Source organism: Choloepus didactylus, chromosome 1 (genome assembly GCF_015220235.1).
Source record: "Choloepus didactylus isolate mChoDid1 chromosome 1, mChoDid1.pri, whole genome shotgun sequence".
In the NCBI taxonomy this organism is placed as follows: Eukaryota; Metazoa; Chordata; class Mammalia; order Pilosa; family Megalonychidae; genus Choloepus; species Choloepus didactylus.
This window is the reverse complement of record NC_051307.1, coordinates 249623293-249911650: the sequence shown is the minus strand read 5'-3', so window position 1 is coordinate 249911650 and position 288358 is coordinate 249623293. Positions and strand designations below refer to the sequence as shown.

The 288358-nt window shown below is 42.9% G+C and overlaps 2 protein-coding genes and 1 pseudogene across 10 annotated transcripts; 1 reads left to right on the top strand and 2 right to left on the bottom strand.

Moving 5' to 3' along the window:
* Positions 1–55785: 55785 nt before the first annotated feature.
* SLC41A3 (solute carrier family 41 member 3) lies at positions 55786–180382 on the bottom strand. 8 transcript variants are annotated; one of them, XM_037803559.1, is made up of 12 exons: positions 178609–178713; positions 177362–177498; positions 148608–148875; positions 100881–100988; positions 88460–88531; positions 84172–84316; positions 74328–74474; positions 69075–69219; positions 67613–67692; positions 59831–59965; positions 57757–57905; positions 55786–56632 (listed from the first exon to the last, which is right to left on the bottom strand). In XM_037803559.1, exons 3-12 carry the CDS (start codon positions 148842–148844, stop codon positions 56423–56425), a joined length of 1428 nt encoding a protein of 475 aa, XP_037659487.1. In that variant the 5' UTR covers positions 148845–148875; positions 177362–177498; positions 178609–178713; the 3' UTR covers positions 55786–56422. The 8 variants fall into 8 exon arrangements, with proteins under 8 accessions (XP_037659487.1, XP_037659486.1, XP_037659484.1 ...); XM_037803558.1 differs by lacking the exons at positions 177362–177498; positions 178609–178713 and adding an exon at positions 180142–180382; XM_037803556.1 differs by lacking the exons at positions 177362–177498; positions 178609–178713 and adding an exon at positions 180008–180322 and having other exon boundaries at positions 148608–148870.
* A 38033-nt stretch (positions 180383–218415) lies between these two features.
* On the bottom strand, positions 218416–283039 carry ALDH1L1 (aldehyde dehydrogenase 1 family member L1). 2 transcript variants are annotated; one of them, XM_037803545.1, is made up of 23 exons: positions 282883–283038; positions 268621–268772; positions 266240–266474; positions 264660–264825; positions 262645–262746; positions 261691–261780; positions 261084–261221; positions 259329–259454; positions 255798–255889; positions 251726–251870; positions 250235–250354; positions 248720–248847; positions 244284–244434; positions 243008–243078; positions 239350–239455; positions 237696–237783; positions 232730–232823; positions 230722–230821; positions 228564–228662; positions 225422–225587; positions 221932–222037; positions 220138–220337; positions 218416–218760 (listed from the first exon to the last, which is right to left on the bottom strand). In XM_037803545.1, the coding sequence occupies exons 2-23, from the start codon at positions 268745–268747 to the stop codon at positions 218705–218707; spliced, it is 2706 nt and encodes a 901-aa protein (XP_037659473.1). In that variant the 5' UTR covers positions 268748–268772; positions 282883–283038; the 3' UTR covers positions 218416–218704. The 2 variants fall into 2 exon arrangements, 1 of the variants encoding a protein (XP_037659473.1); XR_005211723.1 differs by lacking the exons at positions 218416–218760; positions 220138–220337; positions 221932–222037 and adding an exon at positions 226212–226309 and having other exon boundaries at positions 225451–225587; positions 282883–283039.
* On the top strand, positions 276290–276925 carry LOC119527221 (annotated as a pseudogene).
* Positions 283040–288358: the final 5319 nt, after the last annotated feature.

Genomic DNA, 288358 nt, shown 5'->3' with positions numbered 1-288358 from the left:
AGTGCTGAATACAGATAAGGTCCTTCTAAAGGAAACCACATCTCATACGGACATTAAAATGTCTCAGATAACGACAGCTACGTGCGCTGGAGGTGAAATCAGGGATTTCCAGGCATTGGAGAAATTCTTTTGACAGAAGAAACAAATGTGATGAAGGCAGCAAGGGCAGATTAGCAAAGTAGGGCCGTCTCCCGGGAGCCCTGAAAATGAGACTCATTGCTGTGCTCCGGAAGAGTGACCTTCAGTCACATCAGTGCTCAGCACAGTCCGTCCATCTGCAAGGAGGCCCTGACAGCCGGGCTGCCGTGTGGCTTCCGGGCCTGCAGGGATGGCCGGGGTGACCCCTCTGGGAGACCCAAGGCCCGGGACAGGCAGGTGAGGAGAAACCACCCACCCAGCCTGTCTGGGCATTTTCACTCTTCTTCCTTTAGAATATGATACCTAATAAGAGTCACATTCTAAAAGATTTTTTTATAACTCTATAGCAATACATCAGTACCAGCAATTGATATATCTATCCTGAAATGCAGGATGAGTATGAAGATTTCTTTATGTTTGAATACTTAAATTCAAAGTAAATCAAAACCAATTTTTCTAGCATTATATAATTTTATTAATACAGTGGATTCCTTTCCTCAAATCAACTATCATTATGCTTCATATGAAGACGGAAAAAGCAAGTGTGAGCGGTATTAATTTTCTTTGGGAATATTGGCTGGATGCTAGAAAAGCAACATGAGATCTTTCCAATCTATCTAGAAAAACCCAATGGACTAGTGTTCTAGTTTGCTAGTGCTGCCAGAATGCAAAACACCAGAGATGGATTGGCTTTTATAGAAAGGGGTTTATTTGATTATGCAATTACAGTCTTAAGGCCATAAAGTGTCCAAGGTAACATATCAGCAACCGGGTACCTTCACTGGAGGATGGCCAATGGTGTCTAGAAAACCTCTGTTAGCTGGGAAGGCACGTGGCTGGCGTCTGCTCCAAAGTTCTGGGTTCAAAATGGCTTTCTCCCAGGACATTCCTCTCTAGGCTGCAGTTCCTCAAAAATGTCACTCTTAGTTGCACTTGGGATATTTGTCCTCTCTCAGCTTCTCTGGAGCAAGAGTCTGCTTTCAATGGCCATCTTCAAACTGTCTCTCATCTGCAGCTCCTGTGCTTTCTTCCAAGTGTCCCTCTTGGTTGTAGCTCCTCTTCAAAATGTCACTCACAGCCGCACTGCGCTCCCTCTGCCCGTCAGCTCATTTATAGGGCTCCAATGATCAAGGCTCACCCTGAATGGGTGGGGCCACACCTCCATGGAAATATCTCATCAGAGTTATCACCCACAATTGGGTGAGGTGCATTTCCATGCAAACAACCTAATCCAAACGTTCCAACGTAATCCCCACTAATATGTCTGCCCCACAAGATTACATCAAAGAATATGGCTTTTTCTGGGGGACATAATTACAAACAACCAGCACAACTAGAATCAATTTTCTTCCAAATACTAGAGACCAGATCTAGAAAGGCAATGCCTGCCTTCACACACGGTGGCAGGCGGGATTCTGAGACAGTCCCCAAGATCCCCACCCCTGCCATACACACCCTGTACAGTCCCCTACCTTTGAGAACCTGGAATATAATGGGATTTCATTCCTGTGATTGCATTATTTTACATGGCCGAAGAAGTTTTGCAGATTTAATTAAGGTCCCTAACCAGTTGACCTTGAGTTCATCAAAAGGGTCATGCTCCTGGGTGGGTCTGACCTCATCAGGTGAGCCCTTAAGTGAGACCTGGCCCTTCCTGTAGAATGGACTGAAAGTGTGAGAGGGCCTGTGGCAAGTGGCCTTGAAATGCTGAACGTGGCACCAGCCAATAGCCAGCAAGAGAAGAGGGACCTCAGTCCTAGAACTGCAAGGAACTGAATTGTGCCAACCACCACACGAGCTTGAAAGAGGACACTGAGCTCCAGAAAGGAATGCTGCCTTGTGGACACCTTGATTTCAGCTTTGTGAAATCCTGAGCAGAAAACCCAGCTACGCTGTGCCTGGATTTCTAACCTAAGGAAACTGTGAGGTATGTCTTCTGCTGCTAAGTTTGTGATAAATTGTTGCAGGTAATTTGTTATGCAGTGATGAAAATTACACACATGTCCACACAGCCCCTCTTCCCTCGTATCACTCCTCCATCTTAGTCTATTCCTCAAATAGCTCTTTCTTAACTTTCATGTTCCAAGAACCAAGACTCTCTCAAGAGTCATCAGTGAGATCTTTCCTTCATTTTTTATCCCTATTTTTATCAAAGCTTAAAGTTCCTACAAGGACACAAATGCACACACACATACAATCCCTGTGCAGGCTGCCCTGGAGAAACTAAAAACTAATCAGATGTGGCAGAACCTGCCACTGAGGACCTCCCACAGCTGGAAGAGAAAGCATGCCCATAAAGGATTCTAACACAGTCTGGTGAGAGGGGTTCAGAGACAGCGACAGGCCACAAATCACAAATTCAAGATGGGACTTGAAGATGGGGGGGGTCTGTCTGGTGGAGAGAACATGCAAGAACATTCCAGTGGCAGGAGTTGAAGGGCCGTTTGCAACTGGATGGTGCTGGGTCCTTGAATTCCACATTTGGAGCTTGAGTGCCATTCGGAGGTAAAGCAAAGTCAGTGAAGGGTTTGAATCTGGAGAGGGACCTCTCAGGGGTTTCTTTCATCAAGGACATTCTGATGGCAATGTGGAATATAGACTGAATTGAGTGAGGGACACATATGAAGAGCCAGTTGCGATTGTCCATGTAAGACGTTCCAAGGGTGTGGGTCAAAGCAGCTGGGGGAAGGGGGACAGGATCGGGGCTGCCCTCAGGCTGGCAGAATGAGGACAAGAAGTCAAAAGCTCTCTGAAGACAGTGCCATTAGCAGAAATGAAAAGACAGAGAGGGTCTCAATATCTCCAAGAAATTTGTTCTAAAGAGAAAAGGAACACCCCTGTTCTGGTGGGAACATTCCACCAGCCTAGAGGGTGGGCTGTGCTTCTCCACTGTCATCTTCATATCTCAGCTAAGGAACAATTAAACCTGAAGTGAAGGAAAAGAGTGCTTCGGGTTTTCAGAATGCCATGTATGAGCGACTCTAATATACGTATGTGGGTTTGGAGAATTCAAAATCCACTGTGGTTTTAACATTTCTTCAAATATCACACTGGATTGTTCTGCTTTTGGCAGGACCATGCCTTTTGCTTATAGCAAACCCCTTGCTAACTTTCCCCATGTTTCCTGCTTGGATTTCAATCCCTGGGAGTTCTTCAGTTACACGCTGACTGACACACCAATTTCCCTGGAACCCATTGTCACTAAGCAGTGACTATGTCCTCATATTGTGATCAAACTATTTCCTGTTGGAAAGGAGGTGGCCCAATAGAACCATAGTCAAGGTACCCATTATGCAAGTTCTTTACAATAATCCTGCTTCCAGAGATTTCTTACTGTTGGAAGACATGGGTGAAAAGGTAAAAACCAAAGGAGAGGCTGAGGGGCTATGAGAAGGCTACTGAGATGCAACAAGGATGACCGGCAAACCTGGGGACAGATTAGCCACATGTGAGCAGCACATGCCTCGCTCCTCCAGGCCCCTCTGCTTGTCACCCAAGAGCTGACTAGTTTCCAGAGCCCAGCTCGCAGTAACCATTTGGGAAGCTCTCAGGGCCAGCAGACAGAATCCTACAGCTCACGGGCATGTTGGGGAGAAGAGAAGGTGGTCTCTGGAGCATGGAGCCCTGAGGAGACCAGGGTTAGGGATGGGAAAGTTGTTCTGGGGCACACCCAGTGGGAGGAGACCCAAGAAAGGCCCGAGATTAAACTCTGCCCTTGAAGAAGCCTTGATGTGGGGTCCTAGAGGGGACGCCACATGTTCTAAGCGGTCTCAGTCCTGCTTCCCTGTTGCAGAGTGGTTCAACCAAAGGATCCCTGGGCTGGATCGCAGCTTCTCCATTCTGTGCAGTGCAACCCTGACAGATGTGGACCTTTGGTTGCACTGGATGTTAACCCAGAAGAACATGGACTTCAGTATGAGGGGGTCCTTTATTCATTCTGTTCAGGAAACTTGGTACTGGTAGTCCAGGAAGTTAATCAGACAGGGCTTCCATTGTAACCTTGACCAGTAACAGAGATTCTGATAACACTGTCATGTATGTTAATGTCCCAGATGTTTTAGTTTTTAGGATGCCAAAGCAAACTCCATGCAATGGGTTGGCTGAAACAATGGGAATTTATTGGTTCCTGGTTTGGAGGCCAGAAGTGCAAAATCAAGGCATCATCAAGGTGATGACTGTGGCATTCTAGGGCTGCTGCTGGTTTATCTGTCACATGGCCATGCACATACATGACAGCCTCTCCTGGCTTCTCTCTCTGACTTTCACTCTTCTTATAAAGACTCCAGTAATCTGGATTAAAGCCCAATGTGGTTTGGTGGGGCCAAACCCAAACTGAAGTAACATCTTGAAGTGATCTTATTTACAAAGGGTCCACACCCACAGGAATGCATTAAGTTTAAGAACATGTTTTTTGGGGGGGTACCTGGCCCCAAGCCACAACATAGGTCAAAGTTCATGAGAGATTTTATTATATTATTGAAACTAATTTTCATTTTACTGAATATTGTGTAAGATACATATGCTATTAAGAAGTGTATTTTCCTAGACATGAATTCATTCAGTCAATGCTTGATTCCCACACATGCTCTGGGAGCCGAGGTCACTGAAGAGATAAATGACAAGGTCCCAACTGCTAGAAGATGTTTTCTGTGTTAGAGACAAGGGAAGCTCCAAGCACCCAGGAAGTCAGGGAAGTCTTCATGTAGGAAGGGACGTTGAACAGGGGTCTAAAGGATAGGTGGATATCCGTTAGGCAGAGAAGGAGAGGAAGGCAGTTCAGAGAGAGGATATGACTCAAACAAAGGCCAAGATCTTGAAAAATTAAACTAAGGAATGAACAATACAAATAGAGAAAGGGAAATAGCATAATGCTCATTAAAGGGAGTGGAATTCAAAGACCTTCCATAAGGGGGTTAAGGAGTGGGAGGCGTTGAGGATGGCTCTAAAGTTGACGAGAACAAGTTGCAGGTGGAGCCACTGGTTGAGACTGGGGATGGACGGCAGGAGCAGATCTCAGGGGAGGAAATGATTTCAGCTTTGCTCGAGTCTGCCAGCCATCCCAAGGCCAGTCTCCGTTAGACGGCCAGCTGTGTTTGTGTGGAGATTAGGGAGCAGCTGGACCCTGGGACACAAAGTCCTTGGTGAAATGTGGAATCTGGGTTACTCAGAAAGAACACCTGAGAATTTAGCAGAGAACAGAACCCTGGGGAACAGATATTTTCTACACAGCTTGTAGAATAAAAATACGCACGAGGTATGTGCAGAGGTGTATGTGCAGAGAAGATCTGGTTGAAGACACGAATGAAGAACAAACATTCTGAGATCCAGAAAGAGTGTGAAACATGCACTACAAATCCCCACAGTCAACAGCTGTGGACACTTTCTTAATGTCTCATCCATTGTCCCCATTTTGTAGATGAGAAAAGTGAGTCTCAGAGAGGTCAAGAGGCTAATCACAAAATCACCCAAAGATTACGTGGCTGAGCTCCGACTCCAGCTTACCCCAAAGCCTGCATTCTTTCCACGACTCCAGGAGGTCCTGGGATCATCACAGAAGGTGGAAAGTTCATGCCTCCAGATTCTGGAAAGAGAACAGGTGAGAGACAGACTGAAAATCTCCCATTCGCTTTGATGATCAGGTTGTCATTTCCCGGCAGCGTGTGAGCGTTTCCAGCGGAGTTTGGGAAGTAAGCGCCCGACTGCAAGGGTGACACAGGCCCCCAACGAGCTGCAGCAAAGACACTTTTGCTCTTTCCCTTTCTAGCTGCTCATGCCTGCTCATAAAGTATGGGAAAGGAGTCCAAGAGGGGAAAGTTGGGGACTTGGGAAAGCAAGGGGTTAAAAGAGGGAACAAAGCGTCTAAGAGAAAGGAGGTGAAGGTGTTGGCATAGAGATCCAGGAAGAAGGAATTGTCCTGGGGCTAGAGAGAGGCCTGTTGCTTCAGAGACACGAGACCAGCAGAGAAGGGCATGTGTGAGTTTGGGGCTCAGAAGGTGAAGGAATCCTTATCCAGCATAAAGTAGAAAGTGAGATCTGATGCTGAGATGGGCGTGTGGAGAAAGTGGTTGCCGGTGGAATAGTCTTTCTGTGAGAAAGCAGGACAGGCTTACCCATGTGCAGGAGGAATTTAAAGATGCAGAACCCATCAGTGTGGTTCTTCTGTCTCTGTGCCAGTTTGAGTGTATTGTGTCCCCCAAATGCCATTATCCTTGTGGTCTTGTGTGGGGCAGACGTTTGGTGCTGGTTAGATTTGCTTGGAGTGTGCCCCACCCAGCTGTGGGTGATAATTTTGATGAGATGTTCCCATGGAGGCATGGCCCCGCCCATTCAGGGTGGGCCTTGATCGGTGGAGCTATATAAATGAGCTGACTCAGGGGGAGAAAACAGAGTGCAGCTGGGAGTGATGTTTTGAAGAGGAGCAAGCTTGCTAGAGAGGAGCGTCCTGGGAGAAAGCCATTTTGAGGCCGGAGCTTTGGAGCAAACGCCAGCTGCCCTCCCAGCTAACAGAGGTTTTCCGGACGCCATTGGCCATCCTCCGGTGAAGGTACCCAATTGCTGAGGTGATACCTTGGATGCTTTGTGGCCTTAAGACTGTAACTGTGTAGTGAAAAAAAAACCCGTTTTATAAAAGCCTATCCATCTCTGGTGTTTTGCATTCTGCGGCATTAGCAAACTAGGACAGTCCCCATGACATGCCCTTAGCTGCAGGTGAGGGAGACGGAGAATGCAGATGGTCTACTGATTCCCAGTTGGGCATTCACAGAAGGATCTGAGGGGGCTGGTGCATGGCCCTGAAAAGACATTTTCGGGAAGAGAGGGGTGTTGCAATGTGTGTTGTAATGGGATGTGGCAAGACCTCTATACTACCAGGCATCCAGTTGTTCAATTTTGAATAATGTCGAGATAGCTCCCCTTCAAACTTCATTTAAAGGTTTCCTAATCGCATACCCCCAATACTTTCAACACAGAGTAGATAAATGCTAAGTAGACAAATTCCCAGTTAACCTCAGCAGATAGAAGGGAAACAAAGCTGTAGGGTCATCCAAGATGCATGGGGGGAATGCGAGATGTCCCCATACTCTGGCCAGCTCTCAGGACCCATGCGCCTCATGGCCCCAGGGCGGCTGGAAACTCAGGAGAACAGATGCTCTTCTGTTTTTCCAGAATTGGGAAGTTCATCCTTTGGGGCTCAGCTTCCTCGGAAACAGTCCTCTTCCACATTCTTCTTCTGGCAGGAATCTTTGTTCCTTTATCTGTAAAATAGGGCACCAGAACCCGGGACCTTGAGGGGCTTGACCCCTCCAGAATTCTTGCAGCTCATGACCCTTCCTTCTCATTGATCTCTGCAGCCATCTCTTCTGCATCTTCTGCATCCTAAGACATCTGCTATTTAGAGAGGGAGGAATTAATTCCTAACTGAAAATTAAATGTTTTAAGGGGGAACGTAGGTGAACACTCAGGAAAAGTGTGTCACACCCCAGGGTGCCATGGGGAACTCTGGGCCCCTTTCCAGCTTCCAGCATGTCCACCATCCCTGGGGAGGGGATAGGATCTAACATCAGGGTTAAGAAAGCAAGAATGAAACATGCCACATGATGGCCATCTTCTCATAGTCTTGCACCTCTTCATCATGGTGTTAATAGTTCATTTGGTCTAATATATCACCAAAAAAAGTGTCAAAATGTGCCACTTTGAAAAAACAATCTTGCACCTGCTTCCTCCTCATTTCCCTGCTCCAACACTGTGAGCTCAGCTTCTGCTCCAAGGGGTACCTGGTCAGCCGAGAGCACACACAGACAGTGTCAGGAAGAGAAGACATTCTCCACCCAAGCCCACCTCCCAGGGGCCTGAGTGACAGATAAAATCAGGCAGAGGGACCTCTGCAGAGTGGCCAAACTCCAAGGTGTTTCCTGCCCCTGCAGGAGCCAGGATCTCAATCTCTCTCTGGGGGGGGGGGGCGGGGGGCAAACTCAGCATGCCAGCCCCCTCCCACCTTGCCCCCTCTGTGCCTCGGTTTCCCCGTCAGGACACAATGGCCTTGGATTTGCCACCCCATGCAGCCCTCCTGCCCTCAGGTGTGGCAACTCTGCAGTGGCCATCCAAGATACAAATTCCCCAATTCTGCCACAGCAAAGAACATCGCAGCAGTGTGAGATGCAAAGGTGGGACAGATGAACAAGACAGGGCACAGGTGGCCCACGGAGGCAGGTGGGCTGAAGGTGCCTTGACCACCGCCCCCCCACAGCGCCCTCTGCTGTCCAGCTGCACTCAGGCTGTGAAAACCCAGAACCCTCTCCAAGGGCATGCACCTGCGCACCTGCAAGCTCTCCCAACTGTGACTTTGTCAGGTAAACTCAGACCCCAACTCTCCAGAGGGAGAGCAATCCTACGTTCATCATCCCTGGGGTTAGAACCTTCTTAAGCATGTGCCATAAGCACTGCAGAAACCTAACCTGTTTTTTTCTACAGGTGTTGTGCCAGCTTGATGCATTATGTCCCCCAAAACACCATTATCTTTGATGCAATCTTGTGTGGGCAGACGTATTAATGTTGATTCCATTGTAATTCTTTGAGTGTTTCTATGGAGATGTGCCCCATCCAACTGTGGGTGAAGTCTCTGATTGGATAATTTCCATGGAGGTGCTACCCCACCCATTCAGGGTGGGTCTAAATTAAACCACTGGAGCCATATAAATGAGCTGACAAAAAAAGGGAACTCAGTGCAGCTGTGAGTGACATTTTGAAGAGGAGCTACAGGCAAGAGGGACACTTTGAAGAATGCATAGAAGCTGAGAGAGGAGCTGCAGATGAGAGACAGTTTGAAGACAGCCGTTGAAAGCAGACTCTTGCTCCAGAGAAGCTAAGAGAGGACAAACACCCCAAGAGCAACTAAGAGTGACATTTCGAAGAGGAGCTGTAGCCTAGAGAGGAACGTTCTGGGAGAAAGCCATTTTGAAACACAACCTGGGAGCAAGCAGATGCCAGCCACGTGCCTTCCCAGCTAAGAGAGATTTTCTGGATGCCATTGGCCATCCTCCAGTGAAGGTACCCGATTGTTGATGCATTACCTTGGACACTTTATGGCCTTAAGACTATAACTGTGTAACCAAATAAACCCCCTTTTATAAAAGCCAATCCATCTCTGGTGTTTTGCATTCTGGCAGCATTAGCAAACTAGAACAGGTGTATTTCAGCTTTGCTCCATAAACTTACTTTCTGTCTCATGCCTGTCCATTGTAGGTTAACTACAGACACATTGGCTTGAAATCTGGATATTCTCCTATCTCAGGTTTTCTTAGAAGGAAGAAGCACACAGGAAGGGGATGGATACAGGCGTCCTCAGTGGTGATGGGAGATAATCAGGCAAAGAAGGGTCAAGGGCATTGTGTTCCAGGGAGAGGGAGTGACTTCATGTTAGGGCAAAGGCAAGAGAGAACAAAGCTCAATAGTGGAAATGCAAGTTACTAGGCAAGGGTGGTTGCAAAAGGTGGAAGAGGGAATGGTAAGAAACGGGCTGAAGGGCCCACTTGTCACAGGGTGATGGTGAACACTGACGGTTAGACTATGCCCTTGAGCAACCAATCCCATCCCCCTCACCCCTCCATCCTCCTGGATGCTGATCCAAATGATGACTCTCCAAGGCACTAAACAGGTTTGTTGTCAAGGAGTAGAAATCTCCAAGGTAATAAAAATCCCAGAGAGGGCAGGCAGGGTCCCCTCTCCCTCCACAAGGCTCCTCTGGGAGGCCCATGGGCTGGATCCAGTTCTCAGGACTCAGCCCCTCACCTTCCCAGGCACCCTGCATCATCACATATTTCTTCTCCCATTTTTCAGTCTGAAATTTCAGCATGTAAACCAGTTCAAGTCTCTCTCATCTGAAAGGCAAAAAACAAACCAAAACAATGGTTCAGCGAACCACAATTTCTCCCCAGCTACTGCTCCATCTCTCTCCCATTCAAAGCCAAACTTCTCAAGAGAATTGTCAATATTCATTTTCATTCACTCGCATGGCACCAACTCTCAGCTGGGTCCAAACAGGCTACTGCTTCCCTCAGTTCCCCAAAATGGTGTTCCCCAGGGTCATCGATGGCCTCCATATAATTAAATTCAGTGGACAGGGATCAGACTCCTCACTTCACGTCTCAGAAACAAATCTCTCTTCTCTTGGCCTTCCTAACTTCACATTCTCCTGTTTTCCCCCTTATGTTTCTGTCTATGCTCTCTCAGTTTTTCTTGCCAGTCTTTTCTCACTGCCTGTGTAAGCAGGAATGTCTCAAGAGCCAGTCTTTAAGCTCCTCATTTTCTAACTCTATCTTCTCTCCCAGGGGATCTCACCCATAACCACGATATTCATTATCATCATTGCACTGACTAGTCCCTCTTTGGGAGCACATAGAACAGCGACATTTCCCAGCATTTCTTACTGCTAGGTTGGGGCCACATGACTGGGTTCTGGCCAATGGAGTACGGGTGCAAATAACGTAAACCACAAAACATGCTGCTCAATCCCCTTTGTTCTGGAGCTCAGATGCCCAGGCCACCACTTGGAGGAGGTTCATCCAGAAGAACCATCTGACCCACACAGACTTTGTGAAGGCAAGAAATCAAGATGTGGGGTTCTTTTATTACAGATGTGAGTGTTAATTCCCCTAACTTGCATCTATCCATATGCTTGTCCCTGGCTCCCAAATTTATGTCTCCACCCAGACCTTGGAGCCATGGACCTGAATAGATGGGCCTCCTCTACATCCCCCATCCTATGTCTCAAAGGCCCCTCTTCCAGAATCTTATCTCCCCTGTTCCTCCATCCATGCAAACCTCAACTCATGGCCCTCCCAATTTGTTCCTCTTCCGATGTTCCCATCTCACTGAGTGGCACTGCATTCACCTAGCTACATGAGCCAGAAACGCAGAAGTCACCTTCAATGACCCCCTTTTCTCACCATCCCCCAAGACACAATATCAACCCCCAAACCTACTGGATTTGCATCTCCACCACTTCCCTGGTCCATGCCACCCTCATCTCTTCCTGGGAGGTTACGAATCCTCTCATGCACCGGTTTGATACAAACGCCACTGTACAGCCAGTCTAAACTTTCAAAGAACAAAACTCACCATGCCAGAGCCCATCAGCGCTGGCTGATTGCCCCCAGAATAAAGACAGGCATCCAGATGTGGCCTACAGGACCCCTCAAGTCCCTACCAATCCCTCACACCTCACCTCCTGTCCCTCTCCCCTGGTGCTCAGTGCTCCATCAGCTGGGACCTTCTTCCAACCCTCAAACCTGCTGGGCTCCTTCTCATATCACAGCCTACCTGGCCGTGCTCTGTGACCACTCTGTGACCGCTCCACCAGGACAGAGAGCATGTTTGCTTCCTTGCACTCGAGCCCAGATGCCCAGATAAGGGCTCCACGTGCATCACTACACTCAACCCTCAAAACAGCCCCATGAAGTAGGAACCAGGAGGCACATGGTATGGACTGGACATATGAAGTTTCTAGTAGATTAGGAAAAATTTTCAAAGTGCCATCTCTAAAAAGTGATAAAAACAGAATCCAGGCCTCAGCCTGCTTCACTGCAAACTGTTTGCTCTCACTCTCCATCCCGTGTGGGAAACACCCTTGGTGGCTGGGAGGTCCACAATGGAGGAACATAAGGATGAGATTCACCAAGGAGGAGTCAGGGCCACAGAATGTCTGGTCCAGGTGAATTCAGGGCCAGCCCCATCACCAGGGTGGAGAGCCTGCAGGGATGAGGGACAGAAGCCCTCACCAACGGTGAAGCTGGGACTCTGCCTGAAGCATCTCTGTGCTTCCCCATCTTCCAAGAACCTCACAGGCCCTCTTCACTGTCCCCCTCAATGGCTCCTTCACTCGCTGCCCTCTGACTCCTGCTCCCCACTCCCCAGAATCTCTTCCCCCCAAGGTCATCAAGCTCATGCATGGCTAAACCCACTAGATGCATTTCAGTGCTTATAGATCAGTCTCTATTAGCCACTCATCTTCCAGGTAAGCTTACATGTCATAATTTCTGGAAGCTTCGTTGACACTAACACCAGGTGAGGAGAACTTGTGTGTGTTTCCAGAACTCCCTCCTCACTCCATCATAAACCCGTGACCTGCTGCCCTTCTGCCACCCTTGATGGGTTACAAGCTCTCAGAAAGCAGGACTCCTTCCTGTTGGGCAAAGTAGATATTCAGTAAGTAGGTGTTGAATTAATGAATGAATAAACTCGGATAGTTAGCAGAGTATTGGCTGGATGGCAGCCAGATATTTGCATCTTCTCTTCCTAGATGGATCACTAACTGACCCCCCCCAGCCCTTCTTCAACCCACCACCCTAACTGCATACCCTTCAGCACATGCTTTCTGCTCCTACGTGCACAGAGGTAAAACCTGTATGGATCCAAGAAACATCCCTCCTGCCTGCCTGGTATTATGCACCCTCAGTGGTGTGCACACATAACCCCCAACTTAGAACAATTTAAAAGCAGAACCCGAAAACAGACATTGGGCTCAAGTCCCAGCTCCTGGTGAAGCTCCCCACTTGAGCCACCTGTCTCACACATCCAGTGCAGCACTGAAATACATGAACTTTTAAAGCCCCCAACCAGTTTCTGCAGTTGGTGAGTCCATGAGTAACATACCTAATAGTCTTTGATATCAATCGGTGTTATTTTCCCAAGAAATTGCACTTCCTTATCATTGCCATTGCACAATATTTATAGACTACCTTGCTGAGCATGATACGGAAATCACAGTTTAAAAAAAGTAAAATAGAAATGATGTATGTTGAGCGCCACTGCATCCAAAGTTAGGCTCATCAAGAGACACAATTCTTGTTCCTGTGACGTTTATATGCTCGTTGGCGAGTGCTCCAGGTACCCACAGCCATGGACCAACTAAACCCAAACTTAGTGGGTAGAAACAACTGTTTTACTATAACTCATGATGTTGTGGCTTGGGAAATTCATCAAGGTTTGGCTACCATGGGTGTCATGGCAGAGGCCATTTGGTGGTGTTCCAGCTGGTGGATGGACTCTTCTGGAAGGCCAAGATGGCTCCAGTCTAATGTCCGGCACATTGGAAGAAGAGGCGGGAGCGCTCAGGGGGACTGTCAGCCGGGACACCCAGTTACGTCCTCTCCAACATGGCGGTCTCAGAGTAACCACACTTCACAAATGGCGGCTCAGGACTCTAAGAGGGAGTGATCTGATAAATAAGGCAGAAAACAAACGGTCTTGTAAGACCGAGTCTCAGAGTCCTCTAGTGTCAATTCTGCTATATGTTATTGTTGGAAATGTCCCAACCATATTTGAGGAGAGTCAAATAATTTTAGCCATCTTTTAAAACCTCCAGAGGAAGCAATAACACTCAAAAAACAACTAAGGGACCTCTTAAAAACAACTTGACCTATACACAGATGTTTATAGCAGCTCTGCTCATGATCATCAACAACTGAAAATAATCCAAGTGTCCTTTCCTGGTTGAATGGATAAACAAACTGCAGTAGATCAATACAATGGAATATTTCCCCAGCAATAAAAAGACACAAATTATTGATACACACAACAGTTTGGATGAATCTCAAAGGTATCATGCTGAATGAAAGAAGCCAATCTCAAAAGGTTGTAAACTCTATGATTCCACTTATCTGACATTCCGGAAAAGACAAAACTATAGTGGTGGAGAGGAGCTCAGTGGGTGCAGGGGCTGGGGGTCAGGGGAGGGTGTGACTGCAAAGGGACAGCAGCAGGGAGTTTGGGGGTGATGGAGCTGTTCTACAGTCTGATTGTGGAGGAATGGGTACATGTGTTAAAACTCTTAGAACTCCACCCCCAAATTTAAAAAGTCAAACTCACTGCACGTTCATTTGAAAAAAAATAAAATAAAACAACTTGGAATCAAGTAACCATTAACTTACTCTAGATTAAGTGCCAGAGTGCCAAGGCAATTCTGAATAGGAGCCACATCAGCCTTCAGAGGGTCTGGCATGCTAGGGGAGGGGGTTTCCTGTCTCGTGCTTGTCACCCCTTCCCCCGCGGCTCACTCAATTCATTCTGCCCGGTTCTGGGTGCAGAGCCTTGGTGAATCCTGCTGGGCTTTGACAGGGATGAGGAAACTGAGGTACATAAAGATTCAGCATGCTCTGACACCCCACCACACCCACCCACCCACCCAAGTTCCTCACAACCGAGGGCACATTTGATGGCAGGCACAGGGATACAAGCCAAAACGTTTCAAGGCCCCTTCCCCAAGTTTCATTTTTCCACAGTTCAAACTTTTGTCAAAGAAGATTTAATCCCAGTGTTGTCAAGAGATATGTCAAACAGATTTGGCTCAATATTCTTAAAAGTTCTGTGAAACGGCTACTCCCAACAGTAATCCAATTATGTTACTATGGCATTAAACAAAAATAGCAACTAAAAAGATCATATTGTGATATTCCAGGAAAAATCATTTTGAACAACAGAATCATGAATACTTCAGCCAGAAAAAGAAAAAAGTCCACAGAGAGGGCTAAAATGAAGCCTCTGAAAACCTAAAGTCAAAGGAAGGACAAAGGAGAATTTTAAAAATGCAGAGTCAGGATATTAGCATCCAGCTGTGGAGGAGAGGGGCTTTTTTGGAAAATCCTCACTCATTTTACTTCCATGTCTACTCACCACACTTGGCCTGGCTTGCTCCTTTGGATCAGGAGGAATCTGAAAAATAAGGCTTATCAGAAATCGAAATTAGAAAGTAGATAGATAGTTCCATGAATCAAAATATAAATAAAGGTGTAAACAGGAGAAGTTCATTTGTGTGAAAGACTGTTTGCTAAATGTTGAGAATAAATTGTGGACAGAGCAGAGTGGGAAGGGGAAGAGGAAATGGAGTGTAACCCTAAGAAAGGACTGCGTGCTGGGGGTCCAGAAAACAGGGCGGGCACCCCCTCGTGGGAAAGGACACAGCCTCCCCTACCCTGGACACAGACTCACAGCCCCGACTCCTGACACCCCTTCGTGCCGTGACCGCACCCAGATGAGAAGGTGGAGCTCTGGCAGCCACCCCAAATGGAGCAACTCCCAGCACCACTGCACTGCGGGGGCCCCCACAGTCACCCCCTCCCCTCTCTCTGTGAGCTCCTGCACAGCGCTCATTATCACTGCCCCTGAGGGCTCCCGGAGGTCCTGTCCTCTCTTGGCTTTCCTGCCTTCCTTTTTATCTCTGTTTGCTTGTTTGTGGCTGGTCAGTGAGGGATAAACAACCTTTTAAAGAAGGCTTTGTTCACCCTGTTGTGCATTTTGTTTTCTTGGTCTTGGAGTCATCTTAGGGAGAGCTGTCTGTTACTAAAGTGCAATTAACAATCTTCCATAGGTTTTTTTAATGTTTACCCAAAACACACGTTGAATTCTAGCAGCAGGAATAAAACATGCCCAGGTCTAAGGAGGGTCATGTTCTAATGATGGGAGCCCCTTTCAAAAAGAACACAGAGCCCTCGCCATCTTTTAAGGCCCAAAGCATCATATACCAACATCAAAAATAACTACTTCAGGAATAAGGACAAAACAGAATAAACAAGTGTCAAGGGAGATTTTGATATACATTTTTGACAGATCAAGGATCTTGTAATGAAAATATAAAGGATCTGAATAAGAGACAGTCAGGCCTCGGTTCAGAAGCATTCATGTTCCCTTTTGCTTGTCTGATTCAGGGTAGTGCTTTCGCAGTGACCATGTATCCGAGTACAAAGAGAAAATGAATTTCACATCCACCCCCATAAAACTTCACCTTTCTGCTCAGCCTGCCTGGGGTCTCTGCTGGAGAAAGACCCAGCGACAGCCCAACTGTGTCCACAAAATCCACACCGGGAGATAGCACAGCCAGCCGAGAAGGACGCAGTCCCCAGAACTGATTGTGCCTGGGGTCCAGCCCTGTCGCCAGCAGCGTGACCTTGTGCTCCCTTCCCGACCTTTGTCTTCCCTTCTGTGAAATAAGGAAATGCTAGCCTTGACCTCAGGCTGTTGAAGAGATTACACAACATGTAGTGCAATAAAGTGCTTAGAAGAATACCCAGCAAATAGTAAGCACACATTAAATATTAGCTAATATTACTGCAGGATCCTGGAGCATAAAAGCACTATTAAAAGGATGGAAGGCAAGGTCAGTTTGAGAGATTTGTAACTTCGAGGCCACAGGTGAGCTGGCATCCACAGAAACAGATGTAGCAAAAGTATTACACTTGGAAAATTTCAGAGGATGATTCTTGCTGTGTATCGCTCAGGACTCTTTACAGTGCAAGAAAGAGAAAACCCAACTCAGCTTGGCTTAAAAACAATACAAATAAGTAACCGGATATACAAAGGGGCTCACCCAATGTCATGAAGTTCTAAGTTTCCTTCTTTCTGCCACAGTGTTGGCTTCATCTCCTCATGATTGTACTTTGGTTGCCTGTAAAATTCAGGCTCCAGACTCCCTCCTTCTTGCCTGGTAAGCGGTCCCAATATTCCAACAAAGACTTCTGCATCCCTAACACTGAAAAGTGTAACCCGTGGAAGAAAACGTGATAGGGTCAAGCCAACCAGTGTCCACGGCAAGAACCAGGCTTGGGAGCCTCAGCTTTGTCCCAAATGGTAGAAGACTACAAAAGGTGGAAATTCAAGAGAAAAATTTGGCAAGAACAATTGCTGAGTAGTTAGTCTCTCCCTGAGTGGGTTTTTCAGGACACAGATGCTGGGTAGTTAATTAACTCTCCATCACCCACATCCTTTGAGATAAATTCACCACCATGAGTAGCCCAATCAGCCTGACAGGTGATCAGTGAGTTATTCCAACAGAAACCATTTGTTGATCTAATTAAATGTCTAGAAGAAATAACTGGCTTCTCATGTGGTCCCATTCAGCCAACCATTTCCATCCTGGAGAACATGAAAATACACACTGATGGTCCTGCTGGGTTGAAAGTAGGGACATGGTCCAGATGGGCCCCGCACACCTGCACCTGAGATGGAGCTGGGGTCAAGGGGCAGCAGGAGCCCCTCCGGCCATGGCACAGAGCTCACCGCACTTCCTCAACAGTATCAGTCGTCATTTCATAAATTACACAGTTTACTAAATCCATCCAAAATTCTGACAAAACAGACATTTTTTCCAAGTCTGTTTTATTTCCAAAGGTGAAAAAGTCTAAATTGTAAAATATTACCATGTCTCAAAGAAAATAAACAGGGGATAATTAGGTGAAAAAAATCAGGGAAGTTTATGAAAATCCCTGCACAGAATGAATAATTGCCAAGAGCATTTTGTCTGTTTTAAATTAATAGCATGCATAATGATTAAAAAACCATTTGTGGCACAGCAATGTAGCATAACCACTGAATTGTACATTTGAAAGTGGTTAAAATGGGAAGTTGTAGGTTGTATATATGTTACCAGAATAAAAAGTTTTTAAAACCATAGATCTGTACAACACCAGCAGTGAGCCTAATGTAAACCATGAACTGCAGTTAATACTAGAACTATAATAATATTGTTTCATCATTTATAACAAGAATACCACACTGATGCAAAGTGTTACTAAAATGGAAAACTCTATGTGCAAGGGGTATATATGGGAACTCTGTACTTCCTGCATGATTTTTCTGTAAACCTTCAACTTCTCTAATAATAATAAAAAAAAACTGTATAAATCTTCTAGTTATTATACATACTGAGAAAAGTCAAAGCATGGCCACAGGGGTGGTATGATTTGGACCCTGCTCACATTCTTCCATTTGACTGAGAGCTCTCCTGACTTCAGCTGGGGGCTTAATCTCAGGAATCCTTATCTCCACTTCTAGCCTGGAGTGATAATAGTTATGGGCCCTGCACCTGTTTCTCTAAACTTCACAAAAAAACAGTATAAAACTGAAGACAAAGTAAGATATTCTTACCTGTCATTGGCAGAATCACTCAGAGAATTGGGGCTTAGAGAAAACACTAAAACTACCTGAATAAGCTTCTGGGAACGATGAAGGTCTACTGTCACATTGTGTAGTGGCTTCAATTTGCTACACTCCACGGAGGCCCTCAGGTTTCACGGTTTCTTGAATGTGTCTCCAGAGATTCATTTGGAAGATTGTGTGGTTGTTTTATGTGTCTGTTTCCCCTCTAGCAATTTGGTGAATAATGTTAATAGATTTCCTTTTGTTGAACCATCCTTGCATTTCTTGGACAAGCCACTCTTGGTTAAGATGCACTAATCTTCTAGGACTTTGCTTGTGTGATTTGTTAACATTAGCTGAAAATCTCAGTGAAATTGTATGTTACACAGTTTTGAAAACTAAGTTGAATACAGCTTTCATTCACTTCTATTTGTTTTCCCTGGCTGAAAATATCCGTGAAAGCTGTGTGTTACACAGTTTTGAAAACTTAGTTTAATACAGCTTTCTTTCACTTCTGTGTGTTTTCCATGAGCTGAAAAACTACCTTTTTGAAAGCACTCACTTGGAACTCTGTGAAACAAGCATGTTACACAGTTTTGAAAACTAAGTTGAATACCGCTTTCATTCACTTCTATGTGATTTCCTTGGGCAGAAAAACAACTTTTTGAAAGCACTCAATTGGAACATTGTGAAAGCAGCATGTTACATGGTTTTGAATACTAAATTGAGTACAGCATTAATTCCCTTCGATGTGTTTTCCCTGGGAATAAAATATCTGTTAAAGCAGTATGTTACAAAGTTTTAAAAGCTAAGTTGAATACAGCTTTCATTCACTTCTATGCATTTTCCCAGCGCTGAAAGCAACTTTTTTATAAGCACTCACTTGGAATTCTGCAAAAGCAGTATGTTACACAGCTTTGAAAACTAAGGTGAAAACAGCTTTCATTCACTTCTATGTGTTTTCCCTGGGCTGAAAAACAACTTTTTTGAAAGCACTCACTTGGAACTCTGTGAATGCAATATGTGACACAGTTTTGAAAACTGTGTTGAATACAGCTTTCATTCACTTCTATGTATTTTCCCTGGGCTGAAAAACAGCTTTGTTGAAAGCACTCTCTTGGAACTTTGCAAAAGCAGCATGTTACATGGTTTTGAAAACTAAGTTTTAAACAGTTTTAATTCTATTCTATGTGTATTCCCTGGGCTGAATAAAACTTTTTCTGAAAGCATTCACTTGGAACTCTGCAAAAGCAGTATGATACAAAGTTTGCAAACTAATTTGAATACAGCTGTCATTCACTTCTATGTGTGTTCCCTGGGGTGAAAATCTCTGCAGAACCCGTATGTAACACTGTTTTAAAAACTCAGCTGATCACAGCTTTCATTCACTTCTATGTGTTTTCCCTTGTCGGAACAACAACTTTTTTGAAAGCACTCAGTTGGAAATCTGTGAAAGCAGTATGTTGCACACTTTGAAAACTAAGTTTAATACAGCTTTCATTCACTTCTATGTGTTTTCTCTTGGCTGAAAAACACCTTTTTTGAAAGCACTCATATAGAATACTGAGAAAGCAATATGTTACACAGTTTCCAATACTAAGTTGAATCCAGCTTTCATTCACTTCTATATGTTTTACCTGGGCTGAAAAGCAACTTTTTTGAAATCACTCCCTTGGAACTCTGTGAAAGTGGTATGCTATTCAGTTCTGAAAGCTAAGTTGAATACAGCTTTAATTCAGTTCTTTGTGTTTTCCCTGGGCTAATTAACCAGTTCTTTGAAACTACTCACTGGGAATTCTGCAAAAAGAGTACATTATACAGTTTTCAAAACTATGCGGAATACAGCTTTCATTCACTTCTTTGTGTATTCCCTGGGCTGAAAAACAACTTTTTTTAAAGCACTCACTTTGAACTCTGAAAAAGCAGTATGTTACACAGTTTTGAAAACTAAGTTGAATACAGCTTTCTTCCACTTCTACAGTTTTCCCTGGGTTGAAGAACATCTTCTTTGAAAGCACTCAGTTGGAACTCAGTGAAAGCAGTATGTTACACAGTTTTGAAAACTAAGTTGAATACAGCTTTCATTCACTTCTATGTGCTTTCCATGGGGTGAAGTAATTTTGAAAGCACTCACTTGGAACTATACGAAAGCAGTATGTTACACAGTTTTGTAATCCTAGTTGAATACAACTTTCATTCACTTCTATGTGATTTCTCTGGGCTCAAGAACAACTTTTTTGAAAGCACTCACTTGGAAATCTGTGAAAGCAGTGTGATACACAGTTTGTGAAACAAAGTTGAATAAAGCTCTCATTTACCTCTGTGTTTTCCTTGGTCTGAAAAACGACTTTCGTCAAAGCACTCACTTGGAAATCTGAGAAAGCACTACATTACACAGATTTGAATACTAAGTTGAATGCAGCTTTCATTCATTTTTATGTGTTTTCCCTGGCCTGAAATACAACTGATGTCAAAGCACCCACTTGGAACTCTGCGAAAGCAGTATGTTACACAGTTTTTAAAACTAAGTTGAATACAGCTTTCATTCAATTCTGTGTTTTCCTCACAATTTCTCTAAAATCATTCTACATTCTAGTATCAGAAGAAGCAGGCTTACCAAATTTGACAAAATATCCTCTATCCTTGTATCCCTTTTTTTCTATTTTGATCATATATATAGATTATCGATATAGATATATAGATAAAGATATGGATATGGGTATATAGACACAGACATTGATAGAGATAGAGATAGAGATAGATAGAGATAGAGATAGAGATAGATAGAGATAGAGATAGAGATAGAGATAGAGATAGAGATAGATATCCTTCTCTTCTTGGTTCTCATTTGTTCTCATTGATTGTTTGGGTAACTAAAGTACCCTGACACTAGGTCTGAGTTGTGTGCTCTTTCATTTTTGGTAAGGAAATATGTATCATTTTCAAGACATAGAGAGGCAGTTAGTGTCTCTAAATGATACACCATGTTTAGGAGAGAATTTCTAATTAAAATATATGCTTAAAAACTGTGCTTTGATTTTTAAAATTGCCTTTTATTTAAACTAGTAACAAATATACATATTTATATATATGAAACAAATATATATTATATATATAACAAATATATATTTTATATATATTTTGTGATTTATAGGAGAAAGGAAGAAATGACCTAAAAATTAAAAATCAGATGAATAGAGAAGTTTGATTATAGATTTTTGTGTTTACAATCATTTTCTTCCCACAGAATTTTAAAAACATACTGCAAACATAAACATAATGATGATATTTAATTATTCCTAGTGGTCAAGCATTATCCATTAATAAAATTTAAGATATGCAGAGAAATTAGTTGTTCTGGTTTGCTAATGCTGCCGTTATGCAAAACACCAGAAATGGACTGGCTTTTTAAAAGGGGGTTATTAGACTACAAAGTTACACCTCTAAGGTGATAAAAGTGCCCAAACTAAGGCATCAACAAGAAGATACCTTCACTGAAGAATGGCTGATGGCATCTGGAGCATCTCTGTCAGCTGGGAAGTTGTGATGTTTAGGTTCATGAGTCAGCTTGGCCAGATGATGGTACCCAGGTGCCTGGTCAAGGAAGCAATGGCCTAACCATTACTGCAAGGACATTTGTGGCTGGTTAATAAACCAGAAGCCTGGCTTATTAAGTCATCAGTCAGTTGGGTGCAGCTGTGACTGATTACATCAAAGAAGGGCATGTCTTCCACAATGAGAATTCAATCAGCTGGATTTAATCCAATCAGTTGAAGATTCTTAAGCAAGACAGATAGAGGACATTCACTTCTTCTTTGGCTAGCCAGCAAAGCGTTTCCTGAAGAGTTCATCAAGCACCTTCATCAGAGTTGCCAGTTCATAAGCTGAGGAGATCTTGAACACCTTCAACAGAAGTGCCAGTTTGCTACCTGCCCTATGGAATTTGGACTCATGCATACCCACACTTACATGAGACACTTTTTTACAATATCTTATATTTATAGACATCTCTTGTTGATTCTGTTTCCCTAGAGAACCCTAACAATACAGCTTGGTACCAGGAGTGGTTCTAGAGAAACAGAATCTTAACATGGGCTTTTATAATTGGTTTTCTACTCTGATTATATTCAAAGGCACTAGTGACTCCATTTCCAATAATCAAGATGGCACTGAAGTCCATGGCATGAGTTGGGAATGGAGATACGCAAAATATCACTATTTGATTCTCCTAATCATACTATTGTATGAAGCAAGTCTCTGGATGAGAGCATTTTTGACACTTTAACAGAGTTTGGCAGAGTTCAGAGGTATAATTATGTTGGCTGGTTGCTCTTAGATACTCTGGATAAAGTTATAAGAGAAAGGGATGAGCTAAAGTCTTCCAATTTGAAGCTTAAGCACCATATGACAGATGTAAAGATTTCTATGTGTACCTTGAAAGAAAGTCTTATTTCCTGTGGCTGCAAACTTTAGATTTCTGAAAATCAGAACCAAAGTCTCACTGTGAGAGCAGCAGACTGACAACATAAACTAAAATCTCAACCTCACAGGATGTCTGCTGTTAAAGTAAAGGCACTGCTTGGAAAAGAATGGGATCCTGAAACTTGGGATGGGGACACATGGATTGATAATAATGGTAGTGAACCCTGGATTCTGCTGAGACTTCATTAGACATACCTATAGTGGTCTGTCCTGAGGAAACAGCCCCCTCACCACCTCCAGTATGCCCTGAGGAGAGAGCTACCCACCCTCCTGCCTGCTTGGAGGAAACAGCTTCCCAACCTTCAGTCTGCCCTGAGGAGCCTACCATCCAACCTCCACCTAAAGAGATTAACCCTTCAGTGCATGCTAAACCTGTAATCACGTCCCCTGAGAAAGCAGACCTAACTCCTCTGTCTGGAGGAATAAATCTTGTTTCATGAGATGAAACCACAACAGAATGTCCTGAGTTAAATTGCTTGAAGGATACTTCTAATTCTTTTAATGACTCACCACCACCACCAGTCTTTGCTTCAAGACCTATAACTATACTAAAGTCCCCAAAGTCCCCAAAGTGTGAGGTACAAAGTGTAACCAATGAGGAAGTATGCTATACTCCAAAAGAACTGCATGAGCTTTCTAATTTATACAGACAGAAATCAGGGGACTATGTGTGGAAATGGATGCTAACTGTGTTGGATAATGGTGGAAGGAATATAAAGTTGTCTCAGGCTGAATTTATTGATAGGGACCCTGTAAGCAGAGATTCTGAATTCACTGTTGTAGCTTGAGGGTTAGAAAGGGCATTAACAGTTTGTATGGGTGGATGGCTGAAACATGGATCAAAAGGTGGCAAACATTACCTGAGGTCAAAATGCCCTGGTATAATGTAGAGAAGGGGATTCAAAGGCTTAGAGAGATTGGAATGTTAGAGTGAATTTATCATGGAAGACCTTCTCTCACAACCCTGGATGTCCAGAGGACACACCTTTAACCATGACTGTGAAGAATAATTTTGTGAAACTAGCTCTGTCATCCCTGAAGAGCTCTGTAGTCACCCTTCTCTGCAGGTCAGATATTACTGTAGGAACTGCTGTCACTGAGCTGGAATCCTTAAACACAATGGGGATGATTGGATCTCAGTCAGCAGATGCTTCATGGCAGCAGTTAATTGTCAAAGAGAAGATGGGCATGGCTACAATAAAGGGAAACAGGCTCAAAGGAGCAGTTGAAATAATCTGACTTGCAGAGACTTATGGCATTGGCTAATAGATCATGGAGTACCTAGCAGTAAAATAGATGGGCAGTCTACTAAATTCTTGTTTGAGCTATATAAGCAGAAGAATTCTAATCAAGTGAACAAAGTCTAAATTGAATTACAAAAACAGAGAGTCACGGCCCCTTAATCAATTCCCAGACTTGAGACTATTTAAAGATCCAGAGCCCCTCAAAAGAGGGGAAGGCCAGGTACTCTTGGGGAAGAACCCTGTTTCACTGCCAAAAATTTACCCTGTTAAACTTCCTCCCAGCCTTCCCTAGGGGGACCTATGGACTTTTACCAGGGTAACTACGCATTAGGGAAAATGAAATGATCAGATATTTCAGAGATTATTAGATACTGATTCGAAGTAACATTAATTCCAGTATATCAAAAATGTTACTCTGGTCCACCAGAGTGGGGACTTATGGAAGTCAGGTGATCAATGCAGTTTTAGGTCAAGTCCAGCTCACAGTGGGTCCAGTGGGTTCCTGGACACATTCTGTGCTTATTTCCCCAGTTCTGGAATGCATAATTTGAATAGACATACTGAGCAACTGGCAAAATCCTCACATTGATTCCCTGACTCATGGAGTGAGTGCTATTATGGTGAGTAAAGACAAGTGGAATCTGATAGAACCACCTCTGCTGAGCAAAATAGTAAACCAGAAGCAATACTGGATTCCTGGAGGCATTGCAGAGATTAATGCCACTCTCAAGGACTTGAAGGATACAGGGGTGGTGATTCCCAACACATCTCCACTCAACTCTCCTACTTGGGCTGTGCAGAAAACAAATGGGTCTTGGAGGATGACAGTGGATTATCATAAGCTTAACCAGGTGGTGACTCCATTTGAAGCTGCTGTTCCAGATATGGTATCATTGCTTGAGCCAATCAACACATTCCCTGGTACCTGGTATGCAGCTATTGATCTAGCAAATGCTTTTTTCTCAATAGCTGTCAGTAAGGGCCACCAGAAACAGTTTGCATTCAGCTGGCAAGGCCAGCAGTATACATTCACTGTGCTACCTCAGAGGAATATCAACCCTCCAGCTCTATGTCATAACACTGTCCACGGGGATCTTGATCATTATTCCCTCCCACAAGACAACACACTAGTCCATTATATTGATGATATCATGTTGACTGGACCTAGTGAGCCAGAAGTAGCAACTACTCTAGATTTGTTGGTAAGGTATTTGCATGACAGAGGATGGGCGATAAGTCCAACAAAAATACAAGGACCTTCCACATCATTAAAATTTCTAGGTGTCCAGTGGTGTGGGGCATCTTGAGATATCCCTCCTAAGGTAAAGGATAAGCTGTTTTATCTGGCCCTGCCTGTGACCAAAAAGGAGGCACAATGCTTACTTGGCCTCTTTAGATTTCAGAGATAGCATATTCCTCATTTGGATGTGCAATTCCAGCCCATTTACTGAGTGACCAGAAGGCTTCTAGTTTTGAATGGGGACTGGAACAAGTTGAGGCTCTGTGACAGGTCCAGGCTGCTGTGAAAGTTGCTCTGCCTCTTGTACCACATGATCCAGCTGACCCAGTGGTGCTGGAAGTGTCAGTGGCAAATACAGAAGCTGTTTGGGGCCTTTCGCAGGATCCTATAGGAGAATCACAATGCAAGCCCTTAGGATTTTGGAATAAAGCCTTAACATCCTCTGCAGATAACTACTTTCCTTTTGAGGAACAGCTTTTGGACTGCTATTGTGCCTTAGTAGACACACAATGCTTAAACATGGGGCACCAAGTTAACATGAGACCTGAGATACCTATCATGAGCTGGGTGTTGTTCAACCCACCAAGCCATAAAGTTAGGTGTGCACAACAGCACTCCATCATAAAATGGAAATGGTAAATATGGGGTAGAGTTTGAGTGGGTCCTGAAGGCACAAGTAAGTTACATGTGGGACTGGCTCAAATGCCCATGGCCCCTACTCCACCCACATTACCTTATCTTTCCCAGCCCACAGCTATGGAATCTTGGGAAATTCCTTACAATCAGTTGACCAAGGAAGAGAAAACTCTGGTCTGGTTTACATCTGGTTCTGCACAATATAGAGGCACCACCTGAAAGTGGACAGCTGCATCACTGCAGTCCCTTTCTGGGATGCCCCTGAAGGACAGTGTGGGGTGAAATCCTCCCAGTTGGCAGAACTTCAAGCAGTGCACCTGATTGTTCACTTTGCTTGGAAGGAGAGCTGACCAGAGGTGTGTTTGTATACTGATTCATGGGCTGATGCTAATGGTTTGATTGGATGGTCAGGGACTTGGAAGGAACATAATTGGAAAATTGGTGACAAGTCTGGGGAAGATGTACATGGATAGACCTTTCTGAGTGGGCAAAAAACACGGTATTTGTGTCCATGTGAATGTTCACCAGGGGGCAACTTCAGCAGAAGAAATTTTAATAATCAAGTAGAAAAATTGGCCCATTTGGTGGATACCAGACACTTTCCACAGCCACTCCTGTCATTGCCCAATGGACTTATGAACAAACTGGTCATGGTGGTAGGGATGGAGGTTATACATGGGCTAAGCAACATGGACTTCCATTCACAAAGGCTGACCTGGCCACAGACACTGCTGAGTGCCCAATCTGCCAGCAGCAAAGACCCACACTCAGTCCCTGATATGCCACCATTCCCTGAGGTGATCAGCCTGCTACCTGGTGGCGGGTTGATTTCATTAGACAACTTCCATCATGGAAGGGGCAGCAATTTATCCTTACTGGAATAGATACTTACTCAAGATATGGGTTTGCCTTCCCTACATACAATGCTTCTGCCCAAACTACCATCTGTGCACTTATGGAATGCCTTATCCACCATCATGGTATTCCATACAACATTGCTTCTGACCAAAGAAACCACTCCACAGCAAATGAAGTGAGGGAATGGGCACATGCTCATGGAATTCTCTGGTCTTACCATATTCCCCATCACCTAATTGCAGGTGTATTGATAGAAGAATGGTGGAATGGCCTGTTGAAGACTTAACTACAGCACCAACTAGGTGGCAATACCTTGCAGAGCTGGAGCAGTGTTCTCCAGGAGGCTGTGTATGGTCTGAATCAACATCCACTCTATGGCTCTGTTTCTCCCATAGCCAGGATTCCCAGGTCCAGGAATCAAGGGGTGAAAAAAGGAGTGGCAACATTTACTACCACTCCTAGTGATCCACTAGGAAAATTTTTTCTTCCTGTCCCTGCAAGCTTAAGCTCTGCTGGTCTACAAGTCTTAGTTTCAAAAGCAGGAGTGCTTCCACTAGGAAACACAACAATAATTCCATTGAAGTGGAAGTTAAAACTGCCACCTGGCCACTTTGGTCTTCTTATGCCTCTGAATCAACAGGCAAGGAAGGGGATTACTGTACTGGCTGGGGTGATTGATCCTGACTATCAAGGGGAAATATCACTGTAACTACACAATGGGAGTAAAGAAGAGTTTTCCTGGAATACAGGAGATCACCCAGGGTGCCTGTTAGTACTACCATGCCCTGTGGTTAAAGTCAATGGAAGACTGCAGCAACCGAAACCAGGCAGGACTACCAATAGCCAAGAAAGTTCAGGAATGAAAGTTTGGGTCACCCCACCAGGAAAAGAAACACAGCCAGCTGAAGTGCTTGCTGAGGGCAAAGGGAACATAGAATGCTTAGTGGGAGAAGGTAGTGATAAATATGAACTACAAATATGTGACCAGTTACAGAAATGAGGACAATGATGGCATGACTATTTCCTCTTTGTTTTGTTGAGTATGTTAGTATTTGTCTGTAAAGCAAATGTCTTTGTTTTCTTCTCTTCCTGTCCCCTTATATGACATAATCTGTATTGTTCATTTTGCAGTATTTAAGTTAAAGGAAATGAATTTTAAGAGATTTAATATCACCCAAGGACTTGCACCCTATTCTGAAGAGATTTAATGCATTATCAGTTGTATGCAGGATAATGGAGTATTGTTAAGTGAAATATATGTCTGTTATTGTTCTCTACTTAGAGATAAATTGTGGTTTAAGGTGATGTGTATAATTGCCAAGTTGACCAGGGGTGGACTGTGATGGTTAGTTTCCTGTGTCAACTTGGCCAGGTGATTGTGTCCAGGTGTCTGGTCTAACAGTTATTGCAAGGATCTTTGTGGCTGATTAATAAACCAGAGGCTGGATTATTAAATCATCAGTCAACTGGCTGCAGGTGTGACTGATTACATCAACAAAGGGCATGTCTTCCACAATGAGAGAATTCAATAAGCTGGATTTAATCCAATCAGTTGAAGATTTTAAGTAAGAAAGATAGATGACCCTCACTTCTTCTGCTAGCCAGTGATGTGTTTCCTGAGAAGTTCGTCAAAAACCTTCTTTGGAGTTGGCTGTTTGCTGCCTGTGTAGTTCATTGAACACCTTCCTTGGAGTTGCCAGTTGCTGCCTTCCATGCAGAATTTGGGCTCATGCATACCCAAAGTTATGCGAGACACTTTTATAAAATCTTATGTTTATAGATATCTCTTATTGATTCTGTTTCCCTACAGAATCCTAACTAATATGGAAGTCATGTGGCTGGCATCTGCTGGACCTTTGGCTCCCTGGATATGTTTTAAAATGACTTTCTCCAAAATGTCTCTCTCAGCTGCTCTGCTCTCCTTCTCTCTGTGAGTTCTCATACAGGATGCCAGTGATTTTATTAAGACCCACCTGAAGGTGCAGGGTCCACATCTCCATGGACATAATTTAATCAAAACGTTTCACCTACAGTTGAATGAGTCACAACTCCATGGAAAGTACCTAATCCAAATATCCCACAAGATTAGATTAAAACACAGCTTTTGGGGGTACGTACTATATCCAACCAGCACATTAGCTCAAAGTTATCTTTATCCTTTCTTGATGTGTATTTGGGCTCCATCAATTTGTTTGTTTCATCCATGCATGCAATCACTTGGTCCCCAAGTTATCTTAATTTAAGATAAATGACTGTGAGTTATAGAATGAATTGACATATACAAAATTGTTCAAACCATAAAATCTTAGGAAAACAATTTATTGGTTAAATGGGTAGATGTTATAAGAGAAAATAGAATAGAACCCCAAGGAAAGTGTGAAGACTAGAGAATGGGGGCACCACATGAATCTGGTGTGGAGCCTGTCAATCTGTGGTTATTGGACTATAATTTAAAAGAAAACTTACCGGAAGAGTTCAGTAAAATTTCATTGCTCATAGGGACATAAATTAGTGAGACTGTGAAAAACTACAGAAAAATCACTCATGATGAAAAATCACTGAGAGAGAAATTCAGTGAAACCAGATCCCAGGAGAGAAGAATCAGCAGATGTGACCATGTGCTTTCCCATGTTACAGAGGAACCCAGGATGCCAGAAGTCGTTTCTTCAAGAAGGTATCTTCCTCATAATCCCTTAATTTGAACATTTTCATGGCCCCAGAGTTGCAAGCTGTAACTTATTAAATCCCTGCTTTTAAAAGCCAAACTGTTTCTGGTATATTGCTTTCTGGCAGCTTTAGCAAACCAGAACAATATGCTTATATTTATCTTTAGTACAAATCACCAAAGTATTTGTACAGAAGTTGTCCTAATGCCCAAACTCCAAACTCCTATGATAGTTCCAACACTTAAGTCAAACTGTATGTTACAGAATGTAAGTAATATGGAGTATATCCAGTTGTATGGTGATGGGCATAAAATGACTTTTGAGCTGCGTTGCAAGTCAGAATTGCAGTAATAGAGCCTCTGACCTTGGCCCTGGAAGGGACAGTATATTTATTATGAAATTTCTCAGTTTTCTCAGCTCATTTGTCCTCCACAATTGATAGGCATCCTCCACCAATATGTGCTAACACTTTGTACATTGCCTTTTCTTTCTAGAACTATTTTTAGTCATACCTCATTGCTAGGCAAGATTGTCTGACAATCGAAAACTAGTCATTTCATCTCCAAAGTAAAACATTGAAGAGTTTTAAAGGAAAAGGGCTTCCCAATGTGTCTATATATTGTTGTATATAATTTTCAAATGCAGTTGCTCATGCTGAGTTTGAGTATGGTTGAAGAGGGAAGTATAGGTTTGTAGCTGTCACTAGAAGGAAAGCTAGAGGATTAAACATGGGACCATGTAACATAGCAAAATCTGTTATGGATGATGACTGTGGTAATTGTACAAATATATGAAAGTTCTTACATGAACTGGAACAAATGTATGTCACTGTTACAAGATGTTAACAATAGGATGGTATATGAGAAAAAAGACAATGCAAACTAAGAACTACAGTTGAACAGTAATATCATAATATTCTTTTGGTAATTGTAACAAAGGTAGTATACCACAGCTAAGTGTCAAAAAATAGGGTCATATAAAGGGTATGGGATATTTTTTTAAAGCAATGAGAATGTTCTCAAATTGATTGTGGTGGTGAATGCATAACTCTGTGATTATACAAAGAACCATTGAATATTCACTTTGGATGGATTGCATGATGTATGAATAAAACTGTTAAAAAAAATCAGCTGATCATGGAAGAGTAATAAAAAAGCATCTCACAGTGTCTGTCAGTATGAACTTGCATGAGGTACCTTATTTCAAGGTTTCAGTGTATGTTATCATGGAGGCCTCTGACTGTAGTTTTTGTCATGTAAAGTGGAAACAATCCTTAGTTTGTTGTTGCCCATCATCACAATCCAAAACACCTCTGCAGAATGTGATGAATTGAACAGCAAAGGTTCCACAAAGAGCAAAGAGTTGCAGACTCATGAGGGTGGCTTAGAGAAGTGCTTGTTTCCTCTTCCCAGCATTCAATTACATCTTCTGCCTGCATCACAGCAGAAGCTGTGGCGGGTTAAGAAATGGGAACACCCCTAAAGCCCCCAGATTTTGATTTATTGGCCATCTCATGCACTATTAACCAAAATAAGTTAAGAACATTTATCTAATAGTTCATCTGTTCTGAGTCACAGATTCAGTAGCTAACAATCAATAACTGTCTGCATTCGTGCTGCACAATACTTTATTACCACACCTCTGTGGTCATCCCTGTCACCTAGCTCTATGTCTTCAGATGACCCATGTGAACCAGGTTTTCTACTCCTGGTATAAAAATTTCTGTCACTGCTGTTACACAAGGACAAAACTTCCAAAATGGCACAGGAGGGCTCCAAATGTTCTGAAAATGTCCTCAACAACACTAATGTAAGACCAGGAACTTTCTGAAGCTTCAATTTAATGATGAATGATATGGAGAACTGCCTGCAAAATTAGTTTTAGTATGGCCAACTCAGGGAGACAACTACTCATGTTCATCACTGTGCCAGTTTGAATGTATTGGGTCCCCCAAACACCATGATCTTTGATGTAATCTTGTGTGGGCAGACGTTATCAGTTTTGATTAGATTTTCTTGAGTGTTCCTTTGGAGATGCGCCCCACCCAGTTGTGGGTGATGACTCTGATTGAATATTTCCATGGAGGCATGGCCCCATCCATTTAGGGTAGGCCTTGATCAGTGGAGCCATATAAATGAGCTGATGGGTAGAAGGAACTCAGTGCAGCTGTGAGTGATGTTTTGAAGAGGAGCTATAGCCAAGAGGGACACTTTGAAGAAAGCACAGGAGCTGCAGATGAGAGACAGTTTGAAGACGGCCATTGAAAGCAGACTCTTGCTCCAGAAAAGCTGAGAGAGGATAAATACTCCAAGTGCAACTAAGAGTGACATTTTTGAGGAACTGCAGCCTAGAGAGGAACGTCCTGGGAGAAAGCCATTTTGATACCAGAACTTTGGAGCAGATGCCAGCCACGTGCCTTCCCAGCTAACAGAGGCTTTCCAGATGCCATTGGCCATCCTCCAGTGAAGGTACCCGACTGTTGATGTGTTACCTTGGACACTTTATGGCCTTAAGACTGTAACTGTGTAACCAAATAAACCCCCTTTTATAAAAGCCAATCCGTCTCTGGTGTTTTGCATTTTGGCAGCATTAGCAAACTAGAACAGATTTGATATTATCCACTGCTCATCAACTTTCATGAGAGTGTCCATAGCCCATTGACCTCTATCACCAAATGAGCCTGAACTACAGCAAGGAGAAGAAATTGCTCAGATTCCAGTCTTTTCCATGTGGGTGACAGGCTGTGCTGAATTTAGACATTTAATATCAATTTTACATTATAAATTCAAAAGAATCCCTTAGTCAGATTATTAGTTCTTGAAAACAATTTTCATGGTTGTTCTTTGAGTAGGTGGGAAAGTAGGGGCTATAGCCCAGTGAAATGTTCCTTACAGCCATTGAAGCACTGTGAATTGTTGATTGTATTGTGACATTTACCTTGGTCACACAGCTGAATTTTTTCAATGAACCCTTTGAATTTTTAACATGGTATAGGCTGGCAGGTATATCCCTTATTAAGCAAAGCATATGGGGTTACCCTCAGTTGATGCTCTTCTTTCAATTAAATGATGCTGTGGATTTTTCTCCTCCTGGAGTCTTCCTGATACAGCCTACACCAAAACAGATCTCCACATGTAGGACATGACTCCTGGCCACATCTTTGAGTATTGGTTTGCCTGAAGAAGTCCTTGGCATGGAGTGTGCCTGAGTGACTAAGTGGTGTCCAAGACAAGACCAACATGGATCCAGGCAAATTACTTCCCACCAAAGATCTGGTAATCAGCATACAGTTCTGAGCACTGTATCACCAAACTTTATTTATGCTGACATAATTAAGTCTTCCTCTATGACTTTAGTTTTCCTTCTTTTGCTGTTTTGGATGTATTATGTACCCCAAAACACCATGTTATTTGATGCAATCTTATGGGGGCAGATGTATTAGTGTTGAATAGGTTGGAATCCTTGGATTAGCTTGTTTCCACAGAGATGTGATCCTCCAAACTGTGGATAATAGCTTTGATTATATTATTTCCATGGATATGTGGCCTCATCCATTCAACATGGGTCTTGATTTAATTACTGGAGTACATTAAAAAGAGCCATGCATGCCCAAATGCTTGCTGGTGCTGATGCTTAGACATGCTTGGAGTTGTGCACCCCTGATGTTGGCTGCAGCCAAAAGAGACATTTTGAAGATGGCCATTGAAAGTAGACTTTTGCTACTCCAGAGTATGCTGTGAGAAACTAAGAGAATACACTCAGACACCTAGAGAGAAATGTCCTGAGAGAAAGCCATTTTGAAATACTACCTAGGAACAAGCAGATGCTGGCCACATGCCTTTCCAGCTCACAGAGGTCAATAGCCTTTCTCCAGTGAATGCACCCTGTTTTTGATGCCTTATATTGGACACTTAATGAGCTTAAGACTGTAACTTTGTAATCAAACAAACCCACTTTATAAAAGCCAATCCATTTCTGGTGTTTTGCAAAGTGGCAGCATTAGCAAATTGGAACACTTCCCTTGACTCTACAGGGCATTCATTTTGTGCATTTTCATGTAATGTGAATTCAATTTAGGGATGTTTGGGAAGGAGAAGGTAGCAGATAGAAGGGGGACTCATATATACATCTGTGATAATTTGAAATATATTCAGAATGATTTCATAATGCTGTTTAAAATACAAAAAAAATCTGTTTTAATTAGAATAATTGCATCAGCTAAGGGTTCTTAATAAGAAAAATGTGGAGTCTGAGTTTTATCAGATATATGCATTCTCTTTTATCACACCTTTCACTTTCTCAGTGGACAGGGAGAGACTCATGAATGATTAAGGGAAGAATGACAAAATTAGAAAAAGGGATTATATATTTGATGTCTGATTGATTTGATAAGATATCCATTTTATATACCTTCTAATTGAAAGACTACTTTATAAATTTTAGGCTTCAAAAAGTCTAGTTGCATGTTTGTGAGGAAATCACAGAAAAGTATTGACTATCAAGATATTTTACTGTTCTATAAAAAGTATCATAGGTTGAATTCTTACTTTAAAGAAATGTTACCTTTGCATTTAAAATGTAATTCAGGATGTGAGACAAGATGGTGTAGTGGTGAGGTGTGGTTTTCTGTTACTCCTCTGGGACAGCAGGTAAAATAGCCAGGAGCAGTGTGGAAGAGCCAACTCAAGGAAATCTGTGATCAGTCACGCATCATATAACAGTCTGGAATGTGTGGAGCAGCTGAGATCTCAGTAAAACTTGTAAGATTCCCCAGACAGGGGGCTAAAACCCCTCCACACCAGACACAGCAGACTGTCTCATAGGTGGTTTTCCAAGGGAGGAGGAAGCAGTCTCTGCAGGGATCCACCAGGAGGGAGGTTCAACTTGGCCCTAATTGCAGAATTGATTAACAAACTCAGACTGCTGTATAAAAACTCCAACCACAGATAAACTGAGACCAGACACTAGAGAATCTGGGAGCAATGAGGAAAACAGCAAAGAGAGAGAGAGAGAAAGAGAGAGACTTTTGGAGTTGGGGGTGTTCAGAATACAGACAAGGGTGCATATGAAAATCTGGGAAGCTGGGGCCTTTCTGTGAAAAGCTGGTTTTTCTGTTGTTTTTTTTTTTTTTTTTTTTTTTTTTGTTGTTGTTGTTGTTCCCTATTCTCTTGCTCTCAAACTTCTTATCTTTTTGCATTTCAATAGCCCATCAGGGCTCCTGTGTCAATCTGGACACTTGCAGGGGAGGAATTAAAGTTGTCTCAGAGGGCTTAATATTAAATAGTCCATACAGGGACTGACAAATCTCAGGTAGTGGGGAGAGGCCTTTTCTTCTTTCTTTTTCCTTTTTCTTTTTTTCTGTTTCATTTTGTGTGTTTTTTTGTAAATAACTATTCTAAGTAGCACATTACAGAAAGCCTCAAAGATTGAAATTGGCTGCTGGACTCAGGCAAGAGTGGAGCTAAGATAGTTCTGAGAGACAAAGCAATGAGTCTAGTGGGGGAGACAGCTCCCTAAAGGGAATAACTTCCCCTAGAAAATGGAAGGGTGGAGCTCAGCTCAGGTGGCCAGCCTTCCATCAGAGAACTCAGTGTCTAGGGGCTGGAAAACAGAAGCTAGCTTGAGTTAGTCATGCCCCTGACAGGGACAAGCTCTGTGGAGAATTCAAGGCATCTGTGACACCTCTTTACACTCAGGGAAAACTCCATCCCCTCCTCCTGAGATTTGGGCCTGTCAGGTTTGGGAAAATCTGATTGAGGTTGATCATTTCAGAGGGGACTCTCTCACAAAAAGTTACACAGAAGCAGAGCAAGAACCAGAAAAAAAATAGAGGTGAAAACCTCTGATCAATTAAACAGAAGTTACAGTAGAGGTCTAGAATAAGTTGAATGGAATACCAAAGGACAGACAGAGAACGAAGCCAAACCAACAAGAAAACCCTAGGTAAAAGAGAGAAAATGAGCTCCAGAATAAATTAATCAAGAAAACCATATGCTTAAGATAACAAGCCGTACTAGGAAACACAAAAATGTGGACTAAACAAAGGAACAAACTAACACTTGAACTGAGATACAGGAATTGAAGCAAATAATTAATAACCAAATAGATCTCCTAAATCAATTAAAAATCAGCTCAAAAGTCAATTCCATGAGCCGAGGGAAGATATGGCAAAACAGATGAAAGATATTAAGAAGGCATTGGGTTCCATAAGGAGGAACTCAAAAGTATAAAAAAGCAAATGGCAGAACTTATGGGACTGAAAAGCTCAATAGATGATATGAAAAACAAAATGTAAACTTACAGCAGCAGATTTGAAGAGGCAGAGCAGAAGAAATAAGTGAACTAGAAGACAAAACATCTGAAAGCCTACACATAAAGGAACAGAGAGGGAAAAGAATGGAAACATAGGAGCAGGGTCTTAGGGAACTGAATGACAACATTTAGCACATGAATATACATGTTATGGGTGTCTATCAAGGAAAAGAAAAGGGAAAGGGGGCAGAAAGAATAAAAGAAATAATCACTGAAAATTTCCCAACTCTTATGAAAGCCTTAAATTACAGATTAAGATTTGCAGTATACCCCAAACAGAATAGATCCCAATAGACCTATTCCAAGACACTTACTAATAAGACTGTCCAATGTCAAAGACAAAGAGGGAATTCTGAAAGCACCAAGGGAAAAGACATTCATCAATGATTATTCCCTAGGATACACTATATGTTGGGTCATAATTCCAGTCTCAACAAGAATTGATATGATACAAAACACCTCCTGAGACCCTAATGGAATGAAGTTGGAAATCAATAACAGGCAGAAGGTAGGAAAATTCACAAATATATGGAGGCTAAATAAAACACTCTTAGACAACCAGTGAGTAAAGGAAGAAATTACAAGATAAATCACTGAATATCTTGAGGAGAATGAAAATGAAATCACAGCATATCAAAAATTACAGGATGCAGCAAAGGCAGTGCTGGGAGGGAAATTTATTGCCTTACAGGACTATATTAAAATAGAAGAAAGAGAAAAAATTGAAGAATTAACTGCTCACCTGGAGGAACTAGAGAAAGAACAGCAAACTAAAACCAAAGCAAACAGAAGGAAATAACAACAGTAAGAGCAGAAATTAATGAAATTGAAAACAGGAAAACAATAGAGAGAATCAACAAAGCCAGAAGTTGACTTTTGAGAAAATAAATAAAATCAATGGACCTTAGCTAGACTAACAACAACAACAAAAAGAGAGAGGATGCAAATAAATACAATCAGAAATAGAAAAGGGGACATAACTACTGACCCCACAGAAATAAAGGAGATAATCAGTGGATACTATGAGGAACCATATGCTAATAAATTAGAAAACCTAGATGAAATGGACAACTTCCTAGAAAAGCATGAAGAACCAACATTGATTGAAGAAGTAGAAGACTTCAACAAACCAATCACAATTAAAGAGATTGAATCAGTCATCAAAAAGCTCCCAGAAAAGAAAAGCCCAGGAACAGTTGGCTTCACATGTGAATTCTACCAAACATTCAAGAAAGAATTAGTATCAATCCTGCCCAAGCTCTTCAAAAAATTGAAGAGGAAGGAAAGCTACCTAACTCATTCTTTGAAGCCAACATTGCCTTAATACCAGAAACAAAGAGCCAACAAAAAAAGAAAGTGATAGATCAATCTGTTTAATGAATAGAGATGGAAAATCCTCAACAAATTACCCACAAATTGAATCCAGCAGCACATTAAAAGAATTATACACCATGATCAAGTGGGATTTATTCCTGGTATGCAAGGCTGGTTCAACATAAAATCAATTAATGTAATACACCACATCAATAAATTGAAATGGAAGAACATGATCATCTTGTTCAACACAGAAAAGGCATTTGATAAAATTCAACATCCTTTCTTAATGAAAACACTTCAAAGGATAGGAACAGAAGAAAACTTTCTTCATATGATAAAGGCAATATATGAAAAACCCACAGCTAACATCATACTCAATTGGGAAGCACTGAAAACTTTCACTCTAAGATCAGGAACAAGACAGGGATGCCTACTGTCACCATTATTATTCAACATTGTGCTGGAAGTTCTAGCTAGAACAATTAGGCAAGAAAAAGAAGTAAAAGTCATCAAAACTGGAGAAGTAAAACTTTCACTGTTGGCTGATGACATTATTCTCTTTGTAGAAAATCCAGAAAAATCTGCAGCAAAGCTACTAGAGCTAATCAATGAATACAGCAAAGTGGCAGGCTACATTATCAACATGCAAAAATCAATAGTTTTCATATGCAAAAGTAATGAGCAACAGGAAGAAGAAATCAAGAAAAACATTCCATTTACAAGAGAAACAAAAATAATCAAGTATTTAGGAATAAACTTAACCAAGGCCACAAAAGACCTATATAGAGAAAACTATGAGAAACTGCTAAAAAAAATTGAACAAGACCTTAAAAATGGAAGAACAAACCATGCTTATGGATTGGAAGACTAAACATAGTTAAGATGTCAATTCTACCTCAGTTGATTTATAGATTCAATGCAATACCAATTAAGATCCCATTAACTTACTTTGCAGAAATAGAAAAACCAATAACAAAATTTATTTGGAAGGGCAAGGGACCCTGAATAGCCAAAAATACCTTGAGAAAGAGGAAGAAAGTGGGAGGTCTCTCACTACCTGACTTTGAAGCATACTACAAAGCAGCAGTGGTCAAAACAGCATGGTATTGGCATAAAGATACACATATAGACCAATGGAATTGAATTGAGTGTTCAGAAATAGACCCTCTCATCTACAGATATTTGATCTTTGATAAGGCAGTCAAGTTAGGTATGTGGGTGTTTCAAGGTCCTGCAACCTCAGTATGGAGTATATACTTGGAAAATCAGAGAGCAGGGACATGAATGGACACTTCCACACCAGTATATATGGTGACAGTATTCACTATTTGCAATAGATGCAGGTGGCCTAAGAGTACATTGATGAACAGAATGGTTAACTGTGGGTTATGCATACAATAGAAAATTGAGTGGCTACAAGAAGAAATGAAGCTGTGAAACATGCAACTAGGTGAATGGATATTGAGGACAGCATTTTGATTGATGCACATTAGGAACAAGAGGAAAAACATTATAATGACTCACTAATATGGACTAACTATAATGTATAAACTGTAAGAACTGAATCTTAGAGCATAGTTTATCAGGGAAATGCTTATTGTAATGGTCTCTAGATTGTAAGTTCTTACAGCAGCTACATCTATTCCTGAGTTGTAATGGCTATCTCTAAATCCTGAGATGCTGAGCTCCTTGTGTATAACCTTGTTGGTCTCTGGAACTTTGCATATCTGTGTGACACAGGAGACTTGGAGCTAGAACTTGATAGCTATGAATGTCAGTATTACCCCATATGGCAACTGTTGAAAAAACTGAAAAAGAATTCAGACTTTTATTAGAGACATAAATGAAGATGATCTGGTTAGGACTAAGGCAAATCAGGCTCAATGGTAAAGGATGATACTGACTGCATTTTAAAATTACAATTTATGTGTGAGATGAAGGGAGGAGATGTTTATCTGGTGCAGGATCTATATTTTCTGTAGCACACTACATAACCTAACTTGTATGATCAGTTTGTCTGAACACCATAGGTGCAGGGAGTGGTGAATGAGAAATGGGATTTGGTGAGTTTGTACAGGCTGGGGTGAAATCCTGACACATCCCAGATTGATATGGGCAGAGAGTATAAGTGTATTTGTGGGGCCCCCTGAGGAGCTGAGGAGAAATGTGGAAGTGTTGGACTTCCCCACCTGGGCTATTGCTGATTTTCCCACTAACATTGAGGACTGTCAATTTAGTGGGCTGAGCCCTTGATCTGGGAGCCTCCCCCTGTGAGGCTAATTGCTGCAAGGGAGAGGCTAAGCCCACTTATATTTGTGCCTAGACCCCTCCTCCAGAAAGCCTCTTTGTTGCTCAGATGTGGGCCCTCTCTCTCTCCAAGCCCACTCAGCAGGTGAACTCATTGAACTGCCCCCTACATGGGAAGTGACTCTCAGGGGTGAGAATTCCCCTGGTAATGCAGGTAATGGCTCCTGGAGATGAGCCTGGACCCAGCACTGTGGGACTGAGAGGAACTTGACCAAAAGGGGGAAGAGAGATAAAGCAAACTAGGGTTCCAGTGGCTGAGAGATTTCAAATGGAGTTCAGAGATCACTCTGAGGGGTATTCCTATGTGTTATATAGATATCACCTTCTAGTCTTTAGTGTGTTGGAATGGCTACAAGGAAATACCTGAAACTGTCAAACTGCCAAACTGCATCCCGGTGACCTTGATTCTTGAAGATGATTGTATAACTATGTAGATTGTATAGTGTGACTATGTGACTGTGAAAACCTTGTGGCTCGCACTCCCTTTTTCCAGTATATGGACAGATGAGTGGAAAAATGGGGACAAAAATTAGATGAACAATACAGTGGGATGGAGGGGATGGAAAGATTTAGATGTTCTTTTTTGCTTTCATTTTTAATTTGAAGTAAGGAAATGTTCAAAAATTGATTCTGGTGATGAATGCACAACTGTCTGATGGTGCTGTGAATAACTGATTTTATACTGTGAATGACTGTAGGGTGTGTGAATATATCTCAAACTGTATTTTCTAAAAAGTAAATGAACAATGGGGGAGGAGGGGAATGAGATGTTTTGGATATTCTATTTTATTTTTATTTTCATGTTAAAGTAATAAAAATATTCAAACTTTGATTATGGTGATGAAAGCACAACTATATGATGATAATGTGAACAACTGATTGTACACTTTGAATGATTGTATTCTATGGAATTATATCTTAATAAAATTGCATTAAAATATAATTCAGACTTTTTTAAGTCATGGTGCATTAGTTTGAACACACTGTTCTGTACATCTTGCCACCTGCCTACAAAATCCATTTTCCCCACAAGGAGTTTTGTTTGGAGGAAGTATTGAAAAACAGCATTAAATATCCATCCTTTTTTTAAAAATTCATGAAGCCTTAAAATACTGTGATAATTTCATGTCATTAATTTTCTGTATCTCTCATTAAGGTTTTTTATGTTAATATTATTTGTTATAATCTCTCTCCATCCCCCATCTTCATGTATGCCATGTTCTAGGTTGTATGACAAAAGGGCTACACCACATTTTTTTCTCAGAAACAGACAATGAAAAGTGTGCTATGATGGATGCAAAGACAGAGGAAGGAAGGTGCGATATAACTTAAAATTGGTAGTTAAGGAAATGGGAAATTCTGATTATCGAGTTGGTGCTTGCAACTTATGTTGTTTTCTAGGTTTTAGACTAAAGTAATATTTACCCAAAGTCTCAGATAGTCTCAAAGCTATGTTGCTCACTGTAGCACCTCAGCTATGATGACAACTGAACTTTTGATGGAGATATGTTTCTGGTGGTTCATTATCACATGTATAATTCTGACAAGCATCTCTGGATGGAATGAGAAGAAATATTTCACATATATCAGCTGGCATTGTACTTAGTGACGTGAATATTTTGGGAGATTTCATGATGTTAACATCTTTTAACTAATATATTAGAAAAAAAAATGTAATTCAGGTGATAATGAAGTCACATTCCTTCTTGTAGAACTCAGCTAGTGAGAGCTCTCAGATTTTAGAACCTTGGGATGTGATGATAAGTTGATTGAGGTCATGTCTGGAATTTGAAGTCAGAACCAGTGAGAAGATCTTAATAGAACTGAAAGATGCTTTTCTGGTTTGCTAAAGCTGCTGTTATGCAAAATACCTGAAATGGGTTGGCTTTCATAAAGGAGAATTATTAGGTAACAAATTTACAATTCTAAGGCCATAAAAGTGTCCAAACTAAAGGCATCAACAAGAGGATACTTTCACTGGAGAATGGCTGACGGCTTCTGAAGCACTTCTGTCAGCTGGGAAGGCATGTGGCTGGCATCTGCTGGTCCTTTACTCCTGGGTTGTTTTTCAAAATGGCTTTCTTGTAAGTGTCTCTTGGCTTCTGTCTCTCTTGGCTTCTTTCTCTCAGCTCCTGTGCATCTTTGCTTGTTCTCCCAGTGCATTTCTCTCTAAGCATCTGGGGATCCTCTTTTAACTTCTCTGGGGCAAACTCTGGGCTTCATCTGTTAGCTTAGCATCTCCAAACATCTTTCTGTCTGAATCTCCAACTGTCTGGGTCTGTGTAGGTTACTTAGTTTCTCCTTGAGGCAAACTCTGGATTACACATTTTAGCTTCTCTCCAAAATATTTCTCTCACCTTCTCTGAGCTCCTTCTCTCCATGAGCTTTCTTAAAGAACTCCAGTAAGCTAATAATGACCACCCTGAATGGGCAGGGTCACATATCCATGGAAACAGAGTAATTAAAAGATTCCACCCTCCCCATACTGTCAACACCTCCTTTCAATATGAACAAGTTAGGGTGCTCACTGCTTAGACATCCCTGAAGATGGAGAAAGAGATTAAGCAAGAGGAAGGGGTAGCAACAGACAAGATAGGATTTAACAAAGGATTATGAATACTGAAACTTTATATACATATATATATATATATTAGTTGCTAAGGTACTATAATACATAGAAGGAAATTAATGATATGGTGGAACTGTGACCTATAATATTCTTTGAAATTTGCTCTATAGCTATTCATTGAATTGTGCTTTGAAAGTTTTCACCTTTCTGTAAATACTCCATATTTCATAATAAGGAAAGAACTGAAACAGTGGAACAGTAAACTATAATGATTTTTGAGATTACCTGTATAACTTTTTGTTAAGCTGTACATCAAAAGTTAACACCTTTCTGTATATATGTTATATTTTACAATAATGGAAATAACTGAAATTGTGGGACTGTAACCCATAACATACTTTTAAATTTCTTTTCTAACTACTTGTTAAATCATACTTTGAAAGCTATCACTGTTATATATATATAAGTTCAAAATAAAAAATGCATTTATAAAAAAGATCCCATCCATAATAAGTCTTTAACAAGATTGTGTTAAAGAAAACAGTCTTTCCTGGGGTACATAACAGTTTCAAACTAGCAAAGATGCTGAAATATTTAATATTAAAATAGAAAGTTAACAAATAATAATATAATAATTACGATTATAATGATAGAGTAATTAATGTAAATCTTAACTTTAACTTATAAAGGTATAGTCTAATGATAAACACAAATATCAATTTCATTAATATTATATTATCTGTGCTTGTATCATTAATACAAAGTTATGAAGTAATTATTAAAATGTATTAAATTTTATTAACCTAAAATATGTAGTACTATTTATATACAAATAGAACTTTAAGTTTGAACAATAGAGAATATTATACTATTACTAACATTATGTTGGAGTTTAGTAAAATACTAAATTTAAATAAAATTTCAGTTGGATTTTTTCTGTTTTTAAATAGTATTATATAGATATTAGGTGAGATGTCCTTTGGCTAACAAAGAAAGTGACACTCCTTAAAGTGGTGGAATTTTCTATTAACAGATAAAAAGATGAACACTTGCAAAAGTATGTATTAGTTCAAGATACGTTTTAATATCCTTTCATTTTCCATGTAATAAATCATTATTATTTGCTCTGTATTTATGAAGAAATTCTCCATATTGGGTAACATAGACATTTGAAATTGTGATTTAAGAGATTCACACAGTACATTCATACAGTATGTGATGATAGAGTGATTTATTTCAATATTCAAGTCATTGTCAACTAGACTATTTTTAAGTTCAATTTTATTGAGATTGTTTACATAACATACAATCATCCAAAGTCCACAATCAATTGCCCAAGGTACCATAATACAGCTGTGCATCCATCACCGCAATTAAACCTTTTTCAAATTTTTAGAACACTTTCATTACTTCAGAAAAGAAATAAAGACAAAAAGAAAACTCAAAACCTCCCATACCCCAAACCACCCCTCCTCCCTTATTGACTCATAGTATTAGTTTAGTACATTTGTTACTATGGATGAAAGAATGTTAAAACACTACTAACTAGAAAGGCTCTAAGATGGTGGCATAGAGAGGAGTGGAAGTTAGTTAGTCCACCTAGAACAGCTAATAAACAACCAGGAACAACTAGTAAATAATCTGGAATAACTGCAGGGGGACAAACATGACCATCTATTCATCATACACCAACCTGGATTGGGAGGAATGCCCAAGATCATGGCATAAAATCTGTAAGTAAAAACTGTGGATCCAAGCCAGAAATCCCCTCTCTCCATGGCCCAAATTACAAAGTCTCATGGTGCTGGAGAGCAGCACTCTCTGAGCAAGTGAATATTGCTCAGCTGAGATCAACTGGGCAAGCCAATATAGCTCAGCTGAGCTCCAACTGGGGTTTTTAACTGGCAAATGTGAAATGCTCAATACAAGCTATGAATCCCCAAAAGTAGACAGAGGCCTTTGGTGATGACTGACCTTGGAGAGCCAGATGACCTCTTTGGGAGGGTGGGGGAGCCCAGAGGACCAGGTGCTATCTCTGGCTGACTGGTGAAACCAAGTGTGGCCATGAGCTGGCCCAAAAGGGGGGATTTCTCTCCCTTTTTTGGCTCAGTGGATAAAGCCTCAGCCATTTTCACTTCACAGTACTCTGAGCCAGACAAGTGTGGAGATAGGACAGGCAGAGATGCTATGCAAATTCTAACAGCCTCTCCCTAGGGGGTTATCTCCCCTGAGAGGAAAAAGTGGGGCCCAGCTCTACTACCCACCTTCCATTTAGAACCTGACCCCAGAGCCTGGGGGAAAACAGCCAGAGGCCACATCTCCTTATACCAGTCTGGAGCTACAGGCTGACAAGCACCACCTGCTGGGCAGAAAAGTAGCGTGACTTGAGGCCTCACAGGATGCATCAACTTTCTAAGACACACCCTCAGGGAGATGTGATACCATTGCCTCCTTGTAAGACCTGAGCTCGTTCTGGCCTGGAAAAACCTGATTAGGGTACACAAGAAAACCAGATGCCTAGACAAGAGAAAACTTCTTTTGTGTGTAGGATTTCAGGTGTCTTCTTCGCCAGTTTCTGAATGTTTTCTTCTGCCTCCTGAGATCTGCTGTTGTATGTCTCCCTTGTGTTTTTCATCTCTTGTTTTGTGCCTTTCATTTCCATAGATTCTTCCAGTTGATTTTTCAAACTTTTGATTTCTAGCTTATATTCACTCAGTGTTTTCTTTATAGCCATCATCTCTTTTGCCTTATCTTCTCTCAACTCATTGACTTGGCTTTTTAATTGATTTAGCATATTTCTTTGAAAATCTTTAATTCGTTGTTTCATTAAAGTGAAATAATATCTCCACTGTATCTCAGTTGAGGTGTAAATTTGTTCCTTTGACTGGGCCATATCTTTGCTTCTTCTAGTGTAATTTGTAGTTTTCTGTTGTCTAGGCGTCTGATTTCCTTGGTTCCCCAATCAGATTTTCCCAGATCAGCACAGGTTCAGGACTCAGAATGGGGCTATATTCAGTGTCAAGTTTTCCTGAGGCTGTGTCTTAGAGATTGACAGACTTTCCTGTGAGGCCTCTAGCCACTATGCTTTTCCTAACCTGCACAGCAGATGGCTCCTGTCAGCCTGTCAGTCCTGACTTGTGTAAGGGGTTGTGGTCCCTTTGCTTCTCAGTTTAGGTTATTTCCATTTTGGGTGTTTCCCCCAGGTCCTGGGGCCTGAGTTCTGAAGGGAGGTCCAGCACTACAGCTGGGCCCCACCTTCTTCCTCTTAGGGAAGATACACCCCCAGGGAGCTATCTTCTGCATTTGAATTACTCCTTTGTCTCTGACTCTGTTAACTCCACCCCTGTCTGGGTCAGAGTGCTGCAAACTGAAAATGGCTGAGGCTTTCTAAACTAGACTATTTTAATCTAAAACTCATGGTTTAGGTCATGAAAACTTTTATTAAGACTTAATACTACTGATTTAAATTCCATAATAATCAGTTACATTTCAAGGTACACATTTCATTTTGCCACTTCAGTTGTTTTGGAAAAACTTCTGAACATGTATCATTCTGTAGCATGTGAATGAGCACAGCCTGAATGATTGCTGGATGATAGACCCTAAGGTAGAGTTTAAAATATCCAAGATTTTATTCTTTATATCCTTGGAAACTAAGAATCCACACATTATCATGTGAACCAGTGATGTATATAATACAGAAATTAAGAAACACATTGATATTTTTCCACTTTCCTGGTCCTTTACAAATGAACTGTAATGAATTTCTAAAATCAGCTTTTGATGTAATAATTTAAAAAATAAGATAATTCACATTTAATAGCAATAATAACAAAATAGCATGTTCCAGGACTCTGCAAGAGGAATTGTCCACTATCATTTAGTAATTACTAATATCTTTCTCTGTCATTCTCTCCTTTAGTCAAATTAAAGACCTAGAAAATAGGGTCTGGGAAATGGAGAAAAGTATTCCTCTTGGAGGAAAAAAATGCCCTCAGAGCTCAAAACAGCTGGAACAAAAGTTGTTTGATGAAGATGAACTGTAAACCCTTGAGAAAGTTGTTCTCTAGGACAGCCAGCCACCTGTGCCCAGGTGAGAAAGAGTTAAATGGACAAGAGTCAGTGTGTTAACCAGACATGCCCCCACACACACCCTTTCCTATGGGATCTGAGAAGCACATGCCATTTTACTTGGCTACCTCATGCATCATTTAAACATTTATTTGCAGAGTAAAAGCCAAGGTTATTTTGTTTTATTTTCAACTCCTTTTTCAGGTCAGTGAATGTTTCATGCAAAATGCTTCTCATGATAAATTTCCCTTTCACATCAATTTGACTTACACTTTGGCACATTCTATAATATGCCATAGGGTTGCCACTGCAGCCCATGAATGTGGGGTTACTGCTCAGCCTTTCCTACTCCCTTGCCCTCTCCAAGTTTGCATCTGGCAGTGAGGAAGCTAAGCACTTCTCAGCTCTAAGCCCTGTGGGGCTGACATTTAAGCAGATTCTTGGACTGAGTTGTTTGTTGTGAGGGGGAGGGGGTGGCAATGGACAAATGGGAGTTGAGTGCAGGGAGGAAAGTGAAGTCTTTCTGATGCAGAGAAGGGTCAAGGTCAGATACCTTGAGATTTCTGAGGAGGGGTGGCCCTGAGGGGGGCTCCCTGGCTGCTGGACACTGGCTTATCCCTTTGGTGAAGGTCCTGGGTGCCAACATCCCAGGCTCCCTTCCTCTCCAAAATGGGCTAATTGTGGCTCCATCGTTTACTGACAGGTTTTTATTTCCCTTCTTCTTTTTTTTTCTTCTTTTTTTTTCACCCTAGGTCCAAAGTTCGGAGCAGATGTCTTGAAGTACATAGCCAACAGGCCACAATTGTCCAGCTCAACTCCTGCTTCTACTTCTGATTAAAATGTGTCAGAAGATAGAAGAAGGTGATGGCATAGAGAGGAGTGGAAGCTAGTTTGATCCCCCTGGAAAACCTAATAAACAACCAGGAATGACTAGTAAATAATCTGGAATAACTGTGGGGGGCAAACATGACTGTCCACTCATCATACACCAACGTGAATTGGAAGGAATGACTGCGATCACAGCATAAAATCTGTAAGTAAAAACTGCAGATCCAAGCTGGGAGCCCCCTCCCCCCATGACCCAAAGTGCAATGCCTCATGATGCTAGACAGCAGCATTCTCCCAGCAAGTGAATATAGCTCAGCTGAGCTCCAACTCAGGATTTCATTAACAATTGTGGACTGTTCAATACAAGATATGAATCCCCAACAAGGAGACAGAGGCTTTTGGTGATGACTGACCTTGGAGATCCTGAGGTTGGCCATGGACTGGCCATGAAGGGGGCTTTATGTCCCTTTTTCAACTCAGTGAAGAAAGCCTCAGCCATTTTCAGTTCCTAGTGCTCTGGCCCAGACAAAGGTGGAGATAGGACAGGCAGAAAGACTATTCAAATGTAGATGACCTCTCCCTAGGGGGTGTATTTTCCCTAAGAGGAAGAAGGTGGTGCCAAGCTTTACTACCTACCTTCCATTCAGAATGAGACCCCAGAGCTTGGGGAAAACAGCCATGGGCCACATCTCCTTACAGCAGTCTTGAGCTACAGTCTGACAGGTGCCACCTGCTGGGCAGAAAATCACAGTGACTTGAGGCTTTACATGGTGTACCAATCTTCTAAGACACACCCTCAGGGAGAGGTGATATTATTGCCTCCTTCTGAAACCTGAGCCTGTTCTAATCTGGGAAAACCTGATTGGGGTAAACAGGGAAATCAGATACCAAGACAACAGAAAACTACAACCTACACTAAGAAAAATGAAGTTATGGCACAGTCAAAGGAACAACCTTACACTTCAACTGAGATACAGGAATTTAAACAACTGACACTAAATCAGTTCAAAAATTTTAGGTAAGATATGGCAAAAGAGATGAAACATATAATGAAAACACTGTGCATACATAAGTAGAAATTGAAAGTTTGAAAAAACAACTGGAAGAATCTATGGAAATGAAAGGCACAACACAAGAGATGAAAGACACAATGGAAACATAGATCAGATCTCAAGAGGCAGAAGAAAACACTCAGGAAATGGAGAACAAGGCAACTGAAAGCCTACACACAAAAGAACAGATAGAGAAAAAAATGGAAAAATATGTGCAACATCTCCAGGAATTTAAGAACAAAATGAAATGCAAGAATGTACATGTCATTAGTGTTGCAGAAGGAGAAGAGAAGGGAAAAGGGGAAGAAGCAATAATAGAGAAAGTAATCAATGAAAATTTCCCATTTCTTATGAAAGACATAAAATTATGGATCCAAGAAATGCAGCATACCCCAAACAGATCTGAATAGGCCTATGCCAAGACAATTAATAATAAGATTATCTTACATCAAAGATAAAGAGAGAATCCTGAAAGCAGCAAGAGAAAAGCGATCCATCACATACAAAGGAAGCTTGATAAGACTGTGCAGATTTCTCAATAGAAACCATGGAGGCAAGAAGGAAGTGGGGTGATGTATTTAAGATCCTGAAAGAGAAAAACCACCAACCAAGAGTCTTATATCCTGCAAAACTGTCCTTCAAATATGAGGGAGACTTAAAATATTCTCTGGCAAACATTAAATGACAGAGTTTGAACAAAATACCTGCTCTACAGGAAACACTAAAGGAAGCACTGCAGATAGAAAGGAAAAGACAGGAGTGAGAGTTTTGGAAAATGATTTTGGGAAATAGTAGCACAGCAATGTAAGTACACGGAACAAAGATAACTGTGTGCATGGTTGAAAGAGAAATATTAGGACAATGTGGGACCCAGAACAAAAGATGAAAGATAAAGACTGAGACTCCATAACTCAGTGAAACCTAGGGTGCTCAATGATTGTAATGAAAGCTACAAATATGTATTTACATGAGGTAGAACAGATGGGAGTCAACATTGCAAGGTGTTGAAGGTGAGGTGGGATTGGGGGGAAGTGCAGTCAGTGTGGACTGGAGACTATAATTAACAGAAACGTTGTGTGTGCTTCCTTTAATGTAGCAAGGGTGGTATACCAAGGCTAGATTCATATGGGGGTTGTGGGGGAGAGGTGTGAGACTCCTGGCATTGGTGATGATGTCTGACTCTTTATTCGATTTTAGTTTAATGCTATCTTTCCTTTTGTTGCTTTCTGGCTGTGATTTTTTTTCTCTCTCTTTCTTTTTTCTTTTGTCTCTCTGTCTTCTCTAACTTTTCCTCTTCTTTGTGGAGGAAGTAGAGATATCCTTATATAGATAGCAGCAGTGGTGCTGAATACATAAATACATGACTATACAGGGAACCAACGATTGTTTGCTTGGGATGGAATGTATGGTGTGTGAGCAGAACTGTCTTAGAGTAAAATGGGTTGATGGGAAAACCTTGAAGGCACTCTATTGCGTGAAATAAGACAGACATGGGGATGGGTGTTGCGGGGTCTCACTGATATGAACTAATTGTAATGTGTGGACTTGTGGACATGGAATATGAGTTGTCAAGACGTGGAGCAGGGCTGGAGAATAGGGAGCAATTGCTTATTATGAGCAGAATATTCATCTAGGGTGAACTTAAACGTTTGAGAATGGACTGAGGTGACGGTGGCACATTGTGAGAATGATGTGTGCTGAATGGTGTGTGAAGGTGGTGGAGGGGGTGGACTCAGAGTCGTGTGTGTCACTGAAAGGAAGGTTGGAGGCTGAAGGATGGGAATGTATAGAGCAGTGAATCTTGTGGTGGAAAATGTCAGTGGTTAATTGTACAAATGTTGGAAATACCTCTCATGAATAGAACAAATGCATGACACTATAACTGGAGGTTCATGATAGAGGGGCATATAGGAAAAATATATATACCTGTTGCAAACTATATACTACTGTTAGTAGTATTTTGGCATTCTTTCATCAACAGTAACAAATGTGCTATACCAAGACTGAATCAATAGTGGAGGGGTGTGGTTGGGGGTATGGGAGGATTGGAGTTTCCTTTTTTTTGTCTTTGTTTCTTTTCTGGAGTGGTGGAGATGTTCTAAAGTTTGAAGAAAGGAATTAATTGTGGTGATGGATGCAGAGTTGTATGATGGTACCATGGGCAGTTGATTGTACACTTTGGATCTTTGGATAATTATATGATATGTGAACAATCTCAATAAAAAATTTAAAAAAAAGTGTGAGAAGAAAATTAGTCCTTCTCATTTAGGAGCTGACCTCTTACCCTTAGTTTGGTCCTGGTGTTCTGCTAGTGAAAATAAACAATTTCACAGAACACCAATATCAGACAAGACCACTAAATGACCATGATGGACCAAGACAAGAACAAGTTCACTCCACAATCATGTCAGAACATGAATACTGTCAAAGCCACAAAATACTGACAATCCCCCTCTCCCAGCCCATATAAGTGATGGCTGCTTCTGTACCACTTGCAGCCATAGTCTTGCACTAGTCTGAGTTCCTACAAGATAAGATTTATTAAGATAACAAATAGAATATTTCCTGCTATCTGGCAGCACACAATAGGAGCAAAACTATGCTTCCTTTAACCTACCCCCAAGCCAACTAACAGAGGTGCAAATCCTATAATAAAATTCCTTTCAAACCCTCTTAATGAAACACCCCGAGTTTCCGTGGAGTACTTGCTTTCTTGCTGAAATGTGTAATAAATTCAATTTTTGTTCAACTTCAGGTGTGTTTCTGGTGGTCTTTGCCTGGATGGTATTGAAATGTACCTATGGAATGTGTATATATACATCTATATAAAGTCACAGATATGTTATTCTGCAAACCTGAATGTGGGTTCTCAATTTTTAAAACACATTTTCAAGAAACAAGGTCAATAAACCTGTGCCAAAAGCGTCCTTAAAGTCTGACATGGGTAGGACGTGCTGGGTTGTTGGGGATGGTAATTATAGATCTGGGATACACAGGTGGGAGTGTACGTGTGAGTGGGTGGGTGGCAGGAAGGGAGTGGGAAACAGGGAAAAGATAAACCCTGACTGGGTAGAGCCCTAGAGTGATTGGAGCAAAGACTAGATGCCTGGCTGCACCTGGGCCCTTGGCTCTCTAACCACTGACACACTGCTCAGGTGGCCGAGGAGTGAACATCACTGTGTTGGGGGATGTGGAGCCCCTTGAGCGCCTCTGATGATTAGCACCTGGGATCACAGTTCCTCAGCCCCACCCACCATCCTCCAGTTATGCTTTGTGCCTGATTCCAAGTATGCAGCAAAACCAACTGCAGGTCAGGGTGGGGTCCTGTCCTCAAAATGTAGACAAGAAAAAGTGCTCCAAAGCTCAGGCTCTAAAATTGGGGTGATCTACAGATCTGTGGGCCCCATTTCTAGCAAATCATTATGAAGATTCTTTGCTTGTGTCCATTTAATAGTTCTGCAGAATTAAAGTCTCCTTTGCACAAGCAACCAGCCTTTTTGAAATATCCACCTAAAAGGGTGTGTTGAGACAGCCCCCACATGTAGTAGCAAATCACATACTAGATTCCATTGTTTTAAACTGTGCTGTGTACACTTTTTTTTCCCCCAAATCCAGTGCATCACAGTATCACAGACCTTCCTCACTTGTGCTGGGACCTGCCTGCTGTGTTGGATGCCCAGCCTGTGGTCCCCTCTGGGGAGACTGGCAGGTGCATAGCTCAGGACTATCCTGGAGAAGGTAAGGGTGTGGCCTTGGGATTAACTGCTACCTTCCCTGTGCCAATTTGGATATATTATGTAACCCACAAAGCCATGCTCTTTAAATCCAATCTTGTGGGATATTTGGATTAGATTGTTTCCATGGAGATGTGACTCACTCAACTATAGGTGATACTTTTGATTAGATTACTTCCATGGTGGTGTGGCCCTGTCCATTCTGCATGGGTCTCGATTAGTTTACTGGAGTCCTTTAAAAAGAGCCATCACAGGCCCCGACTGCTGCAGCTAAGAGAGACATTTTGGAGACAGCCATTGAAAGCAGACTTTTGCTGATGCTTTGGAGATGCTAACCCAGTGCTTGCTCCAGAGAAGCTAAGAAAGGAAAAAACACCCCAAGAGCAACATTTTGGAGAACACCATTTTGAAACACAACCTAGGAGCAAAGGAACAGCAGATGCCAGCCACTTGTCTTCCCAGCTGACAGAGATGTTCCTGATGCCATCAGCCTTTCTTCAGTGAAGGCATCCTCTTGTTGATGCTTTAATTTGGACACTTTTAAGGCCTTAGAAGTATAAATTTGTAACCAAATAAACCCCCTATATAAAAGTCAATCCATTTCTGGTATTTTGTATAACAGCAGCATTAGCAAATGGGAACACACCCTGGCCCATCACAGATGATTCAGGGACAACATTCAAAGAGACTTGTATGGGCTGTACCCTGGTAGTTGTCCAGAAGCAAAGGCCAGATCTGGCTGGTCATGAAGAGTTTCAGGCTGGGGATGTTTGGATGCTTCATCCCTTGACTCTGCTAGACCAGGCAGCTGGCCCTTGAGAAATGTGGCACGTGGGCTGAAGGTTCTTGTAGTGTCACCTCCAGGACATGTATGGAGACAGCTGGTGTTGGTGGGAAGATGGAATGTTGGGAGCTGAGCTGTGTGGAAGGAGCTGAGCTCTGAAAGAAGAAAGGGGAGACTTATAAAGAAGAGTGAACATCTGCCCACATGGCAAGTGGGACAGTATCCCAGAGAAAAGCAGTCATGGCAGGGCAGGCAGAAGTTCCAGGCAGGACCCAGGTGCAGGGAACATGGGGCCTGTGTGGGGAGACAATTACACAGTGAGGTAAATAGGGAGGAGTAAGCTGTAGTGATTGGACAGAGTGGGTAATGGGGTAAGGACAGGGAGTAGGAAGTTGATCTGAGATGGCCTGAGCAGGGGAGGTGAAGAGATGAGGTTACATGACTCAGGAGAGATGACAGGTACAATGGGGAAGTGAAAAAGAACTGAGGATGGGGAAGGGAGTTGAAACGATTAGGGGGAGGGAAGGAGAAGTCAATGATGGAGGTTGATGGAAGGAAAGGGAAGGGGAATTGAAGAGCGAAAAAGCTGAAAGGAGGAGACACAGGAGGTGAACTAAGGGAAAGAGGAAGAAAGTAATAAAAGGGTTGGAGAGATGAAAGAAAAATCTAATGGAAGGAAGGAAAGAGCAGATGGTAATGCAAACAGGTGAAGAGGTGGAGGAAGTGAACTGAGGGAAAAAAGAGATACAATGAGGGCAGGGGGTTGGAGATGAAATGAATGGAAGGAGTGGATGTGCTGGAGGTTTGGTATATAAATGAGCTAAAGATTATCCACATGTATGGGCCCTGGGTGTTTCTGCTTCACTGCAGCCCAGCTCTGTTAGAAAAGCCCACTGGTACCAAACAAATTCTTTCATATCTAATTGTACTAAAATAGCCCAAATAAGCATTTTTTTAGCAATTTATAACCTGCTTTGCACAACACATGAAATTGCACCCAATATCTGCACAACACTGATAAGACAACGTTGATAAGGCCCTGATGAGCTTTGGCCCCTTGGAGCTCTCTAGCCCAGGAAGTACCATGGTGCTGACTCATTGACACTGCCTAGATCCTTAAGTCCTCTCCCCTCCCACTCTCCCTCTCCCCGGGAAGTTTGGGAGTTTTCCCTGCCCTACTTCCCTTCTTCTGGCTGCCTAGCCCAGTGGCCCCTTAAAGGTTTCTGGCTGTGAGAGACTGCCCCTCCTTCTACTACAAACCTCCTGAAGTGTCACTCCCAATAAATAGCTAGTATGGTCCTGACATCTAGTGGCAAAATTTTTCTTGGTCAACTCCAAAATCCTGGAATTCAAATGCACTACAGATGACTTTCTCAGGAGAAGAAAGTAGGTAGGGTGACTGGTGATAGGTTTGAGAGGTTCGTTGAGGCGAAAAGAAAAGATGGTAATGGCATGGAGGTGAGGTAAGCATACTGAAAACAAGTGAAGTGAGAAGAAAGGGATGGGGATATGAACTGAGGGGAGGTGAGAGAAGAGTGAAGGGGCAGTGAGGTGAATCGAGGATAAAGGAGGGGAGGTGAATTGAGAGGAGCGGACATGCACAGATGTGGATATATCGTTGGGGGAGTCAAGTGAGGATAGAGGAAGGAGGTAGATGTGAGAATTCTAGGAAGCAGATGACATGTGAACTGAGGGGAAGGGAATGGAGGTGAACTAGACAAAAAGGAAGTAAACAGGCTCTCAATGAGAGGAGTGGAGACATGAACTGAGGGAGATAAGAAGAGTGAAGAGAACATAGGCCAGGGGAGGGGGAAATATGTAAAGGGAGGGCAAATAAGAGCAGAGGTAAAAGGGACTCAGGAGGAAGCAGAGATTCCAAAAGGTGAGGGAAGTGGACTCGATAACATTGCTGAGTAAGAGAGGCCTTTCAGGTGGGGAGAGAAGTGCGGGAGGAAATACATGTCCAGAGACCACGCTGCTCATTGAAGGAGCTGCAGAAAAGACATCCTAAAATGGAGCCAGGCCACAGTTGGCCACAGTTCCTTCTCCTCTCCCCATTCTTACCCACTGTTTCTTAACTTTGAAAATACACTCTGTCTTCTTCACCATCAACATGATTATTCCATAACCCCACAGCTGCATTGAGGAGTTTGAGGACATGTAGATGAAGCAGTCTTGGATGTTGTTCTTTCCATTGGACTTAACTTTTCCCCAACCTCACATTAAACGTGATTTAGAAATTTTTGATGACACTTTCATGTTTTGTGTCCTTCTCTTAGCCACATGTAAACCTTTTATTCCTGAAGTGCGTTTCTGGATTAGAATGGTCCATGCTGGAAACCTCCAGTTAGAGAGTTAATGCTAACTTTGTCATAAGGAGGAAAATGTTACTCCCAAAAGGGAGAGAAAGAGCCCATCTTCTAGATCTCTTTCTCACACACCACTTTTACCTGTTAAGCAGGAGGTGATTACATGCTTTGTTCTGTGATCAACAACACAGAAAGAAAGAGTTAGCTATGTGCTTGTTTTACAACCAATGGCACAGACAAAGACTAAATGTGTTTTGCACAGTTTGGAAACTAAGCTATTGAAGAACTAGAAGGAAATCAAGATATGTAGCTTGCAGGGAAAAATCTCTTATCTCTTCTATCAAGCCAAAACAGTTAAAATTTCATTTTTTCCTCAACTGTCACTGTGCACACCCATTCTGTACCATTCCAAGTGTATATCTACCACAACTGTGAAACTGAATTTGACACCTTGATATTGGCCTTCAACATTGGCTAGATTTTGACACAGACCATGAAATTGACCCTGACCATAAACTTGTTAGTCATCAGATCTTGACTCGTATCCTTAATGACCAGTTGTCCTTAACTCTCATACAGATTAAGCCCCACTTTGAATTCAAACTTGACCTTGAATATGACCTTGACCTTACACTGACCTGGACATTAACTTCGACTCTGATCCTGATTCACAGCCTCATCTGGTCCCCAACTATCGCCAAGATAATGCCTAGATTTGACTATGAATTTGATCTCGATATTGATCTTGACATTGAACATGATTTGGACCTGCTTCCCATCCCTTTCATATGGGATATATCTAGCCTTGGTTTTGAATTTCAATGTTTTCTTCAACTTGACCTTGGTTTTGATTTTGACTTTGTTCTTGACTATGACTTTTACCGTGAATAAGACACTGCTTCTATCTCTGACCATTATCCATGCCATTTCTGGCCTTAACTGTTAACTTAAACTTGACCAAGACTTTTCACCTTGACCCTGATGTAGACTTACTTCCCAAATGTGAGTGTGCATGAGAATCACCTGGAGGGCTTGCTAAATCAACCTCAAGAGATGTGGATCCAGTAGGTCTAGGATGGAGTGCAGATGGGTGGGGGATGATAATTAGCATTTCTAACAAATTTCCAGGTGACGATGTTTCTAGCCGGAAGACCATACTTTGAGAAACACTACAGTAGAAAAATGACAGAGGATTTTGTTGGTTACAGACCCAGAGCCTCATGGTTGCATTAACTATATTTAAAAACACAAAAGACCCAGCACAATATATTCTATGCTTTATTTTATACTTCTCTGATTACTGAAATCTATCTAGACAGGCTTTCACTGAAAAAAAAAAAAAACAAAACACAACATCAAAAATGGGAAAGAAAAGTAGCAAAAAGATTAAACACTGGGAGCAGATGAGGGGGACAGAAGGCTGTTCCAGGAAAGGGCCGCACACATTTGCAGTCCCAGTTCAGACCAGCAGAGTGGCCCATGGAGCTGGTGCCTAGTGAGGACAGCAGTTTAAGCCATGGTTCTGGATCCTGAGGCTTGGAGAAAGGATCCCTAGATCCACCCCAATCAGGATTTCATGGGCATGGGACAATGTAAACACACCCCTCAAAGTGTATTGGACATGTCCCCTCCTTCAACTTCTCCGGCCAGAGCATCCTACCCTCCGCACATCCATCCACATTTATCCCTACATTCAGCCAGATACACAAAGCTGCATTCACACATACATAAAGCATTGTTTCTCATTTCAGGGCTCTATCATGGACTCAAGGACCAACTTCCATACTCAATGTGTGTGAGTCTCCTTAGCGGATTATCAAAGGTCCACAGTGGAGGCAGGGTGTCAGCCATCCTGAGGACCCAATGAGGGAGAACACTGCATCTGAGAGCCCAAAAGGGAATACACTGCATTCCGTACCCTCTAGGCATGAGGGAATGTTCTACCAAACAACTGGGGCAGTGTGGGCACAGTTAGGGAGGTCCAGACACCAGTTCCGGGTGCCCATCCAGCACTGCTTTGCTTCTCAATAACCAGTCAATAAGGAAGCAGAGTGCCAGGAGGCCAGTCCCCAGGAGGTCCCCCAGTCCCGTAAGGTAGGGGATACAGTGGCTGTCAGGATCCAGGGCCTGGTGCCACGTCAGTCGAACCATCACTTCTGCCAGGTACAGCAGGATTGTCACCTGGTCATAAGAGCAAGCAAACACAGAAGGCCAAGTCAGAAAGACAAGTACAACCAAGAAACACTAGCAGAGTTCCAGGGACAGAAACCAAGGAAGCCAGTCTCCTTCCTCCAGCTTCTCTTGGAGTCTGAAATCCAGCTCTGAGGTCATGCAGCAGTCTGGAGAGGTGGACTCTCATCTAAACTTGCCTAGTATCTGTCGCTGTGGTTGGGCCAGATGGACCTGTTCCTATTCACTAGCCTCAAGCCTCTCATTAGTGTTAGATTCGACCATTCAGATCCCTTGGAAATTTAGACATGGACCTTGCTGGGACTTAATTTTGGGACTGCTTGAGCCCCTCTCTCTTGGATCTCTGGCAGCTGGCCTTTCCTGAAGGTGCTGTGGGAGCCCCTACAGCCCTTGTTCCATGCTAATTCCTGCTCCCTCCCTTCTCCCTAAAACTGGAGCCATAAGCATGCTACTGATCAGGACAGCTACTTGGACTCCTCTAGCCTATCCTTCAGGGTCAGGAATATGTTGGGATTCCAATTACCAGCCTCTTTAAACCAACTTTGGGACATCTGAAAATGCCAGCCCCCAGGACAAGTACCATCCTCATGGAATTACTCACCAGTTCCCACAGCTGAGATGATTTGGACCCAGGAGCCCTGGGCTCACAATTCTTTGCCCACTTAGGATACTGGCCAGCTAGAGTGTTGGCAGAAGACAGCCTACTGAAAGTACTCTCCTAACGTAGGTACAGCAGCCTAATCTCCTTCACTCCTGCCCATATTACCAGCCAACCCTGATCAAGGGCCAAGTAGGCCTTTTAGCAGTGCCCCCTATGGGCCTGGGGGAACCCAGTTGGACCACCTCATCAGCTTTCTCCATCATCACCTGTTGCATCTTCAGGACTTCTCTTGTGATCTTCTGACCATGAGTTTGCAATAGCCTCGATGTCCAGGACATGCCCTTGCACTTGACAAAATGACTGAACCCCTGGAAGATGGGGACTGTGCCTTGTATATCTACAATCCTCCTTCCCTGACACACCATCTCACTCAGGAGCAAGACTAGGAAAAAGGGCCAATGTTTGAGGATTGACCAACTCAATGAATACTGCTTTTCTGCTGCAGCCTCCTTACCTGGATCAGGCTTGCTAGCAGATAGAGCACCACAAAGGACTTGCTGTTTGTGAGCGAGTGACCTTCCACCAGGCAGATGATGTAGAAGAAAACCAGATGGCCTGGGATCACCATAAAGAGCAGAATTCGGGCTGACATGGAATTGATTTCTGGAAGAAAAAAACCAAGGTCTTGTGACATACCTGACAGCAAAGGCCACCCGGACATACCACACTCTCCAATGATGATGCATCCACATTCACTCATCCATTTATTCTACAAGTGATTATCTATTATAATATTTACCTATTAAGTGTTACCTATTATATGCCAGGAGCTGTTCCAACAGATGGGGATGCAGGCTCCATCCTGGCTGGAGCTTGCATTTTAGGGAAGAGAGATAAGCAATCGTTGGGTAAACAAAAACAGAAACAAAAGATTCTTTCAAACAGGGACAAGTACTATGGGGAAAATCAACCAGGATAATGTGATAGAGAAGGAAGTTGATGTCAGTGGGGGTTGAGCTCCTGGAGATTGGCAGACTTGTCCAAGGAGATGACATTTAACCTGAGATCTGAATCTGGGAGAAAGGATCCTAGGCAGAGGAAAGGGAAAGCACAAGGGGCTTCAGGTGGAAAGAGCTTGGGAATACTAAGGAAAGAAGGCTAGAGTGTGTGGAGTTTATGATCTAGGGAGCCTGATACAAGATGAGGCAGGAGGTGCCTTGCAGGCCAGGGTGAGGAGACTGGATTTTATTTCAAGTACATTGGGAGGCCACTGGCAGATTTTAAGCAGACAGGGATATGATATCGTTTATATTTTTAAAAGAGCATTATGGCTGCTGTGTGGATTCCATGTGGCCAGAATGGAAGTCAGGAGAAGCCAGAGGCCAAAGAGGGAGATGGTGAAGGAAAACAGTCGACTGATAGTGCATACATTTGGAGGGCAGAGCAAAAGGACTCGCTAACCAGGGAGTGGGGGCCTTGTATCTCTTCCAAGCTCCCAGGTGATGGCAAAGTTTCAGGTCCGTGGACCATATTTTGAGTATGGGTGGTACAGAGGACAATGGAGGGACAGAAGGGGAAAAGAGAGGACAAAGGCTGCCTGACCAGGTGGTTCAGCAACGAGCTGATGGGATAGAGAGGAAGGGACCAGAGAGGATGAAGTGGTTCCCTAGAAGGGACTCGGGAATGAGTTGGTCTTGGGTGGGGGGGGGGGGGGGGCAAAGAAAACAGCCAGCAGAGAAGGAGGAAGTGGAAAGGATGAGCAGGAACCACATGGGCTTGCATATCGAGGCCCCGGGGGTGTCAGAGGACTAGGCCTCAAGTTGGAGGTATGATGGTGTCTGTGAGGAATTGTTTATGGTAACCCCTGATGAAGGGGTGGGCTAAGGAAATAGCAGGGATGTATTTAGTGGAAGCCCACTTGATGCCAAACCCTCTACTGAGTCCTGGGGACAATAGAAAAAGAGCAAATGGTGGTCCTGGTCCTGGATCTCATGGCTCATCAAACTGATCAGCTTCCCTTGTTCTTTCCCTTGCTGATTAGGCTCAGGTCTCACTGGCCTTTCAGTCCTTCAGAACTCCTGGCTCCTTCTTGCTTCTGGGCCTTGCTTAGGCTGTTCTCTCTGCCTGAGCAGCCACAACCTGCTCATCCTCAAAGAACAGCTTTCCAACCCCAAAGCTAGGGCTCTCCTGTAACTCATTTTAATTGCACTGTGGCTTTTGCCTTTTAGAATGCATCACAATTTTGCAATTATGTGATTCTTTGTTTTGTGCTTATATGCCTTTTGAGAACATGTACTACATGAGGACAAAAATCAGCTTTCTCTTTTCACCACTGTAAAACCTGAGACCCAGTACTTGGTAGACATTCAGTAAATATTTCTTGAGTAAATGAACTAATGGATGAATGAAAGCCAGGGCTGGGGATCCAAGGTCTCTGAGAGAAGGAGCTGGCCCACTGGAGATGATCTCTGTGTTGAGGTCAGCATTGGCCTCAGGCTTCCACTGCTAGGAACAGCAGAATCCAATGATATTGACTCTTATTTATTTCAAGAAATGGCCACATGGGCCCTGGAGGACACCAGACCCACCTGAGGTGCAGAAAGTGGAGCAAGGGTTAGGCCAGAATTTCTTCATCCAGAGGGGGAGGACCCCGGGTGTGCTCCAGATGTGCAGGTAGGTGGAGATCCGACTGGTCTGAATGGCCACGAGATTGCCACCAACACCTAGGAGGAGAAAAAGAACCTGGTTTCCCCTTCTTCATGCCAGTCTCTGAGCTATATTCATTATTTTAAGTTCACTTCCTCCAGGAAGCCTTCCCTGATTGATTCAGCACTTGATATCCTTTCCTTCCCTCCCACCTGACCACAGATCTTGTTTGGCACCAAGTAAAGGTGGCTCAGACCTCACCTGTGAGGTATCTAGGTCACATCACCTTACAGCTGGCATCTCTTAAGACAAGGGAAGGGTATCTGGTAAAGTAGGTTCTCAATAAACATTTGTTGACTAGAGAGAGAGTGGAAGGGAAGGAGGAAGCTCAGGAAAGGAAAAGATGAGGGAGGGAGGAGAGTGGATGGATGGTGTCTACCAGAAAATAGCTTGAATAAGCCACTGTGGTTAAGACAGTAAGACCTCAAGGTCATAGGTATCACTGGGAACCAGACTTAAAGATGCTTAAGCTGGAATACTGGAGAAAATGAAAAGGATTTTTTCACCTAAAGGTGGGATAGGGGAGAATGAGAAGAGTGGATAATAGCAGGGAAGAAAGGGAAGGAGGGAGGAGATGACCAACTAGTGACAGGACTGTCCAAAGTGATGCAGCAATCAGAAGCCTCTCATGGCTGGGTGGCCCACAGGAATTTTGAGAAAAGACATTTTCTACTCTTTGATTTCCCACACCCAGAGATGCTTTGGGCATGTGCACGGAGGAGGCTTCTTTGTGGAAAACTTTGGAAGGGTGAAGTCATGGATAGAGTGATAAGGGCACAGACCACAGGCAGGAGCCAAAGAAACAGAGACAGGAGGTCAAGAAAACCACATGGATGTGTGCCTCCCTGAAATTCTGAGACATCTTTCTGAACAAAGCTTGAGGCTTCTATGCGGTGTGGAAAAGGTTTGAAGCTAACAGTTTCTGTCAGAGGATGCAGCTGGTAAAGGTCATACTGAGCTATTTCTGCAGGGTCCACATGGTGACTGTTTCTTTAGAGGGTGGCTGAAAGAAGGGGGTGGGGGTGGGCTGCCCCTTTCTATTTCCTCAGCCCCATGGAGAACAATTCATAAGCAGCAAGACATTACTAGTGACCCACAGGGTTAGAGAGCCAACTGCCTTGGCTGCTTCAGGGGATGCAAAGAATGGCCCATGGGCTAAGGATGCTTACAGATGTATTTTGTTCGGCTTGCACATGATTAAAAAATGAAAATTAAAAAAAAAAAAACTAAAATTAATTGGCAGCATTTATAAATCAGGTACTTTGATATAAAATCCAGGTTCCCAGCTTCTGTTAACAAATCAGCTCTAGCAACTCTAAATCTACATGTCCACAAGGCAACAAGTGACTTGAGTTGAATACTTGTTACTCCCTTCTGACTAAAAATGTGTTCTGCAGTTTGCCCCACTCCCCACCATTCCAAACGGCATAGCTGTTGTTGTGCCTGCTTTGCTCATTCGTATTGCTCGCTTGGTCTCTGAAGGCATCTGTGTTGGCGACATCAGAAGGAACCATTCCAAGCTTATAGCCATCTGGACATGATTTAGCCATTGCTGTCTCAATGCTGCAGGACAGTGTCAGGATACTGACCTGCTGGGTGGTCCCTTGACATTCAAGGAACCTAGGGCTGGCCCCAAGAGCTGGGGTGCTGTGGATATGCAGGGACTGCCCAAGGGTCTCAGAAGCCTGTTTCTGTATCTGATAAGGCCAGGGTCTGGGACCTCTCCAGACTGGTCAGTATCCTTTACAGAGCCTTATAATGAACCAGGCACAGATTCAAGCTTTGGTGAAAAAACAGGGGACAAAAATGCAAATGCTTACAAGGCCTAGGCCTATAAGTTAAATAAGCACAGGGAGTCAGGTGTAAGGTAACAGGGAGTGGTGGGGATTGAGGAAAACTGGAAAACACAAGTCCTTTCTCAAGGAAGGATGGGGGCAACTGTGTCAGTCTGAATGTATTATGTCCCCCAAATGCCATTATCTTTGATGTAATCTTGTGTGGGCAGACGTTATCAGTTTTGATTAGATTTCCTTGAGTGTTTCTTTGGAGATGTGCCCCACCCAGCTGTGGGTAATGACTCTGGATATTTCCATGGAGGCATGGCCCCACCCATTTAGGGTGGGGCTTGATCAGTGGAGCCATATAAATGAGCTTATGGGCAGAAGGAACTGAGTGCAGCTGTGAGTGACGTTGTGAAGAGGAGCAAGCTCCCTAGAGAGGAACGTCCTGGGAGAAAGCCATTTTGAAACCAGAACTTTGGAGCAGACGCCAGCCACGTACCTTCCCAGCTAACAGAGGTTTTCTGGACACCATTAGCCATCCTCCAGTGAAGGTACCCGATTACTGATGTGTTACCTTGGACACTTTATGGCCTTAAGACTGTAACTGTGAAGCCAAATATACCCTTTTTTTATAAAAGCCAACCATCTCTGGTGTTTTGCATTTTGCAGCATTAGCAAACTAGAACAGATTTTGGTACCGAGAGTGGGGTGCTTTTGCTGCTGAGTTTGCAAATACCAAACATGTTGGAACGGCTTTTTAAATGGATAAGGGGAAGATTCTGGAAGAATTGTGAGGAGCCTGATAGAAAAGGCCAAAACCGCTTTAAAGAGACTGTTTATGGAAATATGGACTTTAAAGATACTTCTGATGAGGACTTGAGCAGAAATGATGAATGTGTTGTTGCAAACTGGAAGAAAGGCGATCCTTGTTTTAAAGTGGCAGAGAATTTGGCAAAATTGAGTCCTGGTGTCAGATGGAAGGAAGAATTTGAAAGTGACAACCTGGAATACCTAGCTGAGGAGATCTCTAGACTACATGTGGAGGATGTACCCTGGCTTCTTCTTGCAGCTTATAGTAAAATGCGAGCAGAGAGAGATAAACTTAGAACTGAACTCTTGGGTTCAAAGAAACGAGAAGCTGATGGCTTGGAAAATTATGAGGTTCCAGGGGGTGGAATCCCAGAAGCTACAGCCCAATGTGAGGATATAACCAAACATGGAACCCAGCCACCATTTCAGTACAAGCCAAGACTGGAGATGGAATTATCCAGAAAGGATTTGTGGAAAGTCCTATTGTCTGATGGCTTTGACCCCTGCATGCTTCATGCGAAGCCAACAGAATTTTTGTGAGACCTTTACAGACAGAGCCACTGCCAGTCGGGACTGGAGGAGAAAGACAAGGAACAAATTGAAGGAAAAATTTCTTCAAAGACAGAGCCATGGAGGTTGAGGTCTGGAGTCAAGAGGCCTTGGGCTGGGAGAGTGGAGCAGCCCACACGCATGGAAAGGGTGAGTTTGCCCTGGAGGTCGAGGGTGGGCATTCCACCTCGATGCTCTGGAAGAGTTTTGCCACCCGAGGTCCCAAAGAGGGTGGAGCACATTTCCAGGGAATTGGGGAGAGCCTGGCTGCCACCACACTGTTCTGAAGGGGTTGAGCATGTGCCCCGGAGACGGAAGGGAATCCGGGAGCTGCCCCGATGTTTGAGGAGGGTGGGGCCGAGAAGGTGGTCTCCCCAATGTGTGGGTATGTTGGAATACTCACCTAAGCGTTTGGAGAGGAAAGGGCTGCCACAAAGGCCCTTAGGAAGGGTTAGGCTCCCGCTCTCTCAAGCCCCAAGGATGTAATGTTGTTCTGTAAATGACTCTCAGACTTTGAAATCTAATGGAGTTTGTCCTGTGGGTTTTAGGAATTGTTTTGGTCCTGTTAAACCTGTTTTCCTTACTCTTTCTCCTTATGGCAATGGGAATGTTTATCCTAAGAATGTCCCTCCTTTGTGTATTGGAAGCATATAACTTGTTGTAAGTCCACAGATCCAAAGCTAAAGGAGAATTATGCCTTAGGACCCACCATGCCTGTAATTGATTTTGATAGGATCTTGTACTTAACTTTTGTTACTGAAATGATTTAAGTTTCTGTGATATTGTTGTGGGATGAATGTATTTTGTATATGGAAAGATAATGTCATTTTGGGGTCCGGGGGTGGAATGTGCCAGTTTGAATGTATTGTGTCCCCCAAATGCCATTATCTTTGATGTAATCTTGTGTGGGCAGACGTTATCAGTTTTGATTAGATTTCCTTGAGTGTTTCTTTGGAGATGTGCCCCACCCAGCTGTGGGTAATGACTCTGGATATTTCCATGGAGGCATGGCCTCACCCATTTAGGGTGGGGCTTGATCAGTGGAGCCATATAAATGAGCTTATGGGCAGAGGGAACTGAGTGCAGCTGTGAGTGACGTTGTGAAGAGGAGCAAGCTTGCTAGAGAGGAACGTCCTGGGAGAAAGCCATTTTGAAACCAGAACTTTGGAGCAGACGCCAGCCACGTGCCTTCCCAGCTAACAGGTTTTCTGAACACCATTAGCCATCCTCCAGTGAAGGTACCCGATTACTGATGTGTTACCTTGGACACTTTATGGCCTGAAGACTGTAACTGTGAAGCCAAATATACCCCTTTTTTATAAAAGCCAATCCATCTCTGGTGTTTTGCATTCCACAGCATTAGCAAACTAGAACAGCAACTAATACTATGTTTTAGCAGATTGTTGCCAAACCCATAATATAAACCCAATTTGTCACAGCCTTAATTTTAAAGGCAAATCCAGAAATCATGATTTTTATGTATAAATGTCTGATGCTTAAATGTCATTAATAAATCTAAATTTAAAACAAAAATAAGCCTGACTGATCAAGATGGCAGAGTGAGATGTTTCAGGGCTCTAAGCCCCCAGAGAAGCTTTGAAGAATCAGCAAGAACTGGCAGAAACATCTTTCTTGAAGATCTAGAAAAGAGTGAAAGGACTGCAGTAACAAGGTTAGCAAAAAATCAAGAAAATGGTTACCTAAATTCAGTAGGATTTTATGGCACCCTGGCTGGCCCTTCCCTTACCCCCTCACCAGCTCCAGCCTATAATCCCTCCTGGTTCTGGTGCTGGAGGGAACAGAGAAACCCTTATGCATGCACACACTGGGAGCTTGTGTGTCTGGTCCAATCTGTCTGGAGGTGGCCTGGAGTTATTCTCTAAACTCATAATATGGGCAAGCCCTGAAGAAGAGCATTCAAAGTACAGGTCAATCTACAAAGACTGGGAAAGGTGTTTTATTTTTTCTTCTTCTTTTAGTTTTCTGTTAGCTCCTGGCATGCAAGGAAACCCTGTCTAACATAATCTGGATACAAGCTTAAAGAACAGGTGACTTGGAGTTTAAATTCTGGCTATAAAACATTATAATATCAAAATGTCAAGGTTTCAACAAAAGATTACAAAACATATAAAGAAATGGTAAGCTATGGCCCAAGCAAAGGAGAAGATTAAATCATTAGAAGCCATCCATGCGGAGGATCAGACCTGGGACATGCCTAACAAAGATTTAAAAATTAATCCTAAATGTGACCAAAGAACTAAGAGAAATCAGGAAAATGATACATGAACACAAAGAAATTATCAATAGAGAGATGAAAATTATGAAAAGTACCAAATAGACCTGAAGACCACAGTAACAGAAATTAAAAATTCCTTAGAGCAGTTCAAAAGCAAACTGGAGATGGTAAAAGAAACAATCAATGAACTTGAAGATAAGGCAATTGAAATCATCCAGTCTGAGGAGCACTAAGAAGAAAGAATGAAGCAAAGTGAACAGAGCCTGAGGAACCTGTGGGACATCATCAAACATACCAATATATGCATTGTTGGAGACCCAGAAGGAGAAGAAAGAGAGAAAGGGGCAGAAAAGATACTCAAAAAAATAACGGTTGACAACTTCCCAAATTTAACAAAAAACATGAATATACACATGCAAGATGCTCAACAAACTCCACACAGCATAAGCCCAAATAGATCCACATAGCACCACATTATAATCAAACTCTCGAATGCCAAAGGTAAAGAGAGAATTCTGAAAGCTGCAAAAGAGAAGCAAAGTGTCACATATAAGGGAGCCTCAATATGATTAAATACCGACTTCTCATCAGAAACTATATAGGCAAGAAGGCACTGGATGGCAAATTTCAAGTACTCAAAGAAAAAAATTGCCAACGAAGAATTCTATACCTGAAAAAAATCTTTGAAAATTGAGGGAAGGTTTACGACATTTCCAGATAAAGAAAACCTGAGGGAGTTCATCACCAATGCCAGCCTTACAGGAGATGCTAGAGAGAGTTCTTCAGGTTGAAAGGAAAGGACAACAGACAAGAGATCAAAGCCGCATGAAGAAATAAAGATTTCCAGTGAGGGTAATGACATGGATAAATATAAATGCCAGTACTATTGCATTTTTGGTCTGTAACTCTACTTTTTACTTCCTATAGCATTTAAAGGCATATCCATCCAATGTAATTACAAATTAGTGTTCTGGACTCATAATATATAAACATGTAATTTGCCCCAAGAAGTGCATAAAGGAGGGGAGAAAGATGAGCACATGAACACAATTCGTGTATACAACTGAAATTAAGTTGATACCAAAGCAAATGTGGTTGTTATAAATTTAGGATGTTAAATTTAAACCCAATGGTAACTACTGAGAAAATATCAGAGAATATGCAGCTTATGGAGACAGAAATTAGAAGACAGTTTGCCAGGAGGAGGGGGCAGGGGAAATGGACAGTTAATGTGTAATAGGTGTAGGAGTTTCTGTTTGAAGGGATAGCAATACTTTAGGAAAGGAAGATGGTGTGGGTACCACAATATTGTAACTGTGATTAATCCCACTGAATGGTGTGCTTGGGGGTAGTTGAAGGGTTATATGCTGTATGTATGTTAAAGAAAGAGAGGAAGGAAGGGAGGGAAGGAGGGAGGGAGGGAGAACAACTAAGGAGATAATGACATTTAAATGCAATACATAATCCTGAATGGGATCTAACAAGGGAGGAGAAAAGGCTCAAAGAGACATCGTCGGGACATAGGAAAAAAATTGGAATATTGACTGTAAGCTTTATATCAATGTTAAATTTCTTGAATTTGATAACTGTACTTAGGGTCATTACATACTTTAATATCCTTGCTCTTAGGAAAAGTACATGGCAGTTAAAAAGTGTTTAAGAAGCATGGTGTATACAATCTGCACTCAAGTGATCAGAAAATGGATTGATAAATACACAGATGGAAATATGGATAGGATGATACAGCAAATGTGTCAAAATATTAAAGTTGGTGCATTTGGATATCTGGGAAAGTAGGGTATGTTGGAGTCTATGTATGGAGTTTCTATTATTTTTGTAACTGGGCTGTAAGTTGGAAAGTATTTCAAAATAAAAAGTTAAAGACAAAACAAAATAACAAAAAAACATAAGAGCCGAACAACCCAGTTCGTAAGGCCCCATTCAGTCTGCAGGCCACCAGCAAATTCTGTGTTAAACCCTCCAAGCCGTGTGCCTTTAAAGCATGTGACTTTTCTCTTTCGAGGCAGCTCAGGTTTGGGGGCACTGAAGGACAAGTAGAAGCTGATAGAGCAAGAGCCAGGGCTCTGTCCCTTCTGGGGCATCTTCCAACTGAGAAAACTCAGCTCCGGCCATCCCTGCAGGATGTCCATGGCTCAGCTTCCAAACGCTGCCAACAAGTGTCTGCAACCAGACCTTGGAGTCATTTCTGTGCAGGCACAACCCAGTTCCTGGGAACCAACCCAGCTCAGGGATCCCAGCGGCACAGGTGAATCACCTCCAGTACCTACCACATATGACAGGAGTGAATATGGCCATGCCTTTGAACTGCTGTTCAGAAATGGTTTTGCTCAAGATGAGCCCTCCGAAACTGGGGAGAGAGCAGATGGCATTTAAGTGTTTAGCCGAAGCCTGTATCTACAACAGCCGGTAAACCTTTTCTGTACACACTACCTCATCAGCCTGTCTTCCCAGCCTTAGTTTCCACTTTCCTGACACCCTACACAAAATCCCTGTGGCAGACAAGCCGGTCTCCCCAGGGCTCTCTGCCCACTGCACATGCTTTTCCATCTCCATGTCTATTCTAGGTCTCAGCTAGTCTATAGTCCCTATCAGATGGTATCAGCCCATAAAAGAATTCTTTCTAAGGCTGCTCAGCTGGTTGGGCTCTGTCACATGGCAGTGCCTGAATTGTCACTGAAATGCTCTTCAGCAAAAAAAACAAAATCTGGGTGAATATCATCCTGTCTGTCTTCTTGCTGCTCCAACAACAATCCCCAAACCAGCCCTTGTATTTTAGCAAAGGCTGTCCCACTCCTTGGAACTAGAGCCTCGGAAAAGGTATATCAATTTGCATAATAAGCTCCAGAGCCTTCTGGAAGCAGAGATATCCAGCTAGCCCATAACCTCTTCCCCCTGAGATTCCAAGCTAGGGAAAACCTCAGAATGGCCTGGGGTAGGGTTAGGGGAGCCTGATGAAGGCCTAGCTGCAGGAAAGGACCCTGGAAACAATGCTGGAGGATATAAGAGCACAGAGTCTGTGACCTGGGCTCAGCTGAGGGGCCTAAGCTTGCAAGGTTGGGGGGACTAATCCCACATTGTCTTTCAATCCCACCAGCGGTTACGCTTTGGAAATGAAGAGTGGGCATAGGAGCTGCAGCTTGAGGGCTAGGGAGGAACACAACTGCAGCCCACGGAGGGACCAGAGTCAGCAACAGTCCTTCAGCAGCAGTGGGCTGCCAAGACCAGTGCTCAACGATGATATCATGTGGCTGTGAGCTCTAACAGCAGCACCACACAGCCCTGAGCTGTAGCAGCATGTGACACCACATGGCCACGAGTGGCAATGACACCATGCGCCTGGGAGCTGTAATACCAACACCATGTAGCCTTGAGCTCTAACAGCACAGTGACACCATGAGGCCACAAGCCGTGGGACTAGTAGACTCATCTGACTTTTCCCAGTTTGGGCATTTCCTAGAAAGCTGGTACCCCAGGCACTGTAAACAGGATTGCATCTTTTACAATGGATAAGGGCTAAGATTCTTAGTAAGGGAGAGAGAGACATGCGTTGAGGAAAAAAAGTAAAGAGGGGTTACTCAACTACCAGCGGGAGTCAGTGAAGGAGTTTTATGGTTACACTGCATTCCAACTACAGATGTGCTGCTCTAGGGCAGCTCTCCCTGACCACAGAGGCTGGAGTGGAGGGAGGGGAGAGAGAGGAGGGGGAGTGGCACTTGCTCCCATGCTCACCTGCTGATCACCATCGCCAGGATGATTGGAAACCACCCATACTTCAGGATCCTCATGATAGGTGGGCTCTGCTTGACAATGATGACCAACAATGGGATCAGAGCAATGAAGACAACACACGCTCCCAGGGCCAGGTACCAACTGTCTGGTAAGAGAAAGAGAGAAGAAACACACACAGCTTGTGTTGTCCAGGGCCAGAGTATGGGGGGGACATGTCCTGGCCTGGCTTGGGTTGCAGAGATGAGGGGTGGGCTTAGAATTAAGGGCACTAGAGGTCTGAGGCAGTTATGTCCTCATCAGAGTAGGGTGGACTGTTCAACCTGACCATGCAAAGAATTTTCACCATTCCACTGTACAACTGGAAAAGCTCCTCTGTCCTTTCCTGCCAAATTCACTTTGGCATCTCTGAAGTTTGGCTATTTTGCCTCTTCTATCTCCCCCACTCCAAACTTATTATTATTATTAATAGTATTATAGGATAATGACTCTCTGCCAGCACTGTGCTAAGCAATTTACATGTGTGACCTCATTTCATCTTCTCAACAACCCCACTGACAGGCAACATGCAGAAACAGAAGCTTAAAGAGATGACTCACCACGGCACCCAGCTAGTAAGTTAGTGAACTCAGGGCATCAACCATGATTTGTCTAAAGCCAGAGTCAGTAATATGTTTAATCCTGCTGCTTGTGAAAGACCTAGTCCCAGGTGATCTCCTTGGCTTCTGGGATTCAGATTTTGGCCTTGATCATGATCAGCCTTGTAGTGATATACCACCAGCAAGATGGACCTGAGGCTAAATCAGTGTGTTAATGGTGACCAAGATGGGACTTGACACACTAAGGCCTATGTACCATTTTCCTTCTTGCCTTACTGTCTCGTACTATGTATGTGTGAGTTCCACCTTCTAGACACATAGAGGAAGAGAGCCTCTTCCAGATACTGGCGTTCTCCAGAACTGTCATCTCATCCCCAGCCTCACCCTTCCTGCCTGTGCTAACTTGGCCCTAACACTCAGTGTTTCCCAGGCACAAGTGTGTGTCCAACATCCTCTTTCTCAAGGCCAGGATCTTTAGAAACATCTCCCTCTGGTTCTTTCTGTCCTTTCCTGTACTGAAAAATTATAGTTCATTCCTCCACCACAGGGGAAGCCCATCTTCATGGACAGCTGAAAGGAAGGACTGGCTACAAATGCCCAAGTCTGGCTAGAAACAAAATATTTCATGGTGCAAATGACTGAGCTCTTATCACCATTCCAGAAGACAGGAGGAAAACTCAGTGGGCTCTAAACAGGTCTCAAACTCTGTGAAGCAGCAGCCTATTGTATCCTTGACTTGAAGGACACTTGACTCCAGTCCAATTTTTATATATCTACTCACAAAGCCCTATAGAGTGGTTTGCACTCATATTCTCCCAAGCACTCTAATGGAATACTTTCTCTATGTAATGGTTTGTCTTCCCAACTGCACGTAAGTGTGCTGGTTTGACTCTGTTATGTACCCCATAAAAGGCCATGTTCTTTTAATCCAATCTTGTGGAGGCAGACCTATTCTGGGTGGGACCTTTAGATTAGATTATTTCTATGGAGATGTCACCCTGCCCATTCAAGGTGGGTCTTAATTAGTTGACTGGAGTTCTTAAGAGAGCTGACACAGACCTAGACGCTTGCAAATACAAAGATGTTTGGAGATGCTAAGCTAAAAGATGAAGCCCAGAGTTTGCCCTAGTGAAGCTAATTGAGAACCCAGAGATGCTTAGAGAGAAAATGCCAAAGACATTTTGGAGACAACCATTGAAACCAGAACCAGGAGAGAAGCTAAGAGAGGACCCCCAGATGCTTACAGAGAAATGCCCTGAGAGAAACAAGAAAGAATCCACAGGAGCTGGAGAGAGAGAAGCTAAGACAGAAGCCCAGACACATTTTGTAAAAAGCAATGGAAATGAGAAACTAAATCCCAGGGGTAGCCCAGCAGATTCTGGCCATGTGACTTCCCATGTGACAGACGAACCCCAGAGGACACAGGTCTTTTTGCAGAGAAGATATCATCCTATTGATGCCTTAATTGGGACATTTTCATGGCCTTAGAACTGTAAATTTGTGAACTAAAAAACCCCCATTGTAAAAGTGAATCCATTTCTGGTATTTTGCATTCTGGCAGCTTTAGCAAACCGTAACAGTAAGTCTGTCCACCAGAGAGGTGGTAGAGTTGACTATTCATTCACACACTCCATCAGGATTTATCTAATATGGGCCAGGTCCAAGCAGTCATCTTAGGACAAAAGAGATAGGATTATACCCTAACCAGAGCACTATATAATCAGACAGTGAGTTAATGACTACTAAGTCATCTGTTAAAATAAATGCATGGTACAGGAGCAGAAAAGAGGAAGGACCCCTGGAGTCATGTAACTCTTACTTATTTTGCAAAGAAAGCTGAAATAATTCACCAACATATGAATCTTCTTGTTTTAAATTCAGTTTAGTTTAAAAATAAAATTAGGTCATCTCATTCAATTCCTGTAGACCTTCTGTATCATTTACCTGAACTCTGAGAATCTTGCAGGTATTTCCAAACTACTAAATATCACTGATGGCAAGTATGGTGATTTGGAGCTGTACATACCCTGAAAACACATGTCTTCAGAATTCATCCATCCTTATGGGTGTGAAACCATTGTAAGAAGGACCTTTTGATGAGGTCACTTCAGTTAAGGCATGGCCCAGGATGGGAATTAATCCTAACACTGGAGTCTTTTATAAACAGAATGAGACTCAGAAAAGCAGAGCAAAAGCAATGGGAAGCAGAAAGCAGAAATTTAACAAAACCCAGAAGAGAATGGAGAGACAAGGAGAGGCCACCATGTGCATTACCATGTAACACAGGAGCCCAGGATAAAGGATTGCTGGCAGCCAACCCCAGAACACCAGTCTTCAGGAAGAAAGCACCGCCTTGATGACACCTGGATTTGAATTTTCTCTTAGCCTCAAAACCAGGAGCTATTAAAATCCCATTGTTTAAACCAACCCATTGCATGGTACTTGCTTAAGCAGCCAAGGAAACTAAAACAGTAGGCAGTGCCAAGGATGGCAGTGAGATGATGCCAGAACTGGGACAGAAAGGGTCTGAGTACTATGGTGATGTAAATCAGAGTTGTGTTGTTTGCTTGACTTGCCAACACTTAAAAACTGTGGGGTTTCAAAAATCTCTGGATCCATATTCCCAAATGGCAAGAATAAATTAGAGGCCCACTGGGCTGTTCCCTTTAGCTAAGGCATTTACTTCCACTAAGCGTTGCAACAAGCCCCACTACTCCCTACTGTCTTCACCCCATTCATGTTACTTGTGTTGCCTGCCTATGCACAATTGGGGCTCTGAATTAATACGTACTAGAACCAGGTGTGTGCGACCAGCTAAGGGAGCAGCTTTACCAGGTTAAAGGCCTTCCTATAGCTGAAGCAAAAATGTGGCACTCAAGAGGGAGTGGTCAGCTGTGAAATCCCAGCAAAGACAAACTCCTCTGCACAAGAGCAGTGCCACCTGCCTAACACTGCCCAGGGCATGAGAGAAAGGAAGGTCTGGCCTATAGTGGAGTTAAGACATCTGGTATAGGATGAACTCCATCCCCAAAAAGATATGTTCAATCCTAACTCCCAGTCCTGTAAATGTGCCCAAGTTTGGAAACAGGATCTTTGAAGAAGTGATTAGTTAAGATGAGATCAAGCTGGATTAGGTGATACCAGTATGACTGGTATCACTAATAAAGAGAAGAACTGGTCACAGATAGACAGACAGACATGGAGGAGGAGAACACCATGGGAAGATGGAAGCAGATGCATGTACAAAGAAGTACAGAAGAGATTCTCCCCTATAGGTTTCAGAGGGAGCAGGGCTCTGCCCACACCTTGATTTCAGACATCTGGTCTCCAGAACTGCAAGACAATACAACCCACCCAGTTTGGGGCACTTGGTGACAGCAACCCTAGGAAAACGAGAATGGATCCGTGCTGGTTTGAATCTATTATGTACCCCACAAAAGCCATGTCCTTTTAATCCAATCTTGTAGTGGCAGACTTACGTGGGCGGGACCTTTTCATTAGGTTGTTTCCATAAAGATGTCACCCTCCCAACTGAGGGTAGGACCATTTGATTAAACTGTTTCCATGGAGATGTGACCCCATCCATTCAAGGTGGGTCTTGATTAGTTTACTAGTGTCCTTAAGAGAGCTCACAGTGCAGAGCCGACACAGACCCACAGGCCTGGAAATGCAAACAGAAAGACGTTTGGAGATGCTAAGCTAAGGGATAAAGCCCAGAGTCTGCCCCAGAGAAGGTAAGAGAGGACCCCCAGATGCTTATAGGGAAATGCCCTGGGAGAAACAAGCAGAGGGACACAGAGAAGCTAAAATAGAAACCCAGAGACATTTTGGAGAAAGTCACTTTGAAACCAGAGCCCAGGAGAGAAAGACCAGCAGACTCCAGCAGTGTGTATTTCCATGTGACAGAGGAACACCAGATGCCATTAGCCTTTCCTCAGTGAAGGTGTCCTCTTGTTGATGCCTTAATTTGGACACTTCTATGGCCTTAGAACTATAAATTTGTAATCTAATAAACCCCCTTTATAAATGCCAATCTATTTCTGGTATTTTGCATAACGGCAGCTTTAGCAAACTGGAACAGAGCCTGTTGCCCCAAGACACATGACTATCACCCTCTGCTGCTGACTCACCAGGCCACCTTCTGGGAAGCCTGGGCTCCTCTTGTCTCCTTTCCCTCAGGGAGGGTATGTGCTGCAGCTGCTGCTGACCATGGCTGCTATGTTTCTCCTTGGAACTTTCTTCTTTGGCGGTGGGTGGTTTATATGTGTCCTGTGTGAACTGCCTTTCCCAAGGAGATACTTCCCCCGGGAGGACACACGTAGGTGGCCAGGCCACCCACGTATCTCCAGCCCCTACCTGGCTCTCCTATTCAAAAGGCTGACATTAACAGTCTATATTTATGGAGAACTGAGTTGTTCATCGCCCCTTGAATGCAGTTTGGAGAGCTTGAAGCACCTGCTGTAGAACATCTCTAATTTGCTGTGCAACCTCAGGTTTTCCTTCTATAAAAGGAGGATTTCGGGCCTGATGACGCTTTAGGTTCCTTGCTGTAGGGACAGTTCCCAACTTCAACAATGCTGGCTGGGTGCCAAAGCTGTCTCGCTGAGCTATGGTGGTGACATGGCCTGGGGCCCTACCCCGTTGGAGCCCTCCCTACCTTTGTGTTCATAGAAGAAGCTGCTAACCAGAGCCAGGATGGACAGCGTGATAAGGTCTCCCAGGCTGGCTGCAATGGGGGTGGCGATGTTGTCTGGGTTGACCCCAAGCTTCCGAGCACCAATCACTATACAGACCATCAACATTCCTGCAGAGAGAGAGAGAGAAGAGAGGGGGTGGGGGGAGGAGAAAGAGAGAGGAGACTCAAATTCCAAGAAACCAGCTCACACTGAGAAGACGCAGTGACACAGGGTCAATGACAAGATGTGGCTAGAAGGTGGATACGAGGCTGCTTGTTAACTTGCCTTATATCCCTCCAAGCTCAGACATGAGGCCAGACTGCCTTGTCTGCTTCAGAGTTTCTCCCACTACACTGGAGGCCTGACAAGGTTGGGAGAGTTATGCTCTACTTCATGACTGTGGGTATGATGCTATGAGGCAGCCCGAAGCTTTGATGACACCCTCCAGCAAAGAGGAAGACAGCCAGGACAGGTAATTCCTTGGAGCCCTGAATCGCCTTTACTAACTAAAAAGATGTGTGCTTACAGCCCTGTGCTGCTTGGAAGGCAACTCCCCAGTCACTCTGAGCAACGGGAGACCCAAGGTACTGAGTATGTTCATCAGAGTCCTCTGAGAAACAGACGCCTAGATGCAATTATAAGTGAACTCACTGCCCTCCCCCCTACATGGGACACAACACCCAGGGCTGTAAATCATCTCGGCAACGTGGAACCTAACTCCTGGAATGAGCCTGGACCTGGCATCATAGGATTGAGAAAATCTTGTAGACAAAAAGGGGGAAGAGAAATGAAACAAAGTTTCTGTGGCTGAGAGATTTCAAATGGAGTCGAGAGGTTACTCTGCAGGTCATTCTTCTACACTATATAGATATCCCTTTTTAGGTTTTAGTATATTGGAATAGCTAGAAGGAAATACCTGAAACTATCAAACTGTAATCCAGTAGTCTTGATTCTTTTTTTTTTTTTTTTGGTTCATTTTATTTTTTATTTTTTTTTAATTTATTGAGATTGTTCACATACCATACAATTATACAAAGATTCAAAGTGCACAATCAAACAATCAATTTGCCCTGGTACCATCATACAGCTGTGCATCCATCACCACAATTAATTTTTTTTTCAATTTTTAGAACATTTTCATTACTCCAGAAAAGAAATACAGACAAAAAAAGGAAACTCAAATCCTCCCATACCCCTAACTACCCCCCTCCATTGTTGACTCATAGTGTTAGTATAGTACATTTGTTACCATTGATGAAAGAAAGTTAAAATACTAGTAGCTATAATTAGTTTGCAATAGGTATATTTTTCCCTATATGCCCCTCTGTTTTTTTTAAGTTTCAGAATAGTATTTAATTTTCAGATATTTATAGTCATCTTATTTGATATCACAAAATAGTGGCCTTGTTATAAATTTTACATATGAGGATACTGTTGCACTATTCTCACCATACCTAGGTTGCAGAACAAATCTGAGTACAGAGCAATACTTCCCCTTCTTCCTCTTTTGTATTTTTACAAACATGCCTACACATAACCCTTGCTATTCAAATTATTTTTATCTGAACCAAGGAACTAAATGCATGGAGATGATTTTGTTTTATTTATAGGAATTCTCACTGTAAACTATACAAGCTTAGGGATCAGAGAGTAAATAGATTTTTTTTTTTTTTTTTTTTTTTGCCAAACCCTCTATCTGAACTCAGAAGCTAAAACGGTTCAGTATTTTCCATTAACTATGCAATAAATAGCAAATCTTGGGTCCACAATTAATGTTCTTTTGTTTCAGTGTATGAAATAGAAGATAATCATTGCCCCTTAAATTTAGTGGTTCAATGACTACAATAACAGATGTCTCTCCATATATAAATAGACATTTTCACCAACACTGCTCCCTATATGCCTTTGCTCTATATATCCCATGCCTATGTCCAGACAACAGCATCTAATCTACACCAACCAATAAAACATAATTGAGAATACACATTTTTCAATGGTCTCAAAAAGTATAAGAGTATTCCTCTGGATTTTCAAAAGAAGACTATATTTTCAGACTTAAATTTAATAGTTTTTAATTATTCTTAGTCTAATTCCTGTTTTATCAATTAGGAAATTAAGTGTCATCTTACAAGTTAAGTGAGATGACCACTTTTACAATCAGCAAGTCAGAAAAGTGAAGCAAGTATATTCATCTTCTGACTTCTAGTGTTTCAGAAAGAATGCCATACCATAAACCTGAGTTATCCATTTGAAATAGAGTGAAAGAAATGGTTGCATGGAATAGAATGTGATACCAAGTATGTTTTCTCCTTCATAATGTCACCATTCTGCAATGTCTGTTTATTCCTCTCTGAAATACGGAATTAAAAATAATTTAATATAGGGTTGGGTCTTATGATGACTATAATGATAATAAAGCCAAACTTATATTCAGTGGTCACTATATGGCTTAAAAAATGCATCTTCATCTAATATTACAGACACTGTCTCCATCTCTCTCACTCTCCTTTCTTTGTTTCTCTGTTGGTAGGGCTACCTTTAGTATCTCAAGTAGGGCAGGTCTTTTATTAGCAAAATCTCTCAGCATTTGTTTGTCTGTGAAAAATTTTAGCTCTCTCTCAAATCTGAAGGAGGGCTTTGCTGGGTAAAGAATTCTTGGTTGGCAATTTTTCTCTCTCAGAATTTTAAATATGTCGTGCCACTGCCTTCTTGCCTCCATGGTGGCAGCTGAGTATTCACTACTTAGTCTTATGGTTTTTCCTTTGTATGTGGTGAATTGCTTTTCTCTTCCGGCTTTCAGAACTTGCTCTTTCTCTTCAGTATTTGACAATCTGATCAGAATATGTCTCAGAGTGGGTTTATTTGGATTTATTCTATTTGGAGTTTGCTGGGCATTTATGCTTTGTGTATTTATGTTGTGTAGAAGGCTTGGGAAATTTTCCCCAACAATTTCTTTGAAAACTCTTTCTAGACCTTTACCCTTCTCTTCCCCTTCTGGGACACCAAAGAGTCTTATATTTGGATGTTTTATTTTATCTATCATACCCCTGAGGTCCATTTCGATTTTTTCGATTTTTTCCCCAATCCTTCTTTCGTTCTTTCATTTTCCATTTTGTCATACTCCAAGTCACTGATTCGTTGTTCACCTTCCTCTAGTCTTGCACTTTGAGTATCCAGAATCTTTTTAATTTGGTCGACAGTTTCTTTTATTTCATTAAGATCATCTATTTTTTTAATTTAATCTTGCAATTTCTTCTTTATGCTCTTCTAGGCTCTTCTTCATGTCTTTTATATCCTGTGCCATGCTCTTCTTCATGTCCTTTATATCCTGTGCCATGGTCTCATTGTTTGTCTTTAGCTCTTTGATTAATTGCTCCAAGTACTGCGTCCCCTCTGATCTTTTGATTTGAGTGCTTGGGTTTGGGTTACCTGTATCGTCTGTTTTTTCCATATGCTTTAAATTTTTCTGTTGTTTTTGGCCTCTTGGCATTTGTGTAACTTGATAGGGTTCTTTTAGGATATGTAGGATTATTCAAAGACTAATCTCTAATTTGTCAGATCTACAGCTTGGTGGCATACACTTTCTCTAACTAACCAGCAGGTGGAGTCTGTGACCCACCTATTCCCCTTAAGTCAGTTCTCCTCAACTTTGTCTAAGCAGTGTGTGGGGGTCTGACTCTTGTGAAGTTCAATTGGTGCACCAGTTTTGTGTGTGTAGTTGGTGCTGTCCGCCCTGAATGTGGGATGTGTGCCTGAGTGGTTAGGGAGCAAGGGTGGCTGTTCTAGTTTGCTAATGCTGCCAGAATGCAAAACACCAGAAATGGATTGGCTTTAATAAAAGGGGGTTTATTTGGTTACATGGTTACAGTCTTAAGGCCATAAAGTATCCAAGGTAATGCATCAACAATCGAGTACCTTCACTGGAAGATGGCCAATGGTGTCTGGAAAACCTCTGTTAGCTGGGAAGGCATGTGGCTGGCATCTGCTCCAGAGTTCTGGTTTCAAAATGGCTTTCTCCCAGGACGTTCCTCTCTATGCTTCAGCTTCTCTCCAAAATGTCACTCTCGGTTACTCTTGGTCATTTGTCCTCTCTTGGCTTCTCCGGAGGAAAAGTCTGCTTTCAAAGGCCAACTCCAAAATGTCTCTGTAAGCTGAAGCTCTTCTCTCAGTTCCAGTGAGTTCTTCAAAGTGACTCTCTTGGTGGTAGCTCCTCTTCAAAAGTTCACTCTCAGCTGCACTGAGTTCCTTCTGTTATGTCAGCTCATTTATATGGTTCCACTGATCAACTTAGACCCACCCCGAATGGGCGGAGCAACACCTCCATGGAAATTACCCAACCAGAGTCATCACCCACAGCTGGGTGGGGTGCATCTCCAAAGAAACACTCAAAGAAATCTAATCAAAACTGATAACGTCTGCCTACAAAAGATTACATCAAAGATAATGGCATTTGGGGACACAATACAATCAAACCAGCACAGCAGCTTTAACAATCAAACCTCCCAGGTTTTCCTGGAGGTTTAAGGCTGTTTCAAGAGTCTGAACCTTCAGTTCGGTCTCGCCACAGATTGTCTCTGCTGCTGACCCACAAGTCCTTGGTATTGGCATAGGGCCGCTGGGATTTCCGAGTGGGTCCCTCTTCCAAGCCATGCCCTTCTAGGGCCTCTGCTGAGGGAAGGCTGTGCTACATCACAAGTGTGCGCTGCCCCTCAAGGGAAATTCTGGGCTGCAGGGCTGGTAGGGGTGTTCCCAGCCTGCTGAAAGAATGGCTGAATGGGGCAGGTTAATTTCTCCCTTTTCACACCGCTCCGCCTTCCTAGCTCTGGGACAATTAGCTCAGGGTGCACGAAAAGCTATTCTCCACACTAGATATTGTAGAATGTGCATGTGTTGCTGGAAACACTTCCTGTCGCACTGGGTTTTTTTTTCCCAGCCCGCCAGGAAGATGGCTATAAGGGGTGTGGTTTTTTCTCCTTTTGGCTCACCTCTGCCTGCCTCGCTCTGAGACAATTAGCAGTGGGTGCGCGAAAAGCTATCATTCACACCAGATACTGAGGTGTACTCACAGGTTGTGGAGATGCCCTTCCTGCCATGCCTCACTGTGTGGTTCTCACTGCTGTACCTGCAGCCGCTTTTGGGTTTTTAGAAAGAACTAGTCTGCCTCCAAAAGCCAACCCACTGTTTCTCCACACTGCAGTGTGGCTGCCGGATATTCAGCAGACTTACTCATCAGAACGCAGACTCCCTGTTTCACCAAGTGCATAGTCCCTGTGGATTTCGCAGACCTTGTCCAGCTGCTGCATCGCTGCAACCGGTGTTCTGGGTGACTTTCTGGCTTTTATCTTGTATTTTTCATGGAAGTGTTTTTTTGCCCTGTCTCTCCTAACCACCATCTTCCAGAGGTCCAGAGCCACAATTTTTACTTACAGATTTTATGCTGTGATCTTGGGCATTCCTCCCAATTCAGGTTGGTGTATGATGAGTGGATGGTTACGTTTCTCCCCCCACAGTTATTCCAGCTTAATTATTAGTTGTTTCTGTTTTTTTTCAGTTGTTCCAGGGGGACTACTTGGCTTCCACTCCTCTCTATGCTGCCATCTTAGATCCATCGCCTTGATTCTTGAAGACGACTGTATAATTACATAGCTTACAAGGGGTGACAGTGTCATTGTGAAAAACTTGTGGATCATACTCCCTTTATCCAGTGTATGGATGGATGACTAGAAAAATGGGGAAAAAAACTAAATGAAAAATAGGGTGGAATGGGGGGACAGAATGTTTTAGGTGTTCTTTTTTACTTTTATTTTTATTTCTTTTAGAATAAGGAAAATATTCAAAAATTGATTGTGGTGATGCATGCACAACTATATGATGGTACTATGAATAACTGTACACTATGGATGATTATAGCATATGTGAATATACCTCAATGAAACTGTATTTAAAAAAATAGAAAAAAAAAATGAAAAAGAAAAAGATGCAATTAGCCATGTAAGAGATTCATTAGAGGCACCATCTGGAAGGGAAAAATGGGATAGGAGTTGATAGGTTGCTGGAGCCACCAGATGGTGATACAGGTCGGGCTCCAGGAGAAGGAGAGAGAGAAGGAAGGAAGGTGGGGAGGGAGTAACTTAGATTGCAGAGTTCAGCAAGGCTGTCAGGAAGTCCCCAGCCAAAGGAACCCTCAGAGCAGTCCCATGTCTCCGAGAACAGGCCCCGCATTAGCAGCTCTGCAGCACCTGCCATTTGCTGGAAGCAGCATGAGGCCTCCAAGCGCAGGTGGTGATGGACTTTGGGGCACAGCATTTGGAGACCTGCCCCCCACAGGAAGAGATGTCAGAGGTGCATTTGCACAGCCACCTCATCTCCCTGGGTTCTACTTTCTGTTCTTACTCTGCATTATGAAGGCTGGCAGTTGCATCTAAGCCTTCTAGCATGGTAGGCCACCTCCTAGAACTTAATCCAAGAGAATTTTATCTAGCCCTTTTGGAAGAGTGTTTGTGTATTGGTTATGGGTATTTTAACACTTCCCCAATGTTTATGGGTTGAATTGTGACCCCCGAAAACTTATGTTGAAGAACTAACCCCTAGTACCGCAGAATGTGATCTTATTTGGAAATAGGGACATTACAGATGCAACTACGCCAAGTTAAGATGAGTGACACTGGAGAAGGGTGTGCCCTTCATCCTATATGACCAGTGTCCCTATACAAAGGGGAGGAGAGAGAGACGGACACAGAGAAGATAGCCACACAATGATGAAGGAAGAAACTGAGGTTTGCCGCAAGCCAAGAAACACCAAGGATCACCGGCAAGTCATCCTCAGAAGCTGGGAGCAAAGCATAGGTCAGATTCTTCCTTACAGAGATTCAGGGAGAGCATGGCCTCCACACCTTGATTTCAAACTTCTGGCTTCTAGAACTACAAGACAACAAATTTCTGTTGTTTTAAGCCACCCAGTGTGTGGTACTTTGTTATGGTGGCCCTAGGAAACCAAGACACCAAGGACCCTACAATTCTAAAAATAATTAAAATTATCATCTTGATGCCTTGCTACCGAGGCAGCCACCAGCTGTGCTTTGTGTCCTATTTTTATGACCAGGTCACAGATATTTTATCAACTTTGGAAATTCGATTTCTAAGTAATCGAACTTTATATGGCTGAGCTGGTAGCCTTGGGACAACCCCATAGGAACCACATAAAAGAAAACCAGTAGTTTTGGAGTGTTTATTTGAAACAAAAACATGGTGGTTTTGTTATGATCACTTAAATGACAGACCATGAGCCACTGGCAATGTTTCTCAACTTCTACGCACCTTTGCAACAATACTATATCCACGCTGATGCACTTCACCCCATCTCTGGGCCTCAGTTTACCCATCTGTAAAATGAGGAGATAGGAATGTGTTCTGTAGGAAACCCTGCAAGAACACAACTGACTTTCTGAATCATTATTATATGTTGTTATTTTCAGAAACAATTTCATGCCAAATGTCCTGAGCTCTATTTCTTTGAAGGAACGCATGGTAGGTTGAGTCATGTACCCTAACAAAAGATATTGTTCCTAATCTTAACCTGCCTTCCTGTGGGTGTGAACTCATTTGTCAATAGGACCTTTTGAAGATATTATTATTATATAAGGCATTGTCAAACGGAATCATGCTAAGTCTTAATCCATGTTACTAGAGAACTTATAAAAAGAGGAAATTCAGATGTAGTCATTCAGTAGAAACAAGAAACCAGAAAAAGTTAAAGACAGAGAAGCCAGAAGTCAGAGAAAAGCCACAGGAGGAGACCAAAGATACTGTCATGTGATGGAGGCAGAGATGCATGTCAAGGAATTCCAAGAACTGTAGCAAGCCAGCACCAGAATGCTACAGACTCCAAAAGGAAGCATGGTCTTGCCAATGCCTTGATTTTGGGGCTTCTGGCCTCCTCTAAAGCCATGAGCCAATAAATTCTGGCTGTTTATGCCAACCCATTGTGTAATATTAGTCATAGAAGGTCTGGCAAACTAAGATTGTATGGCATATCGATTCCACCCCATAATCTGACCCTCTTGGATAATGGTTTTCTACCATCTGTCTGTGCAAACAGGAGTCTATGACCAGAAGTTGACCTCAGCAAACATCCAGGACAGGGAAGCTCAGCTTGTAAATCTGTTATTGGGCTTTTGCACATGTCCTCTTCTCAAGTCTAACTCTCCATCTTGATGTTATGTTCTAGCACATGCATGTGTCTGATATACTCCCTGGTAGGAACAAAAACTACCAATCAACCTCCAGCTTTAACTCACACAGGGCTGAAGTCAATGGGTATTTAGTGGACAATCAGATGGGGAGATAGAACAAACTGAAGTCCAATTTACAAAGTTATCAGTCATTCTGTTTTGCACTGAACAAAAGCAAGGCACATGATCTGCAAGAGACACCCACCCACACACACACAATTCAGATGAGCTCCAGAAGAGATGCAGAAGAAAGTTTATTCATTAGGTAAATATTTGGGAGCTGGTTATATGCCCGCTATGTTGTATGTGCTGAAAATAACAGATAAGGCTCTGCCCTCCTGCAGCAACATACTGGCAAAGGAACAAACAATAAACACAATGCACTTTGAAGTAAAGAAACAGAAGGCCAAGATGAAGCATGACTGGGAATGGAGGATAATTGAGAGTGTTGATCAGAGAAGGCTTCATGGAAGAGGTGACATTTGACACTTGAAATAGTCTGTATGCTCATATATTCAACGTCTGCTTCTCTCACTAAAATACAAACATCAGAGAAGAAGAGCCCTGTGCATTTTGCTCACCCGTGTTCACCAGCACCTAAATGGTGCCTGGCACATAGTAGATACTCAATAAATACTAAGTAATGAATGGATATAAGACACAAATGAATGAATGAATGAATGGCATCTACTGTAACTGCAAATGGACAGTGGTGCCCCCACTACAATGTGTGTAAGCTCCCCAAAGACAGAGATTACAGCTGCCAACATTTCTGTCTCTCTGCCTCCCCAGGCATTTTTTATTAAGCTTTTACTGTGTGCAGTAATAGCAGCAGCAGAGGACAGAGTAGGAGACCATTACTCCCTGCCATTAAGGAAATGACACTTTAGCAGGTTAGTTAGGCAAAAAAAGGAACAGAGGAACAAGCAAGATGATTTCAGACCTTCAAGCTTGCACTCAAAGGAAACTGGGATTTGGTAGAGCCTGGATGCAGAGGGCAAGAGGAGAAGGGAGGGGACAGTATTTTTGAATAGATGGCCAGGAAAAGTCTCTCTGAAGAAATGAAATTTAAGCTAAAACTCGAGGCCTGCTCGCCACTGTCTCCAGACTCCAGAGACCATTATGGCACTTGGCATACAAGTTGTGTCTAATCAACATTTAAAGAGTGAGTGAAGGAATGAATGGAGTGAATGAATGAATGAATGAATGGAGTGAATGAATGAATGAATATGTGAGCAAACCTTCAAGGTTCAAGGTGTCTAGATTTTAGCATGGATAAAGACTGACCCACGTAATGCACCTACAGCAAGTCCCAATTCTTTAAATGATCAGAGGCTGCAGCTCTCCCTGGCACACAAACCCTGCTAAGGAGTGGAATTCAATGCATTCCACACTGGCCTACATGGTAGGTTTTCTCCATCCCTGACAGGATGCTGGAAGTTCCCCCATTAATGGTCCCATCCTTCATCGCTCAAGGAATGGATAACACAGAGAGCTGAGAACAGGGTCTTGAGGAAAGGGACACTGGAGTCAGGGAATAGAGGAGAGTAGGGTGGTGAGAGGGGTGGGGAAGCTGGATGGGGCTGCAGCTCACCTAAGGCAAAAGCAGCGAGGAAGGCCGTGATGACACTGCTGGCACACAGCAACCCCATCTTCACCAAGTCCAGCTCCTCCCTCGATATGGCTCCCAAAAGGAGGGCAGCAAGGGCGGCCAGGAACCCCACGACGATGGCCTGCACCTGTCAGGGCAGAGATCACGAAATGAAGGAAGGGTCCCCTCTGAGTCACAGCCATGCCTCCCTTCCATTCACCAAGCCCCTTGAAGGGCCCAGGGCCTCTCCTCACCCCTCCTTCCCCCAACTCTAAAGACTGCTCAACACCCCGCAACCTTGGGAAAAGACAACTTGCTTCCTGCAGTGATGTGAAGCCATGCATAACCCAGGAAAGAATGTTGTTAGTTAATCCAATCCTGTGGGTGTGAACCCATTGTAAGTAGGACCTTTTGATGAGGCTACTTCAGTTAAGGTGTGTCCCCACTTCAATCAGGATGGGCATTGATCCTATTACTGAAGTCCTTTATAAATGGGATGAATACAGAGAAAGCCACAGGATCAAGAAGCTGAAAGCAACAAAACCAAGACGAAAAGGGAGAGACCAGCAGATGCTGCCATGTGCTTTGCCATGTGGCAAAGGAGTCAAGGATCAATGGCAGCCAGTCTTTGGGAAGAAAGCATCACCTCAATTTGGACATCTTTCTCAGCCTCAAAACTATAAGCTAATAAATTCTCATAGTTAAGACAACCCATTTCATGGTATCTGCTTTTAGCAGCCTTTTAACTAAAACACTTCCCTTGCAAATGCTTCCTTCTTTGTTCTCTTGTGAGATGTCATCATCCATCATCGAAACAGACTCTTCATCTTCTACTGGATCCTCAGTCAAGGGCTACCCTGCCTCTTGCTCTAACTGCCACTCTAACTTTTCTGGGCAAAACTGCTCTGTAACATCTCGTAGCTCAGACAACTGACCACACTCCCCACATGGAAGCACTCCATGATCCACAGCAACAACCTCTACAGCTTTTCTGCACCCTTCCCTATCTCTCCTGGCTGGCTCTCCTTCCTTTGCATTGGCCCTACCCATGGGAATGCCCTTTGCTACATTCTCTTGCATGGGAATCCCATCCCTCCCCAGGTTGATGCTCCAGTCTCTATCCTGGAACTACAATATCTTCATTGCCTACCCATACCCTGTACCCTGATGTGCCCCAGATCCGAATATCAGTATTGGCACCTCTAATTCAAAATGTCTAAAAGGAAGCATGTTATTAAAGAAGGGTGAATAAACAAAGAGCTCTACCATCTAAATGAATGGGAAGAGTCTATATGTTGACTTGAAAATCTGTACTCCAACTTAAGTAAATCCAAAGTTTCAACATGATTTTTCATGGCTCTTGGCATTTTTAAACTTCACAATTTTAACTTCACAAAGATGAGGAAGAGTAAATGCGCAAGGAAAGCCAAGACAATTCTGAGAAAGAAGACAGAAGAGGGAGTATTTGTCATATCCATTATCAACACGTATTTTAAGGCTACAGTCACTAAAACAGTATGGGATTGTCAGAAAAATAGACACATAGATTGAATAGACTCCAGAAATAGAATCATGAATATGTGAACATTTTAAATTTAATATATGGCAATTTAATCATAAATAAATGAAAATTTTATATGATATAGGCAGCATTTCAAATTAGTGTGGGTAAGAAAAACTGGGTATCCATTTGGGGGAAAAAAGGGGGAAACCTATTTCATACCATTCACACAAACATATCTAAACATAAAATCCCAAAGCCTGCAAGAGAAGAAGATACAGGATAATATATTTAAGAATTTAGACTAGAGAAGGCCTTCTTAGAAAGATGCAACATATAAAATCCACAAAGAAAAATATACCTAAAATTTATACAAAGCCAAATATGACTTCTATATGAATAAAAGAGTCCAAAAATTTCAAAAACAGGATAGAGTGGGAGAAAATATGTCCAACATATATAATGAATAAAACATTGGTATCTAGTATACTGAAGTCCAGCTCACAAATTGATGAAATAATAAAAAAAAAAAGATAAGCAATCTGATTAAAAACATATACAAGAAATATAGAAAGGCAATTCACAGAAAAGGAAATACAAGTGACTAAGAAACATTCAAAAAGATGGTCAACTTCCTAGAAATCAGGAAAATTCAAAATGAAATCCCACTTTGAAGGTACCATATTCCCTCATGCCCTGAGCCAATCACTTCCCAATCTCCTCCTGCCACAGGTCTTGTGACTCTAACGTTCTGACACTCACTGGATGAGAAAGTAGCCCCCTGGGGTCTGCCTAGAAGGAGATAAAAGTCTAAGAGGTGCATGAAGCGTTTAAGGGACAAACAAAGAAGAAAATCTCACAAAGGCTAAGAAGGAACAAAGAGGCAGGAATAGGAATAAGGGAGAATTTCAAGGCAGGAAGGATCCACAATGTCAAATGCCCCAGAAAGAATATGTAATATGACGTGAAACGGGCAATCACCTGAAAGTTGAAAACAGAACTACTATATGACACGGCAATCACACTTCTTGGTATATAACCAAAAGAATTGAAAGCAGGGGCTCAATAAATATCTGTGCACCAATGTTCATAGTGGCATTATTCAAAATAACCAAAAGGTGGAAACAACCCAAGTGTCCCTCAGCAGATGAATGGATCAACAAAATGTGGTCTATGCTTACAATGGAGTATTAGTCATCTGTAAAAAGGAATGAAATCCTGGAGAATGCAACAAGACATTATGTTGAGTGAAAGAAGTCAGACACAAAAGGACAAATATTATATGACCTAATTTATGACCTAATTATAATATGCAAACTCATAGACACAGAATCTAGAATACATGTCATCAGGAGATAGAATGAGGCTAGAGAATGGGGAGCAGTTGCTTAAGACGTACCGAATTTTTAACTAGGTTGAATTTAAATGACTGGAAATGGATAGAGAAGATGGTAGCACATTATTGTTTGCATAATTAACAGTGCTGAATTATGCATGAATGTGGTTGACAGGGAAAGTTTAGAGTCATATATGTCACCAGAAAGAAAGCCAGAGGATAAAACATGGGACTGTATAACTCAGTAAATCTTGCAGTGGATGATGACTGTGATCAAATACTAAAAATTTCTTCCATAAACTAGATCAAAGGTACTAAACTATTATAAGGAGTAGTTAATAGGGAAGTATATGGGAAAAAAACACACCTACTGCAAACTATGGACTATAGCTAATGGTAATAACTTAATATTGTTTCATCAACAGTAACAAATATACCACACCAATGTGAGGGATCGATGATGAGGGGAACGAGGGATATGGGATATTTTGGGTTTTCTCTCTTTTTTTTCTGGAGTAATGAAAATGTTCAAAAATTGAATGTGGTGATGAATGCACAACTATGTGATGAAATTGTGAGCCATTAACTGTATACTTTGGATGGATTGTTATGGTGTGTGAATGTATTTCAGTAAAATTGCATTTTAAAAGAAGACAAAAAGGAATGAAGTGCTGATACATGGTACAACACAGATGAATACTGAAGATATCCCCATTGAGTGAAATAAATCAGATACAAAAATACAGATATTGTCTGATCTCAGTTATTGGAAATACCTAGAATAAGCAAATTCCTAGAGACAGATAGCAGAGTAGATTACCCGGGGCTGGGGATGTTATTGCTTAAAGGGTACTGAGTTTCTGTTTAAAGTGAAGAAAAAGTTTGGGTAATGGATGGTGTGATGGTAGCACAATAGTGAGAACGCAATTAAGACTATTGAATTTTATACTTGAAAGTGTTAAGGTGGGAAATTTTGAATTGTACATATGTAACTACAATAAAAAATTATTTAAAAAATAACTAGGCCATCACAGGATTTATCAACTTGGAACATATCAGTGACCATGGGTAAGAGAAGTCTGAGTTGATATTGTGGGAAGGGAAGCCAGTTTGCCTTATATAGGATATGAGAAAGAGAGGTCAGGAAGAATAGAGGCAAATTTTCAAAGAAGTTTGGAAGGAAAGAAGGGGGTGGGGAAGCTGGAGAGATCTTGGGCTCCCAGAAGAGGCATCTGCTTTTGGGTCGATGTGGTGGTGCCCTGGGGTTAGGCTGAGCCTCCAGCTGCTGCATGAGAATGGTTTGGTAGAGATGGTGTCTGTATATCTGTCCTCCAAGGTTAGTCCAGAGCACAGGGACAAGGGCTCACCCAGCCCTCACCACTCCTACCTGGAGCAGTCCTGGTTGCAGAATCAAAAAGAGGGAAGAAAATTCATTCATCAGCAAACAAATTCACCTGAACAAGGGCGAGATTACTGCTTATGATTTTGTGTTGCTCCTGGGGGTCGTCAATTTGTCCAGTGTTGGCCTAGGATGACAGAGAAAAGAAAAGGGTCAGCTTGGCTAGGCCAAAAACCAGGCAAATTCCTCCTGGAAAAGATAATCTCTCAGAAAAGAAACAAGTATCATTTCAACAAATCTCAATTCATTGACACCAGAACAAATTACTCTGCCAAGTTTTTAAAACAGTGGCCCTATCTTTTTTTGTAGGGAAGCAGAGAAAGAGGTAAGGACACGGGTGCCTTTGTAAAATGGATGCTTGCCATGGGCCATCTGTAACACATGCACAGGCTGACAAGCACACACACGGAGGCATGCATGTTGCTTCCAATCTCAAGAATATCACTGACCTCTCAAAACTCATCCATGGACCAGAGGGCAATAACTTCTTACAAGGAAATTGTGTTTGCTCCCTTCAACTACGTCTTTGGCCATGTCCTTCAAACCACCAAAAATTCCCTTCTCTCTCCCCTCCAGCTAGTTATGTCTTAATTGACCACCAACCCAGCCTAATCTCCCCTTTGCAAAATCATCCTGTTTAAGAAAAGCATAATAAGTCTGTCTTCTCTTAGGATAAAAGCAAGATCAGTAACATTTCTCCTTTAAAAATGATGGTCATATCTGTACACTGTCATTCATAGCAGCATTATTCAAACAGTCAAAATGTGGACATGACCCAAACGTCCATCAACAGTTGAACAGATTGACAAAACGTGGAATGTACATATTATAGTGGTATATTATTCGGCTGTAAAAAGAAATGAAGTTCTGACATGTGCTACAACATAAATAAAACTTGAAAACATAATGTTGTACAAAATAAGCCAGACACATAAGGACAAATTCTCTATTATTTCACTGAGATGACATACCTAGAAATAGCAAGTTCATAGAGACAGATAGATTATAGGTTGCCAGGAGCTGGGGGAGGAGGGGGAAGATGTGGAATTACTGCTTAATGGGTGCAGAGTTTGCTTGAAGAGATGAAAAAGTTTGGGTAATGGATGTTGATGGTGGTAGCACAACACTGTGAATGTAATTAATGCAACTGAATTATACACTTGAAAGTGGTTAAAATGGGAAATTCTGAATTGTTACCACAATAAAAAGTTAGAATGACAGTCAGCTTCTAACAGGACAGCATTTTCAAAATTCAAGACTCAGATTTAAAAAAAAAAAAAAGGTTTCAAAGTAAATAGATTTTCCCAGCCCCTTTGTATCATTTTCATAAATTTCCTGAACTCCAAGGGAAAAAAATATCAAGTTTGTCAGCAGAGGGCACATTTTTATATTTACTTTTCTTTTTTACAAACAAGGAGAGCCTGTTTGTCTAGCATGGCTGTGATATTTGGGCAAGTCACTTAAATCTCTCCAAGCCTCAGTCTACCCTTATTTAAAATGTATACCGTATACTGATACTCACCTCACAGTGTTCTTGCAGGAATAACAAGGGAGTGGGGTACAGCAAAACAAGGTGACAGAAGCCCACAACATGCTGAACACTAGAGGTTAGCAATCTAATTTCTCATGCACCCACTCTTTCCTGCTCCCACAGTTGAACCGTGTGTTTACCAAAACTCATGTGTCTGTTTTCTGTTTCAACTGACGTTTCCTATTAATCATCCAACTCCAACCCTGGAGCTGATCTTATCAGGTAAGGTGTTTATAGGACCACTTAGCATGAATCAGAAAAAGGTATTCCTTTTTCAAGACACTTTATTTTCATTGACTGTAAAACTGTTGCATAAATTTACAAATCTATAAGCTTTACAGCCCATGCAACAACCCTGCTTCCAAAAACAGCAACACTTTTTATTTTTAAATACTTTCAACCTCACAGGAGAGTTACAAAATACTACAAACCCCATACAGAGAAGTTCAACATACCCTTATCTCTCCAGATATCCTAATCCACCAGTTTTAACATTTGCTACATTTGTCTTATCATTCTATCTATTCATCTATCTGTCTAACTATTTACCTATTTTCTGAACACTTGATTGTAGGTTGTAAACATCATGCTTCTTGAACACTTAATACCATCATGTACATTCTCTGAGAACAAGGATATTCACTTGTGTAACTAACTTAAGTGCTGTTATCAAGTGCAAGAAATTTAACATTGATAGAAACCTTACAGACTATATTCCAGTTTTTTCATATGTCCCAATAAAGTCCATTTTATCCCTTTTTCCTCCTTTATTAGATCCCACCTAGGATCACATATTGCATTTAATTGTCACCATCCCTTTAGTTGTTGTTTTTCTTATTTGTGGGAACATACATACAAAACAAGCTTCCCCATCTCAACTACTCCCAAGTATACCATTCAGTGGTATTAATCACATTCACAATATTGTGCACCCTCACGAAGTTCCATTACTAAAACTTTCCCATCTCCCCCAAAGAAACCCCACATCCTTATGCAACAGCCCTGCTTTACTGGTAACCACCATGTATAGGCTGAACAGGAAAGGAAGTGAAACCAAGACATAAAAAGGGGAGGAGTGGAGTATTAGGTTAGATGGAGGTTTCATAGAGGTGAGGAAGTCAAAGAACTAGAGGGAAAAGAAGTTGTAGTAAGAGGTGTGATATAAGGAAGTAACAAGTTAGAGCATTTTGAGGCACTTCAAGGCAAGGAGATAAGAACAAGGAACTGAAGTGGAATGGAGGTGAAGGTCACTAGAGATGAAGCTGTCTAAAATTTGTGAGGCTTGGGTTTGGATGAGATATCCATGCAGATGCTGAACTTGTCCAGGATGGGTAGTGGGATTTTCTGTGAAGATGAAAACTGTTAGACTGTTAGGTTTCCATGGATGTGAGGAAATCGTTCCCATGTTCTGGGAACCACTCCTTGATCCCTCTGCCCCTGTAGGCCTCAGGTGATCATCATTCCCTGCAGCTACTAGCCCTGGGGTGCTTCATCATCCCTTACTGGTTTCCCTCAACCTTGTCAATAGCCCCTTCATCAACCTGCCCAACTGCCCCATCTGCATACGCCATCTCCTTCTTTCCAGGATCCTTACTTATCCAGTGACTTATATCTCATGAAGGATATATAGCCCAATCATAGTTAAAATTGTCATTATTTGTATATTTTTCTAATAACAATACATATATACCAGATTAAGATGGAGGTCTGAGGAGGGAAGGTCAAGATGGTGGCATAGAGAGGTGTGGAATTTAGTTAGTCCCCTGGAGCAACTAATAAACAACCAGGAAAAACTAGTAAATGATCTGGAATAACTGCTGGGGGACAACTGTGACTGTCCACACATCAACTAATAAACAACCAGGAAAAACTAGTAAATGATCTGGAATAACTGCTGGGGGACAACTGTGACTGTCCACACATCAACTAATAAACAACCAGGAAAAACTAGTAAATGATCTGGAATAACTGCTGGGGGACAACTATGACTGTCCAACCTGAATTGGGTGGAATGGCTGAGATCACAGCATAAAAACTGTAAGTAAAAACTGCAGAACTTCACCAGATGCCCCTTCCCCCCACAGCAGACTGAGATGCAAGACCTCAATGTGGGAGAAAGCAGCATTCCCGGATCCAGGGAATATAGCTCAGTCCAGCTCCAACTGAGGTTTTAATTAATAAATGTGGACTGCTGAATACAAACTACAAACATAGACAAACCCCTAATAAGCAGAAAAGTATCCTGAGGTTGCTCCCAGTGGAGAGGAGATGGGGCTGACAGAAAAAAAAAAAATTAAATAAAAAAATAATAATACAGAGGCTTTTACAGATGAATGACCTTAGAGAACTGATAAACACCTGCGCCCCAAGAAAGGGAGTCCAGAAGATCACGTGTTCTCTCTGATTGATGGGCAAAATGGGGGTCCATGGACTTGCTCTGAAAAGGGGCTTTCTTTCCCTTTTTCTCTCACTTAAACTGCGTAGCTCAGTGGAGACAGCCTCAGCCATTTTCAGTTCGCAGCACTCTGACCCAGAAAGGAGTGGAGTTGACAGAGTCAGACAAAGGAGTAATTCAAATGCAGAAGATAAGTCCCTAGGGGGTATATTTTCCCTAAGAGGAAGGAGGTGGGGCCCAGCTCTAGTGCCTACCCTCCCTTCAGAACTCAGACCCCAGGGTCTGCGGGAAAACAGTCAAAACAGAAACAATCTAAGCAGTGAATTAAAGGGGCCACATGTCTTTACACCAGTGGGGAGCAACAGGCTGACAGGCACCACCTGCTGGGCAGGTTAGGAAAAGCACAGCAGCTAGAGGCCTCACAGGAAAGTCTGTCAATCTTCTAAGACAGACCTTCAGGGAGACGTGACACTGAATATAGCCCCATGCTGAGACCTGAACCCGTGTTGATCTGGGAAAATCTGATTGGGGTAACCAAGGAAACCAGATTCCTAGACAACAGAAAACCACAAATTACATGAGGGAAAGTGAAGATATGGCCCAGTCAAAGGAACAAACTTACACCTCAACTGAGATAGGTTGAGATATTATTTCACTTTAATGAAACAATCAGTTAAGGATTTTCAAAGAAATATGATAAACCAATTCAAAAACCAAGTCAACAAGTTCAGGGAAGATATGGCAAAAGAGATGAAGGATATAAAGAAAACAATGGGTGAACATAATGTAGAAATTGAAAGTTTGAAAAAACAACTGGCAAAAGCTACAGAAATGAAAGGCATAACAAAAGAGATGTAAAACACAATGGAGACATACAACAGCAGATTTCAAGAGGCAAAAGAAAACACTCAGGAACCTGAGAACAAGACACTGAAATTCTACACAAAAAAGAACAGCTAGGGAAAAGAATGTAAAAATATGAGTAATGTCTCAGGGAATTGAATGACCACATGAAACGAATGAATGTTCATGCCATGGGTTCCTAGAAGGAGAAGAGAAGGAAAAATGGGAAGAAGCAATAATAGAGGAAATAATCAATGAAAATTTCCCATCTCTTATGAAATACACAAAGTTACAGATCCAAGAAGAGCAGCGTACACCAAACAGAATAGATCTGAAAAGGCTTACACCAAGACACTTAAAAATCAGATTATCAAACATCAAAGACAAAGAGAGAATCCTGAAAGCAGCAAGAGAAAAGTGATCCATCATACAAAGGAAGCTTGATATGACTGTGTAGAATTCTCAGTATAAACCACGGAGGCAAGCAGGAAATGGTGTGATATACTTAAGATACTGAAAGAGAAAAACCGCCAACCAAGAATCCTATATCCAGCAACACTGTCCTTCAAATATGAGGGAGAGCTTAAAATGTTCTCTGACAAACAGACAATGACAGAATATGTGAACAAGATACCTGCTCTACAGGAAACACTAAAGGGAGCCCTACAGACAGATAGGAAAAGACAGGAGTGAGAGGTTTGAAGCACAATTTTGGGTGATGGCAGCATAACAATGTAAGGTCACCCGAACAAAGATGACTGTGAGTATGGTCATCTTTGCTCAGTATACTTACAAAAGTGAAAGAGGAAGGTTAGGAGCATGTGGGATACCAGAAGGAAAGAGAAAAGTTAAAGACTGGGACTGTATAACTCAGTGAAACCTAGGGTGCTCAACAATTTTGATAAAATGTACAAATATGCTTTTACATGAGGTGGAACAAATGAATGTCAACCTTGCAAGGTGTTAAAAATGGGGTGTTATTGGGGGAAAATACCATCAATGCAAACCAGAGACTATAGTTAAGAGAAACATTGTATTATGCTTCCTTTAATGTAACAAAGGCAATACACCAAAGCTAAATGCCTATAAGAGATGGATATAAGGGAGGCGTATGGGACTTGTGGCACTGCTGATGTTGCGTGACTGTTTTATTGTACTTTAGTTTAATTCTGTCTTTCCTTTTGTTGCTTTTCAGCAGTCATTTTTTCTTTCTTTTTCTTTTCTCTTGTCTCTCTATCTTCTTTGACTGTTTCTCCTTCTTTGTGGAAAAAATGGAGATATCCTTATATAGATAGTGGTGATGGTGGTGAATACATAAATACGTGATTATACAGGGAACCATCAATTGCTGACTTAGGAAGGAATGTATGGTGTGTGAACAAAACCATCTTAAAAAAATGGGTTGATGAAGAAAGCTTGAGGGCACTATATGGAGTGAAATGAGTCAGACACAAAAGGACAAATATTGTATTGTCTCACTGATATCAACTAACTAAAATATATAAACTCATAGACATGAAATGTAAGTTACCAGGATATAGAATGATGCACAGCTGTGTGATGGTACCATGGCAACTGATTGGCACTTTGGATGATTGTATGATATGTGAACAATCTCAATAAAATTGAAATTTAAAAAATATAATCAAATTAATTCCATTAACAACAACAAAAAAAGATGGGGCCTGAATACATGTTTTGCTGTCTTTCTCCTTCTCCAAATAAGAGGATGGAGGTGGACAATCTTTTTCATTTTTTGTAATTTTAGACTTATAAAAGAGCTCTAAAGAAAATACTGAGAGTTCTCATATACCTTTCACTCAGCTTCTCCTGTTGTTAACATCTTACAACCATGGGACATTTATCAAAAACTAAGAAATTAATACCACACAACAATTAACTAAGCTACAAAATGTATTCAGATCTCCCCAGTTTTCCCACTAATGTCATTTCTCTATTACAGGATCCAATCCATCATTCCACATTGCATTTAATTGTCATTTCTTTTAGTCTCCTCCAATCCATGATAGTTTCTTGCCTTTCCAAGTATTCTATGAACTTGACACTTATGAATAGTACTGGTCAATTATTTTGTAGTATGTTTCTCAATTTGTGTTTGTGTGATGGTTCCTTATGAATAATCTGTGATAAATATATACATATATATATAGTAATAATACAAGAAGCAACCACTAAAAATCGACACAAAAAGATTCATTCAAAAATACTTAGATAAATCAAAATGGAATTCTAAAAAATGTACAAGGAACCCACAGGAAAGAAGAAAACAGAAATGAAAAACAGAGGGATCAAACAGAAAACAAAAAATAAAATGGCAGACTTAAGCTCTAACATATCAATAGTTATATTAGATGTAAATGTCTAAATACACCAATTAAAAGACAAAGATCGGCAATTGCATGTTGTCCAAAAGAAGCTCACTCCAAATATAACAATATAAGTTGGTTCAAAAGTAATAGGGTGGAATGGATGATTGTATGGTATGTGAATAAATCTCAATAAAACTGAATTTTAAAAAAATAAAAGGATGGGAAGAGATATGCTAGGTAAACATTATTCAAAAGAAAGCAGGAATGGCTATATCAATACACAATGAAGGTGACTTCAGAGCAAAGAAAACTCTCCAGGACTGGGACGGGCATTAAATAGTGATAAAAAGTCAATCCACCAAGAAGACATAGGAATCCTAAATGTGTATGCACCAAATAAACAGGGTTGCAAATTATGTGAAGTAAAAAAATGACAGAACTGAACGGAGAAATAAACAAATCCATAATTATGGTTGGAGACTTGCACATCCCTCTCTCAATTCATAAGAGAAATAATTCAGCAAGAATATAGAAAAAACTCACCTACACCATCAACCAACAGGATATAAATGACACTTATAAAGCATTCCAACCAACGACAAAAAAAATACATTCTTTCCAAGTGCCCATGGAACATTTACCGATATAGACCATATCCTAGACCATTAAAAAAATCTCAAAAATTTAAAATTGAAATCATGCAGAGTGTGGTCTTGGACTACAATGGAAGCATGCTAGAAATCAATAACATAAAAATAAGAGGAAAATCTCTAAACAAATGGGTCAAAGAAGAAGTCACAAGGGAAATTTTAAAAAATACACTGAATTTAGTTATAATGAAAATATAATATTGAAAATAGTGAGACAAAAGTAAACTAGTGGTGAGATGGAAAAGTATAGAGCTAATTGCTTACATTAGGAAAAAGAAAAGTCTCAAATCAGTATCCTAAGCTTCCACCTTAATGACCAGGAAAAGAACAAAATAGATTCAAAGCAATTATAAGAAAGGCAATAATAAAGGGCAAAAATAAATGAAATTGAAAGAATAAAAACAGAGAAATAATGAAACAAAAAGCTGATTCTTTGAAAAGATCAATGAAATTGACAAACCTCTCTCAAAACAAAGAATAAAGAAGGAAGATACAAACTGCTAAGTTCAGGAATGTAACAGGGGTATCACTTACAGACTCTGCAGGTATCAAAAGGCTAATCAGGAAACAAGACAACTCTATACCCATAAATTTGACCACTTACGTGAAATGAACCAATTCCTTGAAAAGCGTGAACTACCACATCTCACCCACCAAGAAATAGATAAGTTGAATAATCCTATAACTATTAAGGAAATTGAATTCATAATTTAAAAACTCCTGAAAAAGAAATCTCCAGGCCCAGATGCTTTCACTACTACACATTTAAACAGCAATTAACACTAATTTTACACAATCTCTTCCAGAAAACATAAAACTCCCCAACTAATTTTATGAGGTATCTTCCTGGTACCAAAACCAGGCAAAGACAGAACAAAAAATAAAAAAATAAAAATAAAAATACAGACCAACAGCCCCAATGAAAACAGAGGCAACACCCTCAAAAATACAAGCAAATGGAAGTCAGCAATATATAAAAAGAATGACATATCATGACTAAATGGGGATGGTTTATTCCAGAAATGTACGGCAGGTTCAATACTTGAAAAATCAATGTAATGAACCATGTTAACAGGCTAAAGAAGAAAAATCACATGATAATATCAATTGATACAGTAAAAGCGTTTGACAAAGTTCAACACCCATTCATGATAAAAACACTCAGAAAACTAAAAATAGAGAACTTCCTCAACTTGATAAAAAGCTTCTACAAAGAGTCTACAACTAACATGATTCTTAAAGGTAAAGGATTAAATGTTTTCCCCCTAAGAGAGCAAGGGAAAGATGTTACTTTTACTACACATAGTATTGCTAGCCAGTGCAATGAGAACAAGAAAAAGAAAAAAAAGGAAGAAATGAAACTCCTCCTATTTGCTGGACAAGATTTTCAACATAAGAAATTCCATGGAATCTTAAAAAAACAAAACAAACAAACAAAAAAAACCTCTTAGAACTAATAAGTGAATTCAGCAATGTCATAGGATAAAAAATAAAAATGCAGAAATCAATTGTACTTCTATATACTAGCAATGAACATGTGGAAACTAAAATTAAAAATACAATACTATTTATAATTGCTTAAAGAAGTACTTAGGTGTAAATTTAACCAAACACATATAGGACTTGTATGCTGAAAACTGTACAACACTGATTAATGAGATGAAAGGTCTAAATAAATGGAAAAACATACAGTGTTTTTAGATTAGAAGACACAACATAGTAAAGATGCCCATTCTCCTCAAATTAATATAAAGGTTTAACACAATTCCCATCAAATTTCCAGCAAGGTTTTTTCATAAACATAGGCAATATTTTTCTAAAATTTATATAAAAGGCAAAGTAGAATAGCTAAAACAATTTTGAGAAAAGAAGAACAAAGTGAAAGAAATCACACTACCCAATTTCATGACTTATTACCTAATTAGTATAATCAAAAGAGGGACAGACACATAGATCAATACAACAGAATAAAGAACCCAGAAACGGTCTCATACAATTACAGGCAATTGATATTTGACAAAGGTACAAAAGCAATTCAATGGAAAAAGGACAGTTTTTTTCAACAAATGGTGCTGGAAAAACTGCATAGTCACAGGCAAAAAAACAAACCAATAAACAAAAAAAGGAACTTGACCTAAACTTTACACCTTACACAAAATTTAACTCAAAGTGGATCATAGATTTACATGTAAAATATAAAACTATAAAATTTTAGAAGAAAACGGAAAAACATCAGAATCCATAAGAGAAGCAAAATCAATTAATTGGACTTCATCAAAATTAAAAGCTTTTGCTTTGCAGAAGACTCTGCTAGGAGGATGAAAAGACAAGCTACAGACAGAAAATTTTTGCAAACCACATGTCTGACAACGGACCCATATCTAGAATTTATTAAAGAATTCTCAAAACTCAACAGTAAAAAAAAAACAACAATCCAATTAGAAAATGTGCAGAAGACATGAATGGACACTTCACCAAAGATACAAAATGGAAAATAAGCCCATGACAAGATGTTCAACATCACTAGTGAGAACAGAGATGCAAATTAAGATAATGATAAGATATCATTACATGCTAACTAAAAACAGCTAAAATAAAAAATGGTGTTAATATCAAATGCTGGCAAGGATGCAGAGAAACTGAGTATCTCATAGCTTGCTGGGGAGAATGTAAAATGATACATCCACTTTAGAAACTTACCTGGCAATTTCTTTAAAAGACAAACATACCCCACCATACCCCCTAGCAATCTCACTCCTCAGCACTTATCCCAGAGAAAAACACTTCAGTCTATACAAAATCTGTACAGAAATGTTCATAATAGCTTTATTTGCAATAGCCAAAAATTTCAAAAAAAACAAATGTCCTTCAATAAGTAACTGGTTAAACAAATTGTGGTGTATCCATATCATGGAATACTAGTCACTGATAAAAACAAATGAATTATTGATACATGCAACAACTTGGATGAACCTTAGGGTATGATAATGAGTGACAAAAAGACAATCTCAAAAGGTCCCATTCTATAAGATTCCTTTTATATAACATTTTCAAAATGACAAAATTACAAAGATGGAGAACAGATTAGTGGTAGCTGGGGGTTGTAGATGGTGGAGGGTGGGGGATGGGAGGATAAATTGTTGAAGTACAGAGCTAGCAAGAGGGAGATCTTTGTGGTGAATGAATAATTCTGTTTCTTGATTACAATAACGGCTAAACAAATCTACACATATAATACAATGACACAGAGCTATAGACACACATTGCACAGATGTCAGTTTTATGGTTTTGACAGTGCAGTATGGTTATATAAAATGGAATTTGGGGGAAAACTGGGTGGAAGGTATATGAGACCACTCCATACTACCATTGCAACTTCCTGCAAATATATAATCATTTCAAAATAAAAAGTTAAAATAAATAATTATTGAAGTTCATCCTGGTACTGATATGTCTGGGCATATATCTAATTTTCTCACTACTAGATGCAGAACTTTTAGGGAAAAGGGTTTCCACTAAGGCTTTACAAATTTGCCCTTCCGAAAGACTACCAAATTACGCTAGCCACCATTAGTGCTTGAGAATTCTCATATCCCCACACTATCACCAACAGAGGACACTCACATTCTTATTCATCTAAGCCAATCTGATATGCAAAAAAATTAGTATGGGTTATTAATATGCACTGGTGACTAATATGACTGAAAATAATTTCATATGATGATTTGTATTCTTATTTATCTGGGAACTATTCATTCACAGCATTTGTTCAATTTTCTACTGATGGATTTGTCTTCTTACCAACTTGTAAGAGCTACTTAGATATTTAAGGATACAAACTCTGTGAATTTCATAGACTACATATCTTTTCCTTTTGGTCATTCCCCTTTTAAATTTATGTAAGGAAATCATGACAAAGCTTCTTATTCAATAAAGACAAAGCAATCATTTTTCCTTTATGGATTTTGCATTTGTACTGCTACTTAAGGCTTAAAATGTACAGGGGTCCTATTTGGAATGATGGAAATATTTTGGTAACAGATGGTGGTGATGGTAGTAGCACAACACTGTGAATGTAGTTAGCAGCTTTGAGATGTATCTCTGAATTGATAAAAGGGGAAATGTTAAATTGTATATAGAGTAACAGAATAAAATTTGATTAAAAAAGCCATGGAACTACACTACACAGTGAATCCTCAACCATGTTCTATAGTTACTAGCACAATTATAAAAGTGTGCTGTCATCAGTTGTAGCAGATGTTCCATATCAATGTAAAGTGTTAACAGTAGAGTGGTATATGGGAATCCTGTATTTAATGCATGATTTTTCTGTAAACCCACAAACTCTCTAATAAAGAAAAAAAAAGCACTTCCCACAACCAGATCGCAAAAATACCTGTGCTTTTCTGGTATGAAGCTTTACTTTAAATTATTTTGGCCTCTTCAAAATACATACTGATGTTTGACATGAAATTTAAAAAAAAAAAAAAAAAAGACAGGGCTTGTCCCCTCCTCAGTCCAATTCTGCAGTTGAAAAATAGGATATGGACTGAGAGTATCAAGAGAGGATAAAATCCAACAGTTGCCATGGTCCTGCCACTTCTTCCCAAGGGCAGTTTTCTGAGCATGTGACCCACCCATCTACAAGCTCTTTTAGGAAAGGCTGGTGGTGGGACCCCATTGCCCATGGGCTGCTGGGGGCCCCAGATGCCCAGATGTGGACTTACAGCAGTGGAGAGTCGAGACGCCAGAGTCATTTCCAGGTTCCCCTTCAGGCCCACCAGGGGAGGCACCAATGTCAAAAGGTCTTTCACCTCCACGAACACAGGCCAGTGCTGGTAGTGAAAGAATAAGGAGATGAATCCAAATGCACATATCTCAGCAAGATACTTCTCAATCCCTATAAAATGAAGAAGACTAAGTTGTTCCTTAAATTGCTTTAAAGTAAAAGCAAAATAATGATGAAGCTGTCAAATTTTCATACCACTAATGAATCAGCATTAGCAGCCTCAAGCAAATCCCTTTCTTTCTCTGGTCCTTAGAAGTTAAGATAACCCCTCCTTGCTCCTCAAATTTACATCCAAGTCATCATAAATGTTCCAAATTCTACCCAGAAAATATCTCTTCATTTGTTTCCCACTCTCAATCTGTACTGCCACCGCCCTTTTCAGCAACACCTTGAAGATATCTATGGCAGGAGGAAGAAATCAATCAGAAATGGTTCTTGCACTCGGGGGTGGGTGGGTTCTGAATTATGTCCATAGCTTCCCAGCACCCCCCTGCTGCCTCAAGCCTCACCCACCAGTGGATCCTTGACACTGCTCTCAGGGTTGAGCTTTATTACACATGTCAAGTAGCCAATTATGAACTTTCATGGTTAAAGTACACTTTATAGACAATTAGAGTGTTTCTTGGTATTTTTTTTTACAATTGCTGTTAGAGTATGTGTGCAATTGACTTTACTGACCTCATTCTTTGATTGAATGTCTCCATGGAAACAATCAAAGAATTACAATCTAATCAACACTAATATGTCTGCACATACAAGATTGCATCAAAGATAATGGCATTTTGGGGGACATAATACATTCAAACTGGCATAGCGGGGCTTAGAGGAGAGTGTAGAAATGAAGCTTATCAGTAAAGATAAAAAGAGAGAAAAAATAAGACATGACAAGTAAAAGCCAAATGCGCTGGTTTGTATATTTATGTCCCCCAGAAAAAGCCATATTCTTTACTGCATTCTTGTGGGGGCAGACATATTAGTGTGGATTGGGTTGGAACCTATTGGTTCAGTGTCCATGGAGATTTAACCCACCCAACTGTAGGTGGTAACTCTGACTGGATAATTTCCATGGAGGTGTGGCCCTGCCCATTCAACATGGGCCTTGTTTAGTTTACTGGAGCGCTATATAAGCTCAGCCAGAAGGAGCTCATAGCCAGCTGAAGCTGAGACAGACATTCTGAAGACGGCCATTGGAAGCTGATGCAGACATTTTGGAGAACCCCATTTTGAAATGCAACCTAGGAGCAAGCAGATGCCAGCCACGTGCCTTCCCAGCTAACAGAGGCTTTCCAGATGCCAATGGCCTTTCTCCAGTGAAGGCACCCTTTGCTGATGGACACTTTATGGCCTTAAGACTATAACTGTATAACCAAATAAACCCCCTTTTATAAAAGCCAATCCATTTCTGGTGTTTTGCATTCTGTAGCATTAGCAAACTAGAACACCAAAGGATAAAATGGTTGAAGTACAGCCTTTACAGTAATTACACTGAATGTTAATGGATTAAATTCCCAATTCAAAAGACACCAATTAGCAGAATGGGTAAAAGAATATATAATCCATCTATATGCTATTTACAAGAGACTCATTTTAGACCCAAGATACAAATAGGTTGAAAATGAAAGCCTGGAAAGAGACTCCACACAAGCAGTAATCAAAAAAGAGTAGGGGTAGCTGTACTAATATCCAACAAAATAGACTTTAAATGCAAAAATGTTATGCGACAAAGGACATTATATATTAATAAAAGGGGCAAATTCACCAAGAAGAAACAACAATCATAAATACCTACTCACCTGTGCCAGTTTGAATGTATTATGTCCCCCAAAACGCCATTACCTTTGATGTAATCTTGTGTGGGCAGATGTATTAGTGTTGATCGGATTGTAATTCTTTGATTGAGTGTTTCCATCGAGATTCGACCCACCCAACTGTAGGTGATAACTCTGATTGGATAATTTCCATGGAGGTGTGACCCTGCCAATTCAGTGTGGGCCTTGATTAGTTCACTGGAGCCTATAAAAGCTCAAACAGAAGGAATGAGCTTGCTATAGCAAAGAGGGACACTTTGAAGAATGCACAGGAGCTGAGAGAGGAACTGCAAATTGAACATTTTGAAGATGGCCATTGAAAGCAGACTTTTGCTCTGGAGAAGCTAACAGAGGACAAAACATCCCAAGAGCAACACTGAAGAACGCACAGAAGCTGAGAGAGAAGCTGGAACACAGTCTGGGATCAGCAGATGCCAGCCACGTGCCTTCCCAGCTAACAGAGGTTTTTGGACGCCATTGGCCATCCTTCAGGGAAGGTACCCTTTGTTGATGTGTTACCTTGGACACTTTATGACCTTAAGACTATAACTGTATAGCCAAATAAACTCCCTTTATAAAAGCCAGTCCATTTCTGGTGTTTTGCAAAGGGGCAGCATTAGCAAACCAGAGCAACACCTAATCAAGGTGCCCCAAAGTACATGAGGCAAACAATGGCAAACTGAAGAGAGCAATAATGTCTCTACAACAACAGATGGAGACTTCAATACATGATTTTCATCAATAGATAGAACATCTAGATAGAGAACCAACATGGAAACAAAGAACTTGAATAATATGATAAATAAAATAAACTTAACAGACATATACAAAACGTTGTACCCCAGAACAGCAGTATATACATTCTTCTCAAGTACTCATGGACCATTCTCCAAGATAGACGGCATGCTGAGTCGCAAAACAAGTCTCAGTAAACTTAAAATGACTGAAATTAAACAATTTCAATTTCTCTGATGATAAGGAATGAAGTTGGGAATCAATAACAGAGAACTAAAAAATTCACAAATATATGGATGTTAAACACACACTCTTAATATGTGGATCAAAGAAGAAACTGCAAGACAATTCTGTAAATATCTCGAGATGAATGAAATGAGAACACAACATATCAAAACTTATGGTATGCAGTGAAGGCAGTGCTGAGGGAGAAATTTCTAGCCGTAAAGGCTTATATTAAAAAGAAAGAAAGAACTCAGATCAAAGACCTAACTGAACACCTGAAGGAACTAGAAAAAGAAAAGCAAACTAATCCTCAAGTAAGAAGAGGAAAGGAATACAATTACAGCAGAAATAAATGAAATTGAGAGCAACAACAAACATGGCCTCAATAAAACAAAAAGTTGGTTCCTTGAGAAGATCAATAAAATTGATAAACCCTTAGCTAGCCTAACAATGTAAAAAGAGAGATGAAAATAAATAAAATCAGAAATGAGAAGGGGGGTCATTAACACTGACCCCATAGAAATAAAAAGATAAGAGGATGCTATGAACAACTGTATGCCAACAAATCAGAAAACTTAGATGAAATGGACAATTTCCTAGAAACACATGAACAACCTACACAGACTCAAGATGAAATAGGAGGAAGACTTCAGGAAGATGGTGGAATAGGAGAGGCAGAGCAAACCTCCTCTGTGAAAAAAAATGAAAATAAAAATAAAAAAAATAAAACAATATATTAGACAAAGGGCAGAAAGCAGGCAGAATAGCAGCTCAGGGTGCGACCAGCCAGAGAGGGACCTCTACAACACATGGTGGGGACTTGGATGAAAAAGTGGAGACACTGTATCTGAAAGGACGCAGTGAGTTTATACAATTGGGCCAGCTGCCAAGCAGGGAAGGGACTGGCTATGCACACCCTGTGCACCCATCTCAGCAGTTGGCTGGGGAGATAGCACTTCACAGTCCCAAGGCTGAGGGCTCCCAGGAGGGAACTTGTGGTGACTGCATTTACTCTGCCTCCATGCAAGCCTACAGTATGCACAGGTGAGAGGTGGGGAGAAGTGAGGGTGCCACATGAAAGCACCAGGAGCCATTCCCCAGCCCCAAAGGCTCACAGGTGCACAGCGGACAGGGACTGTAGCACAGTTGAGGTGGAGGGTGAGATGTACAGTCCCACAGCCCAAGGTGTTCCACTCTGAGGCCCAGGAAACTTCACTGGACCCACTGTGCCCTTGAGTGGACTCCCTGCAGAACTGTACAGGGCCTACCCCCCACCCACTGGGTTGGCAGTCCCCACTGCACAAAGAGAACTGATGCACTCATTGGATTTCCACCTGATTTGGACCCCAGAGTATGCACACACAAATTTGGGGGAAAGCTAGCTTGAGGATGAGAGGTGGCTCAAGAGGGCCATCTACTGGGAAGACAGGGAAAGTACACTCCAGCAAGCTGTAACTCTGCCAAATTATAGATACATGTTCGAATGATCATACATATCCCCAAATTACCTTAACAAGATAAGCAAATGCCTCAAAGCCAACAGAAAATCACAAAGCAAATGAAGACCTAATAGATATGGACAAATCAAATGACTAAGTTCATATGAAGACCTAGTAGATATGGACAAATCAAATGACTAAGTTATAAAGCTGGAGGAGACAAAGAACCTAGAGCAATTAATAAAAGAAGTCTATACAAATCTCCAAAACAACTTCAATGGGTTGGCTATAGACATAAAGGACATAAAGGAGACTTTAGAAGAGCATAAAGAAGAATTTGAAAGAGTAATGAAAAAAATAGATCTTATGGAAATAAAAATCATTGTAGCTCAAATTAAACATACCCTAGCAACACACAACAGCAAATTTGAAGAGGCAGAAGAAAAAATAGTGAATTAGAGGACATACAACTGAATGCAAATAAACAAAAAAACAAATGGTGAAAAAAATTGAAAAATTTGAAATGGATCTCAGGGAAATGAAGGACAGCATGAAGCACACAAATATAAGAATCATTGGTGTCCCAGAAGGAGAAGAGAAAAGTAAAGGGCTAGTAAAAGTATTTGAGGACATAGTTGGGGAAAACCTCCCAACCCTTAAAAATGATATAAATATGCAAATAAAGGAAGCCGAATGAACAACAAATAAAATAAATCCAAATAAACCCACTCCGAGACACATACTGATCAGATTATCAAATTCTGAAGAGGAGAAAGTCCCAAAAGCAGAAAGAGAGAAGTGACTCACCACGTACAAGGGAAACAACATAAGACTAAGTACTGACCACTCAGCAGGCACCATGGAGGTGAGAATGAAGTGGTACAACATATTTAAGAATCTGAAAGAGGAAAACTGCCACCAAGAATTCTTTATCCAGCAAAGCTCTCCTTCAAAATTGAGGGAGAGTTTAAAATTTTCACAGACAAACAAATGCTGAGAGAATCTGTTAACAAGAGACATGCCCTGCAAGAAATACTAAAGGGAGCTCTACTGGCTGAGAAAAAAAGAAAGGAAAAAGAGTTCTGGAGAAGGGCACAGAACTGAAGTATTAGTAAGGGTAACTTAAAGGAAAAAAAGGGAGGGGGGAATAAATCTGACAACTAGAAACCAAAGAATAAGATGGCTGGTTCAAGAACTGCTTTCACAGAAAGAACTTTGAATGTAAATGGATTAAACCTATCAATTAAAAGATCCAGACTGGCAGAATGGATTAAAGACCATGACCTATGGATTCAATGTTTACAAGAGACTCATCTTAGACCCAGTGACACAAAGAGATTAAAAGTGGAAGGATGGAAAAAAAATATTCCATGCAAGCTGTAGCAAAAAGAAAACAGGGGTAGCTATACTATCATCAGATGAAATAGACTTTACATGCAAAGATGTCATAAGGGACAATTCATCAAGAAGAAATAACAATAATAAATGTTATGTACACAATCAAGGAGCTCCAAAGTACAGATGACAAACATTGGCTAAACTGAAGGGAGCAACAGACATGTCTATAATAATATTGGGAGACTTCAATACACCACACTCTTCTATAGGTAGAACAACTAGATAGAGGACCAAGAAAGAAATTAAGAACCTAACCAATGTAATAAATGCATAAGACTTAACAGACATATATAGAGTCAAAATTACCAGGGTATACATTCTTATCTAGCACTCATGGAACATTTTCCAGGACAGATCATATTCTATGGCACAAAACAAGTCTTAATAAATTTAAAAAGATTGAAATTACTAAAGCACATCCTCTGACCATAATGGAATGCAACTAGAAATCAATAACCACAAAGAACCAGATCTTTCACAAATATGTGGAGGTTAAACAACACACTCCTAGAACAACCACTGGGTCAAACAAGAAAATGCAAGAAAAATCAGTAAATATCTAGAGATGAATGAAAATGAGAGCACAACATCAAAACCTATGGGATGCAGTGGAAGCAGTGCTGAGAGGGAAATTTATAGCTCTAAATGCATATATCAAAAAGTTCCTTTTAAAATGAGTTACTGACACATAACAACAACATGGATGAATCTCAAATAAGAGCTGAGTGAAAAACACCAGGCAGAAAAAGAACACATAACCTATGACTTAGTTTATATAAAACTTCAGAAAATACAAACTACTGTATAATGACAGAAAACAGATTAGACATTGCCTGGGGATAGGACAAGGGATGGGAAAAAAGGATTATAAAGGGAGCACGGGGTTGTGGTGATGGGTTTGTGGGTGTATAAGTGTCAAAATTTATCAAATTGTATGCCTTAAAAGTGTTCAGTTTATTGTATGTGAATTAAATAATAATAAACTATTTTAAGAAAAGACCAAAAAAAAAAAAAAAAAAGGACCTTTTAGTCCTTCGTAAGAGCTACAACCAAAGACCTAACTGAACAACTGATGAGGCTAGGGAATGATCAGCAAACTAACAGTAAAGCAAGTAGAAAAAAAGAAATAACAAAGATTAAAGCAGAAATAAATGATCTGGAAAACAACAACAACAAAAATAGAGAATAAATAAAACCCAAAGTTGGTTCTTTCAGAAGATCAACAAGATTGACAATCTCTTAGCTAGACTGACAAAGTCAAAAAAGACAAACAAAATCAGAAATGAGAGTGGGGTCATTGCTATGGATCCCAAAGAAATTTTGAAAATCACAAGAAAATACTATGAGCAACTGTATGTCAACAAACTACACAACTTAGAGGAAATGAACAAATTCCTGGAGACACATGAATGACCTAAAATGACTGGAGAAGAAATAGAAGACCTCAACAAACCAATCACAAGCAAAGAGATCCAATCAGTCATCAAAAAGCTTCTTACAAATTAAAGCCCAGGGCCAGACGGCTTCACAGGGGAATTTTACCAAACTTTTCAAAAAGAACTGACGCTATGCTCAAACTCTTTCAAAAAATTGAAGAAAAAGGAACACTACCTAAATCATTTTATGAAGCTAATGTCATTCTAATACCAAAACCAGATAAACATACTACAAGAAAGGAAAACTACAGGCTAATCTCCCTATGAATATACATGCAAAAATTCTCAACAAAATAATTACAAATCGAATCCAAAGGCACATTAAAAGAATCATATACCATGACCAAGTGGGGTTCATTCCAGGCATGGCAGGATGGTTCAACATAAGAAAATCAATCAATGTAATACAACTCATTAACAAATCAGAAGGGAAAAATCAAATCATCATCTCGATAGACACTGAAAAAGCATTCAACAAAATTCAGCATCCCTTTTTGATAAAAACACTTCAAAAGTTAGGAATTGACGGAAACTACCTCAGTACGATAAACAGCACACCTGAAAAATCCACAGCCAGCTACTCAACAATGAGAGACTGAAAGCCTTCCCACTAAGATCAGGAGAAAGACAGAGATGCCTGCTGTTACCACTATTACTCAATATTATGCTGGAAGTTCTAGCCAGAGCAATTTGCCAAGGCAAATAAATAAAAGGCAACCAGATAGAGGCGGGGCAAGATGGCAGACTGGTGAGCTGTATGTTTTAGTTACTCCTCCAGGAAAGTAGGTAAAAAGCCAGGAACTGCGTGGACTGGACACCACAGAGCAATCTGTCTTTGGGCATACTTCATACAACACTCATGAAAACGTGGAACTGCTGAGATCACCGAAATCTGTAAGTTTTTGCGGCCAGGGGACCCGCGCCCCTCCCTGCCAGGCTCAGTCCCGGGGGAGGAGGGGCTGTCAGCTCCAGGAAGGAGAAGGGAGAATTGCAGTGGCTGCTCTCATCGGAAACTCATTCTACTGATTCAAACTCCAACCATAGATAGACTGAGGCCAGACACCAGAGACTCTGAGAGCAGCCAGCCCAGCAGAGAGGAGACGGGCATAGAAGGAAAACAACACGAGAAGCTCCAAAGTAAAAGCAGAGGATTTTTGGAGTTCTGGTGAACACAGAAAGGGGAAGGGCGGAGATCAGGCCTTGAGGCGCATATGCAAATCCCGAAGCAAGGCTGATCTCTCTGCCCAGGGCACCTTTCCTTAATGGCCCTGGTTGCTTTGTCTATTAGCATTTCAATAACCCATTAGATCTCTGAGGAGGGCCGTTTTTTTTTTTTGTTTTTTTTTTTTTTAAATCCTTTTTGCTTTTTCTAAAACAATTACTCTAAGAAGCTCAATACAGAAAGCTTCAAAGAATTGAAATTTGGGCATGTCAAGTCAAGAGCAGAAATAAGAGAGCTCTGAGACAAAAGGCAATAATCCAGTGGCTGAGAAAATTCACTAAACAACACAACTTCCCAAGAAAAGGGGGGTGTCCGCTCACAGCCACCATCCTGGTGGACAGGAAACACTCCTGCCCATCGCCAGCCCCATAGCCCAGAGCTGACCCAGACAACCCAGTGTGACGGAAGTGCTTCAAATAACAGGCACACACCACAAAACTGGGCGTGGACATTAGCCTTCCCTGCAACCTCAGCTGAATGTCCCAGAGCTGGGAAGGGGGAGCAGTGTGAATTAACAGAGCCCCATTCAGCCATCATTTGAGCAGACTGGGAGCCTCCCAACACAGCCCAGCAGCCCAGAACTGCCCTGGGGGGACGGCACTCACCTGTGACATAGCACAGTCATCCCTCAACAGAGGACCCGGGGTGCACAGCCTGGAAGAGGGGCCCACTTGCAAGTCTCAGGAGCCATACGCCAATACCAAAGACTTGTGGGTCAGTGGCAGAGACAAACTGTGGCAGGACTGAACTGAAGGATTAGACTATTGCAGTAGCTTTAAAACTCTAGGATCATCAGGGAGATTTGATTGTTAGGGCCACCCCCCCTCCCCGACTGCCCAGAAACACGCCCCACATACAGGGCAGGCAACACCAACTACACACGCAAGCTTGGGACACCAATTGGGCCCCACAAGACTCACTCCCCCACTCACCAAAAAGGCTAAGCAGGGGAGATCTGGCTTGTGGAGAACAGGTGGCTCGTGGACGCCACCTGCTGGTTAGTTAGAGAAAGTGTACTCCACGAAGCTGTAGATCTGATAAATTAGAGATAAGGACTTCAACTGGTCTACAAACCCTAAAAGAACCCTATCAAGGACAGCAAATGCCACGAGGCCAAAAACAACAGAAAATTATAAAGCATATGAAAAAACCAGACGATATGGATAACCCAAGCCCAAGCACCCAAATCAAAAGACCAGAAGAGACACACCTAGAGCAGCTACTCAAAGAACTAAAGATGAACAATGAGACCCTAGTACGGGATATGAAGGAAATCAAGAAGACCCTAGAAGAGCATAAAGAAGACATTGCAAGACTAAATAAAAAAATGGATGATCTTATGGAAATTAAAGAAACTGTTGACCAAATTAAAAAGATTCTGGACACTCATAGTACAAGACTAGAGGAAGTTGAACAACGAATCAGTGACCTGGAAGATGACAGAATGGAAAATGAAAGCATAAAAGAAAGAATGGGGAAAAAAATTGAAAAACTCGAAATGGACCTCAGGGATATGATAGATAATATGAAGCGTCCGAATATAAGACTCATTGGTGTCCCAGAAGGGGAAGAAAAGGGTAAAGGTCTAGGAAGAGTATTCAAAGAAATTGTTGGGGAAAACTTCCCAAATCTTCTAAACAACATAAATACACAAATCATAAATGCTCAGCGAACTCCAAATAGAATAAATCCAAAAAAACCCACTCCGAGACATATACTGATCACACTGTCAAACATAGAAGAGAAGGAGCAAGTTCTGAAAGCAGCAAGAGAAAAGCAATTCACCACATACAAAGGAAACAGCATAAGACTAAGTAGTGACTACTCAGCAGCCACCATGGAGGCGAGAAGGCAATGGCACGATATATTTAAAATTCTGAGAGAGAGGAATTTCCAGCCAAGAATACTTTATCCAGCAAAGCTCTCCTTCAAATTTGAGGGAGAGCTTAAATTTTTCACAGACAAACAAATGCTGAGAGAATTTGCTAACAAGAGACCTGCCCTACTGGAGATACTAAAGGGAGCCCTACAGACAGAGAAACAAAGACAGGACAGAGAGACTTGGAGAAAGGTTCAGTACTAAAGAGATTCGGTATGGGTACAATAAAGGATATTAATAGAGAGAGGGAAAAATATGGCAAACATAATCCAAAGGATAAGATGGCCGATTCAAGAAATGCCTTCACGGTTTTAACGTTGAATGTAAATGGATTAAACTCCCCAATTAAAAGATATAGATTCGCAGAATGGATCAAAAAAAATGAACCATCAATATGTTGCATACAAGAGACTCATCTTAGACACAGGGACACAAAGAAATTGAAAGTGAAAGGATGGAAAAAAATATTTCATGCAAGCTACAGCCAAAAGAAAGCAGGTGTAGCAATATTAATCTCAGATAAAATAGACTTCAAATGCAGGGATGTTTTGAGAGACAAAGAAGGCCACTACATACTAATAAAAGGGGCAATTCAGCAAGAAGAAATAACAATCGTAAATGTCTATGCACCCAATCAAGGTGCCACAAAATACATGAGAGAAACATTGGCAAAACTAAAGGAAGCAATTGATGTTTCCACAATAATTGTGGGAGACTTCAACACATCACTCTCTCCTATAGATAGATCAACCAGACAGAAGACCAATAAGGAAATTGAAAACCTAAACAATCTGATAAATGAATTAGATTTAACAGACATCTACAGGACATTACATCCCAAATCACCAGGATACACATACTTTTCTAGTGCTCACGGAACTTTCTCCAGAATAGATCATATGCTGGGACATAAAACAAGCCTCAATAAATTTAAAAAGATTGAAATCATTCAAAGCACATTCTCTGACCACAATGGAATACAATTAGAAGTCAATAACCATCAGAGACTTCGAAAATTCACAAATACCTGGAGGTTAAACAACACACTCCTAAACAATCAGTGGGTTAAAGAAGAAATAGCAAGAGAAATTGCTAAATATATAGAGACGAATGAAAATGAGAACACAACATACCAAAACCTATGGGATGCAGCAAAAGCAGTGCTAAGGGGGAAATTTATAGCACTAAACGCATATATTAAAAAGGAAGAAAGAGCCAAAATCAAAGAACTAATGGATCAACTGAAGAAGCTAGAAAATGAACAGCAAACCAATCCTAAACCAAGTAGAAGAAAAGAAATAACAAGGATTAAAGCAGAAATAAATGACATAGAGAACAAAAAAACAATAGAAAGGATAAATATCACCAAAAGTTGGTTCTTTGAGAAGATCAACAAGATTGACAAGCCCCTAGCTAGACTGACAAAATCAAAAAGAGAGAAGACCCATATAAACAAAATAATGAATGAAAAAGGTGACATAACTGCAGATCCTGAAGAAATTAAAAAAATTATAAGAGGATATTATGAACAACTGTATGGCAACAAACTGGATAATGTAGAAGAAATGGACAATTTCCTGGAAACATATGAACAACCTAGACTGACCAGAGAAGAAATAGAAGACCTCAACCAACCCATCACAAGCAAAGAGATCCAATCAGTCATCAAAAATCTTCCCACAAATAAATGCCCAGGGCCAGATGGCTTCACAGGGGAATTCTACCAAACTTTCCAGAAAGAACTGACACCAATCTTACTCAAACTCTTTCAAAACATTGAAAAAAATGGAACACTACCTAACTCATTTTATGAAGCTAACATCAATCTAATACCAAAACCAGGCAAAGATGCTACAAAAAAGGAAAACTACCGGCCAATCTCCCTAATGAATATAGATGCAAAAATCCTCAACAAAATACTTGCAAATCGAATCCAAAGACACATTAAAAAAATCATACACCATGACCAAGTGGGGTTCATTCCAGGCATGCAAGGATGGTTCAACATCAGAAAAACAATCAATGTATTACAACACATTAAAAACTCGAAAGGGAAAAATCAATTGATCATCTCAATAGATGCTGAAAAAGCATTTGACAAAATCCAACATCCCTTTTTGATAAAAACACTTCAAAAGGTAGGAATTGAAGGAAACTTCCTCAACATGATAAAGAGCATATATGAAAAACCCACAGCCAGCATAGTACTCAATGGTGAGAGACTGAAAGCCTTCCCTCTAAGATCAGGAACAAGACAAGGATGCCCGCTGTCACCACTGTTATTCAACATTGTGCTGGAAGTGCTAGCCAGGGCAATCCGGCAAGACAAAGAAATAAAAGGCATCCAAATTGGAAAAGAAGAAGTAAAACTGTCATTGTTTGCAGATGATACGATCTTATATCTAGAAAACCCTGAGAAATCAACGATACACCTACTAGAGCTAATAAACAAATTTAGCAAAGTAGCGGGATACAAGATTAATGCACATAAGTCAGTAATGTTTCTATATGCTAGAAATGAACAAACTGAAGGGACACTCAAGAAAAAGATACCATTTTCAATAGCAACTAAAAAAATCAAGTACCTAGGAATCAACTTAACCAAAGATGTAAAAGACCTATACAAAGAAAACTACATAACTCTACTAAAAGAAATAGAAGGGGACCTTAAAAGATGGAAAAATATTCCATGTTCATGGATAGGAAGGCTAAATGTCATTAAGATGTCAATTCTACCCAAACTCATCTACAGATTCAATGCAATCCCAATCAAAATTCCAACAACCTACTTTGCAGACTTGGAAAAGCTAGTTATCAAATTTATTTGGAAAGGGAAGATGCCTCGAATTGCTAAAGACACTCTAAAAAAGAAAAACGAAGTGGGAGGACTTACACTCCCTGACTTTGAAGCTTATTATAAAGCCACAGTTGCCAAGACAGCATGGTACTGGCACAAAGATAGACATATAGATCAATGGAATCGAATTGAGAATTCAGAGATAGACCCTCAGATCTATGGCCGACTGATCTTTGATAAGGCCCCCAAAGTCACCGAACTGAGCCATAATGGTCTTTTCAACAAATGGGGCTGGGAGAGTTGGATATCCATATCCAAAAGAATGAAAGAGGACCCCCACCTCACCCCCTACACAAAAATTAACTCAAAATGGACCAAAGATCTCAATATAAAAGAAAGTACCATAAAACTCCTAGAAGATAATGTAGGAAACATCTTCAAGACCTTGTATTAGGAGGCCACTTCCTAGACTTTACACCCAAAGCACAAGCAACAAAAGAGAAAATAGATAAATGGGAACTCCTCAAGCTTAGAAGTTTCTGCACCTCAAAGGAATTTCTCAAAAAGGTAAAGAGGCAGCCAACTCAATGGGAAAAAATTTTTGGAAACCATGTATCTGACAAAAGACTGATATCTTGCATATACAAAGAAATCCTACAACTCAATGACAATAGTACAGACAGCCCAATTATAAAATGGGCAAAAGATATGAAAAGACAGTTCTCTGAAGAGGAAATACAAATGACCAAGAAACACATGAAAAAATGTTCAGCTTCACTAGCTATTAGAGAGATGCAAATTAAGACCACAATGAGATACCATCTAACACCGGTTAGAATGGCTGCCATTAAACAAACAGGAAACTACAAATGCTGGAGGGGATGTGGAGAAATTGGAACTCTTATTCATTGTTGGTGGGACTGTATAATGGTTCAGCCACTCTGGAAGTCAGTCTGGCAGTTCCTTAGAAAACTAGATATAGAGCTACCATTCGATCCAGCGATTGCACTCCTCGGTATATACCCGGAAGATCGGAAAGCAGTGACACGAACAGATATCTGCACGCCAATGTTCATAGCAGCATTATTCACAATTGCCAAGAGATGGAAACAACCCAAATGTCCTTCAACAGATGAGTGGATAAATAAAATGTGGTATATACACACGATGGAATACTACGCGGCAGTAAGAAGGAACGATCTGGTGAAACATATGACAACATGGATGAACCTTGAAGACATAATGCTGAGCGAAATAAGCCAGGCACAAAAAGAGAAATATTATATGCTACCACTAATGTGAACTTTGAAAAATGTAAAACAAATGGTTTATAATGTAGAATGTAGGGGAACTAGCAGTAGAGAGCAATTAAGGAAGGGGGAACAATAATCCAGGAAGAACAGATAAGCTATTTAACGTTCTGGGGATGCCCAGAAATGACTATGGTCTGTTAATTTCTGATGGTTGTAGTAGGAACAAGTTCACTGAAATGTTGCTATATTATGTAACTTTCTTGGGGTAAAGTAGGAACATGTTGGAAGTTAAGCAGTTATCTTAGGTTAGTTGTCTTTTTCTTACTCCCTTGCTATGGTCTCTTTGAAATGCTCTTTTATTGTATGTTTGTTTTCTTTTTAACTTTTTTTTTCATACAGGTGATTTGAAAAAAGAAGGGAAAGTTAAAAAAAAAAAAAAGAAAAAAGACAAACAAGGGGAAAAAAAAAAAAAAAAGATGTAGTGCCCCCTTGAGGAGCCTGTGGAGAATGCAGGGGTATTCGCCTACCCCACCTCCATGGTTGCTAACATGACCACAGACATAGGGGACTGGTGGTTTGATGGGTTGAGCCCTCTACCATAAGTTTTACCCTTGGGAAGACGGTTGCTGCAAAGGAGAGGCTAGGCCTCCCTGTATTTGTGCCTAAGAGTCTCCTCCTGAATGCCTCTTTGTTGGTCAGATGTGGCCCTCTCTCTCTGGCTAAGCCAACTTGAAAGGTGAAATCACTGCCCTCCCCCCTACGTGGGATCAGACACCCAGGGAAGTGAATCTCCCTGGCAACGTGGAATATGACTCCCAGGGAGGAATGTAGACCTGGCACCGTGGGACGGAGAACATCTTCTTGACCAAAAGGGGGATGTGAAAGGAAATGAAATAAGCTTCAGTGGCAGAGAGATTCCAAAAGGAGCCGAGAGGTCACTCTGGTGGGTACTCTTATGCACACTTTAGACAACCCTTTTTAGGTTCTAAAGAATTGGGGTAGCTGGTGGTGGATACCTGAAACTATCAAACTACAACCCAGAACCCATGAATCTCGAAGACAGTTGTATAAAAATGTAGCTTATGAGGGGTGACAATGGGATTGGGAAAGCCATAAGGACCAAACACCACTTTGTCTAGTTTATGGATGGATGTGTAGAAAAGTAGGGGAGGGAAACAGACAGACAAAGGTACCCAGTGTTCTTTTTTACTTCAATTGCTCTTTTTCACTCTAATTATTATTCTTGTTATTTTTGTGTGTGTGCTAATGAAGGTGTCAGGGATTGATTTAGGTGATGAATGTACAACTATGTAATGGTACTGTAAACAATCGAAAGTACAATTTGTTTTGTATGACTGCGTGGTATGTGAATATATCTCAATAAAATGATGATTTAAAAAAAAAAAAAAAAAAAAAAAAAAAAAAAAAAAAAAAGGCAACCAAACTGGAAAGGAAGAAGTAAAACTGTCATTATTTGCAGATGATACGATCTTATATTTGGTAAATCCTGAGAAATCCATGACAAAGCTAATTGACCTAATAAACAAATTCAGCAGACTGACAATATACAAGATTAATGCAAATAAGTCAGTTATGTTCCTTTACACTAGTGTGCTGGTTTGAATCTATTACATCTCAGACAAAAGCCATGTTCTTTAATGCACTCTTTTGAGGGCAGACTTTTTAGTGTTTTAATTAGGGTGGAACCTTTTGATCGAATCTTTCCATATAGGTGAGAATTTTGATTAGATCAAAATGATTAGATCATTTCCATGGAGGTGTGAACCTGCCCATTCCAGGTGGGTCTTAATTAGATCACTGGAGTCCTTTAAGAGAGCTCACAGGGAGAAGGAGCTCAGAGAAGCAGAGACATTTTGAAGACAAGCTAAGAGTTTGCCCCCAGGAGAAGCTAAGAGCCAACACAGACTCAGAAACTTAGACACACTGGGAGATGCAGACAGAAGGAAGTTCAGAGGTGCTAAACTAAGAAATGAAGCCCAGAGTTTGCCATGGAGGAGGTAAGAGAGGACTTCCAGATGCTTAGAGAGAAACATCCCAGGAGAACCAAGCAGAGAGCTGAAAGAAGCTAAGAGAGACAAAATTCCAGAGACATTTTGGAGAAAGTCAATTTGAAACCAGAACCTAAGGGCAAAGGACCAGCAGATGCCAGCCATGTGCCTTCCAACTGAGAGAGGTGTTCTGGATGCCATCAGCCTTTCTTCAGTAAAGGTAGCCTCCTGGTGATGCCTTACTTTTATAGCCTTAAAACGATAAACTTGTAACATAATAAATCCCCTTTATAAAAGCCAATCCATTTCTGGTATTTTGCATAATGACAACTCTAGCAAGCCAGAACAAGTAATGGCCTAACTGAAGAAGCAATCAAGATAAAAATGCCACTCAATTAGCAACTAAAAAAAAAAAACAAAAATAAAGTACCTAGGAACAAACTTAACCAAGGATGAAAAAGACGACTACACAGAAAATTACAAAATGTTACTAAAACAAATCAAAGAGGACCTAATTACATGGAAAGAAATTCCATGTTCATGGATAGGATGGCTAAACATAGTTAAGATGTCAATTCTACCCAAACTGACCTACAGATTCAATGCAATTCCAATCAAAATTCTAAAAACATATTTCAGACTTGGAAAAGCTAGGTACAGAATTTATTTGGAAGGGAAAGGGGACCCCAATTTCCAAAAATATTCTAAAAAAGAACAAAGTGAGAGGACTTACACCTCCTGGCTTTAAAGCCTATTATAGGGGGATTCCAGAAGATGGCGGATTAGCAGAGACAGGGCAAAAAATGTCTCCATGGAAAATACTAGATAAAAGACAGAAAGTGATCCAGAGCACCAGTTCCAGCAAGGCATCAGCTAGACAAAGTCTGCTAGATCCATGGGGACCACATACTTGGTGAAACCGGGAGTCTGTATTCTAAAATGAGTGAGTGAGCCTGCTGGAGAACCAGCAGCCACACCGTGGTCTGGGGAAACTGTGGATTGGCGTTTGAAGTCACATTAGTTTTTAAAAACCCAAAAGTGGCTGTGGATCCGGCAGCAAGAGCCATACAGTGAAGTGTGGAGGGAGCTGCTTCCCCACAACCTGTGGGCATGCCTCAATATCTGGCATGGACAATAGCCTTTTGCCTACCCACAGCTAATTGTCTCAGAGCTAGGAAGGCAGAGGTCAGTGAATAAGGGGAAAATAACCACACCCCATACAGCCATCTTGCCGGTGGGCTGGGAATGCTCCTGCTCGGCACCTGGTGCCACAGCCCAGAGCTGTGCCACACAACCCAGCATGGCAGGAAGTGTTTCCAGCAACACACACACATGTCCCAACAGCTGGCATAGATGATAGCCTTATGCACATCCACAGCTAATTATCTCAGACCCAGAAAGGCGGACGTCAGTGAAAAAGGGGAAAATAACCACGCTGCATACAGCCAACTTCCCAGCAGGCTGGGAACGCTCCTGCCCAGTGCCTGGCACCGCAGTCCAGAGCTGTGCTACATGACCCAGCATGATGGGAAGTATTTCCACCAACATGCGCACATGCCCCAAGAGCTGACATGGACGATAGCCTTTCACACATTCACAGCTAATTGTCCCAGAGCTAGGAAGGCAGAGGTGTGTGAAAAGGGGGAAATAAACATGCTGCATTAAGCAATCCTTTCAGTGAGCAGGGAATGGCCTACACAGCCCCATGGATCAGGAATTCCCTAGGGAGGCTGTGCTCACTTGTGAGGTAGCAAAGTCTTCCCCCAACAGAGGCCCTGGAAAGGCACAGCTTGGAAGAGGGACCCAATGGGAAGACCAAGGGACCATACACCAATACCAAGGACTTGTGGGTCAGCAGCAGAGACAAACTGTTGTGAGTCTGAACTGAAGGTTCAGACTCCTGCAACAGCTTTAAATCTCCAGGAACACCTGGGAGATTTGAATATTAAAGAGACCCTCCCTTCCTAACCACTCAAGACACACTCCTTGCATTCAGGGCAGGCAGCACCAACTATAACAGAAACTTGATGCACCAACTGGACCCCCACAAGATTCAGACCCCCACTCACCACAAAGACAAAGCTGGGGAGAACTGGCTTGAGGGAAATAGGTGGCTCACGGGATGCCACCTGCTGTATATTTAGAGAAAGTGTACTCCACACCAAGCTGTAGATCTGAAAAATTAGAGATAATTGCTCTAATAAGCCTACATATCCTAAAAGAACCCTATCAACTTAAGCAAATGCCAAGAGGCCAAAAACAAGAGAAAATTTTAAAGCATATGAAGAAACTAGATATGGATAACCCAAACCCAAACCCAAACACCCAAATCAAAAGATGAGAGAAGACACAGTATTTGGAACAATTAATCAAAGAACTGAAAACAAACAACAAGAGCATGCCACAGGATATAAAGGACATGAAGACCCTAGAAGAGCATAAAGAAGAAACAGCAAGAGTACACAAAAAAATAGATGATCTTATGGAAATAAAAGAAACTGTCAACCAAATTTAAAAGATTCTGGATACTCACAGTACTAGATTAGAGGAAGGTGAACAGCAAATCAGCAACCTCGAAGAGGACAGAATGGAAAGTGAAAGAACAAAAGAAAGAATGTGGAAAAAAATTGAAAAAATCAAAATGGACCTCAGGGATATGATGGACAACATAAAACGTCAAAATATAAGAGTCATTGATGCTCCAGAAGGGCAAGAAAATGGTAAAGGTCTAGGGAAAGTATTCAAATAAATTGTTGGGAAAAACCTCCCAAACCTTCTAAACAACACAAATACACAAATCATACATGCCCAACAAATTCCAATTAAACCCACTCCAAGACATATTCTGATCCGACTGTCAAATGCTGAAGAGAAGGAGCAAGTTCTGAAAGCAGCAAGAGAAAAGCAACTCAGCACTTACAAAGGAAATGACATAAGACTAAGTAGTGACTACTCAGCAGCCACCATGGAAGCAAGAAGGCAGTGGCATAACATAATTAAAATTCTGAAAGAGAAAAACTGCCAACCAAGAATTCTTTATCCAGCAAAGCTCTCCTTCAAATTTGAGGGAGAGCTTAAATTATTCACAGACAAATGCTGAGAGAATTTGCTAACAAGAGACCTGCCCTACTTCGGCTACTAAAGGGAGACCTACCAAGAGAGAAACAAAGAAAGGAGAGAGAGAGATGGGGAAAGGTTCAGTACTAAAGAGATTCAGTATGGGTAGGTTAAAGGACATTAACAGAGAAAGGGAAAAAATATATCTGACAACCATAAACCAAAGGAGAGGATGGCAGATTCAAGAAATGCCTTCACAGCAATAACGTTGAATGTAAAAGGATTAAACTCCCCAGTTAAAAGATAGATTGGCAGTATAGATAAAAAAATAAGAACCATCAATATGTTGCATACAAGAGACTCATCTTAGACACAGGGACATGAAGAAATTGAAAGTGAAAGGACGGAAAAAAATATTTCATGCAAGCTACAGCCAAAAGAAAGCAGGAGTAGCAATATTAATCTCAGATAAAACAGACTTTAAATGCAAAGATGCTATGAGAGACAAAGAAGGCCACTACACACTAATAAAAGGGACAATTGAACAAGAAGAAATAACCATCATAAATGTTTATGCACCCAATCAAGGTGCCCCAAAATACACGAGACAAACACTGGCAAAACTAAAGGAAGCAATTGACGTTTCCACGATAATTGTGGGAGACTTCAGTACTATCACTTTCTCCTATACATAGATCAACCAGACAGAAGACCAATAAGGAAATTGAAAACGTAAACAATCTGATGAATGAATTTGAATTAACAGACATATATAGAACATTATATCCCAAATCAACAGGATAAACATTCTTCTCTAGTGGTCATGGAACCTACTCTAGAATAGATCATATGCTGGGACATAAAACAAGCCTCAATAAATTTAAAAAAATTGAAATTATTCAAAGCACATTCTCTGCCCACAATGGAATACAATTAGAAGTCAATAACCGTCAGAGACTTAGAAAATTCAAAAATACCTGGAGGTTAAACAACACACTCCTAAACAATCAGTGGGTTAAAGAAGAAATAGCAAAAGAAATTGCTAAATATATAGAGATGAATGAAAATGAGAACACAACATATCAAAACATATGCGATGCAGCAAATGCAGAACTGAGGGGGAAATTTATAGCTCTAAATGCACAAATGAGAAAGGAAGAAAGAGCTAAAATCAAAGAACTAACGGAACAACTGAAGAAGCTAGAGAATGAACAGCAAACCAATCCCAAACCAAGTAGAAGGAAAGAAATAACAAGGATTAAAGCAGATATAAATGACATAGAGAACAAAAAAACAATAGAGAGAATAAATAACACCAAAAGTTGGTTGAGAAGATCAACAAGCTTGACAAGCCCCTAGCTAGACTGACAAAATCAAAAAGTGAGAAGACCCAAATAAACAAAATAATGAATGAGAGAGGTAACATTACTGTGGATCCCCCCAAAATTTTAAAAATTATAAGAGGATACTATGAATAACTGTATGCCAACAAACTAGGTGATACAGAGGAAATGGAAAGTTTCCTGGAAACATATGAATAACCTAGACTGACCAGAGAAGAAATAGAAGACCTCAAACAACCAATCATAAGCAAAGAGATCCAATCAGTCATCAAAAAGCTTCCCATAAATAAATGCCCAGGACCAGGTGGCGTCACAGGGGAATTCTACCAAACTTTCCAAAAAGAACTGACACCAATCTTACTTAAAGTCTTTCAAAACATTGAGGAAAATGGAACACTACCTAACACATTTTATGAAGCTAACATCACCGTAATACCAAAGCCAGGCAAAGATGCTACAAGAAAGGAAAACTACAGGCCAATGTCCCTAATGAATATAGATGCAAAAATTCTCAACAAAATACTTGCAAATCAAATCCAAAGACACATTAAAAAAATCATACACCATGACCAAGTGGTGTTCATTCTAAGCATGGCAGGATGGTTCAACATAAGAAAATCAATCAATGTATTACAACACATTAACAAATCAAAAGAGAAAAATCAAATGATCACCTCCATAGATGTTGAAAAAGCATTTGACAAAATCCAGCATCCCTTCTTGATAAAAACATTTCAAAAGGTAGGAATTGAAGGAAACTTCCTCAATATGACAGAGAGCATATACGAAAAAACCACAGCCAGCATAGTACTCAATGGTGGGAGACTGAAAGCCTTCCCTCTAAGGTCAGGAATGAGACAAGGATGCCCGCTGTCACCACTGTTATACAACATTGTGCTAGAAGTGCTAGACAGGGCAATCTGGCAAGACAAAGAAATAAAATGCATCCAAATTGGAAAGGAAGAAGTAAAACTGTAATTATTTGCAGATGATATGATATTATATCTGGAAAACCCTGAGAAATCGATGATACAGCTACTAGAGCTAATAAACAAATTTAGCAAAGTAGTGGGATACAAGATTAATGCACATAATTCATTTCTATACACTAGAAATGTCTGAAGTGAAGAGACACTCAAGAAAAAGATACCACTTTCAGTATCAACTAACAAAATCAACTACATAGGAATAAACTTAACCAAAGATGTAAAAGACCTATACAAAGACAACTACATAACTTTACTAAAATAAATAGAAAGGGACCTTAAAAGACGGAAAAATATTCCATGTTCATGGATAGGAAGGCTAAATATCACTAAGAAGTCAATTCTACCCAAATTCATCTACAGATTCAATGCAATCCCAATCAAAATTCCAACAATGTACTTTGCAGGCCTGGAAAAGCTAGTTATCAAATTTATTTGGACAGGGAAGATGCCTTCAATTGCTAAACACATTCTAAAAAAGAAAAGTGAAGTGGGAGGACTTACAATCCCTGACTTTGAAGCTTATTATAAAACCACAGTAGCCAAAACAGCATGGTATTGGCACAAAGATAGACATATTGATCAATGGAATCAAATTGAGAATTAAGAGATAGACCCCCAGGTCTCTGGTCGACTGATCTTTGATAAGGCCCCCAAAGCCAAGGAACTGGGACATAACAGTCTTTTCAACGAATGGGGCTGGGAGAGTTGGATATCTATATCCAAAAGAATGAAAGAGGACCCCTACCTCACACCCTACACAAAAATCAATTCAAAATGGGTTAAAGACCTCAACATAAGGGACAGTACCATAAAACTCCTAGAAGATATTGTAGGGAAACATCTTCAAGACCTTGTATTAGGAGGTCACTTCCTAGACCTTACACCCAAAGCACAAGCAACAAAGGAAAAAATAGATAAATGGGGACTCCACAAACTTAGAAGTCTCTGTACCTCAAAGGAATTTGTCAAAAAGGTAAAGAGGCAGCCAACACAATGGGAAAAAATTTTTGGAAACCATGTCTCTGACAAAAGACTGATATCTTGCATATGTAAAGAAATCCTACAACTCAATGACAATAGTACAGACAGCCCAATTATAAAATGGGCAAAAGATATGAAAAGACAGTTCTCTGGAAACACAAATGGCAAGAAAACATGAAACAAGAAAACATGAAACAAGAAAACATGAAAAAATGTTCAGCTTCACCAGCTATTAGAGAGATGCAAATTAAGACCACAATGAGATACCATCTCACACCGATTAGAATGGCTGCCATCAAACAAACAGGAAACCACAAATGCTGGAGAGGATGTGGAGAAATTGGAACTCTTATTCATTGTTGGTGGGACTGTATAATGGTTCAGCCACTCTGGAAGACAGTCTGGCAGTTCCTTAGAAAACTAGATATAGAGTTACCCTTCGATCCAGCAATTGCACATCTTGGTGTATACCCAGAAGATCTGAAAGCAGTGACACGAACAGACATCTGCATGCCCATGTTCATAGCAGCAATAGTCATAATGGCCAAGAGATGGAAACAACCCAAATGTCCTTCAACAGATGAGTGGATAAATAAAATGTGGTATATACACATGATGGTATAGCACGTGGCAGTAAGAAGGAACAATGTTCTGAAACATTATGACAGCATGGATGAACCTTGCAGACATAATGCTGAGCAAAATAAGCCAGGCAGAAAAAGAGAAATATTATATGCTACCACCAATGTGAACATTGAAAAATGTAAAATAAATGGTTTATAATGCAGAATGTAGGAGACCTATCGATAGATAGCAATTAGTGAAGGGAGAATGATAATCTAATAAGAAAAGGTAAGTTATTGTGGGTAAATTTAATGTTCTGGGAGTGCCCAGGAATGACTATGGTTTGTTAATTTCTGGTGGGTACTGTAGGAAGAAGTTCACAGAAATGCTATTATCTTAGGTTATCTGTCTTTCTTATTCTTTTGCTGGGTTATAGTCTGTATATTTTCTTGGGGTAGAGCAGGAACATGTTGGAAGTAATGTAGTTATTTTAGGTTAGGTGTCTTTTTCTTATTCCCTTGTTTTGGTTTGTTTGAAAAGTTTTTTTATTGTACGGTTTTTTTAATAATTCAATTTTATTGAGATATATTTACATACCATATAGTCATACAAAGTATACAATCAGTTGTTCACAGTACCATCATATAGTTGTGTGTCCATCACCAAAATTAATTTTTGAACATTTTCATTACCATACACACAAAAGTAATAAGAATAAAAATTAAAGTGAAAAAGAACAATTAAAGTAAAAAAGATCACTGGGTACTTTTTTTTTTTTTGCTCCCATTTTTCTACTCATCCATCCATACACTGGACAAAGGGGAGTGTGATCCACATGGCTTTCCCAATCACATTGTCACCCCTTATTAGCTACATTTTTATACAAATCATCTTCAAGATTCAAGGGATCTAGGTTGTAGTTTGATAGTTTCAGGTATTTACTGCTAGCTATTTCAATTCATTAGAACCTCAAAAGGGTTGTCTATATTGTACTTAAGAGTGCCCACAAGAGTGACCTCTTGGCTCCTTTTGGAATATCTCAGCCACTGAAACTTATTTCATTTCATTTCACATCCTTTTGGTCAAGAAGATGTTCCACATCCTACAATGCTGGGTCCAGATTCCTCCCCAGAAGTCATATTCCACATTGCCAGGGTATTTATACCCCTGGGTGCCAGATCCCACGTAGAGGGGAGGGCAGTGATTTCATCTGCCAAGTTGGCTTAGCTAGAGATAGACGGCCACATCTGAGCAACAAAGAGGCATTCAGGAGGAGACACTTAGGCATAATTATAGGCAGGCCTAGCCTCTCTTTTGCAGTAACAGTCTTCCCAAGGGCAACTCCAGTGATTGAGGGCTCAGCCTATCAAACCACCAGTCCCCAGTGTCTGTGAGCACATCAGCAACCATCGAGGTGGGGAAGCCCAACACCCCATGCATTCTCCCCCAGCAATGTTCACATTAGTGGTAGCATATAATATTTCTCTTTTTGTGCCTGGCTATTTCGCTTAGCATTATGTCTTCAAGGTTCATCCATGTTGTCATATGTTTCACAACATCGTTCCTTCTTACTGCCGTGTAGTATTCCATCGTGTATATATACCACATTTTATTTACCCACTCATCTGTTGAAGGGTATTTGGGTTGTTTCCATCTCTTGGCAATTTTGAATAATGCTGCTATGAACATGGGCGTGCAGATATCTGTTTGCGTCACTGCTTTCAGATCTTCTGGATATATACTGAGAAGTGTAATTGCTGGATTGAAGGGTAACTCTATATCTGGTTTTCTAAGGAACTACCAGACTGCCTTCCAGAGTGGCAGAACCATTGTACAGTCCCACCAACAATGAATAAGAGTTCCAATTTCTCCACATCCTCTCCAGGAAACAGTAGTTTGCTGTTTGTTTAATGGCAGCCATTCTAATTGGTATGAGATGGTATCTCATTGCGGTCTTAATTTGCATCTCTCTAATAGCTAGTAAATTCATGTGTTTCTTGGCCATTTGTATTTCCCCTTCAGAGAACTGTCTCTTCATATCTTTTGCCCATTTTATAATTGGGCTGTCTGTACTATTCTTATTGAGTTGTAGGATTTCTTTATATATGCAAGATATCAGTCTTTTGCCAGATACATGGTTTCCAAAATTTTTTTCCCATTGTGTTGGCTGCCTCTTTACCTTTTTGACAAATTCCTTTGAGGTACAGAAATTTCTAAGCTTAAGGAGTCCCCATTTATCTATTTTTCCCTTTGTTGCTTGTGCTTTGGGTGTAAGGTCTAGGAAGTGACCTCCTAATACAAGGTCTTGAAGATGCCTCCCTACATTATCTTCTAGGAGTTTTATGGTAATCTTTTATATTGAGGTCTTTGATCCACTTTGAGTTAATTTTTGTGTAGGGTTATTGTATGGTATTTTTAGTTTTTTGATATAGTTAATAGTTAATTTAAAAAAAATGAAAAAAAAATATGCAGAGACCCCCTGAGGAGCTGGGGGAAAATGCAGAGGTGTTGGGCTTCCCCATCTGGATGGTTGCTGATGTGCTCACAAACATTGAGGACTGGCGGTTTGATGTGCCGAACCCTCTATCACGGGACTTGCCCTTGGGGAGCCTGTATCCTCAAAGGAGAGGCTAGGCCTGCTTATAATTGTGCCTAAGAATCTCCTCATGAATGCCTCTTTGTTGCTCAGATGTGGCCCTCTCTCTCTAGCTAAGCCAACTTAGCAAGTGAAATCACTGCCCTCCCCCCTACATGGGATCTGACATCCAAGGGTATAAATCTCCCTGGCAACATGGAATATGACTCCCAGGGAAGAATCTAGACCCGGCATCATGGGATGGAGAACATGTTCTTGACCAAAAGGGGGTGTGAAATGAAATGAAATAAGTTTCAGTGTCTGAGAGATTCCAGAAAGAGCTGAGAGGTCACTCTTGTGGGCACTCTTACGCACAATACAGATAACTCTTTGTAAGTTTTAATGAACTGGAATAGCTAGTAGTAAATACCTGAAACTATCAAGCTACAACCCAGTAGCCTTGAATCTTGAAGACAATTGTATAACAATGTAGATTACAAGGGGTAACTGTGTGATTATGAAAGCCATGTGGATCACACTACCCTTTATCCAGTGTATGGATGGATGAGTAGAAATCCAGGGGCAAAAAAACTAAAGGAAAAATAGGGTGGGAGGGGTGAAATTTGGATGTTCTGTTTTTACTCTTAACTTTTTATACTTCCTTTCACTTTTTCTGGTAGAAGGAAAATGTTTAAAAAAATAGATCGGGGTGATGAATGAACAACTATATGATGGTAATGTGCTCAATGGATTTATACTTTGGATGGTTGTATGGTATGTGAATAAATCTTAATTAAAAAAATAAAGTCTTCTATAAAGTCACAGCGGTCAAAACAGTATGGTGTTGGCACAGAGATAGACATATTGATCAATGTAATCGAATGGAGAGTTCAGAAATACAACCCCAGATCTCAGGTCAACTGATTTCTGATAAGGCCCCCAAATCCACTGAATTGGGACAGAATCATCTCTTCAACAATTGGGGCTGGGAAAACTGAATATCTGTATCAAAAAGAATGAAAGAGGACCTCTACCTCACCCCCTATACAAAAATGTACTCAAAGTGCATCAAAGACCTCAATATAAGAGGCAGTGTCATAAAACTCCTAGAAGAATATATAGGGAAACACCTTCAAGACCTAGTAATAGGAGATAGCTTCTTGGTCTTCTTAAATCCAAACACAAGCAACAAAAGAAAAAATAGATAAATGTGAACTTCTCAAATTCAAAAGCTTCTTTGCCTCAAAGGACTTTGTCAAGAAGGTGAAGAGGCAGCCAACTCAGTGAGAGAAAATATTTGGAAACCATGTATCTGATAAGAGACTGACATCCTGCATATATAAAGAAATCCTATAAATCAACAACAATAGTAAAAACAGCACAATTATAAAATGATATGACGATATGAAAAGACACTTTTCCAAAGAGGAGATACAAATGGCTAAAAAACACATGAAAAAATGTTCATCTTCACTAGCTATTAGGGAAATGCAAATCAAAGCCACAATGAGATATCATCTCACACCAATAAGAATGGCTGCCATTAAACAGACAGGAAACTATAAATAACTGGAGAGGATGTGGAGAAATTGGAACTCTTATCCATTGCTGGTGGGAATGTATAATGGCACAACTGCTGTGGAAGACAGTTTGGAGATCCTCAGAAAACTAGATATGAAAGTACCTTAAGATCCTGCAATTCAACTTCTTGGTATATACCCAGAAGATCTAAAAGCAGTGACACAAACAGACATTTGCATACTGATGCTCATAGTGGCATTGTTCACAACTGCCAAGAGATGGAAACAATCCAAGTGTCCTTCAACAGATGAGTAGATAAAGAAAATGTGGTATATATGTCTGATGGAATACTACACAGCAGTAAGAAGGAACAAGCTCATGAAACATATGACAGCATGAATGAACCTTGAAAACAATGCTGAGTGAAATAAGGCAGACACAAAAGGAAAGACATTGTATGTTATCACTAATGTGAACTCCCTGTACAATTTAAAATCAGTCTTATAATGTAAAATATAGGGGACCCAGAAATAGACAGAAGCTAGTGAAGGGGGAATGATTACTTAACATATACAGACATGTTAATGAGGGTGAACTTAAAAGTATGGGAATGGACAGGGGTGATGACTGTTCATTAATGGAATTACAATATCAGTGCTGCATTGAAGCCAAACATGATCAAAAGTAGTTGTTTAAAGGCATGTATCCCACAGATTAGCATTACAAATATAAATGAGTGCTTACATGACATTCCTCTAAGGTATAAAACTGGTACAAAGAGTTAACAACAGAATGGTATATGGGAAAAATTACCTATTATATACTAGGGACTATATTTAATAGGAATACCTTACTAGTACTACACAAATACTAAGGATAGATAATCAGGGGTTGAGAAGAGCTTTGGGGTGCTTTAGGTCATGATAATTGTTTAAAATTGAGGGTGATGATGATTGGACAACTAAGTGATGATAATGTGAGACACTGATTGTTTGTCTTGGAGAGAATATATGCTAAGTGAACTTAGGAACCCCCTGCTTAATAAGTGAAGCCCTCGAACTTGAGGCTTGCTCTTTTGAAACTTACGGCTGTAAAGGGGAGGCCAAGCCCACCTATAATTATGACTAGGAGTCACCTCCAGATAACTTTTGTTGCTGAGATGTGGCCTTTCTCTCTCTAAGCCCAACTTTGCAAATAAATTAATCACCCTCCCCTCAACGTGGGACAGGACTCCCAAGGTGAGTGAGTCTCACTGGTGACTTGGGACACAGATTCCGGGAATGGGTCTGGCCATGGCTTTAAGGGATTGAGAATGCCTACTTGAACAAAAGGGGAAAAGATAGGTAACAAAATAAGGTTTCAGTAGCTAAGAAATTTCAAATAGAGTAGAGAGGCTATTCTGGAGGTTACTTTTATGCAGGCTTCTGCTAGATATGCCAAATGGTCACAGTAGGACAAGCCCAAAACAACAGTAGTCCCCAAACCCTAAAGAATACCCAGGTCCCTATCTAAGACACTATAAAAGTTTCACTCACTAAGTTTATTATTCAGAAACTTAAATCCTTCAGAGAACTCCTATGCCAGCTAAGTCCCAAAACCCAGAGGCAACAGTCTCTTCAAGAACATCAACCAGATGCATCCCCCTTTCCCATATTGTTGACATCTCTTTTCAATATGAACAAGTTAGGGTGGCACTGTCTAGATATCACTCAAGATAGAAAAAGATTAAACGAGAGGAAGGGGTAGCAACAGACAAGACAGGATTTAACAAAGGATTATGAATACTGAATCTATATAAATGTTTTTTTTTTTTAGTTGCTAGGGTAGTAGAATAGCTAGAAGGAAATAACTGAAATGGTGGAACTGTAAGCCATAACATTCTTTGAAATTTTCGCTATAGCTACTTGTTAAATCATACTTTGAAAGTTATCACTTTTCTGTATATATGTTATATTTCATAATAAAAAATGTAAATAAAAATAAATATCAGACTTCAAAAATAGACTCAAGAAAAAAAAAACAAATAGAAGATCTGAATAAACCAATTACCAGTAAAGAAACTGGATCAGTCATCATAACCTCCCCATAAAAGAGACCAAGACCTGACAGCTTCACAGGTCAATTCTCCCTTCACTCCAGGATGAAATAATACTGATCCTGCTCAAACTCTTCCCAAAAATTGAAACAGTGGGAACAACACCTAACTCACTCTATAAAGCTAACATCACCCTAATACCAAAGCCAGATAAAGACACTACAAGAAAGGAAAATTACAGACCAATCTAATGAATACAGATTCAAAACTCCACAAGAAAATCTTGCAAATTGAATCCAACAGCACATTAAAAGAATTATACTCCATTATCAAGTGGGTTTTATACCAGGTACACAGCAGTGGTTCAACACAGGAAAACCACATGATCATCTCAATCTCATCTATGCAGAAAAGGCATTTGACAAAATCCAGCATCCTTTCTTGACAAACACATTGAAAGACTGGAATTAAAAGAAACTTCCACATGATATAGGACATATATGAAAAACCACAGATAACATCATACTCCAAAGTGAAAGACCAAAAGCTTTCCCTCTAAGATCTAGACAAGACAAGGATGCCCACTGTTACCACTGTTATTCAATATTGTGCTAGAAGTTCTAGTCAGAGCAATTAGGCAAGAAAAAGAAATAAAAGGTATCCAAATTGGAAATTATCATGTAAAACTTTCCCTATTTGCAGTTGGCGTGATCTAAATCTACAACTAAGCTATGAGAGCTAATAAACAAATTCAGCAAAGTGGCAGGGTACAAGGTCAACACACAAAAATCAGTAGTGTTTCTAAACACTAGTAATGAGTTATCCAAGGAGGAAATCAAGAAAAAAAATTCATTTACAATAGCAACTAAAAGAATCAAATACTTAGGAATAAATTTGATGAGGGATGCAAAGGACCTACATTCAGAAAAATATAAAACATTGCTAAAAGATATCAAAGAAGACCTATATAAATGACAGCATATTCCACGTTCATGGACTGGAAGGCTAAACATTGTTAAGATGTCAATTCTACCCAAAATGATTTACACATTCAACACAATCCCAATAAAAATTCTAAGCCTACTTTTATTTGGAAGGGTAATGGGCCCCGAATAGCCAAAACACATCTTGAAAAAGAAGAATGAAGCTGGAGGAGTCACATTTACTGACTTTAAAGCATATTACAAAGCTACAGTGGTCAAAACAGCATGATACTGGCATAAAGATAGACATATTGATAAATGCAATCAGATTGAGAATTCAGAAATAGACCTTCACATCTATGGTTGTTCTAGTTTGCTAATGCTGCGGAATGCAAAACACCAGAGATGGATTGGCTTTTCTAAAAGAGGGTTTATTTGGCTACACAGTTACAGGCTTAAGGCCATGAAGGTAACACATCACTAATCGGGTACCTTCACTGGAGGATAGCCAATGGCGTCCAGAAAACCTCTGTTAGCTGGGAAGGCATGTGGCTGGCGTCTGCTCCAAAGTTCTGGTTTCAAAATGGCTTTCTCCCAGGACATTCCTCTCTAGCAAGCTTGCTCCTCTTCAAAACGTCACTCACAGCTACACTGAGTTACTTCTCTTCGAGTCAGCTCATTTATATGGCTCCACTGATCAAGTCCCACCCTGAATGGGTGGAGCCCTGCCTCCATGGGAATATCTCATCAGAGTCATCACCCACAGCTGGGTGGGGCACATTCCAAGCAAATCTAATCAGCACCAAACCGTCTACCCCACAAGACTATATCAAAGATAATGGCATTTGGGAGACACAATACATTCAAACGGGCACAGTGGTCAATTAAGTTTTGACAAGTCTGCCAAGTCCACTCAACTGAGACAGAACAGTCTCTTCAACAAATGGTGCTGGGAGAACTGGATATCCATATGCAAAAAAAATGAGAGGATCCCTATCTCACACCCTATATAAAAATTAACACAAAAGGGATCAAAGACCTAAATACAAGAGCCAGTACCATCCAACTCCTAGAAGAAAATGTAGAGAAGCATCTTCAATACCTTGTGGTAGGTGGTGGTTTCTTAGACTTTATGCCCAAAGCACAAGCAACAAAAGAAAAAAATAAATGGGACCGCCTCAAAACTGAATACTTTCATGCTTCAAAGAACTTTGTCAAGAAGGTAAAAAGGTAGTCTACTCAATGGGAGAAAATATTTGGAAACCACATATCTGATAAAAGTTTAATATCCAGAATATATAAAGAAATCATACAACTCAACAATTATAAGATAAACAACCCAATTTCAAAACAGGCAAAAGACCTGAATAGATATTTTTCCAACGAGGAAATACAAATAGCTAAAAATCACATGAAAAGATGCTCAACTTCACCAGTTGTTAGGGAATAAATCAAACCACAATGAAATATCATTTCATACCTACATAATGCCCGCTATTAAAAAAAAAACAAACAGGAAACCAGAAGTGTTGGAGAGGATGTGGAGAAGTAGTTCCACTTACTGCTGGTGGGAATGTAAAATGGTACATCTGCTGTGAATGACAATTTGGCGGTTCCTCAGGAAACTAAGTATAGCTTATTATCAGCAATCTAGCTACTAGGCATCTACCCAAAAGAACCAAAAGCCAGGAAGCAAACACACATTTGCACACCAATGTTTACAGCAGCATTATTCACAGTTGACAGAGATGTAAGCAATCCAAATGTTCATCAACCGATGAATGGTTAACAAAATGTGGTACTTACACACGATGGAATATTATTCAGCTATAAGAAGGAATGAAGTCCTGATGCATGCAACAACATGGATGAATCTGGAGGATGTTATGCAGAGTGAAATAAGCCAGACACAAAAGGACAAATATGGTATGATCTCACTAATATGAACTAAATATAATGAGCAAACTCATGGAGTTAATACCTAGAATATAGGTTACCAGGAGACAGACCGAAGATGGAGAATGGGGGACTGATGCTTAATTTTTGCAGAATTTTTAAATGAGGTTGATTGTAAATGTTTGGAAATAGCTAGAGGTGACAGTAGCACATTATCATGTGTGTAAATAACAGCACTGAATCGGGTGTGTGATTGTGGCTGAAAGGGGAAGTTTAGGGTCATGTATGTCACTAGAAGGAAAGGTAGAGGATGAAACAAGGGACTGTATAGCACAGTGAACCCTGTTTCTGGACGATGAAGGTGGTAATAGTACAAATAGAATAATGTTCTTACATGAACTAGAACAAACATATATCACCATTACAAGGTATTAATAATAGAGTCACATATGGGAAAAATGCATCTAATGCAAACTATGGACTATAGTTAACAGTAATGTTTTAATATTCTTCCATCAGTTGTAACAAAGGTACCACACCAAGACTAATTGTCAGTAATAGGGGGTATAAGGGGCATGAGGTTTTTCTTTTTGGAAATAAGAAAATGTTCTAAAACTCATTGTGGCGATGAAAGCACAGCGCTATGATTATACTGAGAGCCACTGATTATACACTTTGGATGGATTGTATAGTGTGTGAATAAAACCGTGTTGGAAAAAAAAAAACTTCAGGACCCTCCCTGGCCTCAGCACCAGCCTCTTCTCTCCTCCCCTCAGCAAGGGCCTCTAAGTTTAACCCCCTCCTCCAGCTTTAATCCTATAGGCTGACTTGGTGCAGCAGCACGGTGAGAGCTGGGGCCTGCTCTGGAGGTGGGCTCCCTGCCTGAGCTCCCCTGGCAGAGACCACCTCATTAGTCCTGGCGGGGGCCACAGGGCTACATCCCACCTGCACCTCCAGCTCACTTTTCTTTCCTCCCAACTGACAGTCCACCAAAGGCTGAGCACTGCAAGGCCTGAATTTGATAGCCTCCCCGAGGCACACTCTGGGCCTCCCTCCCAAGCACTCCTATTTGCTTTACGGTGGCCTCCCCGAGGGCACCTTCAGACAGCTGTCATGAAAGCAGGTTGGGCTTGTTCTGGACAAGGCTCTGAGAGCTGCCTCTGTCCGTGGTTGGGCATGATTCCCACAATTCCTGGACTCTGCCTACTCCTCCCAACCAACTGGACAAATACCATCTTCAGCTGCACCAGCTGAAATACTAAGAAGAGAAGTCTGTTCTCAGATGCTCAATCCAGAGGGTCAGGGCTGTGGGTGGACTAGGGGGCGAGTGAAGGGATAGAGGCAGCTCCAAGCCATACTCCACGCAGTGCAGCCGTGGAAGAGATCAGAAAGAAGACTCAGAGCATATAGTCTCTCTCCCCAGAATCTGCAGGATGACCCCAGGAAAGTGGGTACAAACCCCTGGAAGGGCTCCAAGGGTGAAGATTCCAGGCAGGAGAGGAGGGCATTCAGGTCTCAAGTCTAAATAAGCACCAGCTTTCCAACACCTGAGGTGGCCAGCGTGAGATGAGCTGCTCCAGTCCCAAGAAGTGGTGAGTGTCCCATCTTCTGGGGTATGCAAGCAGAAGCAGCCCAGTAGGCATCCTGAGCAGACACTCGGTAACCTAATGGCTAGATGGCCACGTGGGTATCAACCACCTCTCTCCAATCCTGAGACCAACACACAAGGAAATGCTGCACAGCCATTAAAAAAGGTGATGCTGTGTCTACTTACAAACATGAAATGCTCTCTGGGAGGTACACTATTGGTTGGCAAATCAGATGAAAAAGCAACATTATATAGTTTGAGCCCACCTATTTACATGTTTACACAGACAGAGAAAATAATCTTGAAAGATGACACACCAAAATGTTGGTAGCAGTTCTCTCCAGCTGTGAAATGATGGGTACTCTCCTTCCTTCACTGATCTCTCTTTTAGTTTTCCTAAATTAACAGACTAACTATAAAAAAACATTTAAGTAGACAGTGTAGCAGTGTTCCCTGAACCACTGGCAACATCCCAGCACCTAGACTGTGAGAAGCAGACTGCGGAGCATGTGCTAGCTCACTGGCCCCTACCACTCACCTCCCGGGGCAGCTCCCTGCAAATGCTACCCTCCCCCAAATCAAAGGGTCACATCTGCTCGCTGGCCTGAACCCACAGCCCTGAGCTCTGAGCCTTTTCTATTACACTGAGAAGCCACATGGGGATTTGAGGGATGGGTGCACAACAGCTCTGCCTAGAGACAGCTGTACCTGCAGCCCAAAGGGGGATAACACCACACACATGAGCTGGCCCCTCACCTGCCCTAAGTCACTGGGTCTTCACAACCACCTGGTGAGCTGGGTGCTTTGTGATCCACATTTTCTAGACAAGGAAAACTGAGGCAGAGAGTGAGGAAACAGTTGACTCAGCTAGTGAGTGGCAGACTCAGGATTCAAACCTGTCCAGCTCCTACCTAATTAGCCAAGTTTATCAGAAGGAAAGCAGTTTGACCGTTAGGGGGGTCACTGGAAGCTTCAATGCTCTGACTCTCAGAGGCTAATATTGGGGGGTGGGGCCCAGCTCTGGAGTGCCGGACTCACTCGGAGAGGTCCCTAACGTCCCATCCCCTCCTCTCCTTGGTCTGCACCATGGGGTGGTATCTATGTGCTGGGGTACCCTGCTCTCTCCCCACCCCCTAACCCCTCCATCAGGGCCCCAAGACACCCTTCTGGAAACCCTGGTACGCACTTGGACCGTGTTCATCACCAAGCCGGCAGCCAACATGCCCAAGCCGGAGAGAAGGATGGGCACCACAACCTGGCACGCGATGCTGAGGGCCGTCTCGGGGAAGAATCCATGGGGAGAACGAGTGAGCTCGCAGCTGAAGCCTCTCAGCTTCTTGCCGTGAAAGCGGAATTTCAGGTTCAGCTGGGTGACCACCATCCTCAGACCACCAGCAGCTAAACACTGTGCCAGAAGCCCCAGAAGCCTAGGCCCAGGGATGTCTTCTGTCCTCTCCCCTCCTCGCCCACACCAGGACACTTTTCCGAAGAAGCCGAGGATTCCCAGTTGGCAGGTGCCCCTCCTGCCCCTCGTCAAGAGTCGGAGGAAAAAGGGAGTGAGGGATAAAGCCCTGTGTGAACTTGAAGCCTCTTTCCGGAGACTTCTGCTAGCTCCTGCTGTCCACTCCCTGCAGATTAAGTTTCTCTCAGATAGTGGCCGCCTTGTTAGCGGGGATCACCCTTGGCCAGTCTGCCTCAAGGAGGCTCACTGTCCCCGGCTCTGACCTTGACACCATCCAGCAGCCCGGCAAGCCGGCCCACGCTGGTTCTGCTGGACACAAGAAGGAACCCACGTGAAGCCTGGCCTTGGTGAGTGTCCCATGTGGAGGGCTGCAGAAGGCTGCCTGCACGTGTGTCTACTCTTGGCAGGAAAAGGGCCAGAGAAGATGTCAGCCAGTAAGATCCCATCTACTCAGGCCAGGGCTCCAGTCCCACCCCACCAAGGAGTTTTATTCCTCAAGGTCAAGTCCCCAGGGAGGAAGCCCACACATGGGGTCACCCTAACTTGAGTTTTCAGGAGCCCAGAGAGAGAGAGAGAGAGCACTTGTCAGTGCATTTTCAAAGTGACCCTCACTTTCTTCCTTTACAAAGGCTAGACTCATAGCCCTAATGCCCTGTAGACCAACCCCTGACCCAGGGGACACATGGCTGGGAAATCCCCTTTTGACACCTGGGGAGTCTACTGCTGGGTGTCAGCTGCCCGTTCCACAGGCATCAGGAACAGAAAGTCCAGACCTTAGGGCAGGCTGCAGCTGTGGTCAAGGCCACAGCTGGCAAAAGCCCAAAGCCAAGGGTCTGACTCATACTCACCACCCAACCCCTGGTCTAGCCCTCACTCCTGCTCCAGTTCCTGAACCATCATCCTTCTCAGGCACCTTAGCGGGATCCCTTCTGTTGGACAGTCTTTCCCATGCTCAAGCTGAAAACCCTTAGCATTCAGAGCCCTCACCATTCTAAATCCAAATGACCCCCTACCGAAGTGCATCCCCCTCCTCACAACCTCCAGCCAGACTTCTCCAATAACTATTCCCCCCAAACCTCTCACCGCATCTTTGCACATACCATCCATTTACTCATTCAACCAGCAAATATTTCTGAGCTCCTCCAAGGGGTCAGGCACAGTGGGCCCTAGGTTTCTTTGGTATTCTTCACACTGAGAGAAGTTTTTGTCCCTTCTCTTTCAATCTGTGCCCCGTTTGACCTCTCGAGTACAGGGAAAGAGACACTGTGCCAGTCAGTTTCTGGACCCAGATCTTAAGACACGGATAGCTTCCGCTTCCTGTCTTTTGGATGCCCATGCTTGACACCTGGCCAACATGCTGTAGGGAAGCCCAAGCAGTTGTGTGCAGAGGCCACCCAGGTGTCCCAGCCAGTAGCCCAGCACCAGCCTGCCAGCCATGTGGGTGAACTATCTTCCCTGGGGTAGAGCCCCCAGTCACACCACCCCAGCTGATGCTGCATAGAGCTGACACAGCTGTTTTTGCTGAGCGCTGCCCAGAGTGCAGTGTTGCAATCAAACAGAATGATTGGCTTTCAATGAGCCATTATGTTTTAGTACAAAGCAACAGATAATTAGAACATTGGGGCAACCTCATCCTGGCCCTATGCCAACTCCCAAATTGATCTCCCCTGAATTTTTAGACCATCCATCCAATCCCCTCATGGAGAGGGAAAAGTACCTCAAACTCAACAATTATTCCATGATTATTTCTTCCAAGCCCACCTTCCCCAAGCTTCCTAACCCAAGCTTTCTGCCCCTAACAGAAACTTAAGCCTCACCCAGACCTCACCATTACCACCACCACCCTCTCAACCCCACATCCCACTCTGTGTGTCTGCAAATCTCTCCTACGTCTGTTCCCTCCTCTCCAACTCAAGGCTGCTACCTTCACCACAGCCCCTATTACCTCCTAATCCATCTCCCTGCCAACAGCCATGCATGCTTTTCACATTAAAATCCAATAAGTACATCTCTAAGACAGTCGCTCGCTTTCAACAGTTGTCTGTTCATTACCAGACAAAATTCAGATGTCCTGGCCAGACTATTCAAAGCCCTTCACAATCTGGAAAAACACATCCACTTCAGTCTTCACTCTTTCTAGAACACAGTCACATACTGCATGTTGGGAGAACTTCACGTGGATCTGCACATGGGCCATAATCCATGGCCAAAACTGCGCTTCCTCATGCAAGATCCCACGCATCGCCCAAGCCAACTCCTGCCATGCATCAGGGGCCAACTGAGGCATGGCAGGAGTTGAGGACTCCCCAGTTTCCCAGTAGTGCCTAACATCTCCTTCTCCAGAACTCCCAAAGCTCTTTTTCAGAGCCTCTCTTCCAGCAAGTCTGACTTTTGCCTAATAGAAGCATGAATTGCACATGTACCCACTCTTCCTTCCTGGCAGGCACTGCCCTTGAGACCAGACTTTACCTCATTCACTGTTGCAATCTTCAGAACAGGGGAAATCAGTCATTAATTTTCTCCACACATCAGTGCTCAGTGCCTAATATTTGCCAGATTCTGTTCTAAATGCTGGGGTACATTTGCAAGCCAGATGTGTCTGAGTTTTCCAGCATTATGGATAATCATAAAAAGGGAAATGTAATTATGACCCATGACAAGCACTCTGAAGGACATGCCAAGGAATAAGGAGAGTATACGACAGGCTCAACCTCACACAAGCAGCACTCAGCAACCTGCAAATGAACAAATGGACCAAAAATCTTTACTGCCATGTGTGTTGCAGTTCATGCTTCTCAAAGCCCCGATCAGTAAATCACTGGCCCTCCAAAATATCCCTAGGATGCTCACCAGGAAGTGCAGCATTCCTTTTTTGCAAACGAGGACACCAAGGCCTTGAGAACTCAGGGCACATTAGTATCACAGGAAGGACTGAGCCCTCAGTTCTGACTCCCGGCCCAGGCTCTCCCACCTCACCTCCCCACCTGCCCACTCCTTTGCCCCTATGCCCATCTGCCAATCCCTGCTTCTGCCGATAACCCGTGTTTTTTTCGTTTTAATTAAATTCATTTTTATTGAGATATATTCACATACCATACAATCATCCATGATGTACAATCAACTGTAAACAGGACCATCAGATAGTTATGCATTCATCACCCCAATCTATTTTTGAACATTTTCCTTACACCAGAAAAAATGAGAATAAGAATTAAAAATAAATAAATAAAAAAGAACACCCAAATCATTCCTCCCATCCCACCCTATTTTTCATTTAGTTTTTGTCCCCAATTTTCTACTCATCCATCCATACACTGGATAAAGGGAGTGTGATACACAAGATTTTCACAATCACATTGTCACCCCTTGTAATCTACATTATTATATAATTGTCTTCAGGAGTCCAGACTACTGGGTTGGAGTTTGGTAGTTTCAGGTATTTACTTCTAGCTATTCTAATACATTAAAACCTAAGAGGTGTTATCTATAAAGTGCATAAGAATGAACATCAGAGTGACCTCTCAACTCCATTTGAAATCTCTCAGCCACTGAAACTATTTCGTCTCATTTTGCATCCCCCTTTCGGCAAAGAAGATGTTCTCAATCCCATAATGCTGGGTCCAGATTCATTCCCGGGAGTCATATCCTGCATTGCCAGGGAGACTTCCACCCCGGGGAGTCAGGTCCCACGTAGAGAGCGGATCACTCATGGTTTTTGATCAGTTTGTTCAAACAAGAGTTGAAGCAATAAAGGGTCAACAGAAATGGTAAGTTTCTGAGAAAAGTGGTGCAGAAATTTACTGATTTAAGGCAGGTCACCTAAGACAGAGCCCTCTTGGCAGGCCAGTTACTCTGGCTGCTGAACACAACTGTCATGGGATACCCATTCCCAGGGCACACAGCTAGTGGGAATTGAATTGTGTCCCCAGCAAAGACACGTTCAAGTCCTAACCCTGCTCCTGTGGGTGTGGACTCACTTGTGAGCAGGACCTTTGAAGGTGTTATTACAGTGAAGCCAAACTGAATGAAGGTGGGCTTCAATCCAGTATGACTGGGGTCCTTATAAACAGAGGAAATTTAACCCAGTAGAAGGAGGAATAGGAGATAGAAGGAGAGAAGTAGCTATGTGCTGGAGGAGACACTGAGTTACGGATTGCCAACAAGACACCAGAAAACACTACAGACTCCAGGAGAAAGCACAACCTATCAACATCTGATGTTGGACTTCTAGCCTCCAAAACTCCAAGATAGTAAGTTCCTGTTGTTTAAGCTGTGGTATTTGTTATAGCAGCCCTGGCAGACTAAGAGAGGCCCTCAAACAAGTGATCGTTTTCTTCTGACTTCAGCACCTCTGCAATTTCTTTACAGTTTTGACTATGTTCAAGTATCATAATACAATGCATAATCACACACAGTGGACTCCTGTACCATTCTTGTCAGTACAGGAGATAAGGAAATAGGACAGTCATTGCATAATCTAATATAGAAAGAGGTTACTAATTAAGGAAGTTACAAATCATTACCAAAAAATGTGTCATGTTTTTGTTTTAAAAAATCAACCATAAAAAATTTTAAAAACAGAAGGACAAATAAAGATAAGCATGCATACACACAAACATACATGCAGTAAAATCCAGAAAGATATATACCATAATACCAAGAGTAGCTTCCTCTGGGTGGTTTGATGACAGATGATCTATATTTTATAATTTTCCTACAATCTGACTTCTATGGTTATTTGCTTTTATAAACATAAAAAAAAAAAAAAAAAAAAAAAAAACTTGCCAAAAAAAAGAATGCCATTATGTGAGAGAAATTATTTTTCTGTGCAACTTGAGAACAAAACATGTCAGCACAGCTTATTGGGTCATAATCCAGAAAATCAAGAATGTCATTTTAAAAATAGTTCAGTAGCCCAGTGGAAAACCTCAAAGAGCTTGAACTAGATTCCGGGCAGGGAGTTGGTGGAATCAGGGTCAAGCATCAGGTGGTTTCCTGGGTGACCCTGAAAAAGTCCCCGGTGCTCTCTGGGTCTCTCACCCACTCCCTTCAGCCTCACAAGTGAGGGAGTGCTACTAGATCAGTGATTTTCAAACCATTATGTTCATCACAACCACCTGGGGAGCTTGTGAAAAATGCAGCTCAGGCCCCACCCCAGTCCAAAAGGACAAGAATCTCTGGGATTGGGGCCTGGGCATCAAAACCACTGATTATTCCAACCCCCTCCCTTTTAGGGCGGCTGTCACCCCAGCACGATTAGGAGGGTCTGCCAAGAGCTGGCAGAGGGCTTTGAAATGCACATCACCATACCCCACTTTCATTTCTCATTCTTCTTTGGGTACTGGTTCTTTTCTCCAGGAAGCCAGTTTCCACATGGTCTCCTAGGCCCTTTCTGGGGTCAGCTGAGCCGGGACTGGATCTGAGCCCAATGGTCATTCTTAAAAGGCCTGAATTCTTCCCTATCCTGTTGAGAACTCAAGCTAATCAAATTCTTAATAACTAGAAGGTTCTTTATTTTCTGCTTCTGATCTAGACTAGCAGCATCTGCCAACCGAGAGAAATGAAGGCTCGGAGACTTTGCTCCCATCCCAGGCTCTGGCCCAAACCTGCAAAGAGCTGCTCAAAGCTGCTCTCCTGTCACTCCTCTCCAAGGAGATTTTCTTGAGCCTCCCTCTCCAAAACTGCTCCCACCCCAAATACCCCAAACACCACCCTGCTTTCAGGGCCAAATCGTGTTCACCAAGAGGATAGTGGAAGTCCTAACTGATGGATGGGAACTGATTTGGAAATCCGATCATTGCAGATAGAATTAGTTAAGTTAAAATGAGGTCGTGCCAGAGTAGGGTGTTCCCAAAATCTGTTCTGGTTTGCTAAAGGTGCTGAAATGCAATATATCAGAAATGGGTTGGCCTTTACAATGGGGATTTATTAGCTTACAAATTTACAGTTCTAAGGCTGTGAAAATGTACAAATTAAGGTATCAACAGGATGATCCTTTCTCTGAAGAAAGGCCACCAGCATCTGGGACACCTCTGTCACATGGGAAGGCACATGGCTGGTGTCTGCTGGTCCTCCTCTCCAGGGTTTCGTTGCTTCCAGCTTCTGACTTCAGTGGCTTCCTCTCTCAGCTCCTCCAGGGGCTTTTTCTCTCCAAACTTCTCTGTGTGTTTCTCTGAGTTCTTTTCTGCCTTTTATCTTCTTATAAGGAACTCCAGTAAAAGGATTAAGACTCACCTTGAATGGGTGAGTCACATCTCAATTGAAATAACCTAATCAGAAGATCCCACCCACAATAGGTCTGCACCCACAGGAATGGATTAAAAGAACATGGCCTTTCCTGGACCCAGCACTGTGGGATTGAGAGGATCTTCTTGACCACAAGGGGGAAGAGAGATGAAACAAAATAAGGTTCCAGTGGCTGAGAGATTTCAAATGGAGCTGAGAGGTCACTCTGGAGGGTATTCTTATGCACTATATAGATACCACTTTTCAGTTTTTGGTGGGTTGGAATGGCTAGAGGGAAATACCTGAAGCTGTTGAACTGCAACCCAGTGACCTTAATTCTTGAAGATGATCATATAACTATGTAGCTTGCATAGTGTGACTGTGTGACTGTGAAAACCTGGTGGCTCACACTCCCTTTATTCAGTATATGGATAGATGAGTGGAAAAATGGGGACAAAAATTAGATGAAGAATAGTGTGGAATAGAGGGGATGGAAAGTTTTGGGTGTTTTTTTTTTTTTTTTTTTTTTTTTTATTTTTATTTTGGAGTAAGGAAAAGGTTCAAAAATTGATTCTGGTGATGAACACACAACTGTATAATGGTGCTGTGAATGACTGTACACTGTGGATGACTGTAGGGGGTGTGAATACATGTCAATAAAACTGTATTACAAGAAAGCAAATGAACAATGGGGGCGGGAGGAAGGGAATGGAGTGTCTTGGATGTTCTTTTTTATTTTGATTTTTATTTTATTTTTTGGAGTAATGAAAATGTTCAAAGACTGATTGTGGTAATGAGTGCACAACTGTATGACAAAACTGTGAACAACTGTACACTTTGAAGGAGTGTATGTTATGTGAATATATCTCAATAAAATTGCATTAAAAAAAAAAGAACATGGCTTTTCTGGAGTACATAACAGCTTCAAACCAGAACACTTCTCCTTGTGACATGTACTTTCCATATGCAAAATACATTCATTCCATCACAATATCACAAAGACTTAAATCATTTCAGTAACAGTATTAAGCACAAAATCTCTCAGTTACAGACATGGTCTGTCCTTAAGGCAAAATCTCCTCCAGCTGTGAACCTGTGAAATTAGAACAAGTTATCTGCTTCCAAAGGAGGGACAGTCCCAGGATAAAACATTCCTATTTCCATAGGGAGAAACTGGAAGAAAAAAGGGGCAACTGGACCCAAATGGTTCTGAAAACCTGCAGGGCAGACTTCACTAGATTTCCAAGTCTGAAAGTAATCCATAGAATGAGGTTTTATCCTTGGGGCTTGAGAGAGCAGCAGTCCCACCCTTTTCAAGGGCTTGCTCAGCAGCCGAGTTCTCTCCAAACACTGGAGTGAGGTCTCCCACATCTCCAAGCACTGGGGAGACAGCCATGCTCTCGGCCTCACCTTCCTCAAGCATCTGGGTGGCAGCTGGACTCTGCCATCTCCAGGGCACAGGACCATTCCCTTAGAACAGTGGGGCAGAAGCCAGGCTCTCCCCAGTCTCCAGGGAACATGCTCCACCCTCTCTGAAGCCTGGGGCAGCAGGTGTCCTTATGAGATGGGGAGAGGAGAGTGTGACAAGGAAGGCAGAGACTGAAGTGCTGCCAGCACCAAACCAAGGAGCACCAAGGACTGGCAGCCACTACAGAAGCCAGGAGCAAGGCATAGGACAAGTTCTCCCCTACAGATGAGATTTCAGACTTCTGGCCTCTGGAATTGTGAGCTGATAAATTTCTGGGTTGTTTGAACACACAAGTTGAAGGTACTTTGTTATGACAGGAAACTAAGACCCCCTGCTTAATTTTTTCATGGCCCTCACTGCTATCTAATATTTCAGTATTGGTTGTCTGTCTCTTCCCACTTGATTGTGATAGCAGGACCCTGTCTGTGGCATTCACCCGAGTTTAGCACAGCACCTGACCCATGACACATACTCCGTAAGTTTGTGCAGAATGAATGAATGAATGAATGAATGAACAAACTGAACATACAGAATGGTAGAAATAAAGAGAAAAAGAAAACCCAGCCAGCCTTCCACAGGCTGGCCACATCTCCTGCATCACCCAATCCAATCTTCAATATTTTTCCTCATACAACTCTCTACCTCCATCTCCCCTCCCCTCCAGTCATCCCATTTGCCCCCTACCCTCAGCCTTGCTAGGTTGCTCCCTTTCTTTGCTAAATCCATGATTCTTGCCTGAAAACTCTCCCTCTTTTTAGCATATTCACACACATATTGCTCATCCCACTGCACATAAATGGGGCCTGGATTCCTGGCCACAACACCCCCCAGTTCCTTTTCTGGAGACTTTTTGCATTACTGTCAGATTCATGCATTCCATTATGTAACTCTACCCTGGGTAGGCCTGACCTAATCAGGTGAGCCCATAAAAGAGAGTTCCCTTTCCCTGACATCACAGATTGAGGCATGAGAAGGACCCAAGGGAGATTTCTCCATTTCTAGCTTTGAAGTTGGAAGGGCAAGGAATACACACGGCCTCTAAAAGCTAAGAGTGACTCCCAGCTGACAGCCAGGAAGGAAACAGGGACCCCAAGTTCCACAACCACAAGGAATGCAACCAGCAGGAACTGAATTCTGCCAACAACTAGAATAACCCTTGGAATCAGATTTTTCCCCAGAGCCTCTGGAAAAGAACTCATCCTGCCCTATGCCTTGATTTCAGGCTTTCAGACTCTGAACAAAGAGCCCAGCCACACCATGCCTGGACCTCTAACCATCATAACTGTGAGCTAAGAAATGAATGTTTTAGGCTGCTAGGTTTACGGTCATTTTTCAAACAGCATAAAAAACTGATACATGGAATAAATGTAGCCAAATCTTCTGATGTTTAAAGAGAAGCTGAAAATATAAACTTTTAATGAAAGCTTCCATTTTTTCAAATGTCAGCAACAATTGAACATTAACAAACCCAACAAAGAAACTACTATAGAGACCAACATAATTTCTGTGTTGGTCCTTCTGCAATGTTTGCAATGCAAAGTTTGACCTTCTGATATATGCAATGCAGAGACCCATGGCAATACAGCAGTTTCTTCTTTATGCGAATGTATACCTTAATCACCTAGTAAGTGCTGCCCTGTGCCAGATATTCAGGGGGATAGAGAGTTATATAAGAGGCAGCTCGGTTTCTAAAGCAGACACAGACTCAGAAGCTTGAAAAGAAAGATTTTAGTCTGACTACATAAAAAAATACGCACAGCAAAAAAACACCAAAAACAAAGTCAAAAGATCAATGCAAAAATGGGAAAGGTATTTACAATCCATATCACAGTTAAAGGGTCAATTTCCCTAATATATAAAGAGCTCTGATTTATCAATATCAACCACCCCACAGAAATATGGGAAAACAATATGAACAGAAATATCAAGAGATACTCAACCTCCCTCACTCATAGTAAGAAATGCAAATTACATGACAATGAATGTGGTGGGCAGACTTCTAACATGCTCCCCAGTGATCCCCGCCTCCTGGTCTCCACACTCTCATGTCCTCTCTGCCTGTTGAGTGTGGGATGAACCCCGTGTCATGTTTTTAACCCACAGAAACAAAGGGGATGGGATGTTACTTCTGTAATTAGGTTACAAAAGACATTGGCTTCTGTCTTGCTAGCAAAGTGTACACTCTGATGAAGCAAGCTGCCTTACTGGAGATGTCCACCTGGGAGAGAACTGCAGGTGGTCTCCGGGCAATAGCCAGGACAGGAACTGATGCCCTCAGTCCAACAATATGCGAGGAACCAGATCCTGCCAATAGCCTCATCAGTGAGCTTAGAAGATGAGCTTGGGCAATGCCTCATTTTCAGCCTCACAAGAGACCCTCGAGCAGAAAACCCAGCTAAACCATGCATGGACTCTTGACCCACAAAAAAACATGAGATAATAAGTGTGCACTGTTTTATGCTGCTAAGTTCTGGGATAATTTGTTATACTGCAATAGAAGCTAATACAATGAAATGCAAATTTCCCACACTCTGTTAAAGATCAAAAAGATCAACAGTAAACTGTGTTGATGAGTGCTGGGGAACAATTACTTGGCTATGGTGTTGGAGAGGGTGTGACTGGTCCAACTCCCGGGGTAGGCCATTTGAAAATGTCTATTAACAAAATCACAAATGCCCATACCCTAGACCCAGTGATTCTACTTGCGACACATCCTTTTGATTTATTCAGACATGTGAAAAACAACTTATGTGATGATTATTCATTGTAGCATTTGTCAGTAACAGCTATTTTAAGTTATTAAACTTAAAAGTGCATCGGAAGGGGGTGGTTAAATAAACATTGGTACATCTGTACAATGGAATACTGAACAACCATAATAAAATAATGGAAGCTCTTATAGTATCCATAAAGAAAATCTCCAAAATATACTGTATATGGTTAGTGTGGCTCCAGAATCTGAGCTTTTAACCATTATATGATACTACTTCTCAATAGGTATTTATAAATTTGTATGAATGCATATAGATATGTGCATATTTAATTTGTTTATGTATGTGTGCATGTGTATACAATTCACAACCAATGTATTTATGTATATGTAAGCATACACAAATAACTCAGTGTATGTGTATAGAAGCTACAGGTTCAATGATGTTTTACTAATAGGAACATATGATAAAATCAACCCTTTGAAAATCACTGGTGTATAGAAGAGACTGTGGGGTTGGAGACTAGAAATAAGGAGGGCAGCTGAGGAGGCTGAAGTAAGAGGTGATTAGGATGGGGGTAAGGAATCCATGGAAGGCAATATTTGGGACTCAGAGGCCTGGGGCTGAAGTGCTCTTGAGATAATAGCAGGATGACTCACTCAGGAAGGTGGGATGACTCACCAGGACATGAGCCCTGAAGGGCCCGCACTGGGAGAAAGGAGAGGGGTCAAGGATCTGGAGGTCATAGATTAAATATGAGGAATAGAGTCAAGTCACAGCGGGGTATCAGGGATTACGATTTGACACTCAATAATTTTGGGGCCTGACAGGGTCCTGGTGGAAACTGGGGAGAAGAGCTGACATGGGGTTCACTGAAGGCTGTGACTTTGAGGAACTAGCAATTTGGGGTGATGGAAGGGTCCCTGAGAATACAAGTCTGTGACAGGGGCTGGGCAGGTCACTGAGTGACCTGGGACGGTGTGAACAAGAGGGAATGGTGGAGACTGTGGCAAACTGGAGAGAACATGGTCATCTAAAGGAGCAGCCCCTACAGAGCATGATCATGAGGGAATGCAGCTCCAATGTCGCAAGAGAAAATAGAAATTCAGGTTCTTAGGTGAAATCTCATGATTTTCAAATGCTGGTTTAAAAATATTTAGTCTACCAGCCTTATAGCAACTAAGTGGCAGAGTGGAGTCTCAAACCCTGACTGGCTCCAAATCAGTGAGGAGCTGGCAAAGGCACAAGGAATTCCATGACTCTGAGGTCTCTGTAATATGCATGAGGCAGGGAAGGAGAGCTATTGGACTCCACGTTTCTCCCAGGTCAGCCCTACCTCTCCCAGTCTGTCCTACTCCTGGCGGTCTTTGTTCTCAGCAGTTTGGCAACTAATAGGAACAATCTGACTGGTAATGGCTTAAAGTACTCTTGGGTGTTATGCCTTTCCAGAGAGTACTTCTGAAGACTGTTAAGATGAAAAGAATGGGGCTTTCAAGGTGGAAAAACAGGAAGGGTATAGCACATTTGTAACTTTTTTGTCTAATGGGTTACTTCCAATTCCTACCTCTGTAGGATGCCAGTGGGGCTGTAAATCAAGAGTGATAAAAACGTGACTTGGGGTCACAAAGCAGAGGATATCATCCTCCAGGAAACAGTGATTGGGACCAGAGTGGACACTGAACCTTAGAGGAGTGAGCTAGCGTCAATTTTGGAGAGTGAAACGGCTATTGAGAAAGAGGTCTGTCTTTTTTCCAAGAGTATATATATACTAAGTATTGACTGTCAAGGGCCAAACTACCCACTAGATAGAACAATCTTGCCTAAAAACGAAATAGAATTGGGAGAAAAACAGCCAGCATCCTGATATCATTTAAGCACCTAGATCATTCAATGCCTGCAATCCAGCTCCTTAAGATATTTCAATTTTATGACTATTAATTGTCTTTGAGGTTTAAGATAGATTAATGTTGGTCTCTGTTACTAGAAACTAAAAGAATCCTGCTTAATATACAAAAAACGGTATTTGGGGAAAGAAGGCCTTGCCCCATGTCCGTCAAGCTATCTACTCTTTAGTCTTCATTAGACAGTGTCCCTATCACCACTACCCCCATTTAGTTCCCTCTTACCTGGAAATAGTTCAAAAGCACACCAGCCATGGATAGCCCCAGGCCTGCAAACACGAAGGGTATTGTCACTTGAAGGCCAATGGACAAGGTGGTCTCACCGCCAAGCTCAACTCGTGGTTTAGGGGCAACTTCTTGGCTCTCGGGGATATTCAGAGCTCCATCTTCTAAGGCAGCAGGGAGTCTTCCCAGGCTACCATGGTCTTCCAGCCTCCGCTGTCGGGCCTCTGCCCCATCCATCTGAGCACAGCAAAGCCCTGGCAGCCCTAAACTGGGAGACACAAAGCAACAGGGGTTATAAGGCAGAACTCCTGATTCCTATGGGGTCTACACCCTAAAACCTCTCAGGCCCTCTGTCCACCTCAAAACTGGCATCATTCATAGACCTTCAATTGGTATCTGCTCTGCAGGGCATCCTGCAACCTCATTTTATGATAGGTCTTTATTTAATATGCATGTGTGAGAAAAAAAACATACAGAAAAGAGCATTAAATATATATGAATTGGAAATCAGTAAAAATGGCCCAGCAAGGGACTCTAAAAATTCTCTCCTCCATAAAAGCAATGAGAAAACTGGAGAAAATTGTGAGAATCAACATTTTCAGAACTCTGGAAATTAACGAAAGGCTTGCAGCAAATCAGGGAGTGTTTATTCAAGAAAAGAATGCTGATTCTCAGTAAGAACAGCAAGCTTTTAACTTGCCCTACTTCCATCCCACACTCTGCTGCAGTAAACTTAAAAATTAATAGTCTTGATGGTTTGACGTGCTGAGCCCTCTGTCTTGGGGCTGGCCCCTATGAAGCTTGCTGCTGCAAATGAGAGGCTACACCTGCTTATAATTGTGCCTAAGAATCTCCCCCTGAGTGCCTCTTTGTTGCTCAGATGTGGCCCTCTCTCTCCATCTAAGCCACCTTGGCAGGTGATCTCACTGCCCCCCCCCCCCCGCTAAGTGGGACCTGACTCCCAGGGGTGTAAATCTCCCTTGCAATGCAGGATATGACTCCTGGGGATGAATCTGGACCCAGCATCGTGGGATTGAGAACATCTTCTTGACCAAAAGGGGGATGCGAAATGAAACAAAATAAAGCATCAGTGGCTGAGAGATTTCAAATGGAGTCGAGAGGTCACTCTGGTGGACATTCTTACGCACTATATAAATAACACTTTTTAGGTTTTAATATATTGGAATAGCTAGAAGTAAATACCTGAAACTACCAAACTGCAGCCCAGTAGCCTTGACTCTTGAAGACGATTGTATAACAATGTAGCTTACAAGGGGTGACAGTGTGATTGTGAAAACCCTGTGGATCACACTCCCTTTATCCAGTGTATGGATGGATAAGTAGAAAAATGGGGACAAAACCTAAATGAAAAATAGGGTGGGATGGGGGGATGATTTGGGTGTTCTTTTTTTATTTTTATTTTTCATTCTTATTCTGATTCTTTCTGGTATAAGGAAAATGTTCAAAAATAGATTGGATGAGGCGGGGCAAGATGGCAGACTGGTGAGCTGTATGTTTTAGTTACTCCTCCAGGAAAGTAGGTAAAAAGCCAGGAACTGCGTGGACTGGACACCACAGAGCAATCTGTCTTTGGGCATACTTCATACAACACTCATGAAAACGTGGAACTGCTGAGATCAGCGAAATCTGTAAGTTTTTGCGGCCAGGGGACCCGCGCCCCTCCCTGCCAGGCTCAGTCCCGGGGGAGGAGGGGCTGTCAGCTCCAGGAAGGAGAAGGGAGAATTGCAGTGGCTGCTCTCATCGGAAACTCATTCTACTGATTCAAACTCCAACCATAGATAGACTGAGGCCAGACACCAGAGACTCTGAGAGCAGCCAGCCCAGCAGAGAGGAGACGGGCATAGAAGGAAAACAACACGAGAAGCTCCAAAGTAAAAGCAGAGGATTTTTGGAGTTCTGGTGAACACAGAAAGGGGAAGGGCGGAGATCAGGCCTTGAGGCGCATATGCAAATCCCGAAGCAAGGCTGATCTCTCTGCCCAGGGCACCTTTCCTTAATGGCCCTGGTTGCTTTGTCTATTAGCATTTCAATAACCCATTAGATCTCTGAGGAGGGCCGTTTTTTTTTTTTTTTTTTAAATCCTTTTTGCTTTTTCTAAAACAATTACTCTAAGAAGCTCAATACAGAAAGCTTCAAAGAATTGAAATTTCGGCACGTCAAGTCAAGAGCAGAAATAAGAGAGCTCTGAGACAAAAGGCAATAATCCAGTGGCTGAGAAAATTCACTAAACAACACAACTTCCCAAGAAAAGGGGGGTGTCCGCTCACAGCCACCATCCTGGTGGACAGGAAACACTCCTGCCCATCGCCAGCCCCATAGCCCAGAGCTGCCCCAGACAACCCAGTTTGACGGAAGTGCTTCAAATAACAGGCACACACCACAAAACTGGGCGTGGACATTAGCCTTCCCTGCAACCTCAGCTGAATGTCCCAGAGCTGGGAAGGGGGAGCAGTGTGAATTAACAGAGCCCCATTCAGCCATCATTTGAGCAGACTGGGAGCCTCCCAACACAGCCCAGCAGCCCAGAACTGCCCTGGGGGGACGGCACTCACCTGTGACATAGCACAGTCATCCCTCAACAGAGGACCCGGGGTGCACAGCCTGGAAGAGGGGCCCACTTGCAAGTCTCAGGAGCCATACGCCAATACCAAAGACTTGTGGGTCAGTGGCAGAGACAAACTGTGGCAGGACTGAACTGAAGGATTAGACTATTGCAGTAGCTTTAAAACTCTAGGATCATCAGGGAGATTTGATTGTTAGGGCCACCCCCCCTCCCCGACTGCCCAGAAACACGCCCCACATACAGGGCAGGCAACACCAACTACACACGCAAGCTTGGGACACCAATTGGGCCCCACAAGACTCACTCCCCCACTCACCAAAAAGGCTAAGCAGGGGAGATCTGGCTTGTGGAGAACAGGTGGCTCGTGGACGCCACCTGCTGGTTAGTTAGAGAAAGTGTACTCCACGAAGCTGTAGATCTGATAAATTAGAGATAAGGACTTCAGCTGGTCTACAAACCCTAAAAGAACCCTATCAAGGACAGCAAATGCCACGAGGCCAAAAACAACAGAAAATTATAAAGCATATGAAAAAACCAGACGATATGGATAACCCAAGCCCAAGCACCCAAATCAAAAGACCAGAAGAGACACACCTAGAGCAGCTACTCAAAGAACTAAAGATGAACAATGAGACCCTAGTACGGGATATGAAGGAAATCAAGAAGACCCTAGAAGAGCATAAAGAAGACATTGCAAGACTAAATAAAAAAATGGATGATCTTATGGAAATTAAAGAAACTGTTGACCAAATTAAAAAGATTCTGGACACTCATAGTACAAGACTAGAGGAAGTTGAACAACGAATCAGTGACCTGGAAGATGACAGAATGGAAAATGAAAGCATAAAAGAAAGAATGGGGAAAAAAATTGAAAAACTCGAAATGGACCTCAGGGATATGATAGATAATATGAAGCGTCCGAATATAAGACTCATTGGTGTCCCAGAAGGGGAAGAAAAGGGTAAAGGTCTAGGAAGAGTATTCAAAGAAATTGTTGGGGAAAACTTCCCAAATCTTCTAAACAACATAAATACACAAATCATAAATGCTCAGCGAACTCCAAATAGAATAAATCCAAAAAAACCCACTCCGAGACATATACTGATCACACTGTCAAACATAGAAGAGAAGGAGCAAGTTCTGAAAGCAGCAAGAGAAAAGCAATTCACCACATACAAAGGAAACAGCATAAGACTAAGTAGTGACTACTCAGCAGCCACCATGGAGGCGAGAAGGCAATGGCACGATATATTTAAAATTCTGAGAGAGAGGAATTTCCAGCCAAGAATACTTTATCCAGCAAAGCTCTCCTTCAAATTTGAGGGAGAGCTTAAATTTTTCACAGACAAACAAATGCTGAGAGAATTTGCTAACAAGAGACCTGCCCTACTGGAGATACTAAAGGGAGCCCTACAGACAGAGAAACAAAGACAGGACAGAGAGACTTGGAGAAAGGTTCAGTACTAAAGAGATTCGGTATGGGTACAATAAAGGATATTAATAGAGAGAGGGAAAAATATGGCAAACATAACCCAAAGGATAAGATGGCCGATTCAAGAAATGCCTTCACGGTTTTAACGTTGAATGTAAATGGATTAAACTCCCCAATTAAAAGATATAGATTCGCAGAATGGATCAAAAAAAATGAACCATCAATATGTTGCATACAAGAGACTCATCTTAGACACAGGGACACAAAGAAATTGAAAGTGAAAGGATGGAAAAAAATATTTCATGCAAGCTACAGCCAAAAGAAAGCAGGTGTAGCAATATTAATCTCAGATAAAATAGACTTCAAATGCAGGGATGTTTTGAGAGACAAAGAAGGCCACTACATACTAATAAAAGGGGCAATTCAGCAAGAAGAAATAACAATCGTAAATGTCTATGCACCCAATCAAGGTGCCACAAAATACATGAGAGAAACATTGGCAAAACTAAAGGAAGCAATTGATGTTTCCACAATAATTGTGGGAGACTTCAACACATCACTCTCTCCTATAGATAGATCAACCAGACAGAAGACCAATAAGGAAATTGAAAACCTAAACAATCTGATAAATGATTTAGATTTAACAGACATCTACAGGACATTACATCCCAAATCACCAGGATACACATACTTTTCTAGTGCTCACGGAACTTTCTCCAGAATAGATCATATGCTGGGACATAAAACAAGCCTCAATAAATTTAAAAAGATTGAAATTATTCAAAGCACATTCTCTGACCACAATGGAATACAATTAGAAGTCAATAACCATCAGAGACTTAGAAAATTCACAAATACCTGGAGGTTAAACAACACACTCCTAAACAATCAGTGGGTTAAAGAAGAAATAGCAAGAGAAATTGCTAAATATATAGAGACGAATGAAAATGAGAACACAACATACCAAAACCTATGGGATGCAGCAAAAGCAGTGCTAAGGGGGAAATTTATAGCACTAAACGCATATATTAAAAAGGAAGAAAGAGCCAAAACCAAAGAACTAATGGATCAACTGAAGAAGCTAGAAAATGAACAGCAAACCAATCCTAAACCAAGTAGAAGAAAAGAAATAACAAGGATTAAAGCAGAAATAAATGACATAGAGAACAAAAAAACAATAGAAAGGATAAATATCACCAAAAGTTGGTTCTTTGAGAAGATCAACAAGATCGACAAGCCCCTAGCTAGACTGACAAAATCAAAAAGAGAGAAGACCCATATAAACAAAATAATGAATGAAAAAGGTGACATAACTGCAGATCCTGAAGAAATTAAAAAAATTATAAGAGGATATTATGAACAACTGTATGGCAACAAACTGGATAATGTAGAAGAAATGGACAATTTCCTGGAAACATATGAACAACCTAGACTGACCAGAGAAGAAATAGAAGACCTCAACCAACCCATCACAAGCAAAGAGATCCAATCAGTCATCAAAAATCTTCCCACAAATAAATGCCCAGGGCCAGATGGCTTCACAGGGGAATTCTACCAAACTTTCCAGAAAGAACTGACACCAATCTTACTCAAACTCTTTCAAAACATTGAAAAAAATGGAACACTACCTAACTCATTTTATGAAGCTAACATCAATCTAATACCAAAACCAGGCAAAGATGCTACAAAAAAGGAAAACTACCGGCCAATCTCCCTAATGAATATAGATGCAAAAATCCTCAACAAAATACTTGCAAATCGAATCCAAAGACACATTAAAAAAATCATACACCATGACCAAGTGGGGTTCATTCCAGGCATGCAAGGATGGTTCAACATCAGAAAAACAATCAATGTATTACAACACATTAAAAACTCGAAAGGGAAAAATCAATTGATCATCTCAATAGATGCTGAAAAAGCATTTGACAAAATCCAACATCCCTTTTTGATAAAAACACTTCAAAAGGTAGGAATTGAAGGAAACTTCCTCAACATGATAAAGAGCATATATGAAAAACCCACAGCCAGCATAGTACTCAATGGTGAGAGACTGAAAGCCTTCCCTCTAAGATCAGGAACAAGACAAGGATGCCCGCTGTCACCACTGTTATTCAACATTGTGCTGGAAGTGCTAGCCAGGGCAATCCGGCAAGACAAAGAAATAAAAGGCATCCAAATTGGAAAAGAAGAAGTAAAACTGTCATTGTTTGCAGATGATATGATCTTATATCTAGAAAACCCTGAGAAATCAACGATACACCTACTAAAGCTAATAAACAAATTTAGCAAAGTAGCGGGATACAAGATTAATGCACATAAGTCAGTAATGTTTCTATATGCTAGAAATGAACAAACTGAAGAGACACTCAAGAAAAAGATACCATTTTCAATAGCAACTAAAAAATCAAGTACCTAGGAATCAACTTAACCAAAGATGTAAAAGACCTATACAAAGAAAACTACATAACTCTACTAAAAGAAATAGAAGGGGACCTTAAAAGATGGAAAAATATTCCATGTTCATGGATAGGAAGGCTAAATGTCATTAAGATGTCAATTCTACCCAAACTCATCTACAGATTCAATGCAATCCCAATCAAAATTCCAACAACCTACTTTGCAGACTTGGAAAAGCTAGTTATCAAATTTATTTGGAAAGGGAAGATGCCTCGAATTGCTAAAGACACTCTAAAAAAGAAAAACGAAGTGGGAGGACTTACACTCCCTGACTTTGAAGCTTATTATAAAGCCACAGTTGCCAAGACAGCATGGTACTGGCACAAAGATAGACATATAGATCAATGGAATCGAATTGAGAATTCAGAGATAGACCCTCAGATCTATGGCCGACTGATCTTTGATAAGGCCCCCAAAGTCACCGAACTGAGCCATAATGGTCTTTTCAACAAATGGGGCTGGGAGAGTTGGATATCCATATCCAAAAGAATGAAAGAGGACCCCTACCTCACCCCCTACACAAAAATTAACTCAAAATGGACCAAAGATCTCAATATAAAAGAAAGTACCATAAAACTCCTAGAAGATAATGTAGGAAAACATCTTCAAGACCTTGTATTAGGAGGCCACTTCCTAGACTTTACACCCAAAGCACAAGCAACAAAAGAGAAAATAGATAAATGGGAACTCCTCAAGCTTAGAAGTTTCTGCACCTCAAAGGAATTTCTCAAAAGGTAAAGAGGCAGCCAACTCAATGGGAAAAAATTTTGGAAACCATGTATCTGACAAAAGACTGATATCTTGCATATACAAAGAAATCCTACAACTCAATGACAATAGTACAGACAGCCCAATTATAAAATGGGCAAAAGATATGAAAAGACAGTTCTCTGAAGAGGAAATACAAATGACCAAGAAACACATGAAAAAATGTTCAGCTTCACTAGCTATTAGAGAGATGCAAATTAAGACCACAACGAGATACCATCTAACACCGGTTAGAATGGCTGCCATTAAACAAACAGGAAACTACAAATGCTGGAGGGGATGTGGAGAAATTGGAACTCTTATTCATTGTTGGTGGGACTGTATAATGGTTCAGCCACTCTGGAAGTCAGTCTGGCAGTTCCTTAGAAAACTAGATATAGAGCTACCATTCGATCCAGCGATTGCACTCCTCGGTATATACCCAGAAGATCGGAAAGCAGTGACACGAACAGATATCTGCACGCCAATGTTCATAGCAGCATTATTCACAATTGCCAAGAGATGGAAACAACCCAAATGTCCTTCAACAGATGAGTGGATAAATAAAATGTGGTATATACACACGATGGAATACTACGCGGCAGTAAGAAGGAACGATCTGGTGAAACATATGACAACATGGATGAACCTTGAAGACATAATGCTGAGCGAAATAAGCCAGGCACAAAAAGAGAAATATTATATGCTACCACTAATGTGAACTTTGAAAAATGTAAAACAAATGGTTTATAATGTAGAATGTAGGGGAACTAGCAGTAGAGAGCAATTAAGGAAGGGGGAACAATAATCCAGGAAGAACAGATAAGCTATTTAACGTTCTGGGGATGCCCAGAAATGACTATGGTCTGTTAATTTCTGATGGTTGTAGTAGGAACAAGTTCACTGAAATGTTGCTATATTATGTAACTTTCTTGGGGTAAAGTAGGAACATGTTGGAAGTTAAGCAGTTATCTTAGGTTAGTTGTCTTTTTCTTACTCCCTTGCTATGGTCTCTTTGAAATGCTCTTTTATTGTATGTTTGTTTTCTTTTTAACTTTTTTTTTCATACAGGTGATTTGAAAAAAGAAGGGAAAGTTAAAAAAAAAAAAAAGAAAAAAGACAAACAAGGGGAAAAAAAAAAAAAAAAAAAGATGTAGTGCCCCCTTGAGGAGCCTGTGGAGAATGCAGGGGTACTCGCCTACCCCACCTCCATGGTTGCTAACATGACCACAGACATAGGGGACTGGTGGTTTGCTGGGTTGAGCCCTCTACCATAAGTTTTACCCTTGGGAAGACGGTTGCTGCAAAGGAGAGGCTAGGCCTCCCTGTATTTGTGCCTAAGAGTCTCCTCCTGAATGCCTCTTTGTTGCTCAGATGTGGCCCTCTCTCTCTGGCTAAGCCAACTTGAAAGGTGAAATCACTGCCCTCCCCGCTACGTGGGATCAGACACCAGGGAAGTGAATCTCCCTGGCAACGTGGAATATGACTCCCAGGGAGGAATGTAGACCTGGCACCGTGGGACGGAGAACATCTTCTTGACCAAAAGGGGGATGTGAAAGGAAATGAAATAAGCTTCAGTGGCAGAGAGATTCCAAAAGGAGCCGAGAGGTCACTCTGGTGGGCACTCTTATGCACACTTTAGACAACCCTTTTTAGGTTCTAAAGAATTGGGGTAGCTAGTGGTGGATACCTGAAACTATCAAACTACAACCCAGAACCCATGAATCTCGAAGACAGTTGTATAAAAATGTAGCTTATGAGGGGTGACAATGGGATTGGGAAAGCCATAAGGACCAAACACCACTTTGTCTAGTTTATGGATGGATGTGTAGAAAAGTAGGGGAAGGAAACAAACAGACAAAGATACCCAGTGTTCTTTTTTACTTCAATTGCTCTTTTTCACTCTAATTATTATTCTTGTTATTTTTGTGTGTGTGCTAATGAAGGTGTCAGGGATTGATTTAGGTGATGAATGTACAACTATGTAATGGTACTGTAAACAATCGAAAGTACAATTTGTTTTGTATGACTGCGTGGTATGTGAATATATCTCAATAAAATGATGATTTAAAAAAAAAAAAAAAAATAGATTGGATGATGAACGCACAACTATATGATGGTTCTGTGAACAGCTGATTGTACACCATGGATGACTGTATGGTATGTGAATATATCTCAATAAAACTGAATTTTAAAAAAAATTAATAGTCTGTAATTGAGGTGAAAACCAGCAGCCTGGAGGGAGAAGAATGGGGCTGGAACTGTCTCAAAGCTTCATTCCCAAAGAATTGTCATAGATGACCTGTCTGGGTTCCCTGGAGGACCCCACTTGAAGGCTGCCTGTATTTGACCTGATTCAGAATTTGCTTATTGAGAAAAGATTTTTCCTTGGGGAACATTCACTGAGAACAATTACAGACAAATATGTGGCTTCATGGTGGCCAGAGGTGGTAGACAACAGTTGGGGTAAATAACAAACTAACCCAAAAGCTTAAAGGTGAAATCTGAGAAACGAGATGTTTATAAGGGTTTTGAAAGGTCCCCAGACAATTTCTGGGAATCCAGAAGGCGATGCACATGCATAAGGCTGTGGGCATTCCCTGAGCCATGCACATGCTCAGGGAAGACCTGCAAAGCCCTAAGCTCTCACTTCTGACTGACCTTGAGGCTCTGTACAAGCAGGAAGTGAAGGCTAAGGCAGATTTGTCAACCACCTCAATGAGCACGGAAGGCAAGTACAAACATCCACACAGTACCCTTGGGTTACCCTTGGGAGACTTATTGGTTCCAGGTGGGGTGTGCAAGGAAATTTCTAACCAATCCTTAGCTGACCACTAAGCAGAGACTTCAATACCCACAAACAACAAAGAACACAGACTTTGCAGAATTCCTTCAGAAATCATTAACAAACATCAATTACTACAAAGAAGTAGGAAAATAACAAACCCTAGGGAGAGCGGAGAATCTGATTTCCAGAATTGCCACATTATATTATTTAAAATGTCCACTTTTCAACAAAAAAGTTGTGAGACATGCAAAGAAACAACAGAGTGTGGCCTATACACATGGAAAAAAGCAAACAAAAGAAATGGTCCCTGAGAACGCAGACATTTGACTAACTAGACAAAAACTTTAAGTCAGCTATTTTAAATATGTTAAAAAAAAAAGAGGGGTTGATGTCATCAACATGGCCATGCAAGACATCCCCCAACAAAGCCTCCCCAGAGATTTAATGAATAAAAGGACAAATCCCATTTGCTTAGAACTCTAGAAGATACTAGAGACTGAAGAAGGATTCCATAAATGCTGTATTAAAGAAATAGAAAAATATCAGGTAGGAAAATTCCATCCAGGACCCCAGTTGGTTCCCATTGCCCTCCCCCTCAGTCAGTCCCATGCAGCTTGTTGTTGCACAGAGTCAGCACAGCCCAGATCCCTCCACCACAGACAGAGACTGTAAAATGATTCCCAGCAGTGAGTTAGAACTTCACACATACCCAGGCACAGGGACCTAAATCTGCAGAGATCCAGGGCAGAACACAAGCTGCTCAGCCGTGCAGCATACAAAAGGGCCCACAGGGTGGGGGGTGGGGGAAAGAGAGTGATAGAAGTGATGGCAAGAGCCGTCGTGCCCTCACTCAATCTACCTTTCTGCACTGACTCCCAGAGCCATGCACATGCTCAGGAAATAGCTGGCTCCCTGGGGCAGGAGACCCTAACTGGGAAGAAACTGGAGGTATATAAGCCTTGCTGAAAAAAAAAGAGGGAGGGTTTATACTGAACTGCAGTAAGATAGGACAGATCCCAGAAGTGAAAAGTATAAGAAAAATGGGGCACTGAGTGAGGGAGAGAATTTAAACAAATCGTAGGAACTGGGGAGAAAATTCTGCACAAAAACAAATGGAACAGATCAAGACTCCCATAGAAGGCACAGAGGAAAGGACACTTTGTCCTGCAGGTGAAACAACTGCACATAAAGTGCAATTGTAAAAATTGTACCAACATATTCAGGGCACAAAACAGATGAAGAAGAGCTGAGAAAATCAGAACAGTTAAACACAGACTATACTAAAGGTGCAGAATGAGTTGGACCATGTGTCAAAGAAGAGCCTTAACACAAAGTCAATCAACAATAAAACCTTTGGCAAGAAAGAGAAACTGACCTTCAGAGATAAACTCATCAAGATAATCAGATGCCTAAGCATCAGTAAAAAATTACAGGCCGTACTAAGAAACAGTAAGACATGATTCAGTCAAGGGAACAAATTAAGACTTCAGAGGAGACTCAGAAAAATATGGATAAAGAACTAAAGGATATTAAGAAGACAAAGTGTGAACATAAAGAAGAATTTGAAAGTATAAAATGCAACATAGAAATTGTGGGGATGAAAGGCACAATAGCAGAGATTAAAAATACACTAACTCTTACATCCTGCAACCTTACTAAATTCACTCATTAGTTCTAATAGCTTTTTCATACATTTCATATGATTTTCTACAGGCAATCATGTTGCCTGCAAATAAATACTGTTTTGCTGCTTCTTCCCCCACTCCAAAAAAAAAACAAAAAAACAAAAAAAAAAACACTAGAGGCATACAACAGATTTGAATAGGCAGAAGAAAGAATCAGCAAATTAGAAGACAGGATAATACAAATCATAAAGTCAGAATAACAAACAGAGAAAAGAATAGAAAAAATTTAACAGTGTCTGAGATTTGAGTGACAGCATGAAGTGCAGAAATATGTGCATCATGGGTGTCCCAGAAGAAGAAGAGAAGGGAAAAGAGGCAGAAAGAATATTTGAGGAAATAATGGCTGAAAATTTCCCAACTCTTATGAAAGATATAAATATATATATATGTCCAAGAAGTTGAAGGATTTACACTTTCTGCCTTTAGAGCATGTTACAAAGCTACAGGGGTCAAAACAGCATGGTAATGGCACAAGGATAGAAATACTGAAAAATGGAATTGAGCTGAGAGTTTAGAAATAGACCCTCACATCTATGGCCAATTGATTTCTGACAAGGCTCCCAAGTCCACTCAATCGGAACAGAGCAGTCTGTTCAACAAATGATGCTGGAAGAACTGAATATCTATAACCAAATAATGAAAGAGAACCCCTATCACATACTCTTTACAAAAATTAACTCAAAATGGAATGAGGACTATAAAACTCCGAGAAGAAAATGTAGGGAAGCACCTTCAGGATCTTGTGGTAGGCAACGGTTTCTTAGATTTTACACCCAAAGCATATGCAATGAAAAAAAAAGTAGATAAAAGGGACCTCCTCAAAATTAAATACTGTTGTACTACAAAGGACCTTGCTAAGAAAGTAAAAAGGGAGTCTGCTCAATAGGAGAAAATATTTGGAAACCACATATCTGATGAGGGTTTCATATCTAGAATTGTGCCAGTTTGGATGTATTATGTCCCCCAAGAAAAAGTCATGATCTTTTAATCCAGTCTCATGGGATATTGGAGTTAGTTTGTTTCCATGGAGATGTGACACACCCAACTGTGAGTTACACATTTGGTTAGGGTGTGACCTCTGACTGAATGTTTCCATGAGGTGTGGCCCCGCCCATTCAGCCTGGGTCTCCATTAGTGCACTGGAGCACTATAAAACCTCAGACAGAAGGAACTCAGTGCTGCTGCAACTCAGGGGGACATTTTGACTACAGCCATTGAAAGCAGATTTTTGCTCTGGAGAAGCTAAAATGCCCCAAGAGCAACATTTTGAAGAATGCACAGGAGCTGAGAGAGGAGCTGGAACACAACCTGGGATCAGCAGATACCAGCCACGTGCCTTCCCAGCTAACAGAGGTTTTCTGGACACCATTGGCCATCCTTCAGAGAAGGTACCCTATTGTGGATGCCTTACCTTGGATGCTTTTATGGCCTTAACACTGTAACTTTGTAACAAAATAAACCCCCTTTATAAAAGCCAATCCATTTCTGGTGTTTTGCAAAATGGCAGCATTAGCAAACCGGAACAAGAACATATAAAGAAATCCTACAACTCAACAATAAAAAGACGAACAATCCAATTTGAAAATTGGTAAAAGACTTGAATAGACAGTTTTCCAAAGAGGATATACAAATGGCTACAAAGCAATGAAAAGGTGCTCAATAACACTATCAGGGAAATACAAATCAAAACCACAATGAGCTGCCATTTCACACACACTAGAACAGCTACTATTAAACAAATAAAATTACAAGTTTTGGAGAGGATGTAGAGATCTAGGAATACTCTTCATTGCTGCTGGGAGTGTAAAAGAGGGCAGCTGTTATGTAATGGTACTGTGAACAATCGAAAGTACGATTTGTTTTGTATGACTGCGTGGTATATGAATATATCTCAATAAAATGAAGATTCAAAAAAAAAAAAAAAGACATAATGCTGAGCAAAATAAGCCAGGCACAAAAAGAGAGATATTGTATGTTACCACTAATGTGAATTCTGTGAAAAATGTACAATGTTTTATACTGTAGAATGTAGGGGACCTAGAGATACCAATTAGTGGAGGGGGAGTGATAATCTAATAAGAACAGATAAACTATGGAGGGTATCTCAATGTTATGGGAATGCTCAGGAATGATTATGGTTTGTAAACTTTCTTGGATATAGTAAGATCATGTTGGAAGCAATAGAGTTATTTTAGGTTTTTTTTTTCTCTTATTCCTTTGTTTTCTTAGGGGTTGTTAATTTTCTTGGGGTATGGTAGGAACATGTTGGAAGCAATGTAGTTATTTTAGATTATTTGTTTTTCTTACTCCTCTGTTTGGACATGGTTTATTAATTTTCTTGGGGTATGGTAGGAACATATTGGAAGCAAAGTAGGTATTTTAGGTTATTTGTTTTCCTTAATCCATTGCTTTGTTTGAAATGTTGTGGGGTTTTTTTGGTTGTTGTTTGCCTGTTTGTTTTTAATTTTTTAATAAACAAAGTTAAAAAATTGGAAAAAAAATCAGTAGAAAAATGGGAGTAAAAACTAAATGACAAATAGGGTGGGATGGGGGGATGGTTTGGGTATTCTCTTTTCACTTTTATTTTTTATTCTTATTCTGATTCTTTCTGATGTAAGGAAAATGTTCAGAAATAGATTGTGGTGATGAACGCATAACTATATGATCATACTGTGAACAGTTGATTGTATACCATGGATGACTGTATGGTGTGTGAATATATTTCAATAAAACTGAATTAAAAAAAAAAAAAAAAAAAGAGGGCAGCTGCTCTGGAAGACAGTTGGGAAGTTCCTCAGGAAGCTAAATATAGATTTACCATATGACTCGGCAATCCCACTGCTATGTATATACCCAGAAGAACAGACATGAACAGACATTTGCACACTGATGTTCATAGCAGCATTTTTCACAATTGCCAAAAGATGGAACCAATCCAGGTGTCCACCAACAATTAGTAGATAAACAAAATGTGGTATATACATATGGTGGAATATTATTCAGTTCTAAAAAGCAATTAAGTTCCTGATGCATATAACAACATGGAAGAACCGTGAGGATATTATGCTGAGTGAAATAAGCCAAACACAAAAGGACAAATATTGTATGATCTCACTGAAATGAACTAATTATAATAAGCCAAGCTCAAAGAGTTAGAATCTAGAATATAGTTTACCAAGGGATAGACTGGGGGTACAGAATGGGGAGCTGATGCTTAATTTGTACAGAATGTCTATTTAGGCTGATTGCAAAGATTTGGAAATGGGTGGGGGTGATGGTAGCATATTATTGTGAGTATAATTAACAGTGCTGAATCATGCATGTGAATGTGGTTGAAAGGGGAAGTTTTGCGTCATGTATGCTACTAGGAGGAAAGTTGGAAAATAAAACATGGAACTATATAACACAGTGAACCCTGTTGTGGATAACGGACTGGGGTTAATAGTACAAATACAAGAATGTTCTATCATGAATTATAATAAATACGCAACACTAATACAAGGTATAAATATAAGGGTGGTTGTGCCAGTTTGAATGTATTATGTCCCCCCAAATGCCATTATCTTTGATGTAATCTTGTGTGGGCAGACTTATCAGTGTTAATTAGATTGCAATTCTTTGAGTGTTTCCATGGAGATGTGCCCCACCCAACTGTGGGTGATGACACTGATTGGATAATTTCCATTTCTGGTGTTTTGCATTCCAGCAGCATTAGCAAACTAGAACAGATTTCGGTACCAGGAGTGGGGTGCTTTTGCTGCTGAAAACATGTTGGAATGGCTTTTTAAACGGGTAAGGGGAAGATTCTGGAAAAGTTGTGAGTTGCTCAATAGAAAAGGCCTAAATTGCTTCAAAGACACTGTTTGTGGAAACATGGACTCTAAAGATACTTCTGACGAGGCCTTGAACAGAAATGAATGTGTTGTTGCAAACCGGAAGAGCGGCGATCCTTATTTTAAAGTGGCAGAGAATTTGGCAAAATTGAGTCCTGGTGTCAGATGGAAGGAAGAATTTGAAAGTGACAACCTGGAATACTTAGCTGAGGAGATCTCCAGACTACATGTGGAGGATGTACCCTGGCTTCTCCTTGCAGCTTATAGTAAAATGCGAGCAGAGAGAGATAAACTCAGAACTGAACTCATGGGTTCAAAGAAACCAGAAGCTGATGGCTTGGAAAATTATGCTTCCAGAGGGTGTCCCAGAAGCTACAGCCCAATGTGAGGATGTAACCAAATATGGAAACCAGCCACCATTTCCGTACAAGCCAAGATTGGAAAAGGAGTTAAGCAGAAAGGATTTGTGGAAAGTCCTATTGTCTGATGGCTTTGACCCCTGTGTGCTTCATGTGAAGCCAACAGAATTTCTGCAAGATCTTTATAGACAGAGCTGCTGCTGGTTGGGACTGGAGGAGAAAGACAAGGAACAAACTGAAGGAAAAATTTCTTCATAGACAGAGCCATGGAGGTTGAGGTCTGGAGTCAAGAGGCCATGGGCTGGGAGAGCGGACTGGCCCACATGCATGGAAAGGGCAAGTTCCCCCCAGAGGTCAAGGGTGGGCCTTCCGCCTCAATGTTCTGGAAGAGTTTTGCCACCCCAGGCTCCAAAAAGGGTGCAGCACATTCCCAGGGCATTGGGGAGAGCCTGGCTGCCACCCCACTGTTCTGAAGGGGTTGAGCGTGTGCCCCAGGTGCTGCCCCGATATTTGAGGAGGGTGGGGCCAAGAATGTGGCCTCCCCAATGTGTGGATATGTTGGAATACTCACCCCAGCTTTTGGAGAGGAAAGGGCTGCTGAAAAGGCCCTTAGGAAGGGTTAGACTCCCACTCTCTCAAGCCCCAAGGATGCAACCTCGTTCTGTTAATGACTCTCAAGACTTTGAAATTTAATGGAGTTTGTCCTGCAGGTTTTAGGAACTGTTTTGGTCCTGTGAACCCTGTTTTCCTTTCTATTTCTCCTTATGGCAATGGGTATGTTTATCCTGTGAATGTCCCTCTTTTGAATATTGAAAGCACATAACTTGTTCTAAGTTCACAGCTAAAGGAAAATTATGCTTTAGAACTGACCGTGCCTATAATTGATTTTGATGGGATCTTGTACTTAACTATTGTTACTGAAATGATTTAAGTTTCTGTGATATTGTCATGGGATGAATGTATTTTGTATATGGAAAGATAATGTCATTTTGGGGTCCAGAGGGTGGAATGTGCCAGTTCGAATGTATTACGTCCCCAAATGCCATTATCTTTGATGTAATCTTGTGTGGGCAGACCTGTCAGTGTTAATTAGATTGTAATTCTTTGAGTATTTCCACGGAGATGTGCCCCACCCAACTGTGGGTGATGACTCTGATTGGATAATTTCCATGGAGGTGTTACCCCACCCATTCAGGGTGGGTCTAAATTAAATCACTGGACCCATATAAATGAGCTGGCAAATAGAAGGGACTCAGTGCAGATGAGGTGACATTTTGAAGAGGCGCTACAGCCAAGAGGGACACTTTGAAGAATGCACACGAGCTGAGAAGAGGAGCTGCAGATGAGAGACAGTTTGAAGACAGCCGTTGAATGAAGACTTTTGCTCCAGAGAAGCTAAGAGAGGAAAAATGCCCCAAGAACAGCAAAGAGTGACATTTTTGAGAAACTGCAGCCTAGAGAGGAACGTTCTGGGAGAGAGCCATTTTGAAAACAGAACCCTGGAGCAGACAACAGCCACGTGACTTCCCAGCTAACAGAGGTTTTCTGGACACCATTGGCCATCCTCCAGTGAAGGTACCCGATAGTTGATGACGTGCCTTGGACACTTTATGGCCTTAAGACTTTAACTATGTAACCAAATAAACCCCCTTTTATAAAAGCCAATCCATTTCTGGTGTTTTGCATTCCAGCAGCATTAGCAAACTAGAACAGTGGTATATGGGGGGAAATATACCTGATGTAAACTATACACTATACTTAATAGTTCTATTTTAATATTCTTTCATCAGCTGTAACAATGGTACTACACTAATACAAAGTGTCAACAATAAGGGGGTATATGGGAACACTGTATTTTTTTATATGACTCTTTGTGCCAGTTTGAATGTATTATGTCACCCAAAATGGCATTATCTTTGATGCAATCTCATGTGGGCAGACGTATTAGTGTTGATTAGACTGTAATTCTTTGATTTTTTCCATGGAGATGCAACCCACCCAACTGTAGGTGATAACTCTGATTAGATAATTTCCATGGAGGTATGGCCCCGCATATTCAGTGTGGGCCTTGATTACTTTACTAGAGCACTAAATAAGCTCAGACAGAAGGAGTGAGCTTGCTACAGCCAAGAGAGACACTTTGAAAAATGCACAGGAGCTGAGAGAGGAGCTGCAGCTTACAGGGACATTTTGGAGATGGCCTTTGAAAGCAGACTTTTGCTCCAGAGAAGCTAAGAGAGGACAAACACCCCAAGAGCAACTGAGAGTGACATTTTGGAGAGAAGCTAAAGCCTAGAGAGGAACATCCTAGGAGAAAGCCATTTTGAAATGCAACCTGGGAGCAAGCAGATGCCAGCCTCATGCCTTCCCAGCTAATAGAGTTTTCCAGATGCCATTGGCCATCCTTCAGCGAAGGCACCCTATTGCGGATGCCTTACTTGGACATTTTATGGCCTTAAGACTATAACTGTGTAACTAAATAAACCCCCTTTATAAAAGCCAATCCATTTCTGGTATTTTGCATTCTGGCAGCATTAGCAAACCGGAACACTGTTCTTTAAACCTATAACTTTTCTAATTAAAAAAAAAATTTAAGTATAAAAAAATAAAGGAACCATGTAGAATGAACTAAAGGAAAGTATGATAAAAATGTCACATAAATGAGAGAATAACAATTTGGAGACAAAATTATTTTTATAAAATAGAAACTCTGGAGTTGAAAAGTACAATAATTGAAATGAAAAATTCACCAGAGCACAACAGCTAATTTGAGCACAGAATAAAGAATCAGTGAACTTGAAGATATAGCTACTGCAATTAACCACTCTGAAGAACAGAAAGAAAAATGAAATAAAAGAGCATACATACATATGAATAAAGGGAGTCCCAGAAGGGAAGGAGACAAAGTGGACAGAAAGAATATTTCAAGAAATATCGGACTTTCCAAATTTGATGCAAACATTCAATTTCCACCTCTGAGAACCTCAATGAAGTCCACTCCCAGAAGTGGAAATGCTGGGTCTTACGGTAACTATATTTAACTTTAAGAAGAACTTTTTTCCAAAGCAGTTGTACCGTTTTATATTCCCACCAGCAATGTATGAAAGTTGCAATATCTCCATATCCTCATTAACACTGTTATTGCCCTTTTAGAAGTTATTTATTAAAGCCATCCTTCATATATACCCAAGAGAAATCAAAATATATGTTCACACAAAAACTTGCATACAAATGTTGATGGCTGCCCTATTCATAATAGGCAATGAATGGAAACAACCCAAATGCCCATCAACTAATGAATGGTTAAGGACAATGTGGTCTATTCATACAATGGAATATTATTCAGCCATAAAAAAGAATGAAATACTGATACATGCTACAACATGGATGAACCTTGAAAACCATGCGAAGTGAAAAAAGCCATGCATAAAAGACTACATATTGTATGATTCCACATATATGAAATGTCCAGAATAGGCAAATGCAGAGACAGAAAGTAGACTATTTGCCAGGGGCTGGGGGTAATGGGCGAGTGGATAAGGGGTGTGGAGTTTCTTTTTGGAGTGATGAAAATGTTCTGGACTTAGACAGTGGTAATGGTTGCAAAACTTTGCAAACATATTAAAAACTAGGACCTTTTGATGAGATTACTTCAGTTAAGGTGCAATCCACCTCAATCAGGATGGTTCTTAACTGGAGTCCTTTATAAACAAAACAAAATTCAGAGAGAAAGCCACAGATGGAGCAGCCAGAAGCTGAACATCAGTGGAACCCAGAAAAGGAAGGAAAGACCAGGAGAGGCCGCCATGTGCATTGCCATGTGACAAATTAAGGACCAAGGATCTCCAGCAGCCAGCTCTACAATGCCAGTCTTCAGAGAAAATGCATTGCCTTGATTTTGAATTTCTTTTAGCCTCAAAACCATGAGCTAATAAATTCCCATTGTGTAAGCCAACACATTGCATGGTATTTGCTTGAGCATACAAGGAAATGAAAACATACTCCCACTGAGGTCCAAAAGCAGAGCACCCCCAGCCTCCCAGAACCCTTTCCAATAACAATTCTCCCTCCCCCCCACCCCCCAGAGGTGACCACCATCCTGTCTTTGGAGACAATCACTCCCTCAGTTTGTTTAGTTTTTTCTTCCAGAGTTTTACTAACTATATGTACAGCCTTAAACAATATAGGTGAGTTGACTTTACAATTTAGAATCAAGGAAATCGCACTATATAGTCATCTCATGCCTGTTTTCTTTCATTTGACTTTACATTATTGAGATTCAGCCAGGCTGCTGAATCCATTTGATTTTATTGCTATATACAATTTACCACAATCATCTGTCTGCTACTTCATCTATTCTACCAACTTACTTTTCTTTCCAAAACAAAAATAACTTGATTAATTTTTCTGATTACAAAAGTGTTATGTGTTCATGAGAGATATAATTCAAACAAGACAGAAAGATATAAGCAAGAACGCTTAAATCACCAATAATTTCACTCCACCAAAACAAGTAAGGCTTCAGTTAGGGTATATCCTTCCAAAGTTTATACACAGAAGCACACACACATATGCCTGTATTCAAAAAAAAAAATAAAAATAAACAGTGTTCTAGATCCTGTTTCTTTATTTGATAAAATGTATCCATCTTTCCACCCCTTTTCAGTTTACATGTAATTTTTATGCCTTGTTTTGTCATCCATGATAGCTGATCTCACACAGTTTCAGGTGAGGAATGAGGTAGTGGTTTACTCCATCCAGTTACTGGGAAAACTTTTTCCACAGGATTTATAGATTCAGGGAGAGCAGAGAGAAGAACTCAGCAAGGACATTTTGCTACGTTTTAACTTGTAGCAGCAAGTAGGCGAAAGTTGCCAGATTCTCCCTCCTCCCCCAGCTGTTGCTCCCACTGGTCTAAGAATGTTGAATTGTGAGGAGCAGGTTTATCCAATCAGCCAAGGAGATGCTCCGTCCGAGAGGAAGAACCAGCTGGCAAAGAGCAGGAGGAGCACAGGAGAAGCCTCATGTCTTTCGGGAATGCTCTTGAATGTACCGGAACTGTCCCACCCATCCTAGAGGACATGAGCCGAGGCAGGACTGGGTTTAACCAAAAAGGCAACAAACCAATCAAAACAAGAATGAGAATTACTTATCCTCATGTGACCCCCACCTTCCTGAAGGATGCACAGCAGCCCAATAATAGGGGCGGAAAATGTCACCCCTCTTGCCACACCAGTCCTACGTCCATCTGCCCCCTCCAGGCACCCCGGCCACCACCCCTGCAAGCAGGAACTGCTGCTCACTGATTGACCCAAGATGTCTCTTAGGACATAATGGCAGGAACCCATGCTCCACCGTCCCAATGGCCTTTTCCTCTACCCTCTAGCCTGACCCTCGGGGGAGACCAATTACTTTCTTTAAATTCCTGTACATTCTCTTTAGCAACACTGGTAAACTTAGTCAGGCCCACATTGGAGGCTTGACTACAGGTGAGAAGAAGAGAGAGGAGGAGGGCTCATCCAAAAAGGCATGCTCCAATCTGGCTGGGAGTACCCAGGATGATACAGAGCTCCTAAAAGTTCACCAGTTCTCATTCTGCTTTTGCATGTGGCTCCCCTAGAACCCACCAGATGGAAGGTTTGGCAGAACAGGGTTGGGGTAATGGGTCCCTGGCAGTGCCATATCTTTAATCTCTCTTAAAAATAATAAACAGAGGTACCAATTACCCAGGCAGTGCTCCAGCTCATTGAATCCTCACAAAACCCTAGTAAAATAGTACTATTATTATCCCCATTACAAAGAAGAGGAAAGAAGAGGGTCAAGGAAAATCGGGAGAGCCAGCCTCTCTCCTTGTGCCCTGCCTAGAACCCACCTCTGCTTTCTCAAATATTCAAACTAAAAGGATGTCCTCTCTCCTGCCTTCTTGGTTTCTCTCCTCTATGGGATTGTCTGATAAGAATAGAGTTACTCCAGGATTCGCCTCTTAACGAATTTGCCTTAAAACAAACAAACAAACAAACTGCCTTGATCTCCAGCTACCCTCTAGCTCTTACCCCCCTTCTCTCCTCCCCTTCACAGCAAAATCATTCAAAGAATAGTCCCTACTATCTCTACATCCTTACCTCCCCTTCTGTTCTTGAGCATCCAGGCAGGCTTCTGCTACCTCTCTCTTTAGAAACTGCTCTTGCCAAGGTCAGTGTTGGTTTCCATAATGCCACATCCAACTACCCCCCTCCCCTGAGCTCAGTGTGCTTGGCTTCTCAACAAAATCCACAGGGTTGTGAGAACTCTTAAGGTTTGGAGACTGGAGAGTTTCCAACTGTGGCGTTCACACTTCTTTGTCCCCCACAGCCATTCCTCCCCACCCACTCTTGCATGTGACCTTAAATCAACCCCTGTACCTTTTCATCCCTCTCAGAGTCCAGACTGCCAAACAATGGCTGCTAATCCATGAAAACAAACCCCTGTTCCCATTTCTGAAATTAGCTATTCTTAAGCCACCCCATTCCTGCCAAAGTCTAGCTGAGCTCTGACTAACATCTTCCTTCTGACTAACACCTTCCTTCTAAAGCCTCATAAAACATTCCACCCTCCATCCCCAAGTTAGAATGTTCCCTTGGAGCCTCGTGCCTGGCTTTCTGGAATAAAAGATTAAGTGAATGGTGCTCAAGTTGACTTTCTTCCACCTGGGTCTACTGGAGACCATTCCTCCTTCTGGCTTGCCAGACTTAGCAAATCAAATGGGACATACTTATGTTCAAAAATACTATTTTTCTGAAATTTGAATTTCAGTGGGCATCCAGTATTTTATATGGCAGCCTGTTGCAGTTTGCTAATGCTGCCATTATGCAAAATACCAGAAATGGATTGGCTTTTATAAAGGAGAGTTTATTCAGTTACAAATTTATAGTCCTAAGGTTGTAAAAGTATCCAAACTAAGGCATCAACAAGAGGATACCTTCACTGAAGAAAGGCCAATGGCGTCCAGAACACCTCTGTCAGCTGGGAAGACACGTGGTTGGCATCTGCTGTTCCTTTGCTCCCAGGTTGTGTTTCAAAATGGCTTTCTCCAAAATGTCTCTGGGCTTTTGCTTTAGCTCCTCTCCCGGCTCCTATATGTCCTTGCTTCTTTCTCCCAGGGCATTTCTCTCTAAGCATCTGGGAGTCCTCTCTTAGCTTCTCTGGGGCAAACTCTGGGCTTCATCTCTTAGCTTAGCATATCCAAACATCCTTCTGTCCATATCTCTAAGCATCTCTGCAAAAGTCTCTCCAATATGTTCCTCTCAGCTGCTCTGAGCTCCTTCTAAATGTGAGCTCTTTTATAGGACACAAGTGATTTAATTAAGACCCACCCTGAATGGGCAGAGTCCATATCTCCATGCAAATAATTTAATCAAAAGATTAATGTCTGCTCTCACAAGATTGCATTAAAGAATATGGCTTTCGGGGGTAATTAATATATCCAAACCAGCACACAGCCCTTTCCAGCTGTCCACATATACCAATCAACCCCTTTTACCCTATTTCACTGGCAGCTATTTCTGTCTTTTCCTGGCTCTGCTTCTCCCCCTCCCTTCCAAGCAATAGCATGCTCCAGCCTCTGTCCTCATCTCTCTTCCATCTACAGCCTGTCTCTTGATGGTCTGTCCACCCTGTGGCTTTAAATGACAACAATGTGCTATTTCCTCCTAAATTTGTATCTCTAGCTCGGACCTTGCCTGAGAGCTTCCCATGGAGAACCTACTGCCTACTCAGGTATCTAAGAGGCATCCCAAACATCACAAGTATAAAATAGAACTCTTGATTTTCCCACCTGCCTCTCTCCCAGTGTCTTCCTTCTCACAAAAAACACCACCATCCACCCAACCCACCAGCATAGGAAAAAAGTGCTATGAAAATGCAATCCTTTTTATTTTATACACTTCAATATGCTTTGGACTTTTCCCCAATGAACATGCAATATTTTTTAAAAACAACTAAAATTACAACCCAAAGTAGCAGCAGTCTGCTCTCATATCTACATTCTGAGAACCACTGATTCTCATTCATTCAACGAATGTTTTATTCCTTCCTTTTAGGCCAGGCATTTTCTAGGCACCAAGAATATGGTGAAAAGCAAGACTTTAGACAAAGGCTCTATGATTGGAAAATTTACATTGAAGAGGCAGAAACAGAAATGAAGAAGTACACAAACAAACGAACAAGGTAAATGCAAGTACAAAGAAAATTAAGTACAGTGAGTTGATAGGACTACATAGGAAAGGTGGAAGGGATGGTTTAGATGGACCATCAAGCAGGGCTTTAGAAGAGTGACATTTTTATTGAAACCTAATTGATGAGGGGGAGGGGGAAAGGAGGGGGGAGGGGCAGGGGAGAGGAGGGGGAGGGGAGGGAGAAAGGAGGGGAGGGAGGGGAGAGGGGAGGGGAGGGGGCAGGGAGGGGGGAATGAGGGGGAGGGGGAGGGGGAAAGGAGGGAGGAGGGGAGGGGAGGGGGCGGGGAGGAGCTGCTGCCAACTATACAAAATCTGGGGAAGAACCTTCAAAGCAGAGAGAGCAGAAAGTACAAAGGCTCTGGGGTCTGGGGCAGGAGCAAACTTGGCACTTGTGAAGGCAGACAGAAAAATGGGCCCACACTAAAGAGTGAAAAGTGATGGCAGGAAATGAGGGAAGGGCAGTGAACAGGGGCCACCACAGAGGGCCTCATGGGCCTAAGGAGTTTATGTTTTATCCTAAGAGTGAAGGGACAGCACTGGAAGGCTCTGAGCAGGAAAGTGCCACTGATAATAGGCTATGCTTTTAAAATACCACTCTCTTGCTTTCCCACTAAAAGGACACAAGGCCCATGAGTGACCGCCGCTGACCCCTGTGGAGCAAAAGAATTGCCTGAGCAACCCACAGAATATTAAGAAATCATAAATCATGGTTGTTTTATGTCCCTACATTTTGTACAGCTTTGTGAAAGCACCAAAAGATAACTGATTTATTTCCATTTTGTGATTCCATAAAAGTTCAACCCGTTTTTCTCTGGGGTTGGGAAGGGTAAGGAGCTAAGGACCATCAATGTAGGAGAAAAATCTTAGTGACCAATGAAGCCATGTACTCAAAGGGAAGTTGGGCACATAACATTGAATTGGTAAACATCCAAGTGATATATAACCTTAAAAATGATGTATTTTCCAATTCTGACATGTATAAAAGTAGTCCAGAGCAGGAGAACTTTACACAAGTGTGGGGTGTGGCCTCTATACACCTCTTGCACCCAAATTTTGGTCTTTAACATGAGGAACCAGGACTCTTGGAAGACAATAGATCCCATAACATCGGGCAGGAGAAAAGTCAAGATGGCTCTGGAATATTCTGTGGTTGCCAGAAAACAACTTTCAAGGGGGCCAGAGGAAGGACTAAAATGACAAAGGAATAAAATTAGAACAAATATCAACGTCAAATGGTGACAATTTAAGTGTCAAATATAATACACAGTTATTCACCTTACAAGTTAACTCTGCAAAAGGCCACAGTTTCCTTATATAAAAGAGAAGTTAAAATTAAAACAGGAGGTATAAAATCAATAATGAATCAATAAAAGCAGCATATAAAATGAATCATCAATTATAATCAACAAAGAATGAAATAAATCCTATTACAGAAACCTTTCTTTATCTATTTTAATAGAAGGGTATGAATACAAAGCCAGGTTTCTTGTTAATTCTATAACATCTGCCACTTCACAAAGAGAAGCATACATGATCTGATCTAGCAGGAAAGAGTGAATGAAGACTTGTAAGCAAGTCAAAACAGTCCTGCACAAAATAGAAACTGCACTAGGAAAAGAGAAACTTAATCAGTACCTATGGTCATATATAATAACCAGGCAGTCGGAAGATTCAACAGCTGAAAAGCACAAGCAGTCAGACAAAATAACCAACTAAAAAAAGGCGCAAGAGCTCAGTAGCTATGAATGTCAGTATTACGTCATACAGCAACTATTAAAAAAGCTGAAAAAGAGTTCATACTTCAATTAGAGATATGAATGAAGCAGATCTGGTTAGGACTAAGGCAAATCAAGCCAAAGGGTAAAGGACAATATTGACTTTGTTTTAAAACTTCAACTTCTGTGTGACCAAGGGAAGAGATGTTTATTTGGTGCAAGATTTATGTTTTCTGCAGCACACTGAATAATTTAACTTGTACGGTCAGTTTATTAAAACCCCATAATTACATGGAACTGTGACTAGGAAGTGAGATCTGGTAGGTTTGTATAGGTTCGTGTGAAATCCTGATACATCCCAAAGTAATTTGGGCAGAGAATATAAACATATTTGCAGGGGCCCCCTGAAGAACTGGGGGAAAATGCAGAAATGTTGGACTTCCCCTCCTGGGTTATTACTGATATTCTCACAAGCATTGAGGATTACCAGTTTAGGAGGCCGAGCCCTTGACCTTGGGGCTTGCCCTTATGAAGTTTCTAAGAGTCTCCTCCAGAGAACCTCTTTGTTGCTCAGATGTGGCCTCTCTAAGCCCACGTGGCACGTGAACTCACTGCCCTCCCCACTACATGGGACATGACTCCCAGAGATGCAAAACTCCCTGGCAACGCGGGACATGACCCCTGGGGATGAGCCTACACCCAGAATCATGGGATTGAGAAAGCCTTCCTGACCAAAAGGGAGGAGAGAAATTAAACAAAATAAAGTTTCAGTGGCTGAGAAATTTCAAATAGATTCGAGAGGTCACTCCGGAGGGCATTCTTATGCGCTATATAGACAACCCTTTTTAGTTTTTAATGTATTGGAATAGCTAGAGGAAAATACCTGAAACTGTCGAACTGTAACCCAGAAGCCTTCATTCTTGAAGACGACTGCATAACTATATAACTTACATGGTGTGACTGTGTGATTGGGAAAACCTCAGGGCTCACACTCCTTTTACGCAGTGTATGGACTGATGAGTAGAAAAATGGGGACAAAAACTGAATGAAAAATAGGATGGGATGGGGGGATGGAATGTTTTAGGTGTTCTTTCTTTACTTTTATTTTTATTTGTTTTGGAGTAAGGAAAATGTTCAAACATTGATTCTGGTGATGAATGCACAACTATATGATGGTAACCGTAAACAGTTGATTGTGCATTGTAGATGATTGTAGGGTATGTGAATATACCTCAATAAAACTGTATTAAAAAAAGAACCAATAAAAGTAAAAAGGGGAATACTTCTCCGGGAGCATGAAAAAACCACACACACACACAAAAGGTGCAATAATGTTTTCCAAGAACTAGCAGATTAGAAACTACCTGTGCAGACTCACTCCCTCATCCCCAGAGGAATGAAACTTCTAGATGACCCTACTAGTTCAACTGAGTAAGACTGAGGGAGGAAACAAATGAGTTTCCAAATATATCAAGAAACAAGGTCACTGTAACATTAGATGGTGCCAGCCAAGCAAAACTGAGACTCCCTCCTTGCCAAGAAAAGACTTCAAGTCTCAGAAATAAATAAATAAATAACTCTCTAAGAGCCTCATGGCATAACAACTAAAACTTTGTGATAAAACAGGGTTCAACCTAAAGACACGCACATTGGAGTTGCTTTGGAATGAACGACCAGTTCGCACTGGCCAACCAAGAATCAATCCATGGATAACCCAGTTCCTACTACCCTGGTTGGCCTGAGACAGTTATTTCTTTTTCTCTTAGATTTTGCAAGAATCCTAAAACCCTAAGAAAGTGCAAAAGTAGCAGTGAAATTACTTCCACCCTAGGAAAACAACAGTGGGAAGGAGTAAGAGTAACAAAGAGAACAAAGGTATATAAGTTCATATCCACAATACCTGGGTTTTTATAACCAGTCTTAGTGTAAGTGAACTGAAGAAATTTGTAATCATTGTAAATTTGTGTGTATATTTAAAACAGTATAGGAATCAGATGTATTCGATTTATGGACTTAAAGGCACAGAAGAGTTTGATTAAATATACATATGCAATCGATGTTTAAATGGAAGAATCTGTTACATTTGTAAGTTCTGATTTTTATGTTTTGTAAATGGGGTGTAACCATTTTGAAGAAAATTGCCTGTTAGATATCTTTTAAACTGTTAACTGCGCAATAAATAAATTAATGAATTAGGTGTCACACAAAGTTTACATGGGGAGAATGCTTTTCCCTGGGAAATCACCCAGCTCTCAAAGCCTTACTGACAAAAAGAGAGGGGTTCACTTTCTTTAGTCTCCCTCAGCTGGCTGGGCATGACCTAAATTACATGAGCAGAACAGATGCAGTCAGTCAGAAGATTTTTGTCCCTAAATCAGGAATTTAAACCCCTAAAGGCTGGGATAGGAAAGGTCTTCAAAAACAAACAACCGAAGAAAAACACTAACACAATGAAAGGAAAAACCAGAGAGATAATAAAATTATTAATTTGCCTCCCTCAGAATGTAAATAGTCTGTGGGACAAGACTTCCAAGTAAATTTAAGTCAGGCAAAAGTTTAGGGGAAGATATTTGGAACCTATAAAACAGAAAGAATCAGTGAGCATAAAAATAAAGAACTACAAATCAACAAGGAAACAAAAATCCAATGAACACAGGAAGGGATGTAAACAGAAGGAGAAATACAAACATCCAACAGAAGCCACCGCCTTGCTGGGGACTGGTTTTGGTTTTCCTTTCCCCAACAGTGAAATGCCTTTATATCCAACAGACTGACCCAAAATGAGGTTACTGTTCTTAAGCCATAGCAAAGGTAGAGAGGTGTGTCCTCACACACTGCTGAGGGCGAGTCCCTTGGGGTGCTGAGAAAGGCAGTTTGGCCCCCACTTTCCCCTCCCTAAATGTCTACACTTGACAAGCAGTTGGAGGGACCTACTCACACATGGGCAGAGGAAGCAGCTCAAGCATGCACAGCTACTTTGCTTGGGAGGATGACAGTAAAATCTGGAACCACCAGGGCTGTTATCCATCCTTGGAGGATCACGCAGCTGCAGAGGGATGAGGCAGAGCTCCAAGGCTATCTCCAAGAGAGACTTGGAGTGAGGATTGCACCTTGCAGGGCAGCACCTAAACTTTCCCAACTGCACTGCCATGCCCTGGGGCCTGCCTTTAGTGGACACGTAGGTAAATGCAGGACACAGGGCTGGCAGGGGGCACCGCTGGGGTGGGAGCAGAGGCCCAGTCAGCATCAGCACCTGATAGACATGACCCACCTGCCCAGTGCCTCCGCACAGGATGCAGGGATTCCATGGGGGTGAGCAGGGATGCCACATCGAGCAGATGTGGCCAACAGCCCCTCAAGCTTATCTGTCACGGCAGAGTGTTCTGTAAGGAGCATGGGTTCAAATGTCAGGGGGCTGCCGGTAAAGAAGGCACCCATCCCAAGGTGGGCTGTGAATGCAGGAAACCTTCCAACCTTGAACCCACAGGGAGGGACAAGCTGGAAACCCAGGGGCGCTGACCCTAGAGCAGTACTTTCCAAACAGGACAACTAACCTCCACTTCGAGGGGGCATTTGGCAATGCCTGGGGACATTTTTAGTTGCCACAACTGGACATGTTGGCTGAGCCTGTGGTGGAGATTAGCAGGAACCTTCAGCTAAGGCAGTGAATGTTTCCTGGGATGCTGGGGGGCTATGGTGCAGGGGTGTGATAAAACGGTCCCATGTTTGACATCTAGACGTAAACCATGCTCCCTGGGCACCATGGTTTTGAAAGTGAACAGATCAGGGAGGGAAGAGGTGAGCAGACCAGCCCCCCATGATGCAAAAGTATCCGTCCCTAACTGCCAATAGTGTTTGGTTGAGAAATCCTGCTACACGGTGATACTGCTCAGAGACCGTCCCCGAGGAGCAGGCTTGGTGCGGGGCCTGGGACAGGGCAGACCTTGGTTCCCCTTGGGCCTACCCATCAAAGAGGCACAATTCTTCAAGGTCCCTGACCCCTAACTTCCCATAAGGATTGTCCACGCCATCAGACCCACAGAGGGGCTGGAAAGATACCTAGCTCACACGGCCAGCCAGAGCAGGACTTGAACCCAGGCATCCCGGCTCCCTCCAGCTCCCCAGTCCTAGCACATCAGGTCTTGTGTCCTTGCCCCTAAGACCCTCATACAAATTGGCACTGACCTTAAAGCATAGAAGCAGGGCAGTTCTTGACTGTGCACTGGGTGGGCTGAGATTCTGGAAACCCATCATCTTTTCTGGTGCTCACTAATTGGCCACAAGCCTTAGCGCCTCTGGGCTTTAGCTCCTCCACTTCACAGGTATCCTACTAGGGAGCAGGGAAGCTCTGGAGCCACAAGGCCTGGGTTTGAATCCCAGCTCCCCCTCTGCCTAGCTGGGTGACCTTGGAAAACTTACTTATTTTCTGCATGACCCTTGCTTCATCTGTAAAATGGAGATAATATTACCCACTTCACAGGGATGTGAGGATTAAATGGATGCTGCATTTGTATCAAAGGCACCCTGCCCTGTCCCCACTCCCAGTGCAGCCTCCTCAATGCTCCAAAGTTTCAGAACAGTGGTTCTCAAACTAGAGCGTGCATCAGAACACCTGGAGGATTTGTTAAAAAACTAGGCTTGCTGGACCACCCCCTCCCACATGCACACTCCTCTCCAGAATTTCACACACACACACACACACACACACACACACACACCCTCCAGAATTTCTGGTTCAGGTCTGAGGTGGGGATGGAGAATCTGCATTTCTAATCCGGTCTCAGGTGATCCAGATGCTGCTGGCCCCTGATCACACTTTGAGAACTGCTGGTTTAGCAGAATTCTAAACGGGGTCTGATTTAAAGAGACTTGCCCCACCAGCTCTCCAGGTTGGAGGGATGTGCGGGACCCCAAGAAAGACTCCCTACTTGGCATCCCAGTAGGTTTTCTCTGAGTCCCCTCAGGACAGGTTGGCTGAACTGTGGTGAAGATTAGCAGGAACTGCCAGTTAAGGCACTGAATGTTCCCTGGGGTGCTGGGGAGCTATGGGAGGTTGTAGTGCAGGGGTGGGATGAAGCGGTCCCATGTATGACATCTAGAAGTAAACCATGCTCCCTGGGCGCTCTGGTTTTGAAATTGAAAAGATCAGGGAGGGAAGAGGGGAGCAGGCCAGTGAAGTCCAAGCTCTCGAGGTGTGGGAGAGCGAGCTTCAGAGCTACCTAAAGAGCAGGGTTGTCCTGCTCCCCCATCTAAGGGCCCCCTAGGAATTTCAGTGCTCACCTGGCCGGGGAAAGGCCCGGAGTGCGCCAAGCCCAGGCACAACCCCACACTTTCCCCACCACCTCCCGGCGGCGCCGCTCCCCAACCCCAGCCCTCCACGCGCCCACAGCCGGCCAACGACCCCCGCCTCATCGTTTCCGGCTTCCCCGGGCAGCCCTCGGCGTCGCTCCGCCCCGGCTCTGACGCCTCTGGGGGCCGTCCCCACCAAGGTCCCTCCCCATGACCCCGGCGCCCGCGCGCATCCCCTCTAGGAGGCGGCCACGAGGGCGCCCTCCGCGGGTCCCAGCGGACGGGCCGCGCTCACCAGAATCCACTTCCAATCCGCGATAGGCCGACCCTCTGGGCCCAGCAGCAGCCGCGACCTGGGATCTGGCGGGGAGCGGCCCGGGGAAGGGCAGAGACGGGGACCCGCGCGGAGGCCGGACGGCCCGCCCTTACCGGCCTCGGCTCTGCGCCGACAGGAGGGACTCGCGGGCTCTCGGAGGAAACAGGAAGGGGTCGGGTACAGCCCACTTACTCCCCACCCTCCTCAACCCGGAGAACAGTTCTCCAAGCTTGGCGCCTGGGAGTCGGGGCCAGAGGGGGCGGAGCAGAGCCTTGGCGGGAAGCTGCCGCCCCCTTGGTTCTGCTGTTTCGCTGCGCGCTGTAGGGAGCGCGGGTGCTGCGCCCAGTACTGAGTCCACTGCCCAAGGCGGAGACCGTTAGGAGTGGGACGTCCCCGGGAGCAGGCGGGGTCAGGCAACCGCTGTGTTAGGCTGGATCATTAACACCTAGAATGAATTGGAATGGTGAGTCCCAAAGCCGGGACTGGGGGGGGGGGTGTCCTCCAAAAGGCCCGGGGCGCTCGGACACCGCACTCTTGGCAGAAGAGCCTTTGTAGGTGGTGATAGCTGGGGGGCGCGTTTCATCTCCAGGCCTGATTTAACCCGGCTGTCACTCAGTAAGCGAATGTTTAATGAGCGCGCGCTAAGCGCCTTCTCAACATTGTTTCATCGAATGCTCTTCTTATGTCTGTTTTACAATATGGGAAACTAATAGTTTCTGAAATACAAAGAGGAAAGGGGGCAGCTTCAACCATCTTCTACAATTCATTATTCTTTATTGCACCTATACAACCTACACACACACACACACACACCTTTTTTCCTGGAGTAATTTTAAAGTACATCCCTGCAGACATATAACTTCACCTTTATATAACTCAGTATGTTTAATCAATAAGGTTTTGTACCACCATTGTCACACCTAACATAGTTAACTATTCTTTCAAATCATCAGTTACCCAGTTGGTTCAATTTGCCTTGATTGACTCAAATCTTTTGAAGTTGTGTTCCAAGTGTCTAGAGACAAATAGGAGTCGAGTTTGCAGACTGTAGCATTTTACTCAGGACACCAAAGTTTTGCTGCAGCAGAGAAAGCCAGATCACTTGCAAGAACAAAAGTAGCTTCAAGTTTCTAGGAATGGCAAGTGATTATAAACATAGAAAAAAAGTTAGCTTGAGTCCTACTGATTGGACTGGGGGTTTGTCCATCTTATAGGGGCAGGTTTAGGGCAGGTGGACTTTATTTTGTATCACATCATACCTAAGGAACCAGGCACTTGATTGGCTACCTGGGTCATTTCTAGGGGATTTCAAATTCCAAAAGAATCAAGAGGAAACTGAAGAGGGAGCTCAAAGAGGAAGTAGGGCACAGTTCGGGGTTTTTTGGCTCTGAGGGGTCCCTAGGGCTTTCTCTATATAATTTTATCAATTTTCTCCCTTTTGGTCATGCCCTCAGTTATGAGGGCATGACCAAAAATGTTATTAATCTCTCATTCAGCACTAGAAGTTGTCGATTTCACAGGTTAGCCGAAGTTTGAGATTTTCATGGTCCCATTCACACCAGTTTTGTATCCTCAGTTGTATCAATTATCAAGTTAGTGGCTGCATTGTAGCATTTAAGAGGAGAGAAAGCAGACAAGGAATGAGGGATATTATGAATATGATTAAGAGGATAATAAGTACCCCTATTAGGACGTCTCTGAGCCAAGATCCCCGTGACCCTAGAAACCAAAAAGAAAATGAGACCAATCAGATTCAGATGTGTAAGCTGATTATGGGTGCTACTCTAGCATAGTCTTCTGCCACCACTCCCTCTTGGTAAACTTCCTCTTGACTCTCATTTACAATTGCACAGTACTGGGTACCTACTAGTTTACCCCCCTTGGGAGGACAATATAGTCTGATGCTAATCAATTTTGTAGAATCATTTTGTGGATTTCTAGCACTTCAAGAGCTAGTGAGCTGATGGCCTGCCCAAAGTGGGAGACAGATTTCTCATTCTAAAGTTACCTTTTCTAATATCATCTGTAATCTTATAGTGTATTTTCCAACACAGGAGATACCATACCTGCTCCAATGACAAGAGGAACAAATAAAGAACAGAACATCCATTAGCCTGGGTTAATGGGTCTTTCCATGATCCTTTTAGAGCTGTCTCTAGACTGGCAGTAGTCTCTTCATGAATTTCTATAATAAAGGGAGAGGTCATAAGGGTCCTCGTGTTTCTAATTTTCCCTTTTAGAAGCTTATCATAAATAGCCATTTGAAGGACAGCATAAGCTATATAACAGGAACCTACCCAATTTACAGGTAACAGTTTGTATACCTTGTGTCTACATACAAAATAATGTTTTTAAAGAGCTTAATAAGGGTATTTATTGCCCTAAAGGAATAGGATATTGGCTTGTAGAGCTAATTGGGTATAAACTCCAAAAGTGGAATCATAACCATCATCATCATCTTCATTATTATCTTTTTCCCATTTAACCACCAATTTCCTTTGCCTGACCTTTCAGCCCACCAGAAATTTGTGCTGTCCATGGAATAAGTTCTTACGTTATAAAAACCTTGGGTGCTTGGAGAAAAATGATATCTCTAAAAGGGATCTGACTCCTACAGTGTACTCCTTGGTTCATAAAAGTAAAAGAATCTTCCCATATAGAAACTGAATACTTACTCTGCCCTACAGGGTGGTCATTTTTATCTATCTGGTTTCCAGCAAAAACACCACATACCTTGGATCACAGAGGCCACTTTGTGATCCCATATTCAGGGGCTTTTAAGGCACAGACTGAAAAAGGAAATCTGAATGAGTATCAGATGTTTCCTGTCAGGTCCAGGTCTACAAATGTCAGTAGGATGGTTGTTAGAAGAATACCTTTTGGGGACTAACTGGGGGATGGGCAGAGACCCAGCACTTACTCTGATAGGTTTCATCTGCTATATGGTGTGCTAAAAGAACAAAGGAATTATGTTCAAGGTAGGAGAACATAGGGCAGAAATAGGGTAAAGAGGAGACAAATGAAAATCATGGTGAAGGTAGGGTATTATTGGTGATGGAGATTGGGCATTGTAAGGGGTATAGGTTGAATAAGAGAATGTTTAGGCACATGTTAAAAATGAAGAGACAGAAAAATTTAAGGAATTTCAGGCATCCCTTGATCCATGATCTTGGGCATCAACTACCTGTTCCAACACCTTGAGCAGAAGCTGTCTACATCAGATGCTGTTGGCTTCTGGAATTCTTGTGTCAATTTAAGCTTGAGATCCAAAGTGGGAGTATCTCCCAAGGGCTTGGAGCTAGTATTATTGTGACATGTGGACCGAGGGGTCACTTCCCTGTAGTTTAACTGCCATAGCGGTGGTCAGTAAGACTTGATAAGGTCTTTTCCATCTAGGTTCTTAAGCAGTCTTTCATTGATGTCTCCGAGTTGAAGGTGATATAGAGTCTACTGTAGAGGAATGGTGGGAAAGGCAGCCTAGATATATGAGTGATGGAACTGGGTATATGTGATTAGTCCCTTACAATAATTAGAAGTTGCACATATTTCAACCTATTGCTAAAGGTTGGAGTCCAGTGAAGTAGAAGAAATAATAAGCCTCATGGATCTTCCCATTATGACTTCATAGGGGGTTAGCAAGTGTTTTCCCAATGAGCTAGATCTTATGGCCATCAAGGCTAAGGGAAGAACATTAGGACAAAGCAGGGAGGGATTCAGACAATGTAGCTAATTTAAGTTTTAAGATACCATTTTTTATTTCCCTTGGCTGACAATTGAGGATGGTAGGGACAGTGAAGCTTTTGATTGGTGGGTAAGACCTTGCAAAATTCCTTGATTACAGTTCTAGTAAACTGGGAACCTCTATCACTTGAGAGAATACCAGGAGTTCCCCAAGTGGAAAAAACAAAGTCTAATCATTTCTTAGCTACTGTAAAGACAGTAGCCTTGTGATAAGGAAAAAGCCTTTATCCATCCAGAAATAGACATAAGATAACAAGGACATTTTATTGTTTTGCCAGGGTTGTGTTAATTGGCAGGTGAACATAATTTATATAACCCCTTGTTTCTTGTTTTTTACTATCTCATTGCAAGTATGTTCAGAGAAGCAGAGTAAAGGAATGTAAACAACAAGAAAATTTGGTTGTTTTTGTGGCATATAATATTTTTTTAAGAAAAACTAATATGACTGATAACACTATATTGTTTCCTAATATCATGCAGATCAGTACCAGGACATATTATCCACAATGAGAACACTGTCAAATCTCTAGGAATTTTATATAATCTCTAAATATGTATATGAGTAACATTTTGTGCATACAAATTTAACCAACAGAAGGTTAGAAAAGAACTTTTAATTTGATACCACTTCCATACAACTCATAACATATCAAATGAACCTGACTATTTCTAACATCACTCCTTTTGTAAGGTAAAAGAACAAATCCTTTGCAATATTTCAGGGGCCCTCTGGAAAATCCCAAAGATGGTTTGAAATTTAAAAAGAGATATTCTTCAGGGATTTGATTTTGAGAGGGCAAAATGTCAAAAGTCATCAGGGGGTTTGAATACTTGGTTAAATAGTATCATTGGTCACTGATAAACAATAGCTGGTTACATACTTACGCAAAGTGACAAAAAATCTTTAAATATAGGAGGAAACCTTGTTTTTTAAAAAAGAAACAAAAACAAAGTTCTTTAAAAGTGATTACAAAGGATGATGAGGTCAATATAAATATCAATGAGGATATTAATCTGATATGACAGAATCTTTGCCTTCTAGGCAGATTACTCAGATGGTTTAGCAAAACCTTCTGTGACCTCCCCTAAAAGCAGCCCAATAATCCAAGAAAATTTCATTATTTTAATAGAGAGAAAACCAAATTATAGTTTTGTATAAATATACTGTTTGATATGAAAGCTCTTTAAAAAATCTTATAAATAAGCCTATCAAATCTTAATCAGAGAGAACTTAAGATGGCGGCTAGATGAGACAGGGCAAAAAAACACCTCCATGAAAAATGCTAGATAAAAGCCAGAAAGTGACCCAGAACACCAGTTCCAGCTATGCACCAGCTGGACAAGGTCTGCTAAATCCACAGGGACCGTGCACTTGGTGAAACTGGGAGTCTGTGTTCTGAAACAAGTTAGCGAGCCTGCTGAATGTCTGGCGGCCATGCTACGGTGTGGGGAAACTGTGGGTTGGCATTTGGAGGTGGACTAGTTCTTTTTAAAAATAAAAAACCCAAAAGCAGCTGCAGATATGACAGCTAGATCCACACAGTGAAGCGCGGCAGTAACGGGCTGTGCGAACGCCTCAATATCTGGCATGGAAGATAGCCTTTCATGCACCCACTGCTAATTGTCTTGGAGTGAGAAAGGTAGAGGTTAGCCAAAAGGGGGAAAAAAACCATGTTCCTTGCAGCCATCTTCATGGCAGGCTGGGAACGCTCTTGCCTGGCACAGGCTCCACAGCCCAGAGACACGCAAAGGGACCCTGTATGACAGAAAGTGTTTCCAGCAACACAAGCACATGCCACAATATCGGGCATGGAAAATAGCCTTCCATGTACCCACAGCTAATTGTCCGGAGCTGGGAAGGCAGAGCTGTGTGAAAAGGGGGAAATTAACACGCCCCATTCAGCTATCCTTATAGCAGGCTGAGAACGCCCCTGCACGGCCCAGTGGCCCAGGGCTTCCCTTGAGGGACAGTGCACACTTGTGACGTAGCACAACCTTCCCTCAGCAGAGGCCGTAGAAGGGCACAGCTGGGAAGAGGGACCCGCTCGGAAATCCCAGGGACATACGCCGATACCAAGGACTTGTGGGTCAACGGCAGAGACAATCTGTGGCAAGACCGAAATGAAGGTTTAGACTCTTGGAACAGCCTTAAATCTCCAGGAACACCTGGGAGGTTTGATTATTAAAGTTGCCCTGCCTCCCTAACCGCTCAGACACACGCCCCACATTCAGGGCAGACAGCACCAACAACAAACCCAAACTTGGTGCACCAATTGAACCCCACAAGAATCAGACCCCCACACACCACAAAGACAAAGTTGGGGAGGACTGGCTTGAGGGGAATAGGTGACTCACGGTCGCCATCTGCTGGTTAGTTAGAGAAAGTGTACGCCACCAAGCTGTAGATCTGACAAATTAGAGATTGGTGTTTCAATAATCCTTCATATCCTAAAAGAACTCTATCAAGTAAAGCTAATGCCAAGAGGCCAAAAACAACAGAAAGTTTTAAAGCATACAAAAAAAACAGATGATATGGATAACCCAAACCAAAACACCCAAATCAGAATATCAGAAGAGACATAGTACCTGGAGCAATTAATCAAAGAACTAAAGACAAATAATGAGAGCATGGCACAGGATATAAAGGACATGAAGAAGACCCTAGAAGAGCACAAAGAAGAAATTGCAAGAGTAAATAAAAAAATAGATGATCTTATGGAAATAAAAGAAACTGTTGACCAAATTAAAAAGATTCTAGATACTCCTAGTACAAGATTAGAGGAAGCTGAACAATGACTCAGCAACCTCAAGGAACACAGAATGGAAAATGAAAGAACAAAAGAAAGAATGGGGAAAAAAATCGAAAAAATTGAAATGGTTCTCAGGGATATGATAGATAAAATAAAAAATCCAAATTTAAGACTCATTGATGTCCCAGAAGGAGAAGAGAAGGGTAAAGGTCTAGAAACAGTATTCAAAGAAATTGTTGGGGAAAACTTCCCAAACCTTCTGTACAGTATAAATACACAAAGCATAAATGCCCAGCGAACTCCAAATAGAATAAATCCATATAAACCCACTCCAAGACATATTCTGATCATACTATCAAATACTGAAGAGAAGGAGCAAGTTCTGAAAGCAGCAAGAGAAAAGCAATTCACCACATACAAAGGAAACAACATAAGACTAAGTAGTGACCACTCAGCGGCCACCATGGAGGTGAGAAGGCAGTGGCATGACATATTTAAAATTCTGAGAGAGAAAAATTTCCAACCAAGAATACTTTATCCAGAAAAACTATCCTTAAAATTTGAGGGAGAGCTTAAATTTTTCACAGACAAACAAATGCTGAGAGATTTTGCTAATAAAAGACCTGCCCTACTTCAGATACTAAAGGGAGCCCTACCGACAGAGAAACAAAGAAAGGAGAGAGAGGTATAGAGAAATTTAACAGAAATATATAGAACATTACATCCCAAATCACCAGGATACACATTCTTCTCTAGTGATCACAGAACTTTCTCCAGAATAGACCATAGGCTGAGACATAAAACAAGCCTCAATAAATTTAAAAAAAATTGAATTTATTCAAAGCACATTCTGTGACCACAGTGGAATACAAATAGAAGTCAATAACCATCAGAGACTTAGAAAATTTACAAACACCTGGAGGTTAAAAATGAAGGGGAGATGAAAACATTCCTGGATAATCAAAAGCTGAGGGACTTCATCACCAGTAGATCAGTCCTATAAGAAATGCTAAAGGGAATTGTGTAAGCTGAAAGGAAGGGACACTAAACAATTGACTGAAACCACATGAAGAAATAAGGATATCCAGTAAAGATCACATGGTAAATATAAATACCAATACTACTGTATTTTTGATTTGTAACTCCATTATTTACCTCCTACAGGATCTAAAAGACATAAGGACTTAATGCAAAATATGTAATTTTTGACAAGAACTACATAAAGGTGGGGAATGGAGGAGTATAGGAACATAGTTTATGTGTCCTATTGAAGTTAAGTTGGTATCAAAGAAAACAAGATTGTTATAGATTTAAGATGTTAAATTTAAGCCTCAGGGTAAAAACAAAGAAAGTATCAGAGAATATGATCATAGAGATGAAAGATGAAAAGTAGAGTATGGGTTGTGAGAAGTGGGGGAAGGGGCAATGGGGAGTTAATAAGAAATGAGTGTAGGGTTTCTGTTTGGGGTGAGGGGAAATTTCTAGTAATGGATGGTGGGAAGGTGATGCCATTGCAACATTGTGAATGTGATTAATTCCACTAATGGAATGCTTGGGAGGGGTTGGAATGGGAAGATTTAGGCTGTATATATGTTTCCACAATTGAAAAAAAAAGACAGTCTTAATAGATAATGACAATTAAATGCCAAGGATGATCCTGGATGGGATCTGAGGATGGAGGAGAGGAGGCTCAAAGGGACACAGTTGGGACATAAGAAAAAAAATGAAATATAGAATGTAAGCTTTGTATCAATGTTGAATTTCTTGAACTTCTTAGCTGCGCTTAATGTGATTGCATAAATGAATATTCTTGTTCATGGGAAATGTATATGTGAATCATATTGTTTGTTCAAGGATGTGTGCAGCTTGCTCTCATATGTTCAGAAGACAGAGCAATAGATGATGGATGATAGGGAGGGAGGGAGGGAGAGAGGGAAGGAAAGAAATGGTGGAGTGACAGGATGTTAAAGTTGGTGGATCTACGTATCAGTGGAGGGGGGTTGGGGTATGCTGGAGTTCTGTGTATGGGGTTTGTATTGTTTTTGCAACCGTTCCTGTAAGTTTGAATTTATTTTAAAATAAAATTAAAAAAAAAAATCTTAATCAGCATTGACCATGACATATAAAATTCATTTCCACAAATCTTCTACAACATTCTCTATCCATTTACATTTTGTCCTATACTTTCCTGTTTCTCATTCCGCAACACCCAGTGAATTTACTTTAGGAAAAAACTACATTTCTTCTTTAACAAAAATACATCCTGCATACTTTACATACTTAAGTTTCCAAAAAGATCTTGGAAATTGTCTTCAAGCTGACATCCTACAAAACACAGTAACTCTTGAAATAAATTTTGTCAAAATAATAACTCAATTTGGTTAAACACAAATTTACATTTTTCATCAATTTAAACATCTAGAAGATTTAATGCTAGCTTATTTGATCAGTAAACCTATATAAATTTAGGAAGAGCATACCCAAGTAGAATAAAATTGTATGCTTATATTGTACCTAACATTGGTAACTCATAATACATAGCTGTTTTTCTTTTCCTAACAATATTAAACTAGTCGGATTTGCCAAGGTTTACCTAGATTATGTGCACTTGAATTTTTAAAACATTTGGATTTAGTTCTATGAATAGCCTTTACATTGTAAGTTTAGTTTCCTTAATTTCTGGGACTTGAAGAGTATTAATTTATATATAAGCACTTATTTATCTTTGAGCAATTTATATAGAACTGTTTAAGGCTTTTCATATGTTAACTTGGCATTACCATCTGTGCCAGTTTGAGTATATTGTTTCCCCCAAACACCATTATCTTTGATGTAATCTTGTGTGGGCAGACATTATCAGTGTTGATTAGATTTCTTTGAGTGTTTCTTTGGAGATGTGCCCCACCCAGCTGTGGGTAATGACTCTGATTGGATAATTTCCATGGAGGTGTTGCTCCACCCATTCGGGGTGGGTCTAAGTTGAGTCACTGGAGCCATATAAATGAGCTGATGGACAGAGGGAACTCAGTGCAGCTGAGAGTGAACTTCTGAAGAGGAGCTACAGCCAAGAGGGATACTTTGAAGAAAGCACAGGAGCTGCAGATGAGAGACAGTTTGAAAACAGCCATTGAAAGCAGACTCTTGCTCCGGAGAAGCTAAGAGAGGACACATACCCCAAGTGCAACTAAGAGTGACATTTTTGAGGAACTGCAGCCTTGAGAGGAACATCCTGGGAGAAAGCCGTTTTGAGACCAGAACTTTGGAGCAGATGCCAGCCATGTGCCTTCCCAGCTAACAGAGGTTTTCTGGACACAACTGGCCATCCTCCAGTGAAGGTACCTGATTGCTGATGTGTTACCTTGGACACTTTATGGCCTGAAGACTGTAACTGTGTAATGAAATAAACCCCCTTTCATAAAAGTCAATCCATCTCTGGTGTTTTGCATTCTGGCAGCATTGGCAAACTAGAACACCATCCAAAGGTAGGAAAATATACATCAAATATACCGACACACACAAATAAAAAGTTTATAGCATCAATTAAAAATGTTCAGCCCTGAGTCAGACATAAAAATACAGAAATACAGTACTAACTAGTTTATATTTATAGAGCTGGCTTTCTCTCCTTGCTCCACTCTTATATTTTTCTCAGAATTTTTGTTCTTGGTAGATGGGACAAGTTGAGATTATTCATTTAATGTGAGGGCTAAACCTTTCCTATCATAATTTATGAAGGAAACTTTTAAGATTTTCTTTTCCCTGACACATAATCTTGCAGAAACTTTGCCCTATTTCTCAGGCTTCACACTCAGATTTATTGTGGAAAGAGAACTCTTTCTGGGTCAGTGCAACCAGCTTTCGCCATCCGCAATTAGCATCTGAAGTTCTGACCAACATGTATTCAAGCTGATATAGGTCAGTCTGGTAGCCCTGGCTCATACACACCCAAAAGAATTCTAAATTCTTCTATAAGTATTTGCTGGTCTTATTTGGGGAAATCTATAATTATAGCTCTTAATTCAGTTGGGGTCCTAGGTTTAAGTTCTGCTCTGGTGGGCAGCCAGGTTCCATAGAAGGCTTAATCTTTAAAGGAGCCAGGACTGGAGCATTTTTCCTCAGGGGGTCAAGAGGAACCTGTTAGAGCAGCCCTGGAAAAGGGCTGGGTTCAGGAAGATGGGGGGTGGGGCATAGGTTTGGTTTGAAGTTTTTCCCCCTTTGTTCTGTCTTGGGCCTTTTCGTTTTCTAGTGAATCTTTAAGCAAAGTTATTTTGGAGGCAGATGGTCCTGTAGCAGCCTTCAAGTTTCAATCTTGTATCTCCCTTTTTTTTTGAAGGCACCCCTCAAATGCACAATTAAAAAGACTCTCAAAGTGGCCACTACAAAGATAATCATCTTTCAACAGATCCATCCAAGAACAGAAAGCCACAAGTAGCAGGTCCATAGTGTATATATAAGTATATATAAGAAGAAGTATATATAAGTATACATATTAAGTATATATAAGAGTATATGTAAGAAGCAGGAGTATTAGTGGGAGGGGGAAAGGGAGATTTGGAGCAAGAAGACCCCATTATGCTGCGGTCAGAGGAAACGCCGCTTCGGCTCAGCCTCTGGGGTACCGCTCTGAGCTTGGCAGGATTCCCAGTGAGTGGAAGTTCCAGACTTGTGTTTGGAACTGAACACAGGCAGTGTCATGGGTAGAAAAGGGGGCTCATTGCACAGGAGTGAGGACTGGAAAACCACTCCCTGTGTAACCAAGGTTGGGAGTTGGCTTACTGGGCCACCCTGATTCCCAAACCCTGTGTCTCCAAGAAAGCAGAAAATTAGAGAGCTGGAGGGAGAAATGCAGTGACACCAAATGGAAGGCCTGATGACAGCATCGAAACCAAACCCAAACCAAAGGTACCTACACCGAAGTCCCAAATAAAAGGCAGTTGAACTCGATGCACATTGCACAGTTCATATATAGAAAGGGGTTTCCAGGGGTGCAGGGTCTTGGCAATTGGAAAGCAGACACAAAAGGGTCTTTCTTGGACCCCTTACCTCACCAGTGAGTCGCTGGAGCCTGCAGCCCCAGAGGGCACCATCTGTATCTTGCTGGGGCCTCCAAATCTGTGCAAGACAAATTGGAGTCGAGTTTGCAGACTATGCCACTTTATTCAGGACACAAAAATTTTGCTGTAGTGAAGGAAGTCAGATCCCTTTGGCTGAACCAAAGTGACTTCAGGCTTCTAGGGATGGCATGAACTTAAAAAGGAAGTTAGTTTGACTCCTACTGATTGAACTGTGGTTTGTCCATCTTACAGGGATGGATTTAGGACAGGTGAACTTTATTTTGTATTGAGTCAAACATAAGGATCCAGGGGCTTGATTGGTCAGCTACCTTAGTGAGGATTTCAAATTCTCAAAGCTATTAAGAGGCAAGTTAAAAGGGAACTGAGAAAGGAAGTAGGGCATGGTGTTTTTTTGTTCATTTGTTTGTTTTTTGTTCTTTTGTTTTGTTTTGTTTTTGGCTCTGATGGATTGATTCCCAGGGCTTTCTCTATACAATTTTATCACAACCAGGGTCCAAAGAGGGATACAGATTTGGAGGGACAGAATTTCATGGAAAGTTCACCTTCGGGGTTTTGCTGGAAGCCTACTCAAACAGCCAGAACCTGAGTCAGACGGGAGGAAAGTCTAAGGCAGGGGTGGAAAATTCAAATGCAGATAGAGGACAGATATTGAACAAGACTTATTAAAACACTCAATTATATTATTTTGACAAAAGACAACTTTGCATAAGGATTTCCTCCAAGTTTGCACACGCACACACTCATATACACACAAGCCTTATCCTGTTCTTCTGCAACTGTGCAGCCTCTTGCTGTAGATCTTGTTTCAGTCCTGCCTGTTTACTTCTTCAGGCCTGTGGGCTTTAAAGAGCTGTACTTGGGCTGTCTTTCAGCCTTGCCTTCCTCACAGAATGAGGGGCCATGTCCACTAGAAGCCAGTAGCCCTGGCTTAATCTTTCTAGACCATTCTCCAGCTGCCTGGAAGCTGGGGTTTCTTTCTCAAGAGGCTCCAAGTGAGCTTCTAGGGTGTGTGCAGGCCTCTTGCTCAGACCCGAGCTCTGGTTGAGGGTCACTGGCTACATGGCACATGGAACTCCAAGGAGTACAAGAATTCTAAATTTGAATCTGGACTTCCAGGGTGCTCTATAGGTATAGTCATCAAAACAAGAGACTAGAATGAACTCCATTTCACCATTTGTTGATTTGACTTATAATTTTAAACTATTTAGACATATAGTTCAGGGGCCTCCATTTGTACTCTCACCCCAGGCCCTGTAAATTTTGAAGTGAGCCTATTTGGTTTCAATAGTTATGGGTACAAGAAACAGTTCATTTTCTTCTTATTGCTAAGGCAAAAGAAATAAGCCAGAAAAGTATAATGATAAATGGCAACTAGCAGTTGGTCTCCATGGTAGAGGAACAATAGGGAGGGAGATGGGCCATGGGGGACGCAAGCATTCTCCAAAAGGGGGCAACCTCAGCTAAGCTCCAAATGGAGGTTGTCATGCAAACATACAGCATGCATTCCACAAGACCTTAGAAAGTGGCAGGCAGGGTGCACTGGATCCTGAAAACTGGCTCAGTCCCTATTCTCTACCCCACACCCACAGGCATTTTCAAGCACCAGGAGCTGACATGGAATCCAAAGCTTTTACAAGAAGCCTCTATGCCAATCACTTTACTTTTCTAAAGTGCAGTTTTTGGATGTCAACTAAAGTTACGATATAGGAAAACTGCAGTCACTTCTTTCAGCTTCTGATACTGTGATGGTTTGGAGCTATGTATCTCAGATAAACATGTTCTTAAACTTAACCCATGCCTGTGCGTGTGAACCCATTTAAGTAGGACCTTTGGATGAGGTGACTTCAGTTAAGGTGTGGCCCACTGTTCTAGTTTGCTAATGCTGCGGAATGCAAAACACCAGAGATGGATTTGCTTTTATAAAAAGGGGGTTTATTTGGCCACACAGTTACAGTCTTCAGGCCATAAAGTGTCCAAGGTAACACATCAGTAATCGAGTACCTTCACTGGAGGATGGCCAATGGCATCCGGAAAACTTCTGTTAGCTGGGGAAGGCACGTGGCTGGCGTCTGCTCCAAAGTTCTGGTTTCAAAATGGCTTTCTCCCAGGACGCTCCTCTCTAGCAAGCTTGCTCCTCTTCAAAACGTCACTCACAGCTGCATTGAGTTACTTCTCTTTGAGTCAGCACGTTTATATGGCTCCACTGATCAAGGCCCACCCTGAATGGGTGGGGCCATGCCTCCATGGGAATATCTCATCAGAGTCATCACCCACAGCTGGGTGGGGCACATTCCAAGCAAATCTAATCAGCACCAAAACGTCTGCCGCACAAGACCACATCAAAGATAATGGCGTTTGGGGGACACAATACATCCGAACCAGCACACCCCCCCTGGCGGAAGTCCTTTAGGATTTATTGGCTGGCCGTGCCTTGTTGTGCCCGTGCACTGGGGTGTGATGGTAGTCTCCAGGAGCGAAGGGAGTGGCCAGTCCCTTCCAGAGTGACCCCTGGAAACTGACTTTGGAGCTTAGGGCCTGGTGCTTCTTCTCACAGCAAGTCATCTTGTACCTCTTCTGCCTGCAGTCTGCTTCTGAGACCACAGCCTCCTGGGAGGTCAACTTCATGCATATCCCGGTGTCTTTGGTGCCACTTGCCCTCCTTGCAGTGCCTCCTGTAAGACTCTGCATGAGGTCTTGAGAGTGTTGGACAGACTCCCCTAGGCTTCAGTGATAGATCCCCAGCACATAGCTAATATGTAGTAGATACGAGCTTTAGGATGGGACCTGTTCCCCTCTCTCCCCACCAAGAAGCGGATCTTGAGCCAAGGATTCAAGTGCAAGTAGTTTATGTGGGAGATGATTCCAGAAAACACTGGTGGGGGGTGAGTTAATGAGACAGGGAAAGGAAAGAAGCTGACAAATTTCATCATCAAGTAAGTTACTGTGGGCAGCTGGAGCTCAATCCTGCTGGGGATCTCACAGAGACCCCACCTGAAAAGGTCAGGGAGCAGGAGCATTTGAAGCCAGTCTTTACTTGAGGGCTGTTTCCAAAAGACATGAGTGTGTGGTCAGGCATAGTGGGCTGGAGGAAGCCCGCTGAAGGAGCACTGCAGGTGCTTGTGGTTGGGAAGTAGGCAGGTTTGCCCCAAAGCTGAAAGCCCAAGAGCATGGGGGCAAGGCACCAACATGGACCTCCCCAGCACTCAACAGACATCTGCTCATTTTGGGGCAAAATGAATAAATGCAATGGTGGAGAGTAAAAGTGTGCTGCTCGGGGATCTACGCTGGGCTGGCACTGTGCTTTCTGCACAATATTGCTAATTCTCGTGGCAGCTGTGTAAGGTGAAGATCCGTGTGCCCTTTCATGGATGAGGAAACTGAAGTTCAAGAGAGTTACTTCACTTGTCTCTGGCTACACAGCCAGTGAGTGGCAGAGCCAGGATTCAAACTTGGTTCCGACAGAATCTAAAGACCATGCTCTGCATTACGTCAGGTGGTCTCTCTCAAACAAGCATGTCTTAGTCTCCCAGGGCTGCTGTCACAAAGTACCACAGACCAGGTGGCTTTAATCAACAGAATTTTATTGTCTCGCCATTCTGGAGGCTAGAAGTCCCAAGTCAAGGTATCATGCTCCCTCTGAAATCTGTAGGACAAAAGTTGGTCCATGTCCTTCTCCCAGCTTCTGGTGGTGGCTTACCAGCAACCCATTCTCTGCCTGCACCATCACACGATGTTCTCACATCTGTCTGTCTGTCTGTGTCCAATTCTCCCCTTCTTAGAAGGATGCTGGTCCTGTTGGATCAGGCCCACCCTCATCCGGTTTGCCCTCATCTTCACAAAGCACATCTTCAAAGACCCTATGTCAAACAGGAATGCACCCAAGGATCAAGGTTAGGATTTGATCATGTCATTTGTGGGGACACCATTCAACCCATAGCAGAGAGAATCAATGAAGGGATGAATGAGTACTCAGGAAGGGAGGTGCTCGGATGCATCCAACGTTCCAGTTAAAATGTGACTGCTCCACGGGCTAACTTTTTCTTGGCATTAAATGTATAATATCAGATTCACAGATGAAATGGTAAAATTACAAGGAATGAAGTTTTGTCTCTGGTGAAGCCAAAGATATTTCAAGATCACATGGGACTTGCCCCTCAGAATCCTCTCCCCTTTCGGCATGCTGGATAATCCAGAGCCAAGCAAGAGCCCACCCCCTCACCCACCTGGAACACAACCATGGTGCCTTCATTCGCCCACACACTGAGAACTGGTTGGTTGTTCTTGTTTGGCCCATTGTGGTGGTGTGAAGCTGTCAGGTAACCCAGAAAAGGCAATGTTCTTTTAACCCATTCCTGTGGGTGTAGACCTATTGGGGTGGGACCTTTGGATTTGGTTATTTCAATTGAGATGTGACCCAGCCAATTCAAGGTGGGTCTTAATCCTCTGACTGGAGTCCTTTGTAAGAGGATAAAACACATATTGAAGCTAAGAGATGACTTCAGAGAAGCACCCACAGAAGCTGAGAGAGGAAGTCACTGAAGCCAGAAGCTGCAAGCAATGAAACTGGGGAAAGAAGGACCAACAGACGTTGCCGTGTGCCTTGCTATCTAACAGAGGAGCCCAAGCTCACAGGTAACTGGTCTTCAGAGAAGGTATATTCCTGCTGATGCCTTAATTTGGACATTTTCATGGCCTTAGAATTGTAAATGTGTGAGCTAATAAATCCCCATTGTTAAAAGCCAGTCCATTTCTGGTATATTGCATTCCGGCAGCTTTACCAAACCGAAACACCTGTGTGACTAGTGGTCCACATCCCAGAGCTCTGCAGAGAACTAAGAGAAAGGCAGGAACAGCAAAAGGGAAGTGCCCAGCTCTGGAGGTGAGACAAGCCTCCTGGGGCACAGAGTGCCACTGCCCGCAGGCACACTGGGTGACAGCCACCGGGAAGGAAGACAGTGATACCATCAGGAACACCTGCACCTTGCAAAACCAGGAGCATGAAACAAGAATGTTCATGCTTCAATAGAAATAATCGTTTGCATTTTACTGGGACTTTACAACACACACTCACAAGCCATGATATTTAATCGTCATGACAGGCCTGAGAAGCAAGCAGAGCAGGCATTACAATTCCCATTTTCAGGTGAGGAAACAGGTTTACCTACCTGTGAGTGTCTGGACGTAGTAGGCCAGGAACTACCCAGCCTCTATGACAAATCTTCCAACAGCAAGACCTAGAAGTCTTCTCCATCACCCCAAACTGTCCTAATAATGATAGCAAGGGAAGACTGTTTTTGCTTTGTAAAAGTTGTGTGCAGGGAGACTTATGGTGCCTGAAAGGTAGTGTGGACCTTGGTGAGGTTTCTGCTTCTCCCTTAAGGTAGTAACATCAGGAGTGACTGCTCCAGCTCCCAGGAGCCAGCAAAGCCAGGCCCATGGCCTGTAGGGGGGTACACTTCCACACAGCTGCTGATGACCAGGCCAGAGCATGGCTTCCCAGACCCCAAAGAGACAGCCCAGTCAGACTACAGGAACACCCCACAGGACCGCAGGCCTTGCAGGGAGAGCCTGAGGTGACTGACCTGCAGTTAAATTAGGGCAGGCTCTGCGGACTTCGCTTTGAGGAAGAGCTGGCAAAAGGGGTAGAGATTTGGAGTCAGTCACTTAAGCAGGGCCTGTTTTCACACCTGTAAAATGCAGTCATTCTCCTGTCAGAGGTCAGAAGGGGCCTGGGCCATTTCCATTTTTGAAGTCTAGCGTATATTAAAAAGACGAAGAAATGCCAAAGTGGCGCTACAAAACTTGTGGTCTGTTTTTAATGTGTGCAGGTAACACAGTTGTTCCAGTTTGCTAATTCTTCTATTATGCAAAATACCAGAAATGGATTGGCTTTTATAAAGGGGGTTTACTAAGCTACAAAGTTACAGTTCTGAGGCCATAAAAGTGTCCAAACTAAGGCATCAACAAGAGGATACCGGGGGGCGGGGCAAGATGGCAGACTGGTGAGCTGTATGTTTTAGTTACTCCTCCAGGAAAGTAGGTAAAAAGCCAGGAACTGCGTGGACTGGACACCACAGAGCAATCTGTCTTTGGGCATACTTCATACAACACTCATGAAAACGTGGAACTGCTGAGATCAGCGAAATCTGTAAGTTTTTGCGGCCAGGGGACCCGCGCCCCTCCCTGCCAGGCTCAGTCCCAGGGGAGGAGGGGCTGTCAGCTCCAGGAAGGAGAAGGGAGAATTGCAGTGGCTGCTCTTAACGGAAACTCATTCTACTGATTCAAACTCCAACCATAGATAGACTGAGGCCAGACACCAGAGACTCTGAGAGCAGCCAGCCCAGCAGAGAGGAGACAGGCATAGAAAAAAAACAACACGAAAAACTCCAAAATAAAAGCAGAGGATTTTTGGAGTTCTGGTGAACACAGAAAGGGGAAGGGCGGAGATCAGGCCTTGAGGCGCATATGCAAATCCCGAAGCAAGGCTGATCTCTCTGCCCTGGGCACTTTCCCTTAATGGCCCTGGTTGCTTTGTCTATTAGCATTTCAATAACCCATTAGATCTCTGAGGAGGGCCGTTTTTTTTTTTTTTTTTTTTTTTTTTAAATCCTTTTTGCTTTTTCTAAAACAATTACTCTAAGAAGCTCAATACAGAAAGCTTCAAAGAATTGAAATTTGGGCACGTCAAGTCAAGAGCAGAACTAAGAGAGCTCTGAGACAAAAGGCAATAATCCAGTGGCTGAGAAAATTCACTAAACAACACAACTTCCCAAGAAAAGGGGGGTGTCCGCTCACAGCCACCATCCTGGTGGACAGGAAACACTCCTGCCCATCGCCAGCCCCATAGCCCAGAGCTGCCCCAGACAACCCAGTGTGACGGAAGTGCTTCAAATAACAGGCACACACCACAAAACTGGGCGTGGACATTAGCCTTCCCTGCAACCTCAGCTGAATGTCCCAGAGCTGGGAAGGGGGAGCAGTGTGAATTAACAGAGCCCCATTCAGCCATCATTTGAGCAGACTGGGAGCCTCCCAACACAGCCCAGCAGCCCAGAACTGCCCTGGGGGGACGGCACTCACCTGCGACATAGCACAGTCATCCCTCAACAGAGGACCCGGGGTGCACAGCCTGGAAGAGGGGCCCACTTGCAAGTCTCAGGAGCCATACGCCAATACCAAAGACTTGTGGGTCAGTGGCAGAGACAAACTGTGGCAGGACTGAACTGAAGGATTAGACTATTGCAGTAGCTTTAAAACTCTAGGATCATCAGGGAGATTTGATTGTTAGGGCCACCCCCCCTCCCCGACTGCCCAGAAACACGCCCCACATACAGGGCAGGCAACACCAACTACACACGCAAGCTTGGGACACCAATTGGGCCCCACAAGACTCACTCCCCCACTCACCAAAAAGGCTAAGCAGGGGAGATCTGGCTTGTGGAGAACAGGTGGCTCGTGGACGCCACCTGCTGGTTAGTTAGAGAAAGTGTACTCCACGAAGCTGTAGATCTGATAAATTAGAGATAAGGACTTCAACTGGTCTACAAACCCTAAAAGAACCCTATCAAGGTCAGCAAATGCCACGAGGCCAAAAACAACAGAAAATTATAAAGCATATGAAAAAACCAGACGATATGGATAACCCAAGCCCAAGCACCCAAATCAAAAGACCAGAAGAGACACACCTAGAGCAGCTACTCAAAGAACTAAAGATGAACAATGAGACCCTAGTACGGGATATGAAGGAAATCAAGAAGACCCTAGAAGAGCATAAAGAAGACATTGCAAGACTAAATAAAAAAATGGATGATCTTATGGAAATTAAAGAAACTGTTGACCAAATTAAAAGATTCTGGACACTCATAGTACAAGACTAGAGGAAGTTGAACAACGAATCAGTGACCTGGAAGATGACAGAATGGAAAATGAAAACATAAAAGAAAGAATGGGGAAAAAAATTGAAAAACTCGAAATGGACCTCAGGGATATGATAGATAATATGAAACGTCCGAATATAAGACTCATTGGTGTCCCAGAAGGGGAAGAAAAGGGTAAAGGTCTAGGAAGAGTATTCAAAGAAATTGTTGGGGAAAACTTCCCAAATCTTCTAAACAACATAAATACACAAATCATAAATGCTCAGCGAACTCCAAATAGAATAAATCCAAAAAAACCCACTCCGAGACATATACTGATCACACTGTCAAACATAGAAGAGAAGGAGCAAGTTCTGAAAGCAGCAAGAGAAAAGCAATTCACCACATACAAAGGAAACAGCATAAGACTAAGTAGTGACTACTCAGCAGCCACCATGGAGGCGAGAAGGCAGTGGCACGATATATTTAAAATTCTGAGTGAGAGGAATTTCCAGCCAAGAATACTTTATCCAGCAAAGCTCTCCTTCAAATTTGAGGGAGAGCTTAAATTTTTCACAGACAAAGAAATGCTGAGAGAATTTGCTAACAAGAGACCTGCCCTACTGGAGATACTAAAGGGAGCCCTACAGACAGAGAAACAAAGACAGGACAGAGAGACTTGGAGAAAGGTTCAGTACTAAAGAGATTCGGTATGGGTACAATAAAGGATATTAATAGAGAGAGGGAAAAATATGGCAAACATAATCCAAAGGATAAGATGGCCGATTCAAGAAATGCCTTCACGGTTTTAACGTTGAATGTAAATGGATTAAACTCCCCAATTAAAAGATATAGATTCGCAGAATGGATCAAAAAAAATGAACCATCAATATGTTGCATACAAGAGACTCATCTTAGACACAGGGACACAAAGAAACTGAAAGTGAAAGGATGGAAAAAAATATTTCATGCAAGCTACAGCCAAAAGAAAGCAGGTGTAGCAATATTAATCTCAGATAAAATAGACTTCAAATGCAGGGATGTTTTGAGAGACAAAGAAGGCCACTACATACTAATAAAAGGGGCAATTCAGCAAGAAGAAATAACAATCGTAAATGTCTATGCACCCAATCAAGGTGCCACAAAATACATGAGAGAAACATTGGCAAAACTAAAGGAAGCAATTGATGTTTCCACAATAATTGTGGGAGACTTCAACACATCACTCTCTCCTATAGATAGATCAACCAGACAGAAGACCAATAAGGAAATTGAAAACCTAAACAATCTGATAAATGAATTAGATTTAACAGACATCTACAGGACATTACATCCCAAATCACCAGGATACACATACTTTTCTAGTGCTCACGGAACTTTCTCCAGAATAGATCATATGCTGGGACATAAAACAAGCCTCAATAAATTTAAAAAGATTGAAATTATTCAAAGCACATTCTCTGACCACAATGGAATACAATTAGAAGTCAATAACCATCAGAGACTTAGAAAATTCACAAATACCTGGAGGTTAAACAACACACTCCTAAACAATCAGTGGGTTAAAGAAGAAATAGCAAGAGAAATTGCTAAATATATAGAGACGAATGAAAATGAGAACACAACATACCAAAACCTATGGGATGCAGCAAAAGCAGTGCTAAGGGGGAAATTTATAGCACTAAACGCATATATTAAAAGGAAGAAAGAGCCAAAATCAAAGAACTAATGGATCAACTGAAGAAGCTAGAAAATGAACAGCAAACCAATCCTAAACCAAGTAGAAGAAAAGAAATAACAAGGATTAAAGCAGAAATAAATGACATAGAGAACAAAAAAACAATAGAAAGGATAAATATCACCAAAAGTTGGTTCTTTGAGAAGATCAACAAGATTGACAAGCCCCTAGCTAGACTGACAAAATCAAAAAGAGAGAAGACCCATATAAACAAAATAATGAATGAAAAAGGTGACATAACTGCAGATCCTGAAGAAATTAAAAAAATTATAAGAGGATATTATGAACAACTGTATGGCAACAAACTGGATAATGTAGAAGAAATGGACAATTTCCTGGAAACATATGAACAACCTAGACTGACCAGAGAAGAAATAGAAGACCTCAACCAACCCATCACAAGCAAAGAGATCCAATCAGTCATCAAAAATCTTCCCACAAATAAATGCCCAGGGCCAGATGGCTTCACAGGGGAATTCTACCAAACTTTCCAGAAAGAACTGACACCAATCTTACTCAAACTCTTTCAAAACATTGAAAAAAATGGAACACTACCTAACTTCATTTTATGAAGCTAACATCAATCTAATACCAAAACCAGGCAAAGATGCTACAAAAAGGAAAACTACCGGCCAATCTCCCTAATGAATATAGATGCAAAAATCCTCAACAAAATACTTGCAAATCGAATCCAAAGACACATTAAAAAAATCATACACCATGACCAAGTGGGGTTCATTCCAGGCATGCAAGGATGGTTCAACATAAGAAAAACAATCAATGTATTACAACACATTAAAAACTCGAAAGGGAAAAATCAATTGATCATCTCAATAGATGCTGAAAAAGCATTTGACAAAATCCAACATCCCTTTTTGATAAAAACACTTCAAAAGGTAGGAATTGAAGGAAACTTCCTCAACATGATAAAGAGCATATATGAAAAACCCACAGCCAGCATAGTACTCTATGGTGAGAGACTGAAAGCCTTCCCTCTAAGATCAGGAACAAGACAAGGATGCCCGCTGTCACCACTGTTATTCAACATTGTGCTGGAAGTGCTAGCCAGGGCAATCCGGCAAGACAAAGAAATAAAAGGCATCCAAATTGGAAAAGAAGAAGTAAAACTGTCATTGTTTGCAGATGATATGATCTTATATCTAGAAAACCCTGAGAAATCAACGATACACCTACTAGAGCTAATAAACAAATTTAGCAAAGTAGCGGGATACAAGATTAATGCACATAAGTCAGTAATGTTTCTATATGCTAGAAATGAACAAACTGAAGAGACACTCAAGAAAAAGATACCATTTTCAATAGCAACTAAAAAAATCAAGTACCTAGGAATAAACTTAACCAAAGATGTAAAAGACCTATACAAAGAAAACTACATAACTCTACTAAAAGAAATAGAAGGGGACCTTAAAAGATGGAAAAATATTCCATGTTCATGGATAGGAAGGCTAAATGTCATTAAGATGTCAATTCTACCCAAACTCATCTACAGATTCAATGCAATCCCAATCAAAATTCCAACAACCTACTTTGCAGACTTGGAAAAGCTAGTTATCAAATTTATTTGGAAAGGGAAGATGCCTCGAATTGCTAAAGACACTCTAAAAAAGAAAAACGAAGTGGGAGGACTTACACTCCCTGACTTTGAAGCTTATTATAAAGCCACAGTTGCCAAAACAGCATGGTACTGGCACAAAGATAGACATATAGATCAATGGAATCGAATTGAGAATTCAGAGATAGACCCTCAGATCTATGGCCGACTGATCTTTGATAAGGCCCCCAAAGTCACCGAACTGAGCCATAATGGTCTTTTCAACAAATGGGGCTGGGAGAGTTGGATATCCATATCCAAAAGAATGAAAGAGGACCCCTACCTCACCCCCTACACAAAAATTAACTCAAAATGGACCAAAGATCTCAATATAAAAGAAAGTACCATTAAACTCCTAGAAGATAATGTAGGAAAACATCTTCAAGACCTTGTATTAGGAGGCCACTTCCTAGACTTTACACCCAAAGCACAAGCAACAAAAGAGAAAATAGATAAATGGGAACTCCTCAAGCTTAGAAGTTTCTGCACCTCAAAGGAATTTCTCAAAAAGGTAAAGAGGCAGCCAACTCAATGGGAAAAAATTTTTGGAAACCATGTATCTGACAAAAGACTGATATCTTGCATATACAAAGAAATCCTACAACTCAATGACAATAGTACAGACAGCCCAATTATAAAATGGGCAAAAGATATGAAAAGACAGTTCTCTGAAGAGGAAATACAAATGGCCAAGAAACACATGAAAAAATGTTCAGCTTCACTAGCTATTAGAGAGATGCAAATTAAGACCACAATGAGATACCATCTAACACCGGTTAGAATGGCTGCCATTAAACAAACAGGAAACTACAAATGCTGGAGGGGATGTGGAGAAATTGGAACTCTTATTCATTGTTGGTGGGACTGTATAATGGTTCAGCCACTCTGGAAGTCAGTCTGGCAGTTCCTTAGAAAACTAGATATAGAGCTACCATTCGATCCAGCGATTGCACTTCTCGGTATATACCCGGAAGATCGGAAAGCAGTGACACGAACAGATATCTGCACGCCAATGTTCATAGCAGCATTATTCACAATTGCCAAGAGATGGAAACAACCCAAATGTCCATCAACAGATGAGTGGATAAATAAAATGTGGTATATACACACGATGGAATACTACGCGGCAGTAAGAAGGAACGATCTGGTGAAACATATGACAACATGGATGAACCTTGAAGACATAATGCTGAGCGAAATAAGCCAGGCACAAAAAGAGAAATATTATATGCTACCACTAATGTGAACTTTGAAAAATGTAAAACAAATGGTTTATAATGTAGAATGTAGGGGATCTAGCAGTAGAGAGCAATTAAGGAAGGGGGAACAATAATCCAAGAAGAACAGATAAGCTATTTAACGTTCTGGGGATGCCCAGAAATGACTATGGTCTGTTAATTTCTGATGGATGTAGTAGGAACAAGTTCACTGAAATGTTGCTATAGTATGTAACTTTTCTTGGGGTAAAGTAGGAACATGTTGGAAGTTAAGCAGTTATCTTAGGTTAGTTGTCTTTTTCTTACTCCCTTGCTATGGTCTCTTTGAAATGTTCTTTTATTGTATGTTTGTTTTCTTTTTAACTTTTTTTTTCATACAGTTGATTTGAAAAAAGAAGGGAAAGTTAAAAAAAAAAAAAAAGAAAAAAGACAAACAAGGAAAAAAACAAAAACAAAAAAAAAAAAATGATGTAGTGCCCCCTTGAGGAGCCTGTGGAGAATGCAGGGGTATTCGCCTATCCCACCTCCATGGTTGCTAACATGACCACAGACATAGGGGACTGGTGGTTTGATGGGTTGAGCCCTCTACCATAAGTTTCACCCTTGGGAAGACGGTTGCTGCAAAGGAGAGGCTAGGCCTCCCTGTATTTGTGCCTAAGAGTCTCCTCCTGAATGCCTCTTTGTTGCTCAGATGTGGCCCTCTCTCTCTGGCTAAGCCAACTTGAAAGGTGAAATCACTGCCCTCCCCCCTACGTGGGATCAGACACCCAGGGAAGTGAATCTCCCTGGCAACGTGGAATATGACTCCCGGGGAGGAATGTAGACCCGGCATCGTGGGATGGAGAACATCTTCTTGACCAAAAGGGGGATGTGAAAGGAAATGAAATAAGCTTCAGTGGCAGAGAGATTCCAAAACGAGCCGAGAGATCACTCTGGTGGGCACTCTTACGCACACTTTAGACAACCTTTTTTAGGTTCTAAAGAATTGGGGTAGCTGGTGGTGGATACCTGAAACTATTAAACTACAACCCAGAACCCATGAATCTCGAAGACAGTTGTATAAAAATGTAGCTTATGAGGGGTGACAGTGGGATTGGGAATGCCATAAGGACCAAACTCCACTTTGTCTAGTTTATGGATCGATGTGTAGAAAAGTAGGGGAAGCAAACAAACAGACAAAGGTACCTAGTGTTCTTTTTTACTTCAATTGCTCTTTTTCACTCTAATTATTATTCTTGTTATTTTTGTGTGTGTGCTAATGAAGGTGTCAGGGATTGATTTAGGTGATGAATGTACAACTATGTAATGGTACTGTAAACAATCAAAAGTACAATTTGTTTTGTATGACTGCGTGGTATGTGAATATATCTCAATAAAATGATGATTAAAAAAAAAAAAAAAAAAAAAAAAAAAAAAAAAAAAGAGGATACCTTCACTAAAGAATAGCTGATGGTGTCCAGAAAACCTCTGTCAGCTGGGAAGGCATGTGGCTGGTATCTATTCCTGGATTCTGATTTCAAATTACTTTCTCCAGGGATGTTTCTTTCTAAGCATCTGTGGGTGTTCTCTTAGTTTCTCCCAGGCAAACTCTGGGCTAGCAAAATCTACTTTCAATAGCTATCTCCAAAATGTCTCTCTCAGCTGCAGCACTCAGCTCCTTCTGTCCGAGCTCTTATAGAGCTCCAGTGATTTAATTAAGACCCACACTGAATTGGGTGGGGAAACACCTCCATGGAAATAATCTAATCAAAAGTATTACCCACAGTTCGGTATGTCACATCTCCATGGAAACATCCAATCAAGAGGTCACATCCTAATCAGAAAGATTAATAAATCTGCCCCTGGAAGATTGCATTAAAGAATATGGCTTTTTCTGGGGGATATAATATAAACAAACCAGTACAACAGTGATGTTTAAAAATATAATGTGATATAAACATAGTGGTATTAGATAATGGCAGCTTTGTTAAAAATACACATTCATTGTATACTGTTTAGTAAAAGGAGATGGATTTAAAGTTGTGATATAAGTGATATCTCAACCTCCTTATATTGCCTCATTTGCCACTGACATTAAAATCTATGCTTTGAGCCTTTCCTGAAGTTAGGGCAGGGCCAAAGGCTCGCCGACTCCCCCAGGGTAGACTAGGATAAGCCCTCACCTACTATGCAATTGAGTCCTCGGGTTCCGATGTTCCTGTGGGAAACTCTGAAAGCCAGTAAGTACTTCGCAGTCCCACAGTCTGGGTGGAGTCCTGGCACGTTCACCCACCTACGTGTTGAAATACATATAATTTCATTTTAAAATTCCTTTCCTTTCTTTCTTATTTATATTAAAGTTTGGGTAAAATACTGTTAATTTCATTTAGATTATGTGTCTGGGTTGGTAATGTGACCTATGAATTTCATTAGCGGATACAAAGAGGGTGATATCAAATATTTGTTATAAAATGAAGATTTTGGAATGGGTAGGGTTGAGAATCAATAATTTAACTCTTCCCCTTCCATTTGATATTTTGGTTGTTGCAAAATTTTTACTATTATAAATGATGCCCAGGTGAACATCCGTATATCACTGTAGGGGTCAGGATAAGTTGCATCAACACACAACTCTAACATCTCAGCAGCATGTAACAACAAAGATGTATTTCTTGTTCCTGTCACAAATCTACAGTGGGGCTGTACCCATTGCAGTCACTCGGGGTGCAGACTGGCAGAACAGCACCCCCTCAAATATTTCCGGTCTCTAATCTGGGGACAAAAAAAGGATATTGGTCCAGCCATCCATCTCTGGCCCAGACGCTTCGTTTCCCCTCACAACTCATTGGCCAGAATTAGCCATGTGGCTCTGTCCACCCACAAGAGGTCAAAAAAGTGCCCTTTCCCATGTGTCTGGAGGGCAAAGAGAGCCAGACATTGGTGAGCTGTGCTGAAGATTCCCACAATCCCCACTCCTAATTAATTCCTTAAGATCCATCTTTAGAAATGGGATCACTGGATCGAAGGCTCTTGATTCCTTCTGGCAGATGGCTTTTCAGAAAGGTTTTAATTAATCAATTATTCCACAGCCTTATCCCCAGGGCAATTTGTTTTCCTTGATATTGTTCACAAATAATAATAATTTGCTCTCTGCCTTTGCTGTATTTGTACTTATCCCCTGCTCTAGTGCACTGGCTAAAACTTATGCAATTAAGAAGCAGTGGGGATATCAGACAATGATGAGAATTGCCTTGTGAGATTAACTGCATCACTAATTGTCTTCATGAGAATATATCTAATGATATGTCATTGAAAATGAACAGTGGATGGGACCCTCTTACATACTGGATTTCACCCTCTAACTGATTCAGGGCATTACTTTGTGATTGCTCCCTCTCTCCCTTGCCTTGTAATATTTCTCTCTCTGTTGGAATGCTCCCATCAATACACAGCATGCTGCACCCCACTTTGCAAGCCCTTTTTCTAAAAACAAGTTCAAAGAGTTGTCTATGCTTACTTTCAAAACGTCTCCTCCCATTTTCCTTAGAACTCACTCAAATCAGGCTTTTGTTCCCCCTGCTTCTCAAAACCTGCTCACATAAAGATCACCAGTGATCATCATATTGGCAAATCCAGTGGCCAGTCCTCAGTTCTCATCTTATACAGCATACAATCCCTCCCTCTTCTTTAAAGACACTTTCTCTCTTTGGCTTCCAGGACATCACTCTTTTGGTTCACCTCCTACCTCACTGGTCATTCCTTTTCATTCACCTTTGCTGGCTCCTCCCAGTCACCCCAGCCTCAAAACATTAGTCTGTGTCATGCCCCAGTCCTGAGTCTGCTCCTCTCCTCGATCCACACATACTCCCTAGCTACTCTTGTCCAATGTCATAACCCTAAATAGCTTCAATATGGTGGTGATCCCCAAACTTACATCTTCACCCTGTAGCTCTCTCCTTAATTCCACATGGTACATTTGTCTCCTTGACATTCAATTTTCACACATTCAAACTCATCCCTCCTCTTAATTCTCCCTTCCACACCTCCTTCTACCATCTTTCCCATCTCACTAAATGGCACTTGTATTCTTCCAGTTGCTCAGCCAAAATTTTGACATTTGTGACTCTTATTTCTCTCACACTTCACACCCAGTTCATCAGCAAATCTTGTCAGTTCTACTTTCAAAATATGTTCAGAAAAATAAATTCTCTTTGCTTCCACAACTACCACCTTGTATCAAGCCACTAGCATCTCTCACCTGTGTGAAAGGAACAGCCTCCTGATGGCCTCTTTGCTTCTATTCATGCCCACTATAGTCTAATTATAACATTAATTCAGATAACTTTATTTCTTAAAGCAATCTGTATCAGCTAGTTTTTGCTGCATAACAAACCACCTCAAAACTTGGTGACCGAAAACAACAACCATTTATTTATTTCATGATTCCATGAGTCAACAATGTGGGCTGGGCTCAGCTGAGTGGTTCTTCTGCTGGTAATACACCTGCTGACCAGCTAGGACTGAGGACTGGCAATGCTTGGACATGTGTCTCATCCTCCACTGGGCTAGCTCTGGCTTGTTCACATGGTGGTAGGATGCTTCCAAGCACAGCAAGAATGAAAGCTTCAAGTCTTCTTGAAGCCAAGGCTTGGGCTAGCACAACGTCACTTTTGCCATATTGCATTGGTCAAAGCAAGTCACAATGTCTATCCAAATTCAAGGATGGAGAAACAAACTCTATGTATTGATGGATAGGGCTACAAAGAATTGTGGTCATTTTTATAATCTACCATACCATCTAATGGCTTCTGACCTCATGTCCATCTTATCAGAAGGGACTTCCCTGAGCACCCTATATAAAATAGCATATCATCCCACTCCACTCTCACTCCTAGACAACACTCTCTATTTCTTCACAATGCTTTATTTTCCTCCATAGCCTACAATATATAAATATATATTATACTTATTTGTTCACTTGTTTGTTGTCTGGTTTACCCCACTAGAATGTACGCTTTATTAGGGCAGAAACTTTTTCTCCTGCAATATTGCCTGGCCCATCACAGATGCTAAATAGATGTTTGTTGAATAAATAAGTAGATGGATGAAAGACTGTATGAGCTATTGATTTAATGTGATAATATGTAATCATCATCATAATAAAATAACCTAACATTGAGCACTTACACCTAACACTAACAGGTGCTGAAACTTTCATATTCCTGTAACTCTCACAATTATTCTATGAAGTAAGGATTGTAATTATCCCATTTTACAGATGAGAACAGAGAATCAGAGAGGTTAAGTACTCATTCCAAGTCACACAGTTAGTAAATGATGAACCTGGGAGTTGAAAGCAGGTACATAGAAATGATGATCAATTAAGGTGATCATATATTTTTCTTTAAACCATCCTTGTATTCTTAAGCTACCCATGACTTGGTGGTAATGAATTATTGGTTATATATAGTTGAATTCAATTTACAAGTATTTTCTTGGAGATGTTAAAATTTTGCCATTTGTGTTTGATCTATAAATTTGGTTTGGTGTTATTTTTATCAGGTTTGGACACTAGAGATATGATAGCTTTAAAAGAATTAGAATGTTTTCCAGCTTTTTCTGTGCTCTGAAACACATCACAGGTATGGAATGCATCTGTTTCTTTCATTTTTTAAAAAAGAAAAAGTTTTCATCTTTAATGAAATGAGTTTGGAAATGATGTGCATTTCCATGACACCAACACTACAGTTTTTGGAGTCACAGTAAAATATAAAGAATCACATCCATAATTAATTTGAATGCCAACTGTGCCAGTTTGAATATATTGTGCCCCCAAACGCCATTATCTTTAATGTAATCTTGTCTGGGCAGACGTTATCAGTGTTGATTAGATTGTAATTCTTTTGAGTGTTTCTTTGGAGATGTGCCCCACCCAGCTGTGGGTGATGACTCTGAGTGGATAATTTCCATGGAGGTGTTGCTCCGCCCATTCGGGGTGGGTCTAAGTTGAGTCACTGGAGCCATATAAATGAGCTGACAGACAGGGGGAGCTCAGTGCAGCTGAGAGTGAACTTTTGAAGAGGAGGTACAGCCAAGAGGGACACTTTGAAGAAAGCACAGGAGCTGCGATGAGAGACATTTTGAAGATGGCCATTGGAAGCAGACTCTTGCTCCAGAGAAGCTAAGAGAGGACAAATACCCCAAGTGCAAATAAGAGTAACATTTTTGAGGAACTGCAGCTTAGAGAAGAACGTCCTGAGAGAAAGCCATTTTGAAACCAGAACTTTGGTGCAGACGCCAGCCACATGCCTTCTCAGCTAACAGAGGTTTTCCGGATGCCATTGGCCATTCTCCAGTGAAGGTACCCAATTGTTGATGACTTACCTTGGACACTTTATGGCCTTAAGACTGTAACTGTGTAACCAAATGAACCCCCTTTTATAAAAGCCATTCCATATCTGGTGTTTTGCATTCCGGCAGCATTAGCAAACTAGAACACCAACATTTCAAGCAGTGATTTTTGTTACATGGCAAATAAAATCAAGAAAGCAACCATCAAACAAAAGAGACCCATATCTTCAGACAAGGCAAATCCCAGGATAGCATATGAGAACAGCTGCTGCTTCAGTGAGGGGTTTCTGCCATAACCAATGATGCAGCTACCAAAGACTGTTCCAACACCAGCACCAGAGCCAGCCACTCCTACTGTTGCAGCACCTGCAACACATTTAGCAGCAAGATCAGTGTCTCTGTTGATTACACTGGTGGAAACTCCCTTTGGATTAGCTTAGACACACCATCCTGGGCCCAACTGAATACTGTTGAGCCCTCTCCATCCTATCCTCTGGTTGAGATAACACTAATGCAGAAATTAGTCTATGCAACTCTGGATCCAGCTCGGATCAGAGGGGTTGCAGGTGAGTTTGTCACCAGTGAACATCTTATGCTCTTCGGGGAGGCATGGCTAGAGGACTTGGGTGACAGGTGATGTGGACTCTTCTTCTACTTTCTCTGGGTCAAGTATTTGTATCTTAATAGTTAAAGAAAAATCATTTCTGGTCCAAATTAAGAATCATTGTTGGGCATAGTCATTCTGCCCACTGATACTATGTTCTCTCTCCTTCTAGGCATAAGGAAGACTGAATTTTCCAGCTTTCTCGGCTAGATGGGGCCAATTGGTTGGAAGCAGAAGTAATGTGCCATTTCCAGCAAAGAGCATCTAAGTTCTGACACAAGATTCCAGAGTTGCCTTTTCCTCTGCCATGGTGACTGCCAGTGTTCTCTATGACCTTAGAACAAGGAGACCTGGAACAGAGCCACCTGACAACCCTCCACGTACAGGTAGCAGAAGCAAGAAATAAGCTCATAGAGTTGGGGGTTGTCTGTTAGCATGGGAAGTAACTCTTTGGTGACTTTCCACTCCCCCCCACCCACCACCACCACCAAGGTTAGTAAATCTGGTCAGGTTTTTTACTTCTTCTTGAATCAACTTTGTGGAAGATAATACATTACTATGATTAGTTTAGAATGACTTGCATACAACTCTATTCATTAGCTCAACAAACATTTACTGATATATTTATTTATATGTAAGGATTGTTCCAGGCCCTTCAAATAGTGAGGTAAACCACCTGTGTATTCAGTTATCTTTTTATTTTTATTAGAGAAGTTGTGGGTTTACAGAACAATCATGAATGAAATACAGAATTCCTATACACCACCCTATTATTAACACCTTGCATTGGTGTGGTACATTTGTTATAATTGACTACCACATTTTTATAATTGTACTGTCCTTATTTTTTTAATCTATTTATTATTAAACTCCTTTGCCCTTTTAACATGCAGTTCATAAGGACACTTTGCTCCAGCTCTGCTGACCCCATAGCATTCAGCTCTGTGGCTAAAGGGCCATGGAGGGCAGCATGCTCCAAACACTTGTCAGAGTATATAATGCAGACTCACCATGGCTCAATGCAACTTAAAAATCCAAAAATCCAATTGAGAGAGGAAGTGTCTTTGGAGGATCACTAATGGACTCACAGGACAGCCAGCCAGTCTAAGGTCATGCTTGTGAAACCCAGATGTTACCTATAGCATTCCTTGTTCCTGCAGTCTGCTTTTGTATACAGGTCCCTGTGCTGGTTTGAATCTATTATGTCCCCCACAAAAGCCATATTCTTTACTGCAATCTTGTGGGAACAGGTTTATTAGTCTTTTGATTCAGGTGGGATGTTTGATTAGGTTGTTTCCATGGAGATGTGACCCACCCAATTGTAAGTGAGACCTTTTAATTATATCATTTCCATAGAGGTGTGATTCTGCTCATACTGGGTGGATCTTAATTAGATCTCTGGAGCCCTTTAAGAGAGCTCATGGAGAGGAGCTCAGAAAAGCTGAGAGAGACACTTTGGAGAGAAGGTACAATATGTAATTCAGAATTTGCCCTTGGAGAAGAGCCAATACAGATCCAGATGATAGGAGATGTTTGGAGATGGAGACAGAAATATGTTTGGAGATGCTAAGCTAAGAGAGGAAGCCCAGAGTTTGCCCCAGAGAAGCTAAGAGAGGACTCTCAGATGCTTAGAGAGAAATGCCCCAGAAAAACCAAGCAAAGAGCTGAGAGAGGCTAAGAGAGACAGAAACCCAGAGACATTTTGGAGAAAGCCATTTTGAAACCAGAATCCAGGAGTAAAGGACCAGCAGATGCCAGCCACATGCTTTTCCAGCTAACAGAGGTGTTCCAGATGCCATCACCCTTTCTTCAGTGAAGGTATCCTCTTGTTGATGCCTTAATTTGGACACTTTTATGGCCTTAGAACTGTAAATTTGTAATCTAATAAATCCCCTTTATAAAAGCTAATCCATTTCTGGTATTTTGCATAACAGCAGCTCTAGCCAACCAGAACAGTCCCCTTCAGTAAAGAAATCAGGTTCTGTTTGGGTTTGCCCAAAAGGAGCTATTCACACACAAGCATAGGGGACAATGAGGATTTGTTGAAGATTTTGGAGGGGATAAGGGGAAGGGAGTTTACGCCACATACTCCCATATTTCCATCCAAATACTGTTCACCATTCTACTGCTGAGGGTTCCCTTTCTTCTCGTCTCCACCACCTCCCTTATCCATCTTATGCACACTTTGAATTCCTCTTCCCTTTGTTATGTAGAGCTATTGTGACCATCTTTTGGTTCAAAACATCCCTACCAGACCAGAACATTTCTTCTGATTCAGAACATTTCTTCTCTCCCTGAAAGAAGTTCTAGTGAATTCAATTATCTCCGTCTCATCACATTTAAATTAAGTCAATCAGCAGAGTGCTACAGACGGGGACCACAGCATTTTATCTGCCCCCACCACACACACTCACACCACACCCCAGTATCATTGCTTGTACTGGTTGTGGTCTAATGTGATCAGCCTACATAGGGGAAAGTTCCTAAGAAACAACTATATGCAACTTACCATTCTACCATGAAGACAGTGGATATCATGTGATCAGAGTTTTTGAGAACTCATAGGATGAATTTCTCTCTTGAGGAGGAATAGATGTCCTTCAGAAAAGCTGACTTGTCTCTATCATGTGGACATTGTGATTTAGGTCACTGATCAGGTTTCCCTCTCACCCTTGGCTGCTAGGAAGCTCAAAGATAAATTGCAGTCAACCTTTGGAAGGGTATAAAATTTTGCAGCCTGCAGTTTTGATACCAACCACATTCCTGAATTTATCTTTCTCATTTCTCTTTGTCCCTATTCATTCACACATTATTTCTATTTTGTTGACTGTATTTATAAACTTAAACTCTTTGGCAACAGAGTGAGAAATAAATGCATTTAAAAATTATAAAAAGATGGTGATGAAAGTTTATTTCTCTCATGTAATGGTCTGCTGGTTGCTATGCAACACTGTGATGTCAGGGATGCAGGCTTCTACCTTACACGGTTCCACCACCCCCTAAGGTGTTGTCCTTGTCTGCATTGTTGAAAAAGGATCACCACCAAGTTCACTGGTTCTGATTCCAGTCAGCCCAAGAGGATAAAAAAAGACAGCATGACATGACCCACAACTACCTTTAAAAAGGGTTATCTCAGAAGTTGTAGATACCAATTCCATTCTCATTCTATTGACTGCAATTTGGTTACATGACCATAGATAGCTGCAAAAGAGATGGGAGAATCTAGTCTATCTTCCACACAGAGGTGTGTCCAGGTAAGCCTTAAGGGTTCTATGATTTAAGGGAAAGAAGAGTGGGGTTGACTAAATTAAGCCCTGTTCCTGGTGTTGTTTAAAACTAAACAACAGGAACTTGGGGAAATGGGCAGATGTTGGGTTAGAATGTTCTGATGCAAATGCACAAAATTTTAAGGCACATCAATTCCCCCTATACAGAGGGGAAAAGTTTCCAGTCAAGAAGGCAGTCATCACCCAAAACTCAGAGCTAGAGCTCAGCAGCTATGAATGTCATCATTACCTCATACACAACTGTTAAGCTGAAAAAGAGTCCAGACTTCAATTAGAGCTATGAATGAAGCGGATCTGGTTAGGACTAAGGCAAATTAGGCCAAAGGGTAAAGGATGATATTGACTGTGTTTTAAAAACTTCAACCTCTGTGTGAGACCAAAGGAAGAGATATTTATTTAGTGCAGGATCTATATTTTCTGCAGCACACTAAATACTTTAACTTGTACAGTCAGTTTATTCAAACACCACAATTACATGGAACTTTGAATAGGAAGTGAGATCTCATAGGTTTGTACAGGTTAGTGGGAAATCCCAATATATCCCAAAGTAATTTCGGCAGAGAATAAAAATATATTTGCAGAGTCCCCCTGAAGAACTGGGGAAAAAATGCAGAAATGTTGGACTTCCCTACATGGGTTATTACTGATATTCTCACAAACTCTGAGGACTAACAATTTAGTAGGATGAGCCCTCAATCTTGGGGCTTGTCCTTATGAAGCTTGTTACTGTTAAGGAGAGTCTAAGCCTACTTAAAATTGTGCCTCAGAGTCTCCCCCAAAGAACCTCTTTGTTGCTCAGATGTGGCCTCTCTCTCGCTCTAATCCCACATGGTACATGAACTCACTGCCCGCCCCCCAACATGGGACACGACTCCCAGGGATGGAAATCTCCCTGGAAATGTGGGGCATGGCTCCAGGGGATGAGCCTGGACCCGGCATCATAGGACTGAGGAAATCTTCTTGATCAAAAAGGAGAAGAAAAATGGAGCAAAATAAAGTTTCAGTGGCTGAGATTCAAATGGAGTTGAGAGGTCACTCTGGAAGGCATTCTTATGTGCTATATAGATGTCCCACTTTGGTTTCTAGGGTATTGGAATAGCTAGAAGGAAATATCTGGAACTGTTGAACTGCAACCCATAGGCTTGATTCTTGAAGATGATTGCATAACTATGTAGCTTACATGGTGTCTCTGTGTAATTGTGAAAACTTTGTGGCTCACACTCCCTTTATCCAGTGTATGGACAGATGAGTAGAAAAATGGGGACAAAAACTAAATGAAGAATAGGGTAGGATGGGGGGGGAGGATGGAATGTTTTAAGTGTTCTTTTTTACTTTTATTTTTATTTCTTTTGGAATAAAGAAAATGTTCAAAAATTGATGCTGGTATTGAATGCACAAGTATATGATGGTGCTGTGAATAACTGATTGTATACTGTGGATGACTGTAGGGTATGTGAAAATATCTCAATAAAAAAAAAGTATTTTAAAAAAAAAGAAGAAGGTGGTCATCTCCATACCAGTCATCTGCTCTGAGACAGAAAACAATCAAAGGGCTTTCCAGCTGAAAAGAAGGATGCCTTTCTTTCATTCTGTGGGCAACAAGAACTAACATGTACTCACTAGGGGCGCTCCCAGTATGGAGGGTTACCGGGCCTCCACCAAGTTGCTGCAGGATGGAAAATGGGCCAGGGGTGCCTTCGAAGGGACCTGGATGGAGGTGGGCCTGGGCTGCAGGGCTCTGAGAGTAGCTGCATGGAAAAAGAGTCTTAAAATTTCCCTGAATCTTGAGGCCCTGTTGAAAGGTGCAGCCAAGTCACAGTTGTCCACGGGACGTGAAGAGAAAGCCCACTTCATGCTTGAGGTGGAGAAGCCATGGGGAGAACAGCATCCTCACCCCAAGGCTGGAGTGAGGGAGATGGGAGTGGGGTGCCCAGTGGGTATCCACCTCTGCCAGGCCATCCAAGGCTTACCTAAAGCACTACAGAAAGCAAAGGCCACCATGGGCCTGTTCCTGGGTTCTGGGGGACACTGAGGCAGCACTGGGGTCTTCAAAGTCTTCATAATTTGGGAATTAAGGCAAGCACAATTTCAAACTTGCTGTGTAACGTGGGCAATTAAACTTCTCTTTGCTCAATTTCCTCATTTATCAATGGGAATAAAAATAAGTTCCTACCTCCATGGTTCTAATGAAAGGATCGAATGAGATAAATATATACAGAGGGCCTGGAACACTGCCTGGCATATAGTTAACACTCAACCAGTCATTGCTGGTTATCAGCTATTATGACCAGTCACATGGTGAGGTCTGAAAGTACCTTCCATAAAAGTATATATTTTCCAGAAGCGTAGGGAATAACTGAGGATGACGAGTCATGGAAGACTCTGAGGCGAATGGGAGATTTCAGTGGGCCCTTGGAGAATACAATTGCCTATCATGTCTAAGAGAACAGAAATTACTCCCAGGCATGGGGTTGGTGCAAGGCAAGCAAAGGCTGCAGCAGGAATATTTGCATCAAGACCACGGACAGGAAGAGGGAGAATGCCTTCAGGGTTGCTGTGGGACCCTGAAGGACAGAGCCAAGCTTGGGGGAGGATGGTGGGCAGGCTGGAATGACAGGTAAGGAGGACTGTGTTTGACATAGATGTGGTGGGGAACAGAAGGAACCGTGAAGAATAAAGAAGCAGAGACCCCACCATGGGAAGACACTGGGTAGAGAGCCTATGGATTGTCACCCAGCATTGGAGGAAAGTCCACGGGGAAGCACAAAAGATACCAGAGAACAGGAGCTTCTCCGGGTCTGAAAATGCCAGCAGGGGACAAAGAGCAGCAGAGGTGTCAGGGAGCCAGGAAACTGGGGTGACCACCAGCCTTGGCAGTTTCATTCCAAGGAAGCCTGAGATCGGTATGGACAGGCCACCTTCCCCAGAAGGGGTCATGCCCAGCTCAAGCCTTCAGAGCCTCCTCCAGGAAGTGTTCTCTGAGAGTTGCAGCCCACTCTGCTCTTTGGTTCTCCAAGCATTTGCACCTTCGAGTCCCACAAAATATTTTGTCTTGGGAGGCCCTTGGGTTCCTCTGGCCCCGATCCATACCCCATTCCAGCCCCTGCCCTGGCTGCTCCTAAGGGTGAGGTGAGTGGCCCCTCTGCCTCTCCTTGCCCCCCAGTGTTGGGGAGGGGGCAGCTGGCAGCCAGGAGGTGTCATTGCTCCGCTCTCCCTTCGAGCAGAGTTTCCCACACAGCTGTGCGCCGACCACCTCCAGCTGCAGCGCCTTCAAGATCTGTAGCAGTGTCCACCAAGCTGAGGCCGTGCTCTGCCTGGCAGCCCCAGTCAGTGTCTGAGCACAGCAAGGGTGTGGGGGCCTGGCCATTTCTGCCCCGTAGGAGACTGTCTCTGCTCTGGATCTTCTTTTAGGGTGATGGAGACTTTGAGTTGCATCTCAAATAAGGTCCCCCACAAAAGACGTGTGAGTCTTAGTCTTGTTCCTGTGGGTGTTAGCCCATCATAAACAGTATCTTCAAGTGCATTATGGAGAGTCATAACACATAATCTTACTTCCTTGTGGCCGCTATATCAGGGTGGGCCTTAATCCATGCAACTGGAGGCCTTATGAAGAGAGGAAACCCAGAAGCAGTCAGAGAAAGCCATAAGTTGGCAGAAACTGGAAGAGCAGACACAAGGAGACAGAGAGATGGCCAAGTCATGGGAAGCAGAGAGGTAAACCACAGAACCAAAGACTGTGGCAAGTCACACCAGAAAATATGGACTCCGGGAGAAAGCCTGGCCTTGCCGGTGCTTTGACTTTGGGTTTCTGGCTTCTAAAACCCTGAGGCAATAAATTCCATTGTTTAAACCAATCCATCTTGTGGTATGTGTCAGAGCATCCCAGCAAACTAAAACATAGTCTGAGGCTTCTCCTGCTCAGTCCTGCTTCCTCCCCCTTTAGGGTATCACAGTGCGACACCCCTAACTCATGCACCCCTAACTCCGTCTCAGCATCTGCCTTCTGGAGACCTGGGCTGAGGCATGCCCATCTCTGACCTCTGTGGCTCTCCATGGGATGTCCGATTTGCCCAAGGTCATGGCACATCACTTGTGTTCCAGGGCTGGCTTCACTCCACGACTTCCAGGGCCACCCAAGGGCCCCGCAGACTTGAGGGGAGAGAGAAAGAGATGCTGGTGCCTCGGGTCAGAGCCTTTATTACCCTGGGGCGTTGCTTCCTCATTCAGCCAGAGGCGGATGGGACAGGAAGGGCTCCCTGACAGCTGAGAGGAGGAAATGCAGGTGGGGGGGCTGGCATCACTCAGCCTCAGGTGAGGTGCCGTGCACCCCTGGGAATGGGGAGGAAAGGGCGATCTGGCCACCGGAGAAGGCAGCCCTCGGCTTCCCCTGGAGAAGGCAGGTCTGGGGCGTGCAGGACGAGGAGGTATCACTGAGCTGGGCCGTTTCCTCTCTTGGAGACCTTTCTTCAGTATTCAAAAGTCACCGTCTTGATCCTCAGGTATTCATTCAGGGCTGCCTCTCCTGCAAGAGAGCCACCACACTCCATTGGGACACGTCATCATACCAGTGTGCCAGGCACTGCTCTGAGCACTGCATATGCATTACCACATGGAATCCTTCAAACAAATCTGCAGGATCAGTCCCAGCTCAATGCCATTTCCAGATGAGAAACTAAGGCCCATGGAGGTCAAGTACATATTACTCTCCGTAAGTGAGGTTCAAAGCTGCACCACCTGAATACAGAACTACTCTAGAAGGTGCTCACCCAGAACACCCCAGCTCCCACCAACCCCTGAGAGAGGCAGAGTGTCCCATCAGCCAGTGGGAAGTGGACACCAGAGAAGGCAGCCCTGGGCGTCCCCTGGAGAAGGCAGGTCAGGTGTGTGGAGGACAAGGAGGCCCTCCTCTTACCCAGACATTCTGGCAACATCACTACACCCCTTGGGGCCTCTGCCCTCTCTCCTGCCCACCAGCTAAATTCCAGATCAATCTCAACTGTGAAAAGGCACCCACACAGGGCCCCCAGAACTTGGCTGTACCACCTGGCTGGCGTATCTCAGGAGGGTGGGGAGACACCTGAGGCCCAAAGTCTACAGCTCAGGTTGGACCCAGGAATGAACACTTTTCCCCAAATGCTGCTGCCTGCAGCTGTCTCTACCCTCAGCCATGTTCCCTCCAGGTCTCTGGGCCTGTCCCAGCTGGGCTGTGTGAAATTCTTGGCATTGCGGGCTCTGGTCCAGGAAAGATGCTAGAGGAAAGAGGGAGCTGGGAAGACCCTTAAGTGACAGCTCAATCCTTGGGACTTGGCAGTGGCAGCCTCCCCTGGCAGACAATGGCTCATGGATTCCCATGGTGGACATCAGAAAGGTGGCCTGGGATCAGGCAGGAAGGGGTGGCAAGGAAAGGACAGAAGGAAGCAAGAAGCAAGAGAGTTCAATGTGCATGTGTGCTGCCCATGTGGTGTGTAGCTGTCTCTCTGTAGGCACGTGTGCCCCCCTCAGCTCCAACCACTTGGGCCTCCATCTGCAACCCAAACACCAAGGCTGACTCCTCTCAGGACCTGTGTACCTGCAATTCCCACTGCCAGGAGCACTGCCCCTCCAATCTCGACATCTGGCTCCTTCTTGTCACTCAGTTCTCAGCTCAGCTGTCATCTGCTCAGAGAGGCCCTCCCTCACTGCCTAGCTAAAGTCAGCCTCCTAGTCTCCTCTCCCAGACCATTGCTTTGTTTCTTTCACAGCAGTCTCTAGAAGCATCTTGCTTACTGATTTGAGGAGAGCATTCATGTGCCATGCTACACTCCCCAGCACCTGGAACAGTGCCTGGCACAGAATGGCCTCTAACAAATGTTTGTTGACTGAATAAACAAAAGCGGCCCTGCAGGCCAGAATAAATTACCAAGGTCTTTGCCAAATCCAGATTGTTTGAACCCTCCAAAGGGAGCAGCCACGTCAGTCTTGTTGTATGTGTTGATGAACACAGTCCCAGCCTGGAGCTTGTCGCTGACGTACAGGGCCTTGTTGATGTCCCTGGTGAAGACGCCAGAGGCCAGGCCAAACTCCGTGGCATTGGCCCGAGACAGCATGGTATCCATGTCGCTGTAGAGAAAATCCAGAGCAGAGTTACGAATTCACAAATGGTCAGCCACAAGAACTCTTCAAAATCAAGGACAAGCCCCTCACTGTACAGAAAGGGAAACAGGAACCCAAAGAGGGAAGTAGGTTGGGTCAACATCATGCATTGAAAGGCACATTCAGACATCAGGAATGCCCCCAGTGGCTGGGCAGATTGGGCACTGCATGAGGGAACCACGTGGGAGAGAATGTCACTCACATCATAGGCATCAGAGATTTGAAGACTGCTGGGGATTGACTCATGTGTCCCACAAAAAGACAAGTTCAGAACCTAACCTCTGTGAGTGTGGACCCATTTGTGTTTAGGATCTTCAAAGATCCTATTGAGATGAGGCCAAAATGAATCTGGGTAGGCCTGAGTCTATATATGACTGGAGTCTTTATAAGGAGAGGAAATCCAGACACAGATGGCTGAGCAGACGTGGAAGCCAGAAAAGGAGAGAGAGATCATCAAGTGAGAGAAGCAGAGATTGAGCCACCACCAGAACAGCTGCAGACTTCCAAGAAAACACAACCTGCCAACACCTGGACGTTAGACGTCTAGCCTCCAAAACTGTGAGACAATTAACTGTTGCTGTTTAAGCCAAACCAGTGTGTACTATGTGTCATAGCAGGCCTGGCAAACTAATACCCACACTTATTACAATATTTACTTGGTAGATGACAGTGAAGTGTCATATTCTAATAAAATCAGCATATCGCAATAATTTCAATATATTCTTGGTAGTTGGAAGTGTGTTGAGGATGAAGTGCCATTTTAAAATTTTCTCAAAGGCACTACCTATAGCCAGGAAAAGGACTTGTAATAGGTGAAATTTGCCCACACATTCTGTGCTCCTCCCTCTATAAGAGTGCTGTGTAATTCCCCTCTATTTCCATCTGGGCTGGCCTTTGTGACTTGCTCAACTAATAGAAGAGTGGAAGAGATATTCTGGGATTTCTGAAGTGGGTCATGAGGAACCTTGGAGCTTCCACCCAGACTCTGAACAATTTCTGCCAGGGGAACCAGGTGCCACAGGTACCCCAAGGCTACCATTCTGGAGGGACCCTATGGAGAGGTCCTGAGACTACACAGACAGAGCTGTCTCAGGGTCCCATCTGAGGTCCCAGCCATCCCAGGCTGCAGAAACAGGTGATCCTCATCAAAGCCTGACCAAATTGCAGATTTATGAGCTAAATAAATAACTGTCATTATTTCAAACCACTATGTTTTGGGGTGGTTTATCATGTAGCAATACACTGAAAGAGACATTCAGTAAGAAACAATGGAGAACACAATAAGGCAAGAAGAGTTAGGAAGGGAATTGCCTTCTGTCCATGGGAGAAGGACTTTGAAGCCCTCCAGGCCTCCTGGGACTTTTCCTCAGAGACAGTGAGGAAGATATGATCAGAACTCTGGAGGTGATTCTGGTACTCCTGGCTGCTTCCACATCCTCCACATTTCCTTACTCTGAGTTCTCAGGCCACCCACGGACCACCTCCCGCCATTGCATGCTTGGACCCTAATAATGCATGGAAAAGAATCAGGAGTTGCAGAGATGGAAGCAGGATTCCTTACCCATCAGCAAACCGAGAAATGAGCATGATGGGGCCAAAGGACTCTTCCTTGGCTACAAACATGTGGTCCTCCACGTTAGTCAAAACAGTCGGCTCAAAGAAGAAACCTGCAGAGGAGACAGAGGCAGGTGGACATGGAGGGGAGGGCCCTTCCACTGGCCCAGCTTCCCCTCCAGTCAGGGCCCGGGACACGCCAGTCATGGAGCTGACATCATGCTCCTGAAATGAAATGCCTTCATCTGTGACTCCTGTGTGATGGATACCAGCATTCCACAGAGGGCTACCATATGCCAGGCATGTGATTTCATTTAATCCTCACATATAAATTCTATAGAGGAAAACAAGGCTCAAGTTCCTAAATCTGATATGTGGTGGGCTGAGGCTTGAACCCAAGTCCAAGGCTAAAGCACATAACTATGACAAAGACCTGAGTTCTTCTAGTGGTATTACAATGTGAAAAAATATCCAGATTCATTAGCTAGTGTAGACTCCCAAATGGCTTTCCCATCGGTTCCAGCTGTCACAGCCTATAAAATAACAACAGGGTTGGTGGAAGAAGCTTTGGACTCTGGTCCTGATCAACCGGACCGCATGTGACTTTCTCTTCTCCTTTCTGGAAACTGCAGATGCTGGGAGCTGAATCCCCCAAGCAGAGGTGTGTGTGCTTTCTACCAGGATACAGGCTCAGGTTCTAGAATTTATATACCAGCCTACTACCTACTCCCAATCCTCATCTGCCAGCCTTTACAGGCTGTAGGTAGCTGGAACATAGCCATTTATGGTGACAGAAATGCTGACTATTTCTTCTCTAGCCACAGAGCCCAGATGCCCTCTAAGAACCTGCCAGACTGAGATTTAATTCTATCTGAAGCAGGAAGAAAGAAGAGACTTAAAATTTTCTTTTTCTAGTTCTTGGAAAACCAAATGTTTTTAAAACCTGTTAAAGTAATATCATTAATACAACTTTTGCCATTGTTCATACATATATATTACATTTTAAAATTAATTATAACTCTTAGAATATGAATTGTGTATTAATGGATGTTGATTTGTGTGGGGCGGCATCTAGGCACTCAATGATCATTCATTGATACGTAGAGCCTGGGTTGGCTATTTCTCGGTCGTCATCCCCATTCATTCCCCCCTCCCCATTTCTTCTCCACTCTTCCCCTCCCAGCTCTGATAGGTGGGCTGCACACCTGGACTCCCTCATCCTCTGGCTTCCAGTTGGGTTTGGCCAACAGAAGACAGCCCTTACCCCACAGTTCTGACCCACACTGGGTTCCAGTAATTCTTTTCCCTCCTCTTGCCCCTTTAGGCAAGAGGGTGGTGATAAGAGCTTCCTTCTGTTGCTACTGCCTGGTGCCACATCACCCCTCACTGCTCACATCTCTGTAAATACCGCCTATGTTACACTCTCTTCCATCAACCCTTGAATTGCACCATCCATGTCCTGCCGGGACCCTCAGTGAGACACTGTCGCCAACCTCATGGAACTCCCGGTTTAGTGGGGATGGAAGAGAGGGCTAAATAGGCAGTGGCAACAAACGAATTGTAAGAACTGGGTTGAGGCAGGAGGGCCCAAGGAGCACATATGATATAAGGATGGTGTGATAGTTTGGAGCTGTTATGTCCCCCAGGAAAGGCCATGTTCTTTTAATCCGTTCTTGTGGGTGCAGACCTATTGTGGGTAGGACCTTTTGATTTAGGTTGTTTCCATGGAGATGTGACCCAGCCCATTCGAGGTAGGTCTTAATCCCCTTGCTGGAGTCCTTTATGTGAGGATAAAAGGCAGATTAAATGCAGAGAGCTCAGAGAAGCTAAGGGATGCAATCCAGAATTTGAACTGGAGAAGCTAAGAGAGGACCCACAGATGCTCAGAAGGAAACACTCAAAGACATTTTGGAGAGAGCCACTGAAACCAGAACCCAGGAGAGAAGGACCAGCAGACGTCACCACGTGCATTCCCCTGTGACAGAGGAACCTCGGATGCCAGCAGCTTTTCCTCAAATTAGGTATCTTCATCCTGTGCCTTAATTTGGACATTTTCATGGCTTTAGAGCAGTAAATTTGTAACCTAATAAATCCCCATTGGAAAAGCCAACGTATTTCTGGTATATTGCATTCCGGCAGCTTTAGCAAACCAAAACAGATGGGCTGTGCTTGGAGGTGTCATGAAGACAACACAGAGATGCCATTGGCACTCCATGATGAGTAGGAGTTCACCAAGTAGAGAATCTAGGGGTATGTCTGCTAAGCAGAGAAATGGAAAGTGCACAAAGAGCAAGAAAAAATGAGAAGTATTTGGAGAGAGAGTTAAATATGGTCAGAGTATATATGGGTCCAGGGCAAACAAGTTAGCAATAGACCCTGAAGTTAGGGTCTTGGGTATGAAGTTAGGGAGCTTGAACTTGATGCTGCGGGAAGATGGGTAATTGTTAAAGTGTTTTAACAATAGAGGAGATATAACTAGACCTCTGGCAACTACAAAATAAGGAATTTAGAGGGGTCGAGATGTCAAATCAGGAGGCTGCTGTAATGGTCCAGGCAGAATGAGATGTGCAAGGACCAGTACAGTGGAGGTAGGGTACAGAAGAGTCAAGAACAGATCTAGATTTAGTGGAACCAGGCAATTAAGTAAAAATAGGGGGTCAAGAAAAGAAGGGAGTCTAAGATTCATTCTTTTCTTTCCTCCTTTGTAGGAGAGAAGGAAGCCTATTCTGTGTGAGGCTTGGTGCCAAGCATGACACACTTACTGATGAAGACAAACATGGTTGGTAAATGTCCCCATTCAGCATATGCTCTAATAAGGAAACAACAGAGAGTCCCTTCCTGTGGCTCCTGGTCTTCTGGAGAAGCAGGTGTGTGTGTCTGGGGTGAGGGTGAGGTTGGGGCCACTGTGATGATGAGATGAATTTGGTACCCATTGGGTTTGAAGCAGAGGTGTCCAGTAGGCAGCTAGGTATGGGGTCAGGCGTTCTGGGTGAGGTGGAACCTAGAGACATGTATTTCAGAGGATCTGAGCCATTGGAGAGCTTGAGATCATCCAGGGAGTGTCTATGAGAAGAGCTCCAAGCTAAGGGCAGACTTAGGGCCAGACCAACATGTAAGGAGCAGGTGGAGAGGGAGGTTCCATCAAAGAGCAATTGCAGAGAAGAGGTAGGAGGAAAACACAGAATTAAGTGTCACGGAATCCAAGGGAGGATGGTGTGATGTTAATGGTAAATCAAAGTCTAGCACAATGCAGATTAAAACCCACACTGAATAAGGTTTTCAGTTCAGGTGTCCTCATCTCACTATTCCAACACCTGAGTTTGGGTGTGGACAAAATAGCCAAGGTCCATCCCCTCCAACATCCCTGAATGGGACCTGAGACCTGGGAGCCTGGCTATGCACACCTTAAGGTATCCCCAGAGCTGGGCAAGTCATCAGAGGCCATTCTACCTGCTGGCCTCAGTTTACCCACGTGGGCCTGGAACGTTCTGACCAACCTGGCCGAGGGACTTGTTTTCCACCATAGACCAGTGTGGCTCCTTCCTCCACTCCACGCTGGCAATATTCAATCAGCTTCTTTAAGTGGGCATGGTGATTCTGAGGCCCGTGGTTGGTGCTCCGGTCCAAAGGGTCCCCGATCTTCATCTTCTTCACCTCTTCTACCTGAGGGAAGTCCTCCTGGTCAGCATCCTGCTCAGATGTCTCAGTTTCCAACAATGGTCAATGCCTGACCCATCTCCCACACCTGTATTTTTGGTGACTGACCACCAACCCCTCAAAAAGGCCCACACTCCTTATTAGGTTATCCAGGGCTTTCCATATTTGGGTTCCCAACCCACCCTCCAGGCCCAACTTCCAAATATACCCCATGTGCAGAGGTGTAAGAGTTTCCAAGGGAGACACGAGCCTAGTGTCAGAAGGACTAGGAGAAAAGAGCCCTGCAGGTATATGGATGGGTGGGAGGAGAGAGGCAGGGGTCATTGACAGTAGGGAGAGATGAGGAGATGGTGTGTGTTTGCCTCTAACCCAAGAGATGTCAGAAGCTGAAGGAACTGTTTGTACCAGTGTCCCTAGGTTATGGGGTAGGGATCCTGCTGCAATACCCCAGGGATAAAGTGGGACAGACACAGAGTGGCAATACTCAGTCAGCTGTGCCTTGAGTCCACCTATCTTTGCCTGCTTCAAAACCCATCTTTAAATCCCCCTCCTCTAGGAAGTCTTCCTCCTTGCCTCAGCAAACACAAAAGTTACTGGAGGCTTTGCTGATGGCCAGATAAAGATGCTGACCTGGGTTTCCTTGAGGGATGTGACAAAAGGTGTCAGCTGATGACTCTGGAGCTTGGAGATGTGGAGAGTCATAAGATAAGCTGAGACTGGGTGATGACCTGCGGGAGTGAAGGACTCACTTGCAAACCTCCAGATTGGAACCTGGCTTGCCTAACTCGAGTCTCACCATAACCACACTCCTTTGCTCAATAACCACCTCTGTGCCCTTCACCTCATCTTTAATCAGCCCTGAGCCTGTGCACCAGGTCCCAGCTATTCCTAGGCAGGGCCTTGGCACAGAGAAAGGACTAGCTCAGCCAGGCTGGCCAGCTCCCTAACTACAGTTGATTATAAAAATGGAAACATTTATTTGCAGCTCCTTCCATCAAGAGATAGAGTCTATTTCCCCACTCCTTGACTCTGGAAAGACCTCCCAACCGGCACTGGCAATATAACGTAGCAAAAGCAATGTTTTGTGAGTTCCAAGCTTATACCTCAAGAAGCCTTTAAATTTCTACTCTCACTCAGCCACAGCCACCACATGAGGAAGCCCAAGAACAAGCTGGAAAATGAGGAACTATATCGAATAAAGACAAGCCAACCCAACTGAGCCACCTGAGATTAACCAGTCTACAGCTGGCTCAGCAAGTAACTGCAGATGCATGAGCAAGATAAGATGAACCTCGGTTAATGCCCAACCCAAATTTCCAACTCAGAGACTTGTGAGCTAAATATACAGCTATTTCAAGCTGCTAAGTTTTGGAGTAGTTTGTTACACAGCAAAAGCGAACTGTTACACTCCCTTCAAGGAAGTCCTTTCTTTTCTTCTCTGTCTTTCACATTTTACCTATTATTCAAGATCCAGTAGGAAATCTTCTCCCTACCCCTGTCCTCAGCACACATGCTCTCTCTTTTCCTGGCCTCCTAAATACTGTAGAGGTTGTTGATTGTCTTTCCAGCACTGCTTCTCATATCTGTTGGCATTAAAGTCTGTTCTCCAGGGCACAGGATGGGCTCTTGGCTGAAGCTGAACCAATCATAGCTTCCCATTCCCTGGTACCACTGATTGGATCAGAGATGGGCCATAGACCCAAGTCATGCCAGACAGCATCCTTCCCCACAACTTTTTCTAACAAAGTTGGTGGCAAGAGAGTTATTTTCCCTCTTTGATTCTCTGTTGGAATAACTGCCAGCCCCCAAATCCCTTACCAAGCCCTGAAGCAAACCAACTCACAGAGAAACTAAAACAGACATGAAAGATAATATTACTATGAGTGTGATTTGTCCCTGAGGCCAACCTCAACTGTGATTTGGTTAAATGAGTCAATAAATCCAGTTGGAGATGCTGTTTAGTGCATCCCCCACATCCCCTTCGCTCACAGTGTCCCCATCCCCCAACTCCTGTGAGAGTCGGCTCCCAATAGCTCACAGGTGTCCCCTCTCTGGAGAATTGTTCTCCGCTGATGGGAGCTGCCCTCCTCCAGCATATGGCCAGCCCATAGCCATTAACTAACTGATACTGGCCCTCTTACCTCAAGGGGTGTGTGTTGCACCTCATGCTCCAGAATGCCCCATGGAGCAAGCCAAGGCTAGACTTCACCTGAGACTACGCCCTGGCCCCACTCCTTCCCAGCCCCATCCTGCTTCCCTCTCCCCCTTACAGGTTTCACCCTAATAAACCACAGGTATCTGAATTCTCATCTCAGGCTCTACTTCTAGGGACTTTTTATGGACCAAAATGTGGCCCCCAAAAAGAAATGTGGAATTCCTAATGCCCAGCACCTCAGAATGTGACCTTATTTGGAAATAGGGTCTTTTGCAGATGTAATTAGTTAAAATGAGGTCATAATGGAGTAGGATCTTACAAGAAGAGGAAATTTGGAGACAGACAGAGGGGAGAATGCCTTGTGATGACTAAGAGAACGTAGTGGATTTGCCAGCCACTGCCAGCAGCCAAGAGAGAGGCAAGGAACAGATTCTTCCCTACAGATTTGAAGCAAGCATGGCCCTGCCGATACCTTGATTTCACACTTCCAACCTCTAGAACTGTGAGACAATAAATTCCTGTTGCTTACACCACCTGGTTTGTGTACTTTGTTACAGCAGTCCTGGGAGACTAAGAAAGGACCCAACCTAAGACATTCCCTTTTGGGTTATATTAATTTGAGCTGGGTTGCTGTTTCTTGCTGAAATAATAAAAATCTGTGACAATTCAGTACAGCTTCCCCTAGGGGTCACCTGCCCCATCTGGAGCCCAGCTCCACCTGACCCTACCCATCCCACATCCCCACCTCCAGCCCCCACCTCCAGCCCCCACCTCCATCCCACTGTCCAGATGAACCAGCAGCTCCAAGACCCTGTGGCAAAACTTACCACTTTCTGCACAAAGAGGTCGTGAATTGAGTCCTCTACGAAGAGTCGGCCCGCTGCAATGCAGTTCTCTCCCTTGTTGAAGAAAACCGAGCTCATCCCCTTTGGAAAACGGATAGGAATATGGGATCATGACCCCTGGCTCACCACCAGGACTCAGTTACCCACTTCTTACAGGGAAGAGGAGGCACTGCACAGGTATCAACCTCCCAATGCGTGCCCAGCCCATGTGGATGCAGGGCATGCACACTCCATTCAATCCCCACAGTCACCCTGACAATGAAGACAGAGATGACAGTGTGAACAAGCAAGGAAGCTCAGGCTCAAGGCCACATGGTGAGGAAGGCAACAGAACCAAGCTCTGATTTCCCCCACTGGAGGACAAGGTCCCTGTACACATTGTAGCGAGTCAAGAACAAGAGTGAGTGAACATTAGAAAACCTGGAGACCCCATGGTTGTGGAAGCTGCTCTTGCTGCATACTGGGTGGGCTCCCTGGGGTGGCCCAGGAGGCACAAGCTCTCTTTTGAGCCTGGAGAGGTACAAGGCAGTATCTGTTATCTTGGGGAAGGCAGTGGGTGATTGGGCAGAGGGATAGGGTGAAAGCAGGTAGTAAGTTCCCCATCTTGGGGGGTATGGGAGGTGCCAGCAGAGACCCAATGTCCTCAGAGGTCCCAAGGGAGCCAACTCTTTCAAACCTGGGGAGACCTGTGTGGGATAGGGGGGCACAGCTGCTGTGGATCAAGTGTGGCTCTCTTGGAAGCTGGGACTGTGCAGTCTACACAACACAACCCAGTCCATGGCTCAGACTGGGGGCAGTGAGTGGGCAGTAGCAGTTAGCTTGGACACTGGTACCAAGATACTGGTACTGGGGGACTTGCTGGATGACCTTGAACAAGTTCCTTGCCTTCCTTAGTTTCCCTTTCCAATGAGGCTGGGCTCCCTTTCAAGTCCAGGCTGGGGTGTCATATTATCCTCTAAGGTGTGACTTAGGTAGGGGTGGTGGTGGTGGGTATATTTGGACATCTGGGTGAACAGGCCCTTATTGGTTTACTCCAACAGGACTGGAGAGGGGGACTGGTGAGGATTGAATAACGTCTCCCAAAAAAAAACATGTTCAAGTCTTAATCATGCTCCTATGGGTGTGATTTGTAAATAGGACCTTTAAACTAACTTTATTAGTTAAGGTGAGGTGTCATTTGCAAATAGGATCTTCAAAGCTCCTACTTAGATGAGGCCACGTTGAATCAAGGTGGGCCTTAATCCATATGATTAGAATCCTTACAAGGAGAGGAAATCTAGACAGACACAGACAACTTAGCTGAAGAAGAAGCCAGAAGGAGAAACCATGGGATGGGGGCAGAGATGCAAGCCAAGGAACTACAAGGATGGTGGTAAGCCAGTACCAGAACTCTACAGCCTCCAGGAGATGGGATGGCCCACTGAGTCTTTGATGTTGGACTCTAGCCTCCAAAACCATGGGCCAATAAATTCCCATTTGTCGTAGCAGCTTGGACAAACACAGGGGACCAAGGCATAAGAACAACAATAAATGTTAAGAACGATGACAAACACTCATATGGCGCTTGACATGGGCAGGCCATTGTTCTAAGGACTTCATATCAAGTCATTGAATCCTTGTAACTACCCTGAGAGTCAGGGGTTATCACGATCCCAGGTGCACAGGGAAGAGCACTGAGGTCCAGAAAAGTTAAGTATCATGGGCAAGGCTGCCCAGCTGGCCGGCGAGTGGTGGAACTGGGCAAGTGGCGATGTGACACAAATCAGTCCACTTGGGTGGGTAGACACAGCCACCAGCCAACAGGGGCCGCTGGTGGTGGAGATACACCCACATGCTCAGAATTCTGGTTTGCTTTTCCATCAGCTGGAAAATGTCACAATGTTTGTTTCAGAACAGAGAATCATGGCTCATGGTTCCCAACGTACATAGCTGATTTCAGTCATTCTAACAGTTAATAAAACTTCTTAGGAATTAGGTTTTGGTGGGGTGCAGGCCACTGGGGTGACTCCATGGGCTCTCCTCCATTCAAGGTCTAGTTTGCACAATCGGAGAAAGGTATCCCTGCTCTCCCATTCTCACCACCGCCACCCATGCACCGCTTCCCCAGCTATCCCGGTTTTCCCCCAGGCTGGGGCCTCACCATTTGCACGGCCTTGTTCAGGTCACAGTCGGCAAAGATGATGAGGGGTGACTTTCCGCCTAGCTCCAGGGAGACCTTCTTCAAATTGCTGAGAGCACAGCTGAAAGGAACAGAGGGTTTCGTGTGGATGGGTGCCCAGGAGTCCAAGAGCCCAGGAACCTTCCCAGGTGGAGTGAACCCAGGGCAGGTCCCAAAGATGCTGTGGCTTCTCTGTGGCTGAAAGGCTCTGTGCCATCTCCTGTACCTCCATCACCTCAGTAGCTTCACCTTCCACTCTTCCCCACCTCGCTGCTCCGTCACACTGCCTCCTTCTTAGTCCTCAATGCCCCGAACATACTCCCACCTCAGGGCCTTTGCATGCAGCCTCCCCATTCCCCCATCCCCATTTTTGGATGGCTCTTCCTTCAGGTTTGGATCTGCACAACTCAATTCCTCACTTCCTTCAGATAACTGCTGCCCAGATGTGACCTTTTCTCAGGGCACCTTCTCTGATGGCCCTATAAGCAATTGCAATCTGCTGGTGGCATCTGCCTTGCACCACCTTGATTTTCTCCACAGTATATTTCCTCGTTTGTTTGTTTATTGTCTGACTCCCTGCATTAGAACATAAGCTCGGCCAGGGCAGAGATGTGTTCTGTCCCCTACTATATCCCAAGGGCCTGAATGCAGGTGGTGATGAATAAATGCTATTGATGGGAATATAAAGTGGTACAGTCCCTGTGGAAACAGTTTTGTGGTTCCTCAAAAGGTAAAACATATAATTACCCTAGGACCTGGCAATCCCACACCTATGTATGCACCCAGAGAAAGTGAAAACAGGAACTCAACAGATATTTGTACTGAACCAGTGTTTATAGAGGCATTATTCACAATTGCCAAAAGGTAGAAGCAACTCAAGTGTCCACTGACAGATGAATGGATAAACAAAATGAGGTCTATACACACAATGGAATATCACTCAGCTGTAAAAACGAATGAAGCTCTGATAACGTGCTATGACATGGATGAACCTCGAAGACATTATGGTGAGTGAAATAAGCAAGGCACATAAGGACAAATATTATATTACTTCATTTATATGAAATTTCTAGAAATAGCAAATTCATAGAAACAAAAGGTAGATTAGAGGTTATCAGCAGCAGCGAGAAGGGGGAATGGGGAAGGGTTGCCAGGTGGGTCTGGAGTGTTTGTAAATGTTGGAATTGCTTAAATAAAACTAATTAAAAATAAATAAATATTGAATAAATAAATAAAAAACAGAACCCTCACCCAGTTGTAGCTGCCATGAGCACAGAGACTTCAGTGTCTCGTTTTTTTAGTGATGTGCAAATAGAAAGATGGCATTTGATTCCATCAACGCTGCCTTTGTAATGAAATCCCATAAAACCCTTGACACTGAAGTTCGAAGAAGCTTCCCTGGTTAGTAATACACATTTACACATCCACGTTCCAGGAGGGTAACATGTCCTGACTCCATAGAGAGAAGACACTGAAAACTACCCTTTTAGGGACCCCCAAACCCCACCCTGTATGTCCCTTCCTTTGGCTTCTTATTTGTATCCTCTTGGCTATAATAAAACTATCATCCTAAGTAGGGTGCTTTTCTGAGTTCTGTGTGAATTATCGAGTTGTTCTAGTGAATTCCTGTACCTGAGAGAGTGGTGTTGGGAACTCTCGAATTTAGAAGTGCGGGTAGCCCTGGGGACCCCCGACTTGTGCCTGAAATGAAGTCAGGATCGTAGAGGATTGTGCCCTTAATCTGTGAGTCTGACCTGGCCCCGTGGAGTGAGAGTCAGAATTGCATTATAGTTGGCGTCAGAAGTCACCGCACATACTGAATCAGAATCTGCCCTTTAATGTGATCTCCAGGTGATTTCTGTATATGTTAAAGTTTGAGAAATGTAGATCTAGATCACAGAATGGCACTGTTTACTTTCAGACACTGTAAGCAGAGGCCACAGCTTCTGGGGCCACTGGTGGCCTCTTCCCATCTTCCCCAACCACTTACCTTTTCATGATAAGCTTTCCCACTTCTGTGGAGCCGGTGAACCCAATTTTCCTCACATCGGGATGTTCCGAGAGTCTCTGCCCAACCCTGGAGCCTGTGGAGTGGGGGTGAGCAGCAGAGTCAGGGTGGCTTCTGGGGGTGCTGGGTGGGAAGACGCATGCCCAGCCACCAGGCCCCTCACCCACCCGTGCCCAGAGCCAGAGCTCTGTGCACAGGAGCTCACTGGATCTTGCTCCCCAAGTGGCTTTCTGCCTGTTAGAGTATACCCCAAGGGTGAGGGCACCCAGCCTTCCAACTTGCCCAAGGTCTCCAGCAGATACCCAAGGGATGCCTGGCCAGACCCAAGGGGGACTTGGTGCCCTGAGTATTATAACTGAGAAGTTAGGTTTTAAGAGCTGATTATGATTACTGAATAATTATACAGATATTCCTTTTTACTTTCTGGTACATCCAAGTAGACAGGGAAATATCTGAAACCTGAACTGTTCTCTAGCTGCCTTGATCTCTGATAATGATTGTATAGCCTTTATCTTGTGCCCTTTGATTGTAAAATCCTTGTGACTAACCTTCATTTGTACCCATTTATCCAGTTTTTCAACTTTAAAGTCTTATGATCACTAAAGACAGCTCCTAATGTTTATTAATATGGGTCTTGGGTCAGCCCAGAACTAACCCAACCCAAGACCAAAGTTATCTTGATAATCAAAGCTGGATCTAACCAAAATTGTCCCACCTGACATGCGCAGTAGCTTAGACTATAACCTATAAGTTACCTATACCTCATTATAATACTAAAAATCACACTCATCAACATATTAAGGCCATCATTTTCTTACATACATTCTGTGACTAAGCCTGTAACCAATCAGCACATGCTGAATAATTAAATCACCTCTAATGACATCATCAGGAGCCATTGTGATCATTATCCTAAAACCTGCCCATTTTGGGATACCAAAAAGATGATCAAAATTACTGCAGTTTGAGGAGACAGATTTTAGGCCAACAGGCCATCTGCTCTCCTCCTTCATACTCAGCAATAAAACTTTTTCTCTCTTTGAAACCCCAGTGTCTCAGGAATTGGTCATTTGAACGCATCAGGCAAAGAATCCACCACCTTGGTTTGGTAATGGTATCACAAGCTCCAAAAGGCCTGCCCTCGGGTGTGCAATCCGACTGGGAGAGCAGCTGAGCCATGGAAAGCCTTAGCACATGCTGCTACACTTGCCCTATACCCCACTCCACGGCCTCACCATTCTACGCCATACCTTGCACATACCACACCACACTCCCAACCACCACCATCTTGCTAATTTCTACACATCCCACAAGTCTTCATTTCAATGCAACTTTGGGGTGTGCTTTCCTGACATTGCCTTCCCCCAAACCCAACATCACCTCTGGTTTAATCTCTGAGTAATTGCTCTCTCCTTAGACTCTTTCCTATTTTGGCTTCTGACTCTGCACTCTACGAATTTTCCTACTACTTCACTGATGGCTTGTTTTCCTTTTCCTTTGCTCACTGTTCTTCTAGCCAACCTTAAAATACACAAGTGTTCTGGCTCCACCCTGAGCCCTCTTCCCCTCTTCTCAGTTTATATTGTCTCCTCATCTCATCTTACCCAGGCTTATGTCTTCAAATACCATCTTCATGCACATCATCCCCTAAATCTGTACCCCTGGTCAAGCTCCTTCTATCATGACTCTGTCCTTGTCATCTCTACTTGGATATCTCATGGCCTCTCAAATTCAACATATATGAAACAGCTCTTAGTCTGTCCCCCCACCTTGATGTGCTCTTCCTCCAGGGTTCTCCATTTCAGCAGTTATTCGTGCCAAGAACCTGGGAGTCATCCTTGACATCTCCCTTCCAAATCCCATCCATCAGCTGGCCCTACATCTATCCAGCCCCTCCATCTCCACTGCTCTGTTATATCCCAGCTTGCAAAACTTAAAATGTGCCCAGGCCCTGCCTATGAAGGTTCTGGTTTTGGTAGGTTTAGTAGGTTTGGAATGCCCCCTTGCATTCTATCTCATAGAGAGATAAATAAAGTTCTACAAGTGATTTTGATACCAACCCCATTTTACCACATTCTGTTAAAATCACTGTTTTAGGTTATCCTCCCACAATATTTACCAAAATGTATTATATAACAGATTACAATTCTCTATTTTAGAAAGCAGAATTTTTATAGGCCTTATTTTCTGACCATGACTTAATAAAAGTAGAGACATAAGAACAACATTTTGGACACACACACACAAACAAAACCACTTGAAAATTAAGAAAACAAAGTCTCCCTACTGGATCAGGGAGTGTATCAAAACCACAATAACATAATGTTTAGAAATAATAAAAAGCGTAAATATAATATATTTGTAAGTTATGAAGTGAGTCTGTATGCTTTTGAAGTTGAGTCTGGAGTTCCAAGGACCCATTCTACAGGGAAATTGGTCAGTATAAAGACATAAGGCAAATGAAGAAACATTTATTCAAGAAAATCTGCTAAATCTAGGTAAGAACAGTGAAGAGTCTGTGGTACTCAAGTTAAGGCCCTCCGTCCTCTCCTCCACTCCCCAGCTCAGCTCGAGAGGAGTTAAACCCTAGGAAGATGTGGCCAAGAAGACTAGGCTCCCTCTTCTCTCAGATCCCAATCAAGGGATATGATATCTTAACCAGGAGGCCACTAGGATTTCTCATCTCTTCCAATAGTGAGTTGCAGAGGCTAAATTCGTGGTGAATATGAAAACTGGATATTTTAGGTAATATACTGAAGCAATTCTGGAACCTTCATCCATTCAACCCCCATCAAAAGGTGGAGGCTCTCCTCCTGGAGGGGAAGGCTAAGAATTCCAGGGCCCCATCAGCCTAGCTCCAGCTTACTCAGAGGGCTCAACACCTGGAAAAGTTGGCTCAGAGATTTTGCCAATGGGGAGAGGCTGCCCATAAGATCAGAGTGTTCCAAAGCTTTCAGCAAAGGGACTAAGTTTATTTGAAACAGAGGTATTGTGGGGAGGGGGGTGCAAGTCTAAAGATGCTCCCCCAAATCTGGAGATTTGGGGGGTAAGCAATTAAGAGGAGATTGGTAGATTTACAAGAGCACAGAACTAAACCATAGTCTAGAGAGAACCAGGGAAGAGACCATCTGGGGTCAGCACAAACCTCAAGTACTGGCATCAAAAACTACCTTTGCCCAGATTTAATTGGATCAGACTAGGGAGCAATTTATGCCTCCAGGGTTTTGTCAGAAACAATGGACAATCAGCTGGCAAGTGGTGGATGTCATAGCAAAGGAAGCTTTCAGACAGCTTAACAGAGAGACTAAGGAAAGAGGCAGCCAGAGGGAGCCCCGATAAATCCAATGTCACCCCAGGGTGATAGGTGCTGGTGCAAGATCAAGGCAATATCAGAGGCTACATACTGCAGGGGAAACAGAATTCACTGAAATAGTCTAGCCAGTTCTATGCACAAACAAATAAGCAAATAACAACAAAAAAAGGCCCTGAAGAGGGCTCCAGAATCAGTATCCAGAATTGCTACAATATATTACCTAAAATATCCAGTTTTTAACCAAGAAAACATGAGATGCAAAAATACAGGAAAGTAAGACCAAGAAAAAGAGCAGGCAACATAAACTGCTTGTTAGAGTGCCCAGATGGTGGATTTAACAAAGATTTCAAAGCAGTCATGAGAAATCTGTTCAAACAATTAAAGAAAGCCATACTTAAAGAAGTAAAGGAATCTATGATAGTCATGTCTCATCAAATAAATGAAACCAATTAAAAAAAGAAATTATTTTTTAAAACAAGAAACCAAGAGGAAAATCTGAAATTAACAAGTAAAATAACCGAAGTGTAAAAAACCACTAGCCACTTGCCAAAAGTAGATTTGAAACAGCAGAAGAATCAGTAAATTTTAAGACTTCCCAAAATGCTCTAAGCCTAGACTATTCTACTGACAAATTCTCAACTATCATTCCCAAGATATGTTATTCATTCCAGAGCACACAAATATCAAAAAAAAAAAAAAAAAAAAAAAAAGGAAAATTTGGGGAAGGCATTTGAAGTCTAAAAGCCTTCCAGGTACAGGAGATTTCTCCCACCACTGGAGAGAGCATCTGTGCCAGTTTGATGCAATGGCACAGATGCCCATTATCTTTGATGCAATCTTGTGTGGGCAGACACATTGGTGTTGATTAGATTCTGGAATCCTTTGGGTGTTTCCATGGAGATGTGATTCAATCAACTGTGTACAAGAATTTTGGTTAGATAATTTCCATGGAAGTGTTGCCCCACCCATTCAGGGTGGGTCTGAATTAAATTACTAGAGCATTATATAAGCTCAGACAGAAAGAGCAAGCTTGCTACAGCCAAGAGGGACACTTTGAAGAATGCAATGGAGCTGAGAGAGGAGCTTCAGCTTACAGAGACATTTTGGAGTTGGCCTTCAAAAGCAGACTTTTGCTCCGGAGAAGCTAAGAGAGGACAAACACCTCAAGAGCAACTAAGAGTGACATTTTTGAGCAGTTGCAGCCTAGAGAGGAACATCCTGGGAGAAAGCCATTTTGAAACCAGAACTTTGGAGCAGATGCCAGCCACATGCCTTCCCAGCTAACAGAGGTTTTCTGTACACCATTGGCCATCCTCCAGTGAAGGTACCTGATTGGTGATGCATTACCTTGGACACTTTATGGTCTTAAGACTGTAACTGTGTAACCAAATAAACTCCCTTTTATAAAAGCCAATCCATCTCTGGTGTTTTGCATTCTGGCAGCATTAGCAAACTAGAACATCATCCATCCCCACCAGGCTGGCCAACCCCACCAGCTCTGCACTAGGTCGACCTGCCCCTCAAGGGTACATCCTCCAGCAGGCTGTATTCTGACCAAGTGCACCTTGGGTTACACTTGGTCAACCCAGAGGCCTGGCTCTCCCACATGCCCATGCCCCCATCCACAGCCTTTACCAGATCCTGGGAGGATGTTGACTACGCCCTTTGGAATGCCAGCCTTCACTGTCAGCTCTGCAAACTTCAAGGCTGTGAGTGGGGTCACCTGAGGAAAAGGAAAGAAGATTGGGTAAGGACGGATTTGGAAGTGGGGCTCTGTCTTCCCTCCTGGCCCAGCAGCCTCAGTAGGCAAGGAGAAGGAGCTGTGCATTGCAGCACCAGGAAGACTCCCCAGGAGAAGTCATTTCCATGCTCCACCCTAGTGAGCAGGGAGCTGGAATCAAGGCCAGATAACCTCTGATGGCTTTGGAGCTTCTGTCTCCTCAGAGTACTCCAGCCCCTTGGCCATGCCCTGACACCTTCCTGCATAGCATTTGTTTCTTCATTTCTTTATACCAAGTCCTCAAGAGTGCAGAGTCCTGATAGAATACCTAGCAGGGCCTTGTCGCTAGAAGGTTGCCAGCTGATGTCTTACACAGGGCATCCTCTCCCTCCCTTCTCAGAAAAACCGGCCTTCTCCTCTGGGAATTGCCAGAGCTAGAGTGGAAGATGAGGCCTTCTAGTGAGGTGGGTGCAGCCTTGGCTGTCACTGCCTGATGGAGTTCTGGGGTCACACCCAGTACCAAGGTGCAATTGAGCTGGGGGATTATTAGAGGCAATTACCTGACTGTTAGCAGTAACCCCCATCCTGAAGGGAGAATGGTAAACCCTCTCCCCACCCAGGATTGTTGCAGTGGTTAAATAAATAAATGTAAATAAATTACTGCATAATTATATAGATATATAAATACATTAAAAGGTTTGATGAGCACCTGACTCAGAGTAAATAATATAATTACAAAAGTACAAATATAAGACAATAATGATATTGGCATAGTTTGTTGTGCTAATGCCCAAAAGAAGCTGGGAAAGTGAGAATGAACTCCTGGGTAACTTGTTCAGGAACTGTAAAAGAGCCCCTCCAAAGCATTCTTCCTTTAGCATCTCCTAACACCCCTGGGAAGCAGGCAGGGTAGGGAATATTCTTTCCATTGTACAGATGAAAAAACTGAGGCTCATGGGGGTTGAGGAAGGTTTTCCCATGACTCTGGAGAAGTGGTCAGGGACTGAGTAGGAAATCTGATATCCTCAAAGGACATCAAATGCTCCATCACATAGCTTATCCATGAGGGGGTGGAGTAGGGTAGAGGTCCAAGCCTACCATTCACCCCACTTCCTTCCAAGACTTTTGGTCTCTGAAGCCAAACAAGAGACCACAGCACCAGCTTTATTAATAGAATACTCAGATCTGTCTTAGAGCATGTGGCTTGGTCAAAGGACATGAAGCAGAGTTTCCACTCCCTCAAATCCAGAGTGCTGGGATCTGTGGAGGAATCTCTGACTCTACTCACCCAAGCAGATGTAAGTACAGGAAGGCTAGCTTGTCTCAACTGCTCAATGGAAGAAAGAGCACAAACAGCCTTGCCTTCTAGTGGATGTCACTTCTCTACCCACAGAAAGGCATGGCCCATGGAAGACAAACTGATTTATAGTACCCTCCCTCCCTTGGAGAGAAACCTGGGCCTGTGTAGGTAAAGGACCTAGAGGGTGCTTTCTGTCTCCTCCCTTAGAATAAGTTACCAATACTGTCTAAACAACCCACAACCCCTGTCCAGCATGGGGCCCGACTCACCTGGGCAGGTTTGATTACCACAGTGTTCCCAGCAGCCAGGCAAGCAGCCGTCTTCCAGGAGAGCATCATCAGAGGGTAATTCCAGGGGATGATAATGCCACAGACCCTGCCTTACAAAAGGAGGAGGTCTTCTTCTCTCTTCCAGAGGGGACCTGCCAATCTCCCCCTTTCCCACTCTCAGGGGCCAGCCTTCCTGATAAGGTACCCAAGGTCCCACTAAGGACAGCTCATCACCATCTTCTCAGTCCCTGGCCTTTTGGTATGAATTGATTTGACAGGAACTCCTATCCCTAGCATGGCATGATGGCCTGGGACCCTAGGAAGGCAGATCTCAATGGGCATTGGTGAGATGTGTCTAGGGGCATGGCTGGTAGTGCACTGTAGCAGGTAAGATGGGGGAGGTTAACAGCAAGCAGGCACGGATAAGAACCCAGGCAAGCTGGAGTGCCTGGAGAGGATCCTCCTGGGTGTGATGATGAGAACACAGGCAGGCTGGGAGGAACTGAGAGGGGTATTCCTAGAGGTGAATACAGGGCTGGGGGTCATTCATGTAGAGAGAACTGAAGAAGTCAGCATGGAAGGCCCAATAAGGCTTGATCTGCTTTGTAACAAGGGATGGTTCCCAGTCTGTCAGTTTCACCCCCTTGGTCCCTGAGAAAGCTTCTAGCTGGGCAGTGTGGCTGCCTCATGTCAGAGCACTACGAGGTACAGAGGAAAAGTCCTAGATGTGGTAAAGGGATACATATGGTCTAAAGTTATCCCTATGGTCTCTGGGGACCAAGTGGCCAAGTTAAGACCCTGAATTCCCCTGCCCTCTATAAGGCAGGGATAATAGTACCTCTCTGTATGATTGTTTGGACAATTAAGTGAGACAGTCCATATAAGAGCCTGATGTAGTCTATGTTTTTGTCTTCATCAGCAGCAGCAGCAGAGAATGTTTCCCCAAAAGATGATGTAACTAAATCCAAACAGAGGGAAGAGCTTGTACAAAAGCTTAAGAGTGCGATTGGCCACCTTGGAGAGTCACAGCTGGTGCACAAGGTTGGGGCTCAGAGCAGGCTGATGGTGTGGGGAGAGATGAGGTGGCAGAGCAAGGAGCAGCCAGATCCCATCGTGCATGAAAGCCAGCCTGGGGAGTTTGCACATTATCTTGCAAGCAGCAGGATGCCACTGAGGGGTTTGAAGAAAGCTATTCCCCCTCCCATCTGTCCTTCTTCATGCCCCATATACAATCAGCAGACCCAGAGGGGACAAGACTGGTGGAAGAGAGCAGAATACAAGGCTGTGCCTGTGAGGCCCCCATGTTCCCATCTGTGAGAGTGAGAGGACTAACCCTGGCGGTCCACCAAAGAAAACTTCAGAAGAGGCCAGCCACTGGCATGGGAGAGCAGAACAGACCCTGGCTCAGGTCCCAGAGCTCAGCAGGTGTGTAAGCCATAGAGACTGGTTGAATAAACTCCTGGCCCAGCTGCCTCTGAGAACCACTTTTCTCAGCAGCCTCACTGCTTCATTGGTTCTAGGTGGCTTTTCTTAGTTGGAAACTAAGCTTTGGTTTACCCCATCAGAAATCACCTCTGGCCTGGTGTCTGTGACCTGCATCTCCATCCCAGTTCAGCCACCAACCTGCTGTGCAGCTGGGACCATCTCATGGCACTTCCCCAAGCCCCAGCCTCCCTGGCTCTGATGCAGGAGGGTCTCCTGCCTATTTTAGGACTCCAAGGAGGGCATGCATGAAAGATGGAAGGGGAAGCACCCTTCTTCTCATTCAAGAGAACCCTCTTTACAGTACTCATTTCTAACATTTGCCATGACACTGTGAAGCATGGTCATTGTGTGTATTTGGGAGAGTCTGCAGCCAAGGGAGGAGTGAGGGAATAAGGAACCCTCAGTGGGGCAGCTTAGCCATTACAGCTCTGTGTCAAGTCATTGGCAGAATACATTTGGTTCATTCATTCATTCTACGAATACTTATGGACCATCTAACATGTGCCAGGAACAATTATGAGCACTGGGAAGGCAGCAGGATAATTTCGGATGGCACGAGTTATACAGAGCACAAAATGATATTACAGAATAGAAAAGGACCTCACTTGGAGAGGGGATGCAGCATAAACTGGGAGGGGATACAGCACAGCTGAGACCTGAGTGGCTGGCAGCTGAACTTACAAAGGGCTGGGGAAAAGAGAAAATAAAAGCTGAGGGGAGAGTAAATAAGAGTGGTCCCAGGGGTCGGGGGATAGCAGAGGAGGCCAGCAGGGTGCAGGGCTGTGACTGAGGGCAAGAGGTACAGACCAGTCAGGGGCCACAGTCAGCAGTTTCATTTCACTTTAGGAGCATTGGGAAGCCACTGGGAATCCAAGGGGACCAGTGAAATGGTCTAATATGAATTTCCAAAAGATCTGCTTTGTACCAGTGGGAGAATTCTCTTACACAAGTGATATTTGCCCCTTACAGAACACTCCACTGTGACAGACAAGCTGGGGGTGCCTTTGACCACATCTGCTGGATGTAGGATCCCTGCTCACCCCCATGGAATCCCTGCACCTTGCGCTGAGGCACTGGGCAGGTGGGTCACGAGTATCAGGTGCTGATGCTGCCTGGGCCTCTGCTCCCACCCCAGCGGTGCCCCCTGCCAGGCCTCTGTCCTGCATTTACCTACATGTCCACTAAAGGCAGGCCCCAGGGCATGGCAGTGCAGTTGGAAAAGTTTAGGTGCTGCCCTGCAGGGTGCAAACCTCAGTCCAAGTCTCTCTTGGAGACAGCTTTGGAGCTCTGCCTCATCCCTCTGCAGCTGCATGATGCTCCAAGGATGGATAACAGCAGAGGGGAGCCCTGGTGGTTCCAGATTTTGCTGTCACCCTCCCAAGCAAAGTAGCTGTGCATGCTTGAGCTGCCTCCTCTGCCCACGTGTGGGTGGGTCCCTCCAACTGCTTGTCAAGTGTGGACATTTAGGGAGGGGAAAGTGGGGGCCAAACTGCCTTTCTCAGCACCCCAAGGGACCCACCCCCAGCAGTGTGTGAGGACGCACCTCTCTCTACCTTCACTGTGGCTTAAGAACCTTCTCATTTTGGGTCAGTCTGTTGGATAAAAAGGCATTTCACTGTTGGGGAAAGGAAAACCAAAACCAGTCCCCAGCAAGACAGCCTCTTCTGTTGGATGTTTGTATTTCTCCTTCTGTTTAGTTCCTGTTTACATCCTTTGCCTGTTTTTCCTTTTTTCCCCTTTTCCTTGTTGAGTTGTAGTTCTTAATTTCTATGCACATTGATCATATACTCTTTGCAGATAAATTATTTGGGGTGTGCCCTTTTTCCCACCATGCCCCTGTCTGATATAGGGTTACTGTTAGGATTAAAATAGAATTATACTTATAAAGTGGTTTAAACTGTACCTGGCACAGAGCAAGTACTTTAGAAGTAAAAGCTATTTTTTTCTGCTAGACTCCCTGAGGATAGAATTTTTCATCAGGTTAGTTCATTGCTCCATTTCCTGTGCCTGAAATGTGTGGCACATAACAGTTGGCAAATAAACAGCTGTTGGATAAAAACACAGAAGGGGACATTCTGAACTCCCCACAGGGCTGTTGTGTGGATTATACAACAGACTGCATGGAAAGCCCTTGGCACGTACACCCAGCTCTTTGCCCTTGGCAGTGACTCACCCGATCGGCTCTTTCTTGGTGAAGGTCAGGTTGCGGTTTGGTCTGGCCTGGTTGATGGGGATGGTGGAGCCCTGGAAGACACACAGGGGGCATCACTGCAGAGGGGGCTCCAGTTGCTCCCATCTGGGCAGCTGGCCTCTGATTGAGGCCCAGGGAATATCAGGGTCTGGTCTTACCCTGATCCCTCACTATCCAGATGGGCAGGACACCAGAACTGCCCAGCTTATTGTAGACGGTGGAAATGGGAAATGTGATAAGCTCAGAGATGGGGGCAGAGCAGGCACTCTGAAAGGAGGAAGTGCTTGCTTTCCTTTGGGCCTGGCAGACAGACTGCTTTGGCGGGAAGCTGTTCCTGCTACTGGTAAAGCCGCTAGCTTTGAGATTTGGGCAGAGAAACAGTGAAGGTGCGGCAGAGTTCTCTCTGAAGTGGTGAGCAGAGGCTGGAGGTGGAGCTGTGGTCCAGACTCACAGCAGCAGAAAGGGGGAAAGCACTGGGGTGGTACATTCTCTCATTGCCATGATGCCCCTGGTCTTCCTGAGCCCCCTGGATGTGGGAGGAAATGAGCTCACAGACACCACCCCCAGATCAGGCAGACTCACAGTGAGCCCTGAGTCTTCCTGAGTGAGGGTTAATCTGCCACTGCCAGTAGCAGACAAAATTAAAAATACAGCCTCCAGATTCCATGCTCTACTGGAAATATGATGCAATCTCATCTCCCATGATAATGTTATGTTATATAGCACAGTTAACTTTAAGATGGGGAAATTGTGCCGGTGGACCTAGTACAATCCCATGAGCCCCCTTTAAAAGCAGCGTTTACTCCAGTGGGTGGAAGAAGAGGAAATCAAAGAGATTCAAAGCACAAGAATGATGTGCACTTTCTGGCTTCAAAGATGGAGGGGACCCCAAGCAAGGACCAGGGGACAGACTGTAGAAGGTGAGAGCAACCCCTGGCTGGCAGCCAGCAAGGAAACAAGACCTCAGCCCTACAACCTCATGGGATTAGATTCCACCAAAACCTGAATGAGCTTGGATGCAGAGTTTTGCCCAGAGTCTCCAGAGAAGAGCCCAGCCTGACAACAATTTGTTTTCCAAACCTTCCTGGACTTCTGACCTGGAGAACTGTGAGCCAATAAGTTCCACTAAGTATGTGGCAATTTGTCTTGGCAGCAACTGAAAACTAAATATGCTGCCCCTTGGAGATTGTCCTCCCATTGGCCTGGCCTGGCCCCACCTGCATGGACTTTCAATGGTGGGGAGAAGCCAGGGCCCCACCTGGATCTTGTCGCACCAGCCTGCAAAGTAGCGGAAGGTCTGGACGGACATTCCCACATGGGTCTTCAGGGCCAGAGTATAGACGGCCCCCGCATCCAGGGCCTCGATGGTGGCCAGCTCCTCCTGATGCTGCTCCATCAGGTCTGCCAACCTGGCCAAGGGACAAAGGACAGGGAAGGTCACCTGAGGCCTGGCACAGCCTAACGTTGCTGAGACCCATTCTTCAAGGAGTCAAGGGGCCCTGCCCTCCACTTCTGTCTCTGTCATAGTCAAACCTACTACCCTCAGTCTTTCTCATCTATAAAATGGGACTAATAACATTTACTGGATAAGTGTAAAGATTATACCTTCCTTCCCTCTCTTCTTTACCCTCTCAATAGCCTTTATAAATTATCCTGCAGAGGTGTTTCCCCACCTCTGTAGCAAGGAGAGCACCACAAGAGGCCACTCTTCCTGCCTTTGGACAGCTTTAACTAGAAGAAAACATGAAAACAAACCTACAGTTCAATATAGGGGAAGGTGGCCTCCTCAGAGATGGAGAGATGCCCCTCCCATAAATGGAGGAGTTTTAAGGTAAAGAGGTAAGGGTCCGTCCACCCACGTGGTCCATCTCGAATCTGAGTGTTCACCCACGTCAGCATCCTGATAGGCCAGTCACACCCATGGACCCCTCCGTGGCATGCTGCTGCAGCCACCTGTTACATCAGTGAGCCAAAGGCGGCCTCTGTGTGTTGCACCCATATGCGCTTCTTCTTGACAGCAAACTGGGTCTGTGGTTTGGACCAAATGTCCATTGGTGCCAAACTCAAAATCTTATACATCCAAATGTTTTCAAAAAATAATCCAAGTAAGCAATTTTTAACCATTTGGAGCTGACTGCTTTATACACCCTGTAGAACCCCACCCAACATCTGCTAGCCAGAGATAAGAAAAAACCCTGCAGTTGTAAGTCCCCAAGTCATAGTGCCCTTAGAGCTCTCTCACCCAGAGACTTCCCACAGTGTTGACTGAAGCGACATTGTCTTGACATATAACCCCACCACCAACACCACCTTCCTCCATATTCCCCTCTCCCTCGGGAGCTTTCCCTTGCTGTGCTTGCCATTTGGGATGCTCCCTCATGCAGCAGCAGCTGGAAGGTTTCCTGCTGAGAGGGATCTTCTCTCACCACAAACCTGCCCAAGTGGCACCTCTAATAATTAGCATGTGTGCTCCTGCCATCTAGTGGTCAAATATTTTTCTTGCTCAGCTCTGAAATCCTCACAAATTGCAAACTCACTGTGCCAACCTCATGAATGTGAGTGTATCGTATCCCTGAGGGTGCAGTGCAGATGGGGGAAAGGTGGAGAACCATGGCTCCAGAGTAAACCCCCAAAGAATCTATGGCCAAGAGCCGAATCCAAAGCTAAAGCCTCCTGATTCCTTTCTCTTACTCCCTTCTCCTTTCTCAACCTGGCAACAAGACTGATCTTTACAACCCCCAAATCTAGCCCTGTCCTCACCTGCCTAAACATTCCACTAAAACACTCCAACAGCCACCCACTGCACTCAGGATAGTCTCAGCTCCTTGCCTGGTCTACCAGAATGCCCCATCTCATTCTCAGACCATGGTGCCCATCACTTTTTATCTCCATCCTCACACTGGCCACATGGAGTCCTCAAGTAAGTCCGGCTCCCTCCTACCTTGGAACCTCTGTGTGTTGCTCCCTCTCACCACACTTCCATTTTATCTCCGTATCTTCTGTGTATTTCCCAGACTTGGATGCAAGGGTCACATCTTCTAGGAAGTCAATCTTAATCTCTATCCCCCAACTAATCACATCTCCCTAAAGTGTCCTCTAACCGCATCTTCTGACTTTCTTCAATCCTCTCCATAGTTAGTAAATATATATTTTTTCTTAGATTATTACCTAATTAACATTTGCTTCTCTTGTTAGCATATAAGAGCAGGGACCTCATCTGGTTTTCTGCTCACCAATGTGTCTCCAGCCCCCAGCATATAACTGGGCACTAGGTAAGCACCCAGTTAACTATTTGTTGAATGAAACTGTGACTGAACATGCACAAACAAATCAGCAGCAGCCAGGCTATTGCCTCAAAAACAGTGAAGTGAAAAGAGTCACTCTCTGGGTAAGAAATACAAATGTGTGTATCACTTTCTGGGAAAAGTTACATACCAAATAGCAAAAATAAAACAAGGTGGCATTTTAAGGAATAGGGTTCCACCAGCTGCAAGGACAAACAATGCCAAATGTATGTGATGTAGCTGTATCATAAAACCAACTCCCAGAACACATAAACTAAAGGAATCATCACTTGAATACACTCTGGAATGCACTCAGAAGGGAAACTCTGCAGGACTATTCTATGGTCAACTTGGTTAAGCTGGACGTAGGTTTTCCAGAACCCCCTTCGCTATAGGGTGCCAGGTTAGAGTTGACCAAAAGTAGCGTCCCATGAGATTTGGGAGGCAGGCGTGAAGCAGACATTCCCAGAGTTCTCCAGCTTGTCCTCTCTCTCTCTCCCACTCCACACTAGCTCTTCTTCCTAATTGCTAGCCCTGCCCACCAACAGAAGTCCAAGGCTCACCACCAGATCTTTGACTGTGGACCTATAGAAATGGTTTGAATATAGAGGCCATAGATTTCTCTGGACTTTCCCACCAGCTCCTCTTCATGGTCCCAGTCTGGCAGCTGGATATGGCTGGCTTCCCAGATTCTCCTGGAAGCTCCGTCTTGTCCACCAAGGATTTAGCAGGGGTGGTTAGTGACGTTCTCTAATTCTCCCTTCTGGATCTTTCTTTCCAGCCTCTCCCACAATTGTATAATGTGATATTCCCATATTTCATTCCTTATTCCTTTGTATCCTTGGTGGCTCTACTTCCCTGATTGAGCCAGGGGCACTCTGGAACCACTGTTCTAGGAATTCCCTGTCCTGACCCTCCTATTGCAAATCCACCCAGCCTCTCCCTCAATGCACTTCAGCAGAGCCAGTAAGAACATGCCTCATTCGAGCCCTGAGTGTTTGCACAGGGTGAGGACCGGTTAGCTCTCAGGGCCTTCACCCAGTCCACATGTACGGGCCCCAGTCCCCTCACTATCATTTTAGAGCTGTAGAGTTATTACAACACATCCATTAGATGATCACCAGACTGTCATACAAAGTCACTGCTCCAGGGCCAGAAAGCTCACCACCACCAAAGACTGGGCTTGCAAGTTCCCCAATTCCGACTGTAAAAGATTTTCTAGGTGCTCTAGGGACGGTCTGTCATTAGCCAATGGATACTTCAAAGGGTATTGAAATTAACTTGAACAAGCCAGACCTCTATAGCTCTCACCTGCCCCAAACCCTATGGTCTCTATTCCTTTCAGTAAAACATGCAGACCCCCGATCTAGTTCTCAGCTGCTGACCTCTGGAATAGAAACAAAAGCCATTCTGACCCACAAGGCAAAGGCAGGGGCTTCCTCTCACTGGACAACAAACACGCTCTGATCAATTTGTAGGCTGGCTTCTCGCCCTCTGTACTTCCCCACCATCCAGAGAATAAATTCAAGTTCCTTAAACTGGCTTCTAAGGCTTTCTGCAAATACTCATTGGTTCAACTGCCCAGGCCCTCTGTTCTTCTGGAAACATAACCCCACTTCTTTGGGGGTGACTGCTGCTTCTCCCACTGAAACTATGTAATTCTAGGGGAGCAGCCCCACTCCTACCTTGTAGTCCTAAGCTAGGGCAATCATAAACCATTCCTGAAGACTTCTGAATTGAGACTAAGGGAAGAGGACCCCTTCCTCCCCATTTTCTTTTCTTTCTTCTTTTTTGCTTTAAGGAGAATGAGACCAGGAGTTTGGAGAGGCCTTATTTCTACTTTGTAAAAAAGAGTCCACTGGTGCAATTACAAGCAGAGCTAAAGGAGGAGGTTGGGAGATACTTCCTGAGGGGGTCTGACAACCCCGGGGACCAACTCCAACCCTGCCCTTCCTGTCTTTTGCTTATGGAGCCTCACACCTCCGTTTCTCCTTGGGCCTAAGCTAATTGAATCCCGGAGCTGCTCTTGTGTGGGTTTTCACAGCACCAGCTGCATCATTCAGGAAAACCAGTCAGCTTCTTCTATCTGAAGCACACCCTCATTCTTGTAATTCCATGTCTTTGCTCGTGCAGTCCCCTCTGCTGAAACACCTTTCCCCTAAGGCCTTTTCTCTCTGGTAAAATCCCTCCTGCCTTCCCTTGCCTCCTCTAAGAGCCTTTTCTGATCCTCCCAGCCAGATTCAGCCTCCTCAGGTTGGAAGCCCCAAAAGCTGAGGTCATGTGACCTTGTCAGGGCCCACCCCCACCCCCACCCCCACCCTTCACCAAAAAAACAACAGGAAAACCACTCTGGACCCACACTCCTCTCGGCATCACGGTGCATTGAAGGGGGAGTCAGCTGAGGTCTTACCTGTACAAAAGCCGCCCCCTGTCCCGTGCATTGATCTTCCCCCACAATCCATTCTCAAAGGCATCCTTTGCAGCAGCCACCGCCTTGTCCACATCAGCCAGCTGGGCCAGGGACACCTGGCAGATGGCCTGTGGGGGGAGCAGGGCAAAGACACATCATCCGACCCACCCCGGCCCTCCTCGTGTGGAACCCCAGTGAGGCGGGGGCGCCCCAGAGACCATGCAGCCAGGCTCACATGTGAAACTCAGCCAGTGGGAGGGGACTGCAAGGGTTTACTCCATGAAAGGAGGGCCGGGGGCCCTAGGAAAGGTCTGTGTGTGTTTCTATAGAATAAAGACCCTGTCTTCACCTCCCCAACCAGGCCCAAGCAAGGGCAGCAGATGCAAGCCACAGCTAGAAGGCTGGGGGCCAGCTTAGGGTTTTTCAAACGGATAATGGAAATCCATTAATTTAGTGACTCATAGCTGGAAATTTTTTACTTAAGTAGACTGACTATTCAAGGCAGACAGAACTCAAGTGCTGGCCCTCTGCATCCACTCCCCACCCGTCTTCCACTCTGTTCTGGGCTCTGAGATGTAACCCATAAGCACTCTATCAAGAGGCTCCCTGGCCCCTGGATGCCATTGGATTTGGCCAAAGGGACGCTGAGTGGTGGGAGGAGAGCGAAGTCCCATATTTATTCTGTCAGCACCTCTTTGCCCTCCGACCAAGGGCCACAGCTCCCGCCAGACAGCCCTCCCCACACGGCTACCTGCACTGGGCTCCAGGAACTGCTTCCTCCATTGCTCCTTCAGGTGGAGAGGTGCCAACAGCTCCCTGTCATTTCTGACCTTGTGCCACTCTTATCTGCTTCCCTAAACCTTGCCCCCATCTTTGTAAGTTCTCTTTCTTTAAACGCACCTCAAATTACCCATTTTGGACATGCTGTCTGTTTTCTTAAGGGACCCTGAGCATTAGGATAGAATAGGGTAGGGTAGGCTAAGCTAGGATAAGATAGGAGAGGAGAGGAGAGACTAGGATAGAAAAACATTAGTAAGCTTTGTTTGTGAAACTTTTAGATCAGATACATGAGCAGGTGAATTTGCAAGATGTTTGTCCTGGGTCGTGATACACAGTGCTGAATGCCATGGTCAAGAAAGCCTGAAAAGCAGCAGATTCAGTTCAAGAAGAATTTCCTGCTGAGGGAGGAGGGGGTTAGATAAATACTAGAAAAGGTGGGGCCCGTGCCGGGGTTACTGTTGCAGTGTGGAGCTGGAGGGAATGGCGTGCATGCTTCCTCTGGGGATTTGAACTCTGTTTCCAGTCTCTCTAGAGCTTCTCCTGCCTCCCTCTTATTCTCTCCCTACTTCAAGCCTGTAGCAGCATGGGAGGGTGGAGCAGGGAGGAGGTGAAAATCAAGGGAGGGATGGGGACTAATTGCAATCTTTCTGCGTCCATTTCAAAGACCCAAGTCAAAGCCTTGGATTCTCCAGGTGACGGCCCCCACAGAAGTTGGGGTGAGGGGGAGGCACTCACGCTTCCATCCGTGGGGTTGATGGTTTCATAGGTCTTGCTGTCCTCGGCATCCACAAACTTGCCCCCAATGAAGAGTTGGTGGGGTATTCGGACAGTCAGCTTATTCACCGACTTTTCCACCTGGGGAGAAAGGTTTCTGTGGTGCTTCAGCTGCAGTGCGGATTCTTCACGACCCAAATGATGAGCACAAACTCCCCTGGGGACAGGAGGCACACACAGGCTCTCACACACACACACTCACACAGTCACACACAGACACACACACAGATATACAGCGGAAACACTCCCAGGCTCAAACTCACAAACATGCACATGGACACCTCAGATGGGTGTCGCATACAGTCACCCACACATACACACACAGTTACACACACACACACACTCTCACCTAGACACACACATACAGTTACACACACTCACACACTCTCACCCAGACACACACATACACTGTTACACATACACTCACACACACATACACACTCACACCCTCATAACCAAGGGGTCCAGGGCTCCTCCTCTCAGCCCCTTTGCTGACCCAGCCCTGCTGCCTTGCTCAGTCCAGTGAGCTGGCCTAGGGGCAGCAGTGGCAGCCGAGCGAAGAGCCGTGCTAGAGAGCACAGACCATGACACCACCTGGTCTGAATTGAATCCCGGCTCTGCCACTCACTCGTGGAGAGACATCAGGCTGGTTACTCAGCACCCACACGGGAGGTGTCGTGAGGACTAAAAGGGTTGACATTTGCAGGATAACAGTGCTCAGCACATAGGAAGTGGCAGGTAAGGCCATCTCATCCAGGTGGAGAGGACACCAGACGTGATGACATCCCCCCACACTAGTCACGTTGCTATTGATCTGCATGTTAGAGGCAGGGAAGTAAGGTTTGTTCCACAAAGACCATTCCATGCTGAATGCCTCTGTGACTCCATTTCCCTCTCCTGAATCTGTTCATCTGTCATCTGCCCATGATCCAAGGCCAACCTGGAGTCCACCTTGGCCATCTGGACTTTCTCCTTCAGCTTTTGCGTTAAACTACCATCCAGACAAACTACACCAAAGCTAATTCCTATGGGAGTTGGTAGTTTGTCAACATACCCCAGGGATGATTTCTTAAGAATTTCCTTATAAAATAGATTTTCAAGTCCTTTGTCCACTTCTGTTTGTACAAATTGAATGTATATGATTATTTATTTTCTCTGTTGGGCACTAAAAATATCTTTTTAAAATACTGGTTTCATGTCTTGGAACTCAGAATTTAAGCCATAGATTGGGCATCGGAAGGCAATTTCCTCTGTTGAGTTTGCCCTACTGCCCTAGCACCGTCAGGCTATCCTGTGTTGCCAGGGAGAGCTTGTTGACATTGCAGGGTGGGCTCTTTGGGGTCCTGGCTTCTGGAACATCCTGGTTTCCCCCATGTGTCATTGTGGATTTATAGATGAGGATGCCTGAAAGTCTGTCAGATCATTCCCCCATGGAAGGGGCCCAGGACTCACGTAGTCGATGACTAGCTCGTCTTCATCTTCCCCTCGCAGCTTTCTCACCAACAACTGGATGAAGTCCCCAAACGAGGTTGCCATGTACACATCTTCATTTTCCAACTCCAGGCCATCACACAGCTCCTTTACTTCCTCCAGCAGTCTGGAGGAAAGGAGATGGAAAAAGGGTGAGCTTGAAAAGAACTTTGCAGAACTGCTTCACTGTATAATTATAATCCAAAGTATAAAATAAATATCTATGAGTTCATACTGATATGAATGATTCAATAATAAATAAATGTTGGGGAATAGAAAAATTCCCCAGTCTCCCATGCAGAAGAATTCCAAATAATTTATGTAGATACAACACCTCAAGGAGGTAAAGCATACCCCCTACCGCTTAAATGTGGGCAACACTTAGTGACTTTCTTTCAGAGTTCAGCCCAGCAAGTGTGAAACCTAACAAAAACTTCCTCAGCCCAGTGATCGTCATCAGCTTCATCAATGGTAAGTCAGGTTGACAGCAAGTACCCTTGATATCGTGCGAGGAGAAGGGCACTTTATTTCTGTGGTCTTTCTCTCCCAAACCCACAGCCCCAGGCTAATCATGAGAAAAATCAGACAAATCCCAATTGAGAGGCATTCTATCAAATACCAGATGAATAGTCCTTAAAACCCATGAAAGTAATGAAAAACAAAGCAAGTCTGAGAAACTATCGCAGATCAGCAGAGAATAAAGTGCCATAACAACTAAATGGAATCTGGATGCAATCCTGGGACAGAAAAAGGACATCAGGCAAAACCTAAGGAAATATGAATAAATTATGGATGTTCTTTTTTTAACAATGTGTCGATACTGGTTCACTCATTGTTGAGACATGTACCACACTAACATAGGCGTTGGTAATGGGGAAGAAGGATATAGAGTATAGGGGAACTCTCTGCACTGTTTTCACAACTTTTCTGGAAATCTAAAACTTAATTATAAAATTAAGTTTAATTAAAATAATAGTCCTCTATGAGTTTGTGATGACTAATTGAGACATCCCATATAATAATAATAATGATCACAAGTATACTTTTCTTTGTTTCTCCCAGGGCTCTAATAGGCCAGGAATTACATCTGTTTTGTTCCCTACTATATCCCCACTGCTGGCACACTGCTTTGCCTACAGTACGGGCTCAATAAATTAATTTGTTAGAGACACAAGTGAATGCATAACCTCATACTGTGCTCCTCATTCACCCCAACTCTGGAGTCTTTTCCCATAAGCCACATCCTCATATCCTCCACTTCTAGTAGGGGTTTGGTTTTTCTGAGCTCCAAAGAGGACCTTACTTCAGTCTTTGCTACACTGCATCTGGTTTTATAGGCTCAAAACTTCAGTCTTCCATGGAGCTTTGGATCCTGATTTTGCAGCCCAGTGTGTTCCCATCCCTCCCAGCTTTAAAGCATTCCCAAAGGGAGTGGTTGGCTGAATGTACACTCATGTAGAGCCATGTTGAATGGGCCAGAGCCAAGAGCAGAGCCAAGAGCACACCAGCAAGACTTGTGCGTTGGCCAACAGAACATGGTGGACATAATGTTCTAGTTCAGAGCCTAGGCCTCAAGAGTTGAGGCACACTTCCTCTCTTTCTTGAAGGGCCCTGCCACTACCACATGAACCACATGGCCCCCTGAAGGATGAGAACCACATGGAGAAGAGATGAGCCCTCCTGGCTGAAGCCATCCCAGACCAGCCAGTCCCCAGCTGACCTATAAGTGAGTCCAGTCGACATCAGTTGAGCCTAGCCAAGATCAGCAGAGCCCAGCCCAAACTGTTGACCCACAGACCCATGAGCTAAATAGATGGTTATTGTTTTACACCACTGTGCTTTAGGTTGGCTTGTTTTGTAGCAAGAACTATTGATACCATATGTAACACCAATTTTCTTCAGATTCTTAGTTGCTCTTCTGCTTCAACCCCTCCCAAACTCCTTCCCAGAACCTGCCCAGTGTGGACTATATGCAACTCCATCTCCAATTACTATTTTCTTGAAGTTTTTATTATGATATCATTAAAATGAGGGAAGCCTGTAGCCAGCACAGCTTAGTGTTGCCCCATACAGCCTCAGATGGACTTTCAATTTTGTCATACTGCAGCTGTGTTCTTGGCTTATCCCAGTCTCGTGGTCGGCAAAATGTAAATATTAATCTCCTCCTCATTTTCCCTGCAAGCCTTTGTAGGTATTCACAAGGGACTAGATTTCACAGTCTGTTTCACCAACTAACCTGGGTCACTTTCCTTCATCTAATTCTATGCGTTTCTCTTTTGATGAAGTTCTAGAGTTATCAGCTCTCCTAAGGGAACCAAAATGCGGAGGCCAGTTCAGAGTGCTTCTCTGAAACTCTTCTCAATTTCACATTCATGTTCAATATTAATGGGGAAGGAGACCCACTAATATTAATATTAATGACACATCCTTCCTTCTTCATTTTGTATGTGAATTTTCTCTACTTAAGCTCCACAGAGTTTCATTTGTACCTTCCTGCAGTTCAAGAAACTTCTCCCCATATATGGTAGGCATCTTTGTTTCTTCCTTTTGAGCCCCTGTTTCATCTGCTTCTGGTAATAGAATTCAAATTTTCCCAAGGAACAACCCTTTCTCCTCTTTCCATAAATAGAGTATAACTGATTCCACCCTTGGCTCCAAAATGGGCACATGACTCAGGCTTGGCCAATCACAGCATGCATCCTTATATGTGTTTCCTTGGCCATAATTGGGACACATGACTCCATCAGAGCCAGTAAACGTCAAATTCAAGCATTATGCTGAAATTGGCAAGAAAAGCAAATCTCTGTTTTCATTGAGAACGTTGGAAAGATAAGACTGGAGCTACTGTGCAGCCATTTTATCATCATGAGGAGAAACCCTGCCATAATGAGTGTGTAAATGACATTATTTGAGCCCTTGGATTAGTCAGCCATGCTTAAAGAGAGCTACTCATGAACTTTTTGACTTCTGTTGTGTGTTTTTGTTTGTTTGTTTGTTTTTTGCCTTAAGGCAATTCGAATTAAGTTACTGATGTTTGCAAGCAAAGGTGTTCTAATGCACATCCTTCTTTTTTATATAAATTAGAACTTACTACAGTTAAAGGACAATTCATATGAAGCTCAAGGATAGGTGAAATTAAATCTATGGTGATTGTCTTTGAGATGTGGGAGTACTGAATGAAAGAGGTCAGTACAAGGGAACTTTCTGGAGTAAGGCTAACATCTATACCTTGACTGAGATGAGGGTTACACAAATATATACTTTGTCAAAGCTTATCAAACTGTTGACTTAAAATATGGCCATTTCACTGCACATAAACTATACTTCAATTTAAAAAATACTGCAATCATGACTCCCACCCCACTGTCCCATCACATACACACTGCTTGATGGAAACTCCTGTGAGCTTAGATTCATCTCCTCATGCTCTACCTGCCTGTTCCTCTTTCCACCACACATCTCTACTTTCACTGGCAATTTTAAAGTATAATGGCAATTCTTTGATACTCCTCCCATTGAAAGACGGGGCCTAGGTCACCTGCCCTGGAATCTGGGTGGGTATGTGACTGCCTCTACCAATTACGGCCAGTGGAAGTGACAATAGGTGACTTCCAAGGCTAGGTTATAAAAGGTGCTCCAGCTTCTACATTGCTTGCTAGAATGCTTCCTCCCAGTCTTGAGCTGCCATGTAAGATGGAAGCCCAACTTCCCTGAGACTGTCATGCCAGAACAGTCTCATCAAAGCATTCCAGGTGGGTCCAGTCTTCAGCCAGCCCAGCCCAGGCACCAGACATGGGAGTGAAGAAGCTATCAAGAAAATGGATATCCCTTTCCTAGCTATACCAGCTCCCAATCATTCACTTTACCCCCAGCCATCTGTGTCTCCCCAGCTAACCCTGCACACCAGGTGGAGCAGAGGAGCCATCCTTGCTGAGCCCTTTCTGAATTCTGGCCCTCAGAATCCAAGGACATAACAAAATGGTGGCTGTCTTATGCCACTGAGATCTGTGGTGATTTGCTACTGGTACAGGGTCTCCTCTACTCCTGACCTTACCTCACAACATCCACTGATGCAGCCCCTGACTTGAAGAAATCGGTGGAGTCTTCAACCTCCAGGACGTTGGGGAGAATCCTTTGCCAAACATTCTGCAAAACAAGACCCAATGAGAGCATGGTTCCTCTGGGGAGATGGGAAGCAGGTGTTGGACCAGATAGCAGCTGCTATCTGGATATCCCTCATGGCCTGATACAGGTGTGGGCTTCTCTCTGTCCACTCAGAGGTATTGCTCCTTTCCAGTGTGGACTTAAGGACTTGGAGTGACCACCACCTTGGAGAAGTAGGAACTGCCTCGGGCCCCAGAGCTCTCAGACGCTGGTGAGGCTGTCCTCATGCTCCACCTCACTCTGACTCCCAGCTGCTCTGGGATCATGTTCCAGATGTCCCATGATCATCCTGGGGGACAGATTTGCTAGAACTTCCTGAAACTCTGAACCCCCACCTCACACACTCAGGTTCACCTTGGTCCTTATCCATCTGGATTTAGCTTGTGTCCCCAGCATGACCCTGATACTGATGGCTGGGTGTAGTGGTGAAAGGGGGAGCAAAGCACGAGGGGCAAAAATGAAGATGTCAAGTATGGGGCAAGGGGCAGAGAAAGGGGATGGTGCTCAAAAGACTGGATTTTGTCCTTACTGAGATATTAACTTGTTCTGTGAACAAAGGCAAGTCATCCTCACTCTATCCTGAGACCTGTGAAGAGGCAGCAATCTCTGGCCAGTGTATCTGGTGGGCCAGGGAGAAAATGAAAGTTGGAAAGCATGGTAAAAGCATGATTGCACTGTGATGGTTATTCTTATGTATCAGCCTGATGAGTCCCTGGTGTCCAGTGGTTGGGTCCAACCCTGGTCTATTCAATTGCCATTAAGATATGTATGTCATAGATGAGATTTGCATCCACATTCTGTTGGCTTAAGGAAAGGAGATTACTCTCAATAATGTGGAAGGGTTTCACCCAATCAATTGAAAGCCTTAAGAGCAAAGAATGGAGATCTCCCAGAGAAGAAGAAATTCTGCCTGAGGACTATACCATCAAACTCTTGTCTGAGTTTCCAGGCTGCTGGCCTGCCCTAGGGATTTCAGACTTGCCAGACCCCACAATTGCATTAGCCAATTTCTTAAAATAAATCTACAAATAAATAGAGATATATAGCTATAGATACAATCTCTATCCATAAATCTCTATGGATATGGATATGGATATAGATAGGGATATAGATATAGATATAGATATAGATATGATATAGATATAGATAAATAGAACCTATAGATAAACCAATTCTCCTATTGGTTTTCTGGGGAATCCTGACTAATAGAGTTGTCACCACCCACCCAATCATGATTCCTACTTATAGATAGCTCACCTACTGACCAGCTTTCATGTTCAGACCCATCAGGCAATCCAGCCATGTCAAAGATAGGACAACTGTTCTTGGGCACCTGTCAGAAGAGGAGCCCATAAGGAACCACTAGCGATGCCTACGCTGGTTCCTATTCTCTGGCTGAAGTCCAGGCAGTGGTGGTCCTGGGCCTGGTATGAGGGGTGGCAGTGGGTCAAGGCCATCAGAGGACCAGTCCCCTCTGCAGGGATTTGTAACCCAACCTCTCCATGGCCCCATTCAATTTGTCTTGGAAAGGTGTCAAGTTTTTGTCCTTTCCACTCGTGCCTTTAAAAAAAATTATCTGAAGGGTCCAGCTCTTAAAAAAAGAGACAACCTCATCCCATTCCAAGTGCTACTGGACTGTAAGCTCCAGAAGGGCAGCTCGCCCAGCTGGCTCTAGAGCCCCAGGGCCGGGTATGCAGTCTGTACCAGAGCAGTTGCTCCAGGGATATTTTTTGAGTAAATAAATATGGGTCTTTTTTTGACAGACATTCAAAGTGTTCAGCTTTCAGTTAAGGAAGTTCTTGGCTTCTCAGTACCCAGTGGACCAGGGCCAGCTCCTTGCTGGGGACTGAATCATGTCCCCCATTACAATATGTTCCAGCCCAACCCCTGGTCCTGTGTCGTGAACCCATTTGTAAATAGGACCATGGAAAATATTATTATTAATTGACGTATAGACTCATTCATGAATAGGATCTTCAAAGACCCTATTTAGATGGGGCCAAACTGTAGGCCTTAATCGAAACTACTGGAGTCCTTATAAGGAGAGGCTATTCAGACACAGTCAGAAGAACCCAGAAGTCAGTGGAAACCAGAGGAGCAGACACTAGGAGAGGGAGACGGCCAGATGATGGAGAATGGCTGGAACATTACCGTCTCCAGGAGAAAGCCATCCCTGCCAAGACCTTGATGTCAGACTTCTAGCTCTCAAACCATGGGACAATAAATCTATGCATGTGATACTTGTCATGGCATCTCTGGCAAACTAAGACAGTCTTCGTGTCCTCCCCTTGCTGCATCCTCCCCGATGCACTCATTATTTCATCCCCAGTTCTCCGCCCAGCCCTGCCAACTCTGGTCTGTCTTCTCTGCCATGTCCCTCAGCCCCTCACCCCTGAGCTCCCTGCAGTTCCCTTAAATACAGGGAGCGCCCTCTCACTCAGGGCCTCAGCGTCTGCTGTTCTTTCTGTCTTAAAGTTCTTCCCCCAAATCTTCCCTCTGTATTCAGGTCTTAGCTCAAATGACTCCCCCTCAAAGGCTTTCCCTGACGGTTCCTTCTAAAACTGTGTCCCACCTCCGAGCCTCAACTGGCCTCTCTCCCAGTTTTATTTCATTCACAGCACTTCTCACTCTCGGAAATTATTTCATTCATTGGCTGAGTTGCTTATTGGCCGTCTTCCTCATGAGGATGAAAGCTCCCTGAGAGCAGGGGCACTGATAACTACTACTTTCCTAATGTCCTTTGTGGCATTTAGTAGGGGTTCAATAACATGAACTTAAAATAAATGAACTACCTGACTGAATAAATGATTGAGTCAATGAATGACTGAAAATCCCATCCAACGTCACGCATTCAATAAGGCTCAGTACCCATGCATGCCCTGCAGGAAGAGGGAGATGGAGCGAGGGAACAGGAAGGGCCAGGAACAAATTTTAGGAAGTGACTGTTTACCGAACTTTAGGTTGAGGAGACTTCAGGAGTCTCAGAGAGGGAAGTTCTCTCTCTGGCATCACACAAGGGCAAAGCTGGATGGGAGTCCAGCTCTGCCTGACCACAAACCCTGTGCTGGTAAAGCAGCCTCTTCGGAAGGCTCTAGTCCACAAATCCTCATCCCAGGACACGGGACTTGGCACCTAACTTTTCAGCTATTCCAGAAGCTTCTGTTCCATTTGTTCACTAGTGACAATGAGCCCTTAGAAGACTCAGACTCAGGTGGACAAATCCCAGTGGTGGAGGAAGGAGGGGTGAGAGGACATCAGGAAGTCCCAAGAGAGGATATGTCTGAGCCCATTGATATACCTGGAACCACCACACATATCCACAGGGGGAATGCACAGCACAATTCCAGGAAGCACCATTCACAAAATACACATGCAGTGCACAGCCTGCCAAACAGACAGCGGCCTTCAAGGTGCCTCTTACCCTCACAGCCTCTGCAGTGGCCAGCTCCTCCTCTGTCAGCTCGAGGGCACTGTCGGCTGCTCCCTTGAAGAAGCGTGAGGCTGGGATCATCTTGCCATCCTCCATCTGGATGTTCTTGACTAGCAGCTGCAGAAAGAAGGACTTCCTGGTTACTGCAGTCAGGCCAGTGGGAAGGGCAGCCAGATCCAAGATTAGAGACATTCCCCACAGGGTGCTAGGCTTGGCACCTGAATTCTTACAATGAGGTAGGCGCAGGGAGTCCCAGAGTAGTCATGAGGAAAGAGGCTCAGAAAGGTGAGGCTACAATTCTAAAGGAAACTGCAGAACAGATATCAGAACTTGGGTGCCCTGCCTCACATCTCCTTTTCTCTTTTACCCACCCCACTACCACCACTCTCATTTTTTTAATGAGAGTTTTATTATTTCTTTATTATTTCTATAAAAATGAAGCACACTTATTGGGAAAAAGTAGGTATTACATTGAAAGTCAATCTCAAGATCATAGCAAATCGCCCAGTCCACAAGTTCTCATCCTAGGAATGTGAAGCTTGGCACCTAATTTTTCAGCTCTTCCAGAAGCTTCTATTTCATTTGCCCACTGTTGACAATGAGTCCCTAGAAGAGTCTGACTCAGCTGGCCAAATCCCAGGGCCTCAGTGGCAGAAGAAGGAAGAGAAGACTGGATAGAACCAGCCCAGCTCCCACACAGCCCATGGAAATACCTGGCAAACATCCTCAGAGCCCCCTTTGCATACAGAGGTAGAAATGGATAGCAACATCTAGCATTGATTAGAGTGGACATCCGCAATTGAACTCATGCCAGTCCCAAGGAAAGCCACCCCACACTTCATCAGGCCTGTGTGTACCAAGATGGCCAAGGGTGCAACACCCATTGAGTTTGCTGAAATTCCAAAAAGTGCTCAAAGACCCCATTCCAGTATTCCTTCTCTCCCTTCCCCTAGAATCTTAGTAAGAGGAAGAAAAAAATCCAGACCTGCCCAATCACTGCCCAGAATGAACATTATCAGTAGAATATCCCAGCAAAGACGGTGGGCTTTGGAGTCAGAATTTGGGGGTTTGAATCGCATCTCTGTCACAGACTAGCTGGGTGACCTTGGGCAAGAAATTTCAACTCTCTGTGCTTTGATTGCCTTCTTGATAAAATGGGTATGATATGAATACATCTCACAGGGTTGTTGGGAAGATTACATTTAATACATACAGATTTAAAACAGTTCCTGGCACATTGAAAATATTCAACAAACATTAGCTATTATTATTAGTTTCAGAACCTGCTAATACTAGGAATAGCTTACTATTACTCGTTATGTGCCAAGCAGGGCTCTAAGAGTTTTGCACGTATTAAATCACAGAGAAGGAAACTAAGGCACAGAGGTGAAATGACCACACCTAGGGGCTCTTTAGAGACTTGGCAAGACTAAAAGGAGGTCCCGAGTTCAGGGCTTCCTGGAGAGGGCTTCTCCCTATTTTGTGCTGTGACACCCACACCAGGCACCCAGCTCTGAGGTGTCCATTAAGCAAAAGTAAGTGGGACCCAGCCTTCCAGTCACAGGGACGTGGTTAAACCCCATCAGACAGTCCACGCATGGGGCCAACCCAGCAGTCGGGGGCAAGAATGGGTTTTCCCTCACTGGAGTGTGGGTTTTCCCCATCTCCTGTTTCTCTACCAGAGCCTGGGCTCTCGCTGTGGGGCTGAGACTCTAAGCAGGAGTGCAGGGTGAGCAGCACATTTACCATTCTGTCATCATTCCCAAAAAGGAGGAGCCCTGCTTTGGTCACCACTCCCGGCCGGTGGGCTCCTGGAATGGGCAGAGCTTCCCCCTCGGCTGCCAGGCCTGCAGTGTTCAGCGTCGAGTTGAAGAATGTCAGCTTCTGTTAAGGAAAGGAAAACCAGAAGACAGCAGATGGGATGAAGCCCCTGGAGCAGGCAGCCCAGGGAGGGCTGAGCAGGGCAGGGAAGATGAATAGCAAGGTGGGGGTGCAGGGGACAGCTAGAAGGGGAGAGCTGGCAAAAGGCCCAGGAGACCTTGTGTGCCCCTAAGAGCCGGGCCTGCATCTCCAAGAGCCCAGGGATGACAGTCAAAATATTTAACTAGAAAGTCAGAGAGCTGCAGGGGCCTGGAGGCCTCAAGCTATGTAGGACGTTGATCCTTTAGTTCCTGGATTGTGATCTGGAAAGTCCTGGCAGGGGGGCCAAGGTGGTGAGACAGCACTTGTGTAGCAGGGGGCAGGTCAGGGCCATGGCTATTTTCCAACCAGTACAAATATATTTGGATATTTTTACAGTCAGTGGGGTCACACCAGGCACCTGGCTGAATTCCAGCCACAGGTGCGTTCCTACCTGTCCACAGGCCTCAGTCCAGGCACCCGGTACTTTGTCGTTCCCACGGATCCAGTTATGAATGGCTTCTGCTGGCTGGTCCCAGTTGATCTGCAGGATTGGGGCATGTATGCTCAGGGGATCTTGTCCACTCCCTGACCACCTAGGCAGCTCCTCTGGTCTCTACTCCCCTCCCCAGAGCCTTGGGTTCAAAGGTCTCAATTCTTCTGCTGTGATCTGGTGACCCCTGGGAGTGGACAGAGCCTTGGCCAAGGAGTCAGAAATCCTGGCTTCCTCTTGGAGAGTGGTCTGAGGCCCCAAGCTGGTCCAGGCCTCTCCCTCAGGGGCCCCAGTTCTGGGCGCTCTCTGACCTCAGTCTCTCACAGTTCAGTAAAGGTTTGGGGAAGATAAAGTTCAATTGTTGTTAAGCTGGCCAAGGCCCTACAAAGAGTCACAAGTACAGACAAAGTGCTCAGGCCCATCCCATAGTGCCCCCCCCAGCTTCCCCCAGCCTACAGAGCTCATGTAGACCCCCATACAGGACCCCAGGATCCCTGAGCCCATGGGTTCCCCAAGGATCTCCTATCCCATTCTAGCTCCAAGGAACTGAATTCTCTCTCATACCTCATCTTGGAGACTTCAGGTTGAAGCTGACATTTTATTTCCCACCTGTCCTCTCTCTCCCCTATAGCTCTTCTCCCTCCCTGGGGAGACCTGCCTGCCTGTTCTTCCTAAAGAATGAACCCTGTTTGCCACCTTGCAGATGCTGGTTACCTCCCACCTCTCCATGGCACTGCTCATGCTTTCCCCCACCTGACTGCCCACTCTCCTTGCCTTCAACAGTTACAACCTAAACCACCCAGCTCAAACCCCAGCCTCTCCAGGATGGCCTCTTAGACTTGGGAGAGTTGACTTGCTCTCTGCTCCCTACAACCAGTGCACAAGCATGCTTCCTGGTGGACAGATGGCACTCACCTTGGCATTTTCCTTTTTCTGAATTCCCTCATAGGTGGCTCCTTCCTCGGGCTGAGAAAGTCTGGGAGCTTTTCCTTCAGCAATCAGATGCACAGCCTGCACCTAAGGAGATCCTAGGCTCAGTTGTCTTCCCCAGCATTAGGAACCTTCCTTTACTCTCTATGATGGCTAATTTCATGCATCAACTTGGTTAAGTTATGGTGCCCAATTGTTTGGTCAAGCACTGGCCTGCTTTTTACTGTCAGGATATATCATAGATGGGATTTGCATATATCATCAGTTGATTGCATCTACAATACATTGATTGCATCTACAATCAACAAGGGAACTTTCCCTCAGTGGCATGGGGAGTCTCCTTATTCAATCAGTGGGAGGTCTTAAAAGCCAAAACTTAGGGTTTTGGAGGATGGAAGAACTATTCCCACCTCAACTTCAACATTGGCCCTTGATGGAATTTCCTACCAACCAACTTCCTCTGGGGGAATTCAGACTAAGGACTTCAGCATCACCTTTATCAGAGTTTTCAGCTTGCAGCCTGCCCTACGGAGTTTGGAATTGCCAGCCCCCGTGGTCACATGATCCATTTCCTTATAATCTCTATCCATCTATATGTTGGTTCTTTTTCTCTGGAGAACCCTGACTAACACACTCCCAGATTCTGTTTTCACACTGAGTCTGGCCCTTGGCTCCAGACTGCCCCGGACTCCTAGTGCAATGCCTGGCACACAACAGGCTCTCAAGAAATATCTGTTGTATGGACAAATGGAGTTAGCCTGACTCTCACTCCAAATTGCAAAATGGGCATAAATAAAACCCTGCTCTATCTACCACATGAGGTTTTATATCATCTTAGATTATGCAGACTATGAAGCCCAGTATGGGTATAACACACTCAGATCATTTCAGGCTGTTATTTAAAACATTCTCTGCCTTTTAAGAATGGTTCTTGAGCCCCACAGTGACTTTGGAGGTACAAGTTTGCAGGTCTGAGATGAAGCAGGGAATAATTTCTCTGTTAGAGAAACGGAGAGGAAGATGGTAGGGGCAGGAATCAAAAGGGAAGATGGAGAGCCAGTGAGACTGCGCACTTGGTGAGGGAGGGTCTAAGGGAGGAAACCCCCGTGGTGCCAGGATGAGTGGATTTGGCATCAGAAATGTCTAAGCCAGGGCTCTCCAATAGAGTTCTCTGTGACAATGGAAATGTTCTCTATCTGCACTGCCTAATATGGAAACTGTGAGCCATGTGTACATACTTGAAAGGTGGCCAGTGAGAGTGAGAAACTGAATTTTTAATTATAATGAATTCTAACTGATTTAAATTTAAGTAGCCTCATGTGGTTAATGGCTATCATACTTGTTAACAACTCTAAAGGATGCTTTCAGTTTTTTTCTGGGGAATATGTCATGGAACCCTTCTGTGTCTCATTAAGTCTTCAGTCAAGTTTCCTTTGCTTGCTGCTTTTTGTGAGCAAGTGGATTTTTTAGAGGAGAATACAAAGGAGATGGTTTCCCTTTCCCTGTACTAAGAGTTAGAAGCTTTGAGCTACCAGTTATTATCTTTCCTTCCATTTGGAGGCAGCAAAGCTGAGAATAAAGCTAACTGAACAGAAAAGCAGTGTCAAGGGATAAAAAGCCTAATGATCTGGCTCAAGCTTCTGGATCCAGCCAGCTTGGTGCCAGCCCCACCTTTAGTCTTCTCTATTAAATGAGCCGAAAATGTCCCCCATTTTGCTAAAGCCTTTCGAGTTTGGTTCTGTTCATTGTAGGCAAGATTCCCGCCTGCTGCAATACGTTATCATTATTTTTCCTAATCCTGCCCCTTTGATATGCTGAAATGGGAGCTCTCACCCTCCAGAATCCTAGAATTTGGGGAACAGATTCCTGGCCAGCTCCATGACAAGCACCTCCACCTAGCGGTGGGGAGTTGGGTCTAGAGAGGATGCCTGGGAAAAGAAGGGCCCTGAGAATACACGTCAGGGGAGAGGACAGTGGCATGGCCAGCTCCCAGCCCTTACCATCCCTTTGATGCCTTCAGGGAAGAGGAAGCGGTTGTACAAAGTGCTCACGGTGTCATCTGGGAAGATCTCACACTCCTTCTGCAGCAGCAGGTCCCCCGTGTCCAGTCCATCATCTGCCCAGAAGACGGTAAACCCTCCTTTCTTATCTCCATGAATGAGGGTCCTAGGAAGCAGAGGAATCAGAGAAGGATGCTATGCCGGTTTGGATGTATTATGCCCCCCAAAATGCCATGTTCTTTAATGCTGTCTTGTGGGGGCAGAGGTGTTAGTGTGGATTAGGTTGGAATATTTGGATTAAGTTGTTTCCATGGAGATATGACCCACCCAACTGCAGGTGATAACTCTGATTGAATTATTTCCATGGAGGTGTGGCCCTGCCCATCCAGCGTGGGTCTTAATTAAATCACTAGAGCCCTATAAGAACTAAGACAGAAGGAGCTTGCAGCTGCAGCTTAGAGAGGCATTTTGCAAAATGTCATTTTGAAACGTAACCTAGGAACAAGCAGATGCCAGCCATGTGCCTTCCCAGCTAACAGAGGTTTTCCAGACGCCATCGGTGTTCTTCAGTGAAGGAACCCTACTGTTGATGCCTTTGTTCAAACATTTGCATGGCCATAAGACTGTAACTTTGTAACCAAATAAACGCCCTTTATAAAAGCCAATCCATTTCTGGTATTTTGCATAGCAACAGCATTAGCAAACCAGAAGAGATAGATGTCTCCTGTGGCTGGCCCCTGTGGCTCCTGCCACCCTCCAGCACCCCCTCCCCTTCCCCTCTGGGGATTACCAACACCTGCTCTGGCAGGAAGTGGGAGGGAAAAGGAAAACAAGGTTTATCAATGCTGATTACGTGCATGGTATTATGCTGAAAGTTCTTATATGCCTTATATAATTTAATTCTCACCATAGGTTTAACAGGTGTTGTGTCCCCCTTTTACAGTTAAGGAAACCAGGTCCAGAGGTCAGGGAGCCTGGATTCCTACAAGACCTATCTGCTTCAAAACCCACTCTTTCCTCAGTTCAAATATCGCCTCTTCCAGAGAACCTCCCTGACCACCCCTTCCAAATTGCCCCCACCCATCAGAATCCAACACATTGCCCCGTTTCATTACCTTCTTAGCACTTCACATCATCTCAAATTATCTCGTGTGTGGGATCCTTTACTCCAGTCTCAATTTATCTTTCTTTTTCCAAGTAGGATGCTCCTTAAGAGCAACGTTCGCTGGATTACAAGCGGGACTCTGGGGCCAGACTGCCTGCTCTGTGACCTCCCATGTGCCCCCAGCCTCTGTGCCCCAGTGACCTCCTCTGCAAGGGGGGAAAGTGGCAGTGCTCTCTTGATGGGTTTGCAAGGTGCTCAGCAATGCCAGTCCCTGGTGCTACAGAAGCATTGCCTTTTATTGATAACATTTCCCCAATGCATTTTATGAATGACATCCAACGTCCATAGCTTAGGTGCCACTGTGATACCAGATTAGGCTAAGGGAAGATGACAGTTCAGGCAGACTGGGGATGGAGGGGAGGGGGTGAATTGGGGATGGACCCTTCCCCCACCCTGTGGCTTTGCCCTCTCTCACCAGTTGATGGCCGAGGCCCCTCGATGCCTGGGGAGCAGAGATGGGTGGTAGATGATGGAGCCATGCCGGGGAGCACTAATGATCTCCATGGGGATGAACTGGCTGCAGAAGGGCAGGACATTGAGCTCGGCACCCAAAGCCTGGTATTTTGCCACCACATCTGGCAGAGCCTGTCCTTTCACCCGCCAGCGGGGGAATTTGAACACTGGCACTCCATCCTTCTCGGCTTCCAGGCCTGTGGGACAATGGGTGAGAAGTTGGCCTCTCCCTGCTCACCCCCTGCTCACTCCACTGCCACCTCTGCTTTCCGGGCAAAGTGGCTCCCAAATCTTCCCTCTGGGCCTGTCCCTCCCACCCTCCACCACTGTCCCTGCTGGGCTCCAGCAGGCAACACTCTGCGGACAGCACTGGACACAGGTGAGGTTCCAGGGACTGCTTTGACGGCAGTCTGCCTTGGGTTGGTTACCAAGTCCTCTTAGCGCTCCCCTCTTCTAGAAGGAATCTTCTAGAAGGAGCCCAACCCAATGGCTGACCTGTCTTCAGCTTGACCCACTCCTGTTGACTCTCCCTTCCAGTCATTAAGTTATAATAGTCTCTTTGTCCTTTGATGCTCTGCTTGGGAATGCAGGGGCTGGAAGGCTGCAAAGCTTATTTGCAGCTCTGTCAGCTGCTCCATGCTAGGCTCTGCCAGGAAGAGATCCTAGAAGGAGCCTGGATGGCTAGAGTGGGGAGAAGGGGCTTGCTCCTCTCTGTTGGGTGCCTGTCCCCTAAACACCAGCCCAGCCTTGCTGCTTCACCCCAGCAGCAGCAATTCCTTTCCATAACAGCAGCTGAATCTGGTTTGTAGTTTTTCCAATCTTTGCAGAACTAGCCTCAATGCACCTCTCACCATCCCAACACTGGCACCACTCAGCCAGTGTCTGCATCCCAGAGGTCTACACTTCAGCCAACAGGTCCCCTATCATCACCTGATGAGCTGTGCCTCCTCTTCAAAGGTATGAACCCCACTTTTCCAAGTCTCCAAGTTTTAATAATTACAACTGCTTCCCTCTACTTCTCTAGTCTTGGAGGTCATAGCTACCATCTGCAGATAATACCTCCTGATACCTTAGAGGTCCCTCTTGCGTTTCTTGTTCTTCAAAATCTAACTGGCATTTCTTTTTATTAAATTCTCTTAAACTAGCTGATGTGATGTGTGGTTCCCGACTGGATTTGATGGATGCCTCCTCCCTCTTCTCTGCCAGCCCCACAGTTTTGAGGGTGGGTAGGATCTGATGTGACCAGATTGGACCACACTTGCAAAAGCTGTCCCCATTGTGACCAGTGAGATAACCTCCACAGGACACCTGAGGTCAAGGTCAGTTGTATCGTGCAGGAGAGGTCAAGGTCAAGTAATAGTCAGAGCCACGGCTCTGGGCCCAGCATCAGAGGCTGGTGTCAAAGCTTCAGGGCTCAGGCTGGGGTGGGCTCAGGCTATCTGATGGGTCACACTGTGGTTAGGTCCAAGACTGAAGTCCTGCCTGGTATCAGCGCCCTTTGGGAGCTAAGTCCTAAGGTCAGAATTAGGGTAGCCTAGTTTGGGGAGAATCACTTTTCCTTAATGAATTTAGCTAGCCCCAAAGCCCCTTCCCTAAAATCCTGGCATCCTGTTCTTAAGCCCTCCCCCTACTGTGTGTCCATGAAGTCTGATGAAGGACAAGGACTCCCTAGAGGGTCTGTTCATCCAAGCTGAGGGCCCCACATATACCTGGTTCAAAAGGCAGTGATTCTCAAAATGTGCTCCTCCTGGAACCAGGGATAGCACCATCTCCTGGGAACTTGTTAGAAATGCAAGTTCTGGGACCCTGCTCTCATTCCCACTGAATCAGAAACACCCACCGTTGGGCTCAGCACTCTGCATTTTGACAGGCCCTCCCAGAAAAGCTGACCTTGAGGCAGGCTTGCTTCTGAGAACCCCTACCCACTGCGACCCCTGGCCTGGCTGCTCTTTCCAGCAAGGATGCTGGAGTTAGAGAAGCTGGGAGTGGTCAGACAGCCTGCCCAGGAGTGGCCCAGACTCAGGAGCACACTGACCGCTGACACTTCTAGCCAGGAGCCAAGGACCAGGTCAGACTTTTCCAGACCCCTTCTCCAGGACACAACCCCCACCCCAGATCATGTGGGGAAGGGATCTCTACTTATTCCCAGAAAAGCTTCGGAAGTCAGTTGGCTCCCAAGTGGGAGTCAGAGTGGACCATGCAGGACTGCTTTCCAGCCACGGGAGCCCACTGACTTCACACCACAAGTCCTGTGCTAACTTTTGCTCTCTGCCCACCTGGTCCACTGCCACCCATCTACCTGGAGCTTAAAAACCTTTCCCTGCTGCCTGGGGGCTCACTCACCCAGGGGGTCGGCCTTCCCATCCTTGTCTGGGACAGTGAACACGCCGACTATCTCATGGCCCTCCTTCCTCAGGTGGCTGTAAACTTCCTGGCCAAACAGGCTCTGCCCGATCACGGCAATCTTCATGGCAGCTGGTCTGGGATGGAAGGTCCTGGGAGAGTAAGAAGGCTGCAGGGTCAGCACGAAAACCAACTGGCCTTAGAGAAGTCTCACCTTTCCTCCCTATGATGCCTTGGAGCTGTTTACCCCAGGAAAACATGTTCCTAAACTTAATGCATTCAAGTAAGGGTGAACCCATCATAAGCAGGACCCTTGCAGGGGGCCACTTCAGTTAAAGTGTGGCCCAACCCAATCAGGATGGGTCTGAGTCCTATTATTGGAAGCCTTTATAAGCAGAATGAAATTCATACGGGGAGAGAGAAAGACACAAAAGTATAGCCAGAATTTGAAAACAGAACTCAGAAGAGAAGGGAGAGATCAGAAGAGGCTGCCATGCACATTACCATGCAATGGAAAAGCCAAGGACTAAGGATCACCAGCAGCCAACCCCAGAATGCCACAGTCTTTGGGAAGAAAGCATCGTCTTGATGATGCCCTGATTTTGGACTTCTCCTGGTCTCAAAACTGGGAGCCAATAAATTCCTGCTGTTTAAGCCAGCCCATTGAATGATATTTGCTTTGGCGGCCAGAAAACTAAAACACTCCCCCTCTTCCAACCCCTTCAAGCTTCCTCTGGTCTTGTGGCTCCATGGATGGCCGAGACTGCTGCAGGGAGATGGCCCTGTGAAAGGACCAGAGAAGTGGATGGTGAATCCAAAGGCTCTGCAATGGTGAAATTCTAGATGCCATGGGAGAGTGTCAGATAGTTATTGCAGGATTAAGGGGATTCCTTCTTGAACCCCCCCCCCCCAAATTGGCATGGAACAGTGGCAGGAACACTGGGTGTCGAGTCCTTTGAGATGACCTTGACCATATTTCTGCAACTAGCCAGCTCTGCGACCTCAGTTAAGTGATATCAAGCCTCCATCTCCTTGTTGGTTGATGAGGAACATGCCACATTCTTCAAATGGGTTTCAGCCTATCAGGTAGGCTTACTCCCCTGAACCATGGAGACCTAATAGTAGCAAGCAAGGGGGAGCCTCAGCTTGAGAGGTTTGTACACTCAGCCTCTAGGGAAGATAGTGTTAGCATCCTGATTTGATTTGCTAATCCTATTACGATTTTTACATCTATGAGCAGAGGAAAGTTGGCAATTTTCTTAACCATACCCATTCGAAAGCATGTGTTCATACATTTATAAAGAGAGACAAAGAGTGAGAGGGGAACATTTCCTATGCTAGAATTGGCTTATCAAATTAGTGAGAGAAGGATGAATTATTCATAGTGCTAGAAAACTGGCTAAGAACTTCCAAAAAATATAAACAAATAAATCTAGCTCCACAATTTACCTCTTACTCCAAAATACAGTCCAACTGGATGAAAAAATATAAATATAAAAATCAAATATAAGGTTCATTTCGAGAGTAGGAGACCATCTTGCTTGGTGCCAGAAACCCTCGCTGGAGGAAGAAGGTCAGTGCTCGGGTAGAGCCAATCACTGCCAATGCCGCTAGTTATCAGAGCAGAATGGGCTGTAGTCCAGTGAAATAGGAAAGCTGCAAAACACTGTGGAGATCTAAGATGGCAGCATAGAGAGGAGGGGAGGCTAGTTAGTCCCCCTGGAACAACTAATAGGCAACCAGGAACAACTAGTAAATAATCCAGAATAACTGCGGGTGGAAAAATGTGACCATCTACTCATCATACACCAACCTGAATTGGGAGGAATGCCTAAGACTGCAACAGAAAATATGTACGCATAAACTGTGGCTCCAAGCTGGGAGCCCCCTCCCCCAACAGCCTGGACTGGAAAGCCTCATGGAGCTAGAGAGCAGCTCTCTCTGAGCAAGCAAATATAGCTCAGCTGAGCTCCAACTGGGGTTTTAATTAACAAGTGTGGACTGCTCGATACGAATCCCCAACAAGCAGACAGAGGCTTTGGCTGAAGACTGACCTTGGAGAGCCAGAGGGTGGCTGTGGACTGGCCCTGAAGGGAGCTTTCTGTTCCTGTTTTGGCTCGGTGGAGAATGACTCAGCCATTTTCAGTTCCCAGTGCTCTGACCCAGACAAGGGTGGAGATAGCACAGGCAGAGAGAGACCACTGAAATGCTAATGACCTCTCCCTAGGGGGCTACTTTCCCTAAAAGGAAAGGGGTGGGGCCCAGCTCTACTACCCGCCTTCCATTCAGAACCAGACCCCAGAGCCTGGGGGAAAACCACCACAGGCCACATCTCCTTACACCAGTCTGGAGTTACAGGCTGACAGGTGCCACCTGTTGGGCAGAAAAGCACAGTGACTTGAGGCCTTACATGGTGTACCAATCTTCTAGACACACCCTCAGGGAGATGTGATACTATTGCCTCCTTCTGAGACCTGAGCCCGTTCTGGTCTGGGAAAACCTGATTGGGGCAAACAGGGAAATCAGATGCCTAGACAACAGAAAACTACAACCTACACTAAGAAAAACAAAGTTATGGCCCAGTCAAAGGAACAAACTTACACTTCAACTAAGACACAGGAATTTAAACAACTAATACTAAATCAATTCAAAAAGTTTAGGTAAGATATGGCAAAAGAGATGAAGCATATAATGAAAACACTGTGCATACATAAGGAGAAACTGAAAGTTCAAAAAAACAACTGGCAGAATCTACGGAAATGAAAGGCACAACACAAGAGATGAAAGATACAATGGAAACATAGAAGAGCAGATCTCAAGAGGCAGAAGAAAACATTCAGGAAATGGAGAACAAGGCACCTGAAAACCTACAGACAAAAGAACAGATAGAGAAAAAAAATGGAAAAATATGAGCAACATCTCCAGGAATTTAAGGACAAAATGAAATGCATGAATGTATGTGCCATTGATGTTGCAGAAGGAGAAGAGAAGGGAAAAGGGGAAGAATCAATAATAGAGAAAGTAATTCACAAAAATTTCCCATTTCTTATGAAAGACACAGAATTACAGATCCAAGAAGCACAGCGTACCCCAAACAGAATAAATCTGAATAGGCCTACACCTAGACACTTAATAATCAGATTATCAAACGTCAAAGATAAAGAGAGAATCCTGAAAGCAACAAAAGAAAAGCGATCCATCACATACAAAGAAAGCCTGATAAGACTATATGCGGATTTCTCAGTAGAAACCATGGAGGCAAGAAGGAAGTGGGGTGATATATTTAAGATACTGAAAGAGAAAAACCACCAACCAAGAATCCTACATCTGGCAAAACTCTCATTCAAATACAAGGGAGAACTTAGACTATTCTCAGACAAACAGACAATGACAGAGTTTGTGAACAAGATACCTGCTCTACAGGAAGCACTAAAGGAAGCACTGTAGACAGAAAGGAAAAGACAGAAGTGAGAGGTTTGGAAAACAATTTTGGGAGATAGCAGCACAGCAATGTACGTACACTAACAAAGATGACTGTGACTACGGTTGAAAGAAGAAGGTTGGGACCATGTGGGACATCAGAACAAAAGTTGAAGGATAAAGACTGGGACTGTGTAACTCAGGGAAACCTAGGGTGCTCAATGATTGTAAGAAAAGGTACAAATATGTTTTTACATGAGGTAGAACAAATGAATGCTGTTCTAGTTTGCTAATGCTGCCAGAATGCAAAACACCAGGAATAGACTGGCTTTTATAAAAGGGGGTTTATTTGGTTACACAGTTACAGTCTTAAGGCCATAAAGTGTCCAAGGTAACACATCCGCAATTGGGTACCTTCACTGGAAGATGGCCAATGGTGTCTGGAAAACTTCTGTTAGCTGGAAAGGCACAGCATCTGCTCCAAGTTCTGGTTTCAAAATGGCTTTCTCCCAGGATGTTCCTCTCTAGGCTTCAGCTCCTCAAAAATGTCATTCTTAGTTGCTCTTGGGGCATTTGTCCGCTCTTAGCTTCTCCAGAGCAAAAGTCTGCTTTGAAAGACCATCTCCAAAATGTCTCTGTAAGCTGAAGCTCCTCTCTCAGTTCCAGTGCATTCTTCAAAGTATCCCTTTTGGCTGTAGCTCCTCTTTCAAATGTCACTCTCAGCTGCACTTGGGATATTTGTCCTCTCTCAGCTTCTCTGGAGCAAAAGTCTGCTTTCAATGGCCATCTTCAAAATGTCTCTCATCTGCAGCTCCTGTGCTTTCTTTAAAGTGTCCCTCTTGGCTATAGCAGCTTGCTCCTTCTGTCTGATCTTATATAGTGCTCCAGTAATCGAGGCCCACACTGAATGGGTGCGGACATGCCTCCATGGAAATGATCTCATCCAAGTTATCACCTACAGTTGGGGGGGTCACATCTCCATGGAAACACCCAAAAGATTCCAATCCAATCAGCACTACAAAGTCTGCCCCACAAGATTGCATCAAAGAACACGGCTTTTTCTGGGGGACACAATACATTCAAACCAGCATAAAAGTCAACATTGTAAGGTGTTAAAAATAGGGTAGGATTGAGGGGAAAATACAATCAATGCAAACTAGAGACTATGGTTAACAGAAACATTGTATTATGCTTCCTTTAATATAACAAAGGCAATATACCAAAGCTAAATGCGTATGCGGGGGTGGGGGGAGGAATAGGGGAAGGATATGGGACTCCTGGCATTGGTGATGTTGTCTGACTCTTTATTCTACTTTAGGTTAATGCTATGTTTCCTTTTGTTGCTTTCTAGCTGTCAAGTTTTGTTGTTGTTGCTGTTGTTGTTGTTTCTCTCTCTTTTCTTTTTCATTTTTCTCTCTGCCTTTTTTGACTCTTCCTCCTTCTTTGTGGAAGAAATGGAGATGTCCTTATGGGTAATGGTGATGGTGCTGAATATATAAATATGTGACTATACAAGGGAACCAATGATTGTTTACTTAGGATGGAATGTACGGTGTGTGAACAAAACCATCTTAAAAGATAGGGATTGATGAAGAAAACTTGAGGGCACTATACGGAGTGAAATAGACAGACACATAAAGGCAAATATTGCAGAGTCTCACTGACATGAACTAATTATAATCTGTAAATTCATAGACATGAAATATAAGTTATCAGGATACAGAATGAGGCTAAAGAATGGGGAGCGGTTGCTTATTATGAGCAGAATGTTCAACTAGGGTGAACTTAAAAGTTTGGAAATGGACAGGGGTCATGGTAACGTGTTGTGAGAATAACTAACAGTGTTGAAAGGTGTGTGAAGGTGGTAGAAAGGGTAAGCTCAGAGTCACGTATGTCACCAGAAGGAAAGTTGGAGGTTAAAAGATGGGAATGTATAAAACAGTGAATCTTGTGGTGGATAATGCCCATGATTAACTACACAAATATCAGAAATCTCTCTCATGAACTAGAACAAATGTATGCCACTGTAACTAGAAGTTAATAATAGAGAGGCATGTAGGAAAAAATCTATACCTATTGCAAACTATATACTACAGTTAGTAGTATTTTAACATTCTTTCATCAACAGTAACAAATGTACTATACCAAAACTATGACTCAACAATGGAGGGGGAGTGGTTAGGGGTATGGGAGGATTTGAGTTTCTTTTTTTTTTTTTTTTCTGTCTGTATTTCTTTTCTGAAGTAATGAAAATGTTCTAAAAATTGAAAAAAAAATTAATTGTGGTGATGGATGCACAGTTGTATGATGGCATCATGGGCAACTGATTGTACACTTTGGATCTTTGAATAGTTGTATGGTGTGTGAACAATCTCAATAAAAAATATATAAATTTTAAAAAAATCATTAAAAAAGGATTATGGGAACTTCTCTTTTTTTCTCTCTTCTTTTAGAACAGTTTAAATAACAGAATTAATTGACTTGAAGGGTTTGGTAGAATTCCCCAGTGAAACTATCTGGCCTGGTGCCTTTTTGGAAGGCAGCACTATCAGAGTCTCTATTTCTTCTATCAAAATTGATCTTTTTACATTTTCTATCTCCTCTGAAATCAGTTATGGTAAATCATGCTTTCCTTTTTCCTCCTGCGTCACTAACAGACTGCTTCCTGAAAACGTAGTTTTTCTGTAGGCTTTCTCAAGCAGGTCCATCTCCTCTACTTCTCCTCAAAACCAGAATAGAACTAAGCACTCTGTTCTTGTTTTGTACCCGTCACCAGAGAGGAATGTGCTTTTTCTCACTTTTTTCTGAGCTGTAAGCTGCAGGCAATTCCACCTTTCTCCTTCCCCCCTCACTGCTCAGTGACCATTAGTTTTAGCAGCCCCTGGCATACAATTTGTAGTTTGGGATTTCAAATGCTCCTACTGTCTTGGAGGATGGAGTCTATGTTTCCATTTCTAACAATCCTTTTGCATATGAGCGATTCTTAGGAAGGAAAGGGATCTTTACCTTGACATTTTCACACCAGAGGTTCCAACGTGCCCCTTTAAAAGTCTCATCTCTTTCCTTTTGTCAGGGCTAGGGCAGCCGGGATTATTTGGCACATTGAGGGTTTATGGATTAAAGTGCTGGTGTCTGATTGCTGTGCTGCATGTTCGCTCTCCAGCTCCAATCTTAGCCATTGAAGGCAAAAAGAACAAGGGTTTTTTCCTGTTTTATCTCTGAGCTAAGTCTTCCTGGACCTCTGTTTGTACCTGATAGCTTAGCACCATATCCATCTCTGGCTTGGGTTTTTTTCTGGGTTCTGTGCCTCAGTGGTCCTAAAAACTCCCTATTCTTATATTTTTTTCTGATCAGTTCATGTGCTATAGCATAATTTGAAGTGTTCATTTCAAAATCATAATTATAAGGGACTTATCAGACTATGCCTTTGATTAACTTCTTTCAGACCTAAGTCTTATAATCCTGTAAAACCCTTTCAGTCATTTCAATTCAAGCTATATTTTATGGGTCTGACCTTTAAATTTAAGTATACTTTCCATTTGAGTCCTTAAAGATTTACACAAACTTGACTGGTTTCTATGCAACCACTTCAATGAAGTACATATTCCATCTTGTAGCTTTCCATTCCTTAGCAATGTGCTTAACATCTTTAGTTAATAAATATAATCCACAGGGCAACAGAGAAGAAAGGAATTGAGTAAAGAACTTCTCAATTCATAAGCAATTCTATTCTTTCTCAATTCCTAAACAATTCTTTTCTTTCATTTTATTTATTTAGTCTTTATTGAGGTGAAATCACATAACATAAAACTGACCATTTTAAAGTGAACAATGGCATTTAGCACATTCACAATGTTCTGCAACCACTACCTCTACCTAGTTCCAAAACATTTAATCACTCCAAAACCCTGTACCCATTATGCAGTTATACCCGGTTTCCCCCCACCACCTCCCCCCCCCAATACCACCAATCTGCTTTCTATCTCTATGGATTTACCTATTCTGGTTATTTTCAAACAAATGGAATTATAAAAAATTTTTAAATAAAAAATTAAAAAAAGTTTAAAAAAACCACTGTGGAGTGCTCCCGTGTAAATAAAAAGGGGGAAAAAAATGTTTCTCAAGTCGGCCGCTGCACGACATCGGGCCGTGCCAGGGCGGGGGTCTGCGCTCTCTGGAGCGGGCACGTGCTGAACCTCATCGTGCCGCAAGAAGCCCGCGTTCCCATCGTTTGTGTGTTTTTCAAAATATGGCAAAGGTTCAGATGAACGATGTAGTGGTGCTGGATAACCCTTCTCCTCTCTACAACCTCTTCCAGTTCGAGATCACCTTCGTGTGCATCGAGGACCTGTCTGAAGATTTGGAATGTAAAATTATGTATGTGGGCTCTGCAGAAATTGAAGAATAGACGAAGTTTTAGACTCTGTTTTAGTGGGTCCTGCTCCTGCAGGAAGGCATATGTTTGTATTTCAGGCTGATGCACCTAATCCAGGACTCATTTCAGATGCAGTTGCAGTAGACATAACAGCTGTGCTAATTACATGCACCTATCTATGGACGTCAAGAATTTATTAGAGTTGGCTTTTGTGTAAATAATGAATATACTGAGGCAGAATTAAGAGAAAATGCACCAGTAAAACCAGACTTTTCTAAGCTTCAAAGGAATATTTTGGCATCTAATCCAAAGGTCACAAGATTCCACACTGATTGGGAAGATAAGACTGAAAAACCGGAAGATGCAGAGATCAGTAGTCCAAATTTACAGTCACTTCTTTCAACAGATGCATTGCCTTCAGCAACAAAGGGATGGTCCACATCAAAAAACTCACTAAATTTCATGTTAGAATCCCAATGGACTGCATGTGACCATCTGCCATCCCATTAGTACAAATTAAGCTATAAAAACACATGGAACTATTTCCCTGAAATTCTGTAAGTACATAGTCAAGACACAATGTGAAGAATTTGTTTTAAAAACATCCTGTAGAAATTTGCAAGAAAACCAGTATTTGAGCAAACTGTGGAATATAAATACAACTATTTTCAAGTAATTTTTTTCTCTGATGTGTTATTTTATTTGTTCTAAAACTAATCAGATTAAAGTATACGTATTATTTTCTTCTCCTCTATAATGTAATTAAAATACTTATAAAGAAAACTATGCATCATTAGACCAGGTTGTAGAAATGTCTTAGCTTCTTATAGGCCACTGTTTTACTGGTCTGGAAAGAACAAAGTTCACTTTAACTAAAATGTTTCTTCCTGTGAAAATATACAGTGCAGTTTACTTTAAGGGGTAAATTTCCATTCTTTCTTCTTACATCCTTGAAAGGGAACATCTGAAATCAACTACATGCTACCAAGAACTTCAGGATCTGATTTTCCAGGCTACCCTGAAATGTCTGTGGCTACTATTGCAGTTCATGTAATGTCGGATGGTTTTTGGTTTGGCCTTTAAGATGATAACAAATGTGGATAATTGCTTGTAAGGTCCACTGGCTATGGTTTTTGTTTTTATAACAAAGCTTATGACAGGAGAGCATTCACTGAATCATAGATTATTATTGCCCAGTGAATTCAACATGTCAAAAACAAATACAACACCCTAAGTTTAAGAATAGGAGATTATAATGGCTCAGATCTGTTCACTAAATTTACAAAAATACTATGAACTTAACTTTTTGAAAAATTGTGTTGATATATCATTTGTTGTTGTTCACATTTATATAAAAACAGTGGATCTGGAAAAGTATATTTAGCTTTAACATGATAGATAAGTTACTTTTTTGGAAATATGTATTTTTTTTCACACCTACAGTACTCTTCTCCACACCCCTTGACACTCATGCAGAATAAGATTAGGCACATTCGTGGTGGATATACTCTAGATAGCTTTTCCAGGTAAATTTTTAAAGCAGTCTTGGAGAGGAATCCTTTAACTAGATGGCTCAAAAGGTTCTTTTCCTTTGGTGATAACTAGGTTCCTCCTCAAAAAATTTCTTATGCTCCATTAAATTAAGCAGAATATTTTACTCTTGCTGCTAAGCAAGACATTAGCCATATGATGCAAAGTTATGCAGTGCCTTCATATCTAAAATTTTTATACTGCATTTTTTAAAGCTTTTATTTTGAGGATGGGAAAAGGACATCTGTCTAAACATAGATTCAAAGTTGTGCCTATTTCCTATCATTCTAAAAGAGTTAATTTGTGAAGCAAATTTTGCTAAACTTTGAAGTTTAATATTACCAGATTATTAAAAGATTGTCCATTAACCAGTTCATAGATTTTAAAAGTACTTGTGACTGTTAAAACTATATGAAGCAATATACCAAAGTTAAATGTGTATGAGAGGGAGATATAAGGGAGGGATATGGGATTCTTGGTAGTGGTGTTGTTTTCTGTCCTTATATTGTATTGTATGACATCTTATTTTTATTATCTTTTTTATTATTCACCAAAAAAACTATTTTCATAGTAATCAATATGCTCAAGTGCTGACTGTGGTGATAAATGTACAACTATATGATGATACCATGAACAACTGGTTGTACACTGTGGATAACTGTATGTTATGTGAATACATCTCTATAAAATTGTAGGAAAAAATATAAATAGAGGTAAAAGTGCTGGAGAAAACATGAAGAGGGATGTACTTATTTACTGTTGATGAGGAGGCAGAATGGCGTAGCCTTTCTGGAGGTCACTGTGGTGGTTCCACAAGAAGCTAAGTATGTGGGGGCTATAAGGTCCTGCAACCTCATTATGGGGTATGTACTTGGAGGATTTGAGAGCAGGGACATGAATGGACATTTACACACTGGTGTTTATGGAGACAGTATGCATGATTTGCAGTGGGTGGAGGTGGCCTAAGGGTACACTGACTGAGGAACAGAATGGTGAACTGTGGTGTGTGCATACAGTGGAATATTGAGCAACTACCAGAAGGCGTGAAGCTGTGAGACACCCGAAGAGGTGAATGGATCCTGTAGACAGCATTTTGAGTGAAGTACGCCAGAAACAAAAGCAAACACTATAATGCCTCACCAATATGGACTAACTACAATGTGTAACTCAGAACTGAACCTTAGAGCACAGCCTAACAGAGAAATGATTACTGTAATGGTCCCTAGATTGTAAACTCTTACAGTGGTCAAATCTAGTCCTGAATTGTAATGGCTGTCTCCAAACTCGGAGATGCTGATCCCTTTGTGTACAATCTGATTGGTCTCTAGAATATTGGGTATCTGTGTGACACCTGAAACTCAGAGCTAGGGCTCAGCAGATATGAATGTCTGTATTAATGCATACAGCAGCTGTTAAAAAAAAAAAGGCTGAAAAAGAGCCCAGACTTCAATTACAGAGATGAATGAAGCATATCTGGTTAAGACTAGGGCAAATCGGGCCAAACGGTAAGCGTTGAAACTGACGGTGTGTTAAAACTTCAACTTCCATGTAAGACCAAGGGAAGAGATGTTTATTTGGTGTAGGATCTATATTTTCTAAACAATATAACTTCTACAGTCAGTTTGTTCAAACACTACAGTTACATGGAACTTTGAATAGGAAGTGAGATATGGCAGGTCTGTATACGTTAGAGTGAAATAGCAACACATCGCAAAGTAATTTGGGTGGAAAGTAAAAATGTATATTCAGAACCCCCCTGAGGAGCTGGGAGAGGATGCGACGGTGATGGACTTCCTCACCCGGATTGCTGCTGATGTTCTCACAAACATTAGGGACTGACGGCTTGGTATGCTGAGCCCTCTGTCTTGGGGCTTGCCCCTATGAGGCTTCTACTGCAAAGGAGAGGCTAAACCTGCTTATAATTTGCCTAAGTGCCTGTTTGTTGCTCAGATGTGGCCCTCTCTTCTAGCTAAGCCAACTCAGCAGGTGAACGCATTGCCCTCCCCTCTACATGGGTGAAAATCTCCCTGGCAATGCAGGATATGACTCCCCAGGATGAATTCTGACCCAGCATCATGGGATTGAGAACATCTTCTTGACCAAAAAGGGGGATGCAAAATGAAACAAAATAAAGCTTCAGTGGCTGAGAGATTTCAAATGGAGTCGAGAGGTCACTCTGGTGGACATTCTTACATACTATATAGATAACACTTCTTAGGTTTTAATGTACTGGAATAGCTAGAAGTAAATACCTGAAACTACCAAACTCCAACCCAGTAGCCTTGACTCCTGAAGACGATTGTATAACAATGTAGATTACAAGGGGTGACAGTATGATTGTGAAAACCTTGTGGATCACACTCCCCTTATCCAGTGTACGGATGGATGAACAGAAAAATGGGGACAAAAACTAAATGAAAAATAGGGTGGGGGGGTGATGATTTGGGTGTTCTTTTTTACTTTTTTTGTTCTGATTCTGATTCTTTCTGGTGTAAGGAAAATGTTCAAAAATAGATTGAGATGATGAATGCACAACTATATGATGGTACTGTGAACAGCTGATTGTACACCATGGATGATTGTATGGTATGTGACTATATCTCAATAAAACGGAATAAAAAATGCAAACAGAAAAAAAAACTATATGAAGAAAAATTTCATTTTTGTCTAACTGCAATTTAAAAAAATGTTAAAATATTAATTAAAATGAAAATAAAAGTAATATTTTCCAAACTAAAAAATCAAACATAAGAAAGAAAACATTATAAAGTATTAGAAAATACTGGTAAATATTGAGCTTTATAAGCTCGACACCAAAGGAGAAATATAAAGTGAAGTGTGTGATACGTTTTCATACATGAAGATCTCACATGTCTCTGTGGCAATTTGCTGAAAGAAAAAATACTTATAGCCAGTAGATGAAAAAAAAAAGTTCAAATCACAAATAATCAAAGAAATGCAAAATAAAACAAGGGACTATTTTTCTCCTATAAAATTGACAGATATTTAAAACAATGTAAATATCCAGTGTTGGTTAGGTTATAGGAAAATGGACATTCGCCTATACCTCTGATGGGACAATAAATTGGAACAAGCTCTCTGGAGGGCTGTTGGCAATAAAAATCAAAATCCTTAAAAAGAGTTCATTTCTTCCAGCTCAGCAATCTCACTTCTAAGTTATAACGTTCGGACAAGCAAATAAAAATTATGGTGCATACAGTTACATAAGCAGGGCAGCCCTTAGAAATAGCAGCATTCTCCCTCTCTCTGGCCCAGGAATATATAAGTGAAAATGCCTCAACAACTAATAAACCATTATAATTAAGGGTGCATGCACATGTAAATGTATTTGCAATGTAAAAACCTGGAAGGATTTACATCAAAATGTTAAATAAATAAATAAAAGATTATCGTTGGGTAGAGGTTTTTGTTTTTTTGGGTTTTGTTGTTGTTGTTGATGACTACAATTATTTTACTAGAATGTTCTTTTTTATTTTTTTTTTTTCCTATAATGAACATGTATTAATCCTGGACAAAATAAAAGGGTACAAAAAACTTCCTTTGGCTGCAGGGAGAAGGTAGGGTAGTCACCCCTGCAGCTGTGGTCTCAGTTCAGGGGAAAACTGAGCTGCACTGAAGCTGTAGGAGCAGCCCAAGCAGATCTTGGTTTTTAGCTTCAGAAACAGCCGCAGGTGCTAGGGAGGGAAGGGAGGGAGGGGGAAGGGGAGAAGAGCCTACAGAAGCCCAGGTGAACTGGAGAGGCAGCTCCCCGAGTTAGCACCATTTAGTTTCCTTGCCCCCAGAGGGTACTGGGGAGAGGCCATGCGGCTGCTGTAAAGGCCTCCTGCCCAAACCCCCAGCTCAGGCCTTGCTCCTCAGGCCCTGACCCTCAATCCCACCCCATCCCCAACCCCCCTCCCACCCCCACCTTGAGCAGGAACAGCAGCGGGAATGTAGCTCCAATGCTGGGGTGGGGGTCAGATTAGAGACCCTGCCTTTCCAGCAGACACCTGGTTTTCTTTCCAAGGCTTTTCCTTCTCCTGGGTTTTGAACTCACAGACAAGTGGGGGAATAAGGCTGAAACAGGAGTAGGACACCAGAGACCAGGCCTCCTAACCCCCAGTCTAAAAATACTTGTGGAATTTGGTCTCTGCCTGCACCTGCAGGACCTGCCTCTCCTAGACCCTTGTGGAGATACGGGGGCCGGGAGACGTACCCTGAGTAGCATGACCCCAGGAACGCCGTTGTGGGGGACAGGGTCTGGCAGGGCTCCAAGGGAGGGCCGCTTCCCAGGTCCAGTGCGTGACGGACCACGTGGGCAGGAGAGCTGGGACGCGCGCCCGGTACAACGGAGTCTCCGGAACGACCCACTTTTCCAATCACAGGAGGCCCTCGTGCCAGGCCCCCAGATTTGGCCAATCAGAGAGACCTTCCCCGGTCCTGAGGTTGAGGCCAGGGGCTTGTCAGGAAAGGACAGACGGCCAGGGAACCGTATGTCCCTCCGCCACTGGCCATCCCCGTGACTTTCCGCTTGTCCCGTTCTGTCTCCCAGCCTGTTGGCTCTTCTGTAAACCGCGCAGTTAATACCTACACCCACGGGGAGGCAGGTATGTGCTCTTGGAAAGCGCCTGGTACAGCGCCTGGAACGCAGCCCGAAGGCTTTCCGTGCCCAGCGCCCGCGTCGGTGCTCCTTTAACCCTGAGAGCCTCTGGCCAGTCTGGTGCTTGGCTGCTCCAAAGACAACCCAGGACCCTGACACCCCCAGACCCGGAGGCTGAGACCGAGCGTCCCGCGACCGCGCAGCGAGGCTCATGGGCCCAGCGGGACCCTTGCCCTCTCGCTGCTGAACCCTAGGGCGGGGGCTCCGAAAGCTGCGACCCGGGAAAGTCCTTCCTTCCCAGGAGAGCTGCGGGCAGCTCGCAACCGCAAAGACTCACCAGCGGCGGGACGGAGGCGCAAAACGCTGTGGCCGGGAGGGGAGCGCAGCTTTCTGGACCTCTGTGAGCCTCGGGTTCCCGGAACAGACTAAATCCCGCCGGGCCACTGGGCGGAGGGGGAGGTGGAGTCACTTCCACACCAGTCCCGAGCCGTGGCCAAGTCTGGAGGCTGGCTGCGCTCTGGCCCAGGGCGCGGGGCGGGGCCGGCGAAGGTCAGGAGGAGGAGGATCGGCGGGGGCGGGCGTAAAGTCTCCATCAAGACCAAGGGGAGCACAAACTTGCAGTGTGACCTTGGTCGGGCAAGTAGCTCACTCTCTCTGGGTCTGCTTTCTCGTCTGTAAATTAGAGTGACAAGGGCTGCCTCGCCCGGGCTGCGCTCGCTGCAATTTAGGGCGAGAAGACAGTATAGACCCAAGTGCCCAACTGTGCGTGTAGTTGTGAGTAGTTGACAAGGCTCAGTTGTTAAGACCGAACCCTCACCAAGCTGGGTTATTTCATTCATTCATTCATTCACTCACTGACTCATGAATAATTGTGCTAAGCACCTACCACGTACCTAGACACTAGGCATTTGCTGATCCCCAGGAACTTCCAGTCACTTTAGAAAGGGATAGACTCTTAAAGAAACAGTAACTGTGGGTGTCCAGGTGGATATTGAGGTTTTGGTGCATCCAGTGTCCATCCCACGTCTCCATAGCCCCTGGTTTTCCTCTGAGGCATTCCTTTCTCCATTTTTCTTTCCATGAAGTTCAGAAGTTGCCGACCCCCTCCCCTGGCTCCCAACCCAAAAAATGCTGAACCCAGGAAGGGTCACTTATCTCCCTCTGGACTAATGAAAGTCATGAAAAATGAATGCAGAGGATAACTCTGCCCTTTGTTTCCTGACTAGTAACCTTTGACTGGGTGGTTCCACTTGCTTGGAAGGCCATGCCTGCCCCGTCTGCTCCTGGATGTCTATATACCGTTTCAAGCCTTACTTCCTTTGAGACTCTCTATCCTGAGCTCCAGCCACACTGGCCTTTTTTTCAGTTCCTTGAATATGTCAAGCTTGTTCTAGCCTCCAGAAAATCCCCCTGCCTGGAACACTCTTCTCTCAGATTCTACAGAGGCCTGCCTCCACTCACCATCCACATCATGGCTCATAAATTAGATATTAAATATCAAATGTCTAATACAGAGCCTTAGACAAGCTGTCCCTGGTCACACAATCTAAAGAAGTCCCTTGTTCACTCCCTATCACATCACCCTGTTTTATTTTTTTCATGGCATTTATATATCTGATATTTTCTCATCTGTTTATTTGTTTATTATCTGTCTCTTCTGCTAGACTGTAAGTTCCTTGAGGGCAGACACTTCTAAGATGTTCTCAGGTTTGGGTCTCCAATGCCTAAGACACTTATGGCACATTGTAGATGCTAAATAAATATTGTTGAATGACTTAATACATGCCTACATACCAGGGGCCATGGTAAGTGTGGGTAAGTTTTCAATATGGGCTTGTCACATTAAAGGATGAATCAGTGGATGGAAAGCATGGCAGGTGCTGTTGCCTCCAGGTCAGAGACCCTAACCTCCACTTCCTCATCCCCCAAAGATAAATGTCCTAGGAGCAGGAAGACAGGTTGCCTGGCACTGATGCCAATAAACACAGGGGTTCTCTGCCTGATGGGCATAACAGCCAAATCTGTGACACCAAGGTTTCAAAGGGAGAAAGAGTTTTATTGCAAAGTGCAAAGCAATGAGAACAGAAGTCCTATGAGCCTTAAATCTGTCTCCCTGAACAGCGGTAACTCTTAAAGTTTCATAGTATTCAAAGACAGGCAGGTTTAGGATAATAAGTACAGTGGCTCAAGATGACAAAGATAGAGATAGTCTAATTATTGAGCATGCACAGATTGGTTACATGCCTAATCACAGAACATATTTAAGAAGATAGTGGCCTTAACATGATGATGGGCAAGATATTTAGTATTATAATGTATAGGTCACCTATAGCTTAAGATTTAAACTACTGTACATGTCAGGCTGGCCAATTTTGGTTAAGACTACCTTTGTCTAGTAAGATAGCCTAGGAATTGGGGGGATTAGTTCTGGGTTGACTCAAGTTCCTTCATTAACAAACATTAAGGGGCTGTCTATGAGATCAGAAGATTTCAGTGTTGTAAAACAAGATAAGAGGGTACAAGTAGGAACAAGCACAAGTTATCATAAATCCTTATAGTCACAAAGTAAAGATTATATAGTTATACATAATCTTTGATAAGCATCCTTATCAAAGATCAAGGCATCTGGGTTATAGTTCAGTGAGTATCAGTAGTTTCAGGCATTTGCTTTTGGCTATTCTACAATATACAAGATGGTGAAATGGTATCTATATAATGATTCAGTAAATATATTCATTTGTAAACTCTTAACTCTCAGTTACAATTCCTCCCTTTTGTTTGTCCATTCCTCAATCTTAGGCAACATCTGGGCGATGACTGCTCTAACTTCTTCATGCTGAAAAGGAGCATCAACCCTAGGGGTTGGGGAATTGGTACTTCTTAAATTTTAGTTGTACATATTCCTTAACTTCAGGTTGGCTGGAGCATTAGAGCTTATTCGGTAATTCTGTTATGGCAAGGTTGGGATAAGAGATAGAGATAAGTTTCAAAGATGAGTATGCTTATATTAACAATAATGTCATTAGTCTTATTTATAATATAGAATGAAATTATGATTTTATCACTGTCTGGATGTTCCCAGGGCTTTCAGGAGAATTTTTACTTGAGGCTTTGAATACTGCGGCTATTTGTGATATCTGAGACCTGCCTAAGAGTAACCTCTAGATTGACCTCCCAACTCCATTTTGAATCTCTTAGCCATAGACATTCTATTTTATTTAATATTTCCCCATATTGTTCAAGACCTTTCTCCAAAAGCATTGCTGTACCATTCAATATTGATTCCTTGGTGCCAGGGAGGCTCCCTGGGAGTCATGCCCCATGTAGGGGGGAAAGAAGTGAGTTTATTTGCAGAGTTTGGCTTTGAGCGGCCATGTCTGGGAAACAAAGAGGTTTTCAGGGGTGACACTTAGGCATTATAATTAGGCTTAGTTTTGTCCATACAAAAATAAGTTTTATATGTGCAAGTCTTAAGATCTAGGGCTTGGCTTATTAGCATGTTTTTTTATGAGGCAAGGCTCATATATTCAAGTTTATTTTCACAAGTTTCTGTGTTATAAGTTTAGATGGGGATAATTGATGTTTTCCAACAGGAGAGGATCTTAGATTTAGAGCTTGAAAGTTTCAGTAAATTAGGAGCTTTTATGGTTTGAGAGAAGAGCAGGAATATCCCAGGAGGGAAATATTAATAGTTCCATGCATTCCTTTCAGAGTCTCTCAGGGGATCTTCTGAACATTTCTTTTCATTTTATGCTTAAAACATTTTGAAAAGTCTCAGGGTGTTCTAGTTTGCTAATGCTGCTGGAATGCAAAGCATCAGAAATGGATTGGCTTTTATAAAAGGGGGTATATTTGGTTACACAGTTACAATTTTAAGTCCATAAAGTGTCCAAGGTAAGTCATCAGCAATCAGGTACCTTCACTGGAGGATGGCCAGTGGTGTCTGGAAAACCTGTTAGCTGGGAAGGCACATGGCTGGCGTCTGCTCCAAAGTTCTGGTTTCAAAATGGCTTTCTCCCAGGATGTTCCTTTCTAGACTGCAGTTCCTCAAAAATGTCACTCTTAGTTGCACTTGGGATATTTGTCCTCTCTTTAGCTTCTCTGGAGCAAGAGTCTGCTTTCAACGGCTGTCTTCAAACTGTCTCTCATCTGCAGCTACTCTCTCAGCTTCTGTGCATTCTTCAAAGTGTCCCTCTGGGCTGTAGCAAGCTTGCTTCTTCTGTCTGAGCTTATATACTGCTCCAGTAATCAAGGCCCACACTGAATGGGTGGGGCCAGGCCTCCATGGAAATTATCTCATCAGAGTTAGCACCTACAGTTGGGTGGGTCACATCTCCATGGAAACACTCAAAGAATTATAATCTAATTAATACTGATAGGTCTGCTCACACAAGATTATATCAAGGATAATGGCATTTTGGGGGACACAACACATCCAAACTGGCACACAGGGTATTACATTAACTTGTACAGAATACGAAGATCTCATTCCCTATCTTAGGATTTATGTTGAATAAACTGAGTTAGGTTATTTAAATAAACTGATGAGATCGGTTAAATCAGATAGTGTGCTACAGATAACTTAATTTTTGGATAAAATAACTTTTTCCTCCTTTGGTTTCCCACATAAATTAAACTCCCAAAATATAGGCTATATCATCCTCTACTCTGTATTCTCATTAACCTTAGTCTTAACTAGGTCAGACCCACTCACATTACCAACAGAAGTCAGATCCCTTCTTCATCTTTTTCAATACTAGATGCAAGGAGTTGTCTTCTAGAGTTAACGCAGCTCCTTAAGTGCCTCTAGAGCTAGAGAACTCCAATTCTGAATCTCAGGTGTCAATAGACCCTTGAAGTTTCATTGAGCTACCAGGTTCCACATAAAGAACATAGCACCTTAAAATTTAGAAGTAATATCTAAAGGCTAGGAACAAATGTGAATGCTACAAGAACTTACAACCTAGGCACTAATTCTTTTATGACCGTTGTTTAAATGAAGCTATTCCTAAAAACAAAATATTTGAGAATTAACTTTCCATAGTATATAGCAGAAGATTTTTCTCTGTTTCTTTTACATTTTTACTAGGATTATGTTAATTAATAGGGAGAACATAATTTATATACTTGATTTGCTTCTCTTTTTTAGCAGTTTTATTGAGATATAGTCACACACCATAAAATCCATCCAAATTATACAGTCAGTGGTTCACAGTATCATCACATAGTTGTGCATCGATCACCACAATCAAATTGAGACTATTTTTATTACAAAAAAACAAACAAAAAAAAATTCCATACCCCTTATCCCCCCTATAATTGACCCTTAGCATTGGTGTGGTACATTTGTTACTGTTGATGAAGAATATTAAAATCTGTTAACTATAGTCCATAGTTTTCAATAGATGCATTTCCCCCAGATACCACTCTATACACCACTCCTTTTAATAGTGATGTATATTTGTTCTAGTTCATGAAAGAACAGTTTTATATTTATACTATTAATCACAGTCATCATCCACCACAGGGTTCACTGTGTTATACTGTCCCATGTTTTATCCTCTAGCTTTCCTTCTAATGATATGTGCAACTCTAAACTTCCCCATTCAACTACAGTCACACACACATAATTCATTGTTGTTAATTGCACTCACCATAATGTGCTATCCTTACCTTATCCATTTCCAAATATTTAAAGTCAGCCTAGTTAAAAATTCTGCATATATTAAGCATCCACTCCCCATTCTCTACTCTGGTAATCTATATTCTAGATTTTAACTCCATTAATTTACTTATTATAATTAGTGTATTAT

What these genes read in the sequence shown, in the direction of transcription:
- ALDH1L1 (XM_037803545.1), bottom strand. Translation starts at nt 268,747, where the DNA reads ATGAAGATTGCCGTGATCGGGCAGAGCCTGTTTGGCCAGGAAGTTTAC. An exon ending in TGGTAATCAAACCTGCCCAG is followed by an intron (nt 237,784 to 239,349) that starts GTGAGTCGGGCC and finishes CCTTTTCCTCAG; the next exon opens with GTGACCCCACTCACAGCCTT. An exon ending in AAAACAAGTCCCTCGGCCAG is followed by an intron (nt 222,038 to 225,421) that starts GTTGGTCAGAAC and finishes TCTCCTCTGCAG; the next exon opens with GTTTCTTCTTTGAGCCGACT.
- SLC41A3 (XM_037803558.1), bottom strand. Translation starts at nt 148,844, where the DNA reads ATGGATGGGGCAGAGGCCCGACAGCGGAGGCTGGAAGACCATGGTAGC. An exon ending in CTGGCGATGGTGATCAGCAG is followed by an intron (nt 67,693 to 69,074) that starts GTGAGCATGGGA and finishes CTCTCTCCCCAG; the next exon opens with TTTCGGAGGGCTCATCTTGA. An exon ending in ATTCACTCCTGTCATATGTG is followed by an intron (nt 59,966 to 67,612) that starts GTAGGTACTGGA and finishes TTCTCCTCCTAG; the next exon opens with GTGTTGGTGGCAATCTCGTG.